At 39.5% G+C, this 229,523-nt stretch overlaps 9 protein-coding genes and 1 long non-coding RNA gene across 17 annotated transcripts; 4 read left to right on the plus strand and 6 right to left on the minus strand.

Moving 5' to 3' along the window:
- Nucleotides 1–11,732: 11,732 nt before the first annotated feature.
- LOC126382007 (uncharacterized) lies at nucleotides 11,733–15,992 on the minus strand. Its single transcript, XM_050031691.1, has 2 exons — nucleotides 15,727–15,992; nucleotides 11,733–13,958 (listed from the first exon to the last, which is right to left on the minus strand). Exon 2 carries the CDS (start codon nucleotides 13,953–13,955, stop codon nucleotides 13,461–13,463), a length of 495 nt encoding a protein of 164 aa, XP_049887648.1. The 5' UTR covers nucleotides 13,956–13,958; nucleotides 15,727–15,992; the 3' UTR covers nucleotides 11,733–13,460.
- A 31,046-nt stretch (nucleotides 15,993–47,038) lies between these two features.
- Nucleotides 47,039–47,817, plus strand: LOC126382034 (uncharacterized). The gene is made up of 2 exons (XR_007569016.1): nucleotides 47,039–47,247; nucleotides 47,482–47,817. It is a non-coding gene; the product is annotated as an uncharacterized LOC126382034 (long non-coding RNA).
- A 36,230-nt stretch (nucleotides 47,818–84,047) lies between these two features.
- Nucleotides 84,048–120,701, minus strand: LOC126381769 (dynein axonemal heavy chain 7-like). Its single transcript, XM_050031247.1, has 74 exons — nucleotides 120,470–120,701; nucleotides 120,011–120,221; nucleotides 119,676–119,811; nucleotides 119,128–119,297; nucleotides 118,889–119,042; nucleotides 118,652–118,807; nucleotides 118,267–118,458; nucleotides 117,423–117,551; nucleotides 117,094–117,341; nucleotides 116,422–116,643; nucleotides 116,225–116,306; nucleotides 114,086–114,210; nucleotides 113,832–114,009; nucleotides 113,629–113,750; nucleotides 113,174–113,458; nucleotides 112,957–113,079; nucleotides 112,665–112,818; nucleotides 112,132–112,358; nucleotides 111,774–111,918; nucleotides 111,495–111,623; nucleotides 111,114–111,276; nucleotides 110,776–110,891; nucleotides 110,528–110,687; nucleotides 110,283–110,419; nucleotides 109,971–110,201; nucleotides 109,733–109,898; nucleotides 109,512–109,657; nucleotides 109,319–109,444; nucleotides 109,015–109,137; nucleotides 108,740–108,900; nucleotides 108,047–108,218; nucleotides 107,024–107,206; nucleotides 106,522–106,653; nucleotides 105,473–105,586; nucleotides 105,070–105,177; nucleotides 104,458–104,655; nucleotides 102,728–102,851; nucleotides 102,284–102,459; nucleotides 101,299–101,450; nucleotides 100,820–100,967; nucleotides 100,411–100,623; nucleotides 99,655–99,827; nucleotides 98,779–98,920; nucleotides 98,591–98,704; nucleotides 98,376–98,486; nucleotides 98,091–98,279; nucleotides 97,782–98,011; nucleotides 97,475–97,700; nucleotides 97,204–97,386; nucleotides 93,777–94,002; nucleotides 93,131–93,472; nucleotides 92,986–93,056; nucleotides 92,324–92,481; nucleotides 92,040–92,193; nucleotides 91,691–91,824; nucleotides 90,921–91,194; nucleotides 90,276–90,417; nucleotides 89,708–89,886; nucleotides 88,776–88,939; nucleotides 88,225–88,366; nucleotides 88,077–88,143; nucleotides 87,841–87,986; nucleotides 87,518–87,670; nucleotides 87,287–87,416; nucleotides 86,979–87,220; nucleotides 86,745–86,901; nucleotides 86,501–86,667; nucleotides 86,324–86,332; nucleotides 86,207–86,227; nucleotides 85,771–86,008; nucleotides 85,317–85,468; nucleotides 85,087–85,224; nucleotides 84,801–84,944; nucleotides 84,048–84,254 (listed from the first exon to the last, which is right to left on the minus strand). The coding sequence occupies exons 1-74, from the start codon at nucleotides 120,699–120,701 to the stop codon at nucleotides 84,048–84,050; spliced, it is 11,994 nt and encodes a 3,997-aa protein (XP_049887204.1).
- A 1,334-nt stretch (nucleotides 120,702–122,035) lies between these two features.
- On the minus strand, nucleotides 122,036–149,987 carry LOC126366939 (dynein axonemal heavy chain 7-like). Its single transcript, XM_050010286.1, has 72 exons — nucleotides 149,738–149,987; nucleotides 149,116–149,317; nucleotides 148,205–148,389; nucleotides 147,623–147,740; nucleotides 146,865–147,018; nucleotides 146,146–146,295; nucleotides 145,884–146,075; nucleotides 145,072–145,200; nucleotides 144,740–144,987; nucleotides 143,838–144,059; nucleotides 143,391–143,472; nucleotides 143,019–143,143; nucleotides 142,763–142,940; nucleotides 142,545–142,666; nucleotides 142,175–142,459; nucleotides 141,830–141,952; nucleotides 141,596–141,749; nucleotides 141,287–141,513; nucleotides 141,067–141,211; nucleotides 140,596–140,724; nucleotides 140,238–140,516; nucleotides 140,001–140,163; nucleotides 139,668–139,804; nucleotides 139,365–139,595; nucleotides 139,112–139,277; nucleotides 138,717–138,862; nucleotides 138,395–138,520; nucleotides 138,167–138,289; nucleotides 137,850–138,010; nucleotides 137,574–137,745; nucleotides 137,104–137,286; nucleotides 136,257–136,388; nucleotides 136,061–136,174; nucleotides 135,864–135,971; nucleotides 135,257–135,454; nucleotides 134,695–134,818; nucleotides 134,439–134,614; nucleotides 134,195–134,346; nucleotides 133,277–133,424; nucleotides 132,679–132,897; nucleotides 132,410–132,582; nucleotides 132,019–132,160; nucleotides 131,783–131,896; nucleotides 131,486–131,596; nucleotides 131,213–131,401; nucleotides 130,899–131,128; nucleotides 130,602–130,827; nucleotides 129,863–130,045; nucleotides 129,295–129,520; nucleotides 129,052–129,197; nucleotides 128,790–128,985; nucleotides 128,617–128,687; nucleotides 128,166–128,323; nucleotides 127,937–128,090; nucleotides 127,726–127,859; nucleotides 127,361–127,634; nucleotides 127,127–127,268; nucleotides 126,864–127,042; nucleotides 126,624–126,787; nucleotides 126,376–126,517; nucleotides 126,125–126,191; nucleotides 125,876–126,021; nucleotides 125,643–125,795; nucleotides 125,424–125,553; nucleotides 125,086–125,327; nucleotides 124,853–125,009; nucleotides 124,598–124,764; nucleotides 123,833–124,070; nucleotides 123,203–123,354; nucleotides 122,981–123,118; nucleotides 122,763–122,906; nucleotides 122,036–122,524 (listed from the first exon to the last, which is right to left on the minus strand). The coding sequence occupies exons 1-72, from the start codon at nucleotides 149,985–149,987 to the stop codon at nucleotides 122,318–122,320; spliced, it is 11,973 nt and encodes a 3,990-aa protein (XP_049866243.1). The 3' UTR covers nucleotides 122,036–122,317.
- Nucleotides 149,988–150,299: 312 nt separating this feature from the next.
- On the plus strand, nucleotides 150,300–155,688 carry LOC126381932 (elongation factor Ts, mitochondrial). 6 transcript variants are annotated; one of them, XM_050031537.1, is made up of 5 exons: nucleotides 150,300–150,316; nucleotides 151,324–151,473; nucleotides 153,839–154,090; nucleotides 154,458–154,700; nucleotides 155,283–155,688. In XM_050031537.1, the coding sequence occupies exons 2-5, from the start codon at nucleotides 151,324–151,326 to the stop codon at nucleotides 155,559–155,561; spliced, it is 924 nt and encodes a 307-aa protein (XP_049887494.1). In that variant the 5' UTR covers nucleotides 150,300–150,316; the 3' UTR covers nucleotides 155,562–155,688. The 6 variants fall into 6 exon arrangements, with proteins under 6 accessions (XP_049887494.1, XP_049887485.1, XP_049887504.1 ...); XM_050031528.1 differs by lacking the exon at nucleotides 150,300–150,316 and adding an exon at nucleotides 150,323–150,496; XM_050031547.1 differs by lacking the exon at nucleotides 150,300–150,316 and adding an exon at nucleotides 150,323–150,496 and having other exon boundaries at nucleotides 151,336–151,473.
- Nucleotides 155,689–155,737: 49 nt separating this feature from the next.
- Nucleotides 155,738–156,303, minus strand: LOC126366950 (uncharacterized). Its single transcript, XM_050010297.1, has one exon. It carries the CDS (start codon nucleotides 156,224–156,226, stop codon nucleotides 155,738–155,740), a length of 489 nt encoding a protein of 162 aa, XP_049866254.1. The 5' UTR covers nucleotides 156,227–156,303.
- A 1,239-nt stretch (nucleotides 156,304–157,542) lies between these two features.
- Nucleotides 157,543–184,327, plus strand: LOC126381826 (villin-like protein quail). Of its 2 annotated transcripts, none has more exons than XM_050031339.1 (17): nucleotides 157,543–157,910; nucleotides 159,701–159,790; nucleotides 173,187–173,300; nucleotides 173,990–174,198; nucleotides 174,667–174,865; nucleotides 175,422–175,616; nucleotides 175,988–176,098; nucleotides 177,202–177,498; nucleotides 177,829–178,017; nucleotides 178,261–178,347; nucleotides 178,446–178,539; nucleotides 178,922–179,161; nucleotides 179,726–179,863; nucleotides 180,489–180,644; nucleotides 181,376–181,482; nucleotides 181,816–182,001; nucleotides 183,038–184,327. In XM_050031339.1, the coding sequence occupies exons 1-17, from the start codon at nucleotides 157,896–157,898 to the stop codon at nucleotides 183,149–183,151; spliced, it is 2,541 nt and encodes an 846-aa protein (XP_049887296.1). In that variant the 5' UTR covers nucleotides 157,543–157,895; the 3' UTR covers nucleotides 183,152–184,327. The 2 variants fall into 2 exon arrangements, with proteins under 2 accessions (XP_049887296.1, XP_049887285.1); XM_050031328.1 differs by lacking the exon at nucleotides 157,543–157,910 and adding an exon at nucleotides 158,462–158,611.
- A 728-nt stretch (nucleotides 184,328–185,055) lies between these two features.
- LOC126381804 (rho-associated protein kinase 2) lies at nucleotides 185,056–205,474 on the minus strand. The gene is made up of 13 exons (XM_050031300.1): nucleotides 204,868–205,474; nucleotides 202,495–204,423; nucleotides 201,874–202,034; nucleotides 201,269–201,478; nucleotides 194,784–194,974; nucleotides 194,125–194,299; nucleotides 193,080–193,237; nucleotides 192,458–192,659; nucleotides 190,864–191,132; nucleotides 190,248–190,405; nucleotides 189,650–189,775; nucleotides 189,044–189,269; nucleotides 185,056–188,769 (listed from the first exon to the last, which is right to left on the minus strand). Exons 1-13 carry the CDS (start codon nucleotides 205,046–205,048, stop codon nucleotides 188,676–188,678), a joined length of 4,080 nt encoding a protein of 1,359 aa, XP_049887257.1. The 5' UTR covers nucleotides 205,049–205,474; the 3' UTR covers nucleotides 185,056–188,675.
- An 809-nt stretch (nucleotides 205,475–206,283) lies between these two features.
- Nucleotides 206,284–210,983, plus strand: LOC126381950 (TATA box-binding protein-like 1). 2 transcript variants are annotated; one of them, XM_050031571.1, is made up of 4 exons: nucleotides 206,284–206,542; nucleotides 208,093–208,682; nucleotides 209,750–209,844; nucleotides 210,146–210,983. In XM_050031571.1, exons 2-4 carry the CDS (start codon nucleotides 208,108–208,110, stop codon nucleotides 210,355–210,357), a joined length of 882 nt encoding a protein of 293 aa, XP_049887528.1. In that variant the 5' UTR covers nucleotides 206,284–206,542; nucleotides 208,093–208,107; the 3' UTR covers nucleotides 210,358–210,983. The 2 variants fall into 2 exon arrangements, with proteins under 2 accessions (XP_049887528.1, XP_049887536.1); XM_050031579.1 differs by lacking the exon at nucleotides 206,284–206,542 and adding an exon at nucleotides 207,464–207,731.
- A 253-nt stretch (nucleotides 210,984–211,236) lies between these two features.
- Nucleotides 211,237–227,470, minus strand: LOC126366957 (cytosolic carboxypeptidase 6-like). The gene is made up of 12 exons (XM_050010303.1): nucleotides 227,413–227,470; nucleotides 226,208–226,455; nucleotides 225,368–225,462; nucleotides 222,975–223,191; nucleotides 222,131–222,302; nucleotides 221,019–221,086; nucleotides 220,138–220,335; nucleotides 219,634–219,725; nucleotides 218,967–219,181; nucleotides 218,444–218,585; nucleotides 215,840–216,027; nucleotides 211,237–211,400 (listed from the first exon to the last, which is right to left on the minus strand). The coding sequence occupies exons 1-12, from the start codon at nucleotides 227,468–227,470 to the stop codon at nucleotides 211,237–211,239; spliced, it is 1,857 nt and encodes a 618-aa protein (XP_049866260.1).
- Between the last annotated feature and the right edge of the window lie 2,053 nt (nucleotides 227,471–229,523).

Consider the following 229,523-nt stretch of genomic DNA (forward strand, 5'->3'; position numbering starts at 1 on the left):
AAAAAAAAACATGAGTTTTGTGATGGAAAAATCCACTTGATATTAACTCAGAATCTTGTTCTGAATCATCCCCCTTAGTATTCGTTACGATGTCACTAACACCCTGTATATATAAGTACCTAAGAGTAGTAATAGTGATTAACAACTAGTAAGTATGTATGTTTGATATTTTTATCATTAAACAGAACGACCAGTTCCGTACAATTAATGATTATATTTCAATAAGATAACATTCGACAATCGTCTCAATGCGCGGCACAGACTTAGATCTGTTAAAGTACGTAATCCAGGGTTGTGACATTTATGAGCATAGTGATGTGTCAGTCGATATTAGATCGATCGATTCTTTTCTATCTAACATTATTTAAATACTACTATTTACTACTTACTAATGTCAGTATGTAGTCGTTACGTGAGCCATGACAGGGACCTTTGGCGGCACAGAAATAACCCTAGTACCAAGGTTGAAGAGTTTGGTATTCCACCTCACGACCCACACGATAAGAAGAAGAAGATTATTTGAATAATTATTTTCTTTCTTTTCTTTCTTATTATTTTATGAACTCTCCGTCTCTCTCTAATTATGCACACGATTTAGAACCCTGTGACATTAACATAATTGACATTCAGTACGACTTTGTTTTAATTGTCAAATAATATATGTTAATGCGACATGGTTCTAAAGGGTAATATTCTTATTCAAGCTACCTATAATACTCGTAGCTGATTTCCACAAATGGGATAATCATGAGTATCAATCCACGCTTGATGAACACATGAAAACAATGAACAAGCAAGTACGACGTTCCCTACGTATACTAGTCAAAGTGAAAGAAAATTCGAACTGCACTGGCAACTGCATTACAATGTACACATTAAATCACATCTCCTGGCATTTTTATTTTTTCGTAATTCGTTATAGTTTAGATTTTAAATAGCCCGTAAATAATTCTAAGTGCATTCTAAGTGCATCAAGGAATTTAAAGAGTATTCAAATTGCCGCTTAGAATGGAGTACCGCGTATGCCATCCGTTTCACTCACACGCACACTACGACATTTGACACTTCGAACACTTTTGGCGGGAACACGTCGTTACAGGTTAGCTTACGAGAAAAATATTTTGTATTGGTTGTTTTTATGGCTAAAGTGTAAAATTCAGTTTAAATTTACGTATGATTAGTGTCTACGTGGAATAAAAATGGCGGGAAAAAGAAGGCTTTATGGACGACTCGAAAAAGAAGTCTCAAGTTTCGAAAACAGAGCAAGATCGCTTTTTAAGAAACCGTCACAAGGATAAAAGTAATGGTAAGTACCAAATTAAGATAAATTTAATTCATTTTAGCTTTAGGTAATCTGTAACTGCTTTTAATGTTATATTTTTTTACTAAAACAACGTACATTATTCTACCTGGTAGATAGAATAATATGCGTTTTTGGGTCTAAGTTATTTGCCAAACTACACTATTCGATCCGGTAGATAGAATAGTATGTGTTATAATATGTTTGTAGTAAATGTATAAAAAATAGTATTCTATCTGGTAGAGCGAATAGTTTACGTTTTTGAGATTTCACAGACGAGCGAGGAGCATTATTATTTCTGGTAAGTAAATTGAATTCTGTGCCTTATAGGTTCATATTTATATAGCCACATAAGTTATTCTAAGTGACAAATAGATTAGTACACACCAGGTTAGTAGGATTAGTATACAGGAAGTGTATTTCAATTAGACTCATTGCATACTCAGGTTACCGCATTGAACAATTCGTTACTTTGAAACGAAGGACAAAAAAACGCTAGCTAGCTATTTAGACCGTGGTACTGAACAATATTTGCTACGTAAAGTAAATTAAATGTATATATTTGTCCCATAGTAGAAACAGTTCAGTAAGTACTATAGGTAAGTACCGTAAACAAATCTGTTTCAATGCACTTCATACAAAACACGGTGTATGTAACGGAACAAGTGATAAATAACATGCACTATCAAAATACGTAGGGTAGTTTTCGAGAGATAATGCATTTATTTGAGACGGATACATTTTTAGGGTTTCATGACTTTCTTAATTTGTAGTCGTTAATAAAATGTTATTTATTTCTTGGTAAAATTGTAGTTTTTAAATAAGGACCTCCCCCACGTTAAGGTGTCCAGTAGAGGTATCTTCGTTTGATGCAGTCCTAAAAACGGCGGTTGAGTCCGTCCTCAACGTATCTTTTGATGAGATCAATGGGTGCAGGAGGCTCTTCCGATTCGTTATGGCGGTTTAGGAGTGCGGTGTGCAAGGGTTGTGGGTTTGCCGGCTTTTTTGGCGTCGGCGCATGGGGTTGCGGACCTTGTCGCTACTATCCTTTATTCTAATGGCGGCGGGGAAATTTTGCCTTATGTGTCCGATGCCTTGACAGTTTGGGGTGGCCTGAATCCGGGTGTATCGGCCCCTGTTATCTGCCCTATTCAGCGTGCGTGGGATGATGTTGGGGCAAAGCGGATCGAGCGTCAGCTCCTGGCACATGCTAGTGGGGCATATTTGGCTAGACTCCGGGCGGTTTCACAACCTGAATCTGGGGCATGGTTGCACGCATTACCCTCCCCTCATTTAGGCACTTTATTAGACGATGATTCGTAGCGTGTGGCGGTCGCTTTCCGCCTGGGTTGCAAGGTGTGTGAACCCCACATATATATGCATCTGCGGTTCCATGGTGGAGGCTGATGGCCATCACGCACTGAGTTGTCGACGTTGCGCGGGGAGGTTTTCACGTCACCATGCACTCAATGATATTGCGCGGAGAGCCTTAGTATCAGCGAGTGTTCCCTGCATGCTTGAGCCTCCGGACCTATGTAGGTCCGACGGGAAAGGCCGGATGGGCTGACTTTGGTGCATTGGAAAAATGACAAGTGCCTAGTTTGGGATGCTACCTGCGTCAATACTGTCGCTTCCAGTCACCTTAGTCGCACCGTCCACTCTCCTTCAGCAGCAGCTGAGGACGCCGCTGAGAAGAAAAGAGAAAAATACGCAGCACTGGCACCACTGTACGATTTTGTGCCCGTTGCTGTGGAGACCTTTGGCTGCTGGGGAGCAGACACGGGCGCAGGCTCAGGGAAAAAACGGGTGACTCCCGCTCCGGTTCGTTCTTGGAGCAAAGGTTCGCCATTGCTATTCAGGGCGGTAATGCGGCGAGCGTTATGGGTACCTTTGCACCGGGAACGGTCAGGGGCGGGTTATTTATGGACTAAGATTTTTTAATAATTTTATAGATAAATTGTATATTTAGTATTAAGATTTAATAAATTCTTATTTTTCATCATCATCAATTTAAGAGCCCCTCATCTACTCACACCACTTATTTTTACTTTATCAAAATTCATATATAGGTTAAATAGAAAAAAAAACGTTTTTTACGTTTTTTTGTCTATCCTAACAACCTATAACTATAATATGTTAGATTTGATTATAAAATACCTAACAAAAGAAGAGAGAGAAGTACAAATTATGTTACATTAATATTGCAAATTAAAATTTAAAGTAAAAATAGACAAGTAAGTATTTGTAAACATTTTTCTTGTCTCAAGTACTTTATACTATAAATAAGTAAATTAAAAAATAAACACCTGTAATTTCATGTTATTTTTGATAATGTTTATGTTTTCTACTTACTCTTTTTTAAACGTTATGATGGGTAAGAATTATGTGATGTCAAAAAAAATACTCTATACTTAAGAATAACTTTCGTAAAAAGACTGTTGGTATCTTTTTTCAATGTTACTTCTGTTTCTAAGAATAAAAAATATAACAAAAGCTTCGTGATTATTAAAATTGTTTTAATTTATAAAATTTCCCCTTCACCAACTGCGTTTTTATACAAATAGAATTGTTAGCATCTTAAGCCTTATTTTTATTTTTACAATGTATACCATTCTATTTACAGAAAATATTAGATATCTGAGTAATTATTTCATTCTAATTTATATTTAGTAGTAAAAAGTAAAAAATACACAGAAACTCACAATTAATTAATCACATCATGTAAAAATAAATGACTTGTTCAGTCCTATGTATATCAGTCTACGTGTCACATTGAATAGTTTGGTTAATAAAATAGTAAATTTATTCAAAGAATACTATTCTTTGTGGTAGATAGAATAGTTTACGTAAAAAAGGGGCACAAAAACCATCCACGTATAGTATGCTATGTGGTAGTTAGAATGGTATACACGCAATTTACTGTCCCTTAAAATATTCTATCTACAAAAAATCCAAAAATAATAAATTTTAGTAAAATATAACTTAACTATTCATCAGGAAATTGTTAAAAGTATACACTGTATGAGTTTTATGGTTGTAGCTCGATTACGAAAAAAGTAATGACTGTTTTACGGTTTTCTGGCTCTCCTGTAAAGTGACGATTTTTCAGTTAGCGTAGTGTACGTAGGGAGCGTCGTAGTATTGAATGATGGCTTGGCGCCTGTTGTTATTGGAAAGGCAATTAAGGCTGTGTTAGCGTTAAGTAAGCTCTGCCGTTGTTTTGCAGTTAAATTACACCTACAAACAAGCCTTGAGGTGTTAAAAACCTCACATCAAAGCAATAGGCTACTTGAAAACCTAGTGAAATGAGATACTTTTTATGAAACCTCAAAATGAAAGTTTTCTTTGGAATTTGTATGGATATACTGTCCTGTGACGTCATCAATAAAAGCGGTCAAACGTCGTACTCATTGTTACTTAATTCATAAATAAAAATACATAACATAAACATAAATAGCCTATATAGGTACGTCCCACTGCTGGGCACAGGCCTCCTCTCAATCAACCGGAGAGGGTATGGAGCATACTCCACCACGCAGCTCCACTGCGGGTTGGTGGATGTGTTTTTACGGCTAATAGCCGGGACCAACTGAAAACTAGCTGAAAAGCCTGAAAGTCCTTACCAAACAAAGGACTACTAAATAAAAATAAAAGCTAAAAACGTAACAACGAAATATCATAGCTACGAATAATTCTACAGTGAATGTTTGCGATTACGAATCATGTAACGAGAAAGGCACGCCATACCGAAAATCGTCACACCTAAACCACGCGGCCACGAATAATCTAACAGCTAATTAATGTCGTCACCACGAGTATTTTGCTATGAAACACGTAAGTACATCTTATTTTATACCTACTGTGTGTTTTGTTTACTTCAACTAGGTTGAAAAGGAAGTGTAAAGTTATTTATATTGTGTTAAATTTACACCTCATGTACTACATGTATTATTAAGACCATAGTATTTATAAGAATGCATTGACGAAGACAGAAGAAGAAAATTATTGTCACCAGTTTAACTCTTGTAGTATCGTGGGCCAAGGAAATCAGAATCATTTATTCAACGTAATTATCATAGGTAAACTTGTTGAAGGTCAATGTAACATTTTTGAATTTACGTCAGAAGACGTCTTACCAATAAATAGCTCTGTTTATTAACAGGGGTAGTTTTCGCTCACGCGAGCCCCTCTCAAATTCACCGTCTACAGGTAATACAAAATCGTTTCATGCGGAAAGCCACGGGAGCTCCGTGGTTCCTTCGCAATGAAAATCTGCACATTGACCTAGGTCTGCCAACCATTGCCCAATGGCTCAAATTAGCTTCCAAACGTTTTTTCGATTCTGCTCCGCACCACCCAAATCCCCTGGTAGTTGCGGCTTCCGAGTACATTCCGCTTAGGGACGGTACTGAAAAGTATCGGCGTCCGAAGGACGTAATATACGATCCCGACGACCCGATCACTCTAGCCATAGAGGCAGCCAATCAGCTCGCGACACCAAACACTTCAGGTCCCCGATACCGACCCCGCCGGCGTGGTCGACGATTTCCCTCATTCAGCGCTTATCGCTATCGACCCACTAGGGTCGATTAATTCTTTCAAATATTTTCCTCTCAGACGACGCCCTGAGCCGAGGTTCGCGCCCAACTGGGCACCCTCAGGCCTGTTGTCTTAAACGTTGTACCGGGTGAGAGCCTTCAGCGCTCCCCATTTGTCCGGCCAAGTAGTTAATGCCATCTGCGGCAAATCTACAATAAGTCACGTCAAAAAAAAAAAAAAAAAAAATCTGTTTATTAAGAATTAGTAAGTACACAATACATGTTGAGTCAGGTTGACACGCTTCGATGACGCACTACGCACGTAGCCTAATTCATATCTGCAGTTACAGTGTTAAATGCAGATTCTACGGACTCCGTTCGCCGTACGAAAACAAGACAGGATATTTAAATATTTGCTGGAAACGGAGAGAAGTCCCGACTACATCGTCTGATGAGGTTACGTACGTCATTTCTATACAGCTGTCGGTCTGCCAGCCCCTTTGAGCAAACTTTCATATAATTGGATTGCCCCGAGACTTAAGTAAACAGAGCCTAAGGGATGCAGTCATGTGATGGAGTTGTACTTAAGTATTTCATGCAGTGGAACGGTAAGTAATTGATGCTTTATAGAGCTGTGATGTGCTCTAGACTATCTTTTAGTTTCAAAGCACTGATTTTGTTGGTGTATTTTTTTTAAACCACATCTATCGGATTTTAAAAAAGCTAAGTAAGTCGATTCGTGTTTATCTACATTTTTCTACTTCATCCGACAGATATTTTTTTGACATGACTTATTGTATATTTGCCGCAGATGGCATTAACTACTTGGCTGGAAAAATGGGGAGCGCTGAAGGCTCTCATCCGGTCCGACGTTTAAGATCTGAGGGTGCCCAGTTGGGCCCGAACCTCGGCTCAGGGCGTCATCTGACAGGAAGAATATTTGAAAGGATTAATCGACCCTAGTGGGTCGATAGCGATAAGCGCTGAATGAGGGAAATCTTCGACCACGCCGGCGGGGTCGGTATCGGGGTTCATTCGACAGAGGGATTGCGTCTTTTCTAACATGATGGACGATTGTTCATAGAAGGTTCATATCCATCTTAGGACTTCTCGTGTCAATAGTAGCTGTAAGTTGTCTTTGATTACTTGTGGTTCTGCGCACCCTATTAGCGATTACTGCCGTGAGTTTATGTATGTATGTTACATAAACTATATATATAACATAAAATAAAATATACATTAGATCACGTCTATTTCCCGTTGGGGGCAGGCAGACGCCAAGCAACTCCACTTACTACGATCCTGACCATCCACCACCTTCGCTTCCTTCACTCTCATCGAAGACAGAATGCTGCCGAAAATGCTGTCCTGGTGGCCAAATACTGGGCTGAAAGGATCTGAATGCTATCGAAACGATAAGAAGAAGGCCAACGACTTCATTTATGTTCTACTTCACAATTATTTGAGTCATCGTCATCATCATCACCAGCCCATTAAAGTCCCCACTGCTGGGGCACGGGCCTTCCCTATGGATGGATAGAGATATCGGGCCTTAAACCACCACGCGGGCCCAGTGCGGATTGATGGTTATTAACGACTGCTAATGCAGCCGGGACCAACGGCTTAACGTGCCTTTCGAAGCATGGAGGAGCTCGAGATGAAAACTTTTTTTTTGTGGTCACCCATCCTATGACCGGCCTTTGCGAAGGTTGCTTAACTTCAACAATCGCAGACCGAGCGCGTTTACCGCTGCGCCACCGAGCTCCTCCGAATTATTTGAGTAAAAGTTACTATTTTAAATGCTAATATAACTTTAATATTCTAACTTGAGTCTATAAAGTGGTATGGGCACGTCAATAAACTACCGGATCAAGAGCCGGGGCGGTGCCAAAAACTTTGCATACTTCCCTTCAGACCGCGTTGAAAGAGTTCGCGGTGCCAAAGCCGCGGAATCCAATTGATTCTCCAACATTTCCAGTTCACTCGAAATGGAACGGAATACGATTTATAGTTTTTTTTTGTGTCCCCGCTGAGAGTGGAACGCTAAAATATTGGAAAACGGGCGCTCTCAATAAATTGTGGGAACGAGCTTTTACTTCCTTTGAAGGTACGAGTGGCGCGATGACTGCGTTTGATAAACACCAACGTCCTCTACGGGGACCAGCAAACGTTTCCACCTGACGAAACGTGAAAGATTTTCATTGAAATTGGCGACTAAGTAATTATCTAGCTGTTAGTCAAAGTTTATTACATGTTCGGACTCTACATAAAAAGTTACAGCGCTGTTTTCCTAAATTATGCCCTTCTTAACAGCGTTCGCTATTTGGTCCTTTGTAGATTCTTGTTAGTGTCGTTGTTAGCTTAAATAAAGACGCAATTACGGCACCAAAGAATTAGGTACGAGTCGGTAGTCCGCGAGGATGCAAAATCAACATAATTCTTCACGCCTGGCGCTTCGTCTAATGGTTATCTCTGAAAGCAGCTTTGCCCGGGACTTTCAAACGATGTTTTTGCTTTCATCCCGGTAAGTAAATTGCCTTTCAAAACAACTACAAATAAAGACGGAAACTCGGTTCGTTTCTGTAGAGAATGTCGTCGCAAAGGCTTCTTAGGAAATGGTTTCTCTTAAAGTAGCGGCAGGTAGCCACTTACTGTGAGGCTTGCCGATTGAGGACTTTTAATAGAATCGCATTACTGAACTACTGAGATGCAATTTCAGGGTTGCTTCGGAGGTTGAAAACATCTTACTATCACGAAAAAAGAAATCATGTTTTTTAAAATTTAAAATACGATTTAAAAAAATATTTGTATTCTTCTCTGATGCACCAGCTAAGGACGTTTGCATTCATTTATGACAAATATAGATCCCATCCCTTTCATTTATTCCAGCAACTCACTCTCCAGTCAACACGTTTTTCTCCAAGAAATGGCTCTGTAGGTAATATTTTGTAGGCTTCAAACTTCGAAGTACTCTCGTTATTTCATTTCTCCTGTAATATTTTTACTTTATTTTCTGCTTCTAGACGCAGTTGTGCAAGCTACTCGGTCGGAGAAGCTATTTTTAACGAAATTAAAAAGAAAAATCTTTTGACATCGTGATATTTGACGGCGTTACTTAAGACCATTGATATATAAAATTTGTTACTATAGTAATAGAACAGACTTCTATTCCTTTTCTACTGTACTTATTGATCTTTGTTCAGCCGAACATTCGGTTCGGTAATAGTCAAACCGAATACGGTTAAATCATAATTCGGCTTAGGGTTACTATTGAGCCGCCAAAGGCCCCTGACATGGCTTATCTATGTAACGACTACTTACTTACATCAGTAAGTAGTAACCGGCTTAACGTTTTTTAATGTTTATTTAATTTTATTTTATTTATTTATTTATCAGTCAATAAAATAATAGTTTAGTCAATAATAGTTTTTTATTTCGAAGTCCTTTATCGTATTGGTAACGGTTCTTACTGGAGGTGAGTCTCGAGTTTGTAAACTTGTATTGGTTGGGTCGTAGTCCGGACAAATTTGGGAACCACTGCGTTATGAAGTTAAACAATAATACGTTGGTAGTTGTTATCACGAAAGGGATGTAGAAAGCATCCTTCAAGTTTTTGTAAGTTCCGATACTGTATCAACTAGTGGATAAGAGTACATACTTGAATAGGCAATAATAATTACGTCGATTTCGTATGCCGATAATCCGCCGGAACCACTTCCAACCATTTTGCTTGATTGCTTTTACCATTTGTATCTGGAAGGCGTTTTGAGGCATAAGGTGACATGTCAATCCCATATATTTTCATCCTGTACAGGATTAACATAAGGTGTCATGTTAAATAAAATGTATAGAATTGTTAATGTCAATCCCACACATTTTCATCCTATATAGGTGGACATAAGGTGTCATGTTAAATAAAATGTATGAGGTAGAATTGACATAGGATGATAAGTCAACGCCCATACATTTTATTCAAGCACACTGTTGTTTTTCGTAATCTTTTGCAACTTGGCTAAGTCCCGCGATATTTTTGTCCATTATTAAGAACTGGCCAAGTGACGCATCACATGCACACAGTTTAATAATTATATTTCAGAAACGAAAACTTAACATTACGGTGATTTTTACTACACAGAACAATAGGATTATTTTATATCCTGTAACAATTACAGCAATTAAAATTTTGATAATAACACAATGACAAATGAGTTTAAATAACAATAAAGTAAGTTATTAAGGTAATTAGTGACTCATTCATTACTTATAGCAGGTTTAGAACTTCTGCAGAATTATTAGAAGTAGTATGTGGTAGATTATATTTGTTTCGTGGCTATTTGCGAGGTCATAGGCCCTTGCAATTAGTAAATGCTTCATCTTCTCGATTCTGAAGGCGGTGTGTATCGCTACCTACTTTGGGCCTTCTCTGGTATAATCATCTCTGGAAGAGCCCCACGCCCACCTGGGCATGTTGTCTTAAGAATATCCTCGAATCTTTTATCTTTTTTTGCAAATATCCAGTTATAACTTGTGTATATCTGGATATTTGTAAGAAGATCAAAGATTCTAGGATGTTTTTACGTTGCGTTCACGTAATGAGACTGACCATCGGTGCCCGAAGATTTACCATAGGACGCCATGGTTGCCAACATGAAAAAAGCCCCCATCGGGGTACTAAGTTCGAACCTCCCACACGGCTCTATGTGACTACTGCCACAACACGTGTCAATACGACAAACAACCACTCTCGTTTGCATATTTTTAGCATTTTGCAACATTTACGAGAAACAGGATTTTGTTGTAATGGCAAATAAACTATGTTAACCACTATTATTACCTATTCTTCTGAATTTGGTCATGCTTAGTTGCTTTTTAGCAGTAACTTTTTAGCTCATGCGATATTTTAAGAATAGGTATGTGTAGTGTATTCGCCTTAATATAATAAGATATAATATGTGAATCGATTATATCGATTCAAGTATTTTTATAATATACTACATATTTATTTATACATTTAACTATTATACCTACGTGTATTACAATAAGATGTATTTATGTATTTTGGTAAATACTACATCATGTTTTTTTGTAAAAACCGGACCTGTTAAATCTTCAGGTTAGGTCAGCGGACCCTGTGAGAAACAGGATGACGTAGGTAACCAAAACGAAACTTAAACGGGCACCTAATCTTTACTGGAATGGAAAAGAGTATTTAAGCTGTCATTTTGTGCACATTTAATTCTTCGATGGTAATTCGTGTCACTAAGAGTTAAAACTTATTCGGAGATTGCCCAGGGGCCTTAGTCGTATTGCAAACGATTACGAAAAACGACAGTGAAATGGAATAAAATGTATGTGATTGACATGTTACTTAAGTCAACCCTCTTCCACACCCCGGAATTCATGTTCATTTTCATACAAAAATCCTCGGTTTACACAGACACTACACATTGACGGTATCGTACAAGCGCACCTGTGTGTGTGACGACTGACGCCCGGGCCCACGATTGAAGACTCAACTTATTCTACATTCTATGTCTATACATCATTCGATTTCACTGTCGTTTTTCGCAACTCGACTAAGGCGCCAGGTTGCGAAGCAACTTCGGCGCGGCTGGAACGAAATTTACCATGCATGTCATAATTCAGAAAGTAAATAAAGAAGATTTAATAAAGTAAGATGATTCCGTGCTTCGGAAGGCACGTTAAGCCGTTGGTCCCGGCTATTAGCCGTAAAAACACCTCCACCTACCCGCAGTGGAGCAGCGTGGTGGAGTATGCTCCATACCCTCTCCGGTTGATTGAGGGGAGGCCTGTGCCCAGCAGTGGGACGTATATAGGCAGTTTATGTTATGTTATGTCATAATTCAGGATAGGTTTGATAAGAAACAATAGGCTTAAATTTCCAAATAGTTTAATGAATTAAGCTAAGATTAAGTACTTAGGAAATAATTAAAAATTAAATCTCAAAACATCAACATAGTTTGGCAACCGCTTTCCAAAGTTAAAATTTGACAAGACCAACAACTTCTAACGTTTCTCGAACTTAAATAAATAGATTTATTTTAGTATATAACTAACTTAAGAGATCAAACTTAAATCAGGTAACAAAACTACTATATTCGTTAGGTAGGTATAGGTACTTGTTTTGTCTTACCGTATCGATTAGAAAAATATATATAAGTACCAAATATGTAATTTGGACGAAGATTTTGACTACCTCGGACTTCGATGAAGTAATCATAGTTTCCTTGTATAAATAATGTAAAAAATGTGTGTCATATATCGAAGATCATTTCCATGTTTACGTTACACATCGAAGTAGCATCAATGACCGCTGATTACTATTATCAAAGTTGTTAATTCCGAGGCAGCGTGTTGACTGGGCAGTAATGATTTAACCCACACAATTTCCCTCTAGTCTCACCAATCACCATTATCACAATACTTAGCTGTAACCTTACATAACTTAATTACTTTCCGATGACGTCAATCGTGTAAGTTGTGGGTACCGCTGACGAATTGTGCTCGTCATTACATCATTTAGAAATTCTAAGTAGGCACTCTGTATCTGTATAAAATTTGGACATTAAATCTACTCTATCGTATAGTAATTTTTGTGCTAACGTTTTGAAGGTACGGATCATCTGCTGTAATACCTTCACAATAATGATATGTTCCATAAATAATCACCTCTCCATTATCACAGCCCTTAATTTAGCAAGTTATTGTTTAACATTAAATAACGAAATTTAAACTATAAGTGATGTAAATAAGTACTTGTTCCAATAAGTAGCGATTTAGATAAAATATACACAAACGGTAACAAATAGAGCTTGGCTCGAGTGGTACTCTGTTTACAGTATTTTAAAAAATATTAAACATTAATAATTTAATTATCGTGAGACGTGGCCGCTTACTATAGGTTTCGTGAGGAGGCTCGGTGTCGCTCAGCGGGCAATGGAGAGAGCTATGCTCGGTATTTCCCTGCTGGATCGAATCAGAAATGAGGAGATCCGCAGGAGAACTAAAGCCACCGACATAGCTCGGAGAATTGCAAAGCTGAAGTGGCAGTGGGCAGGACACATAGCGAGGAGAACCGATGGCCGATGGGGCGGAAAGGTTCTGGAGTGGCGACCACGTGTCGGACGACGCTCAGTGGGTAGGCCCGCTACAAGGTGGACCGACGATCTGGTGAAGGTCGCGGGAAGCCGCTGGATGCGGGCAGCGCAGGACCGATCGTCGTGGAGATCCTTGGGGGAGGCCTATGCCCAGCAGTGGGCGTCATACGGCTGATGATGATGATGATGAATTTAATTATCTACCTACTTTAGATCCCAACTACTGTACATACCTAATTTATATAAAAAGTAACAACTTTGTGTTTAAAATATTAAAACAAATTGGGTCCAATTGCATGGAATAGTTAAAACGTTCAAAGGTCAGTTGTCGACAACATGTTTTGGTTAATAAATATGTAAATAGACATCTATAATATTTAAAGTAGCGTTCACTTCCCTGTACAGAGGATTCATAACACCTCATTTAGATAAAACACGGGGCTACGTACAGTAGTTGGCGAGGCCCGGCTGGGTGGGTCGCGGACTTGACCCCCGCTACACGAGTCATGACAGCTGGCACATGAAGTGGTAGAACTGGTCGAAGTTCACCGGCTCCGTCTCGTACTCAGCCTTGTGTAGCAGATCAGGATTCCTCTTCAGGAAGCTCCTCACCCAATCCTCGCCAGCCATGCGAGTGTTTACATCAAACGGGTGGTTTAAGTTGTTGTCTTCCGCATATTGGAAAGCGAGCTCCCTGATGTCGCGGCGCGAGACGCATATGAAGTACTGCTGCATGCTCTTGATGTAGCCGACGAGGTCTTTCTCTTGGTTCTCGGTGAAGACGCGGCGGTACCAGCCCATGAGGGGTTTGGTGTCGTCTGCGGGCTGTTGGTAGCGGACCTTGCTGGCGCGGCGCTGCAGCGTGGACCGCGGGATGTGGAAGGTCCGCGCCGCCAGCTTGTAGCCCATCTTACCGGAGACCACGGCGGCCACTGCGCGTGCCATGTCCTCCTCGCTCCATGACTGGCGCCCGCTCATCCTCTCGTATTTTCTCACCATGGCCTGCAAACAATAACGTTAAGGAATCGCTAAAATTATTTAGATAGGTACGTCACGCGCGAGTGTATCATCTGATAAACTATGGATACCTTATGTACAATCAGTTTATCTGCTATTTTAAACTCGGCAACAAGACAGAATCGCAGAGACGTTTCTATGAATTACCTCACTAGTAGTTGTACAACTACAACATTGAGTTTTTGAGTCCGTCTGAAATCCATAAAGTGTGTTCTGTAAGTGTTTACATAATGAGGTGTTGTGAATACGTCGTGTGATGTGTGAGCGGCGTCGAAGGGCGCCTCATACCGGTTCTGTGCGCTGTCAATGCCAAGCCGAGGTGAAAAAATATGGCCAAAGACGTTCTAGAGGTTAACCTCAGCCCGTGTCGAATTATAAATATAGCTAGCGACGACGCGGCGGCAATTAAAACATTAAAAACTTACCTATGTCCTATCAGAAACAGTACGACGAAACTCGCGCAAATTTTATCAAAGTTCGTTCACCCGCGTGAAGAGACATAAACAACATAACAATAACACTAAAGTCACAGGCAGACAGATAAATATATGTGAATTCAGCCGCCTCGCGAATTGTTTCAGTGCAAAGGCCAAGAGATCGCCACAGTAAGTTTACAAATACTTTGGAGATAATTAAATGTACCGATATAGAGGCGAGGGTAACAGGAGTGCAGTACACCGTCGCATGTACTCGACTGCAATTAATTGTGATCCAGTTTCAAAATGAAACCACGAAAAGACAAGTTTCGCGTGAGAAGAAAGGTGTTTACTGCATTTACTGGTCCACGCAACGGACGGAGTCACTTTCGATTGGAAACAGTTCACCCTACAGTTAGCTCCATTAACTAATTACGACTGGGTAGCTCGGCCGGTGCCGCGGTGCCGGCGTGTCGGCCTGGCAAGGTCTGACGTTTCCTTCAGTGGCCCGCGCGGCTGCGATAGCGAATAATACGATAAAGCATAGCGTGTTTTTCCAGCGCGATAACTCTGGGAACAACGCGAACGGTCGGCCCCTTCGCATTTACAATGCATTAGCCCGCAGACCTACTCGGCCAATTAATCGCGACAATACTTTTATTTCGACCTCAGTAATGACAGTCGTTACGCGTCACTATTGACTTGATGACCTGGACAACGGGAAATACCGCTTGATAGTGGTCGACCGTCCTTGAGTGACCGCGTCATATTTTTTATCATCGAAAAAAGAAATACGTCGTCGCGCGGTCAGCTGTTTGTGTTCGTTCCATAACGCGTCTATCAACAAGTCTTCGTACCGAGTTACTAACGACCGTGTTTTTACTAAGCCGCTCGATATTTATGTTCGTGGGATATCGCCGCGCGAGTCCAATAGGCCGACGGAACGTTCCGAGTTCGAAGAGCAATGGATACCGCTCGCGCCAAGTAAGCCGTCTTGAAGAGATATCGCTCGGCAGCGCAGTAGCGGCGGAGTACAGCGTGAGGCGAGGTTACTGTGACGCGTGACTTGCAAGGTCCCCGCTGCATTGCACGATGCGCCAAGGTTGCTCCACTCCGTGTCGATACTAGAAACTAAGGGCTCACAAAACGAACAATAAAAAAACTAAAATGCACACTACGAAGAATCGAGGAGGCGGGGGAACCCCATGCGAGTGCAGCGGCAAAAGTGAAATCTGCAGCGGCGGTGCATCGGTGCAGTCAGAATAGACAATAGGTGTGATGTTGAACGTATATGGCGTGTGGTGTGCGATGGAGTTATAAGTAGATAAGGGACTTACAGGTCGGTGTTGTGCGAGGCTGGTAGACCGGCGGGGCGCGGGGTGGGGCGGGGCGGCGGCGGGCGTGCGGGCGTGCGGCGCGGGCGGCGGCGCGCGCGACACTGGCGCGGGGCCCGTCTTGCCCCGCCACCGGCCCTGATCTTCTGACGTCACCTGGCCCAGGGCCCGACTGCGACGACTATTTTTATCCACGACTAATTGTCTAGATCCTTCCTTTGTCCCACTGTTTATTATTATTACTGAAGGTATATCGGCTTTATCGGACGTTTAAGTATCAAATACCTATCGCATTGGAACATCGTACACGAGCCAGCAACACATGTATATTGTCTGTATCTCAGCACACATCATACGTCAGCAACGTTCCATTGATATACCGTACACCAATGACATACCTACGTGTATATCTATGGTTGTACCTACCTATATTACATTCGGAAATACTAAGTAGGTACCTATCTATTTACTTTATAATTACTAGTCTGTGAAGTTATACATAGAACACAAATCAACGTGCGGAACGATCTCTGATTGAACAACATAGTACACTATTACTTAATAATATACCTAGGTACTCATATAAGCAAATACAATATTACGGTCTAGGTTTGTCTCTGTCCTGTGTTCGCTTCCAGTTTTCCTTCACGTCATTTTTACCGGGTCTTTCATTAGCTATTGCCTGCGCGGTAGGTACGGTCACGAGTACTAATATGATACACTTTGAAACCATGTCACATTGTCAACTTTTTTGACAAATTAACCCGTAACTCTTATTGATTTTTTTTTTTAATTAAGATGGGTTTGCTCTTGACTTCGTTCTTCCACAAGAAGAACATGTTAAATATGATAGTGCGACAGGGTTCTAAAGTGAGTACATGATATTGTTCATGACTGTACCTACTTACCATCCAGTACTAATGAGTACAACATAGTTCTTGAATGATTGAACACGTATCAACTAGGCATTGACGTCGTCTGTTCGTTTTCACTTCTAATACTTATTTCTATACTCAGCATTTTATTACTGAATTCCTTTTTTTCACGTGACGTATTGTAGATTTGCCGCATCACATTAACCACTTGGCTGGAAAAATGGGGAGCGCTGAGGACTCTCCCGGTACAAAATTTTAGGGTGCCCAGTTGGCGTCGTCTAGTCGGCCGATAGCGATAAGCGCTGAATGACGGAAATTGTCGACCACGCCGGCGGGGTTGGTACCGGGGGATAATATTAATAGAAAGCCTATTTCAGTCTTTTCATCAGTGCTCGCAGATGCATTTATTTTGGATTAAGTTTACAGACTCACCACCTCCACCTTATCATGTTGGTCTACCAGAAAGCTCGGTGAGGTGATGGTATTTACTTCATCTTGCGATGGATGTACCTCTGACTACTCAATTGGGATATAGTCGGGAGCTCATGTTATGTTAATTATACAGAGTATCTGACTATCCTATTGGCAAGTTTTTAACTCTTAAATTAACCAAATAAGTATGTATAAAAGACGTTTCTATTTATACGGGTGTGACTTTTGGGGCGGAAGGCAAGAGGGAAACCACTGACCTATTTTCCCCTAAAAAGTAGCATGGAGAATGCTACACCGACAAGAGCGTGACTCTTGGTGGTGATGATGAAATTACGGATGTTGCTATGTATATTTGAATGGACTTATACGTTAGCCCCAAGTTTTTCCGTGGAGTAATTTAGACTCTACCATAGTATGAAGAATACTCCACACGCGGTAACTCTCAGTCCCGCATTAGTTGATTTCTGGGGTCGAGCTAGATTTACCTTACCCCCCCTGGGTCTTAGTTTAGTCTACATGGCCGTAAGCCGCTAAGGAGTAAGGGGGAGCGCGAGCGGAGTGTCTGTCTCCCTCAGACTAAGGCTGCGTTTCCATTAGCGCGAAGCTGTGCGGAGATGAGCGGAGATGTGCAAGAATCGACCAATCACCGTGGGGGAGAGAGTGACAGAGCGTCTTCGTTTTTCGCTCTCTCGAACGCTGTGATTGGTCAAATCCGCACATCTCCGCTCTTCTCCGCCCGTCTCCGCGTCAGTGGAAACCCGACGTTACGCGGTAAGCGGCAAACTGTAAGAAAAATATTTTTGTATGGATTGTCCGGGGTGTGACTGTACATCGGTGTTTAGAAATCGATAAAGTTTTACGTGCCGTTTTCACTGCGCTCAAATACTATCTAATCTGTCATTCCCATCACTGGCGAGATTGCAAGATGTGATCTGACGTCAATTATGTCTGTAGGCATCTTTGTAACGCGAACGTCACACTTCACTTCTCTGCTGCAAAGAAAAACATTCGTAAAATGTGTTTAGCTCCGTATAATTAAAGCACTATAATAGTAACGACGTCTGTGGTCCAGTGGTTGAGCGCTGGGCTCACGTTCCGGAGGTCCCGGGCTCAATTCCCGGTGGGGACATATCACAAAAATTACTTTGTGGTCCCTAGTTTGGTTAGGACATTACTGCTGAACACCTGATTGTCCGAAAGTAAGATGATCCGTGCTTCGGAGGCACGTTAAGCCGTTGGTCCGGTTACTACTTACTGATTTAAGTATGGTATTCCACCTCACAATCCACACCATAAGAAGAAGAATATCAACTATGGCTGCAAGTTGTATTCTGGTTACTCATGGCGCTGGTCATCTCGATACGAATGACAGGCGTGAGGTACGTATAAATCTATATACTATCATTTCAGCTCTGTCAATTGCGAATCTAGTTACGGTAGAAACGTATAAATATCGCTGCATTGAATAGCCGCCAACACTAGTGCGAACAAAGGAGAATTCCCGGGCTTGTGACTCACGCGCATGTGACGTCACCGGGCTCACTTCCCAAACCCGGTAAATGGAACACGCGCATGGCAAACAAACACTTGAATCATACATGCATTATACATAACTATTTATTGGCATGAGCCTCTATTTAACCCAATAATTCGAGCTTCTTTATAGTCGTCATTATGTAAGTTTTTAACCGACTTCCAAAAAGAAGGAGGTTATGTGTACCTATGTAAAAACCCGAATCAAATATATCTAATTATTGCACAAAACTAGAAACTTATAGGTATGTCTCATAATTAAGAAGTCTACCTTGCAACCCACTCGAAAAAAAGAAAAGATTAGGTCACCTTATCACTCTGCAGCAATATCTTCCATACAAACAAACTGCATAATGAATGACGGGTGAATTTTTAAGCTAATCGTTTTTAACACGCGGGATGTGTTGTATCGATTAAAATCGCGTGTATTATCAATATAGGCTCATCAAAGAATTATTACAAGTCAATGTTCTATTTTTGTCCTATCCTACAATGCGTTAGCTTTCACTGTTTTCGGAACATATTATGAATAAGTAAGTAGAAGAAACTTCACGAATTAATTTCCTTCTGGGAAACGCCCAGAATGCGGGACTTTCCAGGCTTCGTTCACCAAAAATAATATAGATGGCGTTATACAGCTTTAAGGTTTTAGGTAGGTCAATCAATCAATCAATCAATAATACTTTATTGCACAACGACATATACAAAGGACAAAAACATACGAATAAAAACATAAGTACAATAGGCGGCCTTATTGCTAAATAGCAAGTTAATGCATTGGAGCACGGGCTGGTGCAATAAACATATAATGACACGAACAATAATAGAAAGAAAAATAAAATAAAATAAGAAAATAGTAATAATAAAATAATAAATAATATATATATATTATACACACATACACATACATACATACAAATAGCCTATACAATATAATAATACATATAAGGAGAATAAGAAAAAAACACTTCCAAGTTATTCCTGCAGGAAGAGCGCCTTCACTCTTGCCCTGAAAGAGTCCAGAGAAGAAGCCCTCGGTAGGTAGGTTTCAGCTTTTAGGTATTGTCTATTTTCTCATTACTCGAGTAATTTAAAATTATTCCAAAATACAATTTAATGGCAGAAGCATATATAAAAATAATTGTAAGTAACTTGATATTTGGATCACATTAAGTATCTAGAATATGTTGCCACCTATATTGCTTATCTTTATTTTGTTCAGAATAATAATGGGTGGAAGAATTGCGCCTGGGTGTTATAAAAAGGGTCATCATTTATACCCAAAAACAAAGATAAAAGATGCAAAATGTCTGTTATCTATGAAATTAGAAGGTTAAACGAAGAGAAAACTATACAGCGCCATCTATACTGTTTTTGAGGAACGTAGCCTGGATAGTTCCTAATTTTATAATTTTATGCGGTAAAGTTGTTACGTTCATATCTTCACTCCTTGTTATTAGGTGCTTATGCACCTAATAAGCAAGGAGTGAAAAACAGTGTGATAAGACGAAGAAGATAAAAGATGTGGTGTAAAAGACGATATAGTGACTAAGATTGAGAAGGGAATGTTAGGTTGGTTTGGACACGTTGAGCGGATGAATGATAATAGCATTGCAAAAGCGGTATATAAAGCGAAAGTTGATGGTAGGGCTGGCAGAGGAAGACCGAGAAGGACTTACGATGACCAAATTGGAGATGTCCTTAGAAAAGGTTCAATACGATCTACTCTGAACCGGCGTGCGTGTATGAAGCGATTGATGAATGTGGAGGAAGCAAGAGAAGTGTGTCAGGATCGAAGCAAATGGAATTCTATAGTCTCTGCTTACCCCGGTGGGAAATAGGCGTGAGTTTATGTATGTATGTATGTAGCCTGGAAATTCATTATAAGCACCTACTAAGTAAGTGGTTTTCTTTTAATTTACTTGTTAGAACGATTAGACAGTGGATAAGTAGGTAAGTAAGTACCATTATCATTAAATCATGCGCGCTCGAATGACTTTATACGATTTAGATTTGCTCGAGTTGATTGTAATGGAAACTGACAGAGTTACCTTGGTTGGCATAGTCTGGGTACTGAGATGATATGATTGTCTATCTGAAAACGTACATCTGTCTTTAAAGTACATTTTGATATATGCTTTTGAATTCGCATTATATCAGATATGAAGAATAGAAGAATAAGAATAAAATAAATATGAACGAAAAACGGGCAATAACATAACATAACAAATACTTTATTGCACAAACAGGAAAAAAACTAAATACAAAACAAAAGAGAAATAGAAAATAGTGAAAATATAATAGTAGTAGTCAATAGTGTGAAAATATAGTCAAAATCTTATGTGGTAAAGATGGAGAAGAAGAACGAAAGAAGAAGAAGAAGATATGAACGTAACAACTTTACCGCATAAGATTTTGACGATATTTTCACACTATCTATTGCCTGTTTTTTGTTTATTACATAACACAACACAATGAGGGACTTAGAAGGATACGTTTCGCAAAAACAACATAGATGGCGCTGTACAGAGTTTTTCTTCGTCTATTAACAGACATATGCATCTTTATTTTTGTATTTGGGCATAACATGACCCTTTTATTACACCCAGGCTCAATCACATCTTCCACCAATTATTATTCTGATCAAAATAAAGAGGAACAATGTAGGTAGCGACATAATTCTATACATAATGTGATCCAAATATCAAGCAATAATTAGTTTTATATATGCTTCTGCCATTACATTGTATTTTGGCGAAGCTAGTGCGGATTTTTTGACGAAGCTTGTGCGGATTTTATTATGTATGAATTGAATATGCTTTCCCTTATTTTTTTAAATTTTTTTTATATGAATGTTGGTACTGACGAAGCCTGTGGTGGATTTACATTCTGTTTTTTTTATTATTGTTTCTGAATAAATACTTAATGATTTTGGAGTATTTATGAACCCGAGTAATGAGAAAATAGGTAATTATCCGTTAAAGCTGTACAACGCCCTCTATATTGTTTTTGGTGAAGGTAGTCGGGAAACTTCTTCATTGTCTATATACTTAGGTTAAGTAAGGTATTTATTGTATGTTGCCTCAGATGTAGATTTGTTACTAACAGATATATTATGATTAATTTACCTTGATTATTTATTTATTTATTTGTCCACAATAAAACAGACCCAAGGAACATACAAAGGAAACAGACAGTACATTACAGGCTTATTAAAACAAAGAGATTTCTTCCAGCTGACCTACGTGACGACAAAGATATTCAATATAAGTATAATACGAGTATAATCTTATAAGTACCGACATCAGTCAAATATCATGTACCCACTTTACAGGTAGAACCCTGTCGCACTATCATATTTGACATAATGAGACTTATGGTTGAATTTATCAAAAATGTTAATGTGACGTGGTATCAAAGTGTGTACTCGTACCGTAGATACGCGCACAAATTATTTAGTTAGTTTATGCATCGCAAACTACTCTTAAGCAGCAAGTATGTTTTATATATTTTATCGACATCGTATCAACAGTGGCTGCAAGTTGTCTTTGATTACTTGTGGCTCTGCCCACCCCATTAGGGATAACGGGCGTGAGTTTATGTATGTATGTATGTATGTTATATATTTTATAGGGAAACAAAAATTGCCCTATCTTATCTCATAACAAAAGCTCACGACTGTGTCCCATTTGGGGTAGTCACACCCACAGCTCACCGAGCTTTCTATTAGTTTGTATGTTTTTCTTCTAATAAAATGCAAGTATGTTTGTTTCAAATGCGCTTGAAACATTATTAGAGTTTTATATTCAACTTTAATAACCACATGAATCAGGTTTTAGTACACGTTACTTATTGCCTATAAAGTTTCTCGGATATGACTTTAGACGATCTTCAACATGCAGCGTTTTCCTTGTCATAACCATGACTGCATAGTGCACATTATTGACTGTGGTGTGTACAGTATAATAACCCTGACACCAGGGTTGATAAGGTCAGTCATCCACCTTAAAACCTACACGATAGAAGAAGTAAGTTTTTATATCAAACCGAGTATCGAGCACGGGGTTTTATGATACGTATTCTACAAAAGAAGAAAAATAAAGAACACTTTTACGATTAATTTTATTGTGGATTTATTTATTATTTATTAAAAGAATCATGCACCTTAGAGACAGTCCAAACCGTTACTACCTCAAAGTGAATCTCATAAATATATTTATTCCTTTGGTAACATAGTTACACTTTGAATCGTCAATTTTTACATAAATATACTTAAATATATTTTGTGTCGAATGTGAACCCACATTCTCGAGAAATGCATTTTCGGTGGTATGTGACCTAATCTGTATTGGGCTGATTTTCCCTTCGCGGGTTGGAAGGTCAGACAAGCAGTCACTTCTGTAAAAAATCGAACCTGTCAAATCTTCAGGTTAGGTAAGCAGACCCTGTGAAAAGCGGGATAGTGCTAGGGAGATGATGATATTTTGTGTAAAATGTCTCCTCCGCCTAAAACTAGTACAGCTTCTCACTACATGTGTAGCCGGCAGAAAAGTAGCGACAAGAAAAACCTCAGCACAGGGCCCTAGACGTTCTTAAAAGTATGGTTTTACGTTAGTAGGTACTATTCGGAGGAACTTACCATTATACTAAGGTAATACCCTAAGGTTTAAGTACCTACTTCATTCATTTACAATTTAAATTCCTTAAATCTTTATCCTCCAAAAGATAATCAGTAGAGAGAAATCTAGGGTCCTAAGTCCAACGCCATATTGACACCTACAGATATAGCTATCTTCTTCTATCGTGTGGGCTGTGAGGTGGAGTACCAACCTCATCAACCCTGGTGTCAGGGTTATTGAGCCGCCAAAGGCCTCAGTCCTGGTTCATGTATCGACCACTTACTTACACTAATAAGTAGTAATCGGGACCAACGGCTTAACGTGCCTTCTGAAGCACGGATCTGCTTACTTTCGGGCAATCTGTAAAGCCCTAACTAAACTAAGGACCACAAAGTAATTTTTGTGATATGTCCCCATCGGGAATAGAACCCGGGACCTCTGGATCGTGACCCCAACGCTCAACCACTGGACCACGGAGGTCGTTAGATATAGCCATAAAGAGACAAGTAAGTATACGTATTTCTTGCAACAATAGTTACTGGGTGTATTGATAAGATTGCACGTTATCGTTTATCAGAACTCTACTTTATCTAATAGACGTGACCTTTTCTCCTGGAAGCGTCGGTTTTTGCAACCGTTTCCTCAAACTCTAGTTTTTAATAATTTTCTTATCATATAACGCGTTCCTATAATTAATTATTATTTATTAACTAACATCCTTAGCAATAAAAATAAACCAGAAGCAGTGACCATGTGTTCACGTAGGTATTTGACAGCCAAGCAAAGTTCAAAAGAATTGTTTGATAATGGGCTATTTTCCAACTAGTCAAATCAGTCACTTTTTACTAAACGTCAAATACGAAATTACTACGGAATTTGTGTGAAAAGGAACACTGTGACGTCATAGAAAAACATGATAAAATTGTTGTACGTATTATTGCGTTTTTACATACACACATAAACTTATGCCTATTTCCCACCGGGGTAAGCAGAGAATATGGAATTATATTTGCTTCGATCCTGACATACTTCGCTAGATTTGCATTTTATAACTTTTCTTTGACCTAGTCAAATACTAGACACGTACACAAACACACACACACACGCACGCATTCTAGAGTGCATACTAGAAGTGTATCCATATACACTTCTAGCTATAACATTATAGCAAGAGAAAGAGTGTACAAGAAGAAGTAGCAGTGTATTAGTAGTCTACTACTTACTTCTTGTGGACTAGTGCGTTAGGATCGAAGCAAATGGAATTCCATAGTCTCTGCTTACCCCAGGAAATAGGCGTGAGTTTATGTATAAATGTATGTACTTAACTATAGGTATATAAAGGGGAAATTGTGTAGGTAATCAATACTATATGTACAAAATTAACCTTATTAAAGTATGAAAATATCTGTCGATGCAGATGGTTGGTATTGCACAATTAGCAAGGGCACAGATAACTGCAGTGGACCTTGATCTCGGCTGAACGTGACTTTCACGCGCGACGACGATTGCGCCCGCGCAGATGATACTGCCGCCATTGTCACACTCCGGATACTTCATACAAAATACCTTGTTTTACACAGACACTATACATTGACGTTATCACACGCGTATCTGTGTGTGTAACGTCTGACGTCCATACGATTGAAGACTTAAGTGAGACCGGGGGGAGGGGCACTTGGACTTTGGCTACGTTCCCTACAAATAATATAGATGGCGCTGTTCAGATTTAACGTGATAATTACCTATTTTCTTATTCCTCAGGGTAGGTACATAATTATTAAAAAATGTAAGTGCAGAGGCATATATAAAAATAATTGTTGGTTGATATTTGGATCAGATACGTATACAATTATGTTGCTACCTATATTGCTTTACTTTATTTTGATCAGAATGATAATGGATGTGTTGTGCCTGGGTGTAATAACAAGGGTCATCATTTATACCCAAAAACAAAGATAACATTTGCTTATGTCTGTTATCAATGAAATTAGAGGGTTAAATGCAGGAAAATCTCTACAGAGTCACTTTTTTTTTTATTAGCCACTTAACAGGTAGGTAGTAAGTAGCAAGTAATGAGGAAGTGCTAGTAAGAGTAAGGGAAAAGAGGCAAATATTAAGAGTTATTGAGGACAAAAGAGGTAGAATGATTGGACACTTAATAAGACTCGACGAATTTATTAAAAACATCACAGAAGGGAATCTACAAGGAAAGAGAGGAAGGGGAAGACCAAGAAGAACTTACATGGAACAGATTAAAGAGAAGGCGAACGTCGTGTCTTAAGAGAAAGTGAAGCAATTGGTCTTTGATAGACAATGGAGAATGCTACACTGACAAGAGCGTGGCTGTTAAATTAGTTATATGATGAGTAAGTAGCAAGTCTGATAAGCAAGCATTTTACTTAATATTTAATCATAAAATAAATAAATTTAAATATCGAATAAGTAAAAAGAATGTAAATCCACCACAGGCTTCGTCAGTACCAACATTTATATTAAAAAAAATAATAATAATAAGGGAAAGCATATTCAATTCATACATAATACAATCCGCACAAGCTTCGTCAAAGTAAATAAGTAAATGTCTATTTTAAGATCTTTCAAGTATTTACATAAGTACTAATAATATGTAGAAGTAAGTACTTGTACTTTTTAGATACTTGCGGTATTTTGTTTTCGTTCAATATTTATCAGTATAAGAATCTAAAATACATAATCACGACATCAACAAAATTTTATAGACTCAACTTCATAGATATACCTAGTGATTTGTGACTTTGTCTACTACCGATATGAGTTGGATTCGTCTGTGAAGAACTTCTCTCTTTTCGCTTATGGGCGGATGAGTGGCTTATGGCGTAAATTATCGAAATCAACATGACAATACATATATAATATAGCTGTGTTGTCACGTATGTTAGCCTACATAGAAGTATAAGGTATCAATTGGCGTCATCAATAATTTGCATAAATTGACTGTTGTCTACCGTAATGAGTTCAATGTCGACTCGGCAAGGACGTTTCTGTTTCTTTCTACTGTTTTTAAATAGTTTTAAAGCGTGACGATTCACCATCTGAATAAAATGAATTACGAGTATAATGTTCAATGTTAGTAGACCACAAGCCAGATCGACTCACAAAGCATAGACTTTACATCTTATTGTGTGGGTTGTGAGGTGGAATACCAGCCTCACCAACCCTGGTGGCAGCCGCTGACATGACTCATGTAACGACTTTACACTTGATGAGAGTTAGGTATATGTTAGGATTGAGGTGTAAAATTCCTAATAGCTGTGAGGGCTGGTTATCTGAGGCTAAGGCTGAGATGAAAACGTTCAGAAGTTTCCAAAACTCACTGAATTTAATTAAAGTTCGTACAAACAGTATGTTACAGTAGTTAAATAGAGTGCAAGAAGATCGGAAGTGAAGAGACAAAATGTTGCCACAGTAATGAAAATATAAATTTAATGTTGGGGTTGCCAACAGTGTAAACAATGCGCACATTGCGCATATCTAGCAATGGAAATAAGTATTTTATCTCAATAGGAATCTAAAGTTTTGCTTAGTTTTATGAGGTAGGTACCTATTTTTTTTTATGAACCGTGATTGTTCCCTCATAGCTATTTTTTTATTACTTCAGTTTCTTCTCGCTTCTTCACAATCTTGAATGTTCTGCAATCTTCTAGAAGTATGAGTCCGCTCTTGGCATTCACCGCGTGCCTTATGATTACAACACACACATAATGGCTCCCGCAGTGAACGCGAGGAGGAGGACTGCCATATTTATGTATCGCTTAGCTGCTTCTATTTCTTCTGGCTTGTCTTCTTTATTCTTGCTTCTCTTTTATCTTCTAGAAACTTCTTCTCGGGACACGACTTGATGTTTTTGTTGGTATTTGCGGAAAAATATAGTTACGACGTTGATTTTATAAGCGATATAATTAAAATCCATAGTCGTTTAATGTTTTTATTTGGTTAAATTACAATACTTTATTATAACAGATAAAAATATATTATAATTAAACTATGAAACACTCGCGTTAAACTGTTTAGATCCTGTGAATTTGATAACAGATTTCACGTTTTCGGTTTCCATTGCTATTTAAAATGACGCAGGCGCTAGTCTAATCAAGAGTTTTGTGTATTATTTTAGTAGACAATCAAACGTTCGTTCGTAATGACAAAATTAAATAATTTGAGAAATTACATATTCATCAACCTACCAATCTATTTATATTTTAAAATAAGCTGTTGACATGAAACGAACACAAGTAAGTGCGTCAGAGTAGGTACCAAACGCGTTGTCCTTGACACTAATCTAATGAGCGGAGTTTGGGTGTAAAAACACGCGGGGTCGTAAACCGTTATGTGTACGATTAGTGCTTACAAACTAGGTCACTAAGTTCAGGGTTCAATGTGGAAATCAGGCTGACGGACAAGTCACTTGGAAAATTCCGTTGCTAGTTGGTGTTAAGGAGAAGGGTCCTGTTGTTATTTGCTTTTGAAGGGCATCAATCTTGGTTTATGACAACAAATAGGTTCACGAGTCTCTACTAACCTAACAGACGAATTCTCTGAGCATCATCGCCTTAAGCGTTATTCCGTTTCAAGGGGTCCGCTTACCTGTTTTTTTACAGAAGCGACTGAATTGTCATTGAAATTTTTAAGTTAGTATTGTTCTTTTTAAACTGAATAAGTATCTTACTAGGGTCTCGGTCACAATTAAATAATGCTTAGGTGTCAGTTATCTGTTAAGTAAATAGATGTAAACAAACTTGTGTTTCACATTGCAAAGTTGGAGAGCTGTCTTACGCATCAAGTTCAAAACTCGTAAAAATACGACTTCCAGAAACATTACATTATATCTGCAAACTCGAAATTCAATAGAAAAGAGAATAGAGGGGTGTCAAAATGGGACACAAGTATCAAACAGTTCCCTTCCCTCTCGCCGTCGGTCCCAGGACGCTCGCCGTCAAAACTTCATCCATTTGCCAAACACTCACTTGCCAATTTTAAAATATCCCCACAAAAGTACTTAAAAAGTAATCAATCTTGCCTTAAAGTAGAGTAGAAAATAGACAATTATTTTGAGTGATTGATAGGATTGCCCAGTTTGTTTATAATTCATTTCTAACTCTGAAACTGAATCGGTCATCTGTATCTTAATGATACTGATGTTACAGTTTCAAAAATTTCTTCTCTCTTTTAAACTTCTATTTTTCTGTGCCTAAAACGGTCTGTGATGTGAAACTTACCAACTTGTACACCGTCATAGTATGCAAATAAAGAATATTGAATATATTTGAAACTGATTCCCCCTGTGGATTCTCCCTTCTCTTTTCCGACTTTGCTGAAACAGTAGGAAGTGAGAGTAGAAATAAAGTTGTGAACATTTGGGTGTTCGTGGTATCCGTAATTCACTTGGCATTAAGCCAGGAAAAGTTTAAACTAAGTGCCTTGGAAAAATATATTTTCAATTATTTGCAAGTAGACCAACATTGGTAAAAATAAATCTGTCGTAGGTTTCATATGGAATGAAATTCTTTGGTATTCATTCGCTCGTGGCACAAAGCTTTTGAATGGTACATTTTTGTCTAGTCTACTTTCTTAAAACCATCACTGGTGTCTATATATACTATGAAATGTACTTAACAATTGAAATTTTACAACACAATGTAGGATTTTTGAGATTTATCGGAGGCTTTAAACAAATTTTGAATCTACAAATTAAAACGAGACATGTCGTGACTCGTGACGCTATGTTTAAGTGACGGTACAAAATAACACGCGATAAATAATAAACGTTGCTCCCGACTATACTGCACTAAGTGTGTGAACGTGCGTGTGTGTATGATCTATGCGCGGCTAGATCAGGGTGCAGGGCGCAAGCGCATTGTGTCCACACAATAGACGCAGCTGTCGCATTGTCGAGTGCAGGGGGTACATCACCGCCGCTATCACATTGTTGCCGCGAGATTTGACGCAAGCATTCATCTGGACTAGAATAAAGTTGATTAACCCGATATTTGGTAGAACATAATTCTAAGTGACTTGTAAAAAGAGCTGAGTAGGTATTAATATTATGTCTATTCCACACTAATATTATAATTGCGAAAGTAACTTTTTGTCTGTTAGCTTTTCACGTTTACCAGATAACCCGTAACCGATTTGGGTGGTGTGTTAGAGCGAGTTTGAGCTAGGGAAGAACATAGGATTGTTTTGATCCCGTGAATCACCCCCTAAGGGGATGAAATGGGATAATAAAACTAACTACATAAAAGAAGTACGTGCGTGGATAACGGTAATAGAGGCATAACAAAATCGTAACATAAGCTCACGACTATATATCTCAATGGGGTAGTCAGAGGTAAATCCATCGCAAGATGAACTAAGTACCCACACGTCACCGAGCTTTCTATTATATTAGACCAACGTGATAGGTGGTAATAGAGGCAAACAAGATGATAACAAATTGGTAGCAAGTTCGGGGTATGTTTGCAAATTATATTGCAAAGCTAATTGCTGTGCAATAAAGTATTATTGATTGATTGATTGATTGAAAGCTACATGTATTTCCTTGAGCATCTACATATGCAAGTAGTTGTTATTGTTAAAACAATTAATAACTTTATTTACAACATAAACAAAACAGTTACAGAACAAAAATATCAAATAAAACAAAAATAAAATTAAATAAAACGAAAACAAATAAATAAAACTCAAAATAAAATAAATTCTATTTTTAAAACTAATGTCAATTAATAAAATAGACTCGTTCCAACCATTCAAAATTAAAACAAACTCGTAGTAGGTGAGTTTACTTAGATAATGACGTTTTGGTCGTTTATATTTCGTATCGATTGCGATACTATCGAAAACCACGTTCAGGTCGTTCACATGATTGCACGGACGGAACTATTAACAGTAATTTACCATGAATTTACCCATATTTACAGGGGAACACACTCATTTATCATTCATTACTATCAGTCAGTCATGCATTACTATGTATTCTTGATTATGAAAGGAATATAAGTTTGCTGGTACGACAGTGGGGCTTGAATTACTCATCATCATCGTCCTAGCATTATCTAGTCTCCCAGTCTCCTCTTCCTCTTATTCCTCTGCCTAATAAAGAATTGATTACAATTAGGAAACGTATCTTTTACCCTACACGAAAATAGTATGATTGTCTTACGATAGATATCTCTATAGATAGATAGATAGATACTATATATTATTATATATAGATAGCCTACGATAACTAGTGTGATCATTTACTGCAACTTGATCGTCTAACCTAACGGGAAAATTTGTCGCATAAATGAACAATTTCCGCGTAATATAGGTAAAATATTATACAAATATTTTAAATAGTCAACGATAGAAAATGTGTACAAACACACGCATAAGATTTTTTCATCTCACACTTTTTGACGTCTGTACAATCTTTCCCAAACTTACACAAACACATACCAACATAAACTCACGCCTATTCCCCACCGGGGTAGGCAGATACTATTAAATTCCATTTGCTTCGATCCTGGCATACTTCTTTCACTTCCTCCACATACATCAATCGTTTCATACACACACGCCGCCGGTTCAGAGTAGACAAAACTTACACAAAAGATGTATCAATACACGAAAAATTTAAAAAGCACAAATATTCTACATACAATTCGAACAACGTAGGTATCACGTTGGTCTAACAGAAAGCTCGGTTAGGCGTGGGTACTTAGTTCATCTTGCGATGGTTGTACCTCTGACTGCCCCAATTTGGATATACTCGTAGTCGTGAGCTTATTATATGTGTTATGTCAATTTAAACAACATGAACTATCTATTGAATGTATGTCTATGGTGAGGCAATACTTAGCAATAAACGATATACTTAGTATTCAACAGAAAGGGTAATTCAGTACAATTATTATAAAGAATATTTTCCTATAGCCTCAATTCTTCTACTATCGTGTGGGTTGTGAGGTAAAGTACTCATCAACCCTGGTGTCAGGGTTATTATTGAGCCGCCAAAGGCCCCTGACATGACTCATGTAACGCCTACTTTTTTTTCTTGACGTGACTTATTGTAGATTTGCCGTAGATGACATTAACTAATTGGCCGGACAAATGGGGAGCGCTGAAGGCTCTCACCCGGTACAACGTTTAAGACAACAGGCCTGAGGGTGCCCAGTTGGGCGCGAACCTCGGCTCAGGGTGTCGTCTGAGAGGAAAAATATTTGAAAGAATGAAGCGATAAGCGCCGATTGAGGGAAATCGGGGTCCTGAAATGTTTGGTGGCTGATTAGCCGCCTTTATGGCTAGACTACTTACTTACATTAGTAATATAATAATAGCGTTAATGCGCGGTAAGAATTAAATCTGTGACGTTCATAAGCATAGTGATGTATCAGTCGAGATTATTTCGATCGATTATTTTCTAACATTAGCAAGCTACGAATTTGCACTTAGTAAGGAGCTGGTACTGCCATTCATGACATGGTTGCTGTGCTTTGCCCTTCACCCGTCAAGCCGCGGGGTACCGTGTGGTGGTTAGCGTGCCTCCCATCATGTGAACGTAAGTTTGAGCTCCTCAGAATAATAACTAAAGCATAGAAGGAAGGCTAAAATAAGAATTCTGAAACTATAAACCGGCTCTCTTCTAGCTTACGACACAAACTATGAATGAGAAAAGGAAAAATGTTTCGCTCTTTGCTTCAGTTATTGTTCTTAGATCTCTCTCTCTCTCTCTCCTTGGCATTTATTATCCCGACCTGATGGTGGGGTCTGCCTTCTGCGTACTTACGAACTAACGTATTTCATACGAACGTACCGTTTGTTTGAGCTAATAAATAATAATAATAAGGAGAACCGCGGTAGCCCAGATGGTAGAACGCTTGCCTCTCACTTTAAGGTCGCGGGTTCGAATCCAGCACAGGCCTAAACCAATGATTGTCGAATTTGTTTTCATAAAGGATTATCACGTTTTCATCGGTAAAAGAAAGCATCGTGAGGAAACCCACATTCAAGAGAAATGCATTTTCAGAGATGTGACCTAACCTGTATGGGGCTAGTTTACCCTTTGCGGGTTGGAAGGTCAGACAGGCAGTAGCTTATGTAAAAACAGGACCTGTCAAATCTTCAGGTTAGGTAAGCGGACTCTGTGAAAAACGGGATAATGCTAGAGAGGTGATGAATAAGGAAATACATACATCTTTAGTTGTTTAGTGGTCATTTTGTACTTGTTTTGAGACCTCGTTGTCTGATTTAACATTCTAAGACCGAGTTTTCCAGTCATAATAGTTAAACTACGGGGTTTGGATTTTAAAACGACATTCGGTCTTGTTTGTAAATAAATAAATATCATTTCAACGGGTTGATAGCGTATCGATTCTTATGTAACACGTCAGTAAGCTTGAATGACTTTGATCACAGAGATTTTTTTTATATTGGAAATAATTTGATTAACGGTGTAACGAATGTACCTAGGTATTTAAAATTTTAAGATTACAAGTTCTTATAGCAAAAATTAAGATTTTGGTAATTGTGTAGGTAATAAAAATTAGTTTACTTTTTGTGTAGTGGCTTATGACATGGTTTGCTTCAAATTTATTTTATTTATTTAAATATAAACAGCTGTGAAGCTCTGAGGGCTCTCACCCGGTACAAAATTCAAGACAACAGGACTGAGGGTGCTCAGGAGAGCGCAGCACCTTGGCCCCGAGGGCGTTTGAGAGGATCATATTTAAATCATTATACTCGTCTATCGAAGTAAGTACTCAGAACGGTGGAAGTTCAATACACTGTTTTTAAAAACACAATAATTATAAAAATCCACAGTTTGGATACACATCACCAGCCCATTAACGTCCCCACAGCTGGGGCACGGGCCTTCCCTATTGATGGATAGGGACATCGGGCCTTAAACCACTACGCGGGCCCACTGCGGATTGGTGGTTATTAACGACTGCTAATGCAGCCGGGACCAACGGCTTTACGTGCCTTCCGAAGCACGGAGGAGCTCGAGATGAAAACTTTTTTTTTGTGGTCACCCATCCTATGACCGACCTTTGCGAAAGTTGCTTAACTTCAACAATCGCAGACCGAGCGCGTTTACCGCTGCGCCACCGAGCTCCTCAGTTTGGATAAATAAAATTAAATACAAACGACAAGTAGGTAACAACAATAATGATATACGTTGGATATTACTTTCTATACCCACTTATTTTGCTGAACTATTACAAAGCACTTATTACCTCGTTATTAACGGCCTCTGTGGTCCAGTGGTTGAGCGTTGGACTCACGATCCGGAGGCCCCGGGTTCGAATCCCGGTGGGGACATATCACAAAAATCACTTTGTGATCCCTAGTTTGGTTAGGACATTACAGGCTGATCACCTGATTGTCCGAAAGTAAGATGATCCGTGCTTCGGAAGGCACGTTAATCCGTTGGTCCCGGTTACTACTTACTGATGTAAGTAAGTAGTCGTTACATGAGTAATGTCAGGGGCCTTTGGCGGCTCAATAGTAACCCTGACATCAGGGTTGATGAGGTTGGTACGTCACCTCACAACCCACACGATAAGAAGAAGACCTCGTTATTCGGTTATAACTTGATCCTGTAGTAAATATAACCTCCCCATAAAATTAGTGAACATTTCTTGGCTAGTTGTAGTAGGTCATGGTATTAATATATAGGTAGGATAAAACTATGCTAAAATAAACTTAATCGACATGAAATAATAATGATAAATATTTAATACATTATTTTTTTATATAAGTATGTTTAATAATCGATATTTCCTGAACCTACCTATCCCAAATCTCAATTTATTTTTATTTTATTTTTATTTATTTGGCTCACAAAACAGGTTGGGATTACAACACTAAAAATAGGTACAAAAAAAGAATGTTTTGAACTAGATCCCAGCCCAATTCAATTGTATTGAATGCGTTTGATAGTTGAATATAATATAGGTACCACATAGGTAACTATCTGGCATCAAGAAAATGCAAAGTTGTAGTATTTATTTATGTACCCCCGAAAAGGGTTGGCAGAGATGTATAGTATATAATCTCACTATGCTACCTACACAGGCAACACCTACCTGCCTACCCACAGTGTTCATTATTTATCTGCGTTCAATACGAACTCTTAACAAAGACTAGTTTTTATGATAGAAACATATAAAAAACATTGTTTTAAGTTTACGCGGTTATTATCATAATTAAAACATATTTATAATAACGAGTTCTTACCGCAACTTAAAACAGGGATGGCTGCTACCCGTTACTATTTGTAATTATGTGTTTTAATTATATAAAAAAACATTACAAAATTACAATATTTTTAGAACTGCAGTTCTATTTATAGTATCAACGATAAAAGATACGAGTATTTTAGTTCTTCAGAAACAGCTTAGGGTAACTGGCCTAAATACGTACCGGCACTAAAACAAGTCTAACTTTTTACGGTGTGCGGCACGCCATAGCATGTCGGCATCGATCGCGATCAGCTGGCTGGTGACAGGGCACACACCCTACCCTACCACGTGTCTCTGCTACTTCAGATCCTAGCTGATAGTCCTGGGCTAGTGGTCTGACACTTTCCAGCGATATACGTATCGTGTAGTGAACTAAGGGAACATTTATTTAGGGTGATGCTTTAAATATTATGAATGTCTTTGAAAATGGTCGGCTTTGAAGATTGTTAGACTTAATTTGGAGTAAAAACTGACGTCAAATACGTGTATATTCAACTTTATTTAACAAAAGGTTCTACGAGCGATACGCGTGTTTTTTTTTGTAAGCTATACACAATTATGGTTTCCAGGACGTTTGAATAAGTATGTTATACTTAAAAAAAGTTTTAATTAGCTTCGTTTGTTATTGAGAACTTAATTTACAGAGCCTACGACAAATCATAAGGCTCGGTGAGGTGTGGGTACTTGGATCATCTGGTGATGGATGTGGATGACCTCTGACTAGCCCAATTATATAAGGATATAGTCGCTTGCCTATGTGTTGTTATAATTCACGCTTCCCATGTCCCATTCCCAAGAATTTCCTATTATTTTCTTAGAAACTTTTTTCATGGCTGACATGTTATCAACTCACTTCCTACTTTGTACAAATACGTCAGTTGTACAAAAAGGAATCAAAGTCAAAGCTAGGGGGGCGGTAAATACATCGCGGCTGACAGGTCTCGTGTGATTGATCGGAGGGGCGCCGGCGAGGGGGGCGGCGGGGGGCGACTGCACTCTCCATGGCGAAGGAACGTAAACACTACACCAATTACCGCCCTACGGTAGGAACCACGGAATATAAGAAAGAGGACGGAAGGGCCAAATCCAAGTATGAGCAAATAGTTCATATAACTTTACACTTCATTCGTCCACCATCTTTCTTTCATCTTTCTGATTTTATGTATTATAACCTGCAGCGCAAGAAAAAATATTGATTATCATGCAAATAGACCCCTCCTTATCACAGGAAAGCTAAAAACCTTAGTATGAATCTTCATGTTGTAAATGTATATGTGTGTCGTAGATTTTACCTAAATAAACTTTTTTATTATTATTATTATTTTTTTTATGATCGGCTACTTCTCAAAAAAATACTTTTGTATGCAGTATCTTACGAAAATTAACGATAAAATTGCAGCCTATCACATGAGATATACATTGCCGGTAAAGTGGCTATGAAATTTGAGAAGCAGTAGAACTATCGAAGTTATCTGTTTGCAGGAGTACTAGTAAAAGAGAGTGGGGTAGAACCGGTGACAGCGGTTCTCGTACAAAATGAGCGTTAGGTTAGGTTAGGTTAGCCTTTCCAACCTCTTTCTTCTATTCCGTGGTAGGAATCAATGAGCTCAAATACTAACAAGGCGAGATTGATGAAGCTAGGTTGATTGATTTTGATTTTTGTTGAATTAAATGCGTAACTCAAACAGGAGACATGCCAAGAGCATTCTTTAGCTCAGCAGAAAAAAAATCTTCCAAAATTTGCCTTGTCATCGTATGTGGTACACAGATTGACGCGTAAGACGTCTAAAAGGAACGTAAATATCCTTATTCATGAGCACTCCTCGGACTATTGGGTAACCACTTTCAGACCCCTAGTTTGGTTAGGACATTCCAGGCTTATCACCAGAGTGTCCGAAAGCAAGGTGATCTTTGCTTCGAGAGGCGCCATAAGCCGTTGGTCCCGGTTACTACTTCCTGATGTAAGTACGTAGTCGCTACATGAACAATGTAAACGGGCCTTTGGCGGCTCAATAGGTAATAACCTTGACACCAGGGTTGCTGAAGTTGCTAATCCACCTCACTCACGATAGAAGAAGACTAATCTGCCGAAAATGTAGGTCTAGTAATGAAGGAAAGTGAGTAGAACGGAACGGAAGATTGATAAGTAAGAGAGAATACAATGGAAGAATAAAAAAATGGGGATCTGGTTGTTTATGGTATGAATTTAAAAACGATTGTCTATGATTATTGGGGTTGGAGTGTAGAGGTGCATTTGTTTTTTTGTAAAGAAGGCGAAAGTAAAAGATAAATAAAATATCCCTTTTAATTCTAAATCCGACAGTAATTTAAATGCCATGAACTCAAATATCAAACAAAATAGGAGTGGTGACTACTATACTAAACCATAAATCAAAAACTCACGGTTTTATGTCAATCTACTCGTCCACTCGGGCAGTTACTGAATAAGTAAACCTAAAGAAACATTGACTGACGATAGCTCGTTTGTTATTAAGGCTCTTTGTGTGTTCTGAGAAATTATGAGTAATAGACAAATCGATTTATTTGTTTCCATCTAGTGGGTTATACGTGTATTGTTTTAAATTTTACTAGCTTTTGCCCGCGGCTTCGCTCGCGTTAAATTCGGGGTAACACGGTTCCCCTTTCCTAATGTACCAATTTTTAGCTTCCTACCTTGAAAACTGCGAAAAATCGTAAATATTTTTTCTCTTTGAGGGGTTGGGGGCAGATATCCAAAAAAAAAATGAGCATGATTTTTTGTTAGTCAGAAAAAGTTCGCGTACCAATTTTTATTTTTCTATCTTGAAAATGGCGGGTTGCTCCATATAAACTTTACTTCCTATTTTAGGGAAGTGGAGGGTTAAGTTAAAGAGACAAAAAGTAGTCTATGTCACTCTCTATCACTTCAACTATCTCCATTTAAAAAATGACGTTGTAGCTCCGTTTTGCCGTGAAAAACGAACAACAAACAGACACACACACTTTCCCATTTTATGATATTAGTATGGATTTCCCATTTTAGTATGGGTAAATAAGTTCTTCGTCGTAAAAAAGAATCCAATTTTTTACGAAAATAGCGAGTTGTGTTCTGATGCGTTCAAAGAATCTTTATTCTCAATAAGAATACAAATTCACTTACTTGAGAATTCAAAAACTAAGTAAAGGTACGTACAAAATAATTTTAAGGGTATATAATAAGGAAGAGCGACAATAAATACATTTTTGTTTCGAGTTCTGATCATTTGTGGGTCAGTTATCCCGGTAGTGATGCAATACATGGTATAACAAAACCAGGAATGCTCAAAACTGACAGCTAGCATTTTAAGGTTAGCCCAGCTGACGTCATCCGGCCCTGCGTTGCCACTTAGTAAAAAATAAATTACCCACGTCTAATGTTTTAATTTACTTTGCAAGGAAAGTACTTTTAATAAAACATTTACAGTTTTAATGATTTTTATATATGTGACAAACAAAATAGTAATTAAATACATTAATCAGTCAATAATAAAATCGTACGTCCATGGAATGTTGGAGATACCAATTTAATGTTAACACTCGCCAAGGGCTAGCAATGGCGGTTTGTCATGGGATTGAGCATACCTGGTTTTCCTATACCATGATGCAGTAGATATCTATCGGGTAACATTATAGATATTAAATGATTTTTGTTTTTATAGTAAGTATACCCGTGCTTAAACTCACAGAACTAGAGAGAAACTCACAAGATTTAGTAAATCTTTTAAGGGGCAATACGTATATACGTTTTTACAATAAGATTCCCATTGACATTCAGAATTTGCCTTTCAACTGTTTTAAGACAGTAGTTAAACAAAAACTTTATAAAAAAGGTTGTTATAAAGTTAGTGATTATTTAGAAGATATGAATGCATGGGATTAACTGTCTGAGAACTGATATTAGGCAGCTACATTACTCAATTGTATACCGATATTTTATGTTTATTTTTTTAAAGAACGTCTAGGGCCCTGTGCCGAGGTTTTTCTTGCAGCTTCTTTTCCCCGGCTATACAGGTTGTGAGAAGCTGCAGTAGTTTTAGGCGGATCAGACGTTCGTTATGTAAAAATTGACGATTCAAAGTGTAACTATGTTACCTACTGAATAAAGATATTTTTGAATTTGAATTTGACCTTTTTTATCGATTTAAATTTTCTCGTTGTATCATAGATATTGTATACAATTATAATTCGTTTTTAAATATAGTAACTTAGCTACCTAACAATTGGATAACACAAATAGCAGCGATAGTAACTTTTACGGAAGCTATAAATTATAATTATAAAAACTTTCGTAATCGACCAAATAATAATTGCCTACCAAATTTATTTGGTTGTGTTTATAATACCAGAGGCTTTCTAAATAACTAACTGGTTCTTCATTGTCCATCTTAGGAGATCTTATCTAATGTGGCTGCAAGTTGTCTTCGCTTTACTTGTGGCTTTAAACATCCCATTAACATTACGCACAGAGCTTTAATTTTGTGTAAGTACTTACACAACAAATGCAAAGTGCACAAACAATATAACGGACACATCTTAATATTGTGCAATGGATAGAGTCTTCTTCTACCGTGTGGGTTGTGAGGTGGATTACAAACCTCGTCAACCCTGGTGTCAGGGTTACTATTGAGCCGCCAAAGGCCACTGACATGGCTCAAAGGCCCCTGACATGGCTCATGAAACGACTACGTACTTACGTCAGTCAGTAGTAACCGGGACCAACGGCTTAACGTGCCTTCAAAGCACGGATCGTCTTACTTTCGGACAATCAGGTGATCAGCCTGTAATGTCCTAACCAAAGTAGGGATAACAAAGTGATTTTTGTAATATTTCCCCACCGGGATTCAAATTCGGGATCTCCAGATCGTGAGCCCAACGCTCAACCGGACCACGCAGACCGTTTTGATAATAGAGTAAATATTTATTTATAATTATATTAAGAACATTAAAAATATTTTTTATACAATATAGTTACTTATATTTATAGCTAACTAGAACCACTTAGTTCTGTTGTATGATTCGTTTTTATTTTTATGTGTAAGTACTTGTTTGTGACGTAATTAATTCATTAGATTTATCTTTTTCTTTTTTATAGAGTACGAAAATAAGTAAAATAAGCAACTAATATCAAAATTTGTTTAACCGTTAAACTATACATCAGAAGGTCGATTTCAGCCAGGAATCGCACGCGTGGGTTCTATCTATATTCACAACCATTACTTTTGCGCAGTCAATGCTTTTATCTTAGTTTCACACTCGGTTAGACATTGCAGATAGACAAATAGATAGGGAATGGATAAAGTAGATTGTGTGATTACAACACTACGTATTGAGGGTAAGGGAAGCCCCGCGGCGCTTCCGTTCACGTCACACCACCCTTCGCCGCCGCTACCATTGAACACTATTGCAAATATGCTACATTACGCAATGTGGTATTATACTTTAGGAAGACAGAGCATAAAAAGTTGTTCTGATAAAATAACATAACATAAACAGCCTATATACGTTCCACTGCTGGGCACAGGTCTCCCCTCAATCAACCGGAGGGATATGTAGCATACTCCACCACGCTGCTCCACTGCGGGCTGGTGGAGGTGTTTTTACGGCTAATAGCCGGGACCAACGGCTTAACGTGCCCTCCGAAGCACTAAAAAAATACCGAGTAAAAAGTATTCACATTATAAAACTGACTCTGAACCACCTAAAGGGGAATCTAACAACAAAGCAGAAGAACCTCCGGCATCAGAGCCATCAGCACCAGTGCATCCAGAATATGAGAGATTTGTCAAGATGGTACAAGTAGGAGTACCACTGGAAGCTGTCAAGTTAAAAATGTCATTGGAAGGTCTTGATCCAAATGTGCTTGTTAAAGTGCTAGGAAAATAATGGGAGTACAGGAATCTATCTAGATGTAACACAAAAATTGAGATTTAAAAAATGTCGACAAAAGTTTTTTGAACGCGCATTTATGTAATTGACCTTTTTATTTTATTTTGAACAACAAATAATTTTTGTATGTTACAAAGTAATAAATGAAGGCAATGAGTGCCCAAAATGTCACTTACCTCTCTTATAGAACGCGGTATAGAGTTACAAATTGTTAATATAAAAAGTACTCACTTCACGTGTTATATCACCTTTAAAATAAATGGGCCAATGTAACAATGATACAATGTTTCAAACCCAGCACTTACTTCAATTTAAAGTTACGTGCACCTCGGTTCCCTGAGTGAGACCCTCTATCGAATTGCCACCCAATAAAATCATACGTCCAACCTACATTTTAATATCGCGCACAATGGGACCCTTCCCTTGCACAATTAAAAAACAAACCGGGCGACCTTAGCACACTTTAGAGCGGCATTTTATTTTTTATTTTTTTTCGTTGATAATAATAATATGGCGGGAAAGCAAGGGGTGTGGGCTGTCGCGTGGCGCAGGACGTTGAACTCGCTCGGATACACGTCGTATGTATCAAACTTTAATCTTTTAATGGCTTTTGAGGGTAGTTACAGTATTGTTACTGAGAATGTTGTCTTTAGTACTACTCAGTGGCAAGTTAGGACTAATTTTGTTGTTATACACAGGTACGGAAATGTTTATTTCTTTACGCAGGTCTGAATTTTTCTTCTTTATTTCATGATTTGCAATGTCATGTAAAACTATTTCCATTAAAACTTTATTAGTTACAACGTACTAATTTCTGCTTGAAAAAGTTTTATTTATCAACGAAATTCCACGCGAAACTGGCAAAGAATTTTGGAGGTTGTTGAACTTTCAATGCCAACCCCAAGCGGTCGAGTAAACACAGGCAACTCGTTTGGTCTATTAGAAATTTGGACATGGGAGCAAAAGCGGGGGCTCACCGTGGGACTTGGGACCCTGTCTTACTCAGGACCCGCCCTGTGCAGCTGTCGCCTAATATATAGAGTCGAATCGATGCCATATATTATTCTTCGATTCACAAACTCATATTGTTCTGTGCGATTGTTCGTGACGACTTTTTGTCGAGACGTGTGAATCGCCGCAATATCTCGTATTATTATTGGGGACCGTTAATGTCCTCAATTAATCCCCAAGTCGAATATGGCTTTACAATCCGAGAATTATAATTAATATTTTAGGAAAAATATACATTTGTTAAACTTTTTTTTAACGGCTTCAGAACCTTTGGCATCACGAAGAGAGTTGCAATCGTTGAAACATCTTTTGATTACTTCGCGGTAGTGACTTTAGACCCCAACAGTGAGTACTTACTGTGACTTAATCACTTTATATATATTAAAGGAAAAGTAGCTTAATAAAGACGCTCATATGTATAAATTATTATAACAATTATAACATAAAAACCTAGATTTATTTGGCTGTAGATATGTACGTATTTTAACTTCTCTATTTTTTAAACAAGCCAAGCCTATGAATCAAAGCAGCATTTCACTAGCTTTTATAAATTACGGGCTTTTATTTATTTATTATTCAAAACACTTAGAACGGGTTTACATCCAACAGCAAGGGATTAGTGAATAATAACAGAGATTAATTACCGAGCCTCATCTAAATAGAACTCGCGTTTTGGTAAAAAATATTAATTTCATACGAGAAACCAGTTTCTGTCACGCTCTAGCAAATGCAATGTGTGCATGTGCAAGCGAGAACAATAGAGCAGCTTTAATATCGACTATTACTTATGCAGATAGTCGGGTAATGCTTGCAGTCTGCTCCTAGACAAAGGTTGGGATTAATCAGCCAAAATACGAGGGTTTTGGCCGAGTTGAATGGCCGACATTGGCTCTCAAACTGTGTAAATTGTAATAATATTCCATTGCACAATTATATTATATCATACAAAAAGACCAAGTGCGGTCACGAGCATTAATATGTATACACTTTGGTACTATGTCACATTAATTTTTTTGACAAATTGAACTGTAAGTCTCACTAAATGTCAAATATCTTAGTGCGACAGAGTCCTAAAGAGGGTACATTATATTGCTCATGACTGTACACGTGTACGTTCAAAAATTCGAATTAGATTTTGACACCTAGATTATTTTTTAGAACGTTATGCTTAGAAAATCTTTACGCGATTGTTTAGAGATAAATTGTACTCGGAAATGTTTTCATAAAACTTCAGCATAATAAATACATAAATAATATTTTACTACTACACTTCCAATGAGGGATCATTTGTTTCCTAGCTGCTGGATAGATGGTGCTGAATTTGGTAGGCTACTTCAAAGAACGGAACGTTATATTATTTCTGATGTTCTTCGATGTAATTTTGAAACATAAAACAGACATACTTGTCGCACAGAACTTAATTATGTTCCAAAAGTGTATTATTAGTTTGTGGCATCTAGGCAATGGCCCAGTAACGTACTTAGTTAAGCGCCATCTAGCAAGTTCTTGAGAACTATTTTTATATTATTTAATTGTAAAACAGAAGGTCTCCCGTGGTTAGAAGGAGATATAGCCATCACACGACTAGCTTACCTGTACTGTTTTCTTCGTATGTTGATTTTTATTGTGTACAAACAAATTACACAATTAGTTTCACCTAGCTTATCTAATACCATATTAGACCACAATATTAGACCAACGTTATGAGTAATCACAATACCTACACATTATAAGATGTTTTCATTGAGTTATTTCATATAGAAGCGATAAGACGGGTTATTTGTTTTTTTGCAACTGTGTTTTGAAAGTGACGTGATAATATAAAATAATGTCTGGTAAAGTTTGAACACCGTTAGATCGCGCAGGGGTGGCGCGGCAGCTGCGGATCAATTTGATACGTCCCGCACATGGCGCGACGCGTGCGCCGGTGACGTCACAACAGTGGTCGCCCCGCGGGTGTTGCGTATGGTTAGGTATTAATGCCAATTCGATTTTTGAAATGTGTTTTATTGCAGCTTGAGAGTATGGAATTTCATACTTATCGAAAATTTATGTTTTTTGGGATACTTATTTGGTTCAGCATTAGGAGAAATATTTATTACCATTATTAAAAAAAAATACAAAAAAAAAATATTATAGATATTTTTTACAAAACAAATATTTGTAATTAATTACAGATAATAACAAACAAAGTGATCTCGTTGATGTCTTTTATATGCTGTTTCTTTGTTATTGTTAGATAGTAATGCTACTGAAAGTAATAATTATTATTACTTTTTTATAATTTTTAAAATATAAAATATTTGAAGTAAAGACTAAACAATAATATAAGTAGAAAAAGTTCAAAAACCAAAAAGTTTAAAAGCAAATCCGTCCGTTCTTTCATTGTGTATGCTTGAAAAAGTAGAATTTGGTTATACCTACTATTTTTATGCAGTGTAATCTGCAACCTAACCTAACCTAACCTGAATTCATGCAACAAACGTTTTATTATTATTATTAAATGCATATTGTATCAGTCATTTTATCAGTATCGTATTCAGTTCTAGTTCCTAATTAACTTTTTTATTTTTTAAGCAGTTAAAGGTGCTCTATGTTGTTTTGTTTACCCTCAGGGTTGCAGAGAAGTGTTCCTCTAAAGCCTCTCAAAAAAAAAGTCAAGGTCGAAAATATTTCATTTTCATTAATAGAAGTGTAGCATTTTCACCGATGCAATACAAAGAGGGGTGTTAGAAGTTTCATACCTTTGACTGTATGTTTGTTTGTACCATATTAACACCATCATGGATCACGGATGGTCCGAGTTTTATGGGTTTTTATTTAATTTATTTATTTAAGGAGGTACAGCCATGTAAAGAGAAGAACGGATAACCATGTCGTGAGAAAACTCCTTTCCATGGCTACTAGAGGAAGGGAGAGGGGAAGTCCTGAAACCATGTGGGTGTCCAAACAAATGTCCAGAGTCCAGAGAGACATGAAGGCGCTGGGTCTCGAAGAAGACGATGCTAGACACTTGGCGCCGCATGATAGGGAAAGCCGACCCCTTATAACAGGAAGTGGGAAGGACAAAGAAGAAGAAGATTTAAGGAAAACCAACAGTTATAAAATGCAAAAAGTACAACAAACATAATAGTTGAAAACTATTAATGTTTTGCAATTGACACCACAATTGCAATATTGCATTCTTACATGAATTGCTTCAATGTGGCTATTTAACCCCCCAGGTTTCCACTGATAACCCTATACTAGTTAATATGATATCAGTGAGTTGAGCACATGCAAATTAAAGTTGGAAGTGAGAAAAGAAAAAGACTAAGTATCAAAAATCTTTTGGCTGAGTCATCTCCTCGCTGCTGCAAAGCTGGTGTTATACAAACCTATGTTTTTTTTCTGTTACAGTCCTATCACTTACTACTTGTAATCAGATGGCCCCTTCGCTTGTACGTAGTTATCAGTGGATCGATGTGATTACTGATAACAAGTCAGCTGTACCGTATTGTGCATCGTGTTAGTTGATAATTAATTATTATTACACATAATTTATTCTCTTACGTATTTATAATACAAATATATCTTTTTGGCAGTTAGTATAAAATACTACAGACTGAGTTGTCCTCTTGCCTAATAAGATTATTTTTATGAAACTGTTCTAGTCTGGGTATTTACATTTATCCACCAAACTGCAGTGGAGCATCATGGTGGAGTATGCAGAAAATAACAATGTTTATTATCACTAAAATTACAGTAAATATATTTAGTATTTATTATACGTAATATACCTAGATACCAGATATTTAAATCACGCACATATTTTATTTTTTTAATTAACGATACAACAAAATTAATTTAATATTTGTACACTAGTTTACGTTGTTTGAATTGGCTTAAAACTAATACAATTTCAATGATTTGTTTATATTTCAACGGTGCTACGAGGACGGCGTTACGAACGCGCTACGCCACACCTACGCGCTACGCGACTGTCTACGAATGAAAACTTTATCTGCTTTTATTATTATCAGACACGTTGATAACGATAATTTCTGATAAGATTATTTTTATCATTGGAAAATTTTGTTTTATTTTTATTAAGTACATTAAAATTAAAAGCTTTTATTTGTGAATCGTTCGACAGATACAGTCTGACTAAAAATTTGTGTATTATTTATTAGTAACGCGGATAGCTTTCGTCATAATTAAATGTTAATTAAACATGTTCTTACTTTAGTATAACATTACTTTGAATATTGTTCACGAATACACATACATACATAAACTCACGCCGGTAATCCCAAATGGGGTGGGCAGAGCCACAAGTAATCAAAGACAACTTGCAGCCACTGTTGATACGAAGTCCTAAGATGGATATGATGAACCTTATGGTGATAAGGGATCAGCCTATCACATTAACGAATACTTTGTGTTTTTACGGAACTATAGTTTTATTCTATAACTTTTCTTTCATTCAAGTACTTAAATTCAAGTTATCTAAGGATGATCCATCTTATCTAATATCACGAAGAATATTATGTAAGGGTTCATGTAAACGAACTACTGTGATATATGTGTTATGACGTCACAGTTCTACAGAACTGTACCGAGTTATCGTTTTTATGTACTCGCCGTCTACAATAAGGTAGTTACCAACTAGTCAAATCAGTTACTTTTTACTAAACGTCAAAACATGAAATATGTGACGTCATAGAAAAACGTGACAAAATGTCGCACTTGGGTGAATATCAAAATGTGTCAAGTTTAGTGGCGACTGTCATATAATTTTTTCGTGAAAAATTGGGGAAATTGGGTCGTGTACTAGGTTCAAGATAAATTATGAAATTCTGATTATTAAATAAAGGCAGATTTAAAACTAACGAAAAACATTTTCTTTTTTCTATTTAACTTGTTTATGAATTTTAATCAAGAAAAACGTAATAATAAGTTCGACATTTTATCACGTTCCTCTATGACGTCACAGCGTGCTTTTCCATACAATTTCCCTAGTAATTTCGTGTTTTGACGTTTAGTAAAAAGTAACTGATTTGACTAGTTGGAAACTAGCATATTGGGAATTGAAAAATTCCTTTTTCATGTCGGAACCGAGGATCCTTTTTGATCTTTTTCATGTCGGAACCCAATTTTTCACGAAAAAATAATATGAAATTTCGCCACCAAACTTGAAATTTTGAGATTCACCCACTTATTACTACATATTTCTTTATTAAATTTCATAAATAAGTTAAATGGAAAAATGAATTCGTTTTTTTTCAGTTTTAGATCTGTCTTTATTTAGTAATCAGAATTTAATAATTTATCTTTGACCCAGGAAACTACCCAATTGTATATAATGACAAGTGATATTGAGTGTAAGATCATAAATAAGGGATCACGTAGGCATAGAGCCCGGGTACTGGCTCCTAGTACGGCGGATGTAGGGGGCTGGCAGCGCGCCAGCCGCCGGGGTGAAGTGACGGCGCCAGTGAAAGTCCCCGACCCTACTCTCTCCACCCCGTATACCTACACGGGATATACTGTATATCTACTCGGGGTATACTGTATACCTACACGGGGTATACTGTATAACTATACAGTGTATACTGTACACCCCGGATACTTGTACCTGTATGAAGGTTTTAAAAGAAGATGAGAGCGATTACGTTTAAATTCGCACGGAATTATATATCCCTTTCGCACCTGGTTGATACGATCGTGAGTTCCCACTTTGAAAATTCGTATTTTGGCGCGAAGTCTGTTTATCCGGCCCAAACCGAGCTCGCTCGATCGTGCGTTCATCGAATAACCAATAGAAACGCGCTGTGGTTCAAATTGGAATCAGTTGCGTCGTGGCAAACGTCAACATGGCCACGTTCCATGACCCCGTGACCGGACGGCGTAAGTAATATTACAATTTTGATGTTTTTTTTGTTTTTACACTGCTTTTTTTGCAAAATTAGTTAGCTAGGATTATAAACTAACTTTAGAAAACAAAAGTTCTACACTAGTTGTCGCATTTGCTTCTAAATGTTGACCTAAATTTTGTAACGCACGCCCGTGAGGTCCAGGTTGCAATTGTCCAACTCACGGTCATGATTTGTGTTATTTCTCATAAAATTAATGATATTTCAGGAATGCAATTAACAGATGATCTCGTCCTCGAACTGCTTCAAGATGGAAATTGTTCTGATCTGTACTTGGACGAAGATTTTTACCGGTGTATGGGATTATCACGTGTAGCTACTACCCCGTACACGGCCGCTGTCCATTGTCCACTGGCCCTGGGTTTACTTTGTCAGAATTTGTTTCAAACTTCTGGAGAAAAGTAACAACGAAGTCGCGTGGGCGCACGAAAAATAAAAAGTTTTCTGAATAATCCCAATAATAATATTAATTGGTTCACAGAACTGTGATATAATGTACCTTGTTAAGTGTTAAGTACAATAAATAGTTGATTTTGATTTAAAATGTGTTGCTTTTACTTCTATTTAAAAATAATACTAATTGAGAAGTAGTTTAAAGTCCATTACCATTATAATTTTACACATAATAGACAAACGCACGTTCGTGAATTGGTAGAATTGAGACCTAGAACTCACGAACGTGATACCCGTTTTTCTAAATGATGATTGCACTTAGATTTTTTTCACTATTTTTATAGTTATCTGTGCGTTAGATTTAATTAATTTTTGTCATTATTTTTTTCAAACTGAACAAAAAAAATCTCAGGTGCGAAAGGGATATGCAAGCCAAATGTGGTCACAATATCCTTTAAACAAACGGTGAACTATTTGATTTGGGGTGGCTGTGGGTCATCTTATAAACTGCCACTGTCTACTCTGTTAGGCATACTGACTACTTATATGTATAAATGCGGAATTCAACGCAAATATAGTTTTTTTTCTTTTTACAAAAAAATAATTTTAATATTATTTTGTGAGAAAAAATTATTCTGCTTTAGCAGTATTATTTATTTAATATCAAAGGAGGACTGTAAATTCTTATTTGGGGAATAATAAACTATAATGGTACTATTTAAATTATAACGTCACGGATACTATTTCCATACAAACTCCAAAGAAAACTTTCGGTTTGAAATTTCGTAAAATTTTGACTGGGTTGTTGGTTTTTGGTGAATGATCAATTAAATTAGATATTAGACTACTTTTTAACCGATTACAGCAAAGCTAAAAGAAAATATTATGATTTAGAAGTCCATTTTAATATACGTATTGTAGAAATGAACTTAAGTAGATAATAGTTGAATTTGCGAATTATGTAGTGTCGATTTTATGGGTATTTTAGGTATATATGCCATCAGTTAACCCGGTATAAAGAAAATATACTTGTAAGAAGGTTATAACGAATCAATTACAAGACAAATATACTACACTAGAATTAAGTAGAGCGAAATGAGACATTCGCTAGCAGTGATAAATTTTATATAGATTTATTACCTGTTAAGGAAAAGTTCAGTGCCCTCATTATTTAAAAATATTTTAATATTTAAATTCATATCCTTGATTATAGTATTAAAATTACACTCTGTAACTTATCGAAGAAATCGAAAAATATTAATAATGGCTACCCGCGAGAGAAGAACCGATTTAAGAAAAACGAAATAGAAAATAATTTCAGATTAAAAATAATAAAATATATTATTGGCTACATGACGAAAATATTTTTCCAAAATTGCATTGGAACCGTATATTAAAAATAATTAAGTTTGGTTAGTTACTGGTATTTAAAATAAATAAAATTATGTTTTATTTTACGACTTATCTCATTTAAAAGATTTTAACATATTTGGAAAATCTTTTCAATTGGAAAGTAGGTATATTTAATTTGATGTAGAGAGAAACGAGCAAAAACAGTTAATAGTTAAGAAAATGTAGATTGAACAATTAATTTAAATTAAAAGAAAGAAAAGATGGAATGGGTCAGTAGAAAAGATAGACTTTTAAAACTTTATTTCAAAAATACCCTTAAGTTTAAACATTTAACATAGAGATACGTTCCACATAACATGCAAAATAAAATGCAAATGGAAAATAAAAACATCGACATTCGACATAGCAGACGGGGTACGAAGCAGTGCATAGTTCACATTGACCGAGTGTTTTAAGTTTTTGAAACCGAATTGAATTGTGCCAATTTTTTTAATGTATTTTTGATGTACCGGAAATTTGAAATAAGTATTTTTTAAAACACCGAACACAGATTATGATTTTTTTTAAAGTGAGGAAGCCGGGTTGTTTCGTTGGAAATGTGTAGCGGCAATCACAATAATTTCACTGGAAATGTATTCCGTCACGAGAGCACCGCGCGCGGCGTGTGCGGGCCCCGGGTCGGCAGTGGTCGCGGAGCATGCTACATACCTCGGCGGCGGCGGCGCGGGCACGGCACACTCACAGCACGACTGTCACTCGCGGAGCGCGGAACGATACGTGCAAACACCAAAAGCAAAATGGACATACCTGAGGGTGGCGGCTGGCACAGTGCGCGCTCGCTACTTGAATGAGGCCGGGCGGCGCGGCGCGCGCAGGGGGCGCGGCCAGCCCGCGTGGCTCCGGCGCCCGGCCCCGCCGCCGCCCCGCGCCTCCGCCCCGCCTGCACCGCTCAGCTGAGCCCTGATTAGCCCCGGCCGGGCTATTCAATTAAGGGTTGTTCGGTGCATCTCCATGTTGCCCGGGCCGCCCGGCCGCGTCCGGCGCGATGCCTTTGAGGGCTCTTCATTACGACCTCTCTATAGTCGGTCCCATTATTCTTATTCGACCCCGGGGATTTCCGCAGCTATAAGCTAAGCAAGTTGCTAGCCTTCAAAATTCATCTAGTACAAATCATAGTTTTGCTTCTAGGAAAGGAATATATAAAACTACCATTTTGACTCGCAGAGTCGAAAAAAGCTACATCAATCTCGATTTGCTTATTCGCCGGAATGAAAGGAAGATTTACCAAAGCTCCGGCTTTAGATGCCCTATGTTTGCGAGGAACAAAGAGTTTTATTGGGGCACCGGTGCAGATAGCTCCACGTTAGCTTGACACTACTGCCTTTTCTTATTGCTCTTTGTGCACCTGGGCGTGTTCGTAAGATACTATTACTTACATAGCTTTAGTTACATTTCGGGACTTGAATATTGTAAATGCACTTAGGCTCCGTGTGTGTACATATTTTTGGCGGACTGCGAGGCTCGTTTGAATTGGGAATGAAGCGCGCTGGCGGTGCGCGGTGGAGCTGCCAACAATGATATTACGTCGTTTAGCGCAGTAATTGGACGGGATGAGGGAAATCCTTTCAATTGAATTCTGAGAGGTCATGTCGGACAAAGAAGGCGCTGTTACAGCGCGTACAATACCGCCCGCCGGGATTTAATGACGTGCTCGTACTACCCTCGCATTGAACTAAACCAGCTTCCGTCTGCTCCTATGAAAATATAGTTTGCAAGTCTCCACGTACCCTTTTACAAGTCCATACAGGTTTTCTTCAAAGTCAATCCAGTTCTATTTACTTTTCGGTATTGTGGTTTCTGTCAGAGGCGACAATTCATTTGTCAAAGTCTCGATTGGAGATGAAGTTTTTCTTTTCTTTCCGCATGGCTTCACGCAGTGTGTCTTTGACAAAGACGACATTTTATTTAGAAATCAATCGGAAGGCAAAGGGAAGTTTTCTCCCGATAGATGGCGCATAGTTCCTGGTACCTAAGGTCAATGTCAGAATGTAGTAAAAGGACAGATATCGTTGATAAATAACAAAAAATCTAAATGCAATATAAAAATGCCACCTTGTAGGTTCGTTTCAATGAAAAAGTTAATCATAGGAAAAAAAACGAGTTTTAGCAGTCAGATTTTCATTTACATCATCATCACTTCATCGTTTTTTATACTTTGGTCCGCTAGCCGTACTGTCAGCATTCTTAACTTAATAACGCCATCTATGTGATTAAAAAGAAATCTCATTTGAATAAGAAAAGCAGTCGGTGTCGTTGTAAATTCTGACATAGGAAATCGTACTCTGGCCCCTGCGATACAAGCTGAGCTTAGTGCAGGGACCGCCGCATATCTAGAGTAATTGGTCATATTATAGTTGTCTATATTTTTATAAAGATTATTATTTATTACTTTAGTTTATCTCCTCTTTCGGAGGGTATTTGCCAGAGACACGGGTCGCAGACCAAGTGCCAATTTATTATTATTATTATTATTGTATGTCTTTTTCATATCTCGGGCCTATGGAGGCCCGGACTTTTGGAAGGCGTGCGTGGGGCCGAAGCCAACATTATTATTATTATTATTACTATTGAAGAGATTTTCAAAAAAAACATTCCCACCCACATATTTTGTTTGTTTGTTCTTTAGAGATACCGAAATATCTAAATTTAGCTCGAGGTACTTATCGCCACACAATAATAACTGCAATAAAGACAAAGAGCAGCTTTGAGTTTTCACAGTTGCTTCCCGGATTTTTTACGAGGTTAGTTTTTCCTAATGGGCCATTCTGTGGAGGTGGTCGGCAGTTCGGGAGGTTCTTAACAAAGTAAAGTAGGGTAGAATTAAATGCAAGCGCAGTGGGGCGGCAGTAAACGGAATGGGCAGTTAGTGCGAGTTGGTGTGTCGTCTTCATTACAATGCCGACTTCAGACACAATGTTGCCAATACGAGTTAGGAAAGGTAATAAAAATAATAGCTCAATACCTACTAGGCAAATAAAAATTTTATAGGTATTAATTTTATTGACTCGGGCAACAGTTGGATTTAATTTCAGTTAAGGCTGCAGTCTCCGCAAAATTATGTCGTTGCGAGTTTTTGGTGACAATTATTTTGCTGTTTTAAACAATGTTACGACATTTCTTTGACTACCGTTTATTGTACATAAATATACATGATATAAGTTTTGTACCTACTTACATTCAATTCCAGACCCTATTTCGCGAGCATTAAGTTTACTTATCTTTCTTTACCGAATATTTGGAATAGTAAAGTAGAGCAACTTCAGGTAGAGGGGTAAAAATATTCAACTTCTGATTTCTGCAACCGGAGACTGGGCCTTAAGAAAATAATTATTCTGTTCTGGAACAAAGCACCAAGAGACGAGCATAAAAAAGAACTGTCGACGATATGGTTTGAGAATGTATGACACAAAGAAGGTAGTGATAATACTAAATATAGTAGCATACCTTAGTAGGTATGCACGATACTAGTGTATCGTGTGGGAGATATTGGCGCGTTGTAAGTGACACATTTCCAAGAAATATTGGTGAAAAATGTATGGAGAAAAAATATGGAAAAATTCATGATGTGCTATTTGAAATGGTGTTAGCCTAGCACTTTTTGGACGCTTTATCCCGGAACGTGATAATTGACTTCCACTTCAATTCAAAGACATGATTAGTATAGGGTCCTTTTTTGTCGTGTGTATGGCTGCCCAGTTGGGCTAGTGTTGAATTCAAGAAGCAAATGTTTTATTAAATCAACAGACGCTTACGTAATAATGTAGTTGCTATACCTAGGTCAAAGATAAATTATGAAATTCTGATTACAAAATAAAGATAGATCTGAAGGTGACAAAAAACCTTTTCTTTTTTTCTATTTAACTTATTTATGAATAAAATAAACTGTCGCACTTATTATTACATTTTTAATAAAAAGCGTGAAATTTTGTCACCTTTCGTCAATGACGTCACAGGTTGCTTTTTCATACAAATTCCAAAGTAATATCGTGTTTTGACGTTTAGTAAAAAGTAACTGATTTGACTAGTTCAAAACTACCCTATTATACTCCCTTAATTAAACTCTTTTGTAACTTGAAAGTTTAAAGGCAGACAAACAGACAGGCACAGGCATAAGTTTGAAGTTGCTATTATCCAAGTATTATCATAGCACGGGAAACTTTACCGGCGAGCTCATCATAATCTGCACGTGCGCTCAGAACATTGAGCAAAACGTGCAGAGGATAGCATCTACGGCAGGTTGTAACCTACTGTAGGCACGTGGTGCAATGATAATATATGTATTATCTGCTTTATGGAAAACAGAAAGTTGTTTTAGTGATACTGTCGTCACCGGGATTCGAACCCGGGACCTACGGATCGTGAGCCCAACGCTCAACCACTAGACCACGGTGGTCGTCAGGTCAGTAACATAACACGATATATAGTATCAAGTCTGTATCCCCGAAGGGGAAGGCAGAGGTGTTTAGGTGTTTAATTGTTAATATGTTTTGTTGGGTAAGTTATGTCCGTCCAAGTAGTTAATGCCATTTCGTCAAAACTACCATAAGTTATGTCTAAAAAAAAATTTGTTACGGAGCTCCTTGAAAATGGCATGAATGCAAGGAAGATGATGATGCAGAAAATCTACGGAAAAAGAATAAAAATTATTCCCTTCCTATCCTGTTTTACGTCGTGATGTTTGATGTACCGTACTTAAGGAGCACACAATTTGGAACAACATTCCCGTGACTTCGTCTGAATACAATTTGCATCTTAATACGATCACGAAGACGACAGAGTTTAGAAATGGGGACTAGAGTCATTCGAAAAAAATTAAAGAAAAGTGCATTTTATCTAATTGGAATTTTGAAATATTTCCGTTTCGTATGGGTATTCGAAGTAGGATTTTATTTCCTAATCTAATTAGATTAAATTAAAACTGTATTATTTATGGAACAAAGAATCGGACATGTCAATAACTGTGTTCTTGGTAAGGGATAATGTCTTCTTCTTTTGTGTTTTAGAACAGTCATCCGTAACCACTAAGGGTGGTATTAATAAACTAATCTCAGCTTCGAGACTGCCCTGACGATCATGTCAATGTGACAGTTCTTATATAAAAACATGGACTTGAGCATGATCTTGAGGGCAGTCTCAGCTGAGATTAGTTTATTAATACCACCCTAACAGTATGGACAGAGCTCTCTATCCGGTTTTTTATACCGAAATCCCTAGATGGATATGATGATATGCGTCTTAGCATAAAACAAACGCTTTTTCTGTTTTTCGTGTCGCCATGGGACATTTTCAGCTGTATCTCCAACAAGCGGTAATTACCCGGGGAAGTAATTCAGTTACGGTCCAAGTTACCGGAATGGGTCTTGAATGCCCGTTAACGCGCTCTTAGGCCACCTTGCGATGTTATAGCACCCACTAATTTATTCACGGACCCTCTTAATCTCAGGTCTCCAGCAATAATAATAAAGATAATTTCAACTTGACATTGATGTTCATGGTGATTTTAAAAGTATATTTATTTTTATATGTAATGGCTACTTCAACCTCTACAAAAAGGTCCGGGTTCGATATCCGGTTTAATCTATTTCTTCTTTTTCTTCTAATCCTTTTATCCCCTGTTGGGATATAGGGTTCGAATAACAGATTTCCACTCCTCGCGGTCTTAAACTATTTTTAATCGATCTTAATCTATTTAACCCTAGTTAAATATCTAGATAGATACCTAATACCTACTTTCCTAGGTTGGTTGGTAACTTATTAGGTACCTATACCTAGGTAATCTAATTATCAAATGAGTTGTCGTAGTTTAGTTTTTGCATTGGAGCAGCGTGGTGGAGTATGCTCCATACCCCCTCCGGTTGATTGAGGGGAGGCCTGGGCCCAGCAGTGGGACGTATATAGGCTGTTTATGTATGTATGTATATAGTAATGAGCGAACTTTGAAAACACTGAATTCAGGATTCATGTTTGAATAATAGAAAATTGATATCACATAGGTTCCAGGATTAGTGCCCCGTTAAAGGCAATAGGTTCACCCCCTATAGCATGGGACCTAAACATAGCTGGCGAGGAGTGGAAGTACTGTACATCTCTGCCTACCCCATAAGGGTTATGTTAATCATTGAAATATACCATTATAATTTAAGTACTAAGAGAGAGCCTTAAGGAAATCGATCATACTTATAAGATTTTAGTCTACATTTTATTGGAAGGTGGCCAACTGGGAGGACGATAATTTCTGACAAAGAAGCTTCATTTGTAGATATTATACTAAGTCGACCATATAAGTAGTAAGTAAGGTCTATTTGAAATATAGGCTATTTGACAACCTATTCAAATGAGATACTTTTTACCGTGTTGCTCTGTGACTTTTTACGAAAAGTCAAAACGTAAGTTTCCTTTATGGCCTAAAGGTCTTTGTAACCAGGCCACAAATTCCACAAAAAAAGTTTTCTTTAGGGTTTGTATAGAAATACTATCCTGTGACGTCGACAATAAAAGCGGCCAATTTCGTACTCATTGTCACTTAATTCATAAATAAAATTCCAAAATAAATCGTCATGTAAAATGAGATTGATTTTTGATCAAGTTATATTGGCTTCTAATTCTAGATTAGCATTCATAATATAACTTTGACCCAGTCAAATACCCTGTTATATATAAAACAAGAAAAAAGAACTATGTGTAAAAGTATATTTATATTAACTACCATTATTTATTTGTATTTTTTTTGTAGAATCTATTTTAAAAATTGTATAATATTAATACTTATTATCTATATTTCATTAAAAAAGCTATTTTATATTTCACATGTTCTTTTTATATAAACAATTATTCCACAATTAACTAATAACAATTACCGAATAAACAAAATTCACATCTATTTAAATTATTATACATAAAATCTTCATAATTGGGTAGTTTCCTAGGTCAAAGATAAATTATGAAATTCTGATTGCTAAATAAAGACAGATCTAAAGCTAAAAAAATTAATACAAGTTCCATAGTAGTTTCATGTTTTGTATTGTAGTCGAAGCATTTTTCGCATATTTTTCTAAGTGTTGGCTTCAATTAAGGGTCATTCAAAACTATCGACAAAGAGATCGCTTTATTAATATACTTATTTACTTACCTCATATACACATAAAATGACTTATTAACTATTAACAAAAACAACCGCGGTAATATATTTAAAAAATACAGTAAATGTACAACATTAAGAGACAATTTTATACACAAAATTTATATATATGACCACTCCTATCCCTAAGTTCTCTTATACCATTTACTACAATATATTTCATTTTAGAATAAATAAATCATTCTATTATATAAAAAATAAATAATTAAATAAAATCGAATTAATAAAATCTAGATAACATATATTATAATTTAAAGTAGGAGGTTGCAAATATGGAATTGTAAAATTTTATAATTCCTTTAATTCTTATTTTAAAATTGAATCTCACTACTTGAATCCACTACTTGAATTCCACAAAAGATTAAACAAACCAATTAAAAACTTTCTATTTCGAAATAAATTCCAATAAGAATACAATCTAAATAGAAACGTGGCACGCATATTGAAATTTTCGAATTGGGTTTCCAAACACGAACTTCGAATGCAACTGGTGTCTGATGGTAAACGAATTGCACGAAACCGGATAAAAAGTAGGTAAAACCGGGTAAAAGAAGGGTGTAACTGGGTAAACACGAGCAAAACCGGGTAAGAGGGTGAAACAGCTGGCTGGTCGCAGTCCCAAAGTGACCGTCGGGTAGTTGCTTCGTTGCCGTAATCAGCTGCTTTACACACGCTTACCGAATGTATCGTATCTTCCATGTTTTCACAGCATCTTGTAGACTGCAGCTTTTCTAAAAATCGAGCTGACCATTACATTACGTTAAGCGAAGCAGTCGATTTTTTCATTCACTAATTAGTTAATAACTAATTTAATCAAAAGCTCTAAGTCGCGCTAAGCTTGAGTTTAATATTAAACTGTTTAAAGCAATTCAGGGTTGAAATTATCATTCGCAATGTTATGATTATGCGGTAAGGTTTATGATATGAAAATTCGACTACTTCACTAGACGCATGGGAACTTACCTTGGTTTCCTGGGCATTGTTGTAGTTGTATGGTGGTGGAAGAGCGTAGCACCGCGGCAGGGCGCGGGCGGAGACTGTGCTTGCAAGCTGCACCGCCGTGCACTCGCTTGTATACTTCGGCTGCACCTACACGGCCAGGTATTGCTCGGTCACTTAAATCATGACTCGATGTCATGCGCATTGATGATATGGCCATAAGCCGTTCATGTAACAGGTGCAACTATGCAAGTGTGCATGCCTGGTGTTACTACGCTACTTTAATGTGGGCGCCTTCCATACGTTCGCTTTATTTTTAACGAGACTTAACGCGTGTGTTTTAAGAATAAATTACTAACTGACTACGAACATTTTTAGATGGATACAAATTTAACTAAACCCGTTTTTTGTAGTAGCTTGTCAAGAGAAAAAATATGTCTGAAATATCCTTAAGATTTGCGCTTGACATCTTTTGGAGGTTATAGTACAATTAGCAGTTGATACTTATTCGTAGTGAGAAACTACGACTAGTGTAAGTTATTGTATCGGAAACTAACAGTGCTCGCTAGGTCCGGAGTAGCCGCGTAGCATTAGTTGGTGTGTGCGTGCGGGCCCGGGCGAGCTGGCAGACCCGGCCGTCTCCATGGCGACCCGCGAACATGCGCGAACAGCGCCGACTGCGCCCGACGGTTTCAATCATTCCTGCATAATATTTAGTAGTTTATTGCCAGGTAGTAAGGTATGAAAGTGCAAGCGCACATACTGGTACTGCCGGCCGGCACCTCTGCCCGGGCCCGGATAGCTCGTCGTCATGACAACCGCCGAGTGCGCGAACAAAACCAAAACAAGGGTGTTCTCTCTCCGCTTCCAATTTTCAACGTTGTTTGATTTGCGCTCTGTAAAGTGGAGCGGCGTAGTTGCATCATATTTAGTACTCACCCTGTATTGCAGCGTCTGGTTCCGGGAATCAGGCTGTATTGATCGCCCCTGGATGTTTGTCACTTTGTTCTTTGTCCTCAATTACGAGTTTGTTTATCTATATCGAACGTTAATAACGGATCTGCTTACTCTTTTAATCAGTCGCTTGATTTCTAAACTAGACGCCTCACATGAGAGAATAACCTCTGTATCCAGGACGTATACCTATTTCAAATCAATTACTTACGATCAATTATTAATACAATCAATTATTAATTATTATTATGAGGAGCTCGGTGGCGCAGCGGTAAACGCGCTCGGTCTGCGATTGTTGAAGTTAAGCAACTTTCGCAAAGGCCGGTCATAGGATGGGTGACCACAAAAAAAAGTTTTCATCTCGAGCTCCTCCGTGCTTCGGAAGGCACGTTAAGCCGTTGGTCCCGGCTGCATTAGCAGTCGTTAATAACCATCAATCCGCACTGGGCCCACGTGATGGTTTAAGGCCCGTTCTCCCTATCCATCCATAGGGAAGGCCCGTGCCCCAGCAGTGGGGACGTTAATGGGCTGATGATGATGATGACTTACAAAAGAAGTTCGAAGCGTCCATTTCAAGCGCGTCCCAGGAATTATTCTGATGTCACATATATATGTTAGACTTATAATAATATTTTATTACGGATGCGGCAGAGACTTGGTTAGGGGAGCTTCAGCTGGATATATGATCCACGCAGGATATTTTATTTTTGTCTGCCATAGGCAATAATAATAATAATATATTATCTAACTTACGTTGAAGCCCCACCACGTTTCTGAAGTGCACTCTGTAAAATGTAATTACGACGCTGTCCACCGCTCGTTACTGCCTTCTCTATCTTAGCTCCACATACATAATTATAACGTGTTTATCTATGTATGATGTATGTATTTTTTTGTACACTCGAGGTCGCAGGTCGCAGGTCTAAACCAACGATTTTCGAATTTGTTTTCGAGTTCATGTTTGGATCATAAATGATTATCACATGCTCAGCGGTGAAGGGAAACATCGTGAGGACGGGTGTCTTCACGGTGTTTAGGTCACATACCTCCGAAATCCATTTCTTAGGAATGTGAGTATATAACCTAACCTAACCTATATTGGGCTGATTTTCCCTTCGCTGGTTAGAAGGTCAGACATGCAGTCGCTTCTGTAAAAAACAGACTTATTAAATCAGGTTAGGTAAGCGGACCCTGTGAAAAAAGGGGTGACGCTATGTATGTATGCATGGAGATGATGAATTTTAAGGTACTTTACTCCACTAAATCTTCTTATCGTGTGGGTTGTGAGGTGGAATATCAACCTCATCAACCCTGGGGTTATTATTGAACAGCCAAAGGCCCCTGACATGGCTCATATAACGATTACTCACTTGCATCAGTAAATTGTAACCGGGACCAACGGCTTAACCTCTCATCTGCCGGAACGCGGATCTCGACCAGACACAATGTAAAATCTATTGTGTCTGGTATCTCGGCAGACGAGAGGTTAACGTGCCTTGCGAAGAACGGGTCATCTTACTTTCGGACAATCAGGTGATCAGCCTGTAATGTCCTAATCAAATTACGGATCACAAAGTGATTTTTGTGATATGTTCCCACCGGGATTCGAACCCGGGGCCTCAGGATTGTGAATCCAATACTCAACCACTGGGCCACAGAGGACTCCACTAAATAATTCTGAGTTACGTTATAGAATAAAGAATAATACTGCGTATAGAATGTTCCACCAGTTCGTATCGGGCGCCGACCTCACACCCTCTGGGTCTTACTTTAGTCGCTTAGGAGCAAGGGAGAGCGCGCGAACTGTGTCGATCTCGCTCACACTTACGCGATGCGACGCACGGTAAAAATGAGATTTTTGTACGGCGTGTCCGGGGTGTGGTTACGTGACAACTTTTTCGATATTATGCATGACATAAACTGACGCCTGTAATCAGTTTCGGCTGATTAAAACTACACATTGACATAATCGTCTTGTTGTTGTTGTTGCTGTTGTTATTGTTGTTTGTTCTTAGACAAAGTGTTTCGTCGCTACCTATGTAGTTACTTTTGAACCTACTACACAAAAATGCGATACAAAGATTAGGTAATTCAAGGCAAATCCCATCAAGGCTTTAAATGTAGGTACAATGCCATTAAAATATACCTACGTTCAGTAGACTTCAGTTGGCGGAAATGAACGGAACGAGATTATCTACACCCTGTAGGTAAATATTCGAGTCATTTTGAAAGAAACCGCCGTGCATCGACGACATAACCTCTAGACTCCTAATTACAGACGAATGGGTTCTGACAACATATCTGATAAATAGGTCAGATATAAAATACTTGACAAAGCTCAATTTAAAGGGACCACTTATGAGCCCATCAGAATGCAAAATGTCGCTTCCTTTGTCCCTCTCTTAGCTAATATAAGTAGCTAGTTGACAAAATGCATTCTTTGCAAAAAAACAAACCGATTAAAAAAATTATTCAACAGAAATGTAGTAGAAAAAATATATCTGAGGGTACCTATAAAAGTACAATTAAAGCCTTAAATGTAAAGTTTCACACATTTTACCTTTTAGATCGTATACGAAGATAAATAACTAATTAAATATTCACGGCTAAGGTAGGCTTCTTTTAATCTGTAAGTAGGTTTTTACGCGTCTATCTGGTTGTATCGTCGATGGTCTACGCCCGGTAAATATTGGAGTCCTTTTTTAAAGAAATCTCCGTGTAATGAGGGGAGGAGCGGATGTAAGCCGGTTATTAAGATTCGAACCTTGTCTTAACGAGATAACGGGAGAAATGAGCACTTCTTCAATAGTCCTCTTATTTAACGTTCGACAGATCTGAAAGAGGGTATTCATGTCTCATTGGGAATGAATTACTAATATTAAGATGAAGAAATAACAACGTATAATTAGAAAATGAAAGTTCCTTGATACTTTTTTGAGTGGTGTTATAGCCTACTGGGATTTTTGCAAACCCAGTACCGAACTTGCACCAATGAGTTATTAATTTATCTTAAGTGCAGTTTTCACTAACACGATTGGCTCGACCGTTATAGACGGCGGTAAGGCTCACCATCTATAACGTTGGTCTAACAGAAAAATCGGTGAGGCGTGGGTGGGGTAATGTTTTTGTTGATCTTCGTGTACTTAAAAAAGTCCAAAAGCAGCAGAAAGAAGCAGAAAGAAAACCAAGTTAATATCAACTGGAATTTCTTGTCGGAAAAGTCATGTCAATTTTAGTATCTTTTAAAATTATTTTCAGTTACATACTTTTGCAACGGAAAATTCCACTTGATTGCCTGCATAATTATCGGGGCATAACCGGTCCTCGTGGAACACCGAACCTCCGGCCCATATGGTATACTCCTTGCACTTTTCTGTAGCATTATTTTATCTTGGTCATCCGTTTTGTTACATTATTTATCAGATGAGATCTGCACAAAAACATCGACGTTGCTCGCTCTTCGACAAACTTGTACTTAACTACATTTATAAACAACTAGACTTAGCTGTTACCCCGCCGCGACTTCGTTCGCGTGGAAACCTACTATTAAAACTATAGAAGTTTCATAGAAACTTACTCTTTTTTACCCTCTTAGGGGTTCACTTTCGCAAATTCCCGTCTCAGGGAGCACGTACGTCCCAAAAGGAACCACCATACAACATTTGAAAATCCTAACACTTGTAAGTTCTGAGATTTCGTGATGAATGAATCATTCAGTCAGTGAGTCATTAACAAAAAACCATTGATGTATGCGTTACAGGCCATAAGAGAGTGAAAAATCATGCAAACTTAGCGATGTTTTGGAGATAAAATGAATTCTTATTATAATTATTAAGTACAATGAAACTGGAAACGGAACAAAGCCAGCGGGGTCTACCTAGCCGCGCTCGGCCTTTGTTCGCGTTAATGTGTAAACATTATGTTACTACGAGGGGAAACATCCTGTAGGTATATATCATAAAAGAGATAAACAAGTAATTAGTTAGATTCTTAACAGTCGTATATATTACTTTTATATAGGCATTCTATTCTATGCGGAGATCGGAGCCATCGATACGGTAATGAAGGACGGAAGGGGCCAGTCACAGGGACTGTAACCTGGAACTGTCAGTACTATTCAGAGCTTTAGGACAGGAGTCCTAGTACGGCTTTGAAATAGGCTACTCTGGGCGCCATCCCACTTGCGTCAGACAGAGTAATGCGAGGCGGAAGGCAAGGGAGAAACCACTGCCCTATTTTTCCCTAAAAAAGTAGTATGGAGAATGCTGCACCGACAAGAGAGTGTCTCTTAAATAAGTGAGTGTGATAGACTTTTAATATAGGGACTCTAATCTATGGGTCAGGCAAAGTATAAAGTTTCGCTGTAATATTAGGTATGAATAGGCATTGATTCCTAGGCCTCTGGAATTGTGCCCTTTAATGACAACAAGGCTTTAAACTTGTACTGAAAGTAAGTTTAATAAATCGGCTCTGCTTACCCCATTAGGATTACATGCGTGAGTTTACGTATATTTTGTAAGTATGTTATATTCAGGGTAGCAAAGCAATGGTCGAGTACTGTACAATTGGTCCATAGTCACAGCGGTGTGGTAACTCGCTGTGACTATGGGCCAATGACTAGGGTAAGGTGGTGCAGGAGTGCGCACTTAAAGTTCAATTAGTTCTAAAAATAAAACAAAAGCAATTAGGAAAATCAACTCTATTAAATATTATACAGTAACTAATAGACTATTATTTGGAATATATTATTTTCATCTATAATAATTATCTTTGGACGTATTTCAATTAAATCACAAAATGAGATTTGCGCACTCTTACACTCAGGTGTGTGTAAGAGTGCGCTATGAGACGGATAAGAGTGCGCAGTTTATTTGTCCACGCAAAAGGCACATATGTAAGCTCCTACGCCTGTATACGCTGTACATTTTTCATGCCACCAGTTGTTGCATCCGGAGCACTCAATCCAGTCTTCATCAATAGGTTTTTTATATATTACGTCGCACCCTCCACATTTCCACTTTTTTATTTTGGGAGCATTCTTAGGCTTTTTAGGCGCCTTAAAATCTAATCGAGGCTATTTTGGGGTTTTTGTTCTACTTCTATCGGAAATGTAAGATCATATCTTCCTGATTTGATTGCAATTGAAGTTCTGAGCAACCTCTTTCTTAAAGTAGATACCGCAATTCCAAGAGATTTAGCAACCGATCTCTTACTTCACCTCCATTGACGCATTTACGAGCTTCTTCTTCTAATAACGAAAGTGGACAATTTTGTCGGTCAGTTTTCCTTTATCTTCTGGTAATGCTGCAAGTCAATAAAAATTGCATAAAAAATAGAAATCACTAAAATTTCCACCGTAGTGTAAGAGTACGCACGCGCCATCTTACACACCCTCGTAGTGCGCACTCTTACATTTTTTCTCAAATCGCAGTAATGACTTTACTAGCACCATCTCTGCGCAGCGATTATAATTATTTCTTTCGAGCGGCAAGTTGACAGGTTAGGTTGTTTAATAATAATTGTAATCAAATACTTGTAGTGGGTTGTTTTTTGAAAAAATCACACATTGAAATAGTTGATATTTAACATAAAAAACATTAAAAAACTTCGGGCTTACCTGAGAGACACAGTTTTCACTCAATCGCGATTATTTTTGGGGAGTGTAAACCGGCATAGTAGGTGTTCAAAACATGATTGAAATTAGCAGCAAATATCTTTCAGTTTTTGCACAGAGCCATATGCGCACTCTTATCGCCTGCGCACTCTTGCACCACCTTACCCTATGGGAAAATGGGTTGGGTACAAAACTGGGTTGCTGACGATAAGCCAGCCCAGTGCGGGACGTACAACGGCTGTTTACGTATTCCCTTATCTAAAACAAGGTTGTGGTACGTCCCTGTTTATCCGGCGGTATTATTTTCCCTTTTGGGTTATTTACTCAACCGGAGTTTTACAAAAGTTTATCAACAAAAAAGGTTCGAGTGGCTGTCCAAATAAGGGCTCGTTGTGGAGAGCAGTGGCGTGTGAAACGCGTGTGATCATCCGATAAGCAAACGGCGAAAGCCGCAGGTCGCCTCGCGTCAAACGTCCGCCGCCCGCCCGCGCCGCCCACGGCCATGTTATAACCAAACTTTTTTTTTAATTTATTTATAAAAAAAGTTACATACATTTACACTTTAATACTATCGTTAAACTACAACCGTAGTTTGTTGGCGTCGCGCTCATTTCCTAATTTTATTTAATAAGTACTTCCCAGCATTTACAACAACTACCCTCCACCCAGTAAAATATTAAAAACTGACTTATACTACACGCAATTAAGCTTACTTTAGTAAGAAACACACGCACATGACACAATTTACATGTCATTGCCACTTTTGCATGATAAGCTCAGAAATCAGAAATCAGGATCATTTATTCAATGTAATCATCATGGATAAACTTGTTGAAGGTCAATGTAACATTTTTGAATTTACGTCAGTTCGCAAAGCGTTATGGCTGAGGAGAAATGTCAAGAAACTGCAACAGCAACACATCTTTCAAATCAATGAGGGTATACATTACAAGTTATTTAATAACTGGAGGAACACATTCAATACTTACCAGATATTTTTATCATTTGGGTAATCATTAATCTTTATAATAAGCTTTTTTACATAAAGTAAGCTTCACATGAGCTTTAATGAGCTTATTAAATACTGTTTATGAAATATGGAAACTGATTATTTTTATTGAAACGCGAGGGCTGCGGCCGGTCCATCTGGATTGATAGCTTCTGAAATATATCATCAATTTACTATTAGGAAAATTCAATATTCTTTAAAGGGTGTTTAGATAATGGAGTAGAAATACTTTTATAGGTACTATAAATCTCCCGGCAGCCTCCGTGGTTGAGCGTTGTGATCACGATCCGGAGGTCCCGGGTTCGGATCCCGGTGGGGACCATGACAGGCTGATCACCTGATTCTCCAAAAAGTAAGATAATCCGTGCTTCGGAAGGCACGTTAAGCCGTTGGTCCCGGTTACTACTTACTGATGCAAGTACGTAGTCGTTACATGAGTCATGTCAGGGGCCTATGGCGGCTCAACAATAACCCTGACACCAGGGTTGATGGGTTGGTAATCCACCTCGCAACCTACATGATAGAAGAAGAAGGTACTATATTACATAAGTACTGCTCTTGGGAGAAATAATATAGGAGCAACAGATGGATTAACTTGAGAGCTGTACCCTATACAATATAACAGAATTAGCGTTGCAATCATTCTACGACTTAGTTTTTCAAAGTGTAACTGGAAAATATACGTAATTCGTATACCTACGTACTTCACTAAGCGTAAAAAAAGTGAAAATCATAAAAAAAGCAATCACCGTAATAACAAATCAATATTAGGTTTAAATCTGTAGGGCAAATTGAATTGCTCCGGGTTCATCAACGTTATTAATAATTGAAAGCAGAGCTTAATACAGATTAAGCAATTACCGGAATGGGAATTCTGTCTCCGTTGAGAGGTACAAATCAGGTGGAATTACAAGCGTTTGATGCTTTTGATCACTCTGCGTCGAGCGGCCGTCCCGAACGGTCGTTTGTTCAGAGGTCCCGAGCTGCGCCCCGCAGCTCCCCGCGCTGCGCCCCGCAGCCCCCCGCCGCGCGCCCCGCGCCCCGTGCCGCCATTGTCTGCCGGCTACCTGCTGGCGTGACCCTGTCGCCATTCATTGAGTCAACAATAGTTCTTCTCAGAACTTGCTGGCTTATCTAAGTTTCAAGGATAAAATAACGACTGTTATTTTACAGTTGCATCGATTTTAATTTTAAAACCACAGTTTCGTGGTCCTCAGTGGATACCTTGCGGTGTTAACTAAGCTGAGTGGGACGTGGCCCTGGGGCGTCCGCTTGCCTCACTTTGAGGCAGGCACATTACCCGGACGGGGCTAGAACCACCGGCCTTGGGGTCTACCCTAGTCGACCCTAGCTGTCACCCGGGGTAGAGTGACCAATCTCTACCCCTTATATTTTTCTCTTCGTGTTTCGGGGTGTAAAAACCCTCCGCACTTAGAGCATAGGAACCCTCTTGCACAATAAGATCGGCAAAGGGATACCAGCTTAGGGCACACCATAAGCACACATCTTCTTTGTTAACCCCAAGCAAAGAGGCAAAACTCACTCTTACACACCCTCGAGCAATCCCACTCGAGTTGCGAAAGTTAGCCAGCGATCGCCTCAGAGTTTCTTGCGCCGCTTATTCTCTGAGGAACGCTTTTGCGAAGCGGTAGTAATTATTATATAGCAGATTGGCCGTCCCTTAAAAATGGCCGACAGCTCCGAGCTGTGGGCCGAAATCGGTAAAATCATTTTGACGCATATCCTAGCGGATAAAAGCAGCGCGCTTTACGCTGAGATATGTCGATTAGTACCGCAAGTTGCGGCGTTAACCTTGCCTTCCGCGCCCCGCATTGATAGTGCTCGTGCCGACCGCGCGTCGTCACCCTGTCTCCCCGCGACCCCCGGCCCCGCCGCGTCTCTCGCGTCGCTTCCCGGCACTGACCGGCCTACTGCGTCTGCCCACCCCACCGCGTCTCTTGCATTGTCCCAATCGCGCGCTTCTTCCCCTTCCCCTGCTACCCTCCTCACCGGTGACGATGAAGAATCGTGCGATGTTCTTATGGACGTTGCCGAGTCCGATTCGTCGTCGGAGTGTGTGGAGTCGTCCTCTTCGGAGGACATATTCACGCTCGTGGAGGGCCGTAAGGGAAAACGAGCCCGCCGTCACCGCGAATCTGAGCCTGCTAAGGTCCAGAAGACGTCCTCGGGAACGTCGATTCCCTCTTCCATCCCCGAGGCCCGTAAGGCCCCTTCCAGCCCTTCTAAGGCTCCCAATGGTAAGAGTGCCATCAGCGGCACTCAAGTACAAAAAGGTCCCACCCCTCCGCCCTTGTATATGAGGGACAAAAATAGGTGGAACGAAGTCTCCCTTCGGGCGAAAGAGGAGAACATCGTAATCACCAGCGCCCGCACGACCCAAGATGGGATCAAAATTCAAGTCCCGTCATCTTCTGAGCATAGAAAGCTCACTACAATTCTGAAAGGTAGAGGAATACAATTCCATACCTACGCCCTCCCGGAGGAACGTATCCTCCGTATCATCATAAAAGGAATCCCTAAGGAGTGGGAAACCACTCTTGTTAAGGAGGACCTTGTTAACAACGGTTTTCCGGTGCTTGAGGTGCACCGTATGCATCGCGGTCGTGGCCAGGTCCCGTATGACATGGTCACAGTCATATTAGAAAGGACGGATGAGGGCAAGAAGATCTTCAACCTGAAGACTTGTTGCGGTCTATCTGGCCTTAAAGTCGAAACTCCCCATAAGGGAGGCCCCCCAACGCAGTGTCATAGATGCCAACTTTACGGGCATTCTAGTAGGCATTGCCATGCCAAGCCTAGGTGCGTAAAGTGCCTAGGGGATCACGCTACCTCGGATTGCCTTAGAGGCAAAAACGAGGTAGAACCCCCTAGTTGTGTGCTGTGTGGTCAGCAAGGTCATCCTGCGAACTATCGCGGATGCACCAAGGCTCCACGCACCCACCACAAGGTAGCCCAACGAAGGGCAGCCCGAGCTGCAGCTTCCCAACCCGGTCCCACTAAAGCCCATATGGCCCCTTCCTCGCACTCTACTCGCGATTTCCCGGCTCTGCCACTCACGCAGACCAAACTCGCGCCGCAGCGTCCATCCGCATGGACTCGTCCCCCGTCAATCGTCCGACCCACAAATCCGCCCCGCGCCCAACCTAGTAGCAATTTAGGTATTCCTGCAGCCTCTCTCGCGCCTCGTCCGGTTCCTGCGACGGCCCCTCAGGCCTCTGCATTTCCTGTCAACCAGTTTAGGGAATTTAGTATTCTCTTTAAGTCGGCCCTTAGTCAACTTGACAATTTATTAGACTCCCTGTCCCAATTTAAAGCCTAATAATGGATTGTACGAATAAAAGTAGAGTCAAACCGCGTTCCCTTACAATAGGTTTTTTCAATGCTGATGGCATCTTAGGTCAACGTGCAGAGATTCACGAGTTTGTAAAACATCATCAGGTAGATATTTTATTAGTGCAGGAATCTTTCCTCAAACCCTCTAACCGCGACCCCAAGATGGCAAATTATAATCTAGTGCGAAACGACAGGACCTGCGCGCCCAAAGGGGGCACTCTCATTTATTATAAAAAGTCACTTCACTGTATCCCCATAGACCCACCTGCCCTCACTGACATTGAGGCTTCGATCTGTCGAGTAGGCATGACAGGACATCAGCCGATCACATTAGTGTCGGCTTATCTATCTCCTAATAACTCTAAGAGGTTACTTAGAAGTGACCTCGAAGCCCTCTTTAATCTCAGTAATTCAGTCATAATTGCAGGCGATCTTAACGCTAAACATCTTTCTTGGAGTTGCTTAACAACAAACACAAGAGGCAGGGTATTAGAAACTCTAGCCGAGCCCCTCTATTATGATATAATAACACCATTGCAGCCCACTAGATATCCCCCTGACTTGAACCACAGACCAGAAATACTCGACTTGGCGCTTCTAAAGAACATAAACTTACGTTTATGTTCTATAGAAGTACTACACGAGTTACAATCCGACCACCGACCTGTTATATTAAAACTAGGCTCCCGTTTAGACGCCCCTGATAATCCAGCACCCCCTAAGACAGTGCTGGACTGGGAGAAGGTGGCCGAAGGCCTCCAGTCTTCCAGTTCAGTGTACTTAGATAGTATCCCAGTAGAAATAACCTCCTTAGAGGAGGCCTCGACAGCTATTAACTCCCTCACGGATCACGTGAGGTCGGTTTTGAACGAAAGCTCAAAACAGGTTCCGGAGATGGAAGACCATCGCTGGAAACTGCCTACCGACATCCGTGATCTGCTAACGGAGAAAAACGCAGCCACCCGCGCATATGATTCCAATCGCACCGAGGAATGTCGCCGTCATTTGCGTCTCTTGCAGCATACTGTAAGAAAACGTATTAATGACATGCGACAGAATCGGTGGGACAATCTTTTGAGCGGCATTGAGCCCCACCACCAGGCCATCTGGCAGCTGTCTAGGTCTCTTCAAAAGGATACGGTTGTTCCTACTCCTCCTCTCAATAGGCCTAACCAACCCCCCGCTTTCGACGATGACGAAAAAGCCGAATGCCTTGCCGACAGTCTCGAAGCCCAATGCTCGCCCAGCACTCTCCCTATCGATCGTAGGCACCTCTCGACGGTGAACTCTGAAGTTCAGCGTAGGGCTTCTGTACCTCCCACCGATCCTCCTCTTCCACAGGTAACTGAGGAAGAGGTCCTAGGTATTATCAAAAGATTTCATACCCGAAAAGCCCCTGGCTCAGACGGTATCACGAATCGTGTCCTTAAAAACTTCGGTGCTCCCCTCATCTGCTTACTAACGGCAATATTCAACGTCGCCTTGAGCAACTGCGTCTTTCCACAGCAGTGGAAAGAAGCAATTGTAATTGGTATACCAAAGCCTGGGAAACCTAAAAACGAACCTTCGAGTTACCGCCCCATAAGTCTCCTCAATTCCATGGGGAAGGTTTATGAGCGGCTCATATTTGCTAGATTACGGGACTACGCCGAATCCAATAGTCTTATTCCACCAGAGCAGTTTGGTTTTAGAACCAAACACTCCTGCGTTCAACAAGTGCACCGTATTGTTGAACATATCTCTAGTAGATTAAACTTAAAAAAACCTGTCGCTACGGGAGCGCTCTTCTTCGATGTGGCGAAAGCGTTCGACAAAGTCTGGCACAACGGCTTGATCTACAAGCTTTATTCACTGGGAGTGCCAGACCGTCTCGTGCACATCATACGAGACTTCCTCTCAAATCGAACCTTTCGCTACCGCGTGGAGGGGACGCTCTCGTCACCGCACCCGATACATGCCGGAGTCCCACAAGGCTCCGTCCTCTCCCCTTTACTATTTTCATTATATACTAGTGACATTCCCAAATCCCCTAATACCGAATTAGCTTTATTTGCGGATGATACAGCCATCTATTCTTCGTGCCGTGGTCGAGTTATGATGACCGGAATCCTCCAACGCGCGGCCAATGCCTTGGGCAAGTGGTTTCGCAAATGGAGAATCGAGGTAAACCCGGAGAAAAGTGCAGCGGTGTACTTTTCAAAGGGCTATTATAACACGCCACGGTCACGCCGTCAACTTAAAGTCATTACGATGTTTGGCAAGCCGATCCCTTGGGAGGAGCAAGTCAAATATCTCGGCGTAGTCTTAGATAGACGTCTTACTTTCAAGGCCCATATCAAACGAGTGCGCGATCGCGCCGCGTTTGTAATGGGCCGTCTTCATTGTCTCCTTAACAAGCGAAGTAAATTGTCCCTTAGGAATAAGGTGAAAATCTACACGACTTGCATCCGTCCGATCATGACCTATGCAGGGGTAGTTTTCGCTCACGCGAGCCCCTCTCAAATTCACCGTCTACAGGTAATACAAAATCGTTTCATGCGGAAAGCCACGGGAGCTCCGTGGTTCCTTCGCAATGAAAATCTGCACATTGACCTAGGTCTGCCAACCATTGCCCAATGGCTCAAATTAGCTTCCAAACGTTTTTTCGATTCTGCTCCGCACCACCCAAATCCCCTGGTAGTTGCGGCTTCCGAATACATCCCGCTTAGGGACGGTACTGAAAAGTATCGGCGTCCGAAGGACGTAATATACGATCCCGACGACCCGATTACCCTAGCCATAGAGGCAGCCAATCAGCTCGCGACACCAAACACTTCAGGACCCCGATACCGACCCCGCCGGCGTGGTCGACGATTTCCCTCATTCAGCGCTTATCGCTATCGACCCACTAGGGTCGATTAATTCTTTCAAATATTTTTCCTCTCAGACGACGCCCTGAGCCGAGGTTCGCGCCCAACTGGGCACCCTCAGGCCTGTTGTCTTAAACGTTGTACCGGGTGAGAGCCTTCAGCGCTCCCCATTTGTCCGGCCAAGTAGTTAATGCCATCTGCGGCAAATCTACAATAAGTCACGTCAAAAAAAAAAAAAAAAAAAAAAAAAAAAAAAAAAAAAAAAAAAAAAAAAAAAAAAAAGATGCTTTTGATTCGCAGTCCTCCGAGATCGAATGTTGTTTAAATATTTAAAGTGAAATAATTGCAGGTCGGTACCTTCATTTTTATATGCTCAACTGGATAGTGACAGGCATAAATTACAGCTGTAATTTGCTTAGTAAGTAAAAAATAATACATTTATTCCAATGAGGATAAAACAAAGGATAAAAGCTAGAAGCTCAAATGTAGGTGGCAGCACTGTCGAATGTTCCTAAATTTTGACAGTTCTCCACACTAAAAGGATTGAAGATTAGGTTTTCTAAGTTTTCTTCTTTCCGATCTATAGGGAATAAATATAACGAGAGAACGACACGTCCGATAGAGCGAAGTGGAAGAGAAGTACGAAGAAGGCAGACCATCAGATGGGAATAATAAATGTCAAGGAGAGAGAGAGAGAGAGAGAGAGAGAGGGAATAAATATAACACTATGATTTTGCAGTTAAACGCTGTGCAAAGGGTTATAGTGTAAAAATATAACCAACACAATATGTTTGTTTACTAAAATAGTATGGGGATCTGTCTAAATCTAAAAAAACTCAACAGTAGCGCCACCTGATGGGAGATATAGACAGTTTTTATCCTGATATAGTAAGAATGGTAGTACAATAGTAACAATGACAGTACAAGTATAGTACAAGTGAGTAGAGTAGTAACAATGACACTCATCTATGGATTAGTAAAAAACGTACATACTATACAGGGTGTTAGTGACATCGTAACGAAAACTTTAAGGGGTGATTGAGGCCATGATTCTGAGATGATATCAAGTGGAATTTTCCGTCGCAAAAGCATGGAATTGAAAATAATTAAAAAAACACAAAAAAATTCAGGAATATTCAGACTGAAAATTCCACTTGATATCAACTCAGAATCATGGTCTGAACCATCCCCCTCAGTATTCGTTACGGTGTCACTAACACCCATACCTACTTGTATGGCTACCGTATGTACTTGTGTGGGGTGTAAGTGACATCGTAACGAATACTGAGGGGGATGATTCAGCTGATTATTCTGAGTTAATATCAAGTGGAATTTTCATCGCAAAATTATAGAATTGAAAATAATTTAAAAAAAACTAAAAAAAATCATGAATTTTGCGACGAAAAATTCCACTTGATATTAACTCAGAATCATGGTCTAAATCATCCCCCTGAGTATTCGTTACGATGTCACTAACACCCTGTATACTATATTAAGATCGGCAATCATCTTCAGAGTAGCGGGGCAGCCCTAGCACCACCCTGAAAGCCTTATTGAATTGGACGCGGAGGGCTCTGTAAGCTTTTTGAGTTTAGTAACGATAAATTAAACTAAAATTAAGTCCACGTACCTATTTAGATGTAGAACATCCTATCATATACTTGGGTACCTACGCGCGGAATGACCTTTAGTTTGTCGTTAGGTGGAATACCAGCCTCATCAACCCCGGTGTTAGGGTTACTATTGAGCCGCCAAAGGCCCCTGACATGGCTCATGTAACGACTACTTACTTACATCAGTAAGTAGTAACCGGGACCAACGGCTTAACGTGCCTTCCGAAGCACAGATCATCTTACTTTCGGACAATCAGGTGATCAGCTTGTAATGTCGAAACCAAACTAGGGATCACAAAGTGATTTTTGTGATTTGTCCCCACCGGGATTCAAACCCGGGGCCTCCAGATAATAAACTTTATTTTTCGTGAGCTTAACGCTCAACCACTGGACCACAGAGGCCGTTAGTTTGTCGTTGAAATATAATAATAATTATAATAATAATAATATGTTATTCAGATAAAACGTTACTTATAACTATCTATAATCTATTTTGGGAACAAGTATAGATAGATTGCTGTTGTGAACAGAAATGTGCTTCCTGACTTGTGTGGTACTGTGCAGTCCGATGCGCCGGGGGCGTGCAGCATTGATCCGGCCCGGGGACCGCCGGCCGGAAAATGGACGTGTCGGCTTTAATATATTGCCGGCATTGCCGTAAGCACCCGCAGCTCACTTCATACTACGATGGGTTTGTTCACTTTGAATCAGGGGATAGTGATTATCTTACTGCTCTCCCTACGATAAAGAATATAGGAAACATCTATCTACGTTTGCAGAAGTGCAGTTGATCTATTTTTATAATCTAATCTAGCCTACAAGATCCAACTGCTGGGCAAAGGCCTCCCCTTCCTATTTCCATTTTTCGCGGTCCTGTGCCCAGTCCAGTCCCTGAAGAGGCCAGTCCCTCCGGCAAGCATTCAAGTCGTCACGCCTGTACCCGTCATGAGGCTCCCATTGCGTGACGATCCGTGCCCACCGCTCAGGATGCATGCGACAAACATATCCGGCCCAAACCCATTTGATTCTGGCGGATTTTCGTCCCACATCATCGATTCCCGTTTTTGAACGCAGTGTTGTGTTTCGGACTCGATCAATGCGTTTGACACCTAACACACTACGCTAACTAACTTTTTATAACCATCGGGAGGAAATTTACAAAAATCTTCATTTCAGATTATCCATATCCACGCATATTTCTCGTTGGAATAGGCAGAGACCAGGCAATTAAAGAAAGAAAATATTTATTTTATTATTAGAAATATTTATTTACTATTAGACCACCCTCACCTTTAGTTAGTTAGTAACAGTAAAATTAGTAGAGTGGTAATACCATGATCATTTAACTTGATATTTTCTTTCATTTTTAGGGTTCCGAATTGCAAAAGGAAAACGGAACCCTTATATAGGATTACTTTGTTGTCCGCCCGTCTGTCCGTCAATTACCCTTTTCTCGGAAACAAGGAGGTATCAAATTGAAATTAACAACTAACACTTATGTTGGGTTCCCTTAAAACTATAAAAAAAAACAAACTTCTAAATCAACGCAATCGAAAGAGACGTTAATTTGTAATTTTGATTTTGCAAAAAATATTTACAGTTGGTATACTATTCGCGATAACAATCATTTTTGCAAAGCCTAAGTTTTCCCGGAACTCTCGGTGCGTGAGTTGAACTTGTACTTGACTGGCTTATTTTATTATTTTTTCTCCAACAAGACATGTCCTGGCCATTACATATAAATTACATAACATGACACAATACATAACACATCACGCAAGATGTCATTGATGACAGTGGGTCTGAACATTTCGGCGTTTTAAAGATATTTTGTCCCAAGCGAGCAGACGCTGACCGTACCTATATCGGTGACGCGGCGCGGGTCGGCTGTGAGTGCACCCGAGCGACAGCACCAAGCCAGCCGGAATCTTTGCATGAATACCACAGTTTTGTACCAGACATATTGAAAAGAATTCCAATATGTTTTCACGCTACGACGGTATTACCACATTCTTCCAATTTGTTAGAACGCAAGAAGTATATGCCAGCTTCATTGTGCTGGCAATGAACATAACTCGAATGGTCCTTTTTTCTATACAGACAACTGTTTTGTTCTATTTTGCAAAGAACCGAAAATTGAGGCAAAACATGACGTGTTTTATTGGCATGAACTACTTTGCTAAACTACTGAACTTACCCGCGCTGATCTCGGCTCAGGGCGTCATCTGAAAGGATTCTATTTTGAATTAATTAATCGACTCTAGTGGGCCGATATAACGCTGAATGAGGGAAATCGTTAACCGCGCCGGCGGGGACTGAAAATTGAGGAAACTATAAATGATGATAACAACAGCTGTTCTAGTTGAATTGGAACATCTATTCAAGAAGACACAAAGGCGCGTTTTATACAAGACGCTGCAATATATTTGCTGGCAAATTCAAATTTCTTGGCGGTAACGTTGCGAGGCACGATATATTGTTACGGTAAGAATATTTGAAGCATGCAGTTTTCCTGCGATGGCTTTTGTGAAGATCGCGGAAGGTGCCGGGGCGGGTGCCGAGCGGGTGCCGGGCGGGTGCCGGGCGGGAGCCGGGCGGGTGCCGGCGGGTGCCCCTGCTCACATAAAATGTACCGAACTTGTCAGAACACGGTTACACCACCCAGCTCCCGGCTCTTGTTAAGCTTCATGCACTAAATAACTTTTACCCGGAACTAACGTGCACATGCAGGATTTTTAAAAACTCTTCTTTAGGTATTTTGAAATTCGCCCTTTTTCGTTAATCGTACACCCATATGGTGTATTTTTTTTCTGCTAAAACGTGAAACTGATTTCCCGCGCACCTGGCAAAGTTTAGTGAACTCAATGTTGGATTACTACCAACAATTGTTTTGTGTTATTTATCACAGCGACTCGACTCTCGTATATTACGCTCCTTGGCCCCAGTTTCTGTAATCTACAAATTTGGCAGCTTTCTGTGGTTTCGACAGACATGACCAACATCTAATCTTTGATATCACACTCGTTTTGAAAAGGTGCCCTTCTTCCCAAAGAAACAATCTTTTAAGGTCTCATAATCTGTCTAAAATAATACTTTTGAAAAATATCTCCGATTCGTATTCTTTTAACAATAGGATTTTATTCCCTGTATGTTGGCGGAATTTATATTATATAGATGGAGGTAACATGACGGGTGTAGCATTCAAAAAGCCGGCGGTGGCGCTGGCGGCGGTGGCTGTGGTAGTACATATACACAAAAGTTGACGGACATCCGGCGTGATTGAGTGGAGGGCCGATACAGGCTCTAATGGGTCTCCCGGCGTAGTGGGCGGGGATCAACGAGGCTTCCCGCGGCTCGGGACGTAAAGAGCGCCCGGGGAATACGTGATTGCGACGCCGACAACACTCCGCGCCATAATTACTTCGCCCGACTATCATATTAAACGCTATAAATACTATACCTACTAACCATCAAATAATCTGAGAGATCATTTACAATTTTAAAAGTAAAGTGTTTGTATCACAGCTGACTTATGTCTCTGATTATTTTATTAGATAAACCTCTGAGCTCTATATAAGGAATACTACACTACTTGCAGATGTATACCATGTTTTTCGTGAGAACTAAGCATATTCTAGACAACTAGGGAACCTAGAATAGAGATAGGTTTAGGCATTTGCTTGCCTAACCTAGCAAGATAAAAAATACTTATATATGAATAGCGAACTAAAGGAAAGAACTAACAAAAATGGGAAATACATATTCTTGATAACTTGTAGAACAGTTATACAGGGTGTTAGTGACATCGTAACGAAAACTTTGAGGGATGATTCAGGCCATGATTCTGAGTTGATATCAAGTGGAATTTTCCGTCGCAAAAGTATGGAACGGAAAATAATTTAAATAAGCTCTAAAATTTTCATGACTTCTCCGACAGGAAATTCCACTTGATATCGACTCAGAATCATGGTCTGAATCATCCCCTTCAGTATTCGTTACAGTGTCACTAACACCCATACCTACTTGTATGGCTACTGTATGTACTTGTATGGGGTGTAAGTGACATCGTAACGAATACTGAGAGGGATGATTCAGCTGATTATTCTGACTTAATATCAAGTGGAATTTTCCATCGAAAAAGTATAGAATTGAAAATAATTTAAAAAAAACTAAAAAAATAACATGAATTTTGCGACGGAAAATTCCACTTGATATTAACTCAGAATCATGGTCTGAATCATCCCTCTGAGTATTCGTTACGATGTCACTAACACCCTGTATAATAAAAGATCCGTCAATAACGTACAAGGTGTTGATTAGAATTTCGTTTCTAATATTGCAAACTGGGAAAGCTCGATAGATTGAAGGAGCAGCTTTGTCGACAGTGTATTAATCTGCGAGTGGCGAACATTGTGTATTAACGGTTTGGGCGGACCCTGGCGTAACGACTATTGACGTCACAATTTATTCAGCTATGAATGCTGTGATCGACACGCAAAGAAAATTCTTTTTTTTCGTTATTTTTTTAGTTATTCAATATTCTTTGTAAAAAGGCCGAAAAGAATTGAAGAATCGAGGGGGGCTCAGGAGGTGGAACGAACAGTGGGTAGGTGATCCTTCAAGCTAACTGGAATATGTGCTTGGAAATACACGAGCTAAGTTTACACTGGGATAATATCCGCATCTAGCGCAGTTAATCGACGTAGAGCAAAACGGACTTGCTTAGAAAATTATATTATTATATGAACGTAGGTAAGGGAGGAGCTCGGTGGCGCAGCGGTTAACGCGCTCGGTCTGCGATTGTTGAAGTAAAGCAACTTTCGCAAAGGCCGGTCATAGGATGGGTGACCACAAAAAAAAGTTTTCATCTCGAGCTCCTCCGTGCTTCGGAAGGCAGGTTAAGCCGTTGGTCCCGGCTGCGTTAGCGGTCGTTAATAACCATCAATCCGCACTGGGCCCGCGTGATGGTTTAAGGCCCGGTCTCCCTATCCATCCATAGGGAAGGCCCGTGCCCCAGCAGTGGGGACGGTAATGGGCTGATGATGATATGAACGTAGGTAATGAAACGCGCACGAGACAAAGATGTGTATGCTCCTGTTTGAGGGTGTAAACACTGACAAAAGCGCTCAGATGAGCAATAAAACTATGTTCACTAGCAGCTTCATGAATAATTAAAATATTTGAAACAAAATAAATAAAAGTCGACGTTTCGTAGCTCGACGTTGTCCTCGCTTTGAGCGTAGTATCTTGCTTGTTTTGTTTCGCGATGAAATTAAAATCTAGAGAGCGTCCTCAGAGGCTCCCTTCCTAATTTTCACAGAACGTTGGTCGCCTGAGAGCCTTTTTCAGTTTCTTTGTTTTTAGCCTTATGTGCTGAGTGCTCAGTTTGGTGCATCCACGTTTTGATGCTCATAGTGTACAAAGTAGCCGTTGCAGTGACCACACACGTTACAAAAGCTTAGAAATCAAAAGAGCATATTGTAATGAAACCGTAATAAAAGCTATTTGCCTGAAAATGGAGTAGATGGATACCTTTTATGTTGCTTCTTTGTGAAACGTGAGCACGGGTTATCTGGAAAATAGAGGGACGACGACCGGTGCAGAATAATAATTTTTAACATGAAAAATCTTGTGAAGGTTACGCATGTGATCGTATAATACTAAGATTTAAAACTGGATACGTTTCTTCTCTTTACTCAAGGACCTAAGGTATACTCCATCTTCATTTTTGAAATGTAAAATCTAATTTGATGTTAATTATCATAATCTTTCCGCTCAAAGTTTGATCTCTACAAATGATTAAAAGTTGAGGAACAATCTGTGTAACTTTGGCGAGAACATGACAGCGAACAGAAGGGAATACGTGATACCCTCCAAGTGTGGGTTCAAACTTTGTTAGGCAGTGGAGCAGCGCGTGGCGTGGCGTGACATGTCGGTATGATGTACGAGGGCCATGATTCAGCCGAGGCTGCGTCGGTCACGGCTCAAAGGAAATCTCATTTCGCACCCCCCTCCCTCCACGCGCCCCACAGCGCGGCGGACAGCTATTAAAATTATTTGAGAAAACCCAACACTCGCCCGAGGCACCAGTCCAACGCCCGCTACTCCAATTTTCAGCATATTTCATATTTCTCAGCTCTTTTGTGTTTTAAATCAATGGGTTTATCGTCAAACAAAGACATTGAAATATTCTGTCCTTTTGTTGGTGCGTAACATAAAAATTGATGGTCATAAATTACACAGGTGTATTCTATTGTTATTAAAATGACAAATTCATATTTAAAAAAGTATAACATAAACAGCCTATATACGTCCCACTGCTGGGCACAGGCGTCCCCTCAATCAACCGGAGGGGGTATGGAGCAAACTCCACCACGCTGCTCCACTGCGGGTTAGTGGAGGTGTTTTTACGGCTAATAGCCGGGATCAACGGCTTAACGTGCCCCCCGAAGCACGGAATCATCTTACTTTTTCGGACAATCAGGTGATTCAAGCCTGAAAAGTCCTTACCAAACAAGGGACAGTCTCACAAAGTGATTTCGACAATGTCCCCATCGGGAATCGAACCCGGACCTCCAGATCGTGAGCCTAACGCTCTAACCACTCGACCACAGAGGGTGTTTAAAAAAAACATGAAAAGATAATTGTTTCAATCTACACGTTGTACATGGTTCGTAGCTTTGCTACGGCGTAGACGCGTAGTACTTACGCTACCATTCAATCACAGAACGAAATCGTGCGAAAGAAAAATAAACCGCTTGTTTAGTTTCCACTTTCAACCTCCACCAAACTGCAGTGAAGCAGCGTGGTGAAGTATGTTCCATATAACCTCTGGTTGATTGAGGGGAGGCCTGAGCCCAGCAGTGGGCGTGGGACGTTTTAGCCTGGTTTAGTTTTTATACAATCGTCATTTTGGCATGCCATATATTGCTATGCCATGAGTGGGTACCGGAAGAGATGAGGAAATGTACTATTTTTTTATACCGTATCCGTTTTTCTCCATACCTACTTTATTTTTGCATATAAGTTATTTTTTCAAACTGACAGGCTCGTCCATTGATGTTATAATATGTTAGGCTCGTGAATTTACGATCTCAGGCTACCAAGGTGCTACCTGCATCCGGGTCGATTCATCAAATTCTTGCCGCTTGACGAGCACCATTATTCGACGGCCGCAAAACAAATGATTACAAATGAATCAGGCGGGGAGCGGGGCGGGGCGGGAGCGTTGCCATGGCGACGGGAGACGATCGATGCGCCGCCCCGCCTGCCGCAATTAAACAATGATTCACACAGCCGATGACGAGCACGCATAATGTTACACTTACACGAGTTTCATATTAATATCAAGCGTCACCCAAGTTTCAGCGAGCTTTTGTTGGTAATTCACAATGCCCCAAATATTTAATTCACGGATGGGTTGTTTAAAGGTTTCGTACCTGAATGGTTACTGTTTTATCAAAAGCTCTTTTAATAAAATGTTCCTTTTTGCATTACTTTTAAGGTGCCATTTATTTGTGAGGTACATCTCTTCTTCATCCAAGGCGACTCGCGCTAGCGCTATTGTCAAAAGTAACATTCCACTACCCGGGATATCTGTAGCGCAGTGTATTCAAAAGCTATTATTCACTTCCTCTGAGGCGTGTCCGCTTTTATATTGGGTTTTCCGTTCTCGCTTCACTGGGTCCAGAAGTCCCTTACTCGCGAAATCGGAACACAACATTATTTTTACTAAATATTATTCTTTTGATCATTTTTCCGGCCTTTTTAACATTGAGACTAGTACTTGCCAACTTGTTGGTTATTAATGTTTGTTATATAATTACCGATGGAATTTCCATTTTAATTAAAGGTTAATTTTGAGTATATTAACATAAATAAAATGTTCATATACTTAAACTAATTCAACCCAGTAGTTAATAAATTTTAGATCAATACCTACTACTACTTTAACCTCTATTGGAAATGTAATTATACACAGCAATATAATTTTGAGTGAAACGATTCAAAACTGCAAAAGTGCATTTTCAAGCTTAACTGGGTTTTTAATTATGGCAGGCCAAACCACAACTCGTAATACACGATTTCAAAGCAATATTTATTCGAAATTGGATGTTGGAGTGAATGTTTGAACAAGCGGTGAGGCGCGGGGGAGTGGCGTGATGCGAATTAATTCGGTTCAGTTACATTATATTAAAATTGGAAGGATCTGGCTGGCAACCGCAGCACCGGAAGCTCGCTTCCAATCATAATAAACGATTGGTTCACTGCAAACAAGTTAGCCAAAATAGCTGGTATAAATACAGAGGCACGGGAACAGGTCGGCCGCAACATTTGTCGGTTCCGACGACCTAAACCTCAGCCAGCCCCCCTAAGCCTCCTACGTATCTGTATCGCCAAATATCACCTAGAGCGTATAATTACATTTATATATTCCTTTCATAGAAAGAGGACTTCAAAGACTTGTTGAAATAACAAACGAAAAACGAGTGTAAAGCCAGGCGGAGTGTTTATCATTTAATTAGGAAGGACCGCGGCGGCGCTGGCGCGGGCGGCGCGATGTACGGTGGCTGCGCGGCGCGGGGCCCACCCGGCTCAGGCACATGTAAGTGCTGCATTTTAATTAAATCCTCATCGCAGCGAGATAGCTACGAGCGGAATTTTTCCTTTTTTCGAGCGGTTAACTCGCGCCCTGAAAATTTGAAGCAGAGTTTAAAACTCTGAGCGAGCCAACGCGCTTGCCATGATAATGATAATGCGCGCTATGCCTGCATTTTAATATAACAGACTCTCCGAGATGCTCGCCATCTGAGAGTTTAATGCGCAGAGAATTTTTATTCTCTTATTGAAATTTTGATGTTGAGTGTTTAACGTGATAGGTAAATAAAACGTGGGCGAAGTATTAGCATAATTTACACAACGCCATCATGCGTTCATCACCTATAATTGAAAAAATATTTGATTATCCGGTTTCATGTCAACGATACTATTATGTATTTGTAAATTACTTTGTTCTTTATTCACACGAATGAACTCGCTGATGGAACAATTTAATTAATTGGGAACACGGTTCTCTGATGCGGATTGTATTCCGGCGAGCAGTTGTGAATAGCTTGTCTCTCGTCATGGCAACGTGGAAATTAGACAATGAACTGGGAGCGCGAACAGGCGGCGCGAGCGGGGAGACAACGGCGCGACCTACACACACGCTATGTAATTAAAATCTCTGACCAGATTGGATATGAAACTGGTATACTTACATAGATATAGCTCTAGGCCCGTATTTGTCTCGAACGACCATCAAATTACCGGTACTTACAGGCCTTTGAACAATTGAACATGTTACGTGCTTTTATCAGTAACGTAACTACCAACGATATAGACGCGATATTTTTTTCTTCTACATTGTATTCGAACTTTGGAACTGAGACGTCTTGGACGGAATAAGTATCAAGTACCTACTTCTTTTCGTAAATATACTAAGAATATTTTATGCTTGTTCCCAGGATATAAAGTAGCATATAAGTGTACTTCCTTATAATGAAATCCTATAGTGAAATATTTATTTTGTAATCTGCAAGCAAACGGCTACTGTGGCAATAGGTCCACTACAAGACAAATCTCATTCTCTCGAGTTATTTATTTAACTGACTTCATCCTGCGTTCTGAGGGGCATGAAACTCTCCCCCGACATTCAATTAATGATGTACCCTTGCATGATTTGTATTTGCACCACTCATTTGGATCACGAATAATTTATCGCGACGGGCCGGTAACTGAAACCGTTTTAAACGATATTGCAAACTAAGTTGGTATAAGGACTTGTAAAGTTGTAACTTTGAAATACTTAAGTCACTCTTTGTAACTTTTTTATTACATTTAACCATAACCAGAGTCAAAAGTGAATCCCAACATGAGGTTATTTCCCCCGCTGTTGGCAAACTATCGCAGGTGTGCATTATTTAATCAAGAGCCCGGTTAGCGGCGCCGTGATTGTGTAGCATAAGTGAAATTTCTTCATCGGATTACGTGGAGCATGTAGTGCGAAGTGTAATAAGTATTTGTGGGGAGGCGGGAGGTGGGTGGCGGCGGTCGAGCAGAATCAAGGGCGCCCCCGTGGGTGGATGCTGCGCGGACCTCGGCGCGCAGATCAATATCTCGCGTTGCCGGGGCGACGCCGCGCCAGACCGAGTGCCTCCCGTACTACGTGTCTCCTCCTCCCCCTCGAGCCCACTACTCGCTTTATTTAATACATGCCGTATCTGGGATGTGAGTTTTTTTATGCTAAATGACAGCGCAGCGTAATATGGTGAAGTGTTTCTGAAGCATCTCTTGTTGGCTACCTGCGAGGCTGTGAAGCCTGTGAGATAGTCGGTGGTCGCAGCTGACCTCGGGCGTGACATTGACCTCGTTCTCCAAAATCTTCCATTTCCACCTCTCCTCATTTGTCACAATAAATATGTCGGCTCCGCAGAATACGGGCTACGGGCTCTCCATTAGGTCGATGACGTTATAGACGATAAGGTATTACGCGACACACAAAGGAGCTTCGCTCCCGGTTGCGACAACAAATAAGGAGAAGTGCTCTCGTATCACAAACGGAGTATTGTTTCACGAGGAGCGGATCCGTGCGATGAATTAATTCGGGGTAGTATTGTTTGTTATACGCTGTGAGGCGAGGCGTGACCACCACAACTAATAGCTGTGTGTCGTCTCTGAAATATAAATCAGATTCAAAATATTATAAACCGTTTATGAATACTACTTTTAAAATGATTCTATTTCGTACTTTAACATTTATTGAGAAACTTGAGACATAATTGTTAACTTAAATAAAATAACTTATAATGAAGAAATATTAAATTAATGAAATAACAATAAAACACTACCTTAATGCATTCATAGCTCTGGCTCTAAATATAAAAACAAGCCTGTTCATGATAAAACACTTTGATTATTTATATATCCCAAACAAGATTTTATAAAACGAATACCAAATAAGTATTTAGAACTTTAAATAATAGACTTGCTTCCATGATTAATTGGTTCACAACGAACAAGTCGATATCAAACTTCAAAACTATAGCTTGATACCATTTTTTATCATTATAAACCAAGAGATTTTTAATAATAATATAATGCCACCTCTTGGAATTGTGAACTGAGGCCAATAAATTACTTCAAACGACCATTAATGTAATGAATCTTTGTTACTCGTTTCAATTCAATGGGTTTACCACCAAAGGTCCTAATAACTACTTACTGGGATGCTGAATATTGAACGAAAGAAAGAAGTATGTTTCAACATTGAGCCGTAATTAGCGTTAGGGAGCTGTATTCATTCGTATTGACAAATAGAAATCCGATGATTGGCTAAAATGTTTATAAATTGACAGGAGTTCTCATGTCTAGCCAATCAAAATTGAAGAAATTTTGACTGTAATACAAGCTAAAACAATTAGACCTCTCATTTAGGTTATTATTATTCCTTAGTTACTTTAGAATGGAAGCTGAGTAAGCAGGGCAACTCCTCGCATGACCCAGTGGTCAGGCTCCTTCTGCGTGGGTAGTCTGACGAAGAGGATGTAGTTGGTGGAGTGTCCGGTGGTGGAGAGCACCCCGCGACGGTCGCCCGTCTTGTACAGTGGGCAGTTGTAGAACACGTCTGTCGGAATATCTTCGCGCTTCAACGGGATCAGCCATAACTAAACAGTAAAACGGGTTTGCACTTAGTAGGGCACACCTTGGAAACTTCATACAAACAACCTCGTTTTACACAGATACCACACATTGACGTTATCGTACACGGCTATCTGCGTATGGGTCGTCTGACGGCTTAATATTGAAGACTAAACTATGTCCGAGGCCCCCCTGAGGTAAACCTAGCTCAGACGCTGGTGGGGAGCGGAGAGTTGCCGTTCTATACGCAGTATTATTCCTTATTCTATGCTTAGGTTAGGGGGTTGAAATAGGCTAGTAACAACTAGTTAAATGAATACTTTTTACGAAATGTCAAAACGAATAATCCCTATGGAATTTCGGCAAAGGTACATAATAATAAAAATGGGATAATCTTTTTTTGTAATTTCAGACATACAGACTTGTATTTCAAGATTATCTCTGACCTAGTGCGGTAAGAAGTAATACCGAGAAAATAGATCATTCACAATGTGTGACAGGTGATCACAAAATGGCGAATGATAGCTGTCTGAAACACCAGAACTGCTGTAACTGTAAAGGAATGAACTTACGATGGGGAAATCGTCATAGAGTATTTTAGGGAAGGACTCGTCCACACAATACTCGTCCATATTCCAGCGAGCACCCTCCAAGAACAGGCCTTTAATGAACACTCCTTCATCTGGCGGCGCATCTTTCTGCTGCTCTCGTTGAACCTATAACCACAACAGTCATTTGCAATTTGTCCTTGGAGCTGCCGAATTGAACAAAAAATAATACGTAGACATTTTATAATAATTTAGCTTTTCATTTTATTTAAGTTAACTAAATATAAATGTACCTCTAGAAATAACTCACTTCATAATGAAATGCAAGTTGATCGATGGGAATTTTGTACTTTCTAGCAAAACTCTGTTGAGCCGCTGTAAGGAAAGCTTGCGGGAAGTAAAAGCCTGATAGCCAAAATATTATTGGAGGCCCGTACTGATGCCAATGCTGAAAGGAAAACAAACATGACATGTACTTATTCCATTCTGTATTCAAATACAGTTAACATGTAAGTAATAATTAATGAGATATTTTCGTACCTGCAGAAATTCTAATCTAGCCAGTAGATCATTGACATACGCTGCCAGAGGCTTGAGGGAAGGATAGCTCTTGCCTATCCACAAAGTGGGGATACGACCACGCACCATGCTGGTCAACACTTCTTCCGTGACGTCAGTCAACACGCTGATACCTGCACAAAGCAATCAAGACTGTGGTAGCAGTCAGCTGATGAGGCAGCGAGTCGGTGAGTTATGAGGTAGCGAATCTATTAGAATGAAGCGGTGAGCCAGACATGTAATGAGACCGAGATAGAGGAATGGACTGAAGGCACCGATACAGTTAGGCTGTGAGAAAATAAAGCGGCGAAGGAGGCAGTGAGCCAGTTAGACATTGATATTGCAGTGAGGTGTATGTATAGCGATGCAGTGATGCAATGGGCAGTGAGGAAGCGAAGTAGTGGGGCGGTGGGGCAATAAATGAGGCAGTGCGTACCCTGCACGGCGCCGATAACGGCGCGCGAGCTGGAACGCACCACGTCCACGAGCCGCTCGTATCGCGCCGCCTCTTGGATCACCACGATGGACATGGGCGTCATGTCGGCCGGCCGGATATTGCCCTCGTGGGACGGCCCTGTCAGGATCTTGTTCGGCAATCGGTTCAGAACATCTTTGGCAATCGCCATTGCTTGCTCCTCTGGGGTCTCACCCGTACCTCCAGACGCCATCGTGTCCTGTTACATGCACATAGATAATATATAAATAGTTTATTCAGTCAGATCACAGATTCACACAAGCGAATGTCATTTGATTGCGCTACCTATTGAAGCAGAATAATTCATTCACATAACGTTCACTCAGTAAAGGTGAAGCAATCACGCAAACTTTTATGAAAGATAATAATATTGCAACAATTAATTAATATTTCTTACCAAATATTTTTTGAGAAGGTCCTTTAAGCATGAAAACGACAAATTTAAATGATGAATGATAACAGTTATTTAATAACTATATTTCAAACAACTATATGGATTGTGAGTTAAACTTACCTTTCTATCCTGGAGTCCAGATGAATGAAAAAAATAAAATATCAATGTTAATAATCTACTTCTACCTAATAACACAAATTACGGAACGAATAAACTGACATGAGAGCTAAAACTTTCTAATTAGTACTAAAAGAGTATCCTAAAAACAAAACACATTTCTTCAGCCTTCGATGTTACCTGAGTTAGTATGGCAGTATCAAGTAACTCATTCGCTTCACGGAAGTGTTTAGTGATGTCTGCATTGGAATGAAAGCCAAACACCGACGGCGGGGTTGCAACAGGTAGAGACAGTGCAAACGCTATAAAGTCTGAATGCTCCCTCAGATTGGGGACGAAGTAAGCATCTAGAAATATATTCAATCAATTAGATATAATTGGGAGAGCAACACGTAACCAGATGATCTCAACTGATGTTGTTTACCATCTGGAGCGAGTTTGTAATGAGGTTCCTCAATGGCTTTGGGGTTATAGAACTTATAGAGAATAGTGTTGAGGGTGCGACGATCCCAGTCATCAGTGACACGGCCGCCGTAGTTGCACTCGCCGGTCAGGTAGCGGAGCGCCACAAACTGAACGTCCTGTAGACAGAGCAAGTGGTATGAGTACACCGGCATGACAAGGAATGGGAGTCGTTGCAGTTGCTGTGAACACTTACATCGTATTGATTTAGAAACATGTAGAGCTGTGCAACACTGATCCGTAAGTCAGTCTCATTGAACTCATAGCGGATGTTCCACCCTAGAGGACCGAACTGTCGCCGCTCTTGCACCACAGCGTGGAAGAAACACAAGCAAAACAGCAGCATTTTAAAGTTTTCAGTTTGCTTGTTGCCTTCAAACCATTCCGGATCGTTGATTGGATCATTTGAATATGATCGCGCAATATTCGCTCGCAAACCTGATGGGAATTATTACAATTAGTATAATTGTAAATTGTTCAATTCATAAACTATTTGATACTGACCTTGCGGTGGCTCATTGGTCATTTTCACTCCGTTTTGTAAGACATATACCGGAAAATGATCCGCGGGGTACGACGTCAACCACAATCTGAAGTCAGGATGTGTTGAATCTGGTAATAAACCTTCGCAAATCTATAAACATAGGAAAACAAATAAGTACTTATACACTCTTTTCTGAGTTTGAGATGGAGTGCTTATTACACAAGATACTTAAGTATAATATTTATGGATACCTTTTCAAGCATGGGCATCCAACTTTTTGCCAAATGGCAGTTTTGCAGCACAACCCAAGTGCCGTTACGAATACCATCATCGACCAATTTCACCGCTATCGGTCCTTGTCCTTGACCAAGTGATAGTGAGAACAAACGTGATGAACCAAAACCCTGTATATTGATGACAGAAAAAATAATGAGTTTCGTATTTTCCTTATCGCTATGAACTGTATGATAATTATAGAGCTTTGTGGCGCGCCTTCGGAGAGGCCTATGTCCAGCAGTGGGCTGCAATGGGCTGATGATGATCGTAATGATGAATAATTATAGGTTTTACTTACTTGATCATCTGCAAATTTAAGTAACGTTCCCATAGGATCTGAGCCAGGTGTTAACACGAATAATAATGGAACACAAGAATTCGATTCTGCGTATGATGAAACCAAATCAAACAAAGGGGGTTCAATGAACTGTCGTCCCATTTTCTCTGTAAATATTAAATATAAATTAATATATTTTTTTTAAATTATGTTTAATATATTCTATCAAATGGCATAATAGAGGAATTGACTTATACCTTCAATGAAGTTTTGTACTGCTGGAACCATCATGTCTAGCCGCATACAACGTAACACCATGAGTTTCTAAAAAATAATTTATTTTATTTAAATTACTGGTATTTATAAGGTTCGCTATAAAAATCAATCGTTCATTTAAAATCTTACCTCAAATTTAGACAGTTTATTGCCCCAGGGCGCGGGTAAGGGTTGATTGTGGGGGTCTGGTAAATCACAGTAATCTTCCCATTGTTTTAAGTTGGCCATAAAGTGGTCTAAAATTCCATGGAATTCTGGGATTTCATTGAGTCTGGTAAATAAAATGCATTGAATCATTATAGAGCTTAAGCTGCAATTATTTCATTATATTACAGAAGTCGTCATGTCTTCGACGGCCTAAAGGCATAACGAAGTGGCAAATATTCTTATTACTATACACGGCAAATCACACATATTTTCCGTTGGGGTAGGCAGAAACCACGGAATTCTACTTACTATTATAATCTTGACACACACACACCACTACAAAACATAATCCGCGCAAATCGAAACACGATTCATCCTAGACGACACGCAAGGTGCATTTGTTTAATTCGGACGGGTTATACGTATGGGATTGTAGAAATAGGAACATTTGCTACTTGTTTAGGCCCTCGGATTACTGAGTGGCAGACGTTACTTAGAAATGGGCCACAGATTCAAGTAAATAGAGTGAGTACCCGCAAAACTCGGACCAGTTCTGTGGCGTGAGGAAGTGCACGGGGTTGGGGGGTAAATGGCGGGGCTGCGCGCCGCCCATCAGGAACAGCACATGTGACTGGTTCAGATGGCCCTCCGCTGTCATTATCGTCACCGTCAGCAGCAGGGAGAACACCATCTTGTCCTATAACATCAATCATCATCATCCGGATGTCCCAGGTTCGATTTCCGGTGGGGACAAATCACAAAAATTACTTTGTGGTCACTAGTTTGGTTAGGACATTACTGGCTGATCACTAGATTGTCCGAAAGTAAGATGATCCGTGCTTCGGAAGGCACGTTAAGTCGTTGGTCCCGGCTACTACTTACTGATGTAAGTAAGTAGTCGTTACATGAACCATGTCAGGGGCCTTTGGCGGCACAATAGCACCTCACAACCCACACGATAGGAGAAGATAATCATCTAGCGTTATCCCGTTTCCTCGGGGTCCACTGACCTTTATCGGAATATTTGACTAGTCAGAATTTTTACAAAAGCCGTTATTTCCCCAAAGGGAAAGCCAGCCCAATTAGAGGTTGAGTTAGGTCATATACCTGTAATCTCAGACACTTCATACAAAAATCTCGTCCTTACTGTGTACCGCCTTATCCCGTGCGTGCGAGCGAGACAAACAATCCACGCGCGCTCCCTTACTCCTTAACGGCTTAATTAGACTGAAGTGGCCCCTATTGGGAGGCGGTGAGGTAATTCACGGTCGTTTCAAGCTCGTAGTGATGCGGAGGAGAGAGTGCCCCTACGCTAGTATTATTGTATAATCTGTTCTATAACTTAACATAAACTGCCTATATGCGTTTGACTGCTAGGCACATGCCTCCCTTCAAACAACGAAAGAGTGATAGATCAAATTCCATCACGAACCTATACCCAGTTAATACTAGTATATCAGCTCACCTTTTCAAACAGACTTCGGCAGATATTGGCGTACAAAGAATAGGTGAAATATGTGCGTAGTTTTTCCAGTCGCTCAGGGATTTCCTCGGCTTTCTCAGTGTTGTCTATCGCGTTGGTGAATAGAACTTCAAACCACCCCAGAGAGTATTGGTACATGGGGTCGATGTGGGCCAGCGACGCTGTATCATGCAAACAATGGGAAAATTACTAAAAATACTGAATACAGTCACAAATGTCTTCAAGACAGCCTATAGCGGCAATGGGATGTCACCATTATTATTTAGTAACAGTTCCTACTTCCAGACAATATTATAAAAAGGGTTGGTACTCCATCTCACAACCTACACGATAGAAGGAGAAGAATATTATAAATGCATAATTCTGTCTGTTACCTCTTTACGCTGAAAGCGCTGAATCAATTTAGATGTGTGATAGGTATAGTTTAAGATCCAGGAAAATATAATATGGTTTTTATCGCGATAATCGCTATGTTTGTATGTTTTGTTTGTGTTCAATAAAGTACTTTTAGTTGATTGATTGATAAATAAACGTTTGTTCATAACTGTACCTATGAGGAAGAACAAGTTGGTAGAGTGTTCAGCGATCGGGATGTAATCCTCACGCGCCACATCAATAGCCTTTTCAGTCACCACAGCTACCTCTTGCTTTTCTTTGATCTCATTCGATATATCTTTTGCAGAATTCAGGATCTGTCATAAAATAGGGCTTTGTTAAATGTATGTGAAGTAACTTGATGTGCTTAATTGAGAAGTATCCTAGGTCAAAGATAAAATATGAAATTCTGATTTAGAAATAAAGACAGATCTAAAACTGTCAAAAAAGTTCTCTTTTTTTTCTTTTTAACTTATTTATGAATTTTAAAAAGAAAAATGTAATAATAACCACATTTTGTCACGTTTTTCTAAGACGCCACAGGTTGCTTTTCCATACAAAATGTTTAGTAAGTAAAATGTAAGTGATTAGACTAGTTGGAAACTACCCTATTACACAAATCAGTCACCGGCCACATTAGATAGATTACACAGACACAGACACAGTATCACAGTGTTGGGAACAGATTAGTTTTTAATGTAATAATTTCAATAGGTTGCCGAGAGCTGTAGAGCACAGGCTGCCCTTTGTATTTAAAGTCACAATGTTGAGTAGTAAGTTTCCTGTATTTGTGTAATATACTTCATTTGATTTGACTCACTTGTACAGCTTCTTCATCCTCTAACAAATGTTCCGATGTAGAGAGCACGTGGAGTATCTTCTTCTCTGTCTCCTGCAGTATCCGGCGATGCTCGGCGCCCTGTGTCGTCAGCTCTGTCTTTGCCTGTGCAAGGTCAGGTCTCTCGCGGGCCACCACGCGCGTTAGTAGTTGTGCCTGCAGTCCGTCTCGTGCCAGCATGAAGTTTACTAAGGTGACCCGCACGCTCACCTCTGGCAGATAATGGGGGTTCGCGAGCTTCGTGCTTATGTACAACCTTTTGACAAAATTAACACTTTCAAGAACAGAACATCTACAGGCGATGTCACGATTCCAAGAGTTTATTAATGAAAACGAAACGAGGTCAATGACGTGTAATCTGTAGCCGAACTTCATGTGACGTCACGAATCGGGGATCGCCATCTTGGCTGCTTACGCGGTACGACATAATTAAATCGATGTTCGATTTGCTCCAATCTGAATCGGCTTCGTATTACCCGGTAGGGTAATCCCTGTATCCCTGAAACTGGTAGCATGGTGCCTCCTCGCCCATACGTATAATGTTTCAACTTGTCCCTGCCCTATATGATAGCACAAGTAAGTGAAAGCATACTAAACATAGGCCTACTTCAGCAGAGAAATCAAAATTAACATAATTTATTAAAACTGTTTATTTTGTATTTCACTTCCAACAATGTAAGTTGTGTCAACATCTCCCTAGCATTCTTCCGTTTTTCACAGGGTCCGCTTAACAAAGTTAGTTGTCTACTCACTTGAAATCCTTGTTATATTCAACTATGGTATCACCGATCTTGATACACAGTGCACCTCCTTGGCGGAACGTTTGCTGTTGTAGTAGTGGCTCTAACATTGGATCTAGTTCCTCCAACACATTTTCTAATAACACCTGTTAGATTAAACATAATCATTATTAAAGGTACTTGTTTTTCACCGCAAAATGAAAAACACGGGTTCTTACCGCGTTTAAAGCAGTATACGTATATTGCTTTCATATCCCTGCTTTAAACGCGTTAAGAACCCGTTATTATGTGTTTTAATTATGATAATAACCGCTTAAACTTAAAACAATGCAAAAATTAAAGTTTTTTTTTAATTACTTACCGGTTGTCCAAATTGCACAGCATTCTCCATAATTCTACTAAGGTCCGTTTGCGTTATGCGACATATGGCTAGATTGTTTGGTTTTTCCATATTTTTGACCCACCGATTCGCTTGGCCCTGAGGATCGATCATCAGAGGCCATCTACGGGCCGACCTACATACAAATTAATGAGAATTGAAATCATGTCATGCTCCTTTAAAAAACCGTTGAAAATGTCTGCGAATTATCTGTCGAAAATGCGAGAATTATGAATATTATTAGGTAAGTAAAGCAATAAACTTACGTTATAATAATACCACTTTCAATGCTGAAATCATCAGCAGGCAAGCCATCAATGTTCCATTGTTGAATAGTGACCGGCTCACCAAGAGTTTGGGTCAGACTGAAGTTCAATGTGCATACTATACCACAATCGTGAGTTGCTTCCGCCCACGATGCGACCTGCATTAAAACGTCATACAATATTGGATAAATAGTGCACTTACAGAAATAATAGAATAGAAATTGAACAACACACAAAACAAGCCTGTAATTGGCTATTTGTTTGTATTTTTTAAATCTAAATTGCTTTGTCTTGTTTTGTTTTCCAAGAAATAAATAAATAAGACATCACTTAAAATGTTCACAAAATAGCATAAAGAATGTTCATCGAAATGATCATAAGGTGGTGGGGGACGTCTGGAAATAAAAGGGTGTCACTCAGCACAAGTCGCGGCGTGAACCACGACGCTGGTATTATGTGGATCCTTCTGATTGAGGTACAATCGTTGTGTTCCATAAATATGCGTTAATTGTTTAAGTACTTACATAGAATATATAAACGAAACACATTAATTAAGGTGTACATAAACAAATATCACAAAAAAGTTAGTATAATAACATTAATTAATGTAGCTAAATACAGTAAGTATAGTAATATAATAAGTTTCTAATATATTATTATACCTGCTCGATTCTGAACGAAGCTGTGAACGGTCCAAGATAAGCTATCACGCCAGCGGAAATTAATATGTCACCTATTAAAAAAAGTAATGTTAATTAGATTGCTCATTAAGTTATAAAAATACAAAGTTAAAAAAGTGATTTAAACCTGTTAGGGTATTGTAAGTCTCTCGTAACGTTTTCGCAATCTGCGTCCATCTCGTTTTCTCTCCTCCTAAGCCAGAAATAAGCATTTCCGCCCTTTTTAACTTGTTCATACAGTTGGCGACCTCATCATCCATTATTTTCTGCTGACGATTTTGTTCGGCGAGTGCTTCTTCTAACTTTGCCAATTTCGCTTGGATTTCTCTCAGCTGGGCTTGCTTGATAGCAAGTGCTCCCATGGCTTTATCGTAAACAGCCTGTGCCGCGGCTAACCTCTGCTTTTTAGGCGCCACTACTTTTGCTACCTTGTCATACTTCGTCATGGCAATCACCCATTTACACATGCCTGTTTGAGAAATAGTGCTTATTTGAATTCATATTTAAACTGATATACCAGTTAAAGCGGATACAAACATAGCGAGGCACGTGCTCCGCCGTAAGCCATGCTATGTGTAACATGCGTAGCATATGCCTCGTCATGAATATGAAGGAACAAACATTGCGAAGCGTGCGACATATGCCTCGCATTTTTTTTATCCGGTACACATATCATAGTCAACTATTTTTTTTACTGAAAATTTGACTTTAACCCTTTCCCTTAACGCGGCCTCAGGCTTATAGACAGTAGTGTCGAGACTCAAAAGTGTTACCTTCAGCAGCAACAGAGACGGTACGAATCTTCTCTGGCACGAATCCCTCGTCCAACATGACAGTCGTGGTCAGTTTCTTCATCACAGCGGGCGGAATATTGTCCTTATCATAGTTCTGCAGTGACTCCAAGAACTTGATGTCGCTTAAAATTTTCTTAGACGGACCCCAATAATCTTCAATAGTTCCCACGCCCGAGGGATTCGGAACTTTATCGGGTTTTACGTCCTAAAATTTTACAAATTGTTTTAGTTTTTGCACCTAATGTAGTAAACGGATGTATAAGCGTTAATATGCGCGTGCGCGCTGCCCTCTAGGCACTCATACAGTCACATCGTGCACTACCATCACCAAAGACCGGCTAACTGTTATGTAGGTATTTATTGATAGTAAAATAAGTCTCAAGTTAAGTAAAATAAATAGTAAGTCTCACCTGCAGCAGGTATATGTATTAGGAATATTTTCATACCCAATAAATAAGTGAACTAGACACTAAACAATGAAGTACAAATCAGGTGCTCAGAAAAGGAGATCATCGGCTCTCCATACTTTGGCCGGCCCAAATTCGAAAGTGCCGGCCAGAGAAAAAAAATGTGTCGAACCTTTCGAGTACATTGCTGTGAACATTTTTTACTATGACACCAAACGTGTATGACCATTAGTTTGGCTTTAATTGGATTTTAAAAATCTCGATTTTTCATACATTTTGTAAAAAAAAATATTATGTCCGTTGGGAATAAAAGGGATACAGGCGTATTACAAAGGACCGTTAGAACATTTATTAGTATGGCGCCAAACTTCTATGACCATTATTTTGACGTTTATTGGACTTTCCGTTTTGGTTAATATGTTAAAATGCCGGCCATCGAATTAAATACGTCAAATCTGTCTAATAGTTGCTTCTCAATATTTTTTAATATGACACCAAATATCTATGACCATTATTTTGACTTTTATTGGAATTTACGTTTTAGTTCAAATGTGAAAAGTGCCGACCACCAAAAATACCATGTTGAGAGTATCGAGTAGATGCCTGTTAACATTTTTTTCTATAGCGCCAAACGTGTATGACCATTAGTTTGCATTTTATTGTATTTTAAAAATCTTGATTTCTTTTTTGTTTTGTTTAAAAATAAAGTGCTTTAGGCAAAACTTGCGGTACGGCGGATTACAAAGGACCTTTAGAACATTTAATAATCTAGCGCAAAACATTTTTGACCATTATCTTGACTTTTATTCGTCTCTCTTTCCGTTTTGGTTCAAATGGGAAAATGTCAGCCAGCGAAACAAAATAAGTCAAATCTTTTGGTAAACGACTTGAAACGTATTTTTTTACTATATTACCAAATATCGACTTTAGCTTTTATTAGACTTTTTAAAAAAAATCTTTTTTTTATATACATTTTAACAATGACAATAAGCAGAGCTTTCCCTATGACTAGTTATTAGTCAGATAAATACTTTGTGTTTTTGTTTTGTGTGTTGTTAGGTGAACTTCTATATTAATACTATCTGATTTTAGATATGACGTTGGCTGTAGTTTTTGCATTCGACTCAAGGTTACGGCCTAAGTTTAGGTCGAATTATGGTATTGATTCATCTTGACCGTAGATGGTTACCACCCTCCAAAGATAAGCTTGCCATCTAGTGACGTATTTTGGCATGACGTCTGAAGTAGCTGTTAGGGAAGACAGGAGTCGGGCAGTTGTACTTTGCATGTATGCCGATCACAATGTCCTGGTGCTACTCGGCCGACATAGCATCGTAACTCACTTTTCTTTAAAAAAAAATAAGCTTCTAAAGCGTGTATCACCATCAGGTGAGATAGTGGTCAAACGAAAACCTATTTTTGATTAATAAAAATGTGTCCAAAGACTACCACGATATTACGCCTTTACCTGCATTATCGCCAGATAAAACGTTTTTCGCCAAAGTGTAGGTATCTATGAAAACTCCAGATTTTTGAGAAATCTAATTGAGTTCAAAATAGTGGTCATAGACGTTTAATGTCATAGTAATAAACATTCTGACGATCCTTTAAATAACGCGCCTGTCATATTTTATTTTATAACAAAATAAATCAAGAATCGAGATTTTAAAAATCCAACAACAGCCAAACTAATGGTCATACACGTTTATTGTCATACTGAATAATGTTTACAGGTATCTTCTCGATAGTTTTGACATGTGTTTTTGCTGACCGGCACTTTTCACTTAGAAACTAAAACGTAAAGTCCAATAAAAGCCAAAATAATGGTCATAGACGTTTGGTGCCATAATAATAAATGGTCAAAGGGATAAGTTTTAACGGGATATACCAATATTGTTTCTTGGCCGGCACTTCACATTTTCACCAAAATGTATGAAAAATACAAGTTTATTTTTTAATTCGAATAAAAACAGAAATATTGACGCTACGGCTTTGGTGCCATAGTAATAAATGCTCAGATGGATAAGTTCTAAGGATATATACCATTATTGTTACTTGGCCGGCACTTTACATTTTCACCAAAAATGTATGAAAAATACAGTTCTTTTAATTCGAATAAAACCGAAGATATTGACCCTACAGCTTTGGTGTCATAGTAATAAATACTCAGACGGATAAGGTCTAACGGAATATAGCAAAATTATTTTTTGGCCGGCACTTTGACTACTGGGCCGAAATCCGATGATCTCCTTTTATAATTTATAACACTATGGTATTATGTAAATGTATCATGCGTAAAGTGACGATTTGAAGGCATCACTCCACTCTTGGTATAAATACTTTCTAATAATTACTTAAAAGTAAGATAAAAATACTAACTACAAACATCCAAGTAAAAACTAAATAGTTAGTTATACGTTTGTTAATTATGCGTTTTTTCACTTACCGGATCATCCCACTAGCGAATTGCAAAAATAATAACAAACGCTGATAAAGCTGGCAACTTAAGACTCATTCATGATTCAATACAATATGTACAAATGTCTATAATCTCTTCAGTCATATAATGAAAGTTTCGTATTTATTTATTTACATAGATGTCTGTCTACACAACCATCATGTTTGTAGTTTGATATGATTAATATTTATTTACTTAGTCTGTTTAAATTTTAAAAGGGTACCTTTACTACGAAACCACATAGTTATATACTTACTAAGGTCTAATTAATAAAAATAAACTATCTACCTAAAGGTCAAGTTATATTTTTAATAACTTTTAATCACGCATTTCTATTTATTCTGGCAGGCACCAACTTAATAATATAAAGTAATTTGACAGTTTTAAAACGAACTCAATTTCTTAATAGTCTTACATTATTATTGTTCTATCACGTTTAAATTTAAATTAAGTTTGTGTCTGCGTGTGCGTGTCTGAATCTGCGCCATTCTGTTATTATACTAGCCTAGAAGAGAAGCCAGATATTAAAATACTGCCCAACCTTTAATATACAAATAGCTTCCATGACGATTCTGATGCCCCTCGGTGGACTCTTCATAGTCTTGATAAAGGTGATGTCTTGAGGTGTGAGCGTGTCCAGAGCCGCCAAAGCAGAGTTCAAGATTGGCATGGCTTCAGCCAAGTCTGCATCGCATTCATCCTTGATAGCTTGGGCCGCTGCTGCCTAAAAATAATCCAATTATTTAGCCAAGGCAACGAACAGAAGCCTTGAAATCTAATATCTTTAAAATACAGAAAATAAATCTTCGTACCTGCTTCTCCGCAGCGGTTTGATCGACCAGTACATCAGCTTCAATAATAGCGACGTCTGCCTTTTCCTTCTCCACTTTAGCGGTGGTGAGGGCGACGGCAGCTGCTCCTGCTGCCAACTTGGGCTGCAGAATCTCTAACGCTTGTTGAAGCGCTGCCACGGACTTTGCTGCTATCGCAAGCTGATCTAATCCTCCAAGATAACGTTTCTCTCCTGTTAATAGCTCTCTGAAAAAAGGCAATTAACAGCATTATCAGTAGTATTGGCAAAAAACAATATACACCATGTGGTAAATCTTAAATACTTACAGTCGCTTTTTAGTAAGCAATGACTTAAACATGCTGATAAGCTCAAGATAGGCAGTAGGAGTAACGTAATTGTAACGTTTCATTCGCAATTGGAACTGCCGTGTCAGCTCCTGTGTGTCGGTGTGGAATACTTGGCACAGCTTGATAGCTGTCTGACGTTCTAATTCTGTCAGGTCGATATCTTTCAGGAACCGAGTGGCTACAGCCAACAGCGCGTCCGGAGGCCATTCCTGCGACAACATGTTAATTCTTATCATTGAAGATCGGCTTCTTGTTCAATAAGTGAGATAAGTACTTGCGAATTCGTACTTGGAACCAGTCAATGGTGCAGCAGTTGACTAAGCTAGGGAACTTGCGTATGCGCGTGCGCAGCGAGGTGCCGGCGGGTGACATGGCCAGCACGATGTGCAGCTGGTCGCGCACGATCGACACGAAGTATGCGTACAGCGCCGTCGGGCTGCCGTCCGTCTGCAGGGACTTGTCGCGCTGCCTGTCGATCTGGAAGATACGTATATCTCACGTGTAAAGATCGTTTAGATTACCTACAAACAGGGTCCTATATCGTGTCAATACTTGTCATAAACTGATATCTACCACTCGCATCTTTTCACAAAGTTCCGCTTTTTCATCTGACCCAAAAATGTTGGGTACTTCTCCAGAATTCAGCATATTGTTAACATCTTCCAAAAATCCTTCCTCTTTAATCTGAAAACAACAGGTAGATATTTGTAAAACTACTTTGGTCACAAAGAAAGGTTTTCCAGATTAAAACAAACCAATTAAATTATGTAGGTAGTAAAGTGGTTTACCTGAGACTCGATGAATAAGAACACCATGTGCAATTCAGGGGTGCTTGATTTCTTTAGCAAAAGTTTTAAATCTTCTCGCCATTCGTTTTTCCCGTATGTACGACTCATTTCAACCTAAAATCAAAGTCTTTGTTATTTTTTTTTCATAAAACATCTTGTCTTTATTGTGTTAATTGTTAGTGACTTGCCTGGAAAAGGTCGTATTCGTTGATATGAGCAGCGAGCCGTGTAAGCGACTGACGACCAGAGCCTCCCAAGCCGACCAACAGGCCATGCGACCGCGGCTGCGTCAGCACGCGGCAGATACGAGAAACATGCTCTATGGCGAACCTGAAGAATATACGGACACGTGTGAAGAAGGAACCATATTTTATATTTTTTTTTAATCATATTTTATTCATATTTTGTCAGTTAGGGTAAATAAATACTGCTTTGTTAACCAAATTACTAATTTGTAGATGCTATTTACACTATAATGGTCTTGTACTTACATAAGTTTTAATTTTAGTACTTGTCTAAGTTGTTAATGTTTTATATACAGGGTGTTAGTAACACCGTAAGGAAAACTTTGAGGAATGGAAAAGTCCACTTGATATTAACTCAGAATCATGGCCTAAATCATCACCCTCAGTATTCGTTACGATGTCACTATCACCCTGTATATATTGTAGTAGTACTTAATAAATAAATAATAAATCTAGTACAGTACCGATTACTATCATGTACGCTTAGCCGCACTAATATAGGTATACTAATGAGAGGAAAGGAAGCAAGAGGGAAACCACTGCCATATTTTACCCTAAAAAAGTAGTATGCAGAATACTACAACGACAAGAGCGTGGCTCTTAAATTAATGATGATGCATAGGTATATCAGATTTTAAGAATTATACAAACTTGTTCTTTGTAGACTATCTATACTGTATGAGGTACTTGTCGCATTAACTTATTCAATATATGATTAAGCAGCTAGTGTTCTAAAGTACTTATGTGCTTGTTAGCGATCGTGCGTGATCTTACCATCCCTTTCCATTAACAATGTAGTTAATACAATAATAATCATACCTAAATAGCACCAAGTTCATTGGTTTTTTCGACATGTTGTTAAACTCAACGAGGAACGCGTCCACTGTAGAGTTCAAGTGCTCCATGTTAGTTGTTTCCATGTAGAATCGAGTATCCACTTTTGGATTCGCAAAATCACAGTAGATTAAGTTCCGCAAATGTGAATCTGTAATCTGTTGAGAATACGAGTTAGTGGTTATATCATCATCATCAGCCCATTAACGTCCCCACTGCTGGGGCACGGGCCTTCCCTATGGATGGATAGGGAGATCGGGCCTTAAACCATCACGCGGGCCCAGTGCGGATTGATGGTTATTAACGACTGCTAATGCAGCCGGGACCAACGGCTTAACGCGCCTTCCGAAGCACGGAGGAGCTCGAGATGAAAACTTTTTTTTTGTGGTCACCCATCCTATGACTGGTCTTTGCGAAAGTTGCTTAACTTCAACAATCGCAGACCGAGCGCGTTTACCGCTGCGCCACCGAGCTCCTCAGTGGTTATATAACCATCAATATTCCTTATAGGGAAAAATATTAGATTTCACTACTTGGCTTCTGGAGTCTTAGTTACGGGATTATTTTGTTGGTGATCAGTAACACAAGTCACAATATAGTTGCGCAACTCGAGACGTACCTAACTATATCTAATCTGAAGTTAACCAAGTTGCACCCGTTTCGATATATACTTACTTTATAAAGTTACCGATGGATTAAATGAAGACCCTTCATACAAGTAACGCAGGAAGTAAGCCTTACCTTTTTCTCTGTACCAGAGAGCAGCCTTGAGAGCATGCCGTCAAAGTTGTCATTGAGATGTTTGGCTGTGGCTTCTCGCAGACAGCGGACGAACCACTGTCGGTCAGACTCCTCTACCAGCCGGTCGGAGAACACACGCAAGTTCTCATGCACCCAGAGGCGCTTCATTGACTGCAGGTCCGGTGTCACTTCAGGTACAGATAAAAGTACGCCCTACAAGAAAAAAAAGAGTGAAATAATCTCTTAATATAATTTTACTCTATATTAAATTTTCAGGTTTTAAATATTAACCTCAATTTGCTGCGTACATTGCACTTAGGCCAAAAATCAACATTATTATAGATCTGTTCCTATGTACTACACTGGACTGTATGTTATTAACCTACGCAGTTTTTACAGACTTCATTACCAGAATGACCCTAGAGAAATCTCGCAGGTTGAACGTGTAGTGAGACTTGGATGGCGTCGGCAATAAGTTCAGCCGACACTGTTTGTACACTTCCAGTGTCCCATTCACGATCTCTTCGATACATGGGTCGAATTCTTTTGAGAACCCTCTGAAATAAAAAAGTATATGTTAAGAAATTCAAAATTTGATTAAGTAATACCTACTATCAGACTCAGCACATTGTCCTACCCAGTTGCCACTTACCGGGTTCAATTGTGAACCTCAGCCATCCTTGAATCCACTCAAAAACACATTAAAAAAATCATCAAAATGCTAATCGCATTTAGATAAAATTCACTGCATTAACATATAGATCGGGTACTTGTCTTGGACAGAGATACCGAAGTAATTTCCAGGGTAGTCACTGGCGAAAAGCGCAAGTACGTAAAATAATGATATCAAAAGCGTTAAGCATTCTTATAACCAAGTAAAATATTTACCTGCAATCTAAGTGCCACAACATAATCCTGCAGAAGATGACCTTAAGTGTGTCATCGTCAAACTCATCAATACACAAGAAGGAGAAGTGACGGGTGAACCGCGGCGTAATCAGCTTAGCCCCCGGCGTCGGCTTGCCCATGGCGCACATAAACTTGACAAATAAATATTAAAATGATTACTCCGTAATTATTATAATTTTTTTCATTTCAGATAAAAATTACCCATAAATATAATCAATCAATTACGTGATGTGTTGTATGCGTATGTTGAAAGGATTAATAATGTAGAAGTGCTACAAAGAGTAAGGGAATAGAGACAAATATTGACAGTTATCGAAGACAGAAGAGGAAAGATGATTGGGCACTTAAACACGACGAATTTATTAAAAACGTCATAGAAGGGAAGATAGAAGAAAAGAGAGGAAGAGAAAGACCAAGAAGAGCTTACATAGAAGGAATTAAAGAGAAGTCAATGGTAGGGAAATCAAAGAATTGGCCTTTGATAGACATTAATGGAGAATGCTACACCGACAAGAGCATGGTTCTTAAATTGGTGATGATGATGTATGCGTAGCTTATGCCTATCTGTAAACATAGATAGATATGAGTATAGATACGTTACCTTTAAGAACTTTCTGTGTAAGTACCTAGTTAGTCTGCTATTGCCGCCCTTCTGATAACCTCACATGTAGTCGTCACCAATACATCCAACATACCATTATATTGGCAAACTATTTAAGGATCATCCGTCCAATGACTGAAAGCTCTCGACATTGCTTAACATTGTTGGTACAACTGAGCTGCGGGCTCTGCACTCTACGGAACTGAGCCACGCCAAATCGTCGAACATAGAATAATCATGAAGCCACGTTGAAAATTCTAGCAAATGTTGGCTGCTAGCCTAATCACCTCCACCAATCCGCAGTAGAGCAGCGTGGTAGAGAATGCATTTTTTTAAATAGACTCTTAATAAATACTTTCCTACCTGCACATCGATGAGGTGCATAGCCACGTTGATCTTGCGGTCATACCAAAGACCAAGGTCAATGCCCTGCCTCAGCACTTCTATAGGAGGTTGTGCTCCATACGTCTCAGCTTGCGGCATACTGACGTCATCGACAAACACAACAGCATAACATCCGATTGGTGGACCGAATACACCTGAAGGTAAAATGTATTTAATGTTTTATAGGAGAGATGTCGCTTTAGGTGACCTACTTAACTGTCAAAATGAGTTTCCAGTGAGTTTGACAAGAATACCTGGTTATGACGTCATCTAAAAACGTCGTACTAAATGATTCAATAAGTAAAATGGGATTGATATTGAATCATTTCGAATTTACCTATTTGAAGATTAGAATTTCATAATTTATCTTTGACCCCATCAACTGTTACCTACTTTATAAATGAAATTTATTTGGTTAAGTACCTTTTCTTCTCTTGTCGAGTTTGCCCATGATGATATCTTGAGTTTGATTACAATTAGTTTGCGCTGAGAAAGCCATTATAAGTGCTTTGTATACTTTAGTGTCTATTTTCTTCACTAGATAATCCTGAAAAGAGAACGTTTAATAAAAATGAAAACTTTACAGTCGCTCCCGCTTCGCTAAGTAGTAATGGATTCACAACTGTAATCCTACTTGAAGCACAGTCCATAAATGCAAAAACGGCTAATTTGTTTTAATACTTAATATATTTTTTAGCATAAACATTGGTATCTGTGCATAATTTCTGAAGTAGAGATGCCATGACACAGACAGTCATTCAGTCAAGGAAACCAGTATTGTAGTTCAAGTTCTGAATCGTAATTCTTGTCATTTTTGCCTTTACTATAGTCGACTGCAAAACATTTGGTTACGTCAGAACAGAACAGTTTAATATTTTATTGGGTGACTCAAAACTAAGCATGTATATAATTACTACAAAGCCAAGTGACACTGCTGTCCGTTGAAAGTCTTTAACGTTTTGATTTGTCAAATTTACAACTAACTGATTATGATGGTGTCAAATGAAAAAGTGCTGGAAAGAGTTGAAGAAAATAGAACCATATTGAAGACTATAGAGAACCGGAGAGGAAATATTATGATTGGCCACCTGATACGACACGATTCATTTATAACAAACATTATAGAAGGAAAAATTGAAGGGAAGAGAGGAAGGGGTAGACCTAGGATAACATTTATGAAACAAATAAAAGAGAAGGTGCAGGTCGTGTTGTATCGGGAGGTGAAGGTTTTGGTTTGGGGAAGAAGAGAGGAATGGCGATTACTCCACCGACAAGAGCGCAGCTTTTAAATAGAGAGAGAGAGAGAGAGAGAGAGAGAGAGAGAGAGAGAGATTATGATGATGACAACATTCAAGTAAAAATCATAATATTTATATTCGAGTTTTTATAAGTCACTCAGTCGGCAGCCACAGTTCTGTACTATAATGCCGTGGGCAAATTATATGACCTATATTAGCACAACCACGTCATTCATTCATTACATTGTGGTAAAGTAGGTACCTACTCTAGGTTACTACAGCCTTGAACGCATGTGTAAACACAAGTATAAATTGGCTACTTGACAGTTTTTGGATAAATATGTGTTTAAAAATTACAAACGCTTATTTTATACCTCTTAAAAGATTTTATTTTCTCAAAAAAGTTTTATATACTTAATACTCAAAAAAAATATATTTTTCTTAATTTAAAATTTCGCGCGAAAACAGTTAGTCACGTATCATTTTGCCCACTGACGTCACATTTCAATAATATACATAGATAAAAAAAATTGTAAAAATAAAATATTTTAAAATGGTCTTGATGAAAAAAAAACTATTGGCTAGTTATCGTTAAATAATAAATTACCAAATCCTACATATTTCATATTTTGTTACAACTGTCAAGTATCCAATTATGGTAATGATGTTGTCGACTTATTTATGGCTGTAAATAATATAAATGTTAATATATTATTATGGTAAAAGTTATAATTCTTGCGTTACTACGTAGGACGTCCGACGATATGCTGGTGTCAGTGGGTCCGATCCTCATGAGTAATTTCTGATGCGTGACGATCAATCGGATCAGCCAGGTAGCGCACGCTGCGCGCTGTCCAGCGTGGTCACAAGATCTGATTACGCGGAGTATTCCTGCTTAAATTAAGTAGGACATACCACGATGTAGGATGATTTTCCAGTGCCAGTGGGTCCGACCATCATGACAGGCTTTTGATGTGTGACGAGCAGTCGGAACAGGGCCAAGTAGCGCACGCTGTCCAGTGTGGTCACCAGGATCTGGTTGGGCGGAGTATCCCTGCTGATGGGCGGCGCAGACACCACGTCGTCTTGCCATGGCTTCCATTTACCTTTACCCTAGAGCATCGAACTTGTATTATATTCTATAAGAGATACTTATAAAGATTCATGTAATTTAATTTTATTTACTACTAAGTGTAACATTGTGTGAATTAAGCTGTAAGCTCCCCAAACAAAATAAAATAAAATAAAATAAAATAAATAAATAAATTGATATATATTTTTACAAGTGACAAGTTAGAGTTCCGGTCTCTCAGTTTACAAAAGGGTTTGTCTTTCTTATCGCAGTCGTATCGTTTATTAATAGCACCGACTTAAAAAAATTGATTTAGAGATTCTCTTTCTACGGCAAAATAATTTAACTCTCAATTTTTTAGATATTTTATAAATCAGTCTAATTTATTAAATTATTTTTAAAATGTTACCTATTTGGATAATTTTGGTACTTAATAATAAAGTTACAATTCTCACCTCTTTGATATATCGATAGTCATACACGAGACCCTCCTTAGGCAATGTGAATATGTACGGCTTATCTGGTTTTGATATCGGCTTAGGATATCCAAGGGATAGTCTGACCTGTTATTTACAAAGGTATTTTTATAAGTAAGGTATATTACAATTAATAGTGCGTTTTTTTAAAATGATTAATGCTCTCTTTAAATCGTTCATGCAAGCTACAGCCATCTCGCGGATTTTTGGAATATTACTATAACGTTTTACCAGGCATACTCTGAACACCACCCCACGTTTGAGTTTTTCTGTCTCTACTGCTCCGCCATCTAACGCTTCGTGGAAAATCCTTACAAACTCGCAGTTGCCTCAACTATCTTCAAACAATACTGTTACATATGAATGATATAAAAATTATAACCTTCTCTGGGAATTCCTTTTCCAGCAATCCACGAAACATAATGTCAAACTTGGGTCGACCGCTAGCTTCCAAGGTAGCGCCCATAGACCAAATACTTGAGAAGAAAAACACGCCCTAGCAAACAAAGTTTACGAGTCAAAATGTATACTTATTATTATATTATTATTATTAGCCTATATGATCCCACTGCTGAGCAAAGGCCTCCCCCATATTCTTCCAAGTATTAAATGTATACTTACATTTAAATAAATACTTATAAAGACAAAAAGAAAGTAAGAAAACTACTTACATCTAGTTTTACTGTGACATCTCACAGTCACAAAAATATCAAAAAAAAGTACACGAAATTACATAACATAAAAAGAACAAAAAATAAAAAATATAACGTTGGTCGAAATAGTCATAAGGTGGTGGTGGACGTCCTCAATAGATGGACCTCATTCAGCTTAAGCCGCGGCGTGAGCCACAATGCTGGAAGCTTAATCACGCTTTTAAGTCCAATGCACGCGGATGCCCGGGAAGCGAGAGTTTAATATGAAATAGCGCTGTTAGAGTGAACGAGTGCATCATAAAGGTGCATGCATAATATAATTTCCAGCCCCGGTGCCGGCCCTGGGTGCATTCAGCTTAAATTCCTTTTTAATTTATTATGATAATAGCACTGATGTATGCTACAAGTGCGCTTGCTTTGTTTGTGCTATTATTGTGTATATTGACAGGACATGTAATCGGTAGAATTTTCTACATTTAAACCTTTGTATTAGAAATTAAACATGCTATTAAAATTGACATTTATAATCAACGTGGACAGTAACAATATAAAGATTGATAACATCATAACATAAAATATAGCCTATAATTATGTCCCGTTGCCGGGCACAGGCCTCCCGTCAACCAAGCGGAGAGGGTATGTAGCATACTCCACCATTCTGTTTGGGCCAGCAGCCCGAGATCAACATCTTAACAAAAGAAGTTGGTTAAAAATATTGACAAACTGATAATTTAAATAATAACTACTTTATTATAATATACTATAGATACAATTTTACCTCAATTTGTGCCCTGATGTCGAGATCATTCAGGTTGCTAACGTATTTCTCATCATTATAGTCGTCTAAGAACGTATCGATCAGCTTCATACACGCCACTATTAAGTTGCTGCGAGATGTTACATACATTTGCTGCAGCAGAAACGTACATTGTAATAATGCATTAATGCTCGGACTGAAAGCTCAAGAGGTTCAAACATAATTATCATAAATGTTTGTGTCATGCTTAGTCGTACATTACAAGCCATAACACCTTACGAAATAACGTAGACTCAAAATATAAAAATTGTCCTTCAACAAGTTTATCTAAGATATTTACGTTGACTTTTTGTGGAAATAAGCAAATCAAAATCTAAGTAAGTAATAATTAATGATTGATCAATATGCATTTTTTTATGCAACACACAGATTTATTATGGCTTTTGATGATTTGGAATCTCATTGTATGGTAGTTTTTATGAACGATACAATTGTGCCAATATTAAGTAAATGGGTTGCTTGCCTTCACAAGTCCAGAGTACTCAACAAGCCAAAGTATTGGCGAGGTGAAACGATTGAACAATGCAGTGATCAGACTCTTATGCCAGTCATTTAAGGTCTTCGGCAGAGTGTTCAACCAAGACTCCATCAAGCACTTCCAGCCCAAACCTTTGGGCTCCATGTAAATCATGCCGCATCTGGACACCTGTGTACAGTGGACACATTAATAATTTGTTACAATTTATTACGTCCTCCGTGGTCCAGTGGTTGAGCGTTCCGGAGGTCCCGGGTTCGAATCTCGGTTTGTGAAAATTTGTTTCCCGGGAAATCTGTTTGTGATCCCTAGTTTGGTTAGAATATTGCAGGCTGATCACCCAAATGTCCGAAAGTAAACTGATCCGTGCTCTGGAAGGCACTTTAAGCCGTTTGGTCCCGGTTACTACTTCCTGATGTAAGTAAGTAGTCCTTACATGAGCCATGTCAGGGACCTATGGTAGCACAATAATAACCCAGACACCAGGGTTGATGAGGTTAGTAATCCACCTCATAACCCACAAGATAGAAGGACAATTTCTTTTGCATGGGATGGACATAAAGATAAATAGATTACGTATACGGATGTAAATTATGTAAGTTTGTATGTAGGAGGTAAGTTCTCTGACACTCATCCGATTTCAAAACATACAATAATTATTTACAAATATATAGAATGTACCTTCAAGGTAGACTAGTACCTATGCATTTGATGAAATCCATAACTAGTAAATTTGAAAACGCTGATAAATAAAAATAACCAAATTGGAATAGGTAAAATAAGAATTTAATTACCTATATCCCGGCTGGTTGGTCTCGGTTACTACATACTGATGTAAGTACGTAGTCGCTACTTGAGTCACCTCAGGGGCCTTTGTCGGCTTAATATATAATAACAATGACACCAGAGTTGATGCGGTTGGTCATCCACCTAACAACCCACACGATAGAAGAAGAAGATTACCTATATATATTTTATACTTCTGAAGGTCTACATAAATCTTGTACATACCGTAGCAGGTGAAGCGGCTTCGAGATCCATAGGTTCGAATACCAGGTTAGTAGTAGGCGCCAGCTGAATGATCTCGCCGCTCATCAAGCACAGCTTCTTATTGTCATCCAACACTGTGTTCAAATTTTCTATCCAGATTGCGTCTACTGGTCCGTCAAATATGAGCCACTTCCTGTATTGTATGCAGTAAAAAACTCAAAATCGAGGAATTTATTATATTTTTAGGGTTTGCAACAAGACAACAGGGACAAAAAGTAATCATATAAGTAATAGTTTTACCCTTATAGGAATAAACTTATTTGCAGTTAGTAAGCTTTTCGCGATCTATGTCAATGTATGGAGGCAACTATATTTCAACGGTAAAGTAAAAGTTTCCTCGGGACCCTCGGTGCGCGGGTGCGATATTTTTTAAAGTACGTAGTCATTGATGTATAATATGTTACTATATGTAGTCGTTACATGAGCCATGTAAGGGCCTTTGGCGGCTCAATAGTAACCTTGACCTTCTCATGAGAGAAGAACAATATTTTTGCATTATTCTACACAATTTCGCAATAAAATAATGTTGTATTTTGTTTTCATAACATTTACCCATGCTTAGAGAATTCTGACGTTTTTTCAGTACAATACGTAGTCTTCCCTAAATGTTTTGGAAAAAATGTGGGTTTTAGACTATTTCGTTTCGTTGTATACCTGTTATTATTTGGTGAAACGGCGAACGCTCGGTAGCTGACAGCCAATATCCCATCAGACCATTCGTGGGACACCGGGTCAAACTGCCCGTACAGCTGGCCCATTGTTATAGATTTCGGATTGATCACTGTCCATTCTACTGCATTCTCAGCCATTAAAGACTGTGGAATAGCAAAACATGATCTATTAGCTCGCAATTGATCATCATCTGGCCTATTAACTGAAGAATAGGTATCAAAACATTATGCTATTTTCAAATACATAATTAAACCAACCTGCTCTGACACTTTCCCCAGCGCTCCGCCGAGAGCGTGATAGCATTTTGTTTTCCCAGCAAATGGGAAACCAACCAGCATGAGACCATGGCGCACTAAAATCATCTCATACAACTGGAGAACCTGCAGTTATCAAACAAAACCACACGTAAGAATTTGTAGTCTCCAATTACGCCCACTGTTGATAATCGAACATTAAAAATGGTGATAGTATTGACCACTTAAATGTAACAAAACTCGGTGAAACGAGTACTTTAGTTTACGCGACGGGCGATATAAGGTGTGAGAAAATCTAATATCGGACCTTCTCTATGAAGAAGTAATTAGCTTGTAAATTGAGAGGGCCGCACGCTTGCTTCAGACATTCGACCAAGAACGGCAAGCCAGCAGCTGGCAGAGGCAGACCAGGGAACAAATCTCCGATAATACCCTGAAATAAAACTTGAGATGAGTATTTCTGTTTTAATATCTCAAAGTACCACATCAAAGCATCTTACCATAAACAGCGGTACATCATGTTCAAGAAATTTGGGTAGGTTGACATCCTTGATGGACCGAAGCAGAATAACTTCCTCATCTTGGTCTGGATACCGAAGCTTCAGAGAACCGGCTGCCCGAAGCACTGATTTCACAGCACGCATACCTATCCAAAAACAACATTAAACTATGTCCAGACTTATGCATTCATTTATAATATACTTAATTTAAAAAGCCTTACCATAGTCATAGTGGCATTGTGACGAGAGTTGCTCAGAACATAATTTGTAAGTGGCCACAATCTTAACAGCGAGTGGCTTAGCGTTCAAATACCCAAAGGCGTATAATTCGATCTCAGAGATCAATACGTAATCAGGTACCATCATGGCTACGGAACGGAATAACGCCTGCGAAATATCAAATTACTTTAATTATAGTATATTGATACCAAGCCAAAACCAAAACAGTATAATAATAACCTTCAAGTTATCAGGCAGCTCCGAACGACCGGCATATCCTGGGTTCATGGTAATAAAGACAGCACAAGATTTATCGAGTTTCAGCAGTGTTCCTTCGAACATCAATTCTGTAGAGCCAGAGTTGATACCGCGCTGGATGGAAAGGATCTGTTGTGCGACCACGGAGAGTACTTCTAGGTCGATGCGGTTGAACTCGTCAAAACACGACCAAGCACCGCATGATGCTAAACCCTGGATAAATATAAAACCATTTATAATAAGTAGTTGATATTTTTAAAACTGTTTTTTCTACTATTTCGCTTTTTATTTTACCTTGAAGAACTTTCCAAGCGCAATATAATCCAAACCATCTGAACAATTGAATACGACGCACTGTTTGGCCACCGCTTTTGCCAAGTCTTTAGTGGTTTCTGTTTTACCTGTACCAGCTGGTCCTTCGGGGGCTCCACCTAAATTTGAGTGATTTCAATTACTTATCTATATTTCTACCAGGAGGAATGATATCTAGGCAGATATGAATTAGGTACCTAGGTAAAATATGTCGTGTCGGTTCTTACCCAGATTTAAGTGGAGAGCTCCAAAGAGAGTTCTAAAACAACGATCGGTTAGTGGTGTCACCACAAGCCTGCCCGTGTTGCCCAGATATTCGTAGCCGTACATCAGTGTTGAGTTGATCATGCGAGTAGCGCAATGCATTATTTTAGTCTCTGGCTGTTCCTGTTTTACAAAAGATAATAGAATGAGATTACTTACACTTTCTAAAAAGCTAATGATCATTTTTTTGTTACACTATATGTGCACTGACCTCCCAATAATATCGTATCTGAGACAACCAGTTGAAGTCATTGTCTACCCGCACCTTACACTCGATGAGTAGCATAAGCACATCACGTGCGTGCACGTCTAGTACTACTAATGCACCTGTTAAAGCAATTAATATCGATTATATGGCTGAAACGAATAGTGGATCCTAGTAGTGAACCGCGTTGTTAAATCATCTGAAATCATTTATCACACCGGTGGTGTCTGATTGTATAAAACTTACATAAAAATATTATTTAAGTAAGTAACTGATGGAATGTTGGATAGAATACACATTATTATCGTAGAAACAAATAAGTGCTTATAATAAATGTTACATACCAAGTGTAATTCTGTTTTGTAAGCTCAATTCTCCACGCACCAAATCGACGATTTTCGAGATCTGGTAATTGCATTTGTCCCAATATTTATTCATGGCTGCAATGCTTATATGAATCGCTTCTGTGACTTCTAAGGTCCAATAAGTCATTGCTATACATTGTACCTACAAAAATATGAATTATTGAATATTTTCAATATATAGATACGTGGTAAAGTGGTGTGAAATGACACAGATGAAGATTGATATTATTGATTATTCGAGGTTAGATACCATCAGTATGCACATTCTTGGGATATTTTTATATCTTTCATATTTGACTTGAGTTATATCTTTCTGTCCTCTTCTCACACACTAAGACTAAGCACTTTCTAAATACGTACACACTGGCCCGGCCACACGAGCACCCACCACTCGCGCCTCTTCAGCGTATAGTCATCGAACGACAGTGCGACGCCGTTGTGGACCGAGTCTTTCATTGCTGATTCCAACTCCACCAACCATCTCTCCACCTGTTGTTTTAGTTTGTTTAGTAAGTCAAAGTCTACATTTTCATATATTTTTACTGAATCAACCAGGTATAAATCTGTAATGACCTTTCTAGGCATTTTTTGATCTTCTGCATTGATTTTGATGTCATAAACAACAGAATTTAGATTTACCTGCCCTTTAGCAGCAGCGGTGTCGATGGTCATAGTGAGTGGCACAACTTCGCCCTCTGAGGACTTCATATGCGTCACCACAAGTTCGTCTGTGAAGGTTAACTTTGCAATACCTTCGAAGCACTTCTTCAAGTGCGGCTGTACACTAAGAAACAATATAGAATAATAAATATTTACTTGATGACGAGTGCAGAACGACAAACACTTGAATGTACAGTGTTTATAGATAAACGACTATATGAGTAGACAAATTATTGATTACAACTAGCCTATAAATTATTTTGATCGTATTGAGGATCAGTCATCTTAAAACACATATTGCTACAGAATACATCATTTTCACTTTAAAATTTATTACCGGGTAGGATCCTTGGTCTCCGATAAAATTTCCAGAAGCTCATCATTCGACAAGAAGAAGAACCTTGGGAAATATAAGCGTTTCTTCTCCAGATACGCATTGAGGCCTCTCTGTACCATTTCCAGCAAGTTGTTAGATTTTTTCAATCTGTCTAACATTTTCTCTATAGTGATGACGTCAAGGACTTTTGGTTCCAAAGCCGCGGCTTTCATTATCTCACGCCAGGTCTAAAAGAAGAAATTCATTACTTGGTCATTACACACTTACTGAATATAATTCGAATGACTGAAATCATATACTTTAGTTAGATGTAACTTTTTTAAAAGATATGAAATTATAAAGGCTACATTGACTGTGCTTCGGAAGGCACGTTAAGCCGTTGGTACCGGTTACTACTTACTGATGTAAGTAAGTAGTAGTTACATGAGTCATATCAGGGGCCTTTGGCGGCTCAATAGTAACTGTGACATCAGGGTTGATGAGGTTGGTAATCCACCTCTCAACCCACACGAGAGAAGAAGAAGAATATTTACTTTATCGACAGCAGAGAATCTCCTTCCTTCTTCAGGGATTTGTTGTTGTATATCTGGAGACGAGAAAATTGGTTCAAGGTACATCCACGTCGCTTGCACTTTCAGCCATTCGTCCAGGATCTCTTGAAGAAGTAACAATTTACTTTCCCACATTCTGTAAAAAAAAAAAAATCTCAATAACATTCCAGAAGTTTCGAGAATGTTCTAGATGTTTCATATCTATATATATGTTATCTCTAGTGAATATGAAAAAATCAATAACTTTTAACATTCATTATCGTTATTAGCATACCCAATTGTTTCCTCAAATGGTTTGATATATGGAGAGTTTTTCATGGTCTGTGTCTTAACAATATGGTCATCCAACAGCACCTGTATTTCATCTACACTCGACAAAATAAAGGTTCCAGTATCCCTGAAAATTTTGTAAGATTTTTTTTTAGAAAATTAATTAAGTATAGTTTTACAATTCTATGTATTCTTTTAGAAATAAACATTAAGTTACTTACTTGTACATCAAAATATCGAAGCTGAGGTCCGCCCATTCTTTCATCATCTTATCCAGTGCTTTTTCGAGATTGCTCTCCTTAGTGGCAGCTTCTGAAATACTTTCGAACTTCTCTACGTAATCATCTAGATGGAAGTCAATAACTTTTTCCAGGCTTAATTCATCATCAACAACTATTGGGAACCCAACTATATCAGAAATTTTATCCCAATGTCGGGCTTTAAGACCCGGGTTACCGAGTGTCTGAACAATACCCATGTGAGTTTTGAAATCGTCCATTTTAGCTCTGGAATAGAATAAGCAGTTTAATTTAATATACCTTTATGCTCGGTAAACTCTAAACATAGAGGTAAAACCACTGATGGCTATGAGGTGGAAACCTGTGAACTTTTGCTGATTCATGGAAAATCAGCATTATTGAAAGTAACTTTAACAAGAACAAAGTAGATACTTTACCTTACTGAAGAAGCAAGACGAAAAGAATCCGGGTTATCTGCGAATGACTTTTCTAGTTTGTATACTATTTTGTAATAGTACCCGACTTCACCTTCTATATCTTCGGGATCATAACTGCCAATCTACGAATATTTAATTTCTATAATAAATTCTATGAATTTTGTATAATTTAACATTTTGTGCCCTCAATAGTTCAAGAATACCTTAGAAGTCATCCAGTTGTTGTACTTCTGAAGATAATCATATCCAGCATCGAAAAGTTTCTTGAAAGGCACGACTCTATCGTAAATTTGCTTTCTCTTCGGATATTGAGAGAGTTCATAACCAAACGCAGCTTCTTCTTCGTTGAATTGGTCTATAGTTGTCAACGCATCCGATAACCTGATATGGATATTATATTTAAATTATCGATCATAATATAATAGGGAACTTCATGAGAATGTAGGTAAATACTAACTTGTCATCGAGTCGACGAGTTCGACTCACATATTTCGGTAACTCTTCGATGTCACCCCAATACTGCAGTTCCATCGCTTGTTTTTCTAATACATCTAGGGACTTGACGAACTTTTCAATTCGGGACTGAAAAACGAGTTGATAAGTGAAGTAGAGAACGGATCAACATCTCATCAGCGATCATCCCATTTTCATAGGGTCCGCAAGTGTAGGCTAGTGGTTAGGTCACCTGTCTTCAAAAAACACATATTCTCGAGTCAAATTCAAAAATATCTTTATTCAGTAGTTAATATACACTTCTCATCAAAAAAATCGAAACACTTCCGTTTTCATTGTTTCTGTCCGAATTTAACACAAAAAAGAATTCATACGATGAAAAAAAATACATAAATGTATAGCTGGCAGTTTGGCCATTACAGTAATAAGAGAAAATTCAAAATTCAAAATTAGAATTTCATTTGTTTATCTTATAAACGAAATGAATCACTGTTTTGAGACAAATGTGTGTTTAGGGTTGGAGTACATTTAGCGTTTAAAAAATAAAAATTGGCGCCTATCCTTAAACTTTTTGTTTTTTATTTCAATACTGTGACTTTGGGACGTCTGAAAAAAGGTTTTTTTCTAAAACGTATGGATACTTCGCCCACAGAAGCCGCCCAAGTTGTGGCATTGCTGGATTCTGGCCTTAGTCAGCGTGTTGTGGCTGCAAGACTGCATCTAAGCCTGTCATCTGTTCATAGAGTCTATAAACGTTATCGGGAGACTGGTTTGTTCACGCGCCGTTCAGGATCTGGCAGGAATCGGGTCACTTCTGAGCAAGATGATCGATTTATTGTAACAACTTCTTTAAGAAATCGACGCCTTAACGCTTTTCAACTGCAGCAGCGGCTTCGTGTTGTACGAAGGGTGGCTGTAAGTGACTCTACAATTAGAAGAAGGTTGAAGGATCGTGGACTGGTACCGCATAAGCCAGCAAATGGGCCGAAATTAACTGCAGACCATCGAAGAGCGCGCCTTAACTTTGCACGTGAGCACCTAAATTGGTCATATCTACAGTGGAGCAAAGTTCTCTTTTCTGATGAGTGTAAAATTATGCTGTATGGTAACGACGGAAGGAACAAGGTCTACAGAAGAGACGGAGAACGCTATGCACAATGCTGCATTGAAGAAAAGGTCAGCTATGGTGGCGGTTCGTGGACGGTTTGGGGAGGAATCAGCGCCGACGGTAAGACAGAGCTTGCTTTCGTATCTGGGCCACGTCTGCCTGCACTAAACTGTCATCGGTACGTCGAAGAGTGTCTCGAGCCTCATGTGATGCCCTATGCACATTTTATTGGCAACGGCTTCATATTCATGCACGACAATGCTAGGGCTCACACCGCGGGCGTCGTACGAGATTATCTTAACGAAGTCGATATCTCTATTATGGAATGGCCAGCAAGAAGCCCGGACATGAATCCCATTGAACATCTGTGGGATGAATTAAAGAGACGAATTCGAGCAAGAGATCCTGCCCCAGAAACACTTAGCCAGCTGCAAGATGCAATCCAAGAGGAATGGGACAATATACCACAGCATGTGATCGTGACTCTCATCCGATCGATGAAGAACCGTATGGAAGCAGTAATTAGAGCTCGGGGAGGGAATACAAGTTATTAAATAAACGTTTTTTAGCTTTTTTTTTCATTTACGTGTGTTGTTTTATCCATTTCCTTTATACTCCATACGGAATAAAAATGACTCATTTAACAAAATACGAAACCTATGAAAAATTCATTTAAATTTAGAACATTAACATTAAGATTTGATAAGCTCATATTACTCACTATTAAACGACATTTAACATTTATTCCTAAATGTACACATTTTTCTGATAATCCTGACAAAACGTAAACTTGCAAGGTGTTTCGATTTTTTTGATGAGAAGTGTATTTGCACTTTGAATCGTCATATTTTACATAACGAACGTCTCATCCACATCAAACTACTGCAGTTTCTCACAACCTGTATAGCCGGGGAAAAGAAACTGCAGGAAAAACCTCAGCACAGGGCACTAAACGTTCTTTAAAAAGAAAAAGTCCATTAGATTCTTCACGAATTGTAATATTATATAAAACCATAGTCTCATATCACCATGTACCTTCAATGTCCTCATGAATTCCTGTTTCTTCTCTTCACACATGGCCTTGCACTGTATTATGACGTCTGGTATTTGTGAATACCTGTAAGTAAATAAAATTGAACAAAGTTTTACAAAGCTAAAACTAGTCGGATATCTGCCGCCAATGCTTAATGGACATTGTTCACTGCCGAGTTCGGTACTACAAGTTGACATACCAGTGGAATGTCTGGTTATTAGCTTTAAGTTCCAGTGGTGCGAAAGTAGTATAGTCTCCCAAGAAGATGATGTATCGCATGACGTCACGCAGCTTATCCTCCATCTCTCTCACCATAAATTCCTCCACCTTGGCGCAGTACGCAATCAATTCCATCAAACCTGCTGTGTTTTCAGGCGGAGTCAATAATTTGTCTGCGATCCCAGCATATTCGTCGTAAATCCTAAAAAGAAAAACATGTTAAATTTATAAATGTTTATACCTTTATTTGAATAGATGGATGAAGTAGCTTCCTACTCTCTAAATCATAAATATCTATACTAAAATAATAGTAGTTATAAAAGAAAGTTAATTTGCTGCAATGCATGAAAGGTAAGTAAAATGTCAAACTCAAAACCAAATAAATAAATAAGGAATTGGAATAACGGCTCAGTCAAAAATACTCCCCTCTATCATCTCCTGGCTGAATGTGACCTTCATGCTCGCAGCAGCGTTAACCCGTTGGACAACGAGGGAAATATTTTGCGCGTAATGCCTGCACCGGGAGTCGCCACCCTGCTCCCTTAGCCGCTTGTCCAGCTCGCTGATAAATCACTTATCTTCAAAAGCCCAAGTCGATTTCGACAACTTTAATAATATTATACTTATTTAATAAAATTAAACAAAATCTCACGCTTTGATTATGGTTTGATAGTCTTCCGTCATCCGTCTGAGCAATGTGTTGGCCATCCTCGAGGCAGCTGATCGCAGCGAGTTGATAAGGTCCGCCCGCTGGATGCGGTACATGCCAATTTCTACCGTCATATCCAACACTGCTGGAATCTCCTTGGCCAACTCCACATACTTCACAGACTCTTCACAATATTCCTCAAACGTTTTATCAGGTTTAGCATTGACAAATTCTTCAACTAACTTTGCTGACTGTTGATTTTAAATTATATTATTTACGTTTTAGTGTAGAAAACATAATAATGTAAGTACCGCATACGATAATTCACTTACTGTTCCATTCAGTAAACAAACATAATCATCGAAGTCTTGGATTCTCAATTCCGGGCCAATTCTTTGTTCGTCTATCATTGCACGAACCTGACGCTTGTAGTCTTCAACTAAATCATTATCTATTACAGGCTAATAAAAAAAGTAAGTAAGTTTAACATAATAACATTCATTAAATATTATTCAAATAAAATGACTAGGTAACTGTATTTATCTTATTTATTTTGGAGAAGTCCGAAAGTAAGACGATCCGTGTTTCGGAACGCACGTTAAGCCGTTGATCCCGGTTAGTACTTACTGATGTAAGTACGTAATTGTTACACGAGTCGTGTTAGGGGCCTCTGGCGGCTCAATAGTAACCCTGACACCAGGGTTGATGAGGTTGGTAATCCAGCTCACAACCCGTACAATAGAAGACGATTCTGGAGAAGTTTTCATTCAATTCCATTATAAAGCAATTTATGTTCTTCAGCTAAATGTTAAACTCATAGATACTTTGAGAGTGTATAACAGGCAACTTGACAACCTAGTCAAATGAGATACTTTTTTCCAAACGCCTAAAGAAAAGTTTTCTTTGGAGTGTGTATGTAAATGCTGTCCTGTGATGTCATCAATAGAAGCGGTCAAACGTCCTACTCATTGTTACTTAATTCATGTAAGTATATAAAATTCGAAAATAAGTAGAAAAGTAATATGAGATCGTTTTATGATCATAGAGACTGGCTTCTATTTCTAGATTGGCGTATTATAATTTATTTTTGATCCAGACCCTATTGTAATTGTATTTCTAACTCGTAAACATTATAGATTTACTACAGCTCTATACATTCTAGAAATTATACGTTACCCTGAGCGTTGCTTTAGTAGTGATAACGTGGTCTTCATATAACAAGGTCTCCAAACGAGGACACTGCCTACACGAGTCGATGAGGAGATCGTACACCAGGCAAATCTGGTCCTTAAAGTTTTTAAAGCTGGGCTCAAACTCAATCGTGTCTTGTTGAAAGGCTACATTTATTAGAAAACCTTGGTTTTTACCCTGAAAACAAAAGCACCAAAATTCTACTGTAAATAAAGTCTGTAACAACACAACACACAACATTTAACATTTTTATATTTTAGCTTAAATACCTACGTTAGGACTTAATCCCGCAGACAAGTTTTAATTTATTCTCCAGGAACGGAGTCGTCTACCGTTGCCTAAATGTAGTTTTAATAAACATGATACTTACCCCCATCTCAACATCCAAAATATAGTCTGTAAATTCTTTCATAGATTTCAAACATAAAGTTTGAAGATTGTACGTCATTATACAAGCCAAACAGTTGTAAAAGTGCTTCGACTTTTGCACATTTTTAGGATCAGGAAGTTGCCGCCTTTTTATTCCCTAGAATTACAGCAAAAGTAGAATCATTTACAATAAATTGAATGCACCTTTTAAGGCTAAATATTGTATTAGTTTAGATACCTGCTGAAACACAGCCTTTATAGTAGGTATCCATTCGGTAACAAGATCATAAGCAGAGTCCGTTATTTCGCCGTTACAAATTGTATTGAAAGTAGCTAATTCGTACGCGTTTCCGTAGGACATTAGATCTTCTATCCTAATTAGTCGCATATCGCTGAAAATGGATGTATGTACTTATTATAATAAGTAAATAAACACATTATCTAATAAGGATGATGTTAAAACAAACATTAGCTTACTTATAGTTGTTCCACCATATGTGTAGCACTTGCGCGATACATGGGTTGACCGTGAACAGATTTTTACTTATGAACTTCCTGGCCAACACGTAGCGGTTTCGCCATGCGTCGTCCTTCATTAAGTTCAATTCTGTTTTTATTGGAGTCTCCTCTTCCTCTTGTTCCTCTTCCTAATATTGAATTGATTACAATTAGGAAAAATTTCTTTTAACCTATACGAAAATAGTATGGTTGTTTAACACTTTCAAGGACAGAACGACAGACGATGTCCCGTTGCCAAGGGTCATACTAATGGAAGGTCAATGACCAGTCGTTTATGTCTTTTAAAGTATTCGTCCTGTCCCTGTCCCCGTTATTCCGTTTTTTACAGGGTTCGCTTACCTAACCTGAAGATTTGACAGGTCCGGTTTTTTACAGAAGCGATTGCCTGACTTTCAAATCATGTTTGACCTTTCAACCCGCGAATGGAAAACCAGCCCAATACATGTTAGGTCACATACCTCCGGAAATCTTGCCGTTTAAAATGTTAAATCTACAAAATATTTCACCGTGTTAGGATCCTTCATGACGAAGTCAACAATAGCCCTTTTCATGCTCATCATAAAATCTTCGCGCATTTCATCAGTACAGACGGCGAGGGTATCTTTCCATTTCTTTAATTTTGGAGAGACCAGTCTATAAATTCTGTGGAAAAGGACAATGGCATAGAAATAATAAGTACGTTATCTTTGCCGTGACATATTGCAGATTTGTCTGTGAAAGATGGCATTCACTATTATGTTCGGATACAGAAAGAGAACACATTACTATTCTCTTGATAAGTTAAAGAAATATGGTCTTTTTGAATAATAAAACAGAATAATCATTTGTAAGAATATTTTACCGCTTAATAATGTTGTTATCCACAGGCGCCACGTGAACAGAATCTATGCCGTATCTGAGGTAGTAATAGTATCGGAGCATGTTCTTCTCTTCTCCAGTGAGTGTGCCAACCGCGTCGCTGTCTTCATCAGGATCCGATTTACGTATCATTTGTATGAGCTTCTCTCTAAACTCTTCTCTCGCTTTCCTCATTGCGGTAAAGCTTTGCATTACTGTAGGAAACCCATCGAAAACATAATTTAAATTAAAAGATACATACATATATAAACTCACGCCCGTATTAGACGAAATCCTAAGATGTAGGCATATGATAACCCATAATGGTGATAAAGGTCAGCCGATGTAAGAAAGGACACAATCCCTCTGGCCCTATGCCCGGAAAGATGTTTTATTCCCTTCCAGTCTTGCATAGAAGAAAATGAAATTCTGTTAAATCCTTCTACATTTGAACGGTTATTACCACTAGATCTTCTTCGGAGAGGTGTCGCCGCGGCTTTAGCAGCACGGACTTGCTCCGCATTGCTAATTGGCTTAGGTAGTTTCAGCACCTCCTGTGGTAGGGAGAACATCGGTCGGGTTCGTATCTTGTACTCTTCTGAAGTCTGCATCTTCGGCAGTTTCGGCAGCTTTACATCTGAAGACGAAGGCGCCGGCTGACCTTTCTTCTTTACCGGTGCTTTATTTTTTTGCATGGTTGTTTACCTTATGCAGCAACAGAAAACAACAAATTTTGCTATTTGAGTTTATGTACGACTCAAGTTGACCCTATGACTAAGGCGATGGTGATGATGACGCAAGAGTTATACGAGAGCATAGTTAGTAAGTAGGCACCAAGTTTTAGTAAGAGTCTGAATAAAGAGGGTGAATAGAGCCACAGGTAGCTCGCCTATAACATAACCAAAAACACTTCCGATATTTGTTTTATAGTGGATCGATAGATTTCCCTAAAACCTATACTTACCCGATTTTACCCGGTACACCGAGTCCTATTCACAATATAAAAAAGAGTTTAATTATGTATTAATTTACACTTATAAAATATAAGAAATAAAGTATTTTCACTATTGACAAAACAATATTTTGAATGTTGACTGTTACATAGCAACCATAGTTATGGTAACTAGATTGTCACCGGAGACGCGATCTTCATGATTTTGTTTTTCCTCATTTTATGGCTATACCAAGCTATGGCTAAATAACCAGCCAGGAAGGATAATTTTACTTATAATCAATTCTTTTTACGTAGATAAACCAATGTTGGACATTTTTTGGGTTTTTTTTTGGACTGTGATCGAACTTTAGACCTTCAACTTTACCTCAGAAAAGTTTTCAAGGCTAAACAGTTATAAACCAAACGGGCCTCTGGTGGAGCGGAGATTTAAGCTAAATCAATAAAACAACACTATTCTTATATTAAGTAATTTATTACTAGAAAAAATAAGAATAAGCATAAACTTAAAATAAATAAGCTCTGTCCGACTGGATCATAGGGAACATCAACATAAACAGCCTATACGTACTGAGTATACGTACGTTTCATTGCTGGACACAGGCCTCTCCTCAATTAGCCGGAGGAGGTATGTGTGGAGCATACTCCACTACGCTGCTCCACTGCGGGTTCAAAGGAAAATACAATAAAATTAAATAATAAGTAATTACTAATTACCTCAAAGATATAAAACACTTGCAAACATGATTTGATATAATAATAATCTGAAAAATTACTTTATAAATAATCAAAACGTGGCAAGATAAATATAATGCAATAAAAGGCACAATACAATTATTTGCTTGTTCAAAATATTGGTTAACCTATTATTATAGTTTGTAAGTAGTTTAAATAATTATAATTGAATTAATGTAAGCATTGTGTATTGTCTTGTGTCTTTTTGATGTCCTAGACACATCTTTGCATCGTGGCGTCATTAGTAGAAATAAATCATTTTTCTTTTTTTCGAATTACTTAAAAGTCTATTAATTGAAAATCACATTAAATAAAAGCTACAAGTGGCAGTAATAACTGGGTAGTTTCCTAGATCAGGGATCAATATTATGAAATTCTGATTACTAAATGAAGACCGATTTAAAGGTGACAAAAATCGTTTTCATGAATTTTTATCGTAGATTTTAATAAAGAAATGTGTAAAATAAGTACAACATTTTGACACTTTTTCTATGACGTCACAGGTTGCTTTTCCATACAAATGCCATAGCAGTTTCGTGTTTGAAAAAAAGTAACTGATTTGACTAGTTGGAAACCACCCTATTCCCATATAAAATGTAAATGTCAATAAAAAATGTTAGTAGCCTAGAAGGGAAGCTGTGTAAGAAGCGCAACTCCTCGCATGATCCAGTGATCAGGATCTTGCTTAGTGGGTAGTCTGACGAAGAGGATGTAGTTGGTGGAGTGTCCGGTGGTGGAGAGCACGCCGCGACGGTCGCCCGTCTTGTACAGTGGGCAGTTGTAGAACACGTCCGTCGGAATATCCTCGCGTTTCAACGGGATCAGCCATATCTGCCATATAAATCATCTTCAAAATATGCACATTATATAGAAGAACAGTTAACGCTACTAAGATCTTGTAAATATAGGTATACTGTGGAAATTAGGTGCTTCATTGGAGCTGAAAGACCTATCTACACAAATCTGTAGGGGCAACTTTTTGAGAGAACACACTATTTTAAAAAGATAACGCGTTCCGGGCTATCACTTAAATAAAAAGTATGACGTTAAAGTTTATTTAAATACTAACTATCGGAAATTCGTCGTACAGCACTTTAGGGATAGATTCATCGACACAATAGGTTTGCATGTTCCAGCGCGCCCCTTCCATGAATAAACCTGTCACGTAGACGCCTTCAGGAGGTGGCTTCTCCTTGTTTTGATCTTTTTGGACCTGTTACATAACATTTACTTGTAAATATAATACACGAACAGAATATTGATAAATTACTTGTATATTTTTTTTACCTCATAATGAAATGCAAGCTGATCGATAGGAATCTTGTACTTCCTGGCATAGCTCTGCTGAGCCGCTGTAAGGAAAGCTTGCGGGAAATAAAAGCCTGACAGCCAAAATATTAATGGAGGCCCGTGAGTATGCCAATGCTGAAAGCAAAATATATTGTATTTATACATGTTAGACGTAAATATATTGTACTTACAATTAAAAATAAACAATTATTTCGTCACCTGCAGAAATTCCAATCTTGCCAGTAGGTCGTTGACGTAGGCTGCCAGAGGCTTGAGAGACGGGTAGCTCTTGCCTATCCATAACGTGGGGATGCGGCCGCGCACCATGCTGGTCAATACCTCTTCTGTGATATCCGTCAGAACGCTGACACCTACACATATTAGCAGAGGTTGATTGCAACTGATAGCATGGCAGTGACACAGGGACAGAGAGAGACAGCGACGATGTCAAATGGACCATCATAAAATAATGAGAGTACGAATTCTGAAGAAATAACTGACACTTCAAAATTTAAAAGTCTCTGATCTATTAATCAACCCAGAAATCAAAGTATTAATAGTATGTACTTCCAGAGATTACTTTCAAAAGAAATAAAAGTATGCAGTGATGCAGTGAGATAACAAGACAGTGAGACAATGAAATAGCGAGGCACTAATGTAGTGAGGCAGTGAAACAATGAGTCAGCGAAGCAGTAGTGTACTCAGTGACACAATGAGTCAGCGAGACACAGGGCACGAGGTAGCGAAGCAATTAAGCAGTGAGATAGCGAGGCAGGCATACAGTAAGGCAGTGAGGAAGTGAGTGAGTGAAGTAGTGAGGCAAATAGACAGTGAGGCAGCGAGGCGCACCTTGTACGGCGCCGATGACGGCCCGCGAGCTGGAACGCACCACGTCCACGAGCCGCTCGTATCGCGCCGCCTCTTGGATCACCACGATGGACATGGGCGTCATGTCGGCCGGCCGGATATTGCCCTCGTGGGACGGCCCCGACAGGATCTTATCCGGAAGCCGCCTTAGCACATCTTCGGCGATTGCCATTGCTTGCTCTTCTGGTGTTTCGCCTGTGCCTCCGGCCGCCATTGTATCCTATAATAAGGATCCCAATTTATTTTAATTTACTTACTTATATTAAAATCATTCCTGCCGGACTTTATCTTATTGAATAATTTTGCTGGCATTTGTGTAAACTTCTTACTTTTAGACGTAGTAATGTTAAAAGTGCTTAACCTTTAAGTATTATTAGGTATCAGGCACATTGCAAGAGTAAAACAAATTAAAAAAATAACAACACCATAATTATGATCGAAACAAGTATTCTTACCAAATATTTTCTCTCGAGATCCGGAATATGGAGTAAGCAGTAAGAAGATAATTTGTTATATTATAGTAGTTTCCACGGCAATGATAAGTGTTTTAGAAAGCATAAAACTCAACTAGCAGTAGCTAGACACACGTTACTCCCATCAATAAAGTTACATTATAATCAATTAGTAATGCTACACTTACCATTCGGTCCTTTAGTTTAATTGAAATAAATATATAATACGTGGTTATTAAAGTATAAGTATATACTCAAATATATTCCTATATTTAAATTAAATAGTCAATATTACCTGAGTTAGTATAGCCGTATCAAGCAACTCATTCGCCTCACGGAAGTGTTTAGTGATGTCAGCATTGGAATGGAAGCCAAACACTGCCGGTGGGGCGGCGACTGGCAGTCCAAAGGCAAACGCTATGAATTCCCCGTGTTCATTCAATGTTGGAACATAGTAGGCAGCTAGAACAAGTCACAAAATTAATAAGTTATTTATGTAAACACACATATTTCACGAACATATTTTGTGAGTTTATAGGTAAGTACTTACGATGCGGGGCGAGTGAGTACTGCTTTTCATCAAGAGCAAGCGGGTTATAGAACTTATAGAGAATAGTGTTGAGGGTGCGACGATCCCAGTCATCGGTGACACGGCCGCCGTAGTTGCACTCGCCGGTCAGGTAGCGGAGCGCCACGAACTGAACGTCCTGTAAACAGAACGAGTGGTATGATGATCACAACTTAGAAACTGGAAATCGCAGCAGGAAATATGGATTCACTTACATCGTATTCATTGAGGAACATATAAAGCTGTGTTACGCTGATCCGTAGGTCAGTTTCATTAAATTCATAGCGGATGTTCCACCCTAGAGGACCGAACTGTCGCCGCTCTTGCACCACAGCGTGGAAGAAACACAAGCAAAACAGCAGCTTTTTGAAATTAGCTGACTGTTTATTTCCCTCGAACCATTCGGGATCGTTAATTGGGTCGCCTTGGTACGATCGCGCGATATTTGCTCGCAAACCTGAAGATGAATCATTCATAATAATGAATAGGTATGTGCCGTTGCGCCGTCGTATACCAATTAATTATCTTGTTTTCATAAGTACGATAGTTTTACCTTGAGGCGGTTCATTCGTCATTTTTACTCCATTCTGCAATACGTATACAGGAAAATGATCGGCTGGATATGATGTCAACCAAAGTCTAAAATCAGGATGCGTCGTATCTGGTAACAAACCTTCGCAGATCTAAAAAGAATTAATAATAATGAAGTATTTGGTTTAATTATATGAATCTTTATACTTAATATTATAATCTAGGAATATTATAGATATACCTTTTCAAGCATTGGCATCCAACTTTTAGCTAAATGGCAGTTCTGGAGTACCACCCAAGTTCCGCTGCGGACACCCTCGTCAATAAGTTTTACTGCTATTGGGCCTTGTCCTTGACCCAAAGATAAGGAAAATAAGCGGGAAGCTCCAAATCCCTGAAAAGAGAAAATCATTGTTATCATAAATTATGTAGGTGGCTACCTAAGTGGTCAAAAATGTTGCATGGCATACCAACCTGATCATCGGCGAACTTGAGTAAAGTGCCCATAGGATCTGAACCAGGAGTCAGTACAAACAGCAATGGAATGCAGCAGTGAGATTCTGCGTATGAGGAAGCCAGATCGAATAACGGAGGTTCAATAAATGATTTTCCCATTGTCACTGCAAGAAACAATAAAATGACAGTATAGTATAGGTACTTATAGAGTAGAATATACTTACTCAAAATTTACAAAAATATTTGACAATACATGAATCAAAATACCTTCAACAAAGTTTTGGACAGCTGGGACCATCATATCAAGTCGCATACAACGCAAGACCATCAGTTTCTAAGAAAACAGAGAAACAATCATTATAAGGAGAATTAAGTGCCACATTACTTATTTAAAATTAATTACGCACTCATTACATAGCATCATACCTGTATTCCCAATAGGAAAGACAGAGGTATATTGTATAGTAAGTATATAGGTATAGATCCACTTCTCGCCAGCTATGATTAAAATTACTTACCTCAAATAAAGTAAGATTTGTGTTCCAAGGTGCTGGCAAAGGCTGATTTTGAGGATCTTTAGTATCGCAATAAGCTTCCCAGGCATCCTGGTGTTCCATAAAGTGATCATATATTCCGTGGAATTTCGGGAGTTCATTAAGCCTGATGAAGTAATAGTACAGCAAAGTTACATGAAGTACCTGTTACAGGATTTTTAGGTGTATTAAACACTTCTTCTAGTCAGTTCAGTATTGAGGTAAGTACTTACCCACAAAACTCTGTCCAGTTTTGGGGACTAAGGAAATGAACAGGATTAGGTGGGACATGACGAGGTTGTGCTCCACCCATCAAAAACAATACGTGAGGTTGTTCAAGTTCACCTTCCGCCAGCATTATTGTTATCGTAAGAAGCAAAGAGAAAACCATTTTGTCCTGAAAACCATTTTCTTAGCTTAGGATCAGTCATAGGTTATCATTTCAATATAACATCAAATGTTTCCAAACTTGCCTTTTCAAAAAGACTTCGGCAAATATTGCTATACAGTGACAACGTGAAGTAAGCACGCAGTATTTGAAGCCGATGAGGAATTTCTTCTACTTTTTCTGTATTGTCGATGGATGCCACGAAAAGCCCCTCGAACCACCCCAGCGAATACTGGTACATAGGATCAATATTTGCCAAGGATGCTGTGAATACAATTCTAGTAAGTATATTTGTGTCCAAAATTAAATGTTCTTCTTTGAGCTAGGTAGTAAAAGGTAGAACTTTACCGATAAGGAAGAACAAATTTGTAGAGTGTTCGGCGATAGGTACATAGTGATCACGCGCCTCGTCTATAGCCTTTTCTGTAACCATTGCTACTTCTTGCTTTTCTTTAATTTCATTTGACATGTCTTTCGCTGAGTTTAGAATCTATATTATAAAGTATTATTATTAATAGTTGGTAAAAATATCACAAATATATCATGTATTTCAGATATCTAATACCAAATCTTATACTTTACCTGGACTGCTTCCTCATCTTCTAGTAAATGCTCTGATGTGGACAACACGTTCAAAATTTTCTTTTCAATTTCTTGTAACAATCGACGATGTTCAGCACTCTGGGTAGTCAAGTCTAATTTGGCTTGTTGCAGATCTGGTCGCTCACGAGCTACCACTCGTGATAATAATTGTGCCACTAATCCATCTCTGGCTAACATGAAGTTTACCAAAGTCACTCGAACACCTACTTCGGGCAAATAATGCGGATTTGCTAGTTTCGTACTAATATATAACCTACAAAAAAACAACCATGTACAAACAAACGACGTAAGATAATATATTATATTTACCAAAATTCCTTTTAATTCCTGATTATTTTACTCACTTGAAATCCTTGTTGTACTCAACTACAGTATCACCAATCTTGATACATAGCGCGCCACCCTGACGGAAAGTTTGTTGTTGAAGCAGAGGTTCTAACATTGGATCCAGGTCTTCCAAAACGTTTTCTAGCAAGACCTGTAAAAGAAATAATAGAATGCAGTGCAAACATAACTTCATGCGGATCAAAGTAATTAAAATACGTGGGTAAATACCGGTTGTCCAAATTGTACAGCGTTTTCGAGTACTCTGCCGAGGTTAGTTTGTGTCAAGCGACATATGCACAGATTGTTCGCTTTTTCCATAGTTTTGATCCATCTATTCGCTTGTCCTTGTGGATCTATCATAAGTGGCCAACGCCGTGCTGCCCTAGAATGTAACACAATTAAAGTGAATAATATGTAAATTCATGTTTTGATTTTCCAAGCAAACTATTCAACTCACATAATAATGATTGCGCTTTCAACGCTAAAATCATCCGAAGGCAAGCCGTCGATATTCCATTGCTGTATAGTTACTGGCTCACCGAGAGTTTTGATAACACTGTAGTTTAACGTGCACACTATGCCACAGTCGTGAGTGTCTTGCGCCCAGCTTTTTATCTGGTGATGCAAAAACATAGTTCCACTGAGTATGCTGGGTTTTCTAATAACCTTATTTTCTTCGTCTAAAATTTATTATAACAGAAAGAACAAGAAAAGAAATAATACTAAAGTCCGGTACCAAGTAGCTTGCTACTTTCCGTCGCGTGTGTGAGTGTGCCAGTGCCTTTCTGGGTAAGCTCGTTCCACTGTCGATCTCTTCTTCTCCTCGTGGAAGAATGAAGTCAAGAGCAAACCCATCTTAATTAAAAAAAATACTTTAAATGTATCACAACATACTCCTGTGCATATACCTGTGTATTTCTAAATGCGGCAGTAAATGGTCCAAGGTATGCAATAATACCAGCAGCAACTAAAATGTCACCTGAAACGATATGTTATAAAAAGAAACAGATTGGATAAATTGTCAGAGACAACATTTTTAAAAATGGCTTTATTAACAACATTGTCAGTAACCAAATACAACCTGTTAGCGTATTGTAAGTTGCTCTTAATTCTTTAGCTATTTGTGTCCATCTCGTTTTTTCACCTCCCAAACCGGAGATAAGCATTTCAGCTCGTTTTAGTTTGTTACTGCAATCTAATACTTCATCGTCGAGAAATTTTTGCTGGCGTTTTTGTTCATCAAGGGCCTCTTCTAATTTCGCTAATTTATCTTGAATCTGTCAAAAAAGATATTAGTGATATTCTTATGATAACAACATTTTCAAGTAATTACATTTACTTACCTCTTTCAGTTGAGCCTGTTTAATCGCGAGCGCTCCCATGGCCCTATCATAGACAGCCTGTGCGGCAGCCAATTTTTGCTTTTTAGGCGCAACCACCTTCGCGACTTTATCGTACTTTGTCATTGCGATAACCCATTTACACATACCTTTTTGACCGGAAATAACAATTGTGTTAAAATTAGTATTGTAAAATATATAGATGAGTACATTTTCTATTTTATTTAGGTTAACAATATAACAAACCCTCAGCGGCTACAGACACAGCTCGAATTTTCTCTGGCACAAATCCTTCATCTAACATAATAGTTGTCATCAGTTTCTTCATGACTGGGGGAGGGATATTATCCTTATCATAGTTCTGAAGACCCTCGAGAAACTTGATATCGTTTAGCAACTTCTTTGACGGACCCCAGTAGTCTTCTATGGTTCCAACCCCGGATGGGTTCGGGATTTTATCTGGTTTCATTTCCTACATGTACAACATAGCTATCAATACTGGTAACATTTGACAAAATACGTTATATTGGTGCAAATACAGTGTCAGCTTAACACACTGGATTCCATTGTTCTTTAGCAGACCTTGAGCTTGGATTGATGAGATTCGTCAGTTAGGTAATAATAAAAGCTAGGTAACATATATTCGTCAGTTAGGTAACAATCAACAAGCAACAAGCTCAAGCACACATACTCACTGGATCATCCCACTTTAAATAGGCGTGAAATAAATAATATAAATTATAACAATGCCATTTTTTTTTTTAAAAATCACCGACACCGTCATTCAATGTCATAATTAATTCTTGTTTCTCACCTTTAAAATACAAATCGCCTCCATGACGAGCTTAATACCTCTCGGTGGGCTTTTCATGGTTTTTATAAATGTGATATCTTGCGGAGTCAACGTGTCTAGCGCCGCAAGCGCTGAATTCAAGATCGGCATAGCCTCAGCTAGATCAGCATCGCACTCCTCCTTTATAGCTTGAGCTGCTGCTGCCTGTTAGGTTAGGTCAACTACTGGCTTACAAATGTAATGGTTTACAAATGATTTGACTAGTATACCGGTTTAATCCTTCTATTTTTAATAATAATAATTAACAATATACCGGCAACAAGTTTATGAAAAGTGCGCCTACTCATTTTTTATAATATCATCTTCCCTTGTATTGTATTACAAGGACATACATTGTTATTACAGTGGCATTTTACTATGTCTATTCAATATTCTAATAAAGATGTTTTAAAATTGAAACTGAATTGGATAAGATTTATTAGCTCATGTGTACTAGACAGTTACTAGAATATTTTTGACATTATACCCTTGCGTTGTGGCCTTAATAACATACAGTGCAGAGGGAGTTGCGTCCTAACATGGATGTGATAAATTTTGCTAGTGATTCCATTATTTTGAAGAGACATGGCACTTACGTTTTGATCTTATGTAGCCTACTTGCAAAGACCTCGCTTGATTCCTCCACTCTTCCTTAAAGTAACGATCGCTTACTAGCGACTTAATAATAAATAAGTTAATCCTATAACTCTCCAATGCACACCTGTTCCTCAGCAGCGGCCTGGTCCACCAATACATCTGCTTCAACGAGAGCGACTCCTTCCTTCTCCTTCTCCACCTTAGCAGTGGTGAGCGCCACAGCCGCGGCACCCGCAGCCAATTTAGGTTGCAGTACCTCCAACGCTTTTTGCAATGCAGCCACTGATTTAGCTGCGATAGCAAGCTGATCCAAACCGGTAAGGTAACGTTTTTCGCCAGTTATTAATTCCCTGCCATACAATTCTGTTATTATAAATTAAAAATATTAATTAATATCCTAAATACAATACCCAGTACTTACGCGCGTTTCCTGTTCAATAATGACTTGAACATGTTGATGAGTTCCAAGTAAGCGGTGGGCGTCACATAGTTGTATCGTTTGAGTCTCAACAAAAATTGCCGCGTCAGTTCCTGTGTATCAGTGTGAAACACTTGACAAAGTTTGATGGCCGTTTCTCGTTCCAGGTTTGTCAACTCAATGTCCTTCAGAAACCGTGTAGCTACAGCTAGCAATGCGTCTGGTGGCCATTCCTGCGACGTGTAATAAAAATATTTTGTGTTTATTGTGAATGATTTTGCAGATTAGCTTTTTATTTGACAAATATTCCAAAATACCTGGAACCAGTCGATGGTGCAGCAGTTGACTAAGCTAGGGAACTTGCGTATGCGCGTGCGAAGCGAGGTGCCGGCGGGTGACATGGCCAGCACGATGTGCAGCTGGTCGCGCACGATCGACACAAAGTACGCGTACAGCGCCGTCGGGCTGCCGTCCGTCTGCAGGGACTTGTCGCGCTGCCTGTCGATCTGGAAGGCACAGACTTCTCACTAACCAGTAACTGGTTACTACGCTATTTTTTCACGAAGACTTTGTTATTCATTGACATTTACCACTCGCATCTTTTCACATATTTCCGCCTTTTCATCTGACTCAAATATATTAGGTACTTCGCCAGAGTTCAGCATGTTATTTACATCTTCCAAGAATCCTTCTTCTTTGATCTATAATCAACAAGATAAAAAATCAATGTTTATTAACAAAGATTGCGGACTTTATTTCATCATCATCATCATCAGCCCATTAACGTCCCCACTGCTGGGGCACGGGCCTTCCCTATGGATGGATAGGGAGATAGGGACTTTATTTACTTATAATTAAATGATGTATATTCAATAAAGATGTTTAACCTGAGATTCGATAAACAAGAACACCATGTGCAAATCAGGTGTGCTGGACTTTCTCAATAACGTCTTTAAGTCTTCCCGCCATTCCGTCTTTCCATATGTTCTACTCATTTCAACCTGTAATACAATATTAACTTTCATTAGTTACCGGAGCTACATTTATACGCCGATTACTCTTCTTTCGTTAAACCCCGTGGTGCGTCTAGATATATTTATGGAAAATAATATAATAGACTGACCTGGAAAAGGTCATATTCGTTGATATGCGCGGAGAGCCTGGTGAGCGACTGCCGACCCGAGCCTCCCAGCCCAACTAGCAGCCCATGTGACCGCGGCTGCGTCAGCACGCGAGAGATACGGGACACATGCTCTATTGCGAATCTGATGATACGATACTTTTTAAAATTAAGGAGACACGTCTTAATAGGAAATTAAAAAAAACATCGAACAAACACCTAGATCAGTTAAGAAAAAGCCAAGCATATGCGGCGTAGGAGGAAAAAATTGTTAATGAACATAGAAATATTGCATATTATCTGCTTTATTCAATATTTTCTTATCTCTACTTGCACCATCTGCTTACTTGAAATGTAATGAAGAGGAAAACTTAAAATTGATTTATTTACGTACCTAAAAAGCACTAAATTCATTGGCTTCTTGGACATATTATTAAACTCTGCCAAGAATGCATCCACTGTAGCACTGAGGTGGTCCATATCGGTAGTCTCCATATAGTACCGAGTATCTGGCTTCGGATTGGCAAAGTCGCAGTATATGAGTTTACGTAAATGTACATCAGTTATCTGTACCAAGAAAGCACGTTATTAGAAGTCAGCATATGCAATAAATAGGATGACTCCAGAAGTGTCCAAATGTTATACTTAGTTAAATATTTGCACCTTTATTCCTTTTTCATTAGGCTCTAACAAATGCTGGAGAATAATATCGAAATCTTCATCGAGATAGGTAATCATAGCATCTCGAAGACATGTGACTATCCACTGTCTATCCGCATCCTCCACTAAACGATCGGAGAAGACACGTAGATTCTCATGCACCCATAAACGTTTCATTGACTGTTCATCGGGTATTGCAGCTGGTAACGACAGAAGTACTCCCTAGCAACAATAATACAAACAAAATTGTTATTTAATTACATTTCAAAGAAAATCTATTAAACATACACAATTTATTCATAATCATCATACTTGACGTGCACATAATCATAGTACGAAATTCAAAGATGCTACATTATAGTGTAGTTACTATGTTTTAGTGTTCACAAATAAACAGTATTACTGATGGCATTTCAGTCTACTTCAGACTGCATCTCATCAACAATCCTCTCAAACAAATACTGGAGAATAATATCCTGAAATTATTACCGAGTGAGAGCTTCAAAGGTCCATATTTGTCCAGTCAAGTATTAAAAAGCGTTGAAGCAAATCTGAACAAGAAGCTTATGATACGACATTGTATAAGGTTATGCATTCTTACCAAAATCACCCTTGAGAAGTCCCGTAAGTTAAATGTATAATGAGATTTCGCAGGCGTGGGCAATAGATTCAGCCGACACTGTTTGTACACTTCCAACGTGCCATTTACGATTTGGAATATACAAGAATCGAAGTCTCTGGGGAACCCTCTGTATAAACAAATATGGTGTTAATTTTTACAAGTTTCAGTGAAATTTAGGATCTGGAACATTTACTTAAGTACTTGAAGTAACAGAACATCAAGTGGCTCTACTTTGTACAATGTGTAAATCCGGAAATAGAGCATACAATTTTATTCTAACTTTATGAAATTATGAAAAGGAACTTTGTATACCTATTGAAGCGTCTATGTAAGACTTGCAGCGAATAAAAAAACGTAGAACACGCTCAACTACTTGTCTTCCCGTGGGGATATCCATCTTAGGACTTCGTATCAACAGTGTCTTTGATTGCTTGTGGCTTTGTCCACCCCATTAGGGATTACGGGCGCTAGTTTATGTATGTAGATATGTAACTACGTATATTGCCTAATAACAATTTACTTGATAAAATTCTGCGGACGTTTCAAAGTTGGAATTAATATGCAACATCCGGTATTTCGCGGTCCGCCTTCAGTGGTCCAGTGGTTTGAGCGTTGTGCTCAGGATCCGGAGGTCCCGGGTTCAAATCCCGGTGGGAAAATATTACAAAAATCACTTTGTGGTCTCTAATTTGTTGAGGACATTGCAGTCTGATCACCTGATTGTCCGAAAGTAAGATGATCCGTGCTTCGGAACGCACGTTAAGATGTTAGTCCCGGTTACTACTTACTGATGTGGAGCCTTTGGCAGCTCAATAGTAACCCTGACACCAAGGTTGATAGGGTTGGCAATCCACCTAACAACCCACACGATAGAAGAAGATCCGGTATACGTATTACCTGTTTTCAATATGCCATACCATGATTCTGTTAAAAATAACCTTCAACGTATCTTCATCAAATTCGTCGATACATAAAAAGGAGAAGTGTCGCGAAAACCTTGGTGTCACCAATTTAGCACCGGGGGTGGGTTTACCCATTGCACACATAAACTAGAACATAAGGAAGAAAACGTATTAAATAACTTCAAAATAATAGCACATAAGAATAGCACATAGAAAAGAAGTGTAAGTATGTGTTTTACCTGTACATCTACCAAATGCATAGCAACATTTGTTTTCCTGTCATACCACAATCCAAGGTCAATACCTTGTCGCAAAACTTCTATAGGAGGTTGTGCTCCATATGTTTCTGCCTGAGGCATGCTAACATCATCCACAAACACTACGCAATAGCAACCAATAGGTGGCCCGAACATACCTAAGATTTATCAACCATAAGATATTAAAAATATTTTACGTTTTATTGAAAATTAATAACATTTAGAATATAATTATTACCTTTTCTCCTTTTATCAAGTTTACCCATGATGATATCCTGCGTCTGGTTGCAGTTAGTTTGCGCAGAGAAGGCCATTATCAAAGCTTTGTATATTTTCGTGTCTACCTTTTTCACTAAAAAATCCTGAAGACATTCAAGATCAATAGTAATACATGGAAATGGTTTGAAAATTTGGGCAAATTTTCGGTGGCGCAATCATATCTTGAACTGTACTTTTGTCTATGAGGCTCCCATTTGTAGCCAACACTTTAGAAACACTTGCAAAAATGCGCCACCGAAATTAAGATTCACCAATTTAAATAAATCTTACGAACAAAAAAAAAAATTTTTTTGTCTTTGACGTTGGCTTGAACCCGCAGCTCTTGTTAAAGTCAGAGCGAGCGTGTTTACGATTACACCACCGGATCCTCCTCCTTCCCATGCGAAAATCTATGTAGCGTAATAAAGCCGACGCCGATATGAATTTATTTCCTACATATCACATACGTACGACATATCAACAGCAAGGTCCCATTGACCTTCATTGACCCAATAGTCTCCCATTAGGTTCATTTGACTTACGACAATGTAGGATGACTTCCCGGTCCCAGTGGGTCCGACCATCATGACTAACTTCTGGTGCGTGACGAACAGCTGGAATAGCGCCAGAAACCGTACGCTGTCCAGGGTCGTCACCAGTATCTGATTAGGCGGAGTATCCCTGCCGATTGGTGGGGCGGCAATCACATCATCTTGCCACGGCTTCCACTTTCCTTTTCCCTAATAAATGTTTATTACTTTTTACAGAAACTTTGTAAAAAAGGTTATTATAAGATTAGTGATTATATAGAAGATATGAATGCATGGGATTAACTGCCTTGGAATAGATATTAGGCAGCCAAACTACTAATTTGTATAACAATATTTTATGTTTACTTATTTTTAAAAGAACGTCTGGGGCCCTGTGCCGAGGTTATGAGAAGCTGCAGTAGTTTCAGGCGGATGAGACGTTCGTTATGAAAAAAATGACGATTCAATGTGTAACTATGTTACCTACTGAATAAAGATATTTTTGAATTTGAATTTGAACACGGTACAAATATTGTCAAAAAAACAAAGAAAGCATAACAAGAAGAAGAAAGAAGTATCTTCCAGCCAACACTGAATGGTGTAAAAATATATACTGTACCTCTTTGGTGTATCGATAATCAAAAACGAGTCCTTCTTTTGGTATTGTAAGTATATATTGCTTGTCTGGTTTAGCAATCTCACGGGGATATTTCAAATCCTCAATTACCTGAATAATAAAATTATAATTGAAATTAACTGTGCATAATGTAAGTATAATGGGTTTTTTATCAGGATTGTATAAAATATTTCAAAAACCTTCTCAGGAAACTCTTTATCTAGTAATCCACGAAACATCATATCGAATTTTGCTCTACCACTGGCTTCCAATGTGGCTCCCAGTGACCATATACACGAGAAGAAAAACACGCCCTGAAAATAGTATATATTATTAGGAAAACTGTACTCTGGTCTTTCTCATTTTGTTATACAATTAGTCTGATAAATAAGTCACCTCAAGCTGTGCCCTGACATCGAGGTCTGACAGCGAATCCACATACTTCTCATCATAAAAGTCATCCATAAAACAATCGTATAGTTTCATACATGAAGTCACTAGATTGCTCCGAGATGTGACGTACATTTGCTGGAAAACGAAAACAAATTAAACAAATTATTCTATAAATGAATAAGTGGGGATAGAAGTTACGCTGCTAGGCATCAAGCTTTCTTCTTCATTGGGGTAAGTACATAGCATACCAGTTACTACGTACTTACCTCTAATAATTAATTAAGTACATTTTATAACAAAACAATGTTACTGCTAGGGTGGGGCAAAGATTCACGTAGAAAATTAAAAAAAAATAAAAATAGTAGAGCTCATTGGCTACCAGAAACACCCCCATGGATTATCCCTATGTATGTTCAGCGATTATTTACGGATTAGGAAATAAGTATGACCCGTTTTGTACCTTTAGCAAGATTTTCTACCTTACTTCAATATTAGTTAGTTTTAACAGATGTAACAATTTTGGTCGATTTCTCACTTTGACTTCCAATAACTTTTTGATCTTTGATTTGGCTGTTTTTATTTTTTCAGGTAGTGGTGCACTTCCATAGGAATAAGTAAGTATGAAGTAAAATAAAAGATTTATTAAGAAAGAAATAGCGACATAAATGATTTTAAAAGTAAGGTAAGTACAAAATCTTGAAAAAGGTACAAAATGGGTCATACTTATTTCCTAATCCGTAAATAATCGCTGAACATACATAGGGATATTTCTGGTGGCTAATGTTCCCCTCTATCTAATTTTTCATTTTGAACGTGAACTTCTGGGCCACCCTGTATATATTAAACATACCTTCACTTGCTTAGAATACTCAACTAGCCAAAGCAGAGGAGAAGTAAATCGGTTGAAGAGGCCGCGAATCAAGTTTTTATTGACGCTATGCAAAGTTGGGGGTAACGTGTTCAGCCATGACTCCAGCAAACACTTCCATCCCAGGCCTTTTGGTTCCATGTAGATCATACCACAACGTGATACCTACAGTAAACATTTTACTAAATTATTTTACCTATATGTAGCCTTAAAGGGTAGGTATCCATCAAAAATTGCAGAAGAGATTAGACGAGCGGAAATGTGCAGTTATCGACCATTACATCGATGGAGAGAGTGAAAGAACATCATTATTTTATTTCATTTATTAATTGTGAATGATAGATTCTGCACGTCTTCGCTCTACTCGTCTCTTCGCCGATTTGGTGGAACCCACCCTAGTCGCTTATTTTTTGTTATTTTTTCTTTATTTTTTATTGGTAAGGCGATATTACCGTAGCAGGTGAAGCGGCTTCAAGGTCCATTGGTTCGAATACCAAATTGGTAGTAGGCGCCAGCTGTATAATCTCGCCGCTCATCAAGCATAACTTTTTATTATCATCTAACACGGTGTTCAGATTTTCTATCCAGATGGCATCCACAGGGCCATCAAATACTAGCCATTTTCTAAAAAAAAGTTGGAATTGTCATTTCCTTCGTCCATAGTGCGTAGCCCTATGTTATGATATGCCAAAATAATCTGTGTAAATGGTAGTAACCGTAATATTTACCTGTTATTATTGGGGGAGACAGCGAATGCTCGGTAGCTGATAGCTAAGATCCCATCAGACCACTCGTGGGACACCGGGTCGAACTGCCCGTACAGCTGACCCATTGTTATTGACTTCGGATTGATTACTATCCATTCCACTGCATTTTCATCCATTAAACCCTAGAAATGACATCCAACTTTATATAAAAACAATAAATCTAAGTACTTACCAAGTTTCATCAGTAGGTATAGTTACAGACATTACGAAACCATAAGGGTTCCGTCTTTTTGCCATTTGGAAGCCTAAAAAAATACAGATAAGTAAGTAGAAATTACCTTTTCTGAAACCGATGCTAGTGCTGCACCGAGAGCATGATAACTCTTGGTCTTGCCAGATAATGGAAAACCAACCAACATTAGCCCGTGTCTGACGAGAATCATCTCGTACAATTGCAGGACCTACAATGTAGTCACATTGTAAGAAATAAGTTATACAGCCGCTGGAATAAGGACCTAAGTGGAAATAGAGGCGATAGAAATCACGTTACTTATATGTTAACTTACCTTCTCTATAAAGAAATCATTGGCTTGTAAGTTAAGTGGAACACACACTTCCTTAAGGCATGCTACTAAATGCGGCAAGCCCGCTTGCGGCAAGGGTAAGCCAGGGAACAAATCGCCAATAATACCCTGTAATAAATTTAACCATTACTTAAGGTTACAAAACACTCAAAACAATGCCTTTATTTACGTAGGCTTTACAAATAAGGGCCTAATAAATAATTCGATTTAACAGATAAAAGGCCGCTTCATCGTAAAAAAAGTGAGTATTCAGTGAATATTCAGTCAAATTGCATGACAGTATCAATAATAGAAAAAGCTTTACCATAAATAGTGGAACATCATGTTCAAGGAACTTGGGCAAGTTAACATCCTTGATGGAGCGCAGTAGAATAACATCCTCCACTTCGTCTGGATATCGGAGTTTGAGGGCTCCAGCAGCACGCAAGACGGACTTCACCGCGCGCATACCTACAACACTCGCAGTTTTAAAGGTATGAAGCCTAATACACTGGTGATGCTAAAAAGGGCTATGATTACAATAGGTTTTATGTGTGTTTATATATAAGGATGAATAATGAGTTGAAGATCAGGGATCGCTGTATCGTGAAACCTAACTTATCTTTTCTATGTACTGTTTCTCTCCCGTAGACAATTTGATTAGAAAATAGAGACATAAAACAAGCTTAAAAGAGAAACAGATAATGACAAGACATTTACCGTAATCATAATGGCATTGTGAGGAAAGTTGTTCTGAGCAAAGTTTGTATGTCGCTACAATCTTGACAGCGAGCGGTTTAGCATCCAAATAACCAAACGCATACAATTCGATCTCAGAAATCAGAACATAATCTGGTACCATCATGGCAACGGAACGGAATAAAGCCTAGAAATAACGTAAACAACATTTAAATAAATAATGATTAAATTTCTTTTCAAAATATTGTCTATTGTATATTAGCAAAAACGTTACCTTCAAGTTATCTGGTAACTCAGATCGGCCTGCGTACCCAGGATTCATAGTAATAAACACAGCGCAAGATTTGTCAAGCTGTAGTAATGTGCCTTCGAACAATAGTTCCGTAGAGCCAGAGTTGATACCGCGTTGGATGGAGAGGATCTGCTGCGCAACCACGGAGAGCACCTCTAGGTCGATGCGGTTGAACTCATCGAAGCACGACCAGGCACCGCATGATGCCAAACCCTGGATAATTTTAAGTTTGCATTGCAGGATATAACACACTGACTTTCTATGTTAAATTAAAATTCAGCGTACCTTGAAAAACTTCCCAAGAGCAATGTAATCCAGCCCATCGGAACAATTAAAGACCACGCACTGCTTAGCCACAGCTTTTGCCAGATCTTTTGTAGTTTCTGTTTTTCCGGTACCAGCTGGACCCTCAGGTGCACCTCCTGCATTATAAATGACATTTATTTCAATTAAAACATATAATAACGGGTTCTTACCGCGTTTGAAATAGGGATATGAGACTCCCGATATTTTGTTATTATGTGTTTTAATCATGATAATAACCGCGTAAACTTAAAACAATGGACATTTATTTCAGTTTCCTTCTGTCTAAAATAATCTTTAAGTTAAGGTATTTACCTAAATTCAAGTGAAGAGCTCCAAAGAGAGTTCTAAAGCAACGATCAGTTAGCGGTGTAACGACAAGTCTGCCGGTATTGCCCAGATATTCATAGCCATACATTAGCGTAGAGTTGATCATGCGAGTGGCTAACTGCATAGACTTTATTTCATCTTCTTGTTCCTACGGTCATAAAGAATAACTTGTAGTAAGAAATCCCATGCAGCATATTTCATACCTTAACTTTAGTGCCTTACCTCCCAGTAGTATCGTATCTGTGACAACCAATTAAAATCGTTGTCCACTTCTACTTTTAATTCAATCAACAGCATGAGAACATCACGTGCATGTACATCTAAGACCACGAGAGCCCCTAGCGTTATTCTATTCTGCAAGCTAAGCTCGCCTCGAACCAAATCGACAATTTTAGAAATCTGGAAATTACACTTATCCCAATAAGCTCTCATAGCGGGGATGTTAATATGAATAGCTTCTGTCACTTCTAATGTCCAATAAGTCATTGCTATGCATTGTACCTGAAGAAGAAATATATTTTTAAACCAGTTACATAAATACTTTAATATTGCAGTCTCACTAAACTCCAGATAAACTCACCGCTTGACCTGGCCATAAGAGTACCCACTGCTCGCGTGGTTGTTCTACATAGGCATCGAAAGAAAGGCCCACTTCATGATGCACGCATGCTTTCATCGCCTTTTCCAGCTCCAAAAGCCACTTCTCCACCTGTGCATAAAATTATATTTCGTTCTAAATGTTTTAATTACGTAGGATCCTAAACAACGTATCAAGAGCAGATACACCTCCTCTAGATTGTACATTTTGTTTTTGAGTCTATCACACTACTTCTTCGCAGTGTATTAATGATGAAGTTCGTGTTTTTAAGCATGCAGAATTGATTATGTGTGTGTGTGTAGTATTCCATTTAATATGTTAAGTACTTCGTTGTTTATCGCGTTATTCATCAATTAATCCAAAAACAAATTCAGTTATAACTCTACCGGGATTGGAGACTTGTAACCAGCGATAAGAAGAGCTTCAACTAAATTGTTATTAAAATTACTTCACCTGTCCTCTAGCTGCTGCAGTGTTGATAGTAATAGTAAGCGGCACAATCTCGCCTTCAGATGATCTCATGTGCGTCACCACTAAATCTTCTGTAAAGGTCAGTTTCGCAATGCCCTCGAAACATTTCTTCAAATGAGGCTGTACACTGTATGAACAAAGATCTTTAAAGAATCTCTTATTTTATGTTAAGTACTTTACTTTTTTATTTCGGATCACTCACCGCATTGGATCTTTAGTTTCAGACAAGATTTCAAGCAACTCGTCGTTGGAAAGGAAGAAAAATCTTGGGAAATACAATCGTTTCTTCTCCAGATACGCATTTAGTCCTCTCTGAACTAAATCTAGCAGAACATTCGACTTCTTTAGTCTGTCTAACATTTTTTCTATAGTAATAACATCGAGTACCCTTGGCTCAGTGTAGGACGTTTTCATTATGTCTTTCCACATCTGTTGGTTAACAGCGTATATTTGATGTTACAGATCAAAAAATCTAATTTATCTTAATATTATTTTTATGACAGAATTTTACCTTGTCAACGGCACTGAAACGTCTTCCTTCCTCGGGAATTTGTTGTTGAATATCAGGTGATGCAAAAATAGGTTCCAAGTACATCCATGTAGCCTGTACTTTCAGCCACTCATCCAAAATTTCTTGTAGAAGCACTAACTTGCCTTCCCAATCCCTAAACAATAACAAGGATTCTGTTGTAATATTTTTTATTGGAATATTTTCAATAATAATAATGATAAAGTATGTACTCACAATATCATTTCTTCAAATGGTTTTATGTACGGAGAATTCTTCATTGTTTGAGTTTTCACAATGTGATCGTCTAACAACAATTGAATCTCATCCACACTCGACAAAATATATGTACCAGTTTCTCTGTAACATTAAAAATAATGATCGTGCTTTAAATATAGCGTAATGTAGCTTAAATTGAGTAACCTAAACCTACCAAAAGCCCGATAACAAAACATAATAAAATTTAAAACATTGAAAGCACTTGGCGTTAGTGGAAATTATGCACATCGTTCAACGAATTGAACTGTTTGTCGATGAAATTATTATTTAAGTGTAATGCGTTTAATCATTTTATTTACTAACTTGTACGGCAAAATCTCGAATCTGAGATCTTGCCATTCCTTCATCATCTTGTCCATTGTTCTTTCGAGGTTGTTCTCTTTAGTAGCTGCTTCTGAAATACTCTCAAACTTATCGATATAGTCATCCAAACCAAAGTCAATAACTTTCTTCAATGATAAGTCGTCGTCTACGACTATAGGAAAACCGACTATATCAGATATTTTCTCCCAGTGTCGTGGTTTCATGCCCGGATTCCCCAAAGTTTGAATAATTGGCATGTGGGTCTTGAATTTGTCCATTCTCTCTCTGGAAACAGATTAATCAAACATTAAAAAAAATATATTTTCAAATACTTATATCAAATGCAGAATGAAACTACTGTAAATATCACCTTATATTTACGGCAAGGTTTAAAGTATCTGGCACTTCCGCGAATGACTTTTCCAATTTATAGACAATTTTATAATAGTAGGTAACGTCACCTTCTATATCTTCAGGCTCATAGCTTCCAACCTATTTAACACACAATATTTTTATAATACAGCAACAAGATAATAAAACACAAATGTAATTTAATCTTAAAAAAATAGGGTTTTTTGTATTAGTAACCTTAGCACCCATCCACTTGTCATGTTTATCGAGGAATTCGTAACCCGCGTCATATAGTTTTTTGAACGGGGTAAGTTTGTCATACACCATTTTTCTTTTTGGATATTGCGAGAGTTCATATCCAAATGAAGCTTCTTCTTCGTTAAACTGATCGATTCTTGTCAAACCGTAACATAATCTGAGGAAGAATATTTTTAGTAAACACATCAATAAATAAACTATTTATTCCGAGCTATGATATTGAATAGAATATTACTGTTCGTCGAGGGCGTGAGCTTTGTCCACATATTCTGGCAGCTCGACAATGTCACCCCAGTATTGAAACTCTTCCAGTTGCGTTTCATACAGATCCAAGTCTTCGATGAATTTTGCGATTTTCACCTTAAACAGACATTAAACTATGTTGTAGCACACGAGTACGTCTGAGTACTACATACATATTGAGACCTAACTTGATAGAAAAGCGTGATAAATATTTGTTCGCGTCATAAAAACTTGGTCTAAACACCAGTTATCTCCGCAACCCATGTCGCGGAGGCATACTCATGAAAAAGCTTTTGGTATCTATGTGCATTTAGCTAGTGAAACACTGAATACGTTATTCAACTTTTACGAAATATTAAATTACCTTCAACAGCTCCTGGTATTCGACATTCTTGATATCTATAGTCGCCTTGCATTCTTCTATCACGTTCGGTAGACGGGAATACCTATAATATTTAATCATAGTTATTTATTTTGGTCTTAAAAAAACACGTCGACAAAATCAAAATATAACTAATTATAAAATTTCGTTCTGATTTTATATTCCAATGTTATATATTAAAACAATAGTGTATTGTATTGTACAATTGATCCCTTCGGAAGGCATGTAAGCCGTTGATTTCGGTTTACCTGAGTAAATGGTACAACAGTAAGTTCCTAGACTTGGCAAACACATGTACATGTGCCATGTACAGTAAATGCCGCATACGCCATGTCAGAGACTTCTGGCCTTACACCGTTGTTAGTGAGATTGGTCGTCGACCTTACAATCTACACCCGATACAAGAGTTTTACAACTCTACTAAGTTACCAATGGTAGGCCTGGTTGTTAGCCTTGAGTTCTTGCGGGGAAAAGATGGTGTAGTCTCCTAGGAAGCAGATGTACTTCATGGCGTCACGCAGCTTGTCTTCCATCTCACTGAACAATGTGTCCTCCACTTTCTTGCAATATGCTATCAGGTCCATCAACGCAGCCGTATCGGGCGGTTGGCTCAGCAGCTTGTCAGCTATGCTCTTGTATTCTTCATGAATACTGTTACATAAAAAATAAATACAGTAATACCTCATACTCTCCTGAATTCCAAATTATCGAAAGCCGCTAACCGTAACAAAATAATTTGAAATCTACTTTCAGATGGTTTCATGATTGATAGTGATGCGGTAGTAGCTTTCACGCGTCCATCACCTTAGTTAAAGATATACGTATGACTTTTTGAATTAATTTACGTCACACAAAAGGTATAAAAAACATTATCAGTATCACAACACATTACGTAGTAATGACAAGTCGGCCACGTGGTTGAGTGTTGGGCTCACGATCCTGAGATCCCGGGTTCGAATCCCGATGGCGACATATTAGAAAAAATACTTTCTGATCTTAAGTTTGGTTAGGACATTGCAAGCCAACCACTTGATTGTCCGAAAGTAAGATGATCCGTGTTTTGGAGGGCACGTTAAGCAGGCGGTTCCGAGGCTACTATTTGCTTAAGTATGTAATAGTGTATTTCATGAGCCATCTCAGGGGTCTTTGGCTTTTTGAAGGTCAGTCATTGACTAAACAACCCACCTGAGAGAATATGCCCAGACAAAGCGTTAATTTACACGCTGATAAACTGTCTGATAGAAGTCTCTACTCATTTTGGCGGATATAAGTTTTTGGAAAGCTTTTCAGATACCTTATCAGAAAGTAAATTTGAATATTTTACATCTTACCCCTTAATTTTAGCTTGGTAGTCATCTGTCATTTTTTTAAGAAGAGTATTAGCAAGTTTGGTAGCGGCGGCTCTCAATAAAGCTATAAGATCTGCTCGTTGCAACCTGAACATGCCTATGTAGAGAGTCGACTCCAAAACCATTATTATCTCTTTCGCCAGCTCCACATATCTTATCGACTCGGCACAATATTGATCGAACGTTTTCTCAGGTCGAGAATTTATAAAAGCATCTACTTCCTTATCAGACTGCAAAGTTATAAAATAATGTATAACTACTGACATGAGTCAAAACAAACACGAATATACTTTTTGATTGATTGTAACACTTACTCTTCCATCCAGTAGGCAGACATATGTATCAAAATCAGCAATTCGTTGTTCGCAAATCACTGCATGTTCATTAATCAAATCAAAAATCTGTTTCCTATAACGGTTAACTATTTCATCTTCTACTATTGGCTGAAAAAATTAACGCCCGTGAAATTCCAAAGTGAAATCCTTATGTTCTAGGCAGCGAGCGAAGATCTAGGTCAATAAATCTTAACAAGAATTCATATATAATTGCGTTTGAGCCAAGAAAAGCAGCACGGTTAAAGCTCTTTTAACAAGATTAACAAATAAATACCACGGTGCATCAACTTATTTGAAAACAAATAACAGTCTCACCAAAACTGCTGCTGCTATAACTGAAATTATATTCAATAAGTATCTTTTTCTTTTTTTAAGGACGTCTCCTTAGACCACATCTGCTTTATACCAGACTGGATCGTGGTCAAACACATTTAAATATTTTATTACTTAATAATAATAAAAAAAGAAACGTCTAGGGCCCTGAGCCAAGATTTTTCTTGCAGCTACTTTTCCTCGGCTATACATGTCGTAAAAAGCTGCGGTAGGTATAGGCAGATGAAAAAATTGCTTTTTTTATATAAAAATGTTGGAGTTTGAAATGACAAATACATATGTTAATGCGACAGGATTCTTATCAACATTATACCCTGTAAAACGTAACATGGTTAGACTGACGGTGGGACAGAGATATAGTACATCGCCTGGTGCGAAAGAAACAAAATCTGTAATTTTGATCATATACGTTTTACATGGTATAGTAATCAGCACGACTGTGCGTACAATGTGCTTACCCTCAAACTAATTCGTGAAGTGGCGATAAAATCCTGATACAACTGCGTTTCCAAGCGAGGAGACTGTTGACATGTGTCTATCTGTATGTCGTACAGAAGACTAATACTCTCTTTGAACTTCTTGAATTCCGGATCAAAATCTATTTTATTGTCTTTATACACCAAGTTTATTATAAACCCTTGATTCATCCCCTGCATTATTTAACAAAAATATGTGTTAATACAGTAATATGATTTAAAACGTTCTATTCTATGCACTTACGCCAACATCCAAAATGTATTCGGTGAACTCCTTCATAGACTTTAAACATAATGACTGCAGATTATAAGTCATAATACATCCCAGACAGTCGTAAAAATGTTTCATCTTTCGCACTTGTTTGGGTTCGGGAATGTGTTTCCTTTTGCTTCCCTAAGAAATTACACATTATTGTAGATTTGACAATCGTCAGAAGTCTGCACCTACTTGTTATACCTACTATATTATTATCTACATAATGACTCTAGTACATTGATATTACATCGCCCGATCCCAACGCCTCGTGCGCGATCAATCACGTAATGAGGCTTATTGCGTGTCCTCTCCTGACCGCTAGAGCGGTGAGGCGGTGCTCGTGTTAAGAAGATGTACATACAAATCAATAACACCTTGCCGGCCACTTCACCGCTACCAGAGACCGCAACCGTGACCAAGTCGTGTGATAACCGCTTTAAAATACGATGCGATAGGTTGACAATCTTAAGCCCTTAAAATCAAAGTCACCTGATTACTTTGTGACTCTGCTCACTGACTCACTCCATTGGGTGTGAGTTTATGTACTGTCACGTATGTATACACTTTGGTACCATGTCATATTAACTTTTTATGACAAATTAAGTCTCATTTTAAATGTGAAATACATATGCAAGTGTGACAGGGTTCTAAAGAGCATACATAACATTGCTCACGACTCTAGACTGTATGTACTCTGGTCAACAAACCTGCAGGAAAACAGCCTGAATGGTGGGTATCCACTGGAGTGCCAACACGTTGCCGGCGGCTTCGATATGCCGCTTGCATATGAAACTGAAGTCTTGCAGCTCGTACGGCTCTCGTGTCGTCATTATGTCTCTCATGCTTATCAATCGGAGATCACTGGGTAGTATAAAATTTGCAAATTACACCTATTTTGTATAGGTTATAGATAATTGCTGCTTAATTAATTGTAATCCACAAAGTGTGATGCATACGGAGCCGGTAAAGTGACATGAGCGGGTTCGGATGCGGTATTTTTATTTTGTGTCCCCCTGCGCACAATGTTACATAGGCGGGTCTCATACGACTAAGCGCTCGGGCACGATTGGCGGCACTAACTTGTATGTAATCCGCTGATGTAGCCATCAGCAAATTACGCCGCGAGGCCGTGTTCCTGTGTCCTAACACAAAGCAAACAATTATGTAGCAGTGCACCACTAAAGTCCGTGTCCTGTGAGAATCACCTTGGCGAAAGAAACTATCACCAACTTTGCTATTTCAGCTTCGTACTTTTCAATGAATTCGTCACCAATTTAAGAGCCACGCTGTTGTCGGTGCAGCATTTTCCATGCTACTTTTTTAGGGAAACATAGGGCAGTGGTTTCCCTCTTGCCTTCCGCCCTATGAAGTTGAAGAAGTTTCCCTCTTACCTTCAATGAATTACCTGACTGTTTATCAAAAGAAAATATATCAACGCGAACAATACTTCATACAAGTATCTTACTTGAACTGCTTCCACCATATCTGCAGCACCTGCGCGATACAAGGGTTAACAGTGTGCAGGTTTTTGAACAGGTAAGTCTTCGCGGCTACGTAGCGGTCCCGCCATGCCTCGTCCTTAGCTATATTCGATTTCTTTTCCTCTTCAATCGGCTGAAATAAGAACAACTCGTAGAAAGTTCCTTGACGTTGCCAATGTGAAAAAATTGCAACTTAAAATATTGTTCGAGTCTTTTATCAAACGCAAATACCTACCTGCACCAACTGCAGTTCAGCAGCGTGGTGGAGTATGCTCCACATCCCTTCCAGTTGATTGAGGGGAGGCTTGTACCCGGTAGTGGGACGTATATAATATGGCGTGAGGCCTGAATATGTTTATATTTCGTCTTTGTTATATCCTCGTAACGCCCGGATTTCCAGACACAATAGTTAAACAATGGGATTTGGATTTTAAAAGGCATCTGGGCCTTACGAGGTTATACATGTTTAACTTGGATGTTTAACATAACACCGAATTAAGTACTCTTGTCTCATCCTGCCCTATCGTGTTCCCTTCATTACGTATTACTGTCAGAGTTGTCTTCACACAAAAGCGATTGATCAAGAATTAAATTCAACTTGGATATTGCACATACCTTATTAGGATCGTTAAGAATAAAGTCAACGATAGCCTTCTTCATACTCATCATAAAGTCTTCACGCATCTCATCTATGCAGCTGAACAGTGTTGTTTTCCATTTTTTCAGATGAGTTGCAATCAAGTTGTGAACTCTAAAAATCAGAAATTTACTATTATTCAAAGTCCATGTATTTATTGCACACCTTGTGGTAAACAGTTTTTAGAAACAATATTATAGTGCCATATATTATGGATCCGAGAGAAGTAACAACAAACAAGAAGAAATAACGTAAGGAACCAAGCAAAAAAAAATAAGAAATCATTAGCGACCAAGTGCTACCTAAGCAGAGTTCTATTCGTATATCCCAGGATATACGAATAGAACTGGGAGCCTATAAAATACAAAGATAAAGGAACGCGTTCAACTACTAAATATTCCCAGGCAATGTCGTAAAATCCGTTAAGTCATTTCTATAAGATGGATAACATGACTCGAGCGATGGGCCGGTCATCTGTTACCTGATTCATCATATCCAAAGTGGCTGCAAGCTGTTTTCTGATACGTAAGCCCACCCACCATGATTTCATGTGTTAAGTAGGTACGTAATTCCATCGACAGGATGATTGCCGGCCATATCCGGCAAATTTACAATAAGCAACGTTAAAAAAAACGCGATGATAAAGATTTTACAGCTCAATGCAGATACTTATAGTCGTGTGTTCGTTTTCCATATTTCTATATAGAAAATATTTCGTGTGTGAGTTGACTTCTAATGTGATGTCATTATAATGTATATATGTGTAATCCGTGTCTGTGGTGTCCTAAATAATAAATCTTTCTTTCTTTTCGCTCCTTCAAATGATACTTTTACACTCACTTTAGTATAATTTTATTATCCAAAGGCGCGACGTGGATGGTGTCCAGACCGTACTTCAAGTAGAAGTAATAGCGGCGCTTATTCTCTTCTTCGGAGGCCTCGGCCTCTTCACAGTCTTCCGGAGCTGATTGACAGATCAGATTCATCAACGTAGCGCGAAAGTCCTCCCTCTTCTTCCGCATTTCCGTGTAGCTTTGCATCACTAAAATAACCAACTATTATGGTGAGTCGGTTTCTCGACAATTTTTTTTATAAGTATAATTGTAAAAATTGGACGACGATTTGTGAGAATTAGGTATGTAGGAATTTACCTAAAGTATGAGCAACCAAATACGCTGTAATATAACTCTTTAGATATGTATTGCACAAAAATATAAGAAAAGTACGATTAGGGATAACTAATAGGATAAAAAAGTACAATCGGAGGCTATCCGTAACGTCGTCTAGCGCACCACGAGCAATCTGCTAATAAAATATAAGCAAACTAACGAATCCATTCACCACGATGGAAATTCTAATTTCAACATACATATGTATTATTATATTAGTCATAAAAAAATAAATAATGAGAAGGAGAACTTGGTTAATAAATTAATGATTAAAGTAAGTCAATATTCCGTACATCCTGGCCTTCTCAATTTAGGTGCTATTGCTGTCTTAGCAGCTTGCAGTTTCGCCGCTCTGCTTGTCGGAGCAGGAAGCTGGACTATTTCTGGTGGCAACGAAAATAATGGCTCTGTTCGTATCATGAAATCCGCTGGCATTTTTATCTTTGGTATTAAAATACCAGTAGGTGGCCTTGACATCGATTTGGAAGTTGATGGCATGCCTGGCTTTTTACGTGTTGATTGATGTTTTTCAGTTTTCTTCATGGCGATTCTGTAAGATTTTTTTTTACATACATTTAGTTCAAAAACCTAGCTTAGAAGGATCGCGATTTTAAATATTCGCGCGCTTTGAATGCGAGTGATTGACACAGACATACCGTTTCGATATTGAAATATTGAAAACATTAGTTGTAATAAACTGATACGTTTTTCAAACACAATTTTTTAAACAAATCATACTTTTTTATAAGTAAATTAGTACAAATGAGATGTTATATTTAATTATCTTGTATTTTATCCTCATTTTATCTAATTACGTAATTCTGCACTGCGCGAAACAAAACGCGCGTATGACGTCTGACGTCAGACTGACAGTAAGTTGGCTGATCTTTTATTCTCGTATTGTGTAATTTTGTATTAAACCTTAATTACACCCATAAAATAGCTTTACTAATCTGTTAAATGATTCTATAAAAATAAGTTTGTGATATTTATATAATAAAGCATCTCCCAATCTTACCCTTCAGTCACGAATATAAGTTACTGAAAAAGAGGTAGGTTATGTCCAATGCCGCCGCATTTGCCTTTAATTTTTCTAGTTTTTTCACTTATTTGCTGTAATTTTAGTGAATAAACAACAAATTAAAGATTTATATCATTGACAAAGAAATGACACAATAATAGGGAAAGCTTTGTTGATTTGCCATGGCAACAATTTTCGTTTGTTTCCATGGCTATTTTTTACTTTTTTCTATATCTGCCAGTTTCAGTAATTGTTTTCCAAAGAGATTTTAATTTATCATGAGTCCTGAACCGTTTTAAAAAGCTATGAAGTTGACATTTGATTCATATTTTAGGTTATACATAAGTAAATGAAGCAAAAAGTTAAAGTTTACTCAAAGGTAACTCAAATCGCAATGATACGTATAGATACTGCTTATATCATGGGCTGTATACAAATGCCGTGCTTCTATGTTGATTTAGCCTTGAGAGCCAAATAGAGCTGTTTCTGTCCTACTCAGACTGTAGGTATGATGTCATCATGAGGGATTATTTTTTTATGAATCTGTTAGTTATTCTATACTGAGAGAGGCCTCCTGGTGGAAGTGCTTTCTGAGTGCAAAGTTGTTTACATAATACTTGTTATTGATATTGATAGTGTTTATAAAAATTGCTATCTTGCAAGTTTTGTGTTGTGTGAGTGTTGTAATAGTAATCTTACCTCCTAAAATACTAACTACATTGAAACATAAAAATTTGGATATTAAATCAGAGAGTTTTTGCAGTTTTAACAATAATCTTCATGTTTACAACCTATTCAAATGAATTGAAAAGCCTCTTCCCTCAATCTTTTTTTTTGCAATGAATAACCCATTTTCAGATGCTATTCCAGTTGGTCCGTCGCCTCCATACAAGCCCGCTGTGTCGAGCAGCAGAGTCATCCCTGCTAGCCAAACTCCGCAAAAAGACCGGCTACACCATAGCGAACTGCAAGAAGGCTCTTGAGATGCACAACAACGATTCAGACAAGGTATTTGAAGTTTCTTTTTGAAATCTTTTTATAACATAACATAAACAGCTTATATGCGTCCCACTGCTGGGGACAGGCCTCCTGATTGTTTGAGCAACCAGACAGGGTATGGAGCATACTCCACCACAATACCAATATAATCTTTTTATAAAAGATATTAATAAAAATAGCCTTTATTCACCGATATTACTTTATTACTTAATTATCTATATGTTTCATTTATATGTCGGGCTGTCCTAGGACATAGGCCTCCTCCTTATTGCGCCACGCCTGTCTGTCGCCTATTGACCTCCAACCTTGTGGTAGATTGTCTTCCCATCTATTGTTTGGTCTCCCTTTTCGCCTTTTACCATTTCTGGAGTACCATTCTGTGATGTCTTTAGTCCACTTTTTTATTCTAGATCTCATCATGTGTCCTATCCAACGCTATTTGAGTCTCCTTATTGTTTTCGTATTAATTATAGTGTGCTTTAAATTTTATACAGAAAATTTTATAGCAGATTCACTTCAGTTTATACATGTCAAACAATATCAACCAATAGGTTTTTATAAAATAAATGAAACAAAAACTTATCCAGAATACTGTATTAGCAATTAGCACTGATAATACAATTTTATTTCCAGTTTACATTCTCTTCATTCTCTATCCAAAACCAATGCTGTTAATAAATAATTTATTTGTACTAATAAAAGCATTTGTTAAATTGAATATACTAAACACAACTTCAGAATAGCAGGATGCTTCATTATATTTTTATTTTGGGTTCATTTATTTACAATTTACAATGCCTAATTATTTGATAGTAGTACAATGAGTTCCTCCTTCAAAGCATTTTTGGTGTTTGATCTTAACACTTTAACACGTTTGATCACGTATCCGAGGCACGCAATCTCGGTTTAAATTTCGATTCACAGTTGAGATTTCATAGTCATGTGGTCGAAGTGGCACGAAATTGTTTTTATAGGCTAAAAGTTTTGTACCAAATCAGACCATTTGTCAACACGGATATAAGAATTATGCTCTGTGAAACACTGATTTTGTCAAAGTTGAACTTCGGTTTCACTGTATACGGGCCTTGTTTATATGGAAAATCTGAAAAAATCATTCAGCGTGTTCAGAATGCCTGTGCACGTTTTTGTTTTCCGATTCCTCCTCGTACTCATATAACGCCTTTTCTCAACAATTCTAATTTGCTAAATATGCATCATCGTTTAAGTTTATATTTTGCTTGTCAACTGCACGATATTATTAAGTTTCAAGAACCTCAATACCTCTTTAAAAAACTCTTGTGGCGCAAATCTGCGAGGTCTTGCTCAATAGTGATGCATCTGCCGCGACATAGGACTGCCGCTTTTCGTGGAGGCTTCAGTTACCGATCTAATAAATGTTGGAACGATATTCCACCGCCCCTTCGGAAGCTTACTTCCAAAATTACTTTTAAGGTGAAATGAAATGAAAAACAACATGCTGAGTCAGTCCCTTTTCCCTGGCAGTGTATTTTTGATTTGTATACTTATCTTTATCTTCTCTACTATTGTACTGCACTGTTTTGGGAATAAAGTTATTCTATTCTATTCTATTCTACTTAATACACCCTGATAAAATGAATTGTTGTATGTTATTTTAAATTCAAGTAGAATTTAAAATAGTTTACACTTACGCTGCATTTATAAGCTTCTAATAACCACTATTGTTCTTGAGTAATTATTTTTTTCATCGCCATTGTTGTTTGAGGAAATTATAAGTATCCATAAATGAGTCTGGAATTCCTTACAAAATGTAATTAATAGTGCTGATTCTGGTACACACCACCTAAGTTTATTTTAAGTTATACCTGTCATTTTCTTATCTGCGGAAAAAGAAAGGCTAGGAAAGGGATGGGTAATTGACAGGTATAAGATTTATGGAACACATATCAGCCTCCTAAAAATTGTAGCGGCCTGGGCCCAGGGTTCATTTTTTAAGCACTGGACAAAGGCTCATATTTTGCCAAAACCCAGCTCTTATTTATAAGTATATTCTTAAGATAACATTAACTATTAAGTTGCCTTTCATACTAACCCCTATGGATGTGTTAATGTCTGATATAAATATATTTGAATTTGAATCAATGTTAAGCAGAAATTTAAAAAAACACTTCCAATATTTTATATTGGCCAATAATCCCACAGAATTAAGTTGATAGCACACGTCAATCGAATTGCATAAGAGCGAGATGCCTATTTTATTCGCCCGGGTTATTCTTTCATTATAAAATTAACAGTTGTCAATCATCCGTCCCTTTCCTTTTCGGCGGATAAGAAAATGACGGGTATAACTTAAAATAAAATTAGGTAATCAATTCAAATTTAAATTCTCTTCCAGGCGGAGTCTTGGCTCAATGAGCAAGCTCAAGCGATGGGCTGGGCGAAGGCGACCAAGCTGGCGGGCCGTACCGCGCTACAGGGCCTAGTCGCCGTCCGCTTCGACCACGGCCACGGCGCGCTGGTCGAACTCAACTGCGAGACAGACTTCGTCGCCAAAAATGAGAAGTTCCACAAGATGATGGAAGACGCCACACTCGCCTGCTTCAAATTCGCCCACACCCACCTTCAAGGCAAAGGCCCGATCACAAAGGTACGTTGTAATATGTTAATTGCGTTGATTACCAACATTCATTAGTGTATATCTTTCTAGCATTATCCCGTGTTCACAGGGTCCGCTTACCTAACCTGCTGATATGACAGGTCTGGTTTTATACACGTTAGGTCACATACCTCCGAAACGCATTTCTCGGGAATTTATGGTCGTCGCGATGTTTTCCGTCACATTTTGAGATCTAAACATGAATTCGAAAACAAATTTGAAAATCGAACCTACAACCTTACAGTAAGAGTCGTTATGGGCTGTCACGGCTCGCGAGTTACCAAATCCTCAAATAAGTACCGAAAGCTTATATTCTAGATCACTTCATATCTTTATACTAATCAAGCCTGTCTTACAGATGGAACTCGACAGCGAACAACTAGGCAACTTAACAGCAGATGGCAAGAAGTTATCAGAGATACTAGCGCTATTCATCGGCAACGTAGGAGAGAACGCAGTGCTGCGCCGGGCGGAGTGCTGGAAGGCCAACAGTGATGATGTGAGGATCGTGGCGTACACGCACCCCGCGCCCGCCGCGCCTGCGCAGTACTCGGCTGGCAAGTACGGCGCGCTGCTCGCGTACAGCCAACCCGCTGACCAGGTACGTTAATAACACGTATTACTTTAGTACAGTCACGAGCAATATCATGTACCCACTTTAGAACCCTGTTGCACTATCATATTTGATATTGAGACTTACGGTTTAATTTGTCAAAAAAAATAATGTGACATGGTTTCAAAGTGTAAAGTGTAGTTTCATATTAGTACACACAGTAGACTCATTCCGATAGTAAGGATCGTAGTATACTCCAACGGAAAATAGACATGATTTTATGTATGTACTATAAGTACATAAGTGTAGACAGATAAAGGGGAATAGACATTGCAAACGGTCACGTTCTCTTTTCTCTCTCTCTCTCTCTCTTTCTCTCTTTGTATGTCACTTAAAGCGAGATAGCAGCATGGTAAGACGCCAAGATGGACATATTTTTTTGTCCCTTATGTCATTGCTGGTGTTCAACGTTCCATATTTCCAAAGTACGTTGTAAGGTTTAATTTCCATAAAATTGGTTTTCGCATTTATTACTATTGGGCAGATCGAGCCTGTATAATCTGTGTACTGTATAGTGTGTATAGGTATGATGTAACAAAAACCAACCATTCTATATTTTATTCTATTCAGGAGGACGTTGGACGCCAGCTGTGCCAGCACGTCGTGGGCTGCGACCCCAAGAAGATCGGCAACAAGGACAAGGACAAGCCGGCCAACAACTCGGACGACGAGACCTGCCTCATCTACCAGGACTACCTACTCGACCCCTCCTACACCGTCGAGGAGATCCTACAGAAACACAAAGTCCAAATCCTAGACTACGTCAGATTCTCATGCGGGGAATTGCTAGAAAGCAACATGCCTGGTGTAGAAAAGCAACCGCTGGACACGGTCCAAACTCTGCAGTAGACTTAAATTCGTAGATCTAGATTCATCAATGTGATTATACTGACACCGTTACATTTGTTTTTGTTAAATATGTTTTAAAGTATGTATTTATTTTGCATTTAAGAAATAAAAGATGAATTCATTATTACACAGCACTTTTAAATATTCATATTTACAAATTTGGCACGAAATGAGGGTTATTTTTTATACGAATCGGCATTTATCACGTTCTTCTGTTTAGCTTTTCCTTTCCATAGGAACATACGACAGTCTTTTTTCCAAAACATGGCGATCTGGCTGGACTGGAAGCTATACCCGTGGTGTGTGAGCACCTCAGGCGGCACCACGTGCAGCGCGAGCGTGTTCTGCTCGCGCGTGCGGAAGGGCCCCGTGGTGGCGGGCCGCAGCAGGCAGCCGCACGGGCATATCGTCGCTATCTTCGGCACTGATATCACGTTCATCCTGTTACACAAATTTATCCTCTGAAAGTTCCCACACAGTCTCAGCTCCTCCACGGCCCCGGTGAAGGACTGCGTCGCGCGGATGGCCAGCGGCCGCGCGTTCTGATTCTCCGGATTGTTCCTGAACCCGACAGTCGATAAAGATTTCTTCGTCACGTTCGGGGTGTCGTCGGGACTTCTCTCCTCGTACTCGCTCTCTTTATCGGAATTGTCGTCTGTATACATAGCATTGGCTTTTGATAATAATAATTTACACAAGGTACCCCAATTTGAAAACAACTTTGAAATGATGATGACAGATACTTCGCATGCTCATTTGTTTCGCTCGAGGTCCGTTTAGGAAATGTTTAAAAGAGGATTAGACGGAAAAGATTTTATTGTTTTAGTGTATTTCAGTTTCAAAGTTTGAGTTTAGATAATGAAAATGAAAATTTCCGCTTACGTAAACCAAAACAACTTTAGGATTGTATGGGATAATCTATTGTACTTGACTGTATCGAATTGATTGTGAACAATATGTATTGTGATGCTGTGTATGCCAAATACCTAACGGTATAAATTCTAGGCCGTTTACTACCGGTGTGGTTTCAGGTAGGTATGCAATTTGTAGGAGTATAAATCACGTCGCCTGAAGAAAGCCGTGGATGAGAAAACCATTAATTACGGCTTTATTGGTTAAGATGCGCTCACTTTGATTTGTGGAAACTACTCACCAACATTATACTTTTCTCGCTTATGGGTCAACCTTTATTAGATTATCACAAGACAGACAATTCAGCTTAAACCAGAAATCTCTAGTAGAAGACCATTCTATTCTTCTGCATTGTACGGTGCAATTTTGCGGCAGCATTTAGAGGTTTATGTCGAAATGCCATTTATTGGATAACTAATATGATATCTTTGGTACTCACCACAGGGCCGATTCATATTTGCTGAAACGTTGACACTGCAAGTGGTAGGATATAATATCTGCGTATCGTCGACTTTAGTAAAAAACACGTTAGCGCCTATTTTGATATCACATTCTGATGTAATTTTCTTCAACAAAACCTCGATTTCTTGCAATTAATTTCAAACCAGGTTAAGTCACCGGCCACATTTTTTACGTGAATTGAAACTAGCTTGTCTATTGCGTGGATTTGTTAAGAAAAATCGTATCCGAATGTGCTTTTTCAAAAAAGCATTTATGTGGTTTTTACTATAACGCGACGATATAAATATATGTAAGTATAGCCAGGGTACCATGATGCCCTAAAGAAATGGTAAATAATTACGGTTTTAACCAGTATAAGAACGTCATTGACTCGAGAGTTAATTTTTCGTATTTATTTGCTAATATAACACAACGTAATAGACATTAGGTATGTAATTGTGAGGTAGGTACCTACTGTCATAATCATAACAATATTGTGTAGATGACGTCACACTGTGTATGGACGAAAGCGAGTCCGAGTAATGGACAAAGCACGCGTCGAACCGTGGATCCTGTCGCGATCCGCAGGTCCCGTCCACCATACCTCATCTCATCAGTCCAGCTTCCACCTTCCACCTACGTTGACGTGATTCGCCCATAGCCAAGGGTTACCTGGAAGAGAGAGCTTGTTAGTAATAAGGCCACTTATTGTCTCTTTTTGTTTATCTGTGAGCTCAAAGTATTTTGTATTGTGATGTGACAACCCTAGATTCCCTGTAATATTCCAAACGAAACTGAAACTACCTATTTCAAACTAAAAATGTTAATACCTATTACCTGTGTAGGTATATAGCGTCTAGGTACTAGAGAGGTACGTGCTTCTAGTTTCCAGTAACACGCCGAAGTGTTCAACCGTAATTTGATGTGCCAGGAGGCTGATCGAGATAAAATACCAGCAATAAGAAAGTGAGCCGCTCGCTGATGGATGGATATCAGGTGAGGTGTCTATTCAATGCATTTTAATTGAACGTGCATAATTATCGTTGTGTATTGCTGCAGGTTAGTTATATGTAAGAAGGATACGCTTACACCTGTCTCGTATAAGTTTCGGACCCAATTTCCAGCTATTCACCTAGGTCTCTATTGGATTTACTAACTAGGTACCTATCATTTGCGTAGTATTAAGTAGTTTATTGTCACTTGATGACTCCTGTTTTACTATGCGAAAGCGATGAAGTGACTGTTAAATAATAGACTGGCAAAAAGATGAATTTGAGATAATAACAGTCACAAAGGCGTAAGTAGGTAGCAATTCGCTTCAGGACACTAAAAACAAACAGTACCAGTACTTAAATTGATAATTGAGTCGTTACAAAGACGAGATGAAAACGCGATTGCACCCGCATCAATCGGACGGCCGCCCAGACTTTCGCGAGAATTAATTTATTCCTCTCTCGGTTTTATTAAAATAATGTAAGAGCAAGAAGCGTGAAACAATTTTCTTTTTTTCACGTGACGCGGAGACCGGTGGTTAGTCTGTGGGGACTGTACGGACGCTGCAGTCGTGTTGTGTCTCGCGGTAGATAGTGATAGCTGTTACGTTGCGAACGGGCGGCAGTGGCGGCGGCGAGCGGTGATGGGACCAGTGTGCCCCTGACCACACGAGAATGCATATCCTGGAGATAGGAGCTGACCAAGTAACCACATTTTTGTCTACAAACAGTGAGATAGTGCCATTACATTCGGTCCGTGACGTCCGCTAAATTTAAAACCAACCGCTGTTGTGTTTATCTCCATGTTAATCTTCCGGCGGTATCTGATATAAGTTAGAAGAGTTCTACAATTGTAATTAAGCAATTTTTGTTTTTGTTCCGTCTGTGAAAGTGCATAACTTATCAAGTTTTGTCATTTTAGAATAAATGTTTTTAAGTTTCTATTCCGTTGTTCTAAATACAATTAACTTCTCTTTTTTCATGTCATGATACCTACTTACTTACCAACGTTGAACTTAATTTTCAACGCGATTTCCTTACATGTAATCAAGAATAAGTAGATACCTTCATGTTTACAAATAAAATCAAATACAGGCATTCTTTAAAAAATCTAATCAATAAATTACACGGAATCTTTATTCAGTGACTACTTATCTGAATCGGGCGCACCCAGCATTGTGAGACTAGCCTAGATTGCGTATATCAATCGTTCTATTTGTCCGGCGAATGTATTGACTTGGCCAGCGGCGGCCTTGGCGCACCCTGCCGACTTGTATATTACTACACCATAGCAAGTGACCCAACCCTGGCTGCATTATCCTAATGGAAGGGTTTGTTCCATTCAATTCCAATCATCTTCACACACCGTTACCTTTACTTATAACTTTATTAGGAAGTATATTAACCATGTCACGCGTTGTTAACCCCACAGCATAAACCAAGTTTACATAGTAATTGGATTATCTTTGAACTAAACTGATGTCATTGTTTACTAAGGGCTAATCTTGATTTGTGGCTTATGGAGTCATGTTTACTAAACTGGCTACTCCCGTAAACAGATCAGTTCGTGGATGAAGGCTCACTAGCATGACGTGCGGACCGTTGGTCTGGCACGGAGCATTGCAATATAGATCCATCTCGCGGTCTGACAGAATAATGCATCAAACCGGGAAAGCTCGCGCTAAAAGTAGCAGTGTAGTGGATAAACATTTGGCAACGTTATCAAGTTTACTGAGCAGTGGTGGTTCGCCGAGATTACGGAGGGTTTCCAACGTGGTGGTTGTGTTTCCGCAGGAGGAGGAGGGCGGCAGCGCGCGCGCAGCGGACGCGGCCTTCCGCACAGTGCCGCGCGACCAGACCACCTTCCTCGTCTGGAGAATCACGGTATTTATCATACTTTCCTAACATTTTTTTTGCCTGCAACTCATAAAGTCAAAACAAAGCCAATCCTTTTCACTATTAGCATCACTTAGTAAGGGGTATTTCAGTTTTTGGCCGCCTATTGTGCTTATGTTTTTATTCGTATGTATATGTCGTTGGGCAATAAAGTATTATTGATAGATTGATTGACTGGATTCCTAAATTATTATGTCAAGTAAGGAAAAAAGTATCTTTGTGGTACCTATCTTGAAGATATTATTATTATTGCGTATGGAAAATATATATCCTGAGTTCTGAAACGGACTGTTTCGGGGATGCGTGACGTAATCGCAGGATAAAGCACTGGGAGATTTGTAAGGAACAATCCGATGAACCATTGGTAGTTCTTGACCTATTCTCACCCCTAGATATATTGGGATTATTATGCACTAGGTAAGAATTACGTATCAAGAAATTGAAACTGAATTATGTATTTCATGATCTCTCCGTAGCGAACTAGAGAAACTACCCCAATTGGGAATAGTTGTTAACTTTTGTTATGTTAGAGAACTTTCACGTAAAATCGTTCATAAATGGACCAACACGCAATCATCGTAATATTTATAGTCGTATTAAATAGGTACCTACATTGCCAATATCTAGGATCTCCTGTGTTAATTAAAAGAAAAGAAAGAAACATTTATTTCTTCAGGACACCACAGACACAGATAGACAGGTACATCACATTCAACACAAGACAGCGCGGAAATCATACACAGAAAAAAGAAAATAAAAACAAAACAAAAAAAAAGAAAAACAAGATCAAAAATCATTAATAAAAAAAGAAAAACAAACTAAAATCATAAAAATAATAATAATAACGGTTTCATCAATTAAAACAGGTACTTTTTCGGTGCTTGTTCTAAGCTTATAAACCATACAATACAATAGGTAGGTACCTAAGCAATTTAGGCACTCTCATTGCAAATACCGGTGATTTCTCTGTACCACACACTGACCTATCACGCGAAGAGCATTCGATTCTGTTTCATACTTTGCGTTTCGTTCGTAATCTTACTTTCACCGAGGACAAAGCGTGTGGTATATAGGTAATTAGGTACCTACAAACATACCTACATGTGTATAGTGGTAAAACTGCAATTAGCATGCGAATTATAGTTCTCGGAACACGCTTTATGTTTAGTAGACCACCTTCTAGACAGTCTTAACTACTCGTAACTTAGCGTCTGACAAAAATGTATTACTGAAGACAGAATAAAAGGAACAAAATTAACTACTTACCTAAGTTTCGAAAGATGCTACCTATGTTCGTTTAAGGACCAAGAATTATCTTATTATGTGCTAAGCGTTATGATAAAGTTCGGGTTTGAGTTTTGTACAGTCATGAGCAATATAATGTGTTTAGGAATCTGTCGCACTAACATATTTGACATTTAGTGAGACATACAGTTCAATTTGTCAAAAAAGTTAATGTGACATGGTATCAAAGTGTATAGATATTAATGCTCGTGACCGTACATTCCTCTACAGAGTGATTAACAATCTAAAGTAAATGAACCGCTACGTTACTAATCAAATCAGTCAAGGAGCTACTCCATCCACTGATCTGGAAAAACGTTATATAATATTATGTCTTTCGGAGTTATAGCTTAGCTAGCTTGGGTTAGCTTTGAGGCAGTAGTGCCTAGGGAAACATTGTCAGATGCCATGATTCAAGCAGCGTTCTTGTGTCTTTTGTCTTCACAAGACTTGTGACAGCTTTTAAAATGGCTGTACAGTCCAATGCGAGAGCGGCAGTAACAGACGCACGACTGGCATTTTAGTTGAGGGCCATATATAATGAAGCGACCCTCTCATTTCAATGTATTATATCTTTCAGTGCATCACCGATTAAAACGATAATAAAAAATACTGAGTTCAGATTGCACGTTCCGACCGAATAGCGGTCGTACCCCGTGACTAGGCTGCTTGTTGCTCGGTTCACAGATAAAATTAAACTAAAACAGTTACTCCATTCTGCAGAAAGCTACGCTTACTAAAAATAGGAAAAGGAAGACCGTAAAGTGCGATTACATATTTTATCATCCGGGGGAAGTCGTAAAAGAAAAAAGGCAACAGTAACTTAGGACTTAAACCCCCTCCAATATAATAGATCTACATGGGCAATAAGCCAGATTATGTCGTATGAAGACTGCAGGCCACGTATTGGTTATCGAACTGGAGGATACTTAACAACAGGAGGGTTAAAATGGCCACATCGGAGCAATTCATCTAAAAAAGCAATATTGCTATTTGACATTTGCGCATATGAAAGTAAGTGCGCAATGCAAACAAAATGTCTACTTACTTGCAATATTGCTTTTTAGATAAATTTGAGATAAATTGTTTCGATGTGGCCATTTTATTCCCCCAGCTGACTAAAGAAACATTAAATTCGCTTTATAATAGGTTCACGGTTTAGAAAACCATTTGTTTTTGTTACGTAATTCTTCAGCACAGTCTAGACTTAAATAGCCAAGTTGATGCAATAGGCTAATCTCGGGCATCTAGGTAGCCTGAGATGATAGTTTTTATTATTAAATCTAGTTCGACAATCGTAAAAAGATTTTGTTTTTATTTTTCATAACTAATATAAACTTCTATTATGTAGGTAGGTTAAGGTGGATTACCAACCTCATCAACCCTGGTGTCAGGGCCGCCAAAGGCATCTGGCATGCATGGCTCATATAACGACTACGTACATACATCAGTAAGTAGTAACCGGGACCAACGGCTTAACGAGCTGCGAAGCACAGATCATCTTACTTTCGGACAATCGGGTGATCAGCCTACAATGTCCTAACCAAACCAGGGCTTACAAAGTGATTTTGTGATATGTCCCGAACCCGGGACCTCCGGATCGTGAATAATAAGAAAACAAAATTGTATTGCATAGTTGCCTCATTAATTATTCGTGAATAATTTCGCAATAGCTGTTACATTGTTATTTACCTGTGTTACAACAGATTTTGATCACGTGGTATCAAATGGTTGGCGTGAGAAGCAAGCGGAACTCCGCGAACAAAAACATCTCATCTCCGGATTTCATTACTGTTCAGTTTGGGAATCGTGTGAAAGGTCGCACAAACTGACAAACCACTCGCTCATTCCCACGAAATATTAAATTTAAAATGCGGTTTCGGTAACAGGCATTTACTTAGGTAGGTACGTATAGCATTTAGTTTTAATTAATTTTATGGCCTTAGGTATTCACTTGTCTAATGTCACAGTGCTATGTGTGGCCAACATTAGGTACATAAACTGCCTATATATGTCCCACTGCTGGGCACAGGCCTCCCCTCAATCAACCGGAGGGGGTATAGAGCATACTCCACCACGCTGCTCCAATGCGGGTTGGTGGCCAACATTAGGTATAATCTCAAAATCGATGACTGATAAGAATATGATTATCTACATAGCTCACATAGAAAGCTCGGTGTGTCGTGGATATTTAGAGTTCATCTTGAGCTGTGACTACTCCAAAGAATATAGTAACCCCCTCCCCCATGCTAGCGCAATGGGTTCGTATTCTTGCCCCTAGTAAAAAAAATGTATGTTTTTAACACTATACTTATACCTAAGTTTTCCTATTACTACTACAATAATGGTCTGTTGTCTCGATATCGTGCCTACGGCGTCCCGGACTTTTAAAGGCGTTCGTAGGCCGATTATTATTGTTATAGTCGTGAACTTATGTAAGTAATATTATCTATATATTACAGAGATTATAATGTTGCAATACGTATAACACGCTGTAACATAAGACATTAAAAATTAATCACTCATCACATTTATGTCCCAACTAGATATTATAATTATTAAAAACAAAAGATCTATTTTTTTTAAATTTCGACAAATCGCCTTCTTAATTCGGACCCATTTATCGTCTTAAAACGAAAACATCGCAACCTCTAGTCATCTAGACCTATTGCACAATTCACGAGTACCATAACGATTGTTCGTTCAACATTTTAACACTTTACAAAGTGGAGAGTTTTGCGTAATCGAATCACGAGCGAGCTTTAGCGCTAACGCGATCGCCACGACAACCATGATTTATGATGGAGAAAATAGAACTAGGTATTATAGTGAAAGAAGAAAGTATCGAGCAAAGTGATTGATGTCATTTGACTGCAAAAGACGTTAAATTACATTAGTACAAAGCTTTTATTGTTAAAGACAGAATACAGTAAGCAGGAGTGGCTTATGTCGTCTTAGAAAGTGACACACTGCGAATTAGGACAAATATAGTTTAAATTAAAAAGTTTCTTACTTTAGCTACTTTATCAAATACCTAGGTACACAGGAGGTACTGAATACTGAATGTTGAGGGATTAAGATAGGCATGTCATTATCGAAGCAAATGGAATTCCATAGTCTGCTTACCACGCCGGTGGGATGTATCTGTGAATTTATACAGGGCGTTAGTGGCGTCGTAACGAATACTGAGGGGGATGATTCAGACCATGATTCTGGTATCAAGTGCTCGGAAAATTCATGATAATTTTAGTGTTTTTTTTAAATTATTTTCAGTTCCATACTTTTGAGACGGAAAATTCCACTTGAAATTAACTCAGAATCATGGTGTGAATCATCCCACAAAGTTTTCGTTACGATGTAGTGACATTAGAAAAAATGACATACATATGTATAATATTTTACCTAGCTAGTTAGGTAGATTTACCAAAATCACTTGCTAACTTTATAAGTTTACTAAAAAAGTTCAGGATCTATCTAGAACCAACATGGTGAAATCACCTACCTTTCCTAATAAACACATAACTTCTTCTTCTATCGTGTGGGTTGTGAGGTGAATTGCCAACCTCGTCTACCCTGGTGTCAGGGTTATTATCGAGCCGCCAAAGGCCCCTGACATGGCTCATGTAACGATTACTTTCTTACATCTGTAAGTCGGTAGTAACCGGGACCAACGGCTTAACGTGCTTTCCGAAGCCCGGATCATCTTACTTTCGGACAATCAGGTGACCCTGTAATGTCCTAACCAAACTAGGGATCACAAAGTGATATTTGTGATGTCGCCACCGGGATTCGAACCCGGGACCTCCGGATCGTGAGCCCAATGCTCAACCAATGGGCCACGGAGGCCGTTAACACATAACTACTGCAATGAGAATAAATACAATGATCCAAAGCTAAAACCTACAATGCAATAGCCCTAGTTTCAAACAAAGCGTCCAGCTGCACTGCCCTCATTAGCATAGACAAGACGGAGAGAAAGTCCCATGCAACCGACATGATATAAAACTGCAGCAAGATGCCTGCGTTACTCAGCCGATACAACCGCCTGTAATTACTAACTCGGAATGATTTGCCACGAATTTCATACATTTACGATACATTCAACCACTTTCTATTGCGATTTCTATATATATTGCTACCAATCAATGTAGTAACGGCCTCTATGTAACATTAGTTGAGCGTTGTGTTCACGATCCGGAGGTCCCGGGTTCGAATTCCGGTAAGGACACAACACAAAATTCACTTTGTGATCCTAGTTTGAATAGGATATTACTAGCTGATCATCTGATTGTCCAAAAGTAACATGATCCGTGATTCGGAAGGCACGTTAAGCCGTTGGTTCCGGTTACTACTTACTTACTGATGTAAGAAAGTATACTAATATAAGTGCGAAGTCGTTACAAGAACCATGCCATGTCAGGGGCCTATGGCGGCTCAATAATAACCTGGACACCAGGGTTAATGGGGTTGGTTATCCACTTCATAACCCATGCCCATAAGATAGAAGAAGAGAACGTATTGTATTGATCTGTTTGTTATATTTTATTGAGTGTGAAAGTAAATAGCTTAGATACTATCGGTGAAGTCTGCGTATTTGAAATTATAATTGGATAATCCTATGTTAAGACTCCAACAGTGGCTAATCGCAATATCCGTCTAATGAGCAGTATATACTATACTTTTGCTATGAAAAATTCCAATTGATTATTAACTTAGAATAATAAGCTGAATCATCCCTCTCAGTATTTGTTACGATGTCACTAACACCTTGTATTATATTATGTCACGCAGCTGGGTACATTCTTCCAATCTCTCCTTAATCAACCATGAAGACGATATTGAGTATACCACAGAATTGAATCAGAATCATTTATTCAACGTAATTAAACTTGTTGATGGTCAATTTAACATTTTTGAATCTACGTCATAAGGGCGATAATGGAGCATACTCAACTCTCTCTGCAGTGCAATATCCTATCGTTTGCATTGTTACTAACATCTATGGACCTGTGTCTGAAAATAAATAATTTGAATATCATAGATGATTTAAAAAAGGTTTTTTACAGCTTTATTCCAATAAAAAAAACAATTATGAATCCAACCACTGAGTCACTGTTCAATGAATCTAGCTAAATTTTGGCCTGGGCCGTTCAAAAAGAAGCATGAACATCTATTTGTGAACAAAACTGCAGGTTTTTTAGCAACCGTGACGGCTGCGCTGCGCGGCGAGAGGTCTGTGACGAATGGGCGCGAACAACAATCAAATCGTGTAGGCCAGGTTTACACTATTATCACAATTTGCTCTTTGTCCATTATTTTCATATTATCGTACACTTCTGTGCCGCGGTGTTTATTCACGCATTGTCATCACCTGTAACCGTTCTACATACATACATACATAAACTCACGCCTATTTCCCACCGGGGTAACCGTTCTAACTGTTACGTAAGCGCAAATTATCTATTTAAGTTAACTAAACGTTGAACATAAAAAAAAATGTTTATTGTCATAGAAAAAGATCCACACAACATTGGATTCTATAGCTAGGACACACAAATGCTACAGAAGTATAACCCTGCTACCTGAACTAGGAGACCTGTATCTCAGGGAGCAGGACACATAATATTTGGTATATGTATGTTCCTTCAAGCTTAAATAACAGTCAAATATAAGTCTATAAGTAGTTATTTTAGTATACGTAAGTAAAGTTATTATTAAATGTCAATGTAAACCAGGATTTAGCAAGTTCTAGACTTTGTAGAGGGCCCGGAAGATGCCTGTGACGGCTGAGTCACCTACATCGCGGTACCGCTAGCCGGAATAGGAACCTGCGCCGGCGCCGGCGGACCGCGACCGAAACGTTTTACCGCGCTTACTATACATTACCACATCTATACACTCCCATAACCGAATTGTTATGGAATTAATAATAAACAATTTGTTGCACACACATTAAGAGAACATTTCAAGGTTTTCACTAACACTGTCGGCTGGCATCGGCGATGCAGCCACCACTTATCACGTTGAACGTATTAATATAGTATTCGGTACCTACTGCATAAATTCTGTGACGTTGGTCTAATCTTTCGATGGATGTACCTTAATTGGGTCATGTACTGGGTTCAAGATAAATTATGAAATTCTAAAACTAACGAAAACCATTTTCTTTTTTCTATTTAACTTATTTACGATTACGATTTTAATAAAGAAAAACGTAATAATAACATTACACATACACACACATACATACATTACACATTATCATCATTATTATTAGTATTATTAGTACATTTTATCATGTTTTTCATTGATGTCATAGTGTGTTTTTTTATACAATTTGAATAATAATTTCGTGTTTTGACGTTTAGTAAAAAGTAAGTGATTAGTTTTTTTGGTTAGTTAAAGTTGGGTTATGTTGTTGTTGACACCACGGTTTCTGTGGTTGATTATCCGGCCAGCAACCCACACAACAGAAGATGGAAGATGCAGGAATGATGTAACGGGTCCTAGATCAGTATTTGGCTTTTGCACGCGAATTCATCCATGTAGCAAAAGGCACACCACGGACACTTCATACAAAAAACCTCGTTTTACACAGACACTACACATTGACATTATCGTACACGCGCATCTGTGTGTGTGACGTCTGACACCATACGATTTAAGACTGAACTATGATCGAGGGAGGTGAGGTAAACCTAGCTCAGCCGCTGGCGGGGAGCGGAGAGTTGCCATTCTATACGTAGTATTATTCCTTATTATATGTTTAAGTTTCCATTAACAGCAGCACTAAGTTAACCAGTAGATGCCTAACATACCTAGCTTGTCGTTCAATTTCTACTAGCAAATAAGCATTTTACCATAATCATAGGTAGGTATGCGCAAGGAAGATATATATCTTAGTAATTGTAAGAAAGAATGCCATCTCCACAGTGTAACAGCATCATCATAGTAAATAGACTGAATACTACTTACATATTCCGATAGTAATTGTTGCTGTTTTGCAAAACAATCGAAATACTTTGTAGAGATTGGACAGGACCACTTCTAGATTTGGTTTTATAATAAAAAATAGTCTATTTTAAATCGGTCTATTATGATATGTTATAAAAGAAAGAGTCCCACCTTATTGGCAGTGGTTGGGAACGATCTACAAAGTTTAGCAAATTAAATATTTCTTATTCCAATTCCAGTTACCGACAGGGGGCTTAAAATTATTGCAATTTGACATTTGCGCATATAAAACTAATTGTGCAATGCAAAAAAATGTCAAATTGCAATATTGCTTTCCTAGATGAATTGCTTCATTGTGGCCATTTTAACCCCCCTGATACTGATACAAAAAGTTACTTTTATATACTGGGTATACCCGGGTATGCTGAGAGTATGCTGGGTCTTGTTGTTAATGGGAAGGAACCATAACTGTGCGTCTGATGCACTTCTTCTATCGTATGTGTAGTGAGGTGCATTACCAACCTCATCCACCCTGACAGGTTATTATCTCATACACTGATAAGAAAACAATTCAATGTACCACACGATCGTATTGACTGGTACCTAGCTCCGACACTGACTTGTCGGTCTGTGGTCTCAGTCGTTACCGATGGGGCGCACTGCATAATTACTTCGTACGCCATAGACGCAGGCGCACACAGCGGTCTGTTACCAGATCTGACGATAACGTCCAACAGCACACTCACTAAACTCATAATAAATGCATTTTCGTAATATTATTATACTCTCCATGCAAATAAATTAACTATCTCTCGTAATAATGTTGTAAAAGTAAAACGTAATTTATTTATTTTCTCTAGGCCGTTTGAAATTAAGAAAATAAAAATGATTGATTATTGTTATCAAGATATCGTTTCTAGCAATACACTTTTCAGAACAATCTGCTGTGAAGACACAAAGCCTTGGAAAGTTTTGTGTCGTAAAGCCAATAATGATGTTACTTTGATTGACCGTAGGAATTATGAAGCACTTTCAACGACATTATTAAACGGTAACGTGACGTGAATACAGTCTAAGCCACCAGTTAAGAAATAATAGCGTAATTAATGATCGTAAGCAGTCGTTACTTTGTTATTATTTAAATGAGTCTTGCATAGTCAAACTTATAAAACACTCGAACGCTAGCGTCATAATAAGATTGAGATAAACTGTTGAAAGCGTGTGTGTATAAAAAGTAATAAATGTCGTGAGCGAACGCGGGCTTAATCCAGTTGTCGTGAGCGCCAGGGCATGCCTCAGTAATTGTACTCGGGTATGCATCAATGCATAGGTATAGGTATGCCTCGCCGCCTCATCTGGGCGAATCCAGTAAATCACTGTAAGTAATAACACACGATTCACTGTCGTCCGACGAACGGTTTTTGGAAGAAAAAGTGATTTATTTGCTAATGCGGGGCAAGGAATACAATACATGTGATTACGTGGAAAATGCACTCTCTATGAATAGGTATTACTTATACATTGCAATAATTTTACCATGATCCTTTTGAAATAAGTACCAGTTTTGGCGGGCCATGCTCTGATACTTATATTGTCTTATTTTGTTGTCACAGCCTCTGTGGTCCGGTGGTTGAAGGATAAGCTCACGATCCAATGATCCCGAGGTTACCTAAGGGCATTGCAGACTCATCATCACCAGCCCATAAACGTCCCCACTGCTGGGGCACGGGCCTTCCCTACGGATGGATAGGGAGATCGGGCCTTAAACCACCACGCGGGCCCAGTGCGGATTGGTGGTTATTAACGACTGCTAATGCAGCCGGGACCAACGACTTAACGTGCATTCCGAAGCACGGAGGAGCTCGAGATGAATACTTTTTTTTTCTATGGTCACCCATCCTATGACCGGCCTTTGCGAAAGTCGCTTAACTTCAACAATCGCAGACCGAGCGCGTCAACCGCTGCGCCACCGAGCTCCTCGTTAAGAAGTCGGTTTCGGCTATTATTTACTTAAGAAAGTATGTATTCGTTACATGAGCCATGTCAGGGGCCTAATAGTAACCATGAGACCTGCGTTCATCAGGTCGGTCATTCATCTCACAACTCACACGAGAAAAGAAGTTTGTTGTCTAATATTATTTAACTTTTGTCATCTCTCTCTCTTTATTTAAGAGCTGCGCTCTTGTCGGTGGAGTAATCGCCATTCCTCTCTTCTTCCCGCCAAAACCTCCACCCCCCTGATACGACACAACCTGCACCTTCCCTTTTATTTGTTTCATAAATGTTCTCCTAGGACTACCCCTTCCTCTCTTCCCTTAAACTTTTCCTTCTATGATGTTTGTTATAAATGAATCGTGTCGTATCAGGTGGTCAATCATATTTCCTCTCCGGTTCTCTATAGTCTTCATTATGGTTCTCCTTTCTTCAACTCTTTCCAACACTTTTTAATTTGACACCATTTCAGTCCAGCTCATACCCTCCATCCTTCGCCAACACCACATCTCAAACGCTTCCAACCTCTCTCTGTCTCTCTGCGTCATAGTCCACGTTTCACTTCCATAGAGTGCAGTGCAACTTTTGTCATAGAATAAGGAATACTAAGAAGATTATAAAATCATCTTGGGTAAGTAGTAGTAGATACTTATGTAAATCATGTCGGTTGAATTAGGTATTTTAGTTGGTAGCCCTCAGACGTCACACACACATGTCAATATAAAACGAGGTTGTTAAGTATGAAGTGTCCGGGGTGTGCTTTTGTGTAATACCTCATCCAAACCAAGACATACGTACTTGACTGAAATACCAAAGCGTAGGCGGACAACTGAGATGAAAGATTATCCACCGGACATCGCAGCCGCGTCGCTGATTAGTTGATAACGGTAGCCGCGCTCGCGCACCCGACAAGATTAATAGCCACGAGTCATTCGAACAACATTTGTTAGTCGATCATTTCCGCGGAAAAATCGTAATTGACCTAATTTTTTTAATTTAACTTTGCAGTAATTGCAATTCTTAGATTTATTATACACGTAAGTACTATTTTACCAACATGAAGCGATGTTATGTTGGTGGGCTTGGTTTTCCGTATTTAGACTCTAACTACCTTCTTCTCTCGTGGGGGTTGTGAGGTGGAGTACCAACCTCACCAACTCTGGTGTCAGGGTTACTATTGAGCCGCCAACGGCCCCTGACATGACTCATGTAACAACTACTTACAAGTAAGTAGTAACCGGGACCAACGGCTTAACGTGCCTTCCGAAGAACGGATCATCTTACTTTCGAACAATCAGGTGTTCAGCCTGTCCTAACGAAACTAGGGATCACCACGTAATTTTTGTGATATTTCCCCAGCGGGATTCGAACCCGGGGCCTCCGAATCGTGAGCCTAACGCTCAACCACTGGACTACGGAGGCCGTTACCACCTAACTCTTAACTACCTAAGGCACGAAGAGATGTATCATGATGGTGCTTCGTACTCGATATGTACGTATCGAAACGGCTTAAAATTAACCTCGTAAGAACCGGATTTCCAGACACAATAGTTAAACAATGGGATTTGGATTTTAAAAGGCATCTGGTTCTTAGGAGGTTAATGAGTCTAAACAGATTGTAACATACCCACATGCAAGATAAACAAAAGAATATGGTAATGAACTTATAAATCCATTAGAAAGTAAAAAAAACAGAAAACACATTTATTTTGTAAACAAATTGCGATGATTGTGTGTATTCATTTAAGTATAAATAATAATTTGTAAGTATCTAGTTATGTAGGTAATGTAATAGATAATTATGTTGAAAGTTTACGGTTTCTTATAAACTTTTGTAGGAACGCGTAGGTATAATATAATAGACTACTTGACAACCTAGTCAATTAAGATACTGTTAGCGGCATCCCCTACTCATATGGCAACACCGACGACCGAAGCTATATAAGGACGCTCCAACCAACACTTGCCCCTCTTTTTATTCTTTCGTTCGAAGCGCGCGCTCTTAAGATTACGTTCATTTCTTTTGTAAATTATAATTTTGTAAAATATATCCGATTTGTTTTGTGCCGTGTTTTGTGTCGTTTTTTTTTAAAATAAATTTGTTTCCACCTCTAAAAATACTTTATACGAAAGGTCAAAACGAAAGTTTTCTTTGGAGTTTGTATGGAAATAAGAACGTCGTACTCATTGTTACTAATATTAAATAAATCATAAATAAAATTCGAAAATAAGTCGAAAAAATAATGAGATTTATTTTTGATTATCTTAGATTACTTCTATTTCTATATTAGCATTTTATAATTTATATTTGATCCAGTCAAATACCCTTCTGTCATCATCATTAACTTAAGAGTCATGCTGTTGTCGGTGTAGCATTCTTGTCTATCTAACCTTTTTATCTTCTTCTTCTTCTGTATCTTGTGTCCATTGTGTTCAATAAAGTATTTTATCTATCTTCTTTATTCTGTAAGCTCTTCTTGATCCCCTTCCGTTCTTTCCTTCTATCTTGCCATCCAGGATGTTCAGCATAAATTCCAATATTACAAAAATATCCCAGCCGGCTTGCTCTTGTTGCTGGTGCATCATTAATCTTAATAAATATCTACGTATTTGTGGAAAAAATGTCACAGCGTTCAGGGTTCATCGGATTGCTTCTCAAACGGGAAGTGAACTTACGGACTTGCAAGTTGTACTAATAAGTTTTTAATTTTTCTTAAGTACAGTTTTCATTTCTAACACCGTTAGCTAGATCATTATAGACCGCGATACGGTTCACCCTCACCCCTATCACGTTGATCTAACAGAAAGCTCGGAGAGGTGTGGGTACTTAGTTCATCTTGCGATGGATGTACTTCTGACTACCTAATTGGGATATAGTCGTGAGCTTATGTTATGTTATCAAATCAAATAGTACCTAACTTCTTAGTACCTACCTATAAAAACCTCCCGCCTTCGGAACGCTCCCGGCTTGAAAGTGTTTACTTGATGTTGAATATTTGTAGCAAAAACGGCGAGTAGACTTGATTACAATCGGAGACTTCACCGTTGAGAAAGAGGTGATGGATGACGTCACGCCTTGCGATGGTTGTACCTCTGACTATCTTATTGGGATATGGCCGTGAGCTTATGCAATGCATGTATTTGTGATCTGCAGGAGACGAACACGGAGCTGCTGCCGCGGAACCACTACGGCACCTTCTACGACGCGGAGGCCTACCTGGTGTACTCGTGCTCGCTGCCGGGGCAGCCAGCGGGGCCTGATGTCATCGTGAGCTATATTAATAATAATAATATAACGTTTATTTCAGACCAACACAAATATGTATAACAGTCCATAGATTATTAGTAGGTTAATAACAATTGTGCTTAATAAACTATGTTAGTATTGTTAATTTAAAATCTAATTATTTACTTATTTTATCTTATTTAATAGTGTAGTGGGTATAGACCCATAGCTACTTCGACCCAGATACTTCGATTCATATTAAATGATTCTTCTCTTTTTGAACATAGAATTAAGAAGGAGTTTTGTTTTTCTCGCACTTACTACGTCACACCCCGGACACTTCATACAAAACACTTCGTTTTACACAAATACTAACACATCTGTGTGTGTGACTTCTGACGCCTTGATTCAAGACTAAAGTAAGACCGAGGAGAGGTGAGGTAAACCTAGCTCAGCCACTGGTGGGGAGCGGAGAGTTGCCGTCCTTTTTCTATGACTCCGTATAGAACGGACATTAGAACCTAGCTAAATTTACCAACTCGTTAGTCGTTAACAAGAAAAGGAGCATGCGCAGACTGTCTTGCTCGTTTGCTTGTATGAAGTATTCGGACTGTGTCGAAGTGTAAAGTTTCAACGATGTGCTGGTACGTCTCTTGTACAAAACGTCCTTCTTTACATGTTTGGGCTGCTAGCCAATTATGAAGGAATCATAAATGTGTGTATCATTTCAGCGTCGTGAAATAAAAGAGAATGGTAACGGCGAGTGTCCAGAGCGCCACATCCACGCGTGGGCGGGCGAGCGCAGTGGAACCCTGTCGGGCGTGGCGCTCCGCCGCGGCACGCAGCTGGCGGCCTACCTGCACGCGCCCGTCGTCATCCACAGGGAAGCTGCCACCAAGGAGACTCCACGCCTGCTGTCTTACTTTAGAGATGGTATCAGGTAAAATAGCTATTATACTCGCAGTAGTCCTAGGAGGCCAAATCATCAACAAAACAATCCGGAGCCACTCAAGCGCCTTCGGTACGGATTTGCTATCGCGCGCGGCGCTTAAGTATATTGTACGCTTTGCTTAATAGCTATGTAGATAGCATTTGCTTATCGATTAATTGAAACCCGCGGTATAATTCAACGCGCGCAATAATTCGCGCCCGTATAATTCGCGCTACAGCAAATCCACGCTTTGTACGTAGGTACACCTAGGGAATCGTCGTAACAAATTACATCAAGACTTAAGTACACTGAAGTTAAAAAACATAAATAATTGTTTAAAATCACAATGTAAAAAGCGTTCCACCAAAACACGCAAACACTTCTGAGTCATTATAACTTGTAGGTACCTATAGTTATCGGAAACTGGTTGCTAGTTAGTTCCGACATAGAAACTATAAAAACAATGTTCCCACCCAGGATCCTCCGTAGCAACTCAATGAACAGCGGCGCGCGGCTGTACGTGGTGCGCGGGCGCCGGCCGGTGCTGCTGCAGCTGCAGCCGGTGTCGTGGTCGCAGCTGGCGGCCGATGGCGTCTTCGTGCTTGACACGCCCGCCAACCTCGTGCTGTGGCTCGGACGTACCGCCAACCTCATCGACAAGATCTTCGGCGCTAAGGTTCGAACTATAAGGCTGTTATCTTTGAGCCGCAGCGGGTATTCGCCGTGTATCGAAGTTACCTAATACTTATCTATAAAGCGGTGACACGTTAGTCATAGAAGCGAGCGCGAGATATTTCACCAAACGGCTAAATTTCGCGAGCACACGATATTGACTTATGAAAAGGAAGCTTATGTTCACTGTGTGATTTTTTGTGTGTAAACATTGATTATAGGATTCCAATATACCTATTACGTAAAACTCACCTTCAAATATCAATGTAATATTACGTAAGTATTCTAAAATTCTGAAGTCAAAATTAGTTTCTTAACTAATTTGAAGCAATGTCTTCCTGGTCATTTTAGCTTTCCAGAGTATAAATATACCTGCCCCAAGTGCCCCATATTTCACATAAGCTCACGACTATATCCCAATGAGGTAGTCAGAAGTACATCCATCGTAAGATGATCTAAATAACCACACCACACTGAGCTTTCTGTTAGACCAACATGATAATGGTGAGCCGTAACAGGACCACAGTGACTGTTTGCTTTTACGTTTTTTTGTCCTACAGATAGCGTACCGCATGGCCCGCGGCCCGGATAAGGGCATGTCAGCGCGCCGCATCGCCATCGCGCACGACGGGTATGAGCAGACGCTGCCGGCGGGCGATCGCGCGTTGCTAGACGCGTTGTTAGAGCTGCGCGCACGCTCCGTGCGCCCCGCCGCCCCGCCCGCCGACCCGCCGCGGCCCGCGAGACTATACAGGGTAACGAATTCAGTAATATGCTGCACACTACGTCGAGGGGACCTCGAAATGGACGACTGTGGCCAGGGTATTTGCGGCAACGACTATTACCTATACTTAGGGTACAAACGAAGCGACCCAAAAGAAACTGGTGTCTCATTGTGACTGCCGCCACATCGACCTGTCTGTTCTGCTCTGTAGTTCCACGACCCGCTATGAGCTATAGCTACGCGGGTTAACCCATTAGTCTTTCGTTCATGTCTATTTAATTAGGTATTTTGTTAGGTTTCCCTGGTTGCGCTGAACATAAGTACTTATTGGCCTATCTTGCATACTGGTAAACCACCTTGTTACAGTAAACACCGATCCTCTCAAATCTCATCCGTTTCCAGGCAACCCAGCCGGCACGAGTGGCGCCTCTGACCATGCCTTCACAGAGGCCGGCGGCGCGCCTCGAGGAGATCAAGCGCGCGCCTCTCTACCGGGAGGACTTGGCTGACGATGTAAGTGACGCAAGGATCAAATCATAAATGGTTTATTTAACTCACTACTTACAATAATCCTTGTTACAAACGGGACAGGGTGCGAGGTTTTGTATGAAACCGCAAATCCCGCGCTCGAAAAAATTACAAGCTGGGGTCTTTGACTTTAGGGTAAGGTGGTGCAGGAGTCTCTTACTTCACCTCCATTGACGCATTTACGAGCTTCTTCTTTCTAATAACGAAAGTGGACAATTTTGTCGGTCAGTTTTCCTTTATCTTCTGGTAATGCTGCAAGTCAATAAAAATTGCATAAAAATTAGAAATCACTAAAATATCCACCGTAGTGTAAGAGTACGCACGCGCCATCTTACACACCCTCGTAGTGCGCACTCTTACATTTTTTCTCAAATCGCAGTAATGACTTTACTAGCACCATCTCTGCGCAGCGATTATAATTATTTCTTTCGAGCGGCAAGTTGACATGTTAGGTTGTTTAATAATTGTAATCAAATACTTGTAGTGGGTTGTTTTTTGAAACAATCACACATTGAAATAGTTGATATTTAACATAAAAAGCATTAAAAAACTTCGGGCTTACCTGAGAGACACAGTTTTCACTCAATCGCGATTATTTTTGGGGAGTGTAAACCGGCATAGTAGGTGTTCAAAACATGATTGAAATTAGCAGCAAATATCTTTCAGTTTTTGCACAGAGCCATATGCGCACTCTTATCGCCTGCGCACTCTTGCACCACCTTACCCTATCCTGGCCATGTGTGCTACAAGTAGTTATTAATAATGGAGACGTGGTGCTAAATGACCGATGCGTCGAGATGCTGTCGCGTAGGACTTCCGACATAAAACAACATGCAAAAACGTCCAATAAGGTGCGTCGTCATGCGCTATTTATTGATTATGTATCTAGATATAGTGCCGGAGGTCGCGATGCCTCAACGAACGATGCATAAACGAGACCTAGTTACCATCAAAGCGAGACACACTCTGAAGACGCACACGTCAGTCTCGCTCTTGAAGTAATTGATCGATTCCTGCACATCTCTGCTCGTCTCCTCTCCTTTTCGCGTTAGCAGAAACCATTTCTAAACACAGTATCATTCTTTTAGGGTGTGTACGTAGTGGACAGCGGCAGTCGCGGCGTGTGGGCGTGGGTTGGAGCCAACGCAGGCGGCGCGGCGGCGCGCGGCGCTCTAGCTGCGGCCCGCGGACTGGCTCGCGCACGCCGCCTGGCCGGGCCCGTGTCGCTCACTGCTGCTGGTCATGAGCCACTGGAATTTGCCGCGCTCTTCCACGGATGGCGCTGGTGTGACGCAAGACGCGACAGCAGACTGCGCGCCGCGAGGTGCGCCACTACAAGGCTCGATGCCGTCAGCCTTGCTTCCAATGCTTGGCTCGCTGCTGAGGTAATTGTAGTTACTGGCTGCTTATAATACTGATTAAAATGGTATCTGCCATGTTCTTCTTCGTTGTGTCCATGGCATTTCCTTCAGATTATTTTTAAACAACTTATAATCGAATAAAATATTCAATTGAAGACATCAGAAGAGTTATCACTTTTATTCGTTGTTTATACCAAAAATGCTGAAGAATTCTCTTGCCTATGTCTGCCTACGCCAAAAATACGTGACACCTTGAGATGATTATTAGGATATAACTCTGTCGTATGTCACACATTTACGAATCACTTGGTATTCCGACAGTAATCCTAAGATGTAAATGTAACCCATGTTCAGGCTCAGCTGCCAGACGACGGGTCGGGCGCGCTCCGCGTCTGGCGCGTGCGGCGCCGCGGCGAGGAGGGCGGCGCCCTGGCGGAGCTGGAGCGCCCGCAGAACGCCGCCTTCTACGACCGCGATGCCTACATCGCGCTCTATACCTACCACGCGCCCACCGGCGACCAGTCCATACTCTACTACTGGATGGTAATCATCAAATCACCAACAATTCTAATCTTTTTATGACAACAGGTATCTTCAGGTTAGGTAAGCGGACCCTGTGAAAAACGGGATAATGCTAGGGAGATGATGAGCACGACCTATAGAGACTCGGCGGTTATTGTCCACCTAAATAAACGACGTATGGTATTTGGTTGACTCGATGCCTGCCAAGCGCAATAGCGTTACCTAGCAGACACCGCATGAGACAATTGTTTGGTTTAATTGCAGGGTGGCTCTTCGCCAAATGATCTGAGGAATTTGGGTGCCAAAGAAGCCAAAGACCTCTACGTTAAGTTGGGGCGTCTTCCCGTCCAGGTAACTTCTCCTTTACTACTTTTATCCAATAAAAAAAACTCTTTTATTATCCAACACTACGACAAAGTAACGTTATCTACGTAATATTGTCTTTCTAGGCGTGGATTTATCAAGGCAAGGAACCGGCCCATTTCCTGCAAATCTTCAAGGGGCGCATGATCACTTACATCGGCAGCGCTACAGACATCGACCGTAAGAATCTTTTATTCCACTGCTGCTATATTTTTTATGAAAATAGGTAATTTCATTATGTTTCGAAAGGTAGCAGACATTTAGTCTTATGATTTCATCAACGTCATCATTTACCACAAATAATCATAAGGATAATAAGTAAGTATAGTTTTTGAAGCCTTTTAGGTACACTTCCACACAAGCACTACCTTTCAAGACTAGAAAAAATGTGTCCCCCGCCCCGTCTTCTTCTATCGTGTGGGTTGTGAGGTGGATTACCAACCCCGTCAACCCTGGTGACAGCCCCGCCCCGTGTATCGGTCCTCTCAGTGCTTTCTTACAGTCTTTTTTCTGTATTTTATACACACGCATGCTTAAAATATATTTGAAATCATTACCTCAGCGAGCGGCCGCCGTGTCCTAGCACCGTCACGTGCTCTGATCCGCGTGTCAGGACAGTATGCCCGCGAGGCGCGCGGGATGGAAGTGAGGCAGGGAGCAGCGAGCAGCGGAGGCCGGGGCTCCTGCTACATCGTGCGGGACGCGGCCAGAGTGTGGGTGTGGTGCGCCGCCACCGCCACTGGGGACGAGAGGGAGGTCGCCAAGAACATGGCTGCTGCTGAACACACGCTCGTCATGCAAGGTAGAATATGTTCTAGATCCTAGAACAATGCTCACAGGCTCTAGAAAGGAGTCTATATTCTTTTTTTAAAAGTTATCAGCTTCAGTTCCGCTTCGAGAAAGGAAATTGAATGAATTGAACCATATTTGTTGTAGTTTCGAAAAATGGGCACTTATGTCATTATGATAATCTGGGGTTTAAAATGTTCACATCGAAATTCGTCTAAGAAACTAGCAATATTGCTATTTGACATTTTGTTTGCATTGCGCACTTACTTTTATATGCGCAAATGTCAAATTGCAACATAGCTTTCTTAGATGAATTGCTTATGGCCATTTTAACCCCCCTGTTACCTACAGATTATCGTATAAGTATGACTGATTTTATTAACTCATATCGTGCATATATCCAGTCAAATTAGTACTTCGGCAATCTTTCCCAGTCCGATGCAGTCACAATAACCTTAGGTACATAATAATTATTTATACGAAGAAAAATATGCTTATCTTCTCCCACATGGAATATTATACCTATCTAAATCATCACTAGGATGTTCTATCAATTAACATTGCGAAATGTTTACAGGCAAAGAGACGACGAACTTCTGGGCGGCGCTGGGTGACCGGCGGCACCTGCTGGTCGCGTCTCCTCTCAAGGAGGTGGAGCGACCGCTGCCGCCGCGCCTCTTCTACGTGTCTCTTGGCGTGCCCGGACAGTACTCTTGTAAGTTACTGCTAGGAATAAGGTGGAAACGTAACAATTATATTTGAGTCAATAAAGCAGTTTAGTCAATCATTTCACAATCCTCAGGGACAGCTTCGTACGTCATCTTCTATCGTGTGGGTTGTGAGGTGGATCAACACCCTCTGCAACCCAGCGGCTTAGCACCGTAAGCACGCGACTCTTTCTCGCCTCGACATACGTCACCCGTCACTCTCTCACAGTACTGCACAGAAAGAGACAGATGATCTCTCTCGCGGCGAGAAAGAGTCGCGTGCTTACGGTGCTAGGCCCGCTGATGTCAGGTTTGCAATCGGGTTATCAGCCTGTAATGTCCTAACCAAACTAGTGACAAGGTGATTTTTGTGCTGTCCCCGCCGAGATTTGAACTTGGGACCTCCGGATCGTGAGCCCAACGCTCAACCACTGGACCACGATGGCGGTATTTGGTAATTTATCTACCGAGTGGCAGGCCTCAGCGATCCCCATTTGGCTGGCCAGTAATTAATGCCACTTGCGACAAATGTACAAAAAAATACGTAAAAAAACTTCAAAGAACATTTACAACTTGTCTAAAGCCCTCAGATTGTCTTGCTGGTCGATACTAACCAATATATATACTTACCAGTCGAGGAGATAATCTCGTTCACACAGTACGAGCTGGCGCCGGAGATGGCGGCGGTACTGGACGCGCACTGCTCCGTGTTCGTGTGGCTCGGTGCGCACTGCTGCGCGCGCGCCAAGGAGGACGCGCGCAACATCGCCGACACATACCTCGCGCAGGGTAACTAACTATACTGTTATATAATTTCTACACTGCCCTCAGGGAGATAATCTCATTCGTGCTTATGTTAGCATAACATAAGGTCACGACTATATCCCAATTGGAGTAGGCACATGTACATTCACGCTAGAGAACACCTCACCGAGCTTTAGTTAAGTTTGTGAATCGAACAATATGCAAGGATGTTGTCGGCTTGCGTTTCTCCCGCGTGCTTCATCCGTATGTCAACACTTTTAGCAGACATAGTAAATACCTACAAGGTATGTTGGAGACTAAGATTGAGAAGGGAATGTTAAGTTGGTTTGGACACTTAGAGCAGATGAAGGATAAAAGGATTACGAAAGCAGTATATAAAGCGAAGGTAGGTGGTAGGGCTGGCAGAGGAAGACCTAGGAGGACATACATTGACCAAATTGGAGACGTCCTAGAAAAGGTTCAGTAAGATCTACTCTGAGCCGGCGTGCGTGTATGATATGAAACGACTGATGAATGTGGAGAAAGCAAGAGAAGTATGTCAGGATCGAAGCAAATGGAATTCCAGTCTCTGCTTACTCCGGTGGGAAACAGGCGTGACTTTATGTTGTCATTACCGTGAACGCAAAAATATCTTAGAATCTTTTTGCAAATATCCAGTTGTCGCCATCTTTCTTACCTATGTTATATTTGTTAATTTTTCCACATACAGAAAAATGTTGAATACATTTTACTTCCTTGTTTGATTTATTTATCAGATCCTGCCGCTCGAGACCCCGAGACGCCCGTGCTGGTCTTGAGTCAGGGTCGAGAGCCACCCAACTTCACCGGCTTTTTCCCGCATTGGAAACAGTCTATGTGGAAGGTAAACCATCGCTTCATGATTTCCTTTCATTTAATTTTATCTTTACAGTCAGATTCAGATTCAGAGATTTACTCCAAAACCAAGGATCTTATTTCGTCCTTGTTCCCAACGGAATTTGGGCTTTTGACGAAAACATCCCATCTAAATAAGCTAATATTTTCACTGCGCGATAATAAGGCAAATTTCAAAGGTGATTCAACGATTGATGTCGACACAATGACTAAGATATAATAAAAATCATTCACTGGCAAACAACCCCATTGACACAGAGTATCTAGTTAATTCGTACGGGTTATAAAAAACCTTCTAGAACACATTTCCCTTCTCCACCAGGGTCATAAAACGTTCAGTGCGATAGTAAGCGCGCTGGAAGGCAAGGCGATAGTGCAGGGCGGCAACAGCGCACTGCAGAGCGGCAACAACGCCAACCGCTTCGACCAGCACGAGAAGTACCCGCTGGCTGTCCTACGAGGGCCTAAGGAACACCTGCCACCGGATGTCGACCCACTCGCCAAGGAGGTAACATGTGCAATTAACTGTTTATACTTTTCATCGAAGGAGCTCGGTGGCGCAGCGGTAAACGCGCTCGGTCTGCGATTGTTGACGTAAAGCAACTTTCGCAGAGGCCGGTCATAGGATGGGTGACCACAAAAAAAAAAGTTTTCATCTCGAGCTCCTCCGTGCTTCGGAAGGCACGTTAAGCCGTTGGTCTCGGCTGCATTAGCAGTCGTTAATAACCACCAATCCGCACTGGGCCCGCGTGGTGGTTTAAGGCCCGATCTCCCTATCCATCCATAGGGAAGGCCCGTGCCCCAGCAGTGGGGACGTTAATGGGCTGATGATGATGATGATGACTTTTCATCGGTCATAATTACGAAGTTATTGGAATTTTAATAATTTGAAGCTGTTTGTACTTCATTTTAAGGCTAAGGAGTGGTACCCACTCAAGCGGAAACGTGCTGATCAATAAGCTGAACTAACCACCTACATGTTCTTTATTTATTGTACCTATTTGTTCGAGCATGATATTATGTTGCAAATTGGAAGCGACGATGGTGAATGTCGGTGTACGGACAAACCAAAGTTGGTTTTTGTTGCACCGTCAATTGTAAAAAAAGTATTAAGTACTGTACTTATTTTTAATAATAAATAATAAAATAAATAATAACCCCTTTTTACCCCTTGTGGTACAACGCTCTGCCATCTCGCATTTTTTCCGTGCCGAGCACCTCTTCGATTCCACCGCGTTCGAGGATTGGCCCCGGTCATGTTATCGCAAATTACGGTTCTGTATGACAGAAAAGGATAGAAACATAGAAGTGCGATGCGGTGCAAATGTAGCTCAACCCTAACAGTGACTAATACCTGTACACTTTGTACTCCGCTCCGTGCAAAGATGTTTATTTATTTACCTATATTACTCATACACCCAATCCTATGAGCTATTCGACACATCTCATTTCTACTTTCGTGGACCAGATCCATGGGTCCAGGACCAGATCATCCTCAACCTTTCCAGGAGCCTCTGACCTTAACTCAATGTCTATTATTCCAGCTGTATCTAACTCACGACGACTTCGTGTCCACATTCGGTATGCCGTACAGCGAGTTCCGAGGACTGCCCAACTGGAAGCAGAAGGACCTCAAGAAGGCTGTCGGCTTGTTCTGAACACAACACATGCTTTTATATACCAACTGATCACACACACTGTTATCATCGTTGAATATAAGATAGTAAAAATGGTTATATAATGACCTTTTTTAGATAAGTCATTTCTATACAGGGTGTTAGCGACATCGTTATGAAAACTTTGAGGGATGATTCTGAGTTGATATCAACTAGAATTTTCCGACAGGAAATTCCACTTGATATCAACTGAGAGTCATGATCTGAATCATTTCCCTCAGTAATCGTTATGGTGTCACTAATACCAATATGTATTACTTGTAAGGGGTGTAAGTGACATAATAACGAATAGTTAGGGTGATGATTGCTCTCATTATTCTGAGTTAATATCAAGTGGAATTTTCCATCACAAAAGTATAGAATTGAAAAAAAAAATCATAATTTATGCGACGGAAAATTCCACTTGATATTAACTCAGAATCATGATCTGAATCATCCCTCTCAGTATTCGTTACGATACCACTTACACCCCATATTCTATAGTGTGGATTTTTTTCACTGTTTGACATATGTGCACCATTCCCATTACTGTACTATCGCCTAATTACAAAACGAATACTAAAAGAAGTTAGGTTTAAAATATATTCCATGTCACAAAAGAAGTCGCGCGGCTGCGTCGCTACTTTCGCAGAGTCTGCAAAGAACTATTATGACACAGACAGTTTGACAGTTGGGTTTCGTTAAAATCCGCCGTCTACTTTAGTGACGCGAATTATTTTAACCTGGTAAGGCCCAGCTTACCAGACACAATAGTTAAACAATGGAGTTTGGATTTTAAAAGAACATTCGGTTTTACGATATCTTTACGCTTCGTTTCGTGGCTAGATTCTGAGAATCACAGTAACTTCACTAAGATCTGCCCCAAAGCACATCATATTCAGTGGATAATTTTATACGATAAGTTAAATCATGTTGTTAGTTAAGCGTATGTATCAGTATTTTAACAATTAGAAGTAAGTTTGTTATGGCCACAGTGTTATGATATTGCCGCACGTCAACATTTTATCGTGATGCATTTATTATCACTTGTTTTGTAGTGTTACGTATATCAAATTTTACCACTTGTTGAATAATGAACGCATCAAATGTTATTTATTTATTGTAATTAAAAAACTATTGTGGAATTAATTGAAAAATAAAACAGTAAGATTTTTTAAATGTTATTTATTTTTCACAAATGTAGCACTTATTAGCTAGGCATTAATTTTATGATAAAATTAATAATCTTTACAATATACAAATTCCTTAAAACATCCATAAAATATTGGTTTATTTCAAAACATATGTACATTATAATAACTATTGATACATATAATATAGTATGCCTAGGTGATATGGGAGTGGGCCGTAGCTAAGGCACGTGGTATTAGTATATTGCATGACACAGTACGAATGAGCAAGCGTCGCGGCGTTGACGTCAGCGCGGTGACGTCACGCGCCTGCGCGCCGCTGCCATCATTCAATTACTACCATGATCAAATAATAGATTCACCGATATTATAATAATAGTATAAAATATACCCACTAAATGATAAACAGTTACGCCGAGTCGGCGTGAAGCTACTTGAGAAGATTTCTTTACAAATGAGAAGCTAGCTAGTTAGGAACTTACAAATTTAGTTCGATAAATAAAACGTTACAATAAGAAATGTAATTGAATAATAAATAATTTACATAATTACGGTTTTACATTGTCCATTATTGTTATATGTAACGAGACAATTTGGGAGTATTTCTGAACTGTCACCGTACATTGGCGCGACGCTTGGAAAAATACTCCCCAGAAATGTCACTATATATAAAAATCAGGTTTATAATTATGCATAGTAAATAACAGTATTATTATTATTACAGAGAATTAAAATTATTAATGACAAGCATGGAGAAAAATAAAGTGGACTATTAAATTCAAAATAAATTGCATTCATTTTGTTAATTTAGAATTTTAAATTTTCTTTGGTAAATAAACCATTTCCGAATGCGTTGAAACACAAAAAGTGAAAGATATTGTGGAATGAAACAACACGAACAATGCAATAGCTGCCCTAATAAAATATAATTTATAAAATGCATCTCAAAAATAAGCGTAAATCTACGATGAATTGCAATTTATCAAAACACTTAAGTACATAGATTTGAAATTCGTATGTCAGTACATGAATGGAGAAGAGATTTCGGACTTACATCTAATAAAAAACATAAAAGCAATAACTGGACAAGCGACAGAGCTGAACTTGAGTCAATATAAAACTAAGATAAACAAAACTCAACATAGCTTTCGTTGGAGGAATGTAAACAGTAGAGCAATAATAAAACAGCGTTTATATCTTTATCAACAAGGAGTGCAGTAACAACATGCGTCGAGGCCTGCTTCGCTAGCACCACGGGTGTTTAGACACGTCTATATCACAGCTATCCCGAGCCCGCGCCCCGCGCCCCGCGCCCCGTACGGGCTGACCCTCTACGTTATGTTATTATACACATTGTAATCACTTCCACTACAACTAAGGTCAACTCGCTAACCTTACAAGCCAAACGTAACTCTAACATTGATTGTTGCTTGACAGTTATCATATAAAGGCTTGTCAAAATCGTAAATAAACAGCTACGATGTAACAACGAGCTAGTTTGGTCCAAAGCGTCGAGTCGACCGTTACATCAGTGCATCACGTCTGGTCGAAAAGGGGAAGATGGACCAGATATTATTGCCGTTAGTTTTGTACTTTTATATCACAACTAAAGCGGTCTTAGTAAACATTACCATTTAAACACGAATTTCAATACGTTTCCTAATTAATTAATGTACACAATAACTCCCTACATTGGTGTCGATTCACACAACCATTGGAAATTGGGATACATTGAATATAACAAGTTATAATGTATAAGTTTTGTACATAGAATTTGGAACAACAATTTTGGAGGTTGAACAAATACGGAAATAACTTTGGCACCTAATTTTGTTGAACATTTTTAAATAAACACCTATACAACTTTGGTGTCATACATCCATGCATCCTATTGCTTATTACACATTGTTTGGAGTAACGAATCATTTTATGACTACTGGACAAATATACATAGATAATTGGGTATGTAAGGTATTTTTGGATGTATTTTTAATATTTTTTTTTTAAATATCTCCTAAAGTATGCTGAATGACGTTTATACCCTTGCCTTTGCTTAGTTTGTATCAAAATTTTAGTATTGACATTTTGTTAGGTAATGTGCCCAAACCTATGGACGGTCCCTAAGAGTATTCAGGCCCAATAAGATACATACAAATAATATTTTGTTACTTTTTCGTTTCTTGAAGTTTGTATAGTATATGGTTCTTCAACATGATGGGGTTCAGTGATCCTTATTATTATTGAAGTTATTTCATTAAGTTTGTTAACCGTACACTCGTAGGACACCCCAGTGATGACCACAGATTATATTAAATTTTATTTATTATATAAACGGCATTTGACAACGACAATTTGGGTAAACAGACTACCTTTACAGGTCACATGAAGGTCAAATGAATGCACGATTATTGCTAAAATAAACACCATCCAGCTAAAAATAGAGAAATAAAAACGCTAAATAAGACGAAATCTCGAAATGGTTTTAGAATTAGCGTAACTTTTGTTCCCTTACATACCGAATTAGGCAGCGTAGTTCATTGCGTAACCTACCAATTAGAATATAGTAAGCTCAATTTTCACTACTCAAAAAGTCCTATACTATAAATTGATCATGTGATTCGAGGAAGCCCGTCTGGAGTCTTATGTAATTAAGTAACATGCGGATATAAAGTCCTACTGATTGAGCAACTACTGGAGAAGATTCTCTACAAAGTTATGGCACTGTCGTTCGTTACATTAGCGTGCGAGTGCGTCGCGAGTGCGACAACTAACTCTTGATAACAAGTCCAGAACTATCTGGCTAAGTAAATTGTATACATCTTAGGAGGTTCAGCTCTACTGATAATTCTTGTTCTCAAGTCAAATGTCACACTGACACGCACTTTGCAGAGTTCGCAGCACTTAATGGGTCCCTAAATTGGTGTAAATCGTATCTAATGTAAAGTGAAAAAGTTAGTATTACGTGTTGATAAATTTCGTAACCAGTGCAATCGTGTAGACTTCAAATTTCAAAGTTCAATTCCTATCGAGTTGGAAAACGTTCCGCGTCAGTATCTAGCGTCGTTATAACATTTGAAACGAACTCACGAAACAATACTGACGCAGACACAATTCTTACAACTCTTCAACTACACAAAATGCTACTTGATATTTAATAAAGTCTCATTAAAAAACAGTGCAAAAACGTAGTACTAAAGTGCTTCAATTTGCCTAGTATATGTGGTTAGTCCCTGTTAACGTGTCAATCGCGACACATGCGACGTTTTGGCGGAGGGTATCCATAACTACTATCACGCTTCCCTGTCACTATTTAAGTGCCAGCTTAAGAGTGACGGAGAGAGGAGGCCAATCATTCAGTCTATAATAAAAGCCGAAACGTTCGCATGTGCTCGGCTCCTGTATATCCAGCTTACAAATGGATCGACGCCATGAGTGTCGGCTTTCTATGTAAATTATAACAAAAATAACTTCTAACAAAATGCTCATCTGGTTGAAAACGGTCGTACAAAAATAAAATTTATAATGCTAAATGAGAGACCATGTGTGTAAAAATGAATTTTATGCAAATTTAAGTATGCCGAACCGATCGAATTAGGTCATCGTCGGTAATTGTATTATCGTTATCTACTGATGAATTAAGTAACACTTGATTAAGAAAGCATGATTATAGGATTATAATCCTCTTCGTGATACTTTCGAATTTATTCAAAATTTCAGCGTATACAATTATTATGCCGTTTGCGGCGACATGTTTCAATGATGCACTAACATCGTACATACGTGAACAAGCTGATGATTCTCGCCTCAAACCCACCGCGCACTTATAACACAAGCAAAAATTTAATAAAATAGAAAATCATCATAATATCAACACAATAATGTAACTAGTATTTACACAATCCCAATGAAATCTAACAAAAATATAAACGAAAATGTTTACAAAAATATTGTTGATTACAATTTTTCACTCATTTTCATTTTGGATTCATTTTTTTTAAATTTCGAGTTATTCTAATGAGAGCGCATATCCAAATCGAATAAAATAATTTTTCAATTTTGTATGACAATGTGAGTATAAAAATTTTCTTTTCTTTCTAGTATATCTTTTCAATCAATGACGCTGAAATTGACTTAGCCGACTGAAATTTCAGGATTTTCTTTTTTACGAGTAAGGCAAGTACGTTTTTGAATTGAAACTTTACAAAAACTACACGCGTCGACGCGTACATTACGGTGTAGGTGTTACGACGTCTGAGTACTAACCGTGTAGACGACGCCACGTTTCGAGGTATCTCTCCGTAGAGGAAGTCTTGGAGCGAGGAGCGAGGACTGGCGGCCACTAGTGGCTACTATCAGCTACTGGCAGCCACTGGCGCCTACTGTCGCGGCAGTGACGCATTGGCCGGCAGGGTGGAGCTGCGCTGCGAGGCATTCATGTACGCCGCTTTCAAGTTCGACCGCATCGAATCCCTGAAAACAATACGCGTAAATTATATTTCGCCATCCATTCGTCCTGTTACTTCTATCGAATCAGGATTTACAATGGTTTCAATACTAAACTCCAGCCAAGAAAGTCAGGCCAAGAGAAATTACGTCAATGCAACCTTGGGTGATAAACTAATAAACCAAGATAAAAGGTTGCTACTTTTCACACGTCCTTAACACTTACCTGGTGTTGTCGAGGACAGTGTAGTGGTGGTAGGGCGTGGGGCGTGGGGCGTGGGGGCGTGGGGCGTGTGGTTACCTGGGCGACAGCTTGGTGTGGTCGTGGTTGGTGTGGTGCGCGGCGCGGTAGCCGTAGCGCTGCACGCGGCGCGCCAGGCGCGCCACCCAGCGGCGCTGGTCGGCCGCGCCGCCCGCCAGCAGCAGCAGCTCGCGGGCGCGGTCCGCGTGCAGCTTGCACGCCGCCACGCCGCCGCCGCCGCCCTCGCCCTCCGACACGTGCTCCGCGTGGATCTTCATCCGGCAACCTTCCAGCGAAACAATTCGTATTTAAAGTGGCCGCATTTTACGAGCAAAGTGACACTTAGTATTTCCTAAATTCAAACCTTGATGGAATTAAAGGTAGATAAGTGGTTATGTTTTCGATGCGTTTCATTTTGCATTATACACTTTAAAACAAACAAGAACAAGTATGTCACCGTTTATCCCCCAAGGGGGCAATAAGGGATGGTAAAGTTTACATAGTGCGAAACGTTATTGATACTCAAGCGGACACTTGTGAACCTTACGATACATGTTATTTTCAAAATGTATCCGCCCTAAAGTGATGATAGGGGATAAGTTGTTGTACAGGGCGGTTCTGTGGCATTTTTGCTAAAATGTAATTGGGCCAAATGTTAATACTCACGGCGACACTCGTAGGCCTGTGGCGGACGGAACATGTGCCAGAGCGGGCGCGTGCACACCTCGCACGCCGTCGGGATGTGGTACGTGATGCTCACCAGGTCGTGGCCCTTGTGCTGCACCGTGTTACCTGCGGGGGCACGGGTTACTTTAATAATTGAATAAACTAGTAAACCTATTACAAAAAGGCCGTCGAATGAAACGAAGTATAGTGGCACAGAATAATATAACACAGTTAATTTGATTTGTTTTTTTTAGATTTAAGCTAATATTTTTTTATATTTAAGTATTTTCTGGGGCTCAGCTGAAAATCAGCGTCGTGGCACTCCCTCAATGTCGGAGTGTCACATCATCTCGCTGAGCTAACGTCCCTTTTTAGAAATAAGGTTTAAATTTATTATTTTAATAAATAAATAAATAAATTTTGTTCAATATTCTACTCTGTGTACCTACCTACTTATTTCTAAAATAAATTATTTTCTTCCTTTGTTTCTTTGAACAAGGAAGAGTAATTTCGTCCCTGACAAATCTTTAAGTTAGGTGAGCACATGCGGACATACAAGCGATGTAACGCTAGGGACATGATAAAGGTGTGATCTCACTGGTGTGGTCCTGCGTGTCAGCGGGTAGGTCCTGCGCCTCCCCCGGACGCCGCGCCTCGCCCTCGCCCGCGTACAGCAGCTGGAAGATGCGCGGGATGTCCTTCGCGTCCGCGCGGATCACGTCGCCCTGCGTCACTGACCGCACGTGGAACACTTTGCTGGAACCGAAATGAATTTACTTAGACAAAGTTGCTCTAAAATAGATAATAGACTACTGAACACAATGACGCACAGTGATTTAAAGACACGACACACATACAACTTTTTACCTCTACCAATGTGATAAGTTTTATATCTAAGTAGAAGCGTTACAAGTTACAAAGTTCTCTCAACTCTTTTAGAGTAAGACAACTGTTTTCACACATTTTTTTTGCCATATAACAAAAATAGTTCAAATAAAGTTAAAAGAAAATTCTAATTTTAAGTTTACTTTTTTAAACAGGGGCCTTTTATGAATACCAAACTATTAGCGATATTCTTGACTCTCGTGCTATCCGTATCTTTGTCCGTCATTCATTAGTAAAACAGGCAGGGTTTCACGTTTAAAGCACAGACAATCTATTACAAACATAATGTATATATCCTATACTGTAAAACATGAGCTTCCATCACAAACCTCAAGTCCAGAATCATGACAGGATCCGTGGTATTCTGCTTGTCACTTTCGGTATTATAGAATATGATCTTCTTAGAAGACACCACGACATATTGTTTCTTCCAGCCGTGTCTACGTATATTCTGTTTGAAGGGCACGGACAGCCAGCCTTCTAGAGTCTGCTCTGTCTCGCCGTCCTCGGCGTCCGCTGACGACTGCGACGCTGTCTCGCTCGTCAAAGCTGCTAGCTTCTCTTTTAGCTGCTCGATTTCTACGTCTTTGCTGTCGACCTGAGAGAGGAAAGAGAAATTATTAGTTTTCGTTCAAGAGTACTCTTAACCGGCGTGCGTCTATAAAGACTTTGACGAGAGTGGAAGACGTGGAATTCCGTGATCTCTGCCTACCCCAGTCAGTCAGCCTATGCCAGTCGTGGGGACGCTATTGCCGCTCTCGTAATGGACTTTTCAGCCATACAAGACGATGCCACAGAAACGCCTTATAAATCATCTAATCAAGATGTAAAGGCCTATGATGATGATGTTCCTATGTATGTAAGAAAATTGGTTGAATGTAAAGTCTAAGAGAATTGATATGAAATTTGTGTTTAACACGAGTAAAAATATTTATTTCCTTGACGTGTCGGGATGCTTCTTTAGCAAGAACAGCTTATCTGCCTTTCCCTAAATAAAGTTATACAGTTATACTAAAGTTATACTTTTATTACGTGCAATATGTATTGGACCTACGCAAATGCCATTGTCTCGAAGCGCTTATAGGTCCCGGCAGACTTCTTGAGTATCGACCTTGACTGCGCACAACCGAATTTTAGATCTCTTTGGTGGTGCGGTACGGGGCGCGGGGGCGGGTGAATACCGCATTGACCGGCTATTGGTCGATCAGTCGATACTTCCCCCGCGCACTCTGTCTTCGTCCCTTTGACTCCCGAATACACTTGCGTGCAGTGAAACTGTCACGTTTTTGTTATTGCTCTTTTATTAGATTTTTTGTTATTGCTCATTTTTTTAAGTTTAAGAATTAGTTACTAGCACGAGGTCTATGTCTACAGATCCAAAACCTAGCACTAGCTCTGGTATTGCTGGTTTCAATCTCATGCCTCCTAACACAGACTTTGTAGTCTAAAAGGAGTCATCATCATGTAAAATAATATTGTAACTCTGTTTTAATTAATAAAGACATTTCATTTCATTTCATGGAAGGAATATCATACTTACCTGACGATTAGTTTTTTATTAAGTATAATAATATAATATAAGTTTTAATAAACTATAATAATATAGATAAGTTTAGTTTTATTTACATAATTAATAATATACTTAATAATTGTTTTTTTTTTAATGAAGTTAAGAAAATAATCAAAAGTTCATTTTTTTTGCACGGAAGTGTACGTGCGCGAACTTTCCTACGACAACAACAACTACGACACTCGATGCTCAAGAAGTTTGCCGGGAGTTATACTAATATCAAAGGCATTGCTAGTATTTGGTCCAATTTGCACCCGTATCTGTTAGTATGCATATAGTACGCCCCTCATATGTCCAGCAGTTAATGCTGCGAACCCTTCAGGTCGCGCTGCAACTTGTGTAAGTATAGTTACCTCCATAGCGAGCCGCAGCCTCGTTTGCTGCTCCTCCAGCAGTTGCTGCTGCGAGTCCTGCAGGTCGCGCTGCAACTTGGCCACCAGCTGGTCGAATTTCTCCTTCTCCCTCGTCAACTCTTGCTGCAACTTGCGGTAGTCCTTGTCTTTGCGCACCGACATCTTGCTCTTGGTCTTCGAGTTCGCTGGGTTCATGTCCTTTCTGTAAAGGCACAAAATAAAGGGTGAATAACATTAGCATTAGACGTCCTCATACATCCTACTTCTGGGTAAAATGTATCTCAATACATAGATAGCCAAATGTGCATGATTTGTGAGGTAATGTGTACCTTTGTCCTCGTAATGCTACCGACGTTAAATTCAACAAATACATTACATTTTTACACGTAGGCGTATCGCACGAAGGGCGTAATTTACACTAATTAGTTGATAACTTAAGCTTGGAAACGCACATTCATAGCTACGAAATAGAGCTAGCTAAATAACACTAGCCAGAATCTAATTTCCTGTAAATGCAATCAAATGTCCATTCATTCGTTTCTTCATTCATTCATTCATTCCTCCATTCATACTTTCGCTAGCTGTTTATCTGGTAACTACCAGATTCAACTATATACGGTACCTGTTCATGATCTCGGCGAGCTTGTTGACGGCCTGTTGTTTGAGCATGATCTCCGAGTTGAGCTTCTTGTTGAGCCGCTCCACCTCCTCCTGCATCCGCTGCATGGTGGCCGCGCGCTCCGCCAGCGCCGTGTTGCTGCGGCGGAGTTCCTCTACCTCCTGAGTAAAGAGTGATATTAGTTATATGACACTAAAGTGAAACCAGTGAACTGAAAAGGTATAACACCGAATCGACTAAGAGGGAATGTTCAGTTGGTTTGAACACAGAGCAGATGAAGGATAATGGGATTACGAAAGCAGTATATAAAGCGAAGGTTGATGACAGGGCTAGCAGAGGAAGGCCTAGAAGGATGTACATTGACCAAATTGGAGACGTCCTTAGAAAAGGTTCAGTACGATCTACACTGAAACGGCGTGCGTGTATGAAACAATTGATGAATGTGGAGGAAGCAAGAGAAGTATGTCAGGATCGAAGCAAATGGTATTCCAAAAAAAATGTTAGCTTGAGTAACAGAACCTGAGCACTAGTCTCTTCCCGTAAACTACATACATACAATACATAAACTCACGCCAGTAATCCCTAATGGGGTGGGCAGAGCCACAAGCAATCAAAGACAACTTGCAGCCGCTGTTGATACGAAGTCCTAAGATGAATATGATGAACCTTATTTTACTATATGCCCGGGAAGCAGAACGTGTTCTATGTTTTTTTTATGCGCTCCCAGTCCAGCGTAGAATACTCAGTCCCCGTAAAACTTATGAATCATATTCCATCACCCTGCAGGGCTAACATAAGCAACATAATCAATTTTGTCGAAACCGATAAGTTTGTTTTTTCCCTAACACGCGTGTCACGTGATTTTGTTCGTATTTTGACAGAACGACATGATTTATTTGAGTTCATAATATATGAACTCATATCGATTGGTGTTAATAAGCACCAATCGATAAAACGACAGAATTATATCGTCCGAATCGATAAAATGACCGTGACAAAATTTTATCAGGTTGCGCATGTTGGCCCTACTGGTGTTATCTGTCACTACCTTCCGCTGCAGGTCGACGGTGGCGCACATCTCATGGTCGCGGTCCCGCAGGTTCTGCACGAGCGCGTCCCGCGCCGCCAGCTCGCTGCGGTGCGACGCCAGCGCGTCGCGCATCTCCAACTCTTTCATCGTCTTCTCCTTCTCAAGCTCGCCCACCGTCTCTTCTGCTATCGACCTGTCCAAAGGATGCGGGTTAGAAAAAGACGGCTCTCTTTTTAGCCTTTAGGCAATATAATAAGTTCAAATTCAAATTCAAAAACATCTTTATTCAGTAGGTAACATAGTTACACTTTGAATCGTCAATTTTTACATAACGAACGTCTCATCCGCCTAAAACTACTGCAGCTAAGGAATAATGAACGGAACTGCTCCCCACCAGCGGCTAAGTTTTGAGTTTACCTCATCCCTCTTCGGTATTACTTTAGTCTTCACTCGTATGGCGTCAAACGTCACACACAGATGCGCATGCACCAGAATGTCACTGTGTAGTGTTTGTGTAAAACGAGGTTTTTTGTATGAAGTGTCCCGGGTGTGGGGCCAACAATGAGTGCTTTGTGCCTTCCCACGTCCTTTCACACCATGTCGGGTTGTTTTCCAAAATCGATACCAACATAACGAACGTCGCGACACGTTTTATCCTCAGCCAACTGGTGTTATACCTGGCGATGGCCTCGGAGTCAGCTCGCGCGATGGCCAGCTGCAGCTGGTGCATGAGCGAGGCGCGCTCCTGCTCCAAGTCCCGCGCGCTGCGCCCGCTGTCCTCCAGCTGTTGACGCAGCTCGCTGGCTTGGCTGCGGTACACCAGGCAGTAGTGCTGCTCATTCTCCAACTGTGATCGCAGCTCCTCGCACTGTTCATAGGAAAAACGTAGAGGTTAATAAGCAGATTCCGGCCTCAGTGGTCCAGTGGTTGAGCGTTGGGCTAACGATCCGGAGGCCCCGGGTTCGAATCCCGGTGGGGATACATCACAAAAATCACTTTGTGATCCCTAGTTTGGTTAGGACATTACAGGCTGATCACCTGATTGTCCGAAAGTAAGATGATCCGTGCTTCGGAAGGCACGTTAATCCGTTGATCCCGGTTACTACTTACTGATGTATGTACTCGTTACATGAGCCATGTCAGGGGCCTTTGGCGGCTCAGTAGTAACCCTGACACCAGGGTTGATGAGGTTGATATTCCACCTCACAACCCACACGATTAGAAAAAGTTCCTATGGAAATAGGTATAGAAGATTGTCGTTAAGCGTACTCTAGTCCTACTAAGACTGAATTGGGGATGTCAAAGATAATGGGGCGGAAATCTTCTTCTATCGTGTGGGTTGTAAGGTAGATTACCAACCTCATCACGTAACGTAAGCATCATGGGCATAACACGTTACATCTCTGAGCAAAGAATTAAGTGGGAGCTACATTAGTAAAATGTATTTCATATAAAACGTTTTTGTGTGTACCGTTCTAGGCGCAAAAGTAAGTAGTCGTTACATGAGTCATGTCAGGGGCCTTTGGCGGCTCAATAGTAACCCTGACACCAGGGTTGATGAGGTTGGTAATCCACCCTCACAACCCACACGAGAGAGAAGAGAGCGGAAAAGTTTTTTGTTACAATTTCACTCTCTTCTTTACTCAACTCTAACTCTCTTTTCAAATCCAACTCGTGATTAAAAATGCTGATTAAACGAATAAGGAAACCATCGTGTATAAACTAATTATTTGTTTATATTAAGTACACAAGCAATCAATTAGTTTATCATGTCAAACTTAATTAATTACTAACGATACACCAGTTAGTAGGTCAAGTAGGGAGACAGAGGATAATAATTTATTACAAATTGCAATATGTATTACGCATCTGTCTATCAACACGACTAAGTTCCGAACAGAAATCGATTTCAATTAAAAATAAATTTGAACAAGCCCATCATTTTAAGGATCAATTCTGTCGTATCTGTTTCTCTTTTTCTCTATGTCTCTAGGCAACCACAGATTTATAATAAACTAGCTTTTACCCGGGGCTTTGCACGCGTTAAATTCGAGGTAACACGGTTTCCCTTTCCTAATGCACCAATTCCTAGGTTTCTACCTTGAAAACTGCGAAAAGTCCCACATAAAATTTCACCCCCTCTTTGAAGGGATTGGGCGCAGATTTCCAAAAAAGGTGCACGATTTTTTTGTTAGTCACAAATAATCCACATATCATTTTTTAGCTTTCTACCTTGAAAATTGCAAAATGCCCCACACAAACCACACAAGCAAACGGAAAGCCAATAAAAATCAAATTTTGTGTTTATTAATTAATTAAAAAGTATTGTATTGTTTAACGGTCTGCAGTATCGATACGGGCACTAAATTTTTGCTTGATAGGTCATAATTTTTGCCGCCGACCGCCTCGTTAATCAGTATGAAACATGTGCAATTATAATGCGTAATAAAATTGAAACTAGTTGTGATGACCAGAGCAGGCTCGAAGCGGAGATGTTCTTACATTCCTGTACCACCATTTTACTCACTGTCTGCCTAACAACAATATAGCGATAAACCTACATTGCGTGATTGTTGAGAATATTGATAACGTTGCTCTTTAACAAACAGGTCATGTACATCAAAGTGGTATAAGTTTATAAAGTTGACTGTTGGAGAATGAGCCTAGAGAATGCTGCCAGCCTCATAATGCAAGTGTTTTATAGGCGATGCTCGCGGCTGTGTTTGCTTAACATTAGCATTAAACAAATTCACGGCTTACAATGAAGCAGGTATTATGTATTTCAATTGTATTGGTTTCGTGGAAGGTTTTTTTTTGCTCGCGCGCCGATAATATGACCCATATACTGGCTGTCCTGTACTCGACATGACATTTTTGTTTCCATGTGAAACTAGATCGGCGATATACATTTCCGGTGTAATCGAACTGAAATGCTTATGTATAAACAAAATACATTTTTTAAGTTTTTTTTTTTTCAACACTACCTGTCTTGATCTTGACTTATAGCTAAAACAAAAGTCAAAACTTTTTAATTTTAACAATTCAGACATCTCAAAAATAGATTTGCAAACTAAACAAAAATCAAGGCGACAACGCACTTGGTTCTAAGAAAAGATATCATAGTTTTTGAACAAGCATCTATTTTCTAGGAAGACCCGAGGCAGCCGAGCGGTTTACTATTTCGCTCAACAGCACCTCAGCACACCTTATCGAAAGGTAACTAGTTACGATATTTTTTTTATAAATTTTCCATATATTTTATTCTATTTTAATCTAGTCGACACGTGATTATTTAATATAAAAAAAGCGAAAAAGAAAAGACGACGACCTTATTAATTTATTGTTTCCGACGTTTTAAAATACATTTTTAAATTTATAATTTGTCGAGGAACCAAAACATATATTATGTTGTTTCATTTCATGAGGATAAATATCAAGTATTTAATAAAGTGATATTCATAATTTTCGTTTTATTTTGAGGCGTAACGCGGCATAAAGCCAAAATAACATACGCTATTTCCCATTGTAATTCTAGAACATTCAAACGAAAGAAATCTTCCTCTCCAAAAACAATAAGTAATTATAGTCGACAATTGATGGATGGCCTAACATTCGTATTTATGTTTCAATCTCTTTAATCTGCACAACAAATCTTACAAAGTTAATGTCATAAATATCAAGGCCAGTTTAAAAAAGCATTCGTCGGCCAGGTCGTGAGTTTAGGTATATTATATACGCATAATGATATTATACGGCAGAATACAATATATCTATCTAGCGCTGGTTATGATTTGTTTGAACGAACGTACTTTGAAATAGGGACACTATTTATATTTGTAATAACTTACAATCGTGACAAAGTTCGTTGCATAACTGATAATGTCATTAGTACCAATACTGTGCCAATCACACACAAACACAAACAGCCTATATACGTCCCATTGCTGGGCACAGGCCTCCCCTCAATCAACCAGAGGGGTTATGGAGCATACTCTACCACGCTGCTCTACTGTGGGTTGGTGGAGGTGTTTTAACGGCTAATCGCCGGGACCAACGTACCCTCCGAAGCACGGAATCATCTTATTTTTTCAGACAATCAGGTGATTCGAGCCTGTAAAGTCCTTACCAAACAAAGGACAGTCTCAAAAAGTGATTTCGACAATGTCCCCATCGGGAATCGAACCCGGATCTCCAGATAGTGAACCTAACGCTCTAACCACTAGGCCACAGAGGCTGTTACTGTGCTAATTATCGAAAATTGCCACGTATTTTAGACAAATAATCATCATCCTGTCCTTATCCTTGTCTATGTGAGGTCAACACAACATGTATTCCTCTTCCATTCCTTTCTGTCAGTCGTCATCTCGATACTCACACCTTTCACACACATATCTTCTTTACACAATCCATCCACAATTTCTTGGGTCATCCCCTACCTATACCCATTCCATATTTATACCCATAACTTTCGGTATATGCCTTATGTATTTGTTTACGTATTATAAAACATTATTGTTAAATATTCAATGGTGATATTAGTGGTGGACTTTGAGCCTGATAGTATACATATTATATCAAGGAAATTGAACGTCATAAGAATGATATGAAAACTTATACGTATAACCCCCTTCGTGGTCGAGTCATCGAGCTCACGATCCGGGAGTCCTAGATACGAATCACATGGATGCATATCACAAACATTTTTTTTTAAATTTTAAATATCGCGTCTCGCGTTTGACCACAATCTCACCTGATGGTAAGTGACAATGTGGTCTACGGTCTTCTTCTATCGTGTGGGTTGTGAGGTGGAGTACCAACCTCATCAACCCTGGTGTCAGGGTTACTATTGAGCCGCCAAAGGCCCCTGACATGACTCATATAACGACTACGTACTTACATCAGTAAGTAGTAACCGGGACCAACGGCTTAACGTGCCTTCCGAAGCACGGATCGTCTTACTTTCGGACAATCAGGTGATCAGCCTGTAATGTCCTAACCAAACTAGGGACCACAAAGTAATTTTTGTGATATGTCCCCACCGGGAATCGAACCCGGGACCTCCGGATCGTGAGCCCAACGCTCAACCACTGGACCACGGAGGCCGTTTACGGTGGATCACGCTTATCTAGCAAACATAACTTTGTGATCCCTAGTTTGGTTGGGACATCGCAGGCTGGTCACCCAATAGTCTAAAATTAAGATGATCCGTGCTTCGGAGGGCACGTAAAGCAATCCCGGCTCCCATTTACATTACCCACGTCAAGCATTTGGCGGGTCAATAGTAACTCTAACACCAGGGTTGATGTGGTTGGTCATTAATTTCACAACTCACACGCGCGAAGATAAGAATGATTCTTTGAATTGTAGCAAACGAATGACCTCTGCTTTATGTATTGTTGTCTGTTGATGTACAGAACACTAGTCCATAGATTTAGAAGTACATAGACTCCGCCTCGCGCTAAAGCGAGTGAGGTCAAGCGCGCAAATCACATCAAAGCAGCGGAATCCTCGGCTCATTTGCATCGCCACGTAATTACAAAACTTGCGTATGAATTGTTTTTATTTATAGCATTCTTCGCCAGTTCTGACAATAATGTTCCTTGAATTGTAATGAATAAATTATTCTATTAAATGGACAAATCGCATCGTATCAATGACTAAGACAGTAGAAAAACCGCTGTGTACGTAATCGTGTTTATTTATTCGGCGGCGCGACGCACGCGCGCGAATAAGGCAAATGCGCGTGTGTGGAGACGACAGGCTGTATGCTCAGCATGTTTGCCGTTGGCAGTGAGTCACAGTTTCGTAATGCCGGAGGACAGTCGGCGCGATGAGATTATGATTAATTCACAGAAACACACTAAAAGCCTTGTTAGGTTCAACGACTGGATTTACGGTGCCGTATTAGACTTGATTAGAATCGAATATGCTGGATTAACACGATAAATGCTTATCTAGCTATCTGTACTTTGGAGATATTATATTTTTTTCGAAACAAATATTTTTATCTACAACGACTTCCGTTGCCCTTTAACCTGTTACTTATTTTTAATATACCCAAAAACATTGCGTCTTTCTTTCCTTGCGCACATGAACGCGCTTCTATTAAAGTCATGTGTTTGCGCATTTTTGCGACGGGTAAGTAGGATAATTTAACTGCCGCATTGAAAACAAGAAATAATGTATTGATACTTGCAACAGTGTCGAAATATCGGGAGTCTCATATCCCTGATTTAAACGCGATAAAAATCCGTTATTATGTGTTTTAATTATAATGTATTGAAAATTTATAATTACATCAAAATTTACAAATATTTTGGAAAAATAGACCGTAATGTTTTCCATTACATTTGTCACAAGATATATTTGCAAAAAAAATTTTTTTGGATAAGTCATGATGTAGTAAAAATAACACTTGTTTGTTGTATTTTATGTACTTGCAATACTGAGATAGGTCTTCTAAAGAGAAATCTTTTGATTTTTTTAAGTCATATTCAGAGGACCCGTGACTACAACTAAAACTTGTGACGTGCGAGATACCCTCGCACGGATCTGTCGCTCTGTACTACTGAGAAGAATCTACACTTATAGGCCACTATTTTCATTCTGATAGGTTATATTTGACATCAATCTTATCTGACGGTAAAAGTAGTCTAGGAAACTAGACACGCTCACCTAGCAAATGCCTAGTTTCTCGACCCTGAAAACAAGTGTCTTCTTTTCGAGTGCGTCGATAACCGACCTCACGGGTCACCATGAGTGGGGAATATCATGGTATAAGAAGACCAGGTATGCTCAATCCTATGACAAACCGCCATTGATGACGTAAGTGTTACCATTAAATTGGTATCTCCAACATTCTAAAGACGTAAATTTTATTATTGAAAATTAAGTAATGACGACTAATGTATTTAATTACTATTACTTGTCACATACATAAAAATCATTAAAACTGTAAGTAAATCTTTTACTAAAAGTTCAAAATTTCGTTGCAAAGTAAATATAAAGACATTGGTCGTGGGTAATTTACTTTTTACGAAATGGCAACGCAGGGTGGGATGACGTCAGCTGGGCTAACCTTGAAATGTTAGCTGTCACTTTTGAGCATACGTGGTTTTGTTATACCATGGGGAATGTAATAAAGGATGTAGGTGGCGCTCACCCGGGCGTAGTGCATGTCCCGCTCGGCGGCGGCGGCGGCCAGCTTGTCGGAGGCGTCGTGCAGCGCGGCGCGCACGGCGTGCAGGTCGCGCGCGCGCGCGTCGCGCTCGCCGGCCGCCGCGCGCGCCGCCGCCTCCGCCGCCGCCGCCTCCCCGCCCGCCGCCGCCCGCGCCGCGCGCTCCTGCTCCAGCGCCGCCTGCAGCCCTATCACCTGCACACACGTCACACATTCAACAACCCACCTCAACACTCTTACAAGTTTTTACAAATAATACACGTATAAAACGGCTACTCTACACTCCCCACCAGCGTCTGAGCTGCGTTCACCTCACCCCCTCTCAAAGTTGAGACTTCAATCGTAAGAGCGTCAGACGTCACACACACAAGTGCCCGTGTACAATAATATTAATGTTGTCTGTGTAAAATGACGTTGCTTGTATGAAATGTCCGGGGTGTCCCATAGTCTTCTTCGATATACTCAATTCTTCTACCATTGTGGAAGACATCTTTAGCTTTTATTTTACCTGGAACATTCTGCCTTATTTGCTCTATTTGTGTATTCTAGATAACTGAATTATTAATCTAGCAAATCAAGGAAGTAGGTACCTTCTCAGACTCCTGGCGATATTCGCCCTCTAGTTTCTGCAGCCGCTGCTGCATCTGTCTGTAGTCGACGCTGAGCATGGACATCTGGCGGTCCTTCTCTTGACAGGCGGAGTCGGCGCGCACGCGGGCCGTCTTCTCCTCGTTCAACTTGCCTTGCAGCGCTGTGTCAGACCCACATGCTAGTCAAAACCGTTCCATATCACTATACATTCGGTCAAAATAAAGTTTCAGTAAATAAAGTAACATTATTATTACACATCAATGAAATAAATGGTAAAGATCATAAAAGGCAAATCAGATGACCTAAAACAAAGTTAGTTTGTAGATGACTTTTTGTGCCAAAGTAATAATAAAACAATCTATTTTGGATTTTTTTTAAGTAAAGGTTACGATTAAAGGATCGAAGGAAAAGAAAATAACATATTAACAAATAGATAGCGATACATTAGCAAATCGGACAATACCTTCAAATATTTTTTCCAATGTTCCTGAGGCATGCAAAAAGTGAAGGTTTGTGAAATAAATTTTAGTTTATCAGGGTGGTTAGCTCGGTTCAGTACGAGGGAAACAACACAGTTAACTTCGGGCGGTATGGGACAAGTACGAAAGCCAGCAACTCACCCTTGACGAGCTCGAGGTTGGCCTCCTGCTTGGACAGCAGCTGCGATCGCTGCGTGTCCTGGTGCGCGCGCACCTCCTGCTGGTAGAGGTGCTGCGCGGCGCGCGTCTCATGCGCCAGCGACGCGCACTCCTTCTCCAGCGCCGACACGCGCTCCGAAAGCTGCCGGTTGTCCGCCATGATCTGCGCCAGGCGCGCCGACGACCGCTCTAGTTCGGCGTGCGCCGCGTTCAGCCGGCTCGTGGCCTCGGCCACGGCCGCCTCGGAGCGCTGCTTGGCGGCCTTGACGGCGCCCAGCTCCTCGCTAAGCGCAGCACGCTCGCGCTCCAGCGCGTCCCGCTGCGCGCGCAGGCTGGCCACGGTGCCATCGTTGACGGCGGCGGCGGCAGCCTGCGCGGCGCTCAGCTCGGCCGCCTGCTTCCGCGACTTGGCCGCCGCCTCCGCCTCGGCCTTCAGTTTTTCACGGAGTTCGCTTAGCTGTTTCTCGAGGGCGTTAATCTTCTCGTTATACATTTGGAGGTTGCTGATCTCTTTCGATCTCTTGTTCTGCTCTTCTTCGAGGCGTCGTTTGGCATCGTTGAAGTTGGCCTCGGCCTTCCTTCTCGACTCGGCTTCCGCTTCAGCTTTACGCTGTATCTCTTTCAGATCGTGTCTCAATAGAGCTAGTTCCTTGTCGGTGTCTGCAATTATTTTCATGCTTCTGGTTTCTCTCTGGGAAAGCTCTTCGAGTTGGGCGCAGAGCATGATCTGTCTATCTTCCAGTTTACGCCGGCCGTCCCTCTCCCTTTCAAGAAGTTTCTCTAGCTGCAATATAGCTTCAGATCCGACATTATTTACATGATTGTTGGAAATTGTATCCACCACATCTGCAGCTTTTAGTTTACTGCAACAGAGCTGATAATCACCATTATAGGTAAAGCCTACAAATGGCAAGTGGTTGCCAACAAATGCTTTGGGTACAGGAAAAGATTCATCCAGTGCATCAGATTTCTCTATATCATCAAAATTCCTTGTATCATCATCACTTGACAATTCTGGGACAACTGGAGGCACTGAGTCTCTAAGGTTTTCAAAACTCCATTGGTCATTTTTAAAGAAGGGATGCTGTTTTATTTCATCAACACTGTTTTTACCCAATCTTTTTGTTCTATCTGTAAGTAAGCCCCTAATGAGAGACTTTGCTTCTTTCGAGATTTCTACATCATCAGGAAATTGCAATGAATTTCTGTGATCCATGATCTTTCCATAAGTTCCTACTAAACTGTCAGCATAAAAAGGTGGATCACCTATTAACATTTCATATAAAAATATTCCCACAGCCCACCAATCACATTCACGCCCATATACGCCTTCTCCATTCTGGGACTGCAACACTTCAGGAGAAATGTAGTCAGGGGTACCCACTGCATTGCTTGCTCTCACTAAGCCATCAGGGCCCATACGCATGCAGGTACCGAAGTCAGCCAGTTTCAAGTGGCCATAATTGTCAATCAACATGTTATCTGGCTTCACGTCCCTGTGCACAAATCCCATGCCATGGATGACATCTAATGCTAGTACAATTTCCATAGTATAGAATTTGGCCCACTTTTCAGGAATATCATAGTTGGACATGAGACTTACCAGGTCCCCACCTGGCATGTAATCCATTACCATGTATAGATATTTTTGGTCTTGGAAGGCAAAATGAAGTTTGAGGATCCATTCAGAGTTTGCATGAGCCATGATGTGTCGCTCCTCCCAAAAAAATGTGGAATCTGACCTTTTAATCATTTCTACTTTACTGAGGAGTTTCATGGCAAATACTTGATGTGTGGACTTGTGTCTGACTAGTTGTACTTCACCAAAAGCGCCACGACCAATCACCTTGATCAAATCAAAGTCTGCTGCCTTCATGCGCAAATCAACAATGTCTGAGGCAAATGTTTCATCTATAACAAAAGAACACAAGATTCAAGCTAGGTACAATGTTTAAAACACCAATTTCACATACATGGGTGTTTATTCAAACAAAGAACCAAATAAAGCAGAAAGTGAAATTTGTGGAATAATCAACTTTATAACAGACTTACACTGTGTTATACAATAATAAAGACCTATCTTATCTACTTTGTTTTATTTACATCAGCAGTTTCATATCAATTCTAATTACCTAGTATGCGCTTATTAGAATGTACTCTATCCACACTTTACTAAATACACATAATATACCCTTCAATCAAAGTTCCTGTGGCTGTCACTAAAAGCAATGATAATTAAGGGCAATAGATTGGTTGTTGTTCTATCATCAATTGGTACCAATATGAGTACTTCTAAAAAATTGTGTAATATAAAACTGAAGATATAGGACTAGAACTGTATAAAGAAGTGCTTACATCTGCTGGTGTAGGCTTCGACATTCTTCATACGGCGGATAGCAGGGTGGTCGCAGTCGGCGACGAGTGCCGTGACGGTGTCGAGCAGGCAGTCGACGTTGCCGGTGGAGCGCGGGTCGCAGAGCCGCTCCTCCAGCGCGCGCAGCCGCCGCACCCGCTCCTCGTCCTTCACCGCCTCCATGCTCAACCCTGTGTCTGACCTCACCCACTAAACGCCACCGCACATTCTCCGGACTACTGCTTCGACTCACACCGCCGTCATCGCGACACATTCACTGCACGATATTCCGCCGAAATGATGTTTCCACACCAATCAGTTCGATAAGCTATTATTCGTTATTATAACTTGTTGTAATATGTTTCATTATCGAAAAATAGAGTTGCTACAGCTCAGTATGACAGCAGATAAAGGTGGTTCTCACAACAAAGCATATGCACGTTTGCAAACATAACAGAGTGATTGATTGCATTTATGTCTTTCTTGTTGTTGTTAACTGTATATGAACACTGAATTATATTAATTATTGGCACAACATTGAAAAATAATGTAAAAATTACGAAATATTCAGCCGCTTGATTGATGAACGATGATCGAACAATAATGTGAAGTAAGCGACGTATTGCGAGAAGTTCGCAATGGCGATAGAAATTTTAAGTCCTTTATCGTTCAAGTTTTTATCTGTTGAAATTCAAACCATTATAAAATATGTAATGTTTAATATTATTTAACTAAAGAAGTAAATCTCAAAGGATTAAATGCTTTTTATAACAATAAATTAAATGAATTACGAATATATGTTACTCACAAAAATTGTATTTGAATTTAAAAGTTTTGTATGAATAATAAAATTTGAACTGTCCTATGAAAGTACCCGATACTCTATGAAAAGTTTTTGTTTTCTAAAAATATTGTGCCACATTTAATATTACGTTATTCCGTACTTTCTTTTTACGTATCAATTTTAGTAAATAATGGTTCATGGTTCTCTAATAAATACAATAACTAAAAACATGGTCAGTTCAGTTATATTCTTCTTTCATTAAAAAAAATGGAAATTGTGCTTGAGCAGCTAACTTCATATAGTATCGAATCGAATGATTTTGCTCAATTATTCATTCAATTAATTCACAACTTGGAAAAAGTTGCACTACTTTAGGGAAAATGTAAACTACATCTTTTTCAACAATAACAAAACGAACAAAATATTTAGATAATACCTACATAATTATAGGAGTCTTATACAATATAATAAATTAATCTGTGTTACATGATAGCGATAACGTCATAAGAATGTTCCATTAGTCAACTCGTCGAAGAATAGAAAGGAACACAGAAAGGCACTTTAAACTTTTTTAATGGCAATAATTCGTTCCACCATAGACAATATACTTCAAATATGTAAGGATATCGTTCGTTCCCATTCGTTCTTATGGAATATGGCGGTGCTAGGCAGGATGTGCATAAGTTTTTGATTTTTGCATTTATTATCAAATTGCAAAATTGGTTCGCTTATTTTTTTCGTTTAGTTTTGTTTTGTGCATAAAAATAATCATAAGAGTGTAACAACTGCGTTGTATCTATAATCTACTACCAAAACTATAGATTTGCCATGAAAATTATTACTTCGTTGCTGGTGTAAAAATAATTTGTGACAAATATAACACATTATCTCAGGTAAAATGTTGTTTTAATATTCTTGTTATAGTCGTAAGTTTTTCTAGTTAGATCCTAATCCATCAAGACTAGATTTTCTCGATAAGTCAGTTCATTCATGGATATTTTAGGGAGGTGCATATGTGCCCCATTTTGGTTCAAGTTCATTCTCGTGTTATTTTACCTGCCTATAATTTTGGTATTGCGAATATTTTTTATTAAGGTGGACGTATTGTGTCATGGGATGACAAAAAATAAAAATTATTAGCCGTTGTCTCTGCCTTCGCTATCAAAATATATTTTTCTTTGTGCTCTCAATCACGTGTGATCCCAGGTCGTTAAGGGGTCAATAACATAACTGCTCCCTGCATATTTTGGTTCTCGTCAAGTCATCAACTTAATAAGTAAAAAGAAGGCTTCATTTTAGTGATTAAAGGTGTACAATTATAACTTTATACACCATTCCTTCGGTCTAAAGGGATAGTGCTTTATCGAACCTATACATAGACGTACGTAAATCAGAATTGTTGAGGTGTGAGGGACGAGCATGTGCAAGTGCAGGCCCTTGCAGGGCGCATGCTGACAGCGGGGGTGGGGTGCGGGCGGGGCGTGCGCGGCAGTCAGCTGTGCGAGTGTCATGTCGCGCAGCGCGCTGTACCGTGGGAAGTGCCCTAAATCGTTGCCCGTCTATTGAATCTTCGCGAAATTTGCTTCTTTTATTTGTTTTATGAAAAACAATGACCTAGATTTTCTACTAAAAATCAATGGTCTGTGTAGTATCTACCTAATTTACTAATTGAACATGTACACTGAACTGTCTTTGTGTCTACTCATCTCAATTGTGTAAAATGTTCTAACATAATATCACCCTATGTTCCTTGTCAATTTTCTTTAGTAGATAACACCAGAACATATCTAATATTTGGCTTTTCAATTAAAATTTACAATTTCTTGCATATTGTGTAAGAATTCTAATGATGAAAACGAAAATGTTACACATAATTATATCCAAAAACTGCACGATGTAGTTTGTGTTTTCATTGTTTCATGCACTTGTTTAGCATTGGCCATTGTTGTGCAATCAACAATTTTCAATAAAGTCCTTTATGGGCTGGCAGTGGAGGCTGCTGATAACCACTACAACGGCACTGCACTTGCTCTCCATGTATTTAATCAATATTTGATTGAAACTGACTCATTTCCTGTAGCTGTGAGTATTTTATAGATTGCATGGTTATTGTTACGGCCTATATTAAAATCCACTCTTTCATTTGTTACATTAAGTTTGTATATTATTGTTATCTATAAGCAAACAGTTGAATGTTTATTTATTTAAGATATTAAAATCACATGTTAATGTAAATAGTTTTCTACACATTTTCACACAATCCATGAACATGGAAAATGTACCTGTTTAGGTACATTTTTTTAATTTCATAGAAAAACAGCAATGATATAAATTAACTTGTTCAGTCACATGACACCCATCTCCATTTTCAAAGTGCTATACAATCTTACATGTGTATATGTATATGCAACATTTGCTTCACATGCACATTCCATCATTCCAGCGTGCAGTAGAGGTCATGGCTACACTCATCCAGGAAAATGGGATCAAGGAGCTGAGCAAAGGCACGCATGGGGTTGTGACGAACCATGGCATGTCTCACGGCGTCGCCAGCCACATGGTGCCCGACCACGAGTACTGCGAGGCGGGGCAGCAGGCCGCACCCGCGCCGCCGGGGCCCGCGGCCGATGCCCCCGACCCGCCCGCCGCCGAGGAAGAAGAGGACACCCCCGAAATAGACATCATGATAAACAATGTCGTGTGCAGTTTTAGTGTTAAGTGTCACCTGAACTTGAGACAGATAGCTTTGAATGGTGTTAATGTGGAATTCCGGCGTGAGAATGGAATGGTGACAATGAAGTTGCGGCGGCCATACACGACGGCGTCGATCTGGTCGTCGGGCCGCGTGACCTGCACGGGCGCCACCAGCGAGGACCAGGCCAAGATCGCGGCGCGCCGGTACGCGCGCGCACTGCAGAAACTGGGCTTCCAAGTCCGCTTCCGCAACTTCCGAGTAGTCAATGTCCTAGGAACCTGTCGAATGCCCTTTGGTATTCGTATCATAGCCTTCTCCAAGAAGTATAAGGAAGCAGAGTGAGTATTGTGCATTTCTTTTAGTAATCAACAAGTTGGTAGTTGATATGTTTACTAGGACTAAAAATGTGAATAAGAATTGAATTGTTGTTGCTCATAGATTCTGTAAACTAACAGCAAGTATTGAAATGCAAAAGCATGCTAAAAATGCATTCATTCATCAATTCATGGCAATGACACAGTGACATTGCATATTTGTAACAACTAATTGAATGTTATCTACATAATAGCTGGGTGTAGGTCATTTACCTCTAACGTCTAGTGATAAAACATTACTACCACATTATTTACTAATAGGGGTTACTATAGACAAAGAATCATAATGAGATATAAAACCTATTGGTAATGTTACATAAGACTGAACTTTGTGCATTTATTACAATTGCATTACCAAACTCATATCCTGACCCTTTAATGAATGGAAAGGTCAATCCATTTTCAGTGTAGTACAGCTATTATAACATTTAATTCTAAAGGTTAAACTCGATTTAACTCTTGAGTAGTGTGGACAACACTAGTGATAAGAATTAAAAGTTGTTTTAATCTTATTTATCTTAAATATTCTCAATTTAAATACGGATTTTATAAAGACTATAAAATGAAGAATATTATTTATCTGGTTTCATTTTATAGATATTCAATTGAAAAATAGTTTTAGATCACACCTGCTATGGAGGTGCAATAACTATGTTGGCAACTGACAGGTGAATTGTACCCAGCAGAGGACTGTGTATGTACCTATTCTCTTTGTCCATTGCCTGTATTTTAATTTATTTCAATATTCTATGTATTTATCTGAAAATACAATATAAAGTTTACGAAAATAAACAAGAAATTTGCATTTTACCTCGCTCCAATTGAGAGTTGTGGGGTTTACATTGTGTTATACAGAGAATATGTCAATACATCAACAGTACCATGTTGTGTCCCCGACACACTTAAATTATTTTACATATATCAATCGGAAAGTAAGAAAAGAAAATGGATTTATTAAGGTGGTGACTGTTCAATGCATTCTCCCCAAAATATTGTATGGATGTGTTCTTACAGTATTATTTGGTTTTCAGCTATGAACCAGAGTTGCATCCTGGCGTCACATACAAGCTGTACAACCCTAAAGCCACGTTGAAGATATTCTCTACTGGCGGTGTCACTATCACAGGTCTCCAACTACTTTTCACTTTCTTTAAAGCCAATATGATAATTAATACAGAACTCTCTAAACTATACTTTGAAATATTCCAAATGATTCGCCAGTGTAACTGGTTTTGGCAATATTATATCTTTGTCTTTTTGCATGTGAAAGTTTTCTCTGGTAATATTTCACTGTGCAGTTTCATTTCTGGCCGGCATCAGTGTCTATGAAGACCCTTCAAATAGGGACATATTCAGCAGTTTGTGTATTATTACTTGGTCAATGTGTTGTAGAAAATAGTGATGATTGAAGTGTAATGCGCTTGCAGCCCGAAGCGTGAGCGACGTGCAGTCGGCGGTGGAGCGCATCTTCCCGCTGGTGTACGAGTTCCGCAAGCCGCGCACGCCGGCCGACGACGAGCTGCTGCGCGCGCGGCGCGGCGCCCGCGGCCCGCCGCCGCCGCCGGCCGCCGCGCCGCTGGCCGCCATGCACCTCGTGACGCTGTCCGACGACGACGCCGACAACGACGCCTGGGAATGACCCGCCCGCCGCTGCCCCGGGCCGCCGCCGCAGTGACCGACCGAACTGTCCGAGTGAATGTGTCGTGGTTAGTGACGGGAGTGACGTAGATGTCGTGTCCTCGATCCCGAAGGCGTGCGGCGACCCTCCCGGTGACGCGAGATCTTGCGCTCGAGTGATGACGGAGAACTGTTTGGCATAAAGCAATAACTATCGGCTGTTAGTGCAATCGCGTGTGAATTGTCGGCGAGCTGTTCGGTTCATGCCAAAGATATTTATTAGATGAGGTGCTTCGCGCGGCGGCGCGTCGCCGCGGCGGCCGTGGCCCGCGACGGAGCGCCCGCGCTTTTCTACGAACGTATTATTTTTCGTGATCCTATGACCTCTTAGTATGCGTAGGTGAAGTCGATTGTATATCGTCAAACCAAATTGTCATGAAACTACACAAATATGTTCAGAGAATAAATCTCTATAACGATACTCAGTCGCGTTTTTAATTTGCCGTTATGATTGATGAATTTGTAGTGATAATAGTGTTCAATAAGAAATTGTTCTAAGAAAGAGATGACTGAATGATTAGTTAGATGTTAGTGATTGTAAATATGAAAAGCTTGGACATTACATGTTTAAATAAAAAATAAACTAATTGTTTTATTATTTTATTAATCGATTCTAAAAACCCACAGATAGGAAAAAACTTACAAAATAAGGCACGAACAATCGTTTAATTGCGGCATACAAGTTTTCAGTCGCTCGAAGTGAGATTTCTTGTTTCCAATATACAAAGCTTGTAGGTACAATATGCAGCCACAAAATCATGTAACGCAGAAAATAGGACGGAAATCACGATGGGGAAACGCGCGACAATTTGAGTAACGTGTGGCTGCTGTCATGAGCGTTCTATATGTCGGAGTCTTGCGTGTCCGTGTACTCGTCGCTGGTGAGGCGCGGGTGCGAGGGCCGCGGCGGGCGCGCGGGGCGCGGGGGCCCGTGCGCGGCCCGCGGCGGCTGGATGTGGGCGCTCAGGTCTACCACCGCCAGCCGCGGCGTCTGCACCGCGTGCCCTGCAACACACATTCATAAACTCACGCCCGCAATCCCCAATGGGGTGGCCAGAGTTGACACTTTTACTACGATGTTAGTTTTGTAAGACGAAGACTCGTATGAACCCGTCACTCATATAAAGGTCTATCACATTAGAAAGGACACAAACCCTCTGTCGATTTTTTTTTTGATATACAACTCTAAACGAATCTAGTATCTAGTTTGTCCCCTAGACCCGTGTTGCTCTAAAGTTCTGAAAAACTGACTACCGGCCGCCGTATTGAGGCGATGCTAATAGGGTAGTTTTCAACTAGTCAAAAGTTACTTTTTACTAAACGTCAAACCACGAAATTACTATGGAATTTGTATGAAAAAGCACGTCATAGAAAATCGTGATAAAATGTCGGACTTATTACGTTTTTCGTGATTACATTTCATAAATAAGTTTGTTACGTCATCACACAGAAGGGAATATGCTGAATACTCCATCTGCAGGGAAATATTGCACACGGCCCCAACTGCAGACGCTGCAATACCCACACGTGTCACGGCCTCATTCCTGCGAGTGGGGTAAACTGCTGACGCCGATGAGACTCCAACGTAACGTGATCGCGCCACTGCGAGTTACTTTGATTCTTGTATCGATCAGGTCAACTCGCCCGTAAAATTAAGTTAATATAAGTAATTTTTGTAACATGTTATTTTTCGTAATTAAATTAGTGTTAGAAATTTTTGGTTTTTTTTGAGTACTCCGGCTACCGCGATCATAATTGGCGCAGTCGGTAGGATACTCACGGGAAGAACGAAGAACAACGTGGAAGATCTCCCCGGGTGGCTTTCAAGTCACAATCGAGAGTATCCTGAATCTACGATCCAGTGCCGGAGAATCCAGACATCGATTGCAACTCGAGAAGACCAAGAAGAAGATGTGTATGTAAGTGCACCGCTGGATTTTATTATTTGCGTTGCTCTCCTTTCATACTTCCTTATTTTTAATTGAATATTATAAGCCTTCAAAATTTTTCACCCCCGTAATTCTAGTGGCCGTAAGGCTGTTTTACGATCCAGTGGTAATCAGGATATAGATAGTCGTAGGAATAGTGATAGCAGTAGTACCAGTAGCGACGATTATAGCACAATGGCCACAGATCCAGATACTATCTTCAAAGACCTCCGCGCGCTGCCGGATTTCGATGGAAATCCTAATGTGCTTACCAGATTCATTGAATTGTGTGACCAACTCGTCAAGTCCTATGGAGGAGGAGCCATTGGAGGGAAGTTTCCTTGTTACCATACCACACAAATGTTCACTACGTACCAAGGAATTCACTATCTATAATAGCAACGACGTCGTCAAAGGACAACCAATGAAGATCATTAACATTCCGCCAAACTACGAGATGGCATCCGTGACGCAGCCTCCGATTAACCTAGAATCAATCAATCTCAACGAGCTAAGAAGCATACAGACCAGAATCATGTCGCAAGAACCAATTGAACTGGATAAACTAAACACGGGATCATTTTACCATACTACTCTACCATTCTACATAGTATTGATAAGTACATGTGCACTCACTATCATCGTACTGTACAAAAAATATTCCAACCGCCCAAAGAAAGGCGATAAGAATCCATCCACCACTGAACAACTACATCATTACGAGAAACCTGGTTCTTCCAAAGTTATCCAGCATCCTGCAACATTTTTACTAAACGTGAAAAAATAGTTGCCAGTCTTCGGGAGGGAGGTGTTACGTCATCACACAGAAGGGAATATGCTGAATACTCCATCTGCAGGGAAATATTGCACACGGCCCCAACTGCAGACGCTGCAATACCCACACGTGTCACGGCCTCATTCCTGCGAGTGGGGTAAACTGCTGACGCCGATGAGACTCCAACGTAACGTGATCGCGCCACTGCGAGTTACTTTGATTCTTGTATCGATCAGGTCAACTCGCCCGTAAAATTAAGTTAATATAAGTAATTTTTGTAACTTGTTATTTTTCGTAATTAAATTAGTGTTAGAAATTTTTGGTTTTTTTTGAGTACTCCGGCTACCGCGATCATAATTAGTTAAATAGAAAAACGAAAATGTTATTCTGGCTTCATTTAGTAATCAGAATTTCATAATTTAGCTTGAACCTAGTACACGATCCAACTACAGGCGTCATGCATTGTTCTTTACTCGAATTTGATACGACGTCATGTTTCATGCTAGACCCACAAACCTTTCTTACACTTCACTTCATACGAAAATAACGATACGACCCATACGATTGAAGACTAAAGTAAGACCTAGGGAGGGTGAGGTAAACGTAGCCCAGCCGCTGGTGGGGAGCAGAGAGTTTCCGTTCTATACGTAGTATTATTCTTATTCCATGCCTTGGATGTAAGTTTACTAGTCGGTAAGCCCGGCTTGCGTGGCTTCTGCTTTAAACTCGCGTGCCCGTTACGATGACATAATTCATTTTACATATATACACCTATTCATAAGTATTTTACATTTCCGAAGGGTGCTTACAAGAGATCGCACAAGGCCACGCTTACATTATGTAACCCTTCTTGTTTGACTAAACTTGTTTGAATTCTATCATCTTTTTTGATACAAACAAGTTTCAATAATAAGCAAAACGCGAAACTTCATTTATGCAGTTGATTGACGGTTGATAGGTAACATCGTCAAACGTCAGACCAAAATCAACAAACCTACCTTCGTTCTACTTACTTTCAACGAGTCCAATTGTTTATACCTATTCTGCATTTATGTCGTTTGTCCCACATTAAAAAATCCTAGGCCGTCCCAAACAATATGCTCCCTTCGTCCCGAAATATAATTTTAATCATTTTATTCCCCCTTCGTCCTATTTTATATTCCTTCTCCGACCCATACTTTTTTTATATACCAAAGCTTAATATTTACTTTGGCCAAACTATTAGCAAATAAACAATGAAGCCGACTTCAAAATCTGTCTCATAAAAAGTAAGAAATAATATAAGGTATAATATTTTGTTAATACTTTTTTCACTTTTTTAGTTTAAACTCGAGTAGTATTTTTTAATTTATTTTGTTGATTGTAACTTCAAAGTACTTGTGATTTGGGACGAAGCACAACTTCAATAATGATATGGGACAAACTAAGAATTATTTGGAATGTGGGAAAAAACTGCTAGGACGAATGAAGAATATTTATTAACGGTAGGGTACCTTGGTAGGTACAATAAAAGAGCAAAAGTTTAGTCACTGAGCCCAGCGAATTATTTTATTTGTAAACAGTGGTGAAATTATGAACCATTAGTCGACATAATTATGAAATTTATGTTTTTGTAGGTGTTTTTGGTCTATTACAGACATGTAATTTATTACTTTGCGAGAAACTGATTGTACTTTTGCAGCTTATCGTACATACATTGACTGGATAACCATCTCCAGTTAATATTGCTTGTTCATCTATAGGTATAGATAGGTAAGTAGGCAGTATATTTAGGCCACTAACCGCCTCAATTTGCTAATTCCACACGATGTATTCAGATATGTTTCAGGGAAGCGACTAATACCTACAGCCCGCTTAGCGACTTTGATTTTGTAGATAAGTCTCACCGCTGTTGTCCTTGTTTCGTAACTGTGCGTCATGACTCTTACGTAGAATTTCTTCTTGAGACAATGTTATTGTTACATAGGTTGAAGGTCCATGTAGATTCTTTTGTCGGCATGCTTCGTTATGCTTCTGCTTAGCTATTCCATCTGTCCAAGATAGGGATATTTTTGAAGGAAGCCCTCTAGACATCGACAAACGCTAATCTACGAGTATAGTAAGTAGTTCAAGGAAGTGTTCTCTCTACCTACCTGTGTTTAATCGCGAGTACCTACCACTAAATGAATTTGCATACGGTTTTCTATTTTTCTCTAAGACTGTTAAAATCCCAAGCTAAACCGGGTCGTCTTTCTTAACCAGCTAAATGAGAAAGGTGCATTGCGAAAATGGTACGCTTTGGGCATGGGGTGCTTTTTGCGAAAGGTACATTACGCGACTGAAGGGTCTCACTATTAGACAGTTGTTGATGAAACGCTGAGGCAGTGAGTACACGTCTCCAACAGGTAGATAGAAAAACTAGAACTGCGAACACTTGAATATGTTTCGCATTACCTACATCTGATCCAAGTCCATGAATGACGGATAGTATCTTAGCAGAAAATTAAGAAATCGGATCTAGTGCGTTAACTACCTACCTACCTACTTCGGAACGTAGGTACGTATATTTACCCGGATTCGGATCAGATGCAGTGCGAAACCGCGCGCTCTTAGGGTCTAAGGGTCGCTTTTCGCCGAAGCGGCGATGTGTGGAATCGACCAATCACAACGTGAGTGCTCTCGCATAAGGCCCCTTTCCCTCACTTATTTCCTCTCCACTTTGGTGGAAGGATAACCACACTAAACTAGGGCTAGTTAAATACCTGTAATGACAGGTAGTACATGTAAGAGTTCTGGCACGACGACGGGGCGCGGGCGCACGCGCAGCAGGGCGTGTCGCGGCGCGCGGCCCGGCGGGCCCCGCATGGCGGGCGGCGATGCGGGCGGCAGCTCCGGGGACAGCACGCGCGTCGCCAGCACGCGCCGCTCCGGCGTCGACGAGCTCGGAGACCTCCACATGTAACGTAATTTATAATTCGGCCAGCCGTACTTAACCCCTTAACGTACGAAAATTTTGAAGAATTCGGCTCGTGTGAAAGAAAACACGTGTCTAAATACAAACGACACCCCCAATCTTCCAAGTAGGACTATATGAATTGGCACTTGGTAATCATAGGCCAGTAGGTTTATTTGAGTACGATGCTTATTCGTATCCAAAGTACGACCGGCCTTATACAGTAAGTATAAGTTTCGGGGGAAATGGGGTTGTTCTCCTAAAACTTCAATAAAACCACACGCTACTTACATTTTAAATGCCCTCGTACTATTTTTTATAAAAAAAAACTTTAAATACTTATTATAACTATGGCATTGGCGTGTACCTAATTGCCGTGTACCTATTAATATAGTGTATGTGTTCTAAGTAAGTAATACTATTTTTTCAACATAGTTGGGGACCAATTTTGACAACAATGACTTCTGAGAAGCCTGAAAGCAGAGATTTGACAGAAGTCAGAGAGTATTGAATTCGGTTTTATATTAAGTAGGTACTTGCTGAAACACGTGAACAGCCTACTATAGGGCATGGAGCACCTCGTTTTGCACACTTCAGATTTTATTCCGACCCTTAAATACCTGTACCGCGTATTCCCCTTCTGACTTATTCCAATTTCCTTTGCGTCAGCCCTCCTTATCGCTGTCACTGGACCTGCCTGTCGCCGGACCTATCCCCATATCGAACACTTTCCTGTAGGTAAGGCTTGTCCTGTCGTAAAGCATGTCTGGTCTACTAGAGTACTGGGGTCATCATCATCTAGCGTTATCCGCTTACCTAATCTGAAGATTTGATAGGTCCGGTGAAACCTGAATGAAAACTACCCCAATATAGGTAGCTAGTAGGTAGCGTACCTACTGAGGTATCCACCCTAATACTTACTAGGTACCTTTATGTAGTTACTAATTGAACTAATCTAATTGTGTGCCCATACCGCGGTCGTTATGTGAGTTATTGTGATTAGCTATAAACACCATGACGTGTACCAAGCATAGTTAGGTAGGTATGTTTGTTTACATTCTTATTGTGCGTTCATGTTTCACCATAGGCACAGTGTTAAATAATTGATGTTGGTGCAAGTTACGTCGTCATAGTTTTTTAAAACGCGATAGTCCGATCTGAATGTAAGGGTTCGATTCCTAAAGGCCATTGTCGAAGACAGTCCTTTGATTGGTAAGGACATTGCAGGCTTGAGTAACCTGATTCTCCGAAAAAGTAAGATGATTCCATGCTTCGGAGGGCAAGTTTAGCCGTTGGTTCCAGTTATTAGACTATGCTCCATACCCCCTCCGGTTGCTTGAAGGGAAGCCTGTGTCTAGCAGTGGGGCGTATATAAGCTATTTATGTTTTTATGTTATGGTTGTCCTTACGCTTGAGCCGTGGTGCCCTAGTTGGAAAAATGCTCGCCCTTTATTGTGAGATGATTATCGAATTCGTTTTCGAATTACAAACAAAACCCCGATTTCTATCCGGTGTAGCGCGAGGAACGGAACGTACAACCGGACGACGCGAGCGCCGCCTACCGGCCGGCTTCGATACTTACGTTTTCGAGTAAAGAAAAGACAGTTGATACGGAATACCCACCCCGCGCGCCGCGAAAAAGGTTTTGTTTCCTAATTATAAGTCATCTACACTGTGATTAAAACTTTAATTTCTCAAGGACTGGTTTCATTCCGAGGCCCCAAGAACTCTCGCTAAACCGGGTAAATATACAGGGTGTTAGTGACGTCGTAACGAATACTGAGGGGGTTGATTCAGACCATGATTCTGATTTATATCAAGTGGAATTTTCTGTCGCAAAAGTATGGAAATGAAAATAATTAAAAAAAACAACAACAAAATATTCATTCAATTTTCCGACAGGAAATTTCACTTGATATTAACTCAGAATCATGGTCTGAATAATCCCCCTTAGTATTCGTTACGATGTCACTAACAGCCTGTATTTTTACCGGTATTGAAACTTGTTGAAAGTAGGTTTTGTTAATAAATATAATAAGTAGTAGGGCTTATGTAAGTAAACGTGTATGTATGTGAGTATTGTTAATATATTGTATGTGTTATTTCTATTTAGTTTCTATTTGTTAGTGATGTAAACGCCTATCTGCCCTCTCTTAGTTTTTAAGTTTATCTTTCCTGGTCTGCTGGAAGACTTCTTGGAAGGTTATTTCTACTAGAAATAAGCTGAACCGTTTGTCTGTCTTGTGTTAAGTAGTTTAATTGTTTTATATCCTATTCTGTGTACAATAAACTGTTAAATCAATAATATCAGAATGTGATTTTGCAAAATGGCGCTTACCTACGTAGTTTTTGCTATAAGGCGAAGATATACAAGCGAGGTGATGCGAATCAACTTCGCATCAGTTATACTGACCCCTCCCGTTCGTAGACAGGCTTCCGTCGACGTCGCCTGCCGCGGGGCTCCTTCTTGGCAACTGGCACCCGCTGGGGAATCACGCCGATGTGGCGGTAGTAATCGCACAGCGCCTTCACTAGGGATCTACCTATCTTTAAATCTGAAAACTAGCTCAGGAAAACAGCCTCTGTGGTTCAGTGGTTAAGCGTTGGGCTCACGATCCGGAGCTCCCGGGTTCGAATCCCGATGGGTACAATCACAAAAATCACTTTGCGATCCCTAGTTTGGTTAGAACATTGCAGGCTGATCACCAGACTGTCCGAAAGTAAAATGTACTTAGCTCTCTTCGACTCTCAGTGTAGCAGTAGTTACATGATCCTTGTCAGGGGCCTTTGGCGGCTCAATAGTAACCAGGATCGATGAGGTCAGTCATTGATCTCACAACCCACACGAGAGGAGAGTATTTACTAAAACATGGACCGAAACAGATTTGTGAATTAATTGATTTGTAAATACTTGTACTTTCCAAAATAAAGGATACACGCATCCTCAGTATAATGCAAGTAGGGTCCTCTTGGGTTGAGCCTGCGGCCACCCAATGAAGCAAGCAAGGTGTATGCGTCGACTGTCCCGAAAGGCAAGGAGCGGCGCGCCGACCCCAGCGCCTTGATGTCGGCGTTGTACAGGCAGTTCTGTGGCTGCCACGCTTCTACGCGCGCTGCCAGGAACTTCGGGAGAACTGCGTGACGCTCGAACCTGTATTAATGGATATTATCCACACTTATAAGGCTACATTTCATCTAAAAAAGGAAATACAAAGTTATACAATACAAACAATACAATACAAATACACTGTATTGCACCAAAATAAGAAGAAATAATTACAAAAAGTCTCTTAACTAAGTACATGGCAAATGGCGGCCTTATCGCTTAAAGCGATTTCTTCCAGACAACCATTAACGTGAGGGGAAAAATGTAAAAAAAAGTAAAAATATGGAAGGTTAACCTTTTATCTGCCGAGATAGCTACCAGACACAATAGACTACATTGTGTCTGATTGAGATCTGCGTTCCGGCTTTTGGAAAAATAATATTCAAAAATGCGTTATTTATTTTCTAGCTTGGAAAAGTCTGCAATCTGAGGCTATAGTACCTCCTGTTTATTGTTAATTAAGTAATAAGAACATGTGACGAAAAGTAGGTAGGTACCTGAATATATCATCATAGGAGTTTCCTCGAATGAAGACACCTTCATGGCTGTTGTCCGCGTGAATGTCGATGATGAAATCCAACTGGATTGCCTGGAACAGATACAAAAGTGAGGTTCCTATAGTTTGTATCGTATTCGTATCGGGCGCCGACTTCACCCCTCTGGGCCTTAAATGGTCATGCTGCTAAGGAGTAAAGGGAAGAGCGCGAACTATCTATCTCGCTCGCACTTACGCGTTTGGCGGCACACGGTAAAAATGTGATTTTTGTATGGAGATGGAATGGTCTTCAAAGACAAAAGCATGAAAAATAAGCGCGTGCCGAAACAGCTATTGGATAGGGAGCCAATGTTCCCGTCCGCTGTCGTCAACATTGCGCATTATAGTCTTCTCAGTGAGTAGGCAAGTACGAGGGTTGGAGGTTGATGACCGACCACTTTCCACGCTGGTGTCTGTGTCAGCGACCAGAGGTACCTTCCGAATCGTGCCATCTAACTTGTCGTACCTTCTCAGCCCGTAGTTTCTTGACGACGTCATTGACGGCGATGAGGGCCGGGTGCGCGTAGCTGGTGGCGCGGTGCCAACAGCGGTTGAGGTCGGAGCCCAGCAGGTCGGACCGCTGGTTGCCCAGGAACACCCCGTCCGGGTTCAACATCGGCACCACCTGACACAGACCTGCCTGGTTTATTACTACTTTCTTATCCTGCAGTTTACACATCACAGTGTACAAAGAAATGTTTTTTTTTTGTTATGTGATCTTCTTCTATCGTGTGGGTTGTGTTTACCAACCCCATAAACCCTAGTGTCAGGGTTACTATTGAGCCGCCAAAGGCCCCTGACATGGCTCAGTAACGACTACTAACTTACATCAGTAGATACGTAGTAACCGGGACCAACGGCAACGGCTTAACGTGCCTTCCGTAGCACGGATCATCTTACTTTCGGACAATCAGGTGATCAGCCTGTAATATCCTAACCAGACTAGGGATCACAAAGTGATTTGTGTGATATGTCCCCACCGGGATTCGAACCCGGGACCTCCCCGTCGTTGTGTGATAGAAACTAGAAGGTTACCAATGTCATAATTACATCCCTAGCGTTATGCCGTTTTTCACAGGGTCCGCTTTACCTAACCTGAAGATTTGACAGTGTCGGTTTTTACAGATGCGACTGCCTATCTGACCTTCCTTAATACTTACAGGATATAAGGTCGCAGGATATACCGCTGAAACCACATATTTTTGGATATACGTAGGTTTCCTCACAATGTTTTCTTTTACCGTTGAGCATTTTTTTTAAGGATTCGCCTCGTCGACCACGGGCCACTCACTGGGGATGTAGGTACTTAACTAGATACACTTAGGTAGTTAAATTAAACGTAAATACCTGTATTGCAATTCCATTCCGTAAAGCGCGTGCTTTCTCAGACGAACTAACTATGTAATCGAGAAAACCTGAAAAACAATATTTATGATGCTAATGTTATCAAGATTACACAATACACATGCATAGACACACACAGTTATCTATGAAAGTCTTCTGATTATAGTTACTTAGGTACTTACATACTTAACTCACCTATATATTCCGAAAAGCCAGCTCGACATTTTTTTGCGTGGATTGATCAGTTTGATTGAGTCAATCATTTAAGTATGTAACTAAATACAAATCAAAAGACTGATCAATTGTTGATCAGAACTATACAGCATACACCACCATGATAATTTAAAGGTTTTCCGAACCGAACCGGCGTGCGTGTATGAAACGATTTATGAATGTGGAGGAAGCAAGAGAAGCGTGTCAGGATCGAAGCAAATTGAATTCCATAGTCTCTGCTTACTGCGGTGAGAAAAGGGCGTCAGTTTATGTATGTATATATCGTGGCCAGATCTTAGAATTGATCATTTCATGATGTGCTCGATCATTTCATGAAATGGTCATATTTCATGAAATAGAATATCATTCGTTGGCCACATCATGATGTAGTTTGGCCAGATCAATGAATACAAAACGTTTAACGATATGAGCAACTAAATGAATGGTTACTTTATGACATGGCCAAACGTTCGCAATCATATCGTAAGATTAGTTACATTATCCACCGGTAGTGGCGCTGGTGTCAATTATATTTAAAACTTGATTGATATTATAATCGATGAATCGATGTAATTGCACAATTTTTCCATATCGATTAGGTAATAATTTTAAACCTAAAAAAATTATCGACTATTCGGATTTTTATTACACCGCATAACATGGACACCACCTGCATTAACGATATGGCCAAACGTTGATTGAAATATCATTAAACGTTGACGTTTCAACGATATGGTCAACTTAAGTTGGCTATTTCATCATGCAATGATCAATTCTAAGATCTGGCCACGACATAATATAATGTATACGGCGTTTCGTATCAGGCATGCCGCATGTGTATTCCACACCACTTTGTACTCTTATCATCTATGTAGTCATAAGTATTACCTAGGTACACTAACCTTGACAAATATACGAAGCTGGGTGTTCACCCCCGTGGGCTCTCGCTATGATCAGCACGACACGCTTCTTCGGCTCCGGCACCTTGGACTTGGTGATAGGCGTGACGTCATCCATCACCTCTTTCTCAACGGTGAAGTCTCCGATTGTAATTAGGTCTACTCGCCGTTTTTGCTACAAGTATTCAACATCAAGTAAAAACTTTCATGGTTAATGCAATGAAACCGGGAGCGTTCCGAGGGCGGGAGGTTTTTATAAGTAGGTATTAAGAACTACTATTTGATTTGATAGCATAACGACTATATACCAATTAGGGTAGTCGAAGGTACATCCACCGCAAGACACCGCGAACTAAGTACCCACACCTCACCGAGCTTTCTGTTAGACCCGTATCGCCGTATATTGCGGTCGAGCCAGTTGTGTTACTGAAAACTGCACTTTAGATAAATTCATGCACTCAAATTCGCTTAAAACTCATTGATTAAAACACATAATACTGGGTTCTTACCGCGTTAATCAGGGATATGAGACTCCCTTCTCATATCCCTGATTAACGCGGTAGGAACCCGGTATTATGTGTTTTTATTATGATAATAAATAATAACCGCGTAAACCTTAAACAATGTATAAAACTAATTGATGCAAGACCGATACCGGAGTTTGAAGCAGCGGCGCTCCCCGTTTGTAGTGAAGCAGGCTGGTGTGCCACATTGACCTATTTGATCTGATGCATTAGTTCCAACAGGAATTTGCCGCCGATTGGCACAGTATACCCTTTTATTAAAACGGTCCCCCTTCGTCTTTGTGTAGGCTTCCTATAAACCTCGTGTTGATATAGTATCTCACCGTGGTCTGAGCTATAGACTCTCTAGTGGCAAACGCTTGCGCCTTCTTCTCCCAAGCAGTGAGGTACTTCTGAAGCCGAGAGAAGGAGTAGGGCGCGGCTGCCGCAAACTGGTACACATCTTCCTCCCGGTCGAAGGCGAAGGCCAGGCTGAGAACTTTGCGTCCGCGATGGGCCGCGGAGCGGTGGTAGAAGATGAGGCGACGGGGGATGCGTTGCCTGCGCGTAATGTGAGAGTAAAGTTGCTTTTCAATGATTTGAGTAAAAAAGTTACAGGCGTTCGTAATAAACTGTGTTATTGATACTAAGCAACGGAACTGTCTGTTCTGGTTTTAATTTAGGTACGTGCAGGTACATACTTACCTACGTATATAGAGTCCCAGAAACAAATATACCTAGGCACTTAAATATTGTAAGCGTTGAATTGTACGTTATGAGTGCGGAAAGAAACATAACGTCCTAAGTAATTTTTATTCGTCCAAATATCTAAGTAGGTACATATATTCACTATGATAAATGTAATTGGCCAATATACACTCTACATTATATTAGATTGTAGCATAATAATAATGATTGTAACTAGGTAATCTAATCATCTACCTAGCCTTATCTCGTTTCTTTTCACACGGTCCGCTTACGTAACCTGAAGATTTAACAGGTCCGATTTTTTACAGAAGCGACTGCCTGTCAGACCTTCCAACCCGCGAAGGAAAAACCAGCCCAATACATGTTAGATGACATACTTACCTCCGAAAATGCATTTCTCGGGAATGTGGGTTTCCTCATGATGTTTTCCTTCACTGATGTGACAATCATTGGTTTAGGCCTGTGCTGGATTCGAACCTGCGACCTCAAAGTGACCTAGAGGCAAGCGTTCACCAACTGGGCAACCACGGCTAGGTAATATGAATATTAAAAGAAAACATTTGTGGTTACGATCATCCGTAACTTCCCTCAACCAGCGCTTATCGCTATCGACCCACTAGGGTCGATTAATTCTTTCAAATATTCTCACACGACACCCTGAGCCGAGGTTCGCGCCCAACTGGGCACCCTCAGACCTGTTGTCTTAAACGTTGTACCGGGTAAGAGCCTTCAGCGCTCCCCATTTGTCCGGCCAAGTAGTTAATGCCATCTGTGGCAAATCTAGTTGTATCACTGTCGGGACTCTTCAAGGGAGCTGTTTAAAGAAATAAATATACTGACGGTCGCAAGTCAATATATTTATGAAAACATTATGTATGTGCGTAAAAATGTATCTCTCCTTCCGAGAAACTGTGAAAGGCATACTTACAATACAAGGAATAAAAATAAAATTGTTGTTCAAAGTTCTAGATTAAGTAAATTAAATTCATCTTTTTTGGGGTTATGTATACGTTTTTACAATAAAATACCAGATAATATTTTAAATTTGTCAGAGAACAAATTTAAAGCTCACGTGAAGCTTACTTTATGTAGAAAAGCCTATTATAAGATTAATGATACTTACCTAAATGATAAAAATGTCTGGTATTGAATGTGTTCCTCTAGTTATTAAATAACTTGTAATGTACTCTCATTGATTTAAAAGATGTGTTGCTGTTGCAGTTTCTTGTCATTTCTTCTCCTCAGCCATAACTCCTTGCGAAATGACGTAAATTCAAAAATGTTACATTGACCTTCAACAAGTTTATCCATGATAATTACGTTGAATAAATGATTCTGATTCTGATTCTACAATAAGTCACGTAAAAAAAAGATCATTCGGAACACAAACGAAACAAATATAGAAATGCAATTACAGTAAACAACACGTGATGTTGGCATGCATATGCAGGTGTGAATTAATTCAGTGTTAGTGATTACAGTGGTGCTGGCCCCGCCTGACACGACCTGGGAGCCGCAGGATGTCGCTGTCAAGAGTCAACCGACGTCTGATCATGATAGCCTGGTCATGATAGCATGATAACCTAGCCAGGCATTTTCTATGTTCTAGACCTAGATTTCAATCCCGTGCCGTGAGTCTAGTAATTAATAACAGGAGGTTAAGACAGCCACATCGAAGCAATTCATCTAAAAAATCAATACTGCAATTTGACATTTTGCGTACTTATAAGTATAAAAGTAAGTGCGCAATGCCCACAAATGTCAAATAGCAACATTGAAATTTCATTTTCATAAATTTTCCGACAGGAAAATCCACTTGATATCAACTCAAAATCGTGATCTGAATCATCTCCCTCAGTATTCGTTACGAGGTCACTAACACTCTGTATGTCTGTCTGTTACCTTCAACTATAAACGCTAAACGCGATTTAGATCGAGTTTATTTTTGGATTTATTATTTTCAGCCCGTACATAGTATCCTGGTCAAAAAATATAATTTTTAAGTAAAAAAGATAATAAATCATCTCACCACTTGTGTCGCGACGTCGATCTAACTAGCGGCGTCATGTCTCCGTCGTATAAAGTGCGTTCTTTGCCTAAATTCACTATGTTGAATATCACCCGCTGAAACAAGAAGGAAATGTTTATTCATCTTCTCCTTAGAGTTATCCCGTGTTCACGTGGTCCGTGGTCCGTGGTCCGCTTACCTACAGATTTGATAAGTCTGGTTTTTTACTGGAGCTGCCTGTCAGACCTTCGAACCCGCGAAGGAAAAACCAGCCCAATACAGGTTAGATCACATACCTCCGAAACGCATTTTTCGGAAATGGAAATGTTTATAAAAAAAATAGGTACCAAACATGTCTAACACCAACGATAGAGCCCATCTACTAGTATAGAGCGATACGCTGGTAACCGCGTTTAATCCTCCATTATGGCCATTATCTCTACCTCAAGAATCCTGTCGTTTTGCCAACCCTGGAACTACATGCGTCCATTGTGTTTATATCTGCACAAAATAGCAGTGAAAAAAGTCAGAGTCGAATAACAGTGAAATTATATAAGCCCCAAGCTCATTTAAAATCCAATTTCCCTTCCCTTTACTAGTGGTCGAACGTTGGGATTATGATCCGAAGGTCCCGGGTTCGAATTTCGTTGGGGTCATATTACAAAAGCCACTTTTTGAGTCCTAGTAAGGCTAAGGATATTACAGGCTAATCACCCGATTGTCCAAAAGTAAGAAGATCCGTGCTTCGGAAGGTCACATGAGCCATGTCAAAGGCCTTTGGAGGCTCAATAGGTTGGTAATGCACCTCAAAATCTCCACAAGAGAGGAGAAGAAGTGTCTGGAAACCTAACAGAGTCTTACCTGATCCTGTTTAACATTTTCTACGGTGAAGTTGTACCAGAACCTCGACCGCGGGCGACAAGTATCGGGGCGGATGTAGAGGTCGTACTCCAGCTCGGTGATGTGGTCCGCACGTCCGAGGTTTCCGCACTCGAAGGCCGCGTCGAAACACAGCTGGCCACGCTTGGCCTTGCCGCTGTGCCCCGGGGGCCTCACGATCAGGCGGTTCAAGTTGCCTAGACCTCCCTCCCCATCGCTTTCTTCGCTATCTGTTGTAACATAAACATAACACCTGTATTCCCAATTTTGTTTTTTGACGTGCCCTATTGTAGATTTGCCGCAAATGGCATTAACTACTTGGCCGGAGTAACCCATTCCATAACATAGCTATATTTAAGTCCCATGTAAGTATTTGTTGTGTATTGTCTGTAAGTCGCACGATTTGTTTTTCATTAACCGGTCACAAATCCTGGAGACCACGTGATATCAGTTATTTATCATCCAAACTCATAGAATTCAATCCAAGTGGTTAAAACCCCGAACCGGGATTCGAACCCGTAACACTACGATGGAAGTCACGCGTTCTTAAAATACATGTTGTATATCCACTGATACTACTTCCTTTTCTTTTACAAACATTTGAGCAAACTTATTATGATAGAAACGCCGGGTGTTAGTTAGCCTGTATATAGGTTTTATCCACTACTTAATCCTTCTAAAACTTTTCCTCTATTTGTAGTTACGCTTAAGAAAAGCCATGAACATTTTAATTCAAATTCAAATTCAAAAATATCTTTATTCAGTAGGTAACATAGTTACACTTTGAATCGTCAATTTTTACATAACGAACGTCTCATCCGCCTAAAACTACTGCAGCTTCTCACAACCTGTATAGCCGGGGAAAAGAAGCTGCAAGAAAAACCTCGGCACAGGGACCTAGACGTTCTTTAATAAAACCATATTTAATCACACTTATATAACCATATTGCAATATTCTCATCACATCACTAATTTAAGAGCTACGCTCTTGTCGGTGTAGCATTCTCCGTGGTACTTTTTTAGGGAAAAATAGAGCAGTGGTTTCCCTATTGCTTGTTATTTCAAAGGCGGAGGGCAGGAGTCCTAGTACGGCTTTGAAATATTCTCTGGGCGCCATTCCACTCACGTCAGACAAAGTACTGGGCAGGGGCAGTATTCTATTTACGTAATAATTATATTTCCTTTACCATCAAGATCGCGACTGTAAATATTAGTGTGCTCAAGGTGGTCGGTGTTAGCGGCCATCGCACACACGCCCGTGGTACCGCCGAAGCCGGCCGACTAGGACTGGCCACATATAGGAGAACTAAGAAGTACCCATATGGTCTATAGCAGTACTTCTCAAACTGTGGGTCACGACTCTTTGGTCGGAGAAAAAATCGACTAGGCCGACCGTCCGGCCCAAGCCACACAGTTTTTTTTTGACGTGGCTTATTGTAGGTTTGCCTCAGATGGCATTAACTACTTGTCCGAACAAATGGGGAAGGCTGAGGGCTTTCACTCGGTACTTACAAAAATTTAAGGCAACAAGCCTGAGGGGAGTTGGGCGCGAACCTCGGCTCAGGGCGGTCTTCGCCTGAGACGGTTTATATTTGAAACAATGAACACAACAAGTGTTCGAACGAGTAAGTCAGGCGGTTTAATAAGGCCACATCGAAAAAAGCAATATCGCTTTTTGATATTTGTTGGCACTTACTTTTATTTGCGCAAATGTCAAAATATAATATTACTTTTTAAGCATTAATAAAGCTTCAAAATCGAAGATTCCCCTCACAAATTACAAGTAAAACGCTTGACACAGTTGTTGACTCCACTAAAGTAGCTCCGCAACCGTTCGCGACGGAACCTGAGCATCAACTGTAGTTATTCCTTATGCCAAGGTTAGTCTCAAATTTCTTAAGTAAGTATTTGTTAAATGAGTCATGTCCAGTCAACTTTCTTCTTCTTCTATCGTGTGGGGTGTGAGGTGGATTACCAACTTCATCAACCCCGGTGTCAGGGTTATTATTGAGCCGCCAAAGGCCCCTGACGTGACTCATGTAACGACTACGTACTTACAACAGTAAGTAGTAACCGGGACCAACGGCTTAACGTGCGTTCCGAAGCACGGATCAAGGAAATGTACTTTGTATCCTTCTGAACGTGTGTATGGTCAACTTTGGGAACCACTGATCTATAGCAATATTATTGCAGGTAGTAAAGTTAACTACATGACGGCAATTGATTGGCGTTCGCGGAGTGTCGGGAAAGCCGTAACACGCCACCGGCACCGGCCCGTCTTATTTGGCAGCCAATTGAAATGTTAACAAGTTCTAAAGCGGTCACCTCACTTGTTTAGAGCATACAAATACATATATTTTTAATTTAATCGTGTTACGTGTTACATGACGTCGATACCTACATAATAAGTACACACTTAGTATAATTTAATATCTTCTTCTATCGTATGGGTTGTGAGGAGGATTACCAACCCCATCAACCCTGGTGTCAGGGTTATTATTGAGCCACCATAGGCCCCTGACATTTATTTATTTAATATTATAAATGCGAAAGTAATTACGTCTGTCTGTTACCTTTTCACGCTTAAACCGCTGAACTGATTTAGATGAAATTTGGTATGGAGATAGTTTGACATGACTGAAGAACATAGGACAGTTTTTATCTCGTCTGTTTAAATCACCCCCTAAGGGTATGGAAAAAAATATACCGCGCGCGATAATCGTGTACCGTGTTTAGTTATACAGCGAGACATCTATCATCAACAGCCATGTGAACTCCCAACTATAATGGGAATATATCGTACAATATATTCTAACTGCAGCCTAATGGTTTTAAAATAGCTAGACCACAACAATTGAATTCGGTTTGTTATTGCAATAAAATAAAAAGAATTCCTTTACATTCGGTAGCTCAGTGCTCCTAGTCACGACAACATGGTTTAAAAGGAAATGTACTTGGTATCCTTCTGAACGTGTGTATGGACGTGTGTGAAAAGATATAAAATGTAGTAAGCATGAATTACTAAGTCTCATTTGTATATTAATCATTGGGCGTATAGATGTTGTCTAAATAATCATTTTTTATTATTGTTCATTAAAGGGTAAGTGGGCATCGTTGATGTCTTTTATTAGTTTACTTAGTTTTCTTACTTATATTATAGTAATTCCATAAACTTCAATAATAATTATATATTTAGTGTGCGAAGCTTAAGATTTAAACCAAACGACCCAAAAAGTAAATTCCAAATCCATGCATTTTTAGGCACGTAATGAAATGCCCTATTTAGAATTTTTGCTAC

Source organism: Pectinophora gossypiella, chromosome 1 (assembly GCF_024362695.1).
Source record: "Pectinophora gossypiella chromosome 1, ilPecGoss1.1, whole genome shotgun sequence".
NCBI classification, from domain to species: Eukaryota; Metazoa; Arthropoda; class Insecta; order Lepidoptera; family Gelechiidae; genus Pectinophora; species Pectinophora gossypiella.

Excerpts from the sequence above, each read along its gene's own strand:
- LOC126382007 (XM_050031691.1), bottom strand. The coding sequence starts at position 13,955 with ATGGTGAGAAAATACGAGAGGATGAGCGGGCGCCAGTCATGGAGCGAG.
- LOC126381769 (XM_050031247.1), bottom strand. The coding sequence starts at position 120,701 with ATGCAAAAAAATAAAGCACCGGTAAAGAAGAAAGGTCAGCCGGCGCCT. Across the intron at positions 112,359-112,664 it reads GATTCTCTGCTGTCGATAAA|ACCTGGCGTGAGATAATGAA; the intron begins GTAAATATTCTT and ends TTCTTCTTTTAG. Across the intron at positions 106,654-107,023 it reads AGTACTCTGGACTTGTGAAG|CAAATGTATGTAACATCTCG; the intron begins GCAAGCAACCCA and ends TTTCTGCTGCAG.
- LOC126366939 (XM_050010286.1), bottom strand. The coding sequence starts at position 149,987 with ATGAAGAAAACTGAAAAACATCAATCAACACGTAAAAAGCCAGGCATG. Across the intron at positions 146,076-146,145 it reads AATACATTTTGGATGTTGGC|GGGATGAATCAAGGGTTTAT; the intron begins GTAAGTGCATAG and ends TAAATAATGCAG. Across the intron at positions 139,596-139,667 it reads CTCTTGGGAAGTTTTTCAAG|GGTTTGGCATCATGCGGTGC; the intron begins GTACGCTGAATT and ends AAAATTATCCAG.
- LOC126381932 (XM_050031509.1), top strand. The coding sequence starts at position 150,815 with ATGAAGCAAAAAGTTAAAGTTTACTCAAAG. Across the intron at positions 151,474-153,838 it reads ACAACAACGATTCAGACAAG|GCGGAGTCTTGGCTCAATGA; the intron begins GTATTTGAAGTT and ends ATTCTCTTCCAG. Across the intron at positions 154,091-154,457 it reads GCAAAGGCCCGATCACAAAG|ATGGAACTCGACAGCGAACA; the intron begins GTACGTTGTAAT and ends CCTGTCTTACAG.
- LOC126366950 (XM_050010297.1), bottom strand. The coding sequence starts at position 156,226 with ATGTATACAGACGACAATTCCGATAAAGAGAGCGAGTACGAGGAGAGA.
- LOC126381826 (XM_050031328.1), top strand. The coding sequence starts at position 158,582 with ATGCATATCCTGGAGATAGGAGCTGACCAA. Across the intron at positions 178,018-178,260 it reads CCATACTCTACTACTGGATG|GGTGGCTCTTCGCCAAATGA; the intron begins GTAATCATCAAA and ends GTTTAATTGCAG. Across the intron at positions 178,540-178,921 it reads CAGCGCTACAGACATCGACC|CGAGCGGCCGCCGTGTCCTA; the intron begins GTAAGAATCTTT and ends TCATTACCTCAG.
- LOC126381804 (XM_050031300.1), bottom strand. The coding sequence starts at position 205,048 with ATGGAGGCGGTGAAGGACGAGGAGCGGGTGCGGCGGCTGCGCGCGCTG. Across the intron at positions 189,776-190,247 it reads TGACACGCAGGACCACACCA|GTAACACGGTGCAGCACAAG; the intron begins GTGAGATCACAC and ends GTGCCCCCGCAG. Across the intron at positions 188,770-189,043 it reads CACACCAAGCTGTCGCCCAG|GGATTCGATGCGGTCGAACT; the intron begins GTAACCACACGC and ends TATTGTTTTCAG.
- LOC126381950 (XM_050031571.1), top strand. The coding sequence starts at position 208,108 with ATGGCTACACTCATCCAGGAAAATGGGATCAAGGAGCTGAGCAAAGGC. Across the intron at positions 208,683-209,749 it reads AAGAAGTATAAGGAAGCAGA|CTATGAACCAGAGTTGCATC; the intron begins GTGAGTATTGTG and ends TTTGGTTTTCAG. Across the intron at positions 209,845-210,145 it reads TGGCGGTGTCACTATCACAG|CCCGAAGCGTGAGCGACGTG; the intron begins GTCTCCAACTAC and ends ATGCGCTTGCAG.
- LOC126366957 (XM_050010303.1), bottom strand. The coding sequence starts at position 227,470 with ATGGCCGCTAACACCGACCACCTTGAGCACACTAATATTTACAGTCGC. Across the intron at positions 223,192-225,367 it reads TCGACGTCGCGACACAAGTG|GCAACGCATCCCCCGTCGCC; the intron begins GTGAGATGATTT and ends CATTACGCGCAG. Across the intron at positions 222,303-222,974 it reads AGTCTATAGCTCAGACCACG|CAAAAACGGCGAGTAGACCT; the intron begins GTGAGATACTAT and ends GAATACTTGTAG.